Here is a 242,506-nt window from a genome sequence, read left to right as displayed (position 1 = left end):
CCCACACGAAGGACATACCTAGAGCACCCGGCTCTGGTGACCAGGGAGACTGCACCACTGGGTCTCACAGGACACCTACTACACAAGGCCACTCTACTTAGCCCAGGAGGCTAGCAGCCTACGTAGAAACAAACACAGGGAGGCAGCCAAAATGGGGAGACAAAGAAACATTTCCCAAATAAAAGAACAGAACAAAGCTCCAGAAAAAGAACTAAACAAACTGGAGACAAGCAATCTACCAGATGCAGAGTTCCAAACACTGGTTATAAGGATGCTCAATCATCTCAGGGAGATAAGAAACATAAAAATGGAAAACAAAAAGAACCAGCCAGAAATAAAGAATACAATAACTGAAATACATTAGAGGGAATCAACAGTAGATTAGATGAAGCAGAGGATCTAATCAGCAATTTAGAAGATAAAGTAGCAGAAAACACCCAATCAGAAAAGCAAAAAAAAAGAGAATTAAAAAAAAAATGAGGCTAGTTTAAGGGGCCTCTGGGACAATATCAACTGTACCAACATTCGCATCAAGGCTCAGAAGGAGAAGAGAGAACAAGGAATTGAGAACCTATTTGAAGAAATAACGGGCCTGCCCCGTGGCTCTGGTGGTTGGAGCGCCGTGCTCCTAACGCCAAGGTCACTGGTTCGATTTCCACATGGGCCAGTGAGCTGCGCCCTCTACAGCTAAGATTGTAAACAACAGTTCTCTCTGGAGCTGGGCTGCTGTAAACAGCCTGAGGTTGGTGTGTGCTGCTGCAGGCTGCTGTGTGCTGCCGTGGGCTACTGTGTGCCATCATGAGTAGCCGGTTGCCAGCATGAGTGACTGGCAGACAGCGTGAGTGGCTGGCAGCCATTGTGAGTGGCTGGCAGCCGGCGAGAGCTGCTGTGAGTGGCCAACCGATGACTGGTGACTGACTGCCTCAGCTGGGTGGAGCTCAAGGCTCACAATACTGGCATGGGCCAGGGAGCTGTGTCCTACACAACTAGACTGAGAAACAATGGCTTGAACCAGATTGGGGGGAGGTGGAAAAATAAATAAATAAAAGAAATAATGACTGAATATTTTACTAATCTGACAAAGGAAATAGATGTAAAAGCCCAGAAAGCACAGAGTCCCAAAGAAGATGGACCCAAACAGGTCCACACCAAGACACATCACAATTAAAATGCCACAGGTTAAAGACAGAATCTTAAGAGCAACAAAAGAAAAGCAATTACTTACCTACAAGGGAGCTCCCATAAGACAATTGGCTGATTTCTCAACAGAAACTTTGCAGGCCAGAAGGGATTGGCAAGAAATATTCAAAGTGATGAAAAGCAAGGACGTACAACCAAGATTATACTACCTAGCAAAGCTATCATCTAGAATCGAAGGACAAAGACCTTCCCAGATAAGAAAAAGCTAAAGGAATTCCTAACCACCAAATCAGTGTTACAAAGAATGTTAGAAGGACTTCTTTAAGACAAATACATTTATATGGTGCCAAGAAAATGTATACACATTTTAAGAAAGGAAAAAACTGTATTAATTGTAATACTCAATATATACCAATAACAAAAGATGAATCCAAGTTACGTTTGACTTCTGCAATTACAAGAGGTGCTCAAAGTGCTTATCATCAGTGTCCAGACACTTCTTTTTTCTCCCCCCCTTTCTTCCACCTCCACCCCCCTATTCTGGTTCAAGATGTTGTTTCTCAGTCTAGTTGTGTAGGACACATAATACCCATGCTGGTATTACGAGCCTTGCACTCACCACCCCCATCCCCGAGGCAGTTGGTCGCCAGTCATCAGTTGGCCGCTCACAGCAGCTCACGGAAGCTTTCACTGGCTGCTGGCTGCGCACACTGGCCCCCGGCCACTCACGCTGGCCGCCGGCCACTCGTGGCAGCACACAGTAGCCCACGGCAGCACACAGCAGCTTACGTCAACCTTCCCCTGCTCACGGCAGCCCAGGTCCAGGGAGAGCTGTTGTTCACAATCTTAGCTGTAGAGGGCGCAATTCACTGGCCCGTGTGGGAATTGAACCAGTGACCTCTGTGTTAGGAGCATGGCGTTCCAACCACCTGAGCCACCAGGCCGGCCCTGTCCAGACACTTCTGATTACAGCCCGAGCATAGGTAATGTCTCTTAAAATGTGTATACTTTTTTGGCACCCCCAGTGTATATGAATAATAAAATGGCAATAACTATCAATAATTACTTTCAATGTAAATGGATTAAATGCTCCAATCAAAAGATAGGGTAGTTGATAAGAAAACAAAACGCTTTCATATGCTACCTACAAGAGACTCACTTCAGATCGAAAGACACACATAGACTGAAAGTAAAGAAATGGGAAAAAGATATTTTGAAAATGGAAAAAAACAACAACAGAAAAGCTGTGGTAGCAAATACGTATACCAGACAAAATAGACTTTAAAACAAAGGCTATAACAAGAGACAAAGGACCCAGTAATCCCACTCTGGGTGTTTATCTGAAGAAACCCAAGATGCTACTTCAAGGGGACATGTGGATCCATATGTTCATTGCAGCCTTGTTTACAATAGCAGAGAGAGAGAGAGAGAGAGGGAGAGAGAGAGAGAGAGAGAGAGAGAGAGAGAGAGAGAGAGAGAGAGAGAGAGAGAGAGAGAGAGAGAGAGAGAGAGAGAAATCTGTCCAAATCTATGATCTGGAATTTTCATAAATCTCATCGGGTATGAAAATTATGCCCCAGGAGTCCTTGAACTGAACTGAACCAGCCACTCAACTGGCTTATGGCTTCCCCTCAAGGAAGAAATTTTATCTGTTGCTCAGCCCTCACCTCTCAGTATTAATATTTCCATTCATCTTTCTTCTGGTTAGTTTTCCACATCTGGAAGTAGATTCTAGATAAAATGCAGCTCAGAATGGCTGGTTTATTAGCAAGTCTCACGGTGTGTAATAACATCCTTCAGCCAGTGCGTAGAGAAACTTGGGTCACAGGGTTCAGTGACAGAAGATTCTCTCAAGGACGATGTGCCTTTTGGACCAAAAATCCACCCCAGGTACAATCGGCACAGAGACATAGCGGGTCTCATGGAGAGGCTGCTTCTCTTGTTCTCTTAGTAACCCTGGTTCAGAGCTGTCTTCCCTCGCTGAACTCTCAAATTTCTGTCAAGGTAACTTGTTAGCAGGGCCCGGGCTTCTCTGAAAGGACTGTTAGGATGTAAACACTGCTCTATCTTATATCCCTTGAAATTTAGTTCTTTAGAACTTCTCTGGGGTCCTGTGGTCCCAGAGGATGCTGTCTTTCTGACCAAAAGGAACTGAAGGGAACTGAAGGGAGCCTTCTCCCGGGAGCCAATGTCATGTTCCCTCAGGAAGCACAGCTCTGCTCTCTGTGGTCACTTGTCTAAAAGAAAGTCCATTTAGGGATTTGCAAAATTGAAGAAAGTAACAAATGCTGGAAAGATATGAGACACTGATGTAAGAATGTCACACTGTAAGGTTCACAAATCTTACATTGAGAATTTTTATAAAAATTTATTTAAGCCAGAGGATACACCTGGAAGCAGGATCACAACGGACTGAGAAAACACAAGGTCTGACAATTAAGTTCGTGAACTCGATGCAACAATGTTGCTAAACTTTTTTGATATTGGAGGGATTATTCATTATGAATTTGTACCAACTGGACAGTTAACCAAGTTTACTGTTTGGAAGTGCTGAAAAGGCTGTATGAAAAAGTTAGACGACCTGAACTTTTCGCCAACAATTCATGGCTCTTGCATCACGGCAATGCACCAGCTCACACGGCACTGTCTGTGAGGGAGTTTTTAGCCAGTAAACAAATAACTGTATTGGACCACGCTCCCTACTCACCTAAGCTGGCCCCCAATAACTTCTTTCTTTACCCGAAGATAAAGGGAATATTGAAAGGAAGACATTTTGATGACATTCAGGACATTAAGGGTAATACGACGACAGCTCTGATGGCCATTCCAGAAAAAAAGTTCCAAAATTGCTTTGAAGGGTGGACTATGCGCTGGCGTCGGTGCATAGCTTCCCAAGGGGAGTACTTCAAACGTGGCCATAGTGAATTCAGCACTGAAGTATATAGCACTTTTAGGATGAGTTCGCGAATTTAAGTTTTCCGACCTCGTACTTCTTAGAGTGACAGTTTGCAATTTCTTTTATGCATTTGAAATTAAGGAAGGAACATAAGATAGAGTACATGAAGGTGGGAAAAAGCAAGGTTGAGGATTGGATTATGGGATAGTTTGTTACAGGATTATGTGCTCCTTTGAGGGTGGTTATGATTCCAGAGGGGTCTGAAAGAGGATTAGTCTGGTATTTCAAAAGCGTGTTAGCCTCGATGCACAAGAATAACAGACAGGACTAGCTTAAAAACGTTTCACTACAGATGTTACAAGCCTGGGGAGTGATTTTCCACCATGATCTGCCCACTTAGGAATCAGATCACCCTTTGAGGATACTTTCCACAGAACCCCCCTTTCCACCCACAGACTGATGTGTTCTCTGGACAATGATGAGCCAAATGTAGTTGTATCATTTTAGGGAATCCTGTAGTTGTAATTGTAAACCCCTTCTTGCAAAAAAGACTGCCAGAATTCGTACCCAGAGTTCTGATTCAGCTTTGAATGTGTGGAATCTAAATTTTGGAACCAATCAGAACTCCCAGAAATGCCCTTCAGCCCATGCCCCAGAGGCTCTGGGTCCCTGGGACAAATCCATATGAAGAACTCAGGCACCCAGGGCAGCCCAGGTTGGGACTTTGTACTAAGGAGCAGCTGCAGCCCAGAAGGAATAAGAAACATATTGGCCAAGCACTTCCCACAACAACTCTAAGCAAACAGGTCCCATGAAAGACTTTTCTTTCTGGCTCCTAAGAACTTGCCCCTTTTGATTCTCATCGTGGCCACAGGTGAGCTGTTGTCTGGTTTCTTCCCTCTTGCAGGAGGTAGAGACAGCTACCCAGGGTGGGCTTTTGTCAGACAGTTTTAGCCTGACCAGTTCATGGCACTGGAGTCCCCAAAAGGCCCCCTGGAATGCCTCCCACAGCATTTCCCAGGATCGGACAGAGAGCTCAGTGGTCCTTAAGCTCTTCTAATTTGGGTTGTAATGATTCCTAAGATGGTTTCAACACTTCAGGAGCCCAGGTGGCCCCATAACCTTATAAACAGGTGCCTGTCCAGCACCTGCATAAAACACAAGTATGACGACTATCCAGTACTTTGCATTTATCCTCCCTCTGTGCCTTCCTCCTGTTGACACAACTCCCTTCATTGGGGAGAAGTGGTCCTTTCTCAACATTCACCCAGGGTCACTGGGCCAGGCCCATCATGTAACTCTAGTTCCCAGGGATGGCTCAGTGACCCAAGCTGGACCAGTCAGAATCCTTCTCTGGTATTTTACATAGATGTTACCAGAGGCAAATACCTTGTCCCTGGGTTCTAGCTCTTGGTGCTAAAACCCTGTGAAGTGAAGTAGGAGAGAATGAAGTTGGCATTCCAGAGGGCGTTGACACAAGAAAAGGTGGTTCCACTCTTCTAAGGTAACTACAATTTCAATTTGTGTTATCCTGTCTAGGCATATCTATGTGTAACTTTTAGTTTAATTTCATTAATATTTCTTTTTTCTAAAAGTAAATTACGTTTTATTGTGGACAATTTGGGCAGAACAGAAATGAACTGTTTCTACCAACACAGAGAAAACCATAGTTACCATTTCAGTCTTTTCTCTTCCAATTTTTTTTTTCTCTGCCCACTTTTTTTAAAAAGCAGTCTTGAGATTTTACTAAATATAGGTTTTGTCACTTAAAGCTTTTGTGTCTTATAGCTACTATGCCGGGCAAAACCAGAGTTTCTAGCTGATGGACAGGGCCAGTGTGGTCTACATTTAAAGGAGAGCAGGAAGTTATGTACACTTTGCAGTAGGTTTTCTCATGTTCCTGCAGGGTACCATTCCGTCCACCTTTGTACAGAAATAGAAGGCTTCCTATGTTTCCCCATTGCCGAGACTAAATGATTCCATTTGGTATTTTGGTTTACCCAAGGAAAATGGAAGGAGCCTCTTTTCTTTAAAGTGAGAACAAATGTGAAAATCGCCTGGGCTCTTTTCTTCTTCCCCAAACCATGACCAATTTTAGTAATAATTAAGCATCTACATAAACTGGGATGTTTTCCATACCTGGGGAATTGGTTTTCTGAATTTCAGATTGGTCTGTTCCACCATGTGCAGTATTGGTGAGTAAAAACAAAGCAAAGAAAAATAATTTGTTTTGAATTAAAGACCAACAAACGAATGCAACAAGCAACAGTTTATTTTTTTTTTTAAAAAAGGAAAAAAACAACAAAAAGAAAAAACAAACAACTTTTTACTACATCTTATAGATTAAGAAAAAATACTTGTATTAATATATATGTATATACATACTGCATATATATATATACATATGATATAACATTAAAATTACATGCTTCTCAGGACAGAAGAATTAGGATATGTTCCCTCATATGAATTTAAAACTCTATCACAATTTAAAAGCACTGCAAGATTAAACTTGCTTCCTTATTTTCTTTTTTAGACTTCAAGTACAGGAAGTTATCAAACCAGGACCTAAATGTGGAAAACCATCTGCTATGCACAAATGACAACGGACTGCCACAAATCATGAGTCAGGGTTTTAGTGAATTCTCATACAGATCTTCATAACCCTACAACTGTGTCAACCTTCTACCTGAGATGAGAGGGAATGATAAAGCGTGACAGTCTGTAGTTTGCATGTGGACGTTCACATTGACGTTTAAACAAAAGCTAACGAACATATGTCTTATTGTAGCAACAACACTGGCCATGAAATCACTCTAGAGGAGGATTCCTTTCTCCCCTTTCCTCGCCAAATAAAACAAAAACATTGCCGGAGAAATAAAACAAAACAAAACACCAAAAACCAACTTAGGGTGAAGCACCTCTGGCGATGATCAGCATACAGCAAGGGACAGAGAGGGAGCGTTTCCTTCCCAACAGACAGCTCCTGGCTGACGTGGATGATGGCAAACACAACCTCATCTGTAAAAGGCACTCACATATTGTCTATTTATAAATCATACAGTGGGAGTCCATACATGAGGGGTTTTCCTACAAATATAAAAAAGATAAGCTGAGGACATGGTATAACAAAGAAAAGAATATAAGAAATGCACATTTTTGATAAATGTGCGCTTTTTATTTAAAGGACAATCAATATAGTAGTTAAAATTTTTTTCATTGAAAAGTTAGGAATTCCAGTGAAATTATCAGTAAGAAGCAAAGTACTAGAGGCTGAGAGATGGATTCCAGAACACGGAGAGGAGGGGTGCTACCTTTTCAAATGGCCAAAGGAAAAGATATGGTTGGCTCTTAAACTAGAAAGACCATTCACTCACAATGGAATGTGTGAGAGGGAAGGATGGAGTAGCAGAGATAGGGGAAGCCGGAGGGAGGGTGGTCATAAAGAGGGCTGCACTCGGACTCTCTGATGGGAAAGATGGGTTGTATCCCCCTTGCTTCTGCAGTCCGAAGAGACCCTGCCCAAACCAAGGCTGCCTTCACCGCGACACGACCGAGCTAATGGAATTATAAGATGTGCCACTGTTGCAGCTTGAGGCGTAGGCTTCCTGGCCATTGCCATCGAGGTTGATTTTGAACACAGAGGATGCCTTCAGTAGAAAGTCCGCTGCGTCCCGACGTCCTAGCTCCCGTAGTTTGGACATGAGGATGCCGACTGTACTTTCGGGGTAGGAGGTCCATTCCCGGAGCAGAGCATGGACTGGGCTCGGGAGGAACTCCTTGGGAGCCCCGTTATTAGTGTTGTACTTTGCCACAAGGTCGGGGAGGCCCAGGTTCATGGCGAGAAGGCACCAGTCCTTCCCCATGGGATCGGGCGGGTCCAGCAGGCGACTAAGTTTCCTCCGGGTCAGGAGGTTCAGATCTGACGCATGGATGTCCATCCCCAGGCTGGCCTGTGAGTAGATGTCATGACACCCGAAGCACATGATGCTGCTGAAGCTCTCCTTGTACCCACCCATGGTGTTCGTCAGCGAGGTCTCCTTAAGGGCCTGTGCCCGGAAGAAGTCCCGAGGCTGGTAGATCATGACAGGCTCGTGGTGCTCCCTCAGCTGCTGGGGGCTCAGGTAATGCTTCACCGTCAACAGCCCCGGCAGTGTGGTGGCCATGACGTTCTCGATGGTGCTGCACACCGAGTCCAGCAGGAGGCAGCACTTGATCTTTTCCGTCTCCAGCCCGCGCACCTGGACCTCGATGCCCTGGCCGTGGTTGACGAGGAGCACCAGCAGCTCGGCGCCGCGGTTGGCCACCTTGCAGCCGCTCACCCACAGGCGGATGTCCGCATCTCCCTCGGCGCTCTGTTGGTGGATCCACCGGCACAGGTTCACTTGGACCTTGTGAAAGATGCCGCATGGGAAGGGGGTTAGGTGCTCCACGGGGACGATGCGCACGCCGCCATAGACCATCACATCGTCCTCCTCGTCTGTCCAGGAGCGGTGCAAGTTGTCTGTCTTGATCAGGGCGGGGATGTCCACCATGGTCCCGCTGCTCAGGTCCCGGGCGCAGATGTCCATGGCATCTAGGATCTGCAGCAGCTCCTCCACGTCGCTGTCGGGAACCAGGCGCTGGACGTCCTCCATGGTGTAGCGGCCCCGGTAATGGTGCAAGGCCCGCGGGGTCTCCACAGAGAGCAGCTTTCCTAGGACGTTGGTGCAGAGCCAGCGAGGGTCCAGGAGCAGCACGTCCTGGACTGTTTCACTCTGCATTATGTTGATCTGCCAGAGGGGACAACAGGAGGTCACACAGCTGCTCAGAGAACAAAAGGGACCGAGCAGTGACAATGTCTGAGCAGATGTTGCAAGCAATGACCCAGATCATTCATAGCTGGATCTCAAAAAAAGTCAATTACTAAGCCAACATTCAGATAGCTGGATCTCACAAAAATCAATGACTAAGACAAAAAAAACCAGCTTGAGAAGGTCATAAGAGAGATTTTGCAGGGCTTGGAGTCTTAAAAATGGTCAATGTAATGAACACCAAAAAAAAAAAAAAAAAAAAAGGGAGAGATGGCAGTTAGCTAAATGGAATGAGGGATTTTTGACTGGATTCTGTCCCAAAATAAATACATACATAAATAAAAACAGCTATAAAAGAAATGATTGGCACATAAGTGGCAAACATTTGAATAGGACTACATATTCAATAATAGTATTATATCAATGCTATGTGTCCAGAATGTGACAATGAATTATATCGTGGTTATGAGGGAAAATATCTTGCGCTGTAAGAAGTATAGGCTAAATTATTTAAGGGTGAACTATCACGATGTTTGCAAAGTAAGTAAGTAAATAAATAGAAGAGAGAGGGATAAAAGCAAATGTAGCAAAATTTAAACAATTGGTTAATTTAGGTGTAGAGTATATGAGGATTTGTTGTACGATTCTTGCAACTTCTCTGAAGGCTTGCAATTTTTCAAAAAGAGATTTAGAATGTTATACTGTAAATTTGTAACACATGTACATAAAAGAGTTCTGGAACGACATGCCACCGTGACAGTGACTGGCCCTGGAGAGGAGGAAAGAGGAATGAGACTAGAAGTGATGGTTTATTTCTTTAAAAAGCAAAATTCAGAAAGAAAAAAAAATGTGAGAAAAAATAGGAGCAACTTTCCTCTCTATGGAACACTTACCCCCTCCTCTCTTCCCTCGTTGTTCTGGGCTATTTCTACAAATAATGATGACCCAAGGTGGACTCTGTTCTCATGTGGAGGCTGAGACTCTGGACCTGTTTGGTCCATTTTTCTGCCCATAGTCATCTGGTTTAAATATTTGAGATGCCTTCTGTATATAATTCTGAATTATATTGAAAAGATTGAAAATTCCTGGAGGGTAGAGACTTTGGGTCTAAGATGACAGGGTAGGAAGACCCTGAACTCACTGTCTCCCAAGAACACATCAAATTTACACTTACGGAGCAATTCCCCCTAAAGAACTGAGGGCTGACTGAACAGCTTCTACACAACAAAAGAGAGAGAAACCACGCAGAAAAATGGGTAGGAGAGAAGAAGATATAGTACTGTGGGAACCCCACTCCCAAAGCACTGACCTGCAGTAGGGAGGGATCACTGCAGGGCCTGCACACAGAACCTGGGCACAGCAAAAATACAGTGGTTTAAAGAGCACCTAGACTATATGTAAAGGAAATCCATTCACTAATCCGAGAGCATCTGCCAAACGGGAGGGAATTGTGGGAACTCTCTCCAGCGTCGGAGGCGCTCCCCTTGATCACATAAGCAGTAGCACAATACAGGTGCTCTAGCCAGCCCTCCAAGGCCGGCAAAGTGCGTACCAGGTCGCAGGCCCATACTAGCTCCTTGGCCAGGGACTCCCAATGTCCCATACCCACTCCAACTCCAACTCCTGGCCCCCATTCGGCTTATCCTAGGGACTTCCTGTAGACCATACCTGCTTCAGAAATAGCTCAAACCAGCCTGCCAAAGTGGTTCTGGCTTGGCTTGCCCTGCGGACTCCCCATGGCTCAAGCCTTGCCTCCAGGACTCCCCTCAGCCTAAGCCAGCTCCAGCTATAACCTCAGCCAGCCCATCAAGGCAGCCCCACCAAGGCTTGCCCCAGGATGCTCCAGGACTTGTTCCTGCTCCTGATCCAAGCACCCTGCCAAGGAGGCCTCGGTGTGGCTTGTCCGTGGTCTCCTGGTGGCCTATGCCCACTCCATCTCCGCCCAGCTGGCCTGCCACAGACACCTGGCACATGCAGTCTACAAAGGGGAGGCTCCTACACAAGGCCACTCCTTCAAGGCCAGGAGAAGTTGTTGTTTCACCTAGTTTATAGAAACAAACACAGAGAGACAGCCATAATGAGGGGACAGAAAAATATGTTCTAAATGAAAGCCAGAACATAACCCCAGAACAAAACTAAACGACACAGAGACAAGCAATCTGCCAGATAAAGAGTTCAAAACACTGGTTATAAGGATGCTGAATGAACCAGGGAGAAGAATAGATGAACTCAGTGAGAATTTCAACAGAGATGCAAAGTACAAAAAAAGAAACAATCTCAATTGAGGAATGCAGTAACTGAAATGAAAAAATACAGTAGAGGAAGTCAGTTAATGCAGAAGAATTAGTCAGCAAGGTTGAAGACAAGGTAGTGGAAATCACCCAATTGGAGCAGCAAAAAGAAAAAAGAATTTTAAAAAAATGAGGATAGTTTAAGGGATCTCTGGGACAACATCATGTGGACCAACATTCTAATCACAGGGGTCCCAGAAGGAGAGACAGAAAGGGACAGAAAACCCATTTCAAGAAATAATGGCTGAAAAATTCCCCAACCTGGTGAAGGAAACAGACACCCAAGTCCAGGAAGCACAGATAATCCCAAACAGATGAACATTAAGAGGCCCACACTAAGACACATCATAATAAAAAATGCCAAAAGTTAAAGAGAGAATCTTATAAACAGCTAGTATCATATAAGAGATCCCCCACAAAACTATAACTGATTTTTCAGGAGAAAATGTGCAGGCCAGAAGGAATTAGCATCATATATTCAAAGTGATGAAAGGAAAAACCCATAGTGAAAAATACTTTACCCAGCAAGGTTATCACTCAGAATTGAAGGTGAGATAAACAGTTTCCCACACAAGCAAAAGCTAACAGAGTTCACCAACACTAAACTGGCATTAAAAGAAATGCTAAAGGGACTTCTTTAAGTGGAAAAGGAAATGCCAAAACTAAAAATAAAAAAACATAGGAAAGAAAAAAAATCTCACTGATAAAGACAAACATTTAGTAACTGTAGTGGGTCAACCAATTATAAAGGTAGTATGAAGGTTAAAAGACAGTAGTTAGAGCATATATAACTACAGTAATGAATTAAGGGACACACAAGATTTAAAATATGTCAAAAACATAAATGGGGTGGGTGAATAAAAAAACGTAATGCTTTTAGAATGTGTTCAAACTTAAACAACCATCAACTTAAAATAGACTGCTATAAACATAGCTTGTTATATATGAATCTTACGGTAACCACAAACCAAAAACATATTATAAGTACATAAAAAAATGAAAAAAATAAAAAGGAATCCAAATCGATCACTAAGAAAGTCATCAATGTACAAGAAAAGAGCAACAAAAGAAGAACTAAAAAAAAAGAACTAAAGAACTAAAAAAGAACAGAGAACTAAAACTAAAAAAAACAACCAGAAAACAATTAATAAAACAGCAACAAATACATACTATTCACAATTACTTTAAATGTAAATGGACTAAATGCTTCCATTAAAGACGTAGGAGGGCTGAATGGATAAAAAACAAGACCTCTGCTTATGCTCCCTACAAGAGAGTCACTTCAGATCAAAAGACACACAGAGAAAAATGAAGGGATGGAAAGATATTTCATGTAAATGGAAATGAAAACAAAATCTGGAGTAGCAATACTTATATCAGACAAAATAGACTTTAAAACAGACTGTAACAAGAGACAGAGATGGACATTACATAACAACAAAGGGATCAATCCAACAAGAGGATATAACACTTGTAAATATCTACACACTGAATGTAGGAGTATCTAAATAGATAAAACAAATATTAACAGACATAAAGAGAGAGATTGACAGTATTACAATAATAGCAGGGGGACTTTAAAACCTGCTTACATCAATGGATAGATCATACCGACAAAATCAACAAAGAAACAGTGGCCTTAAATGACACATTAGATTAGATGGACAGATATTTACAGAACATTCCATCCCAAATCAAGAGAATACACATTCTTTTCAAATGCACAGGGAACATTTTCCAGGATAGACCACATGTTAGGCCATAAAACAAGTCTCGGTAAACTTAAGAAGACTGAAATCACATCAAGTGTATTCTCTAATCACAACAGTATGAAACCAGAAATCAATTACAAGAAGAAAACTAGAAAAAAAAAAAAACAAACACGTGGAAGCTAAACAACATAGTATTATACAATCAATAGGTTAATGATTAAATCAAGGAGGAAATAAAAAATATGTTGAAACAAATTGAAACACAATAATCTGAAATCTTTGGGACACAGCTGTTCTGAGAAATGCATTATGAAACAAGAAAAATCTCAAATAAACTATCTAAATCTTTGGGACACAGCTGTACTAAGAGAGAAATGCATTATGAAACAAGAAAAATCTCAAATAAACTATCTAAACTTACACCTAAAGGAACTAGAAAAAAAATAACAAAGCCCAACGTGAGTAGAGGGACGGAAATAATAAAGAGCACAGAAATAAAAGAAACAGAGACTAAAAAAATAATAGAAAAGATCAATGAAACTAAGAGCTGGTTCTTTGAAAAGATAAACAAAATAGATAAACCTTTAGCCAGAGTCATCAAGGAAAAAAAGAGACAGGACTCAAATAAAATCAGAAAGGAAGAGAAGTGAACCCACACCACAGTAATAGAAAGGATTGTAGGAGAATAGTATGAGTAATTACACACAAATTTGATAACCTAGAAGAAATCGATAAATTCCTAGAAACAACATATAATCTTCCTAGAGTGAATTTCAGTTTTAGTAATCTGTCTGTTCAGATTTTGTTTCTTCCTGATTCAATCAGTAACCAAAAAACTCTGACAAATAAAATTCCACGACTAGATGGCTTCATAGGTGAATTCTACCAAGCATCCAAAGAAGAATTAATACCTATCTTTCTCATACTCTTCCCAAACACTGAAAGGGAAAGCTCCCAAACTCATTCTATGAGGCTAATAGCATTACCCCAATACCTCCCAGACCTGCCTGGACTCAAGGAACCCTTACCTCGCCGGCACTATGGAGCTGCTGGGCTATGCACCTGAGGTCTTCCTCGCTGGCCAAGGGGTTCAGCTGGTCCTGCACATCATACACGAACTGCTGCAGCGACATCAGCTGGTTGGGCCCATTAAGCTTTCTCCAGGAAGGTAGCGTGGAGATGATTTTCTCACACAAGTGAGTCATCAGAGGGCAGACCTAGAAGATGCAGGATGGGACAGGCCAATTTACAGCTGTGGGGACTCAGGAGCTGCCTGGATAGGTCATCATCGGAACCGTTGTTGAAATATTATTTCAATTTAGACTAATTTTGGTAATTGGCTTGAAGTGGTTTTTTAATCTTTTCACTTGGTTAAGTAAATCAGTCTATGTTACAGACTCCTGCCAAACGAAAAACCACAGCAGCCACACACTACACTGCATCATTCTCGGATCATAGTTTTTATTGCAGCTTAATTTCACACCCTATTCAAAAAAAACAAAATTCCCAGGGGATAAAGGCAGTTAATTTGGTAAATCCCAACTGCCTGATCTCAGGAGTTGGGGGTGTGTGTGTGCAGCAGACATCATGCCACACCCCAGCTCAAGGACTCCCAGGAGCCCAGTCCTAATCCCATGGGAGGGGAGGCGCTGGGAACGCTTCCCAGACCACTGTTCCTGATCATTACCCATTGGTTTCTGTGATCAGGTTCTTCCAAGGCCCCACCAAACTACTCCCCACCCTCTGGCTATACCAGAGTGGGGCCCCATCAGAAAGCAAAGGCCAGGCTTCATGAGAGGAGAGGGTCCCTGAAAATTCTAAAAGCACACCTGGAAATGGAGCCTGGTGTTGGAAGAGCAGCACTGGTCAGCCTGGCAGGGGAGGGAGAGGCACATTCTCCTTGTTTATTCTCAGGCTTGGGCAGCAGGAACATCCCAGAAGGCATTTTTGCATTTTGCCATTGAAATGTTTGCCTTTTTTCACACCAATTTCAGGGCGCTTTTTGAATATTATGGATAATAATCTTTTATGTGTCAAATCCATTGAGAATATTTTCCCCAGTCTATCTCACCTTTTAACTTTGTTTATAGAATTTATTTGTCAGAAAAAAAATTAACTTTTATGTTGTCAAACAGGTATAATTTCTTTGAAAACTTCTGGGGTTTTCTATCTTTATTTGAAAGGTTTCCCAAAACAGTCCCAAATTATACTAAATTGCATTCTCTTACATTTCCATTAAAGATATTATTTTACATTTAAAAGCTTTACTCCACCTAGAATTTATTTTTGGGCTATGTAGTAATTAGGAGTTCAATCTTCTTTCTGGCAAACAGCCATTTGTGCTAGATCCCTTTTTAAATAAATATTTTCCCCATTGAATTGAAATAATATCTTTGTTTTCTATTCAATTTCTGTAGATATGATTTGCTTCTACACTCACCAGTCTATTCCACATATTTATTGATTACAGATTCTCTACAGTTTTATTTATTCTTCTCTTGAAATTTTAAAATAAAAAACCCAGTCTTCTCAATCTCATTCACATGCTAACTGGAACTATACTCAGTTTTTATAATTTGGGAAACTGAAACATTGAATAAGACCTTAAGTAAGATCATTCAAGAACACAGGTTCATTCCATTTGGTCATCTATTACTTTACACCCATCAATAAACGTTGTTGGTAACTTGTTTCTACTTCTCTGTATTTCCTAAATATTTCACAATAAGTTACTTTTGAATTGTTTTTGCAATTTGTAAAAAGCAATTTTGCTTTTAAACAAATCACTAAAACTGTCAGAATTGCCGACACTCTAAGGTGGTCCACTTTGCCTGTAAGAACCCCTTCCTCTCGTGGCTATCTCCTTGCTTCTCTGCTCTTCCTTCCTCATCCCAGAGCAATGGCATAGAAACATGTCCACACAGCCACCTCATACTGTGTCCCCTGAAAACCAAACCAAGAAGGCAGCATGAAGAGGCCCCAGTTGAGTGGTCACCGGACAGGCTGGGCAAAGGCTGGGTTCCCACCCTCTCCAGCTATACTCACCGAAACAATCTGGCTCCGTATTTCTTGCAGGTGGTTTCGAAGTACCTTCATGTCCTTAGACCCAGAAGCCCCAGCATCCAGAACAAACAGCTTATTGGAAATGTGAAGATCATTCCCAAACCTAAGGGAAGAGTGGTAGCCTCAGCAGAGTGATGCCGTCTTACCAGGTATTTCCAGTGCAGGTCCAGGCTCCCGCTGGCCCAAGCAGCTGGTTGGAGGCCAGGAAATTCTGGTGACCTTGCCCCTCGCTGCTACTTTTGCTGGGCTTTGTAATGGTACACCAGGGTGGAAGCCTTGGAGATACCCATGTACTTCAGTCATGTGGATGGGTGCCTCGGGTCCCACAAAACGGCAGGAAAACAGAATGGAAAAATACCAGCTGCCCTGATGCAGGAAAGGTGAGGCCTAACGTACTCACCTCGTAAGTTAAGAGAAGAGATGCTGTTGCAGTTGACAGAGTAAGAATAGAGGGATGACTATGAAAGTTACAACTTAGACCTAAAAATATTAGTAGAAGCCCTTTTTGCATATCAGGAAGATAATAGATGAATGTCTTCAGTTGATAAACCGAGAACTTAGGTTACTAGCATACTACTACATAGAGCTGCGGGTTCAAACTTTCTGTTGACAGACACTATGTAGAAATACGTATTTTTTTTACATGGTGATTGTGTGTATCCATATTTATAAGTGAAACAAAAGTTTCATAAAAATACTTGACATGAAATGCATCCTGATATTCTCCATTCCACTCCACGCCACCCCACTTTAAAGAGTTGGTCTGGACCCCCTAAATGAATTTCATGACCCACTAGTGGGTTACAACAGGTATTTTGAGAAATATTGATTACTGGTATCATGATAATCATCAAAAAACCCTGAAAGCCGAAACAACAAAAAGAACTAAGAATCTGATGCATAACATGGTAACAATAGTTGATAACAATGTATTTCATAATTGAAATTTGCTAAGAGAGTAGAACTGAAATGTCCTCATTGGAAAAAAAAAAGGGTAAATATGTGAGCTGATAGATGTGTTAATAAACTAGATAGTGGGAATCCTTTTACAATGTAAATGTGTATCAAATCGCTGTGACGTACACTTTAAATCTTACAATTTTATCTGTCAATGATACTTCAATTAAACAAAAAAAAACCCACACAACAACCAAAACACAAAACACTCATGTTTCGCTAAAAATGAAAAATATAACAAAAATAGGCCACTGAGGAAAAGAGGCCTTTAGTTTCCTTAATTCCTTTCTCTGATTCACAGGGCTTCGGTTGTATTACCCCTGAAGACCCCATGGCTGCCCTTTACCTGTTCCTGATCTCTTTCAGCAACGTCGTGTCTTTGTCATATCCAAACTCGCCTCCAGCGGGACGAGGAACGTTCATGATGTCGGCATGGGTGGCCACCAGGACAACTCGGAGTGGGTTCTTCAGCTTGCCACCGAAGGCTGGGGAAGAGAAAGAGCTGTCTTAGAGGTAGGTGCTCCTTTGTGACTGCCTCTCCTTTCCAGGGAAGGTGGGGTGCGCTGGCCCCAGACCCAGGCCATCTCTCCAAGTGGATGTGCTACTGCCTGAAGAGGTAAGGGCCCTATGCCATTGTAACCTCTGGGCCCCAGGCCCAGCCAATAAGAGACGAGCCTATTTCCTGGGCATTAAGGAAAGTTGTTCAGAAATGGCCCAGAACCAAGCATAGTACACAGGGTCTCAGATCTATCTCCAAAGAAGCCCTGCTTGCATGGTGAGGGGAGATCTAATCTCTGACCAGGGGGTCGCCCTTCACAAGACCAAAGAAAGCCCTATGAATGCAGCAACACCACCACGGGCATGACTCAAAAGAGAAGCTCCTGTGATTCACACAGACAGAGCCTCTCAATTCTTGGAGGATTTAAGACAAACACATGGAAAAAAAAAAGAAGAGAGAGAAACAAAGAAATAAAGCGGTGGTACTCTGAGCAGGATTAAGCCCAGATTATTTATTATATACGTTTCAAAGAAAAAATTGACTGCTGAGTTTGTATTTCACCAGAGAAAGCTGTTTGCTTTTGTTGTATGAAAAGAACAAAAGATGTTTCTTGCATGCTATCTTCTCCTCTAGGATAAAGTTAAGGTAATGCATTCAGCCAATATGGTCCCTTTTCTTCCATTCTTGATGGAACTACAGAATGGAGAGCTCATTCTGCTTGTGAATTATGAACCCACAAGGTAAAGGTCCAGTAGCTATCAAAGGAAGTATTCCACTTTGCAAGCAACAAAAATGATCACAGCTCTAAAACATAGAAAGAAAGTGAGAGATGGCTCTCAAGGAATAGCTCTGAATTGGGCCTTTGTGGCAGAAATGTGTGATCATGAAATAACTCCCTGCGTAACAAAATGAACAGCTGACCCTCAGGGAACTTCCAGAGTGGAAATCTTCTAGTAGGAAGGAGTAATGAAAGGAGCCAAGGTTGCCAGCCACAAACTATAGGATTCAAGCATGGCCAGGGGTGCAAGGTCAGTGGAAAGGGCACTCACTCACTCAGGGATGACTTAGCTTACCTACGGGTTCTTCAACTGGCACAAGAGACTTCAGGAAGCTGAGCCAGAAAATCACTTGATTCAACTGGATCTCATAGGGTTCTTCTAGACTGAAAACGATGACATGGATTGATGTGGGGTCATTTGCAGCAAAATAGTCATAAGAACAGAAGTATACAGGATTTCCAGAGAACTCCCACACACTGAAATCGCCAACTCCTACAGAGAAAAATAAAGATGACGATCGTGAAATGCCACCACCAAATTTCAATTACGATTTTTCTTAGCACTTCAGGGGTTACTTAAGTGTGGATCTACATATGTAATACAGACCTATCTCTATGATGTATTTCTATGTCTGTTCTCTTTCCATGTCTTTCACCTATATATCTATAAAGCTACCTATATCTACATCTGCTTATCCATTTCCTTAAATATATATTTTCCTGTAATCTTCATAAGTATATCTGCATCAATATCTCTACCATATTTACTTATGTACCGAGTGGTACGTGCGCGCGCGCGCGCACACACACACACACACACACACACACACACACACACACACACACACACACAGTGTGGGCGTATGTGTATGCCTATAAGCATACATAGAAATGTGTGTATACATATATACTTTGTTTGCCCTCAAAATATTGGTATATAAAAAAATAAGCACTACCTGGGGAAAGAACAAATACCCATCATGTCCCTTACACTGAAGTATGAGTTATGCTACAGCATATCTCAATGGATCGCTGAACTCAGAAAGTCAGAGAACATACGTGATGAGATTTGTATCCTCAAATAAATATAAGTATAATTTCTTTTTGGAACATGACAGTGAATAAAATATTGAACATAAAAGTTATTATGAAGTGTAACCTTATCTTGGTTAAATAGTGACTAAATTCATGTTCTACAGGTGAGGGAGCGACATGTTCAGGTCAGACAGAAGCAAGCAGGCTGTCTGGTCAGGTGTTAAGATGTAATAGTTGATAGAGGGGCCAAGCAGGGGTGGGAGGCTGTGTACGGTTGTGGGGCTGTTACTCTCCCACACCTGAGCTGTGGGTGCGTCCCACAAATGCCCCTACCTCTACGCTGCCACATCCCACCAGGACAGTGACCACTATCCACTGATCTTTGGGGCAGCCTGGCAGGACCGCTTAAGTTATAGGATTTCAGGCTTCTTTTCCCTAATTGTTCCCCTCGGTGTGTATTCTGTGCCAGAAAGTCTGTAGTCCAGAATCATTTGGGAAGAGCCACAGGGCTTTTTTAGAGCCTCTTCCTGGAGCACAGGCACTCCTGGGGGGCACAACCCTCTAAGCTTGGCAGCTGAGGTCTAAGCATGAAAAGTTCTGGAACAGAGAAATAGGTCGTTTGAGCACTGGGAACAGTGGTAGCCAGACTTGGGATGGGGGGAGGCCTGTGGAGGGGCAGGAGGTGAGGGCAGGGAGGGTGGGTGCCAAGGACATGCTTCTCCTGTGCCGCAAACCTCTTTGAGCTTGGCTCAAAGAACACTCAACTTTTAAGAGAACAACATGTGCATGGACTTTCATTCTATTCCGTTGGGTCCAGTGGTTCTCAAAGTGGGTTTCCCAGACCAGCAGCAGCAGCAGAGCTTGCTGAAACAGAAGCTCTGGGGGTGGGGCCGGCAGTCTGTGTTTTCACAAGCCCCCCCAGGGATGCTCATGGTGCTAGGGTTTAAGAACCATGGCTTCACACACCAAGTAGTCTATTTCTCCCTGTGTTCAGGATAATAAAAGGGTCACCCTGCAGATGCCATTATCTGATTGCCTCCTTGTGCGAGATGCTGTACCAGGCCCTTTACTAAATCCTTACCAATGAGGGAACTGAGTCTCAAAGAAATAGCTTTGTCCCTGCTCTTAACTGGGTCTCAATAAGTCAGGGGCTCATGTTCCAGTGAGTTGGCCCCAGCTGGGGGCACTGGAGCTCCAGGGGGTGCTCCAGGAAAGACACAGTGGTTGCTGTAGGAGGGAAACCATCTCTGGTAACATTTAAAGCTTCACCCTCTTGGAAATGTTCGAGAGCAAAGAACACACTTGAAATTTTGCTTATGGAAAAAAAAATTGCCTGTGTCCATCAGAGCATTAGCCATTAGTGTCGATGTATTTTAAAATAATTCTTCTTGGGTATATCAAACTGCTAGAGGGACTGTATTTTATGAGATTTCCCATCTAAGTAGATGTTTAAGCTCTACTTTAAAAAATATATGAATTAAATGATAAATGTCTAACTTAAAAAATGAATATATAAAATTACCTAGTTTAAAAAAAAAGAAAAATGACACAATGTTCTACCCCTGAAACTAATATAATATTGTATGTCAGCTGTAATTGAAAAATAAAACAATTAAAAACTATAAAAATTTTTTAAAAATATTAATTTACTTGACAGTCATTTATGAAGCACCTACTGTGTGCCCAGTGCTTTGCTACGTACAGAAGACACCAAGGTGTTTAGCTTTACTTTTTAGGGGTATTAACCAGCCCTGCTTCCGTCCGGGTCACTCCCAGTATCACCACACTGGCCTTCCCTCTGTCCTTTGTGGGTGTGGTAGATGCCCACTGGGACAGGCTCCCTTAGGGGAATGACTTATAGACGTGGCAAAAGGGCACTTGAGGTCCTCTCCCTTTAGGGCGGGTGGGACATACCATTCAAATAGGCGTTCTGGATGTCAATGGCCTTGGTGGACTGGTCGTCGGCGGAGCAGTGTGGGTGGTGGGCTGGCGCCACGAACACCTCCAGCATGCCTTTGGTGAGGCCCGGCTCAAACATCATGCTCCGGCTCCTCACACTCACGTTCTCGCAGCCCGGGTACAGGTTGTTGATGCTCACGGAGACTGCAGGCCAGAGAGGAAGCAGGTTAGGCCTGCACAGGGGAGTGTGCGCACCCGCCTCCCTCCCAACCTTCGCTCAGGTGTTGTCTTCCCGGGACACTGTCTCTGTCCCCACCCCACTCCTGCTTCAGGCCGGGTTGTGTGTGTGTGCGCCCCTCGTGTTGTTCTGTGCAGCAACATTTCCCAGAAACGTTGCACTGACTCTTTGTTTGCTCCTCCTCCCATGTCTTTCTCCTGTGCTGCTCTGTGCTAAGAGGCTGACGCCATGGTTGCCATCTCCCAGGCTCGCTTGCCATGTGCCGCTGGTGCCCGTCAGCCAATGGGAGGCACTGCAGAAGCTGGGAGGAGAAAGGCCGAGGTATTTCTTCCCTCCTCACTGCTTGCTGCTTCCCTGATACCAATTGCATCTCTCTGACTCTAGGTCCCCGAGTGCCTTTAGCTTCAGCTTTTCCAGGAACACGATTTCTTCCTCTTGTCTTTACAGCCCCAGGGCAGATAAAGTCTTCCCTCTGTTCCTAACCTCCAGATACTTCACTATCTTATGTATGTTCCTGTGAATCTTGCCCACGACTCTGAAATTTCATTAAAATCCCCTGCAGGACACTGACTGATGTAGATGAAACGAATACCACTCTGGTACATGAGATTGTTTTGGGTTGAATGCAGAATGATTTGAGACAGTAGCAGGTCATGGCATTAAATAATGCTGACTCCCACAGTGAGAACGTTATTCCTTTAAATTCCCCTGAAGGCCTTTGAATTGCTCTAGCAGCACGTCTCAATCTGCGCCATTAAGTTTTGAGCATCTCTTCAATCCTTGCTAATGTTGCCTTTTAAGAAAGAAGGAGTGGGCAACAGTATAGAGCTAGGTTTTCTCACATTATTTGCTGTTGATTACATTTATTTTATTTACGGCAGTGGTATTTACTGGTTTTCCATTGATGGTAAGGATATTAACTATTTCATTTTCAAATCAATGTGTTTAAGCAAATAAAAAGAATGAATCAGCTTAACAAACATTATATAAATAATAATGGTGATGTTCAAGGGGAACCAGTTGAATAAGACAGTATGTGTCCCCTGCATCAGGGTACAGAGGCTGTGGGCCCCCAGGGAAGGCACCCTGTGCTCACTCACTATCACGTTGTTTGCTGGCTTGCTCGTCTCTCCCAATAGAGTTGAGAAGGCAGAGCCAGTCTGTCTACTTCAGGGCTAGGACTTGGGGCAGCCGAAGTAGGGGTTCCATACGTGCACCGAGGGAGGAGCCCAAATGAGCTGAATTCTACTCTATAGATAGTACTTTTGGTTCACAGTTAATAGCAACAGACGTTGCAAGATACGAGAGAAATGACCATTTCACCTGGGTGACGTGACTTTAAAATTGGTGAGCCAAACACTAAGGTAACCCCTTGTTTAAAGACCAAAGATTTTAGACTGAGGGCATGGACAAGGGGACTATGCAAGGGTGGGGGTTGGGTGAGGATGAGAAAAGTGGAGTGGCTGGGTCCCGTACACGAGAAGGAGGAGGGACAATAAGATGGGAAGAGTTATTCATACATATTTGTGTTTCTTTTCTGATTATATAAGTAGGCACTTGGCAAACAGAAATGTAAAGAAGAAAACAAAATGAGTATTCTCAATGGCAGTGTGGTTGATATTTTAGTGTATTTCTTTGCAGATTGTTACTCCAGGTCTGATCAAAGGTATGGAGTTTCCCAAGAATGGGTTTGTCCATTTCCCTGTGCCATGAAACCTGTGTCCGGGACGACCACTGTCAGGGACAAACCTGCCTGAGTGGCATTGTGGGCTCCTGCTTGTCAAGGGTTGCCGACAAAACCTGGGACACGACAGGCATTCCTGTACCTTGCAGACATTTGCGTTTGGAGGATAAAAGGACAGGATTTGTATTCAGGATTATTAAAATAGTTTCACAGGGAAACATTGAAATCATAGGAAAAAAACTTATATTTTTTGCGAACTATTGGCCCCTGGTGGTAAAAAGGGGCAGGCCCGATGGAGAAGCCACTCGCAGCCTGGTCAGAAAAGACTTCCTCCCACATGGTCTTCTCTGGGGAGAGCTGGCCAGTCTCCTGAAACTTTCCTCCTGGACCCTCGCTCCTCCACTGACACGGGGCATTTCCTTCCTACTACAGAACCACAATGCAATGGCTCCGACACGTAGCTGGCCATAGAGCGAGTATGTATGTGGCATCCAGACAAGCTGTGGGGGGCAGACCACCATGTGCCCTTAGTGATTGCAGGCAGGGGCGGACCTGTTCCACCCAAGCCACCTGGTCCTATCTCCTGGCTGGTGGCTCAGCCTTTAGCCTTCAGTGTTTTCGGGAGATGGCAACACAAAGGGCCAGCTTTCTTAAGGCAAACAAGCTCCCTGCTGTCACAGTGACATAAACATGCCCACGTGGGCATCTCTCCGGGAAAGGAAAAAGACCTGACCATTCTAACAGAGATCATGGGTGTCCAGAGTGCTGGTCTGGGACATAGCAGAGTATGACCCACAGGTACAAGCAGTGCCACTCTGAAGTGACAATATTGCTGTTTCTGGAAACAGACCTCCTTCCCTGGAGGCCACAGCCCCTCACTAGATCCTGACCCCTTTCCCAGCCCAGTCTCCCCCAGGTGGCCCTCGTGTCACCTCTTATTTGTGCCACACACTGCTTTTCCAAGAACGCCCTTAATGCTGTTTTGTGCGAGCCAGGAAGTAACTGGTGAGCTGCCTGGACTAGAGCTGGGGGGGTATCGGCTCTGGATGCTGCCTGCCCCCGCACTGGGCAGGAGGAGGGCCTGCTACCGAGCCTGCAGGCAGAGCTCCTGGCTCTTCCCAGGTCTCAGGCAGGTCTAGATTTAGCCGAAGATGAGTCCTCTCCGTTCCAGAGGCTGGACTGCACAGAAATGTTACCCATCCCTTGGAGCAGATTGACCACCTGGGCATTAAGCAATGCAGGCCTCTATGGGACACCTGCTAGGCCCTCCAGGCCACCTGGATTTAGCTACACAGAACTGGGACTGAATTCCACCTCTGACATTGGGTAGGGATGACCTTGGCCTTGGGGTCACACACTCCAGTGCATTCCTGAAATGCACAGGGCAAAATTTCATGCATGGGGTGGAGGAGTCTTCTTCTGAGCTCCCTCTTTGGTCTGTGGGACTCAGATTTAGGGGACTGGGTGGAGAAGGGGTAAAATGCAGAGCTTGTGCCCCCCTCAATGGGGTAGCCGCCCTCCTCCCCACTAACCGGCACCAGGCAGAAACGTGAATCCAGTGTGGCCAGAACTTCTCCTTTTCCAAAAGAGGAAAAGTAACTGGCTTGTTAGATGAAATCTCTTTAGATTTTTAAATGTTGGCAGTTTATTCAATTTTTTCCTTCCACTCCCTCACACTACACAAACTGCTGCTTGCCAGGCTGCTTGGTTTCAGCCTCTATTTAGGCAGAAACACCTATGTCTCTGAACCTTGAGTTCTTTTTCTCTGAAATGGGTTTATGATACAACCTCACAAAGTTGTGAGACTACAATGAGATGATATGTGTGCCGCACCTGGAACGCAGGTCAGCACTAACTATGCTTATCTCACAAGTGCCTTTCTATACTTTCTTGCTTCTACCTTTTGTTTTTGTCTCCAAGGAGCGGCAACTACGCCAGCTGAACAACCGTTTACTGTTCCCTTGGCCTTCTCTCATATCTTTCCCGCATTTGTTACTTTCTTCAGTCTTGCAAATCCCCGAATGGACTTTCTTTTAGACAAGTGACACAGAGAGCAGAGCTGTGCTTCCTGAGGGAACATGACATTAGCTCCCGGGAGAAGGGAATACATTTTGAAGGTTTTCTCCTTTCAGATCGTTCTGGTTAGAAAGACAGCGTCCTCTGGGACCACAGGACCCCAGAGAAGTTCTAAAGAACTAAATCCCAAGGGATACAAGATAGAGCAGTGTTTACATCCTAACAGTCCTTTCAGAGAAGCCTGGCCCCCGCTCAGAAGTTACCTTGACAGAAATTTGAGAGTTCAGCGAGGGAAAACAGCTCTGAACCAGGGTTACTAAGAGAACAAGAGAAGCAGCCTCCTCATGAGACCCGCTGTGTCTCTGTGCCGATTGCACCTGGGGTGGATCTTTTTGTCCAAAGGGTACATTGTCCTTGAGAGAATCTTCTGTCACTGAGCCCTGTGACCCAAGCTTCTCTACTCACTGGCTGAAGGATGTTATTATACACGATGAGACTTACTGATAATCTGGCCATCCTGAGTCAAATTTTATCAAGAATCACTTCCAGATTCTTCCAAATATGGAAAATTGACCACAAGTAAGATGAGTGAAGATATATATTACTTCTGAGTGGTGGTGTTGATCAGCAGATAAAAAAATCTCTTCCTTGACGGGAAGCCATAGGCCACTTGATGTGTGGCTGGTTCGGTTTAGTTCACGGGACCTGGGCCATAACCTTCATACCCAATGGGCACTTACAAAAATCCCAGATCACAGGTCCAAATAGATCTCTTTATTCTTTGTCTCTCTCTGCCTTACACACACATACGCACATGTGCACCGTCTCTCTCAGCCCCCAATACTGGTTCAGGCTAGAGTGACCTTAACTCACAGCGGGAGAGAGCTGGCTCCCTCTAGGGGTGACACTGGAACTGCCAGAGAAGCTGACCTTCAGCTAGAAATACTGGCAAAATTACAGTGTAAAATGGGAAACGTGCGCACACACATGCCCTTACTCAGGAGTTGTATGTGGGTCAATAAGCACTGACGCAGGAGCCAGATACTTCATGAGCTGCCAGCTGTGTGGCTCTGAGCAGCCTGTTTGACCCCTGAAGGCCTTAGTAAAATGGTGACAAAAATAACCCGTAAGTCTGTCCCGTGGATGAAATGAGGTGTCACACGTACCACATTTTGCTCTGTTCCTGACACACAGTGCACCATAAGTATTAGCAATATGTGTTAGCAACTTTATAATCATTCTAATCATAAATCTGTTTATTTTTTTCTCCAAGTTTCGATTTTATTGCTGTGATCAGAGAAAACAAGTTGAAAGGGGCATGTAAACCTCAGTCAACTGTCTCCCCCACACTAATGCTCCCCAGACCTCCTTCCTGATGGGGAGAGGCATTACATAGAAACACAAACTGGAAAATAACTGGTTTTCAACCTAGGGAACAGATATGACACTTTGTAACATCATGTACAGAAAAATGTATCTGAGGCACAAAGATTCAAAGCAGACATTGTTTAGGAAAATCTTTGAAGGTTCTATTCTTATCTTCCCTAAACTTAAGTCCCTTGTTCTAAAGGAGATTTTGGGAGAGATAACACCCAGGTTGCACAAGTTCCTCTTGCCCACTGTGGGTGTTTTTCCCTAGGGAAGGACAGGTAACCTGCAGTTCTGGGTGTGAATCCACCACTAATTGTGTCTGCAGAAGGTAAGGAAAGACAGCAAAGCCTGTTTCCCACCCAGGGAGCACGTGAGTGGAGGCACCAACCATGAATACCGTGAATACCGTTAAGGAGGCTTTCCAAACCACCAACCAACTGGGAGACGTGCAGGAATGATACTCCCATATGAATCCCCTTGTCTTGCTCTGTGCTCTTGCATTTCTGGGTGTGCCCACAGCCTTCCAAGAAAAAAGCATGGGGGTGAGGACCCATCCTGGAGCCAACATTTGATCTGTGCAGTCTGGAACCAGTGTTAGTCCAAGTTCTTTGTGTCCTCAATGGCAGAGTCCCAAGTAAAACATGACACAAATCTGCTATTTGTACATTTGTGATTTTGGACCTTTGTGTCTGTGGACATGACTTCAGTGAGGCCCTTTTCTTGCTATTCCCAGGGCAGTTTCCAATTATTGGGCAATAGGGGCGGGGGGTTACAAGGCCCACAGCTGGCCTAGATCACACCTGAAAGCCACCAAGGCAGTGGGATCTGGTCCATCTGGGACCAAGCGACCATCACAAAGCCATCACTCATCTTAGACCTTGACTGCAGAGAGGGCAAAAGTAAGCAACTATGGGGGAGACAGGAGTCCAGGTGGAGGTGCCTACCTGTTGGCTTGGAAGCCAGGGGCGAAGGTGGGAACCTGGTGGAGTTGGTGGAGGAGAGTCTGGGCCGGCGTCTCCTGAAGAAGCTCCTCAGCAGCCCACACTTGAGAGACTCCACCAGGGTGGTCTTCCCAGACCCCGAGTGCCCGAACAGTTTCAGTTTGATTCTCGGTTGCAGGTTCTGCGTGGGTCTCAGCTGCTGGATGAAGAGTCCTCGGTGTGTATCCTGAACACAGATGAAAGAGGGCCTGTTAGTCACAAGAAAAGAAAAGATCCTGAGCAAGTGGCAATGCTGATTCCCAGGATTCCAAACCTCTGGGCTGCATCCACCCTGGTCTGTTAAACTTATTCATGTTGTTCTGTCCTCATTACGTGCTTAAAAAATTCATGTAAGATGCACATAACACACAATTCACCACTTTAACCATTTTAAAGTGTACCATTCAAGGGCTTTTAGTATATTTACAATGTTGGACCATCACCACTGCTATCTGAGCATTTTTGTCACCCCAGAAGGAGACTCCACTCCCACCAGCAGTCACTTTCCATTCTCCTCTCTGCCCAGCCCCTGGCAACCATCAATCTGCTCTCTGTCTCTATGGATTTGCCAATTTCCATTACATTTTGATGCATAATGAATTGGGTGGAACAATTCCTGTGAAACAGCGTCACTGGCCAAGGGCACCTACTCCTATCTGTGTGATGGTACACGATGTTCCTGTGATGGTACATGATGATGACAACAAGGGCATTATGAGGTACAAAGCTAAAGCATGGGGAAGGGGCCAGAGGACACGATAACCTTCCCACTTTCTTCTTTCTCAGTCCTACAGGGAGAAGCAGGAGTCTCCCCAACACCAGTTAATTCACATTCATTCATTCATCAACATTTTTGGACAGCCTCCCATGTGGTAAGCACAGTGCTGGGTACAGGAAGCTCTAGACCTGCCCAGATCCGTGGTCTTGGGGAAATACACACATGTGAACACTCTGACATCAAATATAACATGAATTCTTTGGATGGGATGGTATTTGCAAGGTGCTCTGTGCACCGAGTGCTCTATATAGTGGGACATCGATCATGCCACGTTGGTTCCACCCTGTCTCACAGACCAGTCCTATTTCACCATCCCAGCCTGGCTTCCGTCTCTGCTCTGCGACAAGGACCTATTGGAGCTGTGACATGCAGCCTGAGATGGATTCCTTTTTCTCTATCCAGGACGATCCTCTCTGCTCTGGCCTGTTAACTTCCATGCATCCCAAGAGACTATCTAGCTGTGATCTTTCCCAGAAGTTTCCTCCCTAGCAGGCTCAGGCCCACACGTGGTTCTCCATCATGACCCCATAAGACTGCAGGATAATTGTGTTAAGCAGTCTCCCTCTATCCTAGGAGCCAACCTGAGGTGAGAGATGGTATCCCCAGGATCTGGCTCTTGTAGGGTGCTCAATAAAAAGGTGTGATATAAATGATTTGACTCAGATGTGATCCATGCAAGTGTTTCAGAGATAAACGCCTTTCCGTCTCAGTGTTAGCTCAGACCTGGCTGTACCATTGCTACCAGTTCTAAATCTTGGAAGGTGCCAACGTTCCTCCCCCTGATTTTCTATTGGTAAATTGGTGACCGCTTTCAACAGGGCAACACTGCCACCTAGCCAGCATTTAGGAAATGTGTAGTGGCATTTTTAGCTGTCACTGTTGAGTGATGCTACTACTTATTGGTGGTGGGTCCTAGGTGCCCGGACATATACTGAGCAGTAAGAATTCTCCTGGACTGACTTCTGAATGTCTGCTGAGTATTTATATAGGAGATACCTTGTTTATGATCACCTGAGTTTAGGACTTAAGTGCATCATTTTACATATGACCCAGAGGGTTTTTTTGTGGGGGGCGGCGGCATGGTTTAATACATACTGAGTTTTCCAAGAATGCAACTATTTTATAAATTGGTGGAAAAATACATGTAATTTTGATTTTCATGCGCTTTGTCCTTGCATTTCTGAAAACCACTGTCATCAGATAAGCCCATGACGCCCTGAAGCAAATCTACCTTCTTCCCTCATTCTGATTTAACCTTCAAAAGCAGCCCTTTTATCTTCCCTTTAAATCAAGCCATCCTGCTCACACCTCCCCCGGTGAGCATTGAACTTCAGTCAATGTCCCATGAGCGTTGCCTTCCATTTTGAGTGTCTCAATGAGTAGATTAAGAAGTTCTCTATCTATTTTGTAACACATAGCTTCCTAACACACGTGGATCCTTTGTGTGGAGCTGATGTTTGCTACTCCTGAGACAGGGGAATGGTAGAAAACCTGCTTGGGCTTCAGGGGATCCTTGGGGCACTGTGCAATTAACGGGCTGGGGGCTCTTTTCTGGGTCCTGCCCTATCGATCTTGCCATTTTCTGCTTTGGCCAATACATCTGTTCTGTGTGAAGAAATGAGGGCACAGTCATCTCTTCTGCATGAGTTTCACAGGCCCTTCCACTCTGATGAGACGTCAGCCATGGCACCCTTCGGACGCTGCTACTGCCCCGGCGTGCTTCCAGAAGCCACTCTGAAGCAAGGCTGGCTTGCTCCTGTGCATCTGAGAGAAGTCCTGTCTGTGCCTTGCTTCCCGCTGCCACGCCTCAGAGGACAGCGCCCTCTCCTTTGAATTCCACACAGAGATGTGGGGCCTGGAAGCTTTTGGCATTCTGTTTCCCGGGCCAGCTCCAGACATGGAGGCGAGAGGGAAGAGGCAGGCTGTGATGAAGACTGTCCTTACTCCAGTGAGGTCCTCTGAGCCCTCAAGGCCCCAACCTGGGCTGTGTCCTTGGCCCAGTTAGTCCAGTTTAGTGAAAATCACCCCTTTGATATTTGATCAGATTTCTCAGCCACCATCTTTGATATCTGATCACCCTTGCCTGTCCTCAGCAAGAACCCTGTTGAGTCTGTGTATTGTAACCTTTAAAATGTTCCATTTTCCTGCTGCTTCAACATCCCCGAACAGGCTGTGAGCACCTACCCAGACCCACCAGTATGATAAGGTGGTCCCTGCCTTAAGTTTCCCTTCCTATCCTCCCAACTGTGACTCACTGACATTCAAATGCACCAGTGACACCCCACACCTTTTTTTGTGTACCCCGCCCTGCTTCCCAATAAAGGTCCTTGCCATGGGTCCTCTTTGCTTCTCCCACCTGGTGGAATTCATGCCCTCTGACTCCCTTCTTGACTCCTATCTCTCTGGGACCTGTGAGTATAAGAAAAGTTGTTTTCTCCTGAGCCTCCCCTCTTCCTCCTCTTGTGGCCACACCTGGCTGACCATCTTATAGAAGAAGGATCCAAAGCACTCGGTCTAGCAAGAGGCCTCCTGGCCTTGATGTTTCCTCTTAGCAATTTTCCATCCATGGACCCCGCCCTGTCCTTGGCTATAAATGTCCACCTGTCATTACTGGAGTCAGAGTTGAGTCGATCTCTCTCTTCTGCTACAAGCCCCTCCTCCAGTGACCCCTGAATAGAGTCTGCCTTACCATCCTTAACAAGGCTCATGAGTTACGTTTTAGCACCTGGAGGCCTGGAGACAGACGCATTTCTGGCCTGCAGCAGTAACGCCCATGCTTACGACATGTCCCAGCTTACATTGTGCCATCACTCACACTTCTTGTTTAAACCTCAAAGAAGTCTTTCTAGTTAACGTGGTCATTCTTCCTTTCAGATGAAAAAACTGAAGCTCAGCGAGGCCAAGGCATTTCCTCAAGACAAACACAGATCTCACCACTCGGTCTTCTTTCTACCACTGCTGCTGCTGAAAGGGAGGTGGAGGGTTTCTCACAAGCAGAGGGACAAAGGGAGAAACAAAGATTTGCAAGGTGAGGGCAGAATCTCAAAGCAGGGGCGTGCGAGTTACAAGCCCTGAAGAACTCCCAAGGAGGGCCATTTCCAGTTTGCCCACTTGAAATACACTTCCCGGTTAGTGTAAGGTGTCCAGTGTAATGCTGCCTTGGGGGTATTTCGATTTACAGTAATATAAGTCACTGCTACCAAAAGGCAGATAGAATGAGCAGGGTCCCTCCCTGCTCTGGATTTGCACAGACAAAGGGCACATCTTGTTGCAGCTTCTCTTTTTTCCCTAAGGAAATGACTTGGCTTGCGGGCCTGTGTTAGTATCTCCAGTGTCCTCAGGGAGCTGTGAGAGGCAGGGGAACTTCAATTCTCGATCAGAAATAGCGAGTCTTGATCTGAAGGAGCTGTGCTCATCTTAGAATCACTTACAAGTTCACACGCTGTTTCCCAAATAATAACCGCCCTCAAGAAATCTTGTTTTTCCCCCCAAGAAAATCCTGCTTTGCTGAAATCACAGCTCGACGTATGATGTCCTCAATTCAGGGAGATCATACAAACACACACATGCAAATTCTCTCCTCTCGAGTGGGGATGAGGGACAGCAGGTGAGAAAAGGATTTCGAAGCCAAAAGGGATAAATGGACCTCAGGTGTCCCACTTTCCCCTCCTGTCCTCTGCCCAGGGCCTCTGCTCATCTCCTGGTCCCTCCTTTTCGCCTTCCACCAGGAGTTGCTGGCCTGAGCTGGGACTGACTTGCACTCCACCTTGCCTTTGGGAAGATAAGTCAGGAAACTGCCCTCTATCAAGACTGACAGAATCTGCCATAATCTTGACAGGTCTGGAAAAGCGAAATATACTTGCGTCTTCTCCTTTGTAAGGAAATCTAACCTCCTCCTGCTCACTAAGAACGATGGGGAATCTGAACACAACCAAATTTGATATCGATGTACAGGACACACGGAAGTTTCTGAAATCTCTCCCCACCTGGTGGGCAGCACATTTTCACTTTTCACCATTAGATGGTGCAGCAGAGGCAGGGTGGGTCTGACCAGTGTCCCCAGGAAGGCAGCTCCCATGAACCTAAGTGTGTGTGTTCTTCAATGCAGACTAAGGTTTTGATGTGAAAAGGGTTGGAGGCAGATACTGAGTTGTTCCTGACTAGCTCTGAAGGTGGAAGAAAATCAACTTCTTTGGACTAGCGATGTCCATGGCCTATATTTAACAGGAGCTGCAAGATCACAAAACCTGGCCTGGTCAAGCCCTCACTGCAGTAACACTGCCCGAGGAGTGGAGAGTTGGGACTATTGTATTCCCTAAACTCTGGCTCATGACTTGAAATAGTTTCCTGTTTGTGTCCCCCATAACACCCCCTGGGCCAGGAGGTGTGGTTGGAAGGGTGTCTAGGGGTGTGGGCGTCTTGCATGCAAGGCTGCCAGGGTTGGGGAGAGAAGGAGAAAGCAGCATCGAACACGGAGGACTCAAAATCCTAAACCAGAACACATTTGTAAGCTTCAATCATTTACACAGGCATGTGCGCCTCCATTTTTATTCTTGCCCAAGGCTCACAGAGTAACTGAGCCTGGACAACCCCAGTCCAAGCACCTTCATATCTCACCTGGCCACCAAGACCATCTTCTATCTGATCCACTTGTCTGAGCAATGAGAGGCAAATTCATAAAACCTAAGTCAGATCATGCTCCCATCTGCTTAATACACCTGGACCAAATCTCAGTCTCCTTACCAAGGTCTGCAAAGCTTGGCCTACCTCTCTGGTCAGCTGACCTTGGCCATCACCCTGTGCCCAGATCACTGTGCTCAAGCTCTGGAGCCAGCCTGGTCTGTGTCTAGGGACATACCCAACTCTACGGCCTCACGCCTTTTGCGTGATTCCCTCTGCCTTCCACCAACCCTTTCTTGTTGCCTCCTCTTTCTTGTCCTTCAGGTGTCGGTTTAAATGCCACCAGAGAGACAGACATCCCCTGACAATCCAGTGGAAAGTAGCTGCCACCCACTTTCATTTCATCCGATTTGAGTCTGTTGCACTTACACCAGGGGACAGTGAACCTTTCTGTGAAGGGCCAGGTGGTCTCTGTTGGGACTTTTGTATTCAGAAACCAGCCATAGACAATAGTCAATGAAGGGTATTGCTGTGTTCCAATAAAACTTTATTTACAAGAACAGGTGGTGGGCCACCTTTGGTTTATAGGCCATTGCTTGCCACCCCTTAACTCACCCTATCTGGCATTTTTCTTCTTTGTTTATTGCCTGAGTCTTGCTTCTTTTATTCACTGATCTCTCTGATACCTAGAACAGTTCTTGGCATATAGTTGGTAGTAAGATTATCTTTTAAATGAATATTATTTGTTCACTGCTTTGCTCTTTAAAGCTCTGGTAAACCTCAGTTTCTAGTTTCCTTTCTTCCAACAACTTTTCCCCCTGGAAATTTAGTTTCACTCTCTCATCAGAAAAGATGACTAAACATCTGGTGATTGACAGGAAGAGCATCCCGCCATCTGGGAAAGCCAGATAAGTGCATGGAGAGGTGACATGGCTTTCTGCATGTGGCAGGATGCAATTAGACCCAGCACCGATGGAGCAGCAACTCTTAATTATGCAAATGTAGCTTACTTCTGAATTTTTAATTCTGGGCAAACTCCCAACTTTGTCCTCTTCGAAAATATTCCGGGTACTTTTCTCACTGTCTAGTCTTAGGCTTAGGAAAAGCAACTACTTCCAATATCAGTTTATGAAAAATTTGATTAGAAGGACAACCAAACAAAATGAAAATAAGCCAACTCCCCTGTAGTATTTTAAAATCGGATAAAAATGAGACTTGCAGTGATAGTAAAATGGACGCTAATGCAAAATCTAAGTGCATCTTCCCTTCGCTCACCTATCATAACAAGCACCCCTCCTTTTTTCCTAGAAGGAGAATTGATTTGACTAAGCAATAGTACAGTTCTTGGGCAGGTTTGGAGGGCTGAACTGGGCTTTTGTTTAGTGGTGGGGGTGAGCACAGGGGCGAGGAGAAGAGGCAGCTCCTGTTCGGTAAGAAGTGTGGACGTAACGGGGCCATATACTAAACCCGACAGCTCAGGGGAGGCCTGCATAGCAGGCCTTACAAACTCAGAGACCAAAGTAACCACAAAGGATGGTCTGAACATCAAAACTCCTAACTAAAAGTCATGGATAGTCACATCCTAGGCCTGCAGCTTCCTTGACAAAGGTCAGTTTTCACCTTAAGTGAGCCTGCCTGTTGTCCTTCTGTATCTAAGGTAACAGACACTTGGAATGTCAGAATAATCCTGTCTTTCCGGACCCCTCAGGGTATAAACCAAGGCACAGGAGCAGGTCACAGAACCCCTCATGGTTATCTTGTTCCCCGATACCATTTCTATGTGCTGTAAATGTTAATTACTAACTATCCTGTACCCACCAATGTAAAAGAAGTATGTAACTCTCAGATTTACTTTTTATCCAATCCCAGAAATCTTCCTGCTTTGCTTTCTCCCACCTCCTTAATCTACTACCAATAGATTTCATGTACTTTCCTTACGGAGGCTGATTCAAATGCATAAAATAAGCTGTAAAACTGCCATTCTTGGGAGCATTTTCTCAATCCATTGAGATTTTGCTTCCCAGCAACTGTCACCAGTTTGGCTCAAATAAACTCATAAAAATTCTCTACAGGTTTGGATGTTTCTTACATGGACAGGAGATTGTGCCTGAAGCCCAAGGTGTGACTGTGGTGGTTTCCAAAGACCCCAAAAGCAATGGTGTGCTGGTCAACCAGCTTGCTAGGGTAAAAACAGCCCTGATTTGCAATGTTTGCTATTCCCATAGTGTAAACACTGCCACCATTGTGACAACACTGAACATGCAGTTGGGAAGAGGTGTGCAGGGTGGGCTCTCCCAGGCAGTTCCAGAGGCTCCAGCACACCACTATCCCCCAATCACTTCATGTTGAAGTGGGTCAAAGCAGACTGACTTAGCTCAGGCCTGCGCTGTGTTCTTCCTTCCCCCACAAGCCTCAGCTAGCCTCACTCCTACCCTGCCCAAATTCACTGGTTGCAAGGTTTCATCTCCCCAGGGTCAGCCCCTTGCGCTGTCGCCTCTTACTCTCCTCTGGCCGGTCCTCTGCTGCCCCACATTGGTCAACAAGATGACTTTGGTTCTACCTCAAGAACAGAAAAACCCATGGCTTTCCTAGCAAACATTGTTTGAATATATATTCCTGGGCAAATCAGCTGATTAGAGGTGAAAACACAGGGAGCTTTTTTGGAAACCAAATGGAATGGCATAGCAATTTAAGGCCTAACTCCTCTACTGTCCCAGATACAGATTTCTCCCCCTGAATGTGTTTAGCAAGAGTGGTTTTTCAGAAGGTGGCACCACCTCAGGGGGTGTCAGAAAATGTGTGGAGGCCTTTTTTGGTTTCCACAATGAATGGAGGAGAGAAGCTATGATATGAGATGCTGGAGGTCCTGGAATCCTGCAAGGACAGAAGTCCCACCCACCCAAATACAGTAGAGTATGGTTAGAAATGCTTGGCGGCCAACGCTTCCCTTTCTGGCTTCTCAGGAAGCTGAGGTCTAAAGTCTTTTGAGGGAATAACTAAGGTAAGCAAATACGTGGGTCAGCTTGAGCATGGAGTCTGGAAGAGTCTGTAGAGGGGAATGGGGCCTGGGTTACCCCACAGAAGGAGACTGGTGCAGCCACACAGCAAGAGAGCTCAGTGCAAGGAAGGATTGCCCCTGGCTGGCCAGGAATCACCCTGAAGAAGTCCTGATCTCCTTGAAGGAGCACCAAGAGCAGACATTTCTATTTCAGGTCTGAATTTGAGCTTTGCACTACCGTGTTTCCCCGAAAATGAGACCTAACCGGAAAATAAGCCCTAGCGTGATTTTTCAGGATGCTCGTAATATAAAATAAGCCCTACCATATTTCCCCCAAAATAAGACCCGGCCTTATATTAATTTTTGCTCCAAAAGATGAATTAGGACTTATTTTATATTATGAGCATCCTGAAAAACCATGCTATAGCTTGTTTTCCGGTTAGGTCTTGTTTTTGGGGAAACACAGTAAGTAAGTAGCATGTTGCTTCACCTCTCTGAGTCTTGTTTCCTGCAGGCACACCCCCATTCCAGGGATGCTATAAATTACAGTGCCTGCCAAATGCAAAAGAAGAAAGCAGACAGGTAGCTGATGCACTTATGCAAACTGATATGCAAACCACAGGGCAGGGACAGCTGCCCAAGGGAAAAGACACATTTTCACAGAAAAACAGAACATCACACCAATAAACTGAATTTCTCACCTTCCGGAGTCTTGCAAGGAGACCAGCTACATGTTCATGCTGTTCCGATCTAGCAAGATCTTCTGCTGTCTTTCCATCCTGTTGGGAGAAAAATGATTAGTTTCTTTCCTTCGCAACAGAGAGCTGTGTGTTCCATACGCTAATTCTGTCACTGGAGGCAGAAACAAGAATAGGAATCAGAAGCAAAGAAAGTGGACTAAAAGAATGTGTGCTGGCTTATTTTCCTTTCTGTGGAATCCTTATTTCATTTGATTGTCCAGGAACAGAAAAGAAGAAGTAGGACGAAATTGTGCATTGGTGTTTGGAGGTCCAGTAGTGAGATGTCTCAGGCTCACAGGCTTTAATCAAACTTGGAACCTTATTAGCGGGCAGACTTCTTGGTGAACTAAATCTCTCTCCACTTAGGCAGACAATACAGATTGTCGTTAGATGCCAAATTCTAGTTAGTGCCAGCTAACATCTTAAGATATGTTCATAGACAAACCTCAGCACTGATACCATGCTAGTTACTGGTAATTATTGTGCATTCAAAGAAAAGACTTAGTTTTACAGACAATTTTATCTAAAGGTTTTCAGTGAACATAAAAGGAAGAAATAAGGGTCCATGGCGCTTCGGTGTTTGCTTTTTAATTAGAGAATTTTCATAAAGCTGCAGTTTCACGTTGAACGAACTCATTTCTGCTTTTAGACCACGAATATGCATGAGAAAGGCTAACATTTACTGAGCACCTCTTAATAATCCATGCCTTATCCAGTTCTAGTGCGTTGTGTGCACTAACCCTCAGTCACTCGTGGAAGGCAGGAATTATGGCTGTCCACATGCCACCGAAAAGGACATGGAAGCCTAGGGACTGTTCTGCGGCAGTTTTAGAAATCGTTACAAAATTAAAAGGAGAAAATATGAGGAGCAATTTCCAAATAAATAAAAGCATTTTTTTTTAACAAGAAGCATTTTTGCCTCTCTCTCAATGTTTGTCAGTAACAAAGTTCCATTCCCATGGAAGCTTGGAAATGCCCGAATTTGTTTAACAGTCCATGTTCCGATTTCTCCACTCAAGTCCCTTTCTGAGCCATGCGTGGGTTCCCATTAGACCCGTGTTTTTCACCTCGGCACACCTGACATTACGGATGACGTAATTCTGTTGTGGGGGCGCTGTCCTGTGTACTGCAGGGTGTTTAGCAGCACCCCTGGCCTCTACCACTCGATGCCAGCAGCATCCCTCACTTGTGACACCCCACAGTGCCTCCGGACTCTGCCCAGTGTTCCTTGAGGGCAAAATTGCCCCAGTTGAGAACCACGGCCTTAGACTGAAGGTTCAGAAGGGTGCTCCAGAGGAGGCATCCTTACTGTCACGTGCCATCACTCTCTGCTCCCTTTAAGTCCCGAAAAGTCTCCAACAGGCAGGCAGGGGCTTCTCGTTTGCTTTTGGGTTGGCTTCCAGGACCCAGGACCTGCAAATCGTTCCATTCCTGAGGGGTGCAGGGGTGAAGGGTGAGGCTGGGCAGTGGGCAGAGGCCAGGCTAGGGAGGTCACACCCTAAAGAACATGGAGTCCAGGATGATCTGAAATCAGAGTGCATCGCAGATTGGCTTTACCAGAATGATACATGTCACCGTGGGATGGAACTGTCAGGATGGCCACGAGGCTACAGTTAAGGGAATGGTTCTGAGGCTGAGTTGGTCCTAGGGGAAACAGGTGGAGGCAGGAGGACGGAGAGCTGCAAGTTCCAGAAGATTCTAGGATGTGGCCACTGGTAAGAAGAACTTCCACACTCTTGGCCCAGGTGCCTGGACGCATGCTGAAGCCCTCTGCAAAGGTCAGATACTGGGGGAGAAGAGCAGACCCAGAGGGAGAGGATGCAGTGTGTGGAGGCTGCGTCTGAGTGCGACGTCTGGGGGCCAAACAAGGCTGGAGACCTGGATGTGGCCCTGAGTTCAGGCGCTGCTGGGGAGAGGAGCAGTGGGTGGAGAGCAGGAGGGCAGCCGGCCCTCTGAGATGGAACAGCTGTAAGAGGACATGGGGTTGGAGGAGGGAGAGCAGAGGCAGGAGGAGAAGTCAGAGGAAACAGGATTTTCTCATCCTAGGCAGGAGAGAGTGTCAAGTCCTGGAGAGGTAACCAGTAAAATAGGATTTAAAAGAGCTGCTGGCACTTAGGTGAGAAAAACTACAAAGAAAGGAAAGGAAGTGATTACTACAAAAGTCAGAGTAGGGGTTACACTGGGGGCTGGGAGAGGGACGTGTAGCAAAAGGCCACTGGGAGCTTTCTGGGCCCCCCCAGAATAGAACTCTGAGGGGAACAGAACTCAAAAGTTCTATTTCTTGACCTGAGTGTTGTTACAAAGGTGTTTATCTTAAATCATTCATCAAGCTTTACTTTTGCTTATGTACTTTTTAAGAGAACCTGTGTTTTATTTTATAATAAAAAAAGTTCTGAAGAAGAGAGCTACCTGGAGGTGATTGGAGACTCTGCTAAGCATCACAAGGAATTGAGGACAGACTGTGGAGTATGGAGGAGGGGAATGAGACAAGAAAAAGAGGACAGGATATTCAGAGGACTTGTTCGTTATCTTGGCTGAGAGCGGAATGGGAGGGAAGGTTAACACTAGAGGGCGCTGCAGGGTCAAGGGTTATGGGGAAGGATGGGAATGGTGCCTGCTCAGGCAATGAGGAGAGAAGCTTGCATGAGGAAAAGGGGTTGACACTGTGCTGTCCAGTAAGGGGGCAGCCCCTTCCCACACGTGGCTACTCAGTGCTTGTAATGTGGCCAAGGTAAGACGTGCTCTGGGTGTAAATCACACACCGGATTTCGAAGACTTAGTACAAACCAAAGAATATGAAATAGCTCAACAATCTTAAAACTCTGATAACAGGTCGAAACAATATTTTGTGTATCTTGTGCTAAATAAAATATATTACTGAAATTAATTTCCTCTTTTCCTTTTTAGATGTGGCTACTAGAACTCCGAGAATGACCCATGTGTCATGTATAGTATCAATCCATTGGAGATATCCTCAGCAGGGAGCTCAGTGTCTCCATGATCACACCACACCCCTGCTTGAAACCCGAGATGCTTCCTCTGCTCTAGAAGACAGACCTCAGTCTTCACTGTGTCTGCACAATCCAGCCCTGCTTACTCCATCTGGGCTGGGCCTCTTCTTGCTTGCTCCAGCTCACTGTCCTTCCAGCTCCTCAAGGGCTTCGTGGCCTCCAAGCTCGGGCTCTGGCATACAGTGCTTCTCCACACTCTCTTTGAGGAGTGCTCCCTGATCCCCCAGGAAACTCCCTTAGAACCCTGGTTCTTAACTCTCACTGGTCCCATCCTGCCGTGACTCTTGGGTCTCTCTCCAGTTAGACTAAAAGTTCTCTGAGGGAGCAGCTCATCTGGGTTGGGCCCACTGTGTTCCCTGGTCTTACTAATGCCTGCTGCACAGTATGTGCTCAGATTTATAGAATGAATGAATGAGTGAACGACGAGAGAGGCTCTGTAATGTCAGTTTGCAAGTACCAGGGAGAGGCAGTGGTAACCAGAGGGGCATCTGTAATGAGCGAGGAGGGTGGGAGAGCAGGGAGATACACCTGAGCGGCTGCTTGAGGGGGAGGCCACAGGTGGGAAGCAAGGAAATCGCTGCTGTGGGGAAGGGCAAAGGGAAATGACCACGGGCTCATCGCTGGGTCATGGGGCAGCCCCAAAGACCCAGAAGAGGCCAGAGGCCACACATTTTATGGCCCCAAACCCACTGGGTTTGCCAGAAGTCAGCTGATGGCATCTTTTGTAGATACCATTGTTGACAGTTCATTTTTTATGAAGCAACATGTATAATAAGCACATATTTTTCCTCATAAAAATACATATAAATGCTCTATTGTGGAGTAACTGAACTATGTGCCAAGACATGGTTGGGCAGGGTTTGGTAACAGCACATCAGGCCTAGAAGACTGTGCATGCTTGTATTTGGGTTTATGCTGGGTGAAGAGGTGCCCTGAAAAGGTGACAGGCCCATGTAGAACACTGGTTATTAGTGGGCTGTAGAAAAGCCCAGCTCAGACTCAACACTGCAAAGAAAAGACCCAGAACTTTCACGGAGAGAATGACATCAAGGTAGCATTAATGCATTCAGGGAGGCAATACAGGTATACCTCGTTTTATTGCACTCCGCTTATTGCACTTCACAGGTATTGCAATTTTTTACACATTGAAGGTTTGTGGCAACCCTGCACGGAGCAAGTCTATTAGTGCTGTGTTTTCCAACAGCATTTGCTCAATTAGCATCTCTGTGTCACATTTTGGTATTTTTTTGCAATATTTCAAACCTTTTTCTTTATTATTATATTTGTTACGGTGATCTGTGATCAATGATCTTTGATGTTACTATTGTAATTCTTTTGGGGTTCCCTGAACTGCACCCATGCAACACATCAAACATAGTAAGTGTTGTGTGTGTTCTGACTGCTTCACTGACCAGCTCTTCCCCCGCCCTTCTCCTGGGACTTCCCTATTCCCTAAGACACAACAATATTGAAATTAGGCCAACTAATAACCTTAAATGGCCTCTAAGTGTTCAAGTGAAAGAAAAGGTCACAAGTCTCTGACTTTAAATCAAAAGCTAGAAAAGATTAAGCCCGAGGAAGGCATGAAAACTAGGCTTCTTGTGTCAGTTAGCCAATCTATGAATGCAAAGGAAAAGTTCTTGAAGGAAATTAAAGGGGTTACTTCAGTGAATACATGAATGATAGAAAAGAGAAAGAGCTTTATTGCTGATATGGAGAAAGTTTTAGTGGTCTGGATCAATTCAGCCACAATATTCTCTTAAGCCAAACCCTAATCCAGAGCAAGGCCCTAACTCTCTTCAACTTTATGAAGGCTGAGAGGTGAGGAAGCTGAAGAAGAAAAGTTTGAAGCTAGCAGACATTGGTTTATGAGGCTTAAGGAAGGAAGCCATCTCCATAACATCAAAGTGCAAGGTGAAATAGCTAGTGCTGATATAGAAGCAGCAAGTTATCGAGAAGATCTAATTAAGATAATTAATAAAGTTGGCTACTTAAAAAAGCAGATTTACAGTGCAGACTAAACAGACCTCTATTGAAGATGCCATCTAGGACTTTCTTAGCTAGAGATAAGTGAACGCTTGGCTTCAAAGCTTCAATGGACAGGCTGACTCTCTTGTTAGGGGCTAATGTAGCTGGAGACTTTAAGTTGAAGCCAGTGCTCCATTACCATCTGAAAATCCTAGGGCTCTTAAGAATTATAGTAAATCTACTCTGCCTGTGCTCTATAAATGGAACAACAAAGCCTGGATAACAGCTATCTTTTTATGACGTGGCTTACTGAGTATTTTAAGCCCAGTGTTCAGATCTACTGCTCAGAAAAAAGATTCCTTTCAAAATATTATTGCTCATTGACAATGCACGTGGTCACCACCCCAGAGTTCTGATGGAGATGTATAATGAATGAGATTGGTGTTGTTTTCATACCAGCTAACACAACATCCATTTTGAAACCTATTGATCAAGGACTAATTTCAACTTTCAAGTCTTGTTACTTCAGAAATATATTTCATAAGGCTATAGCTGCCATAGATAGTGATTCCTCTGATGGATCTGGGCAAAGTAAATTGAAAACCTTCTGGAAAGGATTCACCATTCTAGATGCCACTAAGAGTATTTTTGACTCATGGGAAGAGGTCAAAATATCAACATCAACAAGAGTTTGGAAGAAGTTGATTCCAACCCTCATGGATGACTTTCAGGGGTTTAAGAATTCATTAGAGGAAGTAACTACAGATGTGGTGGAAATAGCAAGAAAACTAGAATTAGAAGTGGAGCCTGAAGACGTCACTGAATTGCTGCAATCTTATGGTAAAATTTGAACAGATGAGGAGTTGCTTCTTATGGATGAGCAAAGAAAGTGGTTTTTTGAGAAGTAATCTATTTCTGGTGAAGATTGTTGAAATGACAACAGAGGATTTAGAACACTGCATAAACTTAGTTGATAAAGCTGCAGTAGGGTTTGAGAGGACTGACTGCAATTCTGAAAGAAGTTCTACTGTGGGTAAAATGCTATCAAATAGCACTGTATGCTACAGAGAAATCATTTGTGAAAGAAAGTCAATCCATGTGGCAAACTTCATCGTTGTCTTATTTTAAGAAACTACTACAGCCACCTAACCTTCAGCAACCAGCACTCTGATCAGTCAGCAACTATCAACATCGAGGCAAGACCCTCCACCAGCAAAAAGATTCCGACTCACTGACAGCTCAGATAATGGTTAGCATTTTTTTAGCAAAAAAGAACTTCTAAGGTATGTATAGTATTTTTAGAGACATAATGCTACTGCACACTTAATAGACTACAGCGTAGTGCAAACATAACTTTTATATGCACTGGGAAACCAAAAAGTTCGTGTGACTTGCTTTATTGTGATATTTGCTTTATTGCAGTGGCCTGGAACCAAACCCACAAGGTATGCCTGCCTCTTAGACCAGAAGTCAGCAAATTCTTTTTGTAAAGGGCACATAGGAGATATTTTGGACTCTGTGGGCCATAGGGTCTCTGTCACAACTGCTCTTGTAATGTGAAAGCAGCCATAGGCAATACCAAAACAATGAGCAAGGCTGTGTCCCAATAAATTCCCATTTACAGAATCAGGCAGCGGCTGGATTTGGCCTGTGGACCATAGTTTGTCAGTCTCTCTACAACTCCAAGAAGTGAGGCCCTCCTTCCAGTCTCGGACCCTTGATTCTCCCCAGGTCGGTTGCCATATTTTAAAACTTTGATGGATCTCCTTAGAAAAACACTTCATGTCAGCAAAGCGCCAGTGAGTTTCAGGAATCCCACATGAGACTGGAAAGTCAACTCACCATTGGGCCAGAAAAAATTCAAATAATATTTCACTGCAGCAAACAACAGCAACGACCTTTCGTCATTAGCTGATATGTTTTCCTCTTTGGTATTTCATGAAATGAGAATCAAAGGGTTTCTTCTGCAGGGAGGAACCAGGTCTGGAATGAGTGGGGAGTGAGGGGAACTGAAGGAATAAATCTCATTTGAAAATAATTCACAAGCCTAACAGCAAAGCCAGACTTTTTAAACAAGAGAGAGCAGTTCTTGTCACCTGTTCCTCACACACCCAGGGCCCCTTCCTCCTCCCTCTTTGAAAGCCCATGGTGCGTCTAGTGCCCTGCAGTGGAGGGGGAGCATTTAGGAAAAGAGAACACACACATCTACTGAAACACACAAACGCACTGTTGTGTAATACGGGGAACGAAAAGGCCAGTGGGAAACAGCAGGCATTCCTGGCAGCGCAGGCCTGGTGAGAAGAGAAGAGGATGAAGCAGTAACTAGATATTAGCCTGGGTTTGTGTGGGCAAATGTTCACAGAACTGCAGTGGAGGAGCTGAAGCTCAATAGCTGTTTTTCTGCTTTAGAATGCAGTTGCCAAGCAATAACTTTCCCCTCATGCCCTGGAAGCAAAAGATGTTTGCCATTGCTTTCTCCTGTCTGGCTACTCACCGAGGTTAGCGCTTCCACGTTGGCACCTGCCAAACAGAGGTAGCGGACCACGTCGAGAATCCCGTTGTTGGCTGCAAGGTGTAGAGGCGTTCGTCCATACTGGAAGAGACAAAAAAAAAAAGACCCCGGAGAGTTCCCCTCTTGATTATGCCTGAGGATAACACCTGTGGAGTCAACCCCACGGGGCCAGCATTGTGTGAGGGGTCTGGGATCCACCAGAAAGTTTCTGCCTTCTCCAGAAACTTCCTGTCTCCTGAGGGAGGCAAGCCAAGCAAAAATATTTTCAAGTATTTTTCAGTTAGAAAAGTAACTTCAAAGGATAAAAGAGTGGGAGGCTTATCAAAAGGTAATTAAGTCTCTTGCTGTGCTGGCAGAAAGGAGGGTTGAGTCAGGGCTCAAGGGCTCCAAAGTTCCAGAAAGATCTGCACCACAGTTCAAATTTAGATTCAAACAATAGGAGAAGAAGGGATGGAAAAACAGCCATTGAAGACACTCTAATGAGGTGAAATTTCAAGGCCACGCCCACCAATTGTTTTAATGGCCATGGTTCCCAAACTGTGTGCCAAGTCACCTCAGGGCACTGTAGTAAATTCCCAGAGGTGGGGGGTGGGGTGGGGGGACGGGACATGGTAAATATTTTAAGTTTTTTATGGAACCAGCAGGTTTAGACACCAGGTGAACCAATAGCTCCAGGTAGTTCAGTCTGAACATTAGATCGCACCGTCTTCCTTTCAAGGACATCGTGTCTGCACAGCAGGGGTTTGGAGGTTGCTGTGTAAGAAGCAAGTATCTTGAGAAAATTAATGTAGAATGGGAAATAAGGGTGGTGGCGTCCAATCTGAGTCCAAGGTTTGAGGACCTGTGAGGCACCCAACAAACACACACACCCCATTAGTAGTACATCACCGTGGTTACGTAAGAAAAAAATTAAAATGTTAAGTTTTCTTTCAATTTATGTGGATGGTTGATTCCAACGGCTAGTAAGTTGTTAGGATACAAACACTAAGTTGTTTAGACCGAGCTACTTAATAAACAAAGCTGTGAGGTGTTTCTTTTGCCCTGGGGGAACCATGAAAAAAGTACTGATACACTATAAACGCTGGGAACCGAGAAAGTGTGGGTATCTCTCTGTCTTCTGCTTTTTACTTGCAAATGTAAGTTTTGTTATGAAGTTAACACAGGCTCATTTAAAGTATCCTAACAACATAAGATACAGGGTAGAAAACAGAAGTTCTCTGACCCTACGAAGTTCCTCTAGTCAGAGCTACCCCTACTTAACACTCTGGGGCATTTCCTTCCAAGCTTTTATCTAAGAATCCATAAAAGGAGATAAATAATTTGAAAAGACATAATCATACTCTAGAGTCTATTCTGTCACATGCTTCATTCACCAAACAATAGATATGTGAATACTTTTCCATGTCTGAAGCTAAATTGACTACATTCTTTTGGACATCTGAATAATATTCAGTGTTATGGATATGTCATAGTTCATTAGCCAGCTGCTGAGGAGAGACACTTAATGTGGTTCCACTCCTTGCTGTGACAAATAATGCTACAAGCTGTGCACATATTTTGTCTACTTTTATCTTCTCGAGTGACTTAGGAAGCAGATATTAAGCTTTCAAATACCCTAAAGTTAAAGTGAGAAGGGAAAGAGATAGTTTAGAAGATTTGGATGAAATGTTTGGATTTATGTGTAAGGAAGATAACCTTAGTTATAGAATCTGAATAGAATGTACAGTTTTATAGAAAGAAGGAAAATGAAAAGAAGTATGAGGAAGAAAAGGGACTAGGAAGTTTATACTTTTGAAGATCCCCAATTTTTGACAGAACAAAACCCAAACTCCTTAGCATTAGATTCAAGGTGTTTCACCATCTGGACCCCGTGTCCTTTTCCAGTTGTGTTTTCTGTCTTTCCCCCATTCTCTCCCTCTCTAAGTACCTACACCACATGTCAGCTACTGGGGCATCCAGACGGTCCCCAAACATAAACATATGGTCTGCAATACGCTTCGCCCTCTTCTTTATCTGTCAGAGTCCAAATCATTTTAAATGATGAAGTTTTCCCTCGTGTCTTTAATGCACAAATGTATGTGTTTCTGTAGCACGCCTCAGCAGTGATTGTGACATGAAATGCTGTTCGATTGAAAAGCAGCCTGAGGGCAAGAACCATTCACTCTGATATCCACAAGCTCCCTCATGCCGTGCTTGGCACTGGGCTGTCAGGAAGGGCACTGATAAACACTCGATGGGCACAAAATTCTCTCTCGTGCTCCAGGCTATGTGTGTGTGTATGTGTGTATGTGTGTATGTGAGTGTGTGTGCGCGTTCTTGTGTATAACATTTATTTTCTATCTTCGCTGAGAAGAGTCAACACAAAAGGAACAAAGGGTTAAGGGCTGTGCACTCTGGTGTCTATTTCTTCTCCTCTCATGTGCTCCGGAACATGACCAAGTTCAATAGCGACTCTCCTGATTTTCATACGAGAAAGTGAAAACTGAGAAATGTCTGTTACACTGCAATGAGTATCAAAGATAGTTGACAAGCTCCTGTCACATTCCAGTGACAGGGGTAGAATCTGAATGACCATTTTTATCTTTGGGGGAATTGCATCTAAGTAAGGAAAAGGCAGGACACACCATGGGAGAGGAGTGACAGTCTGCCTGTAGGGCGTGGACTGTCACTGTGCCATGTTCATCCTGATAGCTGGTTTCTAGGGTGAGTTCATGTAAAGCCAGATGTGCTTTCTGGGGAAATAATGCCTTCCTCTAACTTTTCTACACATTTTTTAAGCTCCTCTAGAGCCCCCATCATCTTTCATAAAATAAAAAACAACAACAAAAAGGAATAAAGAAACAAAGCTGACACCAGCCCTTCTGAGGAAGGTAGGAGACCCATTAAGTCACTGTGGGCTGAGCCTCTGAGCCCTGAAGGCAACCTGGGGTGTCTGTCTGCAGGTCCAGGAATGCAGAGCTGCTTATCGGTAGCACGCTGCGGCTCCAGGCGGGGTGTGAAGAATGGTTTGAACTTTGCTGCTGGTTCCAAGAGGCTGAAATTGTGGAACTAATGAGTTTTGCTTCAGCTGAGTTCAATTTAATGACAAATCATCTACTGACTGTGACATTGCTAGGCTGTATATAGTAAAAACACAAGTTTATGTCGGCATATAGGAACTACTATAGCCATCTACAGTATCAAAAATGTAGAGGCTTTCCCTTGAAATGAGCCAGTTGTTTTTAAACATGAAAGTCTAGGATTATCTTGCTGGGTATTTTATAAAGCATATGTAACAAGTGTACTTTTTGCATTTAGGCATGAGGCAAACACCTGGACCCTTCTTTAGATTACCCTTTTTCCCTGAATACGACCTAGCTGGACAATCAGCTCTAATGCATCTTTTGGAGCAAAACATGAGATAAGACTCAGTATATATTATACATATTACATTATATTGTATTACATTACATTACATTATATTATGTTATACTATATTATACCTGATCTTATGTTATACTAAAATAGGATCAGGTTCTTATATTAATTTTTGCTCCAAAAGACGCATTAGAGCTGATTGTCCAGCTAGGTCTTATTTTCGGGGAAACATGGTAGTGCAAAACAGCAAGAGACACCGTGCTTCTCCACCTCACAGGAGACAGCTAATCCCAGATGCTGTGCACACAGTGGGTCAATTGTGCATAAAATGGCCAAGTCTAAACATATTCTAAGAGTTCCACGATGTTCCGTGAAGCCGTTTTTTATTCATTTAAAGACTCCTGGAAGGAAAGCCAAGGTCTTGATGCTACTTAATGTTACATTTGACTTTCCCCTTAAGCCACTTACGTAACTGACTTGGCAAGATTAGAATGGGATAAACTAAGAAAGCAATGAGCAGTTAATGGCTAAGATCTAGGATATTTTCTTTTCATATTTCTAGAATGTGAAAATTAATTCTAATGGAAATTGAAATTGGTAATCACATAATATGCAACAGGAATATTTTTTTAGAAGTGTAATTTTCCAGCTGTTTCAGATATTAAGTCTTTTATCTCAAACAAATCATAACAAAATACTGCTGTCGTCATGCCTGCCATTTATAAACAAATGTTTCCCACAATTTAAAAAAATAATTCTACTTGGATTTTGTTTTTAACGTAATCATAATAGAATAGTGCTTGCCTCTCAGACAGTTACAGGGTCAAAACCACATGAATATCCAACTGTTCTATCTTTTTTGGTAAATGAAAATCTAAATGGTATTTAGGGAAAAGGGAAGGTGTTAGCTAACTTCTAGAAGTCAACAAAATGGGATTTAAGAAAATCAGCTTAGGAACATAGAATTATTTATTTTTACTTCTCTTTTTATTCACCAAATAATAACATCCCCTTGGTCTTAACAAAATTTATTTATCACAAAAAAGGTTTAATGAACTTTTGACCATAAAACTCTCAATGGGGAAGGCTAAGAAGAGAAATCTGGTCCTAGGAATCTCAGTCAAATCAGAACTCATTAGGTGTTTTTCTGAAGACTTAAAATCCCACAAAGGTGCTCCACTTTGTACCATGTTCTCTGATTCTTCTACAGAAGGACGGTCTCTCTCTCACCGTCTCTCTCTCTCTCTCTCTCAATACCCATAAGTATTAAACCATGTTAGTTAGAAAGTACATATTATTATAATAATTTTCTGTTACTCTACAAAATTATTCAAGTCATATGTAAAATATCACTTAAAGTGGAGAGCCCTGTAAAAAAAGAGCAGGTCCATATGAGTGATACTGACTTTGAACAATGAAGAGATGCAAAGAGAAATTTGGCCCAAATCTAGAAACAGGTTGATGGACAGACACTGTTGGACCCTCAGGGATCTGTCCCTCCAGCTTTACCTTGTTTGAGATATCCAAATTGCAGTTGGCTTCACAGAGGGCCACCACAATTGGCACGTTGCCATCTTTGCAGGCTACGTGGAGGGGGGTGTTGCCGTGCCTGTCTTGGAAATCGATGAAACATCCCTGGCTGATGAGAGTCTGGATAACCTCCATCTGACATCGTCTCACAGCAAGATGAAGAGCGATGTGTCCATCCTGCAACAGACATCAGGGGCCATGAGTACTTTCACTTAGGCACGTGGGCCTGGGCTTACGTTTCTAGCTGTTATAGGACCGGGTTTAAATGGCAATGTGATTGCTACTGCAAAGCCTGAAGGAGGATTCAAAACCATGAATTTACTCGTGGGGAGTGAGGAAGAGGCTTCTTCATATATTCCACTCTGAATAATCCCAGACCATGCTGACCATCAGCTTGATTAATCTAAGCTTGGCCAGTACAACCAGGTAGAAAGACTTGACACTTCTTTTTGTCTCTGAATGTATAGAACTTAAGCAACATTGGTATTCCAATGCTTATTTTATCAAGTAGTTGGAAAACACTTTTAAAAACATTTGCTGAGCAGTCTTTACTAATTTCCTAAGTAGAAAGCCTATTGTTTTATTTTATACCAGGAGGAACTGAGAAAGTGATGTGAAGTGATTTGCTTGAGGGCTGTCATACATACGAGAAGCAAATATAACATGTTTAACCTCTGCAGTGGGCTGCAGACCGGCCTGGGAATGCTTTCCACCTATTGTAGAACCCCTGATGAGCAGATGTGTTGAATTTCAGAAGCAGGGTAGAAAGTTTGAAAACATTTCTATAACTTATCTCTTCTCGGATTTCTCAACCTCAGCATATTAACATTTTGGGTCTGCCCTAAATGGATTTAAGCAGCACCACTGGTCTTTATTACCTAGGTACCAGTAATAACACCCGCCGCTGGTTTGACAGCCAAAAAATGTCTCTAGCCATTACCAAATGTCCGATGGGGAAAAGGTCGCCCCAGTTGAGAACCACTTCTCTATACTAAGCAAATACTCCACAAATGGCTATTACTAAATTAAGTACAGTGTCCCAAATCTAACTATATTTTAAATCTAGCCTCTTTTTAAGTACAAGTTCATAATAAAAACAGATTATGCTGAATTTGCTTCATTAAAAAAGGAACACCTGGTCTAGAATTAAGATTGTCAGACAAATAAGAATGGTTTGTCTTTTTACAAAAGAGCAGGTGATGGAAGTAAATAAACCACCTATTTCTTTGTTTATCTACAAATCGTTAGGGTGTTGCTGATTTTAACCCTAAATGAAGGTTGTCCTGGTCTCAGCGATCAGCCCTGTACTTGTTCCAAAGCTAAAAATAAGAGACCTGATTCATCTGACCCCTTCATACATTTTGTTACATGCCACAAATGAATATTAAGTATTTAATAGAACCTAGAACAGTTCATGGAATCTTTGGAACAGAGAAGAGAAAGGATAATTACAATTTGCTGCATTCAAGTTTGTTATTTTAGGGAAACTAATTGAGGAAGTCTTTTGGCTCCTCTAATCCCTCCAGATCACGTCTCAGCGAGTGTGATGGATTCACCCACAAAGCACCTTGTCGGAGGCATTCAGATCGGCTCCGTGTTCAGCCACACACTCCACTATGTCGTGGTAGCCCCTGGCGGAGGCTGTCAGGAGGGGCGTCTCTCCTTCGCGGTTCTTTATGTTCACGTTGCAGCCGGCTTCACAAAGGGCTTTGGCCACAGAGTAATAGCCGTGCCAGGCAGCGCAGTGCAGGGGGGTTTCTTCTTCCTGGCCAAGGAGACAGGCACACAGAGGAGGAGAGCGCAACAATACGAAAGAAAGTACAGGCATGGTGAGAGTCCCCACTGATGTAGGCAGCAAAGTCAAGGCAGCAGAGAGAAAGAGCTCATAGCTATTAGAGCGAAACATTAATCCAAAATGGTGGATACGGGTCTGACACCTCTCCTACATTAGTTTTCTTTCCTCAACACTGGTGTGTTGGACGAATGTGACATTCTCAGCATATGAGTGACAAGTGACTTTTGGGAGCCCACTGGAATGAACGAACAGCTCAGCTGTTCTGAACAACAGCTCCAGCGTGGGTGGATTTATAGCATCTTTCTTGTAAAAGTGCCTTCGTTTACTTCATCTAACAGTAGGAAAGCACATTTCTCAACAAGAATTCTAATAACCTCGGTGCCTCAAGATTCTTGTCATGCACATAACATAAAGATGAGTCACATAAAGGTATTATTGCTGTGGCAAAGAAGTGATCGAGATAACCAGGCTTTAATAACTCAGGGAGAAGGCTGGCTGGTTCTAAGGGCTGGAGGACCATGGGGGAGGGGGTGGGAGGGGCGGGGGAAGACCTATATATTTATGGCCAACATCATTGACACATATGTCTGTCTATGAGAGGCCATTATAGTGTAGCGATTACTGACATGGAGTCTGCACCAGACTGTGTGGTTTCAAACCCTAAACCCCCGCTCCACCACTTATGAGCTGTGTGACCTTGGGCAAGTTGCTGACCCTCTCTCTGCCTTAGTTTCTTTCTCTGTAAAATGAGAACGATAGTAATAGAAACCCACCACATAGGGTAGTCCAGAGGATTAAATGAATGGATGTTAGAGTCTGAGTCCCTGCCCTCTGGAATCTAAACAGAAACTTGGATAAAACTTCAAGGACTAGGCCATATCATTGTCTGCCTGCACATCCATGCAGAGAGCAGAAGGAAGTTAAAGACATCAGCTACCATAACCCACCTTGTCCTGGAAATTGGGGTTGGAGCCGAAGTTGCACAGTAACTGAACCACATCAGCGTGGCCATAGCGAGCTGCCACATGAAGGGCTGTCTCTCCAGACTGCAAAAGAAAGAGCCAAAGATTCAGAGCCCCCCTGGGAACAGGCCGTGGGGACTAGAACGCACAGGACTGGAGGCCCATTCCACACGTGCCTGGCTCCACATCCTCCCCTCTGGGGGTGTCCACCCCCTTGGGCCAGACCACCCTTTGGTGACTGGGCCAGGGACCCAGGCGGGGAGTGTTCCCCATGTAGCTTGTGTTAAGTCCACACACCTAGCTCATCCTGTCTGTCATAAAACCTCTCGGTGAGAATGCTTTCCCTTGTCTGTGATGCCTGTTCTCAAACTTCTTTTTCTACTGATGCTTCAAGCTATGTGATTTTTTTAAAACACAAAACTCCTTTTTCAAGTTCATCACACAGCAGATAGTTGAATGTATAGTTTTATTTATTAACATGTTTCTGATTTCATTGTCTATGTCTGGAAACTTATTTCTTACATTCTCAGAGATTTTAAAAAAGACATCACTAATTATGAATAGCTCATACAATAACTTTCAGTGAATTAGTAATAGGTACAACTTCCTGAAGGTATTTTACTTATATCTGCCAAAAAAATTGTCAGAATAAACTGTTTAATACACAACAAGATACTTTATTGCTACCTGACAGAAAACTGCCATGACAAATATGTGTCTTGGATATGAACGTCATTCTTAGATTGGTGCAGTGCACAATCCATACAATTGTATGTGGCAGCCCTGACCAAACATAACAAATTAGTCTACAAGTGTTAGAAGCAGAGAAGGGTTGCATAGTAGAACCCATAATGGACGAGAAGGTGGGAATCCTAGATGCACGTTCCAGGCCTGCCAAGTAACTCACAGGATTGTTGTGTGCACTGAATGAAACATGTATACGTGAAAGTAAGGCATCTTGTTAAATCAATAATTGTTATAAAATCTTTGTGCAGAAAAGCTTTATTTTTACGTGCATTGTCTCATGAACCCTTCTAGTGCCAGTTATTGTAAGGTCAGCATTGTCAGCCACTTCAAAGACAAAGAGAATGGTAAAGAGATAGGCATATGGTGAGTCAGTGAGAGGACCAGGGCTCGGGGCCCTTTTTGGTTGTCTTTCTATTAGAACTTTGAGTTTTCATGTTATTCATGCAAGGTAATTCACTGCTTGCGTATTATGACAATTACCTGACAGATTTCAGCTAAAAGCAGATTTTAATATTAGACCAAACCACCAGCTAAAAACCAAATTTCTAGATTAAATTCTCCACGGGAAGATTCTGGTCCTGCATCCTTATTCTTTGGGTCATGATGCATGTGGCATGTCGATGCTCAAATGCAGCCTTTTACTTCCCCATCCCTAAGAAGAGAAGAGGCCTTACCTTGTCTTTAACATCCAACGGGCATTTGTTCTCATGGAGAAATTTTAAGGTATCTACGTGGCCATGCCGAGAAGCCCAGTAGATGGCATTAGATCCACCCTGTACAAAAATCAACATGGAGTCACATTTCCAGAGAGCCGATAGATCTGAATGCACGTGTCACTCAGACTCATTCCATTTCCCTTCCTATGTGATGGCAAACTCCAAAGGAGTACCTTCCATGAGGAATAACACCCCCATTTCATTTTTTACTTTTGACAAAGGGACCAAGGCTATGTAAGACATTAACATTATAGGAAGCTGGGCGAAAGGGATAAGGAAGCTCTGTGTAGTATCTTTGCAGATTTTTTTTTGGTAAATCTAGAATTATTTCAAAATAAAAGTTGTTTTTCTTTTCTTAAAACCTTAATGTCAACCTCTGGTTAGAATTCCCCATGTTGTCAAGGGCCAGATCTAGTCCTTTTACAGCTCTGTTACAGCTCTGAAAGTCTACAGAAGCTGATGACAGACCCACTAATGACTATTGACTGTTAATCAATTGTGCCTACAATTTCAATGTGATGTACACCTCAAAACACATCATCTTTACTCTATAGCCCTAATAAAATAAGCAGGCAAATACACTTCTGCTGAGATTAATTAGACAATGAAAACTTTTCCAAATGTGACATCCTATACCAACACTGCTGAGTAAATGTGATCAGTGAGGAGTAAAATCTGGGGTAGTGTACAAAGAAAGGCTGATGTCCAGCAATAGAGCCCAGAGAAAGAGAAAGATCAGTGTCTAATTCTTTTTTTTCTAACGTATGTTAGATTGGACTAGGCTATTTAAGCAGTTCATCTTCCTTTATAGGAAACTGAGAAATGAAGTAAAGTATACACGTTATTTTTCTCTGTTACCTCTATGATTAGAGACATTTGGAAATACCAAAAATATTAATTTATTTGCAATAAAACATAATTATAACCTTATCCTGGACATCGATTCTTGAGCCTCTTTTAATGAGCAATTGTAGCATTTGAATATTTCCACAGCCAGCAGCAATAAGTAAAGGAGGTGTCCCATGCTGGAATAGGCAAGAAGAACAAAACAAAACACGAAACATTATTTTTCAGGTTTGGTAGGAAAGAAAAAGCCCAAACTATCACTGCTGTCCCACACACCTTCCTGTGTCTCAACAGACACATAACTATTGCTGCATAACAGGAATGAAAGACCATCAGAACACAGCCCTCTTTCTCCTTTGGATTTTACAGTCAGAGGTGACACTTTCATTGGCAGGATGAGTAGATTTAAAACTTCACAGTTAGAGGTGTAATAGGTGCACGGGGAATGGCCTTGCATGAAGAAAGGTCCTGAATGCAAAAAGACTTACTTTCTAAGTCACTTCACTCTCTAAACAGAAGTGAGTTTTTCCACAGTACGGAATTTGCAAATGGAAGGGAGAATGAAGAAGCAGACAGTGCCTTTCCATCTTGGACTTGGAGATGCACAATCACCATGACCACCCCCCTCCACTGTCTCTGATAGAACAGTATCAGACCTTGTTGGGTTGGTTAACATCATAGTTGGACAATGAGCCCAGGAGGTGCTGCAGGCCTGGGACATTGTCATCGTTGATGGCATGGATGATGGCTTTCATCACAAAGGAGTCTTCCTCATCCTTGAGAAAGACAGCAAAGAGACTGTTACAACATATCCTCATGATTAGCAGGATATTGAGATGATGAGAGAACCTGAGGTCTGGGCGGGTATCTTTCTACCTGGAGTTCCTACATAACCCTGGGTCCCTCTCCTACCTTAAGCTTTTCATTGCAAAAAATATAATTTCTCCCAACTGATTATTCAGGATAATTTTAATTTGTAATATATAATTGGCCTCCTCATCTTACTTAGATTTAGTTTTTCTTTGGTTCCACTGCCACCCTCACACAATTCCCAAATCTAGTCTTTCTCATTTTCCTCTCCCTTCTAACTTGCTTGTCTCCCACTTTTTTTTTCTTTTTAACATTTCCTATCTCTTTTTACTCTACAAGGGTAGACCTGGAGCCTCAGGGAAACTACTAGCTTCAGGGGAATAAAAGAGCTGGTATCTGCTCATGTGTGATCCCGCCTTTGGAGTCCCCGGATTCCACTCAGGAAACACTGACTATTCAGTTACAGGAGTAGCCTGGTTCCCACAGAATCACCCTTTCTGCTTTTCCTGGAGTCCCCTTTACCTCCAGGGTTAACAAAGCCCTGTTGTCTGACTGTCAGAGGAAAGTCTTGTTGAATTCAGATGTACCCAAGTCATATCTGAAGAGTTAATCTGTGATTAGGTTTCAGTTTGGATTAAGGGGAAAAAAAAATATGGACTTGGTCTCAAGGGCCTTGGGCAATCAATAGAATATCAACAAACAAGTGGGCTTAGCCTTCTGGTCTACCACGAACTATACCAGGAAACCCCAATGCATTTTCTGGTGTGTGTGTGTGTGTGTGTGTGTGTCTGAGGGGAGGATTGTCTGCCTCTTTCGAACTGTTACAATCCAAGAGTCTCCAAGGTCAGTGACAATAGAGGGCTCATTTTAGTTCATGAAAATTAGAATGAGTTCTTCCCTCTTCTACTGGCCAGCCTCTCTTTTATCAAACCATATGTGTGAGAACAGGGGGTTGGTAGGGTGATAGTGTTAGAGGTAGTGGGGTGGGAGCAGGTATAGTCCCAATAAAAACACAGAGAAAAAGGAAGAAGAAGCAACAGAGTACATCAAATCAGCCACCCCAACTCCCTAACTGGAGAGGAGGAAGAACAGGCCTGATATTTACATGACTTCAGGGTGTTGAACAACTCAAACAATCTAGACATTTTAAACACACAGTGCTAAGAAAGAACCTTACCAAGGTAAACAGGTTTGCTTACCAGAGTATCATCGCTTCTGGCAACACTCATGTTACTTCTGGACAAGAACGACCTCGATAATCTTTGGCACAGTGATATCAAACGAACAGATTGCTTTTTAAAAAAAAAAAAAAGGATAAGTAAAGGCAGGGGGAGGGGAAGAGAGAGAGCTTATGTAACAACATTCAAATTAGTGCAAATGACAATCTCTGAGATGGCATTCTCTGCTGCCAGAATGTATTCTTTGGGAGCAGGCAACCCTACAAGAAGGTTGGATCATATTTGCTTAAAGAATAATTCTAAAGGTCTTATAAATTAAGGCAAAAAAAGAGAGAGAGTCTCCTTCTGTATTTCATTATTAAACTACAGAAATGGCTGCCCTACATCCCTTCTCTCTCAGTATTTTGTTCTCTACTCTTTGAGGAATGGGATCTTACTGCAGCAAATCCCTTGTATGCTCCCCCTCAGGGAAGCATGGTATGCAAGGATCTTCCCCTGCGTCCTTGATCCCAGGCAAACTTGTAATGGTAGATAATGTGACTAACAAAACTCACACAGTTGTTGGAAATGGACAGGAAATAGAATTAATCCCTCCATATCAAATAATCTTACTTTCCATTTTTTCCGGGCTGCGAACTTCTTGAATTTTTCCATGTTTACTGCTGATGCTTTTCTACTAAGTGCTTGTTGGGTATCTTTAGGCTAAAATGAAAGTCCAAGAATAAAATTTAGAGCTCTGAAATTACAGAAATGTATTACACGACAACTTTTTGTAACCTCTCACTATTTGGGATGCTTGCTTCCACATTCACCTTGCTAGAATAACCAAACAAGTTGAGATAATCTAGGAATCTAGTCAGCAGAGGCTAACTCTTGTAGCTAAGGGTTTGATACAATCAATAAGGGTTTGATACAATCAATAAAAACTGGATCTTGGGGAAAAGTTGAGTTTGGGTCAAGCCGAATTACTCCATAAGAGAGTGGGAATAGCAAGATTCCTGGTGAGATCATGTTATGAATCATTTGAACTTGGGGGGAGGATTGTCTGCTTCTTTTGTACTATTGCAATCCAAGAGTTTCCAAGTAATTTAGAACTGGGAGGGACCTCAGAGGTCAGCAAATTCAGCCTGTCTGACAGCAGGATAGAGAGAGAGTGCCTACTACTGCATTTTTTTCCAGGAAGCCATGTAGCAATACCTCTGAGAGAAGGAGACAGCATTGCCTTCTAGGGGAGCCCAGGCAACTGCCAGGAGCTTGTACAGGCAAAGAGTTCTCCAGCTGCTCCAAACCTACCTCTGTAATGCAAGTTATTGCACTGCAATTTGCTTATTACTTCCATAATTTTATTCTAATAAATTTTATTCTAATAAGTGCCATATTCTCCCATCCATGGTCCTTCTGTTCTAGCTGGAGCAACTTCAGTTCTTTCACCCAAATGCCGACAGGTCTCAGGCAGGTAATGTAAAGGTGTAATGGGCCAGGGGGTGGCCACAGGCCCTGGCAGAAAGGCAGCTGTGCCAAGTTTCTGGTGGCCTCGTGGAATAAGGGCTCAGTATTGGCAGATGTTCACATTTTTCAAGGGAAGCTAGAAATCCAGATTTGATATGATACTTAAATGCTGGAAATTAATTCACAAAATTAGAAAAATATATTATTTGGGCCAACGTCCCACAGGTCAAACCAAATCGACTGTTGAATAGACTTGACCTTCAGCTCCCTGTTTATAATCCTGCGTTACGACAGCTTCCTCCTCTACACCTTCATTATCATTAGTGTATTCTCATCTGTCAGTTGTCTTAATATGGCACCAATAGCAAACACAATACTCAAGACGTGACCTGTGGTTAGAAACCACAGTAATTAGTAATACCCTAGAACAAATGAATTCCAGGATGCCTTGTAACAAAAAATCTGCAACTTACCTTGATCCAGGGATGCTGTAAACTATCTTGAATTGTCATTCTCTTCCTTTGTGGGGAGAGGGGAAGGAAAAAAAAATTGTTGTGACAATAGAAGCAAACACTAAGGTTGTTTCCATGCTGGCTGGGGCTACCAAACAGACGCTCGAGAAAATGCAGTTTGAGGCCTGCTTCAGGGAAGAGTCCGAAAGCAATGTCAGCTTTTATGTGATTATTTCCCTGTGCCTGCAGGACTGGCTGAGCAGGTACAAAGGACCCTGCCTGCATTTTCTGAGGTGTTCCACATGGCATGCTGCCCTTTGCCAGGTGCAAACAACCAGGGTCTCATAAACATGGCCATGTGCACAGGACAGGTGATAACCCTCGTCTAGCTGAGGCCACAGCTGAGCACTGTTCAGGAATAATGGACACTCACTTTGGATCCTTGACAAGCAGTCTTCTTATGAAATCTTTGGCTAGGGCACTGGTATTACTGAAGTATTCTTCCTCAAATTCGTAGTTGACAGCAGATACATTTGCTAACGTTTCTTGCTTAGTGTCTCCGAGAAATGGGGAGGCCCCACTTAGCCTGTTAATAAAGTGAAACACAGAACATGAACAATTACCTCTCCTGTTGTCATTTTGTTCCCATCATATCTCATACGGGGAGTGAGGAAAAAGACTATAATCTGGTGTTTGGGCAATCACTGTAGAATTCAATTGTATTTTATAGGGCATTTAGTGGTCATGCATAAAAACTTAAGCTTAATGCAAAGGATGCATTTAAAAAGTTAATTTGGAATAGAGTCTAGTAGTTAAAAAAAAACCCTTTCCTATTTTCTCAGTGATGGACAGACACGCTTTCTCTCAGTGATTATGCTGCAGTTTCTGATGACTCATTTTTAATTAGAATAAAATGTTTAATTAGTATAAACTAAACGTGTTCTGGGGGTGTGAAATGAATATGTTTACATGAAAAGCTGAAAAGATCAGCATGACACACAGAATGGTTAGTAAAACATATGGTCTCAAAGAAAGAGGGAAAGAATATGAGTTACGGATTTTGGTACTTACAGAATATAGGTTATAACCCCGATACTCCTAGACACAAAACAGAAATAAAACAAATGTCAGAATAAAAAAATAAATCGGAAAGATGACAACATAAATGGCACGCTGCTTACCACATATCTGCCTCCAGACCAAGAGGTTCATAGTTGACGATTTCAGGAGCTAAGAGGAAGAAATAAATGCACATTTAGTTTTGGAAGGAAGCAAACCAACAGATACTATCTTTATGTATAAACCAGAAACATATACCAGGGAAAAGATGCCACAGCAGGGGATATTTTCCCAGCATAATATTTACTAGAAATAAATGACCACAGGAGTAAAGAAACTTACCAACAAACTCTGGCGTCCCAAATATGTTTTTGAATTCATTTCTAAAGTCAATTTTATGGGCCAACCCAAAGTCAATGATCTTGATCCGAGGTTTGGGGACATTTCTATCCAAAAGCATTATGTTTTCGGGCTTAAAAAAAGAGAGAAATAGTATAGCAATATTCATAATAACGTTCTTCATAATAACCAAAAGGTGGAAAAGCCCAATGCCCATCAATAGAGGAATGGATAAACAAAATGTGCTATATACATATAATGGGATATTAGTCAGCCTTAGGAAGGAAGTAAATTCTGACACATGCTACAACATGGATGAACCTTGAAGACATAATGCTAGGTAAAATAAGCCAGACAAAAAAGGGCAAATATTGTATGATTCCACTTACATGAAGTACCTGGAATGGGCAAATTCATAGACAGTAAGTAGAATGGTGGTTGCCAGTCGCTGGGGCGGGGGGGGGGGGTCGACGTGGGGAGGGATAGGGAGTTCGTGCTTAACAGACATGTAGTTTTAATGTGGAAAGATCAGTAAGTTCTAGAAATAGATGGTGGTAATGGTTTCACAACAATGTGAATATACTTAGTGCCACTGAACTGCATACTTAAAAATGGTTAGAATGGTAAATTTTATGTATGTTTATTTCACCACAATAAAAAAAAACCACAGCAGCTATGATATGTTATGCTGAGGACAAGGTGGCAGAATAATTCTTCCTCCTCCCTAAACAAACAACCGAAAGATAGGCAGAAAAGGGTACTTGCAAGAGAAAGAACACCAGGAAAAATAAATGTCTTGGTTTTGGTTCTACAGGGAACAGACCCGTGACAAGGATTCGGGTGCAAGTGGCTTATGTGGGAGGGGACACCGGGGGACACTTGGTAGACAGGAAACGGAAGGAAGGAAGCTGATACAAGGTGTCTCATCCAGGTGGAGTGACTAGAGCATAATCCCTTTGGGAAACTTCGGGGAGAAAGAGAAATACTCAGAGTTTTCCAACCAAAGCAGGAGGGAATTAGGGTGAAATTTATCCACCATCTCCCCGTCCTCCATTTCTAAGCGCTGCTTCTGTGGGCATTTACTCTTTGGCATTTCCAGAAACCAGATGTCAGGCAGAAAGCTGCAGTTGCTTGCAGCAGCAGTCTTTGGGGCATGTATTTTTGAGTGTTGGGGGGATCTGGATGGGGTCTTAACAGCTCTGCTATAGTAAGTATGGAGAAACTCCTACCTTTTCTGAATTCTTATTCTAGCTGCAATGACCTGAATTGTTCACTTGACAATCGGTCACAGGCTGCTTTGTGACAATCTTCATTGCCTTGGATTATATCTTGAATCTTAACTTCCTGTTGCTCATGGGTGTCTTCCCTTCTCAAAGAGACCATAACTTCTCTGACATACCTGTTTAGCTCCCATAATGCCTTGCCCCCAGCCAGGCATGACCCCACTTAGCTAGTCTCAGAGTTTGGCTTGATTGATTGTTGCTGACAGATAAGCCTTTGCATCAAGAGGGAGAGTAGAGATCAAGGCACCTTCTATCTTGCATGCCTTGAGGCCACAGAGGGATGGAAATCTGGGCAGCTAGAGGCCATCCAGGCTGAAGATGTATCATTACCAGTAGCAGCTCCCTTGCTTAAAGACCTAGCTGATAAGACCCCTTTATTCTTCCCCAGGGATTCTCAAATGTAATCGTTAATCTTAAACCTCCATCCCACAAAAGATTAGGAATCCCCGCAGAAGGCATGCATTATACACCTGCTGATATATATTGATAACTCCCTTTGTTAAACCCATACAGGAAAAATACACATGTCTCTTTCAAATGCCTCAATTTTTCTTGGCAAACAACCGATGCTATGGTTTCCATAAGCATTTATCTGGCTAACACTGAGCAACGTACCTTAAGATCAAAGTGGGCAATCTGAAGGGAGTGCAGGTAGTAAACACCGTTAAGAATTTGTTTGAGAAATTCAGTTGCTTCCTCTTCAGTCAAAGATTCCTTTTCAGCTAAGAAGTCAAACAGCTCACCGCCTGCAACACTGAAAACCAAGAAGCAGAGGTTATTGATGACAATCCTGTTTCATACTGATTTGTTCTTTCATAGGCTATCGGCGCACTCAAATTTCAGGCAAGAGAATGGTATAAGGACATGCTGAAACCCATAAGCATGGAATCAGAATTCTCAGTGCTTCTTTTTACTGGATGGAAAATCTGCATTCATCTATATTTGTGCTTGAAAGCACTTGGGTACCACTTTCCTTGCTATGTTCACAAATGAGGGAAGGGAGCAGCGACATGATGGGAAAAAAAAAATCAATGTATCCTTAAAATGTTTTAAACATGTTTAGAGGTGAAATCTTAACTCACTCACTAAGAAGCAAAACTACAAGCTAACGTTGTACGGAATTTATAGAATATATCTTCCTAGCTCAATCAGAGAGTACCTGGAAAGTTCATAATTTATATGTTCATCAATTTTTAAACCCCAAAGCATGATATATAGCCTGACAAGAATTTTTTCTTTTGTATTCATTTATATGCAAATCCCTACATATTTATAAAAATCACCTTTAGTAATAATGCATTTAACAAATACCTTAACTAAGAAGAATAAACTTACACAAAATGGAAATACACGTGGTTGTTGGGGGATTTATGTAATCAACCTCCCTGGCCAGACTGTAGGTCCCTGAATGGCAGAGGTCAGCCCCTAGCTGTTGGCCCCCAGCTGTCACCCACCTCCTAACACGGTGCCAGACACACAGCAAGAGCTCAAAACTTTTTTTATCAAATGGATAAATGAACAACCCCCCCCTAAAAAAATCCACGGTAGTGATTAATGGCAAGTAACAGGGAACTTTTAATAAGAGTTTTTATAAGTTAATGTTTATTATTTAACCATACATTTCCAACATAATAATTAACTGCAATTAGGCATATACCTGCTGTGTTCACTATCTTTCTTTTGGCAATACAGCTCCATAAACATTATACCTACCACAGCTACATCCAGGAGAAGAAAACTGGTGCTCATGAGATTAAACAATAATGACAGAAAAGCTATTTTCTTAAAGTTTCAGATTCCAACCCTTCACCCTCCAAGGTGGTTTCTTAGCTTGGCCCAGGCCTCACTTCCAAACTGCTGCCTGTGACTTTCTAAGAGTGGGGAATCAGGACATGCCGCATTCTTAACGAGCATCCCAGGTGATTCTTCGCACACTGAAAATTGAGGACCCTTTTTCAAAGCCTTAATTAATTACATGCTCCTGCGGCAAAACCCTCTTCTGATATTTAACTTCAGGATGTTTATTCAAAGCGCGAGGTGACTCCTCCAACCCTGGGACCCAAGCAGAAGGCTCGGGCAGATCTGCGATGTGCCACAGAGCCTGAGCCAGCGGGAAGGCCAGGAGCCCCGCGGGGTGGCAGAGGTATTGGTGACACTCCCCGGGTAGTGGCCTTCCTGCCTGCACCCTCCCAGCCTTGCTCTTCTCTCCTCCCCACAGCACATAGGCTCCACACGGGCTCCTCCCTCAACTGCGTGAAACCCACTGCTTCTCATTTTTCTGTCTTCTTATTCTTCTTAAAACCCATAGGGAGAGGGAATCCTTTAGCTGTGGGGAACAAAAAGGAGGAAAATGGGAAATTGTCAGCCGACCAATGCTGAGAAAGATGCTCCCATCATCTGTTTGCTTCTTTGCTCTCTGGCGTTGGCAGCCATCACTTAGGACGACTACTGCATCATGGGCTGCACAGGGGGTGTGGCTCACAGTTGGCACATCCGGCTCAAATCTGAATTCTGCAGCCAGGAGATTATTCCTTCTCTCTGAGCCTCAATTTCTCATCAAACAGGAATAATTGACCTGTTAGTTTCAGGGTTTTGAGGATTAAAGGTAATATATATACATAAAGCAAATGGCAGGCAGGTCTGGCATAGGCTGAGGCCAAGTAAATGGAACAGAAGCTATTGTAAAGGAAAGAAACCGCCTTTCCAGTACAATGCCATGCCACCTCTGCCCGGGCAGGCTCCCACATGAAAGTGCCCATCCTGCCCTGCTTCTCACTTCTCCCCACTCAAATCCATTGGTGTGGCCTAACGGCAGTGATGTGCACAAACAGCTCTGTGACCCGGCGAACCAGCTACTTGACGCACTGAGGCATTCTGTATTTTACAAAACTGGCGTAACATCTCATGCCACATGCTCTTCTGGGCTGCGATCTTCCATTTGTGGCTCTACGCCCTTGAATCCGGAAAGGCCCTGTGACCACTTGGACCATTAAGACACGTCAGAGTGACACTGTGCCAGCTGCAGTGGGTCTTCATGGGCCTGGGGCTTTTGAAGCCCTCATGTAAGACGTGCGATGATCCCCAAACCATCATGCAGTACAGAGGAGTCCCTGAAGATGAGATGTTGCGTACAGGGGGGAAAAGGCTGAGAAGCATTGAGCAAGGAAGGGATCTTGTAAGTGGACCCTTTAGCCCAGCCAAGGCTGCAGAGGTCAGACTGTCCACCTGAGTCCTTCCAGAATTGTGACCCAAAATCGTGTGCAAAATAGAATGGCCATTTGGAGCTGATGCGGTGGACACCGTGAGCACTGTCCATGTTCTCCTGGGAGGAAGGACCTGCTGTCCCCACTGCTGAGGTGGAGTCAGCACAACCCTCCGCCCTCAGCCCTCTAGGGCTTGCCTCTGCTGCAGAACTGCTGCCCAAAGTCGTGTCCTTTACAGGAAGCCCACACCCAATAGCTGCTCGGTGTGGGAACAACAAACTTAAATGGCTAGATATGAAATATTTCAGGCTTTGTGGGCCACACAGCTTCTGTCACAACTACTCAGCTCTCCCCAAGCAAAGTGTAAGCAGCCTTAGACAATATATAATTGAATGGATATGGCTATGTTCCAATAAAACTTTATAAAAATAGGTGGCAACCTGGATTTGGCCCACAGCCTACAGTTTGCCCACCCTTGATATAAAGGACAGGTCACCTCAGCCCAAGCTAAGGCCACTCTCAGGGGCCATTCTGGCTCTGGAAGTGTGTGTTGAGCCAGCTGGCATTGGTGCTGAGCTGTAAAGCAGCACGACTTCTTCTGCCCACGCTCCTTCTCTTCCTTTCCAAGTCTTGATCCTAAGGGTACTTCTTAAGAAACATCCCACATGCTGTTCTCCGTATTAGAGTCTGCTTCCCAGGGAACCTGCCCCGCACCCCACTAAACTTGGGGGTAGTTTGTTACACAGCAATAGAAGACTGGAACATTCACCATCTTGAACTGGGTCTGTTTATGACGCCCAGGCAACAGAAATCAGGTTTTCCTTTCTCTGGGCCTGGTTACCTCATGCCCTACTCAGTCTTCTTGCGCTGAGCAACTCAATGCCAACAGTGCTACCTGACCACAGAAATGAGAACCAGGAACCACCCGGGAGCCCCCAGGAGGGACCAGCCTACAAAGTGGCAGTGCCTGACAGACTGACAGAAAGGAAACATAGGTCATCTCTAGTTTTCTCCATCTACCCTGTTCACAGCTCCTGTTCAAATCTCATGCTGTTCACAATGAGGTCCACGCTGTCACTTGCCCATGGAGCCAAATCATTTAGCTAGACATTAGCGGGGTTAGGAGAGCCCCTATGTCACTGGACCTGAACCCATCACTGGTTTCCTACTGCCCTGAAGGCCCTACATACATACTCATCCTCCTTCACACCAATACAGGAAGGCAGACGCTTTAGCCATGAACCTTTACTTATAATGACCTTTAGCCATTAATAAAAGTAACTAAAAGTAAGTAATCTCAGCCAACGTTTGGGAGCATAAGTATCATTTCATAATTCAGCCCCCAAATCTCAGAAGGCAGAAAGCGACCTGAAGATTTTTTTTCTCATAGGCACTTCAACATACATGCTTAGAATTACGACTCCAGTGCTTACAGTGTTGTGGCCGAAAAGCAGAATAATGTCAACAAGATCAGTCAAACCTTGGCACTTTCATTCTTTGTTCCAAATTTTACAATTTGTTTAAGAGAAGGAAGATTGATAGAGAGAGAGAGAGAGAGAGAGAGAGAGAGAGACATGAGTAACCTGTGCAGTAAATTTAGAAAGCAAGTCTAACCTCTTTTATTAGTTCTTTTAGTCAGTGTTTTAAATTATAGCATTATCATGGAAATTGTGTGAAATGAATGCTAATAAGCACTGGCTATTTGCACCAAGAGAGCTGGAAAACATAAAGGTTCCCTTTCTTCCCTGCCTTTCACTCCCACTACGGCCTCCTCTAAAAGCTAGCTGTAACAGAATGTAATTAGAACACATATAGCTTAAAAAAAACAAAATGGGCCTTCAGAGTGACATAAGAGAAATTATCACAGGATTCCAATTTCTAAATTAAAACACTATTCAGGATCCCTGACTCTTGCTAGGAATTGTATAAGACATAATAGGCTTGATTCTGGACTAAGTTTGGTTATAACCTAAACTGCAGGAGATTCTTGGCTACAAGCTAACCATACTCGATGAGCCATTTCAAGGTAAACATTATGATTCTGCAGTGTTGGGCTGGATTTCCCCATTTGGTGTCACAGAGCAAGCAGGTGTGGTTGGTGAATTGGGGGCCAGTGGAACAATTCAGGAAGCATGGCAGACTCAAGACACGTAGATCATTTTACATGGCAGTTCAGGGCTCCAGGGCAAGTATTCCAGCAAGCTGCCTCAGAAGTCACACAGCATCAAAAGTGAGTCACAAACCCCTCCAGATTCAAGAGGAGGGGATTTGGAATACATCCCTTAATGAAGGAATTTCCAGGGTCTAGACAAACATGTAGGGCAGGAAATGATGTTGCAGCCATCTTTGGAAAATATGTCACACTGCTTATGACAGGTGAACTGAAATTCTCAATCTTATTTCATCCTAAATGTATATTTTATAAGCATTAGGTACAGGTCATTGTATTAGTTTGCTACAGCTGCACTAACAGATTGGATGGCTTCAGATAACAGACATTTATTGTCCCAGTTCTGGAGGCTAGAAGTCTGAAATCAAGGTGTCAACAGGGCCATGTTCCTTCTGAAACCTGAAGGGAAACTTCCTTGCTTCTTCCTACCTGTTTCCCCGAAAATAAGACCTAGCCAATCCATTAGCTCTAATGCGTCTTTTGGAGCAAAAATTAATATAAGACCCCAGTGTCTTATATTTTGTAAGACATATATTATGTAATATATACTATGTTATATATTACATAAGACCGAGTCATATTATATTAAAATATGACCTGGTGTTATATTATATTAGAATATATTATACCTGGTCTTATAGTAAAATAAGACCAGGTCTTATATTAATTTTTGCTCCAAAAGACGCATTAGAGCGGATGGTCTGGCTAGGTCTTATTTTGGGGGAAACAGGGTAGCTTTTGGCAGTTTGCCAGCCACCTTTGGCGTTTCTTGGATGTAGATGCTTTATTCCAATCTTCTACCTTTACATGGCTTCTCCCAGTGTCTCTTCATATCGTCTTGCCTTGGTACCTGTCTGTATCTGTGCCAATTTCCCCTTTTTACAAGGACACCGGTCAGACTGGATTAGGACCCACCCCAGTGGTCTCATTTTAAACTGATTATATCTTCTGCTAAGACCTTCTTTTCAAATAAGGTCACATTTCTAAGGTACTGGGGGTTAGGACTTCAACCTTTCTTTTTTGGAGAGGACACAGTAGCAGGTAGTAAGTAACTGCTCAAGGCTGCAAATAAAATGTTACCGGATGGCTAAAGCAACTCAGGAAGAGGAAGCAGTGAACAGGGAGGGTATTTAGAATCCACTACTGCTTTTTAGTCTTACGTTCAGGTCCTATGAAGGAAGGGTTCATTTCTGCACTGTTATAATTACTCTTAAATTCAAGTTAGAAAAATGTAGGTGAGAAATGCACATCTGTTCTAGTCCTCAAGTAATTACCTCGACCCTTTGAGATGAGTCTCCGTTTAATCCAAACTGTCCTGGCGGCTGTGATGCGAATGTGTGAGGGCAAGGAAGTACCCGCGACTTCTTGGCTCTGCCTCTAAATAACCCAAACTGGACAGTCAGTGCTCCACTGTCCTCACTATGTGCGGACTGTTCTTTCTTGTTAATTTTGGAAAGGTTCCTAAAAGGTTTTCACATTCTCACCTCTCACACTCTAATTTAAATTCCTTGGGTAACTGAGGACTTGGCAGAATGTAACCTGAAGCTGGGGTACCTGACGGGAAAGTTGGGATGAGACCCCATATCCTTTTTCCACATTTGTCAAATAGGTGAGACTTTAAGGTGCAGAGTAGGTTGGGAGTTCGCTGAACATCATTCTTCGCTTATGTACTCTGTTGTCCCCAACTCACGCAAATAATATCGAAGGAGTTCCTAACCTTCACACGTTCTTTGAATTCAAAATACAAGCTGCGTCTGAAAACACATTTTCTGTCTGTTTCCACCTCAAATTCAACCTAACAATTTCAAAGGCATTCTGGGGATTCTCATGGAAGAGAATGCCTGGCACTCAAAATCCATTGGGGAAATGATGTTTCATTTTACTCAGGGAGGTTGTGCAAAAAGGCAGGCAGGCGCCTTCTGAAGGTTTCTAGAATGAAATCCCTAAGGGAAGACTATCGCTCAAAGGTTAAAAGGCGTTGGAGGCAGGCATTCTGGTTTCAGTCTGGGCTCTGTGACTTCAGATAAGTTACTTTCTGAGGCACAGTTTCTTTGTCTATAGAATGAGGATGTTAATACCTACTGAATAAGGATATGATAATACCTATAGAATGAGAATATTATTACTACTGGGGGGGTGAATAGGGATAATATGACTTAGGATATGAGTGTCTGGCACACAGTAAATATATCCACATTCCATGCAGCCACCACTGTCCTTAAGTCGTCTTAGCCACAGGTGGGGTGAGAAAAACCCTTGAAGCTATTCTGCTTCTTTTGTCCAGATGCTAGCTAATAGTGAGGGATTCTGAGTGGCTGTCTTGCTAACAATGGAACGAGGCCACACATGCCTGTGATTTAGTAGGGGTTTCCTGAAATCGGTGGACATTCCAGGGGCCAAAAATCTGGGGAAGAGGTAGGTACCTAGCCATGAAATAGGTCAGCTAGAGGGTGGGCCTTGGCTCTGTGGGAGAGAGAACACCTCTCTCTGAATCTTTCCTTGGGTCTGAACTTAGAGGAACCCAGATGTGCTTGAGAGCAACCAGGAGGGCTGGGAGAAAGGGCACACACCCTAGGGGGAAGGCAGGCTAGGGCTGAGCAGGAGGAAGTGCTGGCAACCCCAACCCAACACCAACCTTTTCACGGGACTCTAGCTCCCTCCTGTTAAATAACGATGTATTTAACATGTTTCTGTAGAGTCCTAATTGTATAAGAGGAAATTAAGGACAAAGTGGTTTCTTGCTGAGACAAGTGTTAAGAGAACACAGAGGCCTGTGTGGAGGTGATAGAGGTGACTAGAGAGTCCCCAAGGGAAGTCCAATCTCATAGGCTAAAGTGACCCGTACACCCAGATACCTCTTCCCCCTCCCCCCATGGCCAACCTGGATGACTGACCCAGAGTGCTGACACACTCCCTTATGGAAGCCGTTCTATTGGGGAGACTTGAACTTTAATTTGGTCTCTTAAAAATGTTACTATTACCCAAGAAATACAAAAATATATTCTCCTTAAGAAAAATGAAAACATGCATATATAAAACTAAAATCCCTTGTGTCTATCTCCCCTCTTTGTCAATCGTGGCGCTCTCCTTCCCCACCTCCCCAAAGCACACACTATTGTGAATATGGTGGACAGCCCTCTGGAACATTGTATGGGTGTTCTGTGAACTACACAGCACTGATTTATCTACATTTTAAGAACAGAAATGGCATGAGACTATATGCACTTCGCTCTTCAATTTGCTCTCCCACCTCAGTAACGCCTGTTGGTAGAGAGCTCTTCGTCCCCTTGTCACTGCTCCCTGACGTTCACCAACATGTCGATCAGTGTGTCTAGCCATTCCCTGACTAAAGGGCTTGTCGTGTTTCCAAGTTTTCGCTATCACAAGTGATGAGGCAACGATTTTTTTGGTGTACCTGGCTCCTCTGATGGTGTGCGAGTTTTTCTCAGCTCGAGGATATACAGTCCAACCTGGAACTTCTGGTTCATAGGTTATGCTGGTTTTTACATATTTGAGGACTGTGCTGTATCACCACAGCCATGGCATTATAACTTTGGGCCAAACCAATGGATGAAATAAATGAGTCACTGTTGTAGCCTACGTTTCCCTGCTTGGTACTCTTTCACAGGCTTAACGGCTGTTTGTTTTTGAGTGGGTGTAAACCATCTGCTCACACCCTTTGCCCATTTTTCTACTGGACTGTCATAGTTTTTAATTTTAATTGATTGATAGGTGTTCCTTATATCCTCTCCATACTAAGCCTTGATCTCTTGTGTATTCCAAATGTTTTCTCCCAATCTGTCTTTTGCCTGTTTACTTTGCTTAAAGGGACGTTTTACTAAACAGACTTTCTCAACTTAGATGCAGTCAAATTTACCAATGTTTCTAGAGATCAAGGCTTTCTAAACCAAATGTGAGGACAATGAAATAGCAGGTGGAATTTAGCAGCTCTGTGATCTAAGCAAGGTGCTTAGTCTTTCTGCACTTAGAGATATTAATGATGGAGCCCAGACAGGCAAATGGAATTGTAAGGGCTGTTTTTCCCAGCACTACTGTTCCTCCCCACACCCCTGTGTGTCTCTAGATCGGGGGACACCTGAGGGCAGCATTACATATTGTTGATCCCTTGAACCTATTGCAGAGCCGGTTACAGGCATCTCTTCCCACCTTTAGTTGTATCACATCAGAACTGGAAATTGGCCATGGTGGGACTCGTGTCACAGACGTAGACAAACATAACCGATCAGGCTTTTCTCATCTGGAGAGCCAGCGGTCACACATTCACCAGCAAACCACTGCCTACAGTGTCCTAGGCCCACCTTCTGCCTTCATTACCTTCAGCTGGGGTCTGCTGTGCCTACCCATGGACAAGAATGGTTAGAAAATTCCTTCTTGTGCAGTCCTGAAATCTAGGTCTTCATTCTGCCTTCTAGAACCGAGGTCAACAAACATTTCCCCGTAAGATCTGTGGGTCTCCATGCAGTCTCTGTTGCAACTATTGGACTCTGCTACATATATTTGCTTTTTTCTTCAGCCATTTAAAAATGTAGAACCATTTTTTTTCCCTTGAGGGCTATACATAACAGGTGGCAGGCTCTGGCTCACTGGCTATAATTTGCCGAGCCCTGCTCCTGAACAGCATGGGCCACAGAATACAAGCCACTCCGTGAACTTCCCTTCTCTGAAGATGGTTCTCACATACCTCTGGGTCTTTTCTCCTCAAGCCTAGGGTTCTGCCAGGGTTGTTCTGAAAGTCAATTCCAAATACAGGTGAAGTGACTTAGGAATGTTTCTAGAATCTCCTTCACTGGGCCACTGTAGCTGTGGTGGGCATTGATACCACAGGTCCAGTTAAAGCAAGAAAAGGTGCAGAAACCTGGACTGAGGTCAGTCAGGTACTCTGGCCAACTCAGGAGTATGACAGGATTTAGAAGCAGCAGAGCAAAGGGGACCTATATGCATGTTAGCTATGTGGTCCAAGGCCCTAGGCAGTCATCTAACTGATGCGACAGAGGACAGAGATGAGCTGGCACAGCGGAGCCCTGCCCACTTGGTAGATTCATGATCAAAACAAATGACTGTCGCCATTTTAAGTCACTAAGCTTTGGAGTGGTTTGTTACACAACAAAAGTTACCCAGGACGGGCCTCAGAACCCCATCTCCTTGGGCTTTTGTGAGGATTAAATGACGTGACATCTGTATGATGAGCTCAATGCTTAGCACATAAAAAGTCCTCAATAAATGGCAATTATTATTCAGGAAAAAATATAGAGCAGAATCATGACTTCCTTTTAGTATCCCAGATGGAAACAGAATGCTAGATTAGTAAACAGAAAATGTATGATGATTTGTCAATACCAGCAGGCACAGCACAACATGGGACCAGATTCCATTTCAGAGGAAGGGAAATGTTGTACCTCCTTAGCTTCGGGGGTTTGGCCCTCAGGCTGAGCTTTCTAAAGAGGATGATGTTTTTTGTGCCTTCTTCATTAAACTAGATGAAATGAAAAGCATTTAGCACAGAGGATGGCACATAGAAGTTGCTCAGGGATCATCAAAAATCTTTCTGCTTTGATGCCCAGAAACTTTCACAAAAGCTCTAACTCGTGTTATACCTTCACTCCCAACCCACCGTATAATCACTCCACCTGGGATTACAACTCTGCACTCTGACCCTCGCACTCTCCAAGAATCACCAATTTTATTTCAGTGCCTTTGTATCCAGGGGGAGAGGGAGCCTCCATGATTCAAGGGGGACAGACTGTAACTGGCAAGAAAATTGAATAAGGGAACAGTTGGTCTACATGTTTCAGGATGTATGCTTTGTGCATGAGGGACCAAATCTGTTAGCTCTGCCAGCTGTGACAAGAAAAGAAAGATTCCAGTCTTACAAAGAGACCCACATTTGGGAAAAATGTGGGATCTCCAAAAGGTCTCTTGTCTCAAAAATCTGGTCTTCTAGGAGGACTGACTTTATAAAGGACTGACTAATCTGTGAAGCTGGATTATAGTATGGCTTCTGTGGAAAAAAACGAAGATTTTAAAGCAATCACTTTTCATTCAGAATGAAAGAGCAGAATCATGACTTCCTTTTAGTATCCCAGATGGAAACAGAATGCTAGATTAGTAAACAGAAAATGTATCATGATTTGTCAATACCAGCAGGCACAGCACAACATGGAACCAGACTATATTACTCAGCTGTTATGAAGGTGGCGGGAGTTGTGGACAAAGCATAATAAGCAACTGTGCTCTGGTCCGAGTGGTCCCCTGATATGATTATCTGAGCCCCTCACTGAAATGACTGCACGCTCAAATTCAAGGCCAAATGATGGAGTTGCAGATTTTCAGACAAGAGGCTGCAGTTCTCAGCTAGACATCATACAAACAACAAACAAACAAACAAAAAAAACCACCCTTTTTTTCTAATTGAAGAAGCTTTTTGTGGAATATAATGAGGCATTTATGAAACAAGTCAACAAACCAAAACTAGATTCGTTTCTCTTCCTCTTTCAGGGAACAGAATCTACTTGCCTTCTACGCACTGACTAGACGAAAATGACTGCAACTTTTGAAAATATGCTATTAATTCAGAGACGTGGTTTGTTAGAGCCAGCTCTCTGGAAGAAGAAAACCTTGATTGGTTGTTTTCTGGGTGATCAAGGTCTGCTGCTCAGGCAGTGGGTGACATGTCAGGCCTACAGGATGTCTTACGTAGGTGGCCATCACCCCTGCAGGGGATCGTGTGAGCCACAGCCGTCCCGCCCCCAACTATGAGCACTTGCTCATTTTCTGATTCCGCACTTGTTTTTGTTTCCGTGTAGGGTAGAGAGAGAGGGGACATGGGAAAGAGAAATGGATGGTAGAGGGAACATAAAAATATTCCAAACAGATAAAAATCAGTTTAAAGCTTCTAGAAACCTCCCAGACACAAAAACAATGGAGGCCATCAATTCAGGAAGGGAAATAGAAACATGTAAGACAGCAAGAATAGAAACCTTTGTAGAGCAGTGGCTCAATGTGCTTCCCAAATAAGTCCATGAGATGAAAGGATGCCCTTGGAAAGAGGAGACTGTGTGTGAGATGAGCTGTGTTGGCAGCCCAGCATGAATGTATGGAGAACCTTAGAGGGATGAGAAGCCCTGGATCTGGAGCCACCCAGGCCTTGGTTCTAATGGGGGCGGGGGGGTGGGGGAGGAAAGGGAGAGTAGAGAAAGAGAGTCAAAAGTCACCACTCCAGAGGAATTTTAAATTAATTCAAATGAGAAAAAGCAGATGCTATTGTGCCAGACAGAAAACCCAGGGTCAGAGTAGGTCTTTAGCGACCAGGACTAGGGATGCTGGGTGGATTTAAAACCTGAAGCATGAGGTGGGTCCCCCATCAGTCAGCACCCAGAGGGTTGCAGATAGTCTTGGGCTCCACATTTTAAGAGAGATGCAGAGTCTGGAGAATATTCAGGAAATACCATCCCGACTATGAGGGTGATACACACGAGACCAATTGTAAAGACTGTACCATCTCTGGGAAGTTTTAGGATGTTAGGAGATGCAGGAATGCTGGGTGCTAGACGCCCCAGGAATGGAGGAATCCTTGGCTGAACTGGTTCATGCAGGAAGCCCACTAGAAAGGCCACATATGGCCTTCCGGGCATGGCACCCTAGAGTTCAATGGCTGAGCTTGCCAGCCGAGTTACCACAAATGGGGTACAGGTGTGCAGAGGTACAGGCGTTCCAGCCCTCAGGTGTCTAGATGGAGCAGAGGTGCCTTGTTGGACCTTGAGGACAGTCATCTCCAGCCACGCATAGTCTCGTCCGTTTACTCCAGTGCTCCAAATGAGATGTGCAATGTGCACTGGATGATGTGACACAGGGATGAGGCGCCGCTCGAGGCAGTGTGTGTGGGGGGGTACGTGGTAGAGAAGGAGCTGAGAGATAAACTTCCTCAGCCCATGCAGATTTCTTGAACGAAAGAAGGTCCTCATGTAAAGGGAAATAAGAAACCAAACAGCAAGACTGACCACAGCTTAAGCCAGCCCTCTTTTTACTTTAATGGCTTCAGTCCAAGCTTTGGAAACCCACAGAAATAATTAGGCCAATCAAAAGTGGGGCAAACGGAAAAGCCGGGGCAGCCAGACATCTCTTCAGCCTGGGTCATTATAACTGGTGCTAGAACAAAGGCCGTGGGAAGTAAACCAAGCTGGGACAGCCAAAGATGCAGGTTTATTCCAAAATCAATCTGTCTCGTCTAGTTGAAAACAAGGGAAGGCTATTATCTGGGGACACACAGGGACCCACCCCTCCCACTGCTGACAGGGTTTATTCTCTCCGACAGTCCAGCCCAAAGGCTCAAATGAAGGCTGCTGGTTGTTGTTAAGGACCTGGAAATCCCAGATGAAAGACCCCTGGCCCATCAGATAGGGGTGCCAGCCAACCCCTTCTTTAGTCACCCCCCAGATGTGGAAAGCTGCAATTTAAAGGAGGCATAGAGCAGAGCGGTCCTTCCCTTGAGGTTGATATGGTTTTGAGAAGGAAGAAGGGTTGGAGGAAGAAGAGATGGAGAGATGGAAAAGGTGAGAGTCGATATTCACTCAGCAGGTAGGGAGGCTCTTAGATCACTTCAGTTTCCCCTTTTGGCCACTGGCAGAAGACGGGGAATCAGGAAGAGAAGGGGCATGGAGCTGAGCATCAGGTCCTCTGACCACCTCAGTGAAAGGCAAGGTAGGGGAAGAAACCCTGAAACCCTGCTGTGGCTGATGAGGACTCTGAAAACAAAGAGCCACCCCCACCCGAGGCCTCTAAGAAAGATGGAGATGAGTCTAGATCTCTTTTTCAACAGCATCGTCAGCCTGGGGTCATGCCAGGCTTTGAGCAGGGTTGGCTCGATGTAAATTGGGCACAGGTGACTTGATTGTCTGAAGAATTCACCTTGTTTCTTTCCCTCCTTCTTTTACATAAATGTTTATTGAGTACATGCCATGTGATGGGCATTATCATACTAGATTCCAGTGACAATCAGCAGCTTTAATTTTAGCCACCCACCTCTGACTCTCATTGGCATCTAGCATCATAACGTCAGGCGTATTGTAGATTCTCAACTCCTGTCCTTCAGAATCCCATGAATTCTCCTTCTGCCCTACTCTTTTCCCATTCCCCCCTTAAACCCATGGCCCCAAGTCTCAACCCTTTCTGGCCCATAGTGGAAATGAGCTAAGGTGACAAACTGTTCTGTTTTCAGGAAAGAGGGCTACTTTTGGCAGGTCACAAATGATGCAGAACTTTTGCTTCCTCTTTACGTCCCCACCATCTTAACTCCAGAAAGGCCCCTCACTGATGTTTATCAAGATTACCTATCAGTCTCCTTGACTGAATTCAAGTTCAACCACTTTTATAGGGCACTGACTGTGTGCTAGTATTAATAGCATCCTCTTCTGGATGCTGGAGCTAGAAAGAAAGTAAGTAAAATGCTGGCACATCCCTGGAAAGCTCACAGTTCATTACGGAAGAAAGATACACAAACATTTAAAATATAGCATGGTAAGTGCTATAATGAACACACTTCCAAAAGGTGATGAAAATACACATTAAGAAAGCAATTAAATCTGTGGGAGCTGGGCTTTGAAGGTGGGTAGGAGTTCTCTAGGTACATAAGATATGGCATGTCATGCAGAGGGTGTAGCCTAAATAACGGGTTGGGGTGCCTAAGAACACTGCATGATCTGGTAAAGGAGAGATTCTCTGTGGGTGGAGCTTTGGGGCAGAGATGAAAGGGGTGGAGGGGAAGCAGTCGGATATAAGAAAGCGGCTGGACATGGGTTCAAAGATCCTACATCATTCTATGGAGTGTGGGCCTCTTTCTGTGGGCACGAGGGAGTCATCAGAGATGTTTTCTAAAGCTTTACTAAGATATAACTCACATACCATATAATTGACGTTTTTAAAGTATACAATTCAATGATTTTTAGTATATTCACAGAGTGGTGCAACAATCACCACAATCTAATCTTAGAACATTTCATCATCCCCAAAAGAAACCTTGGGCCCACTAATAGCCACTCTCTATTCTTCATCATCACTACCCCGCCTGCCCTAGGTGACCACTAATCTACTTTCTGTCTCTATAGATTTGCCTATTCTGGACATTTTATATAAATCAAATCATATGATACAGGGTCTTTTGAAGACTAGCTGCTTTCACTCAGCATAACGTTTTCAGAAACATAGGCACCTTTCCATTATCTCATTTAACCCTTGGGTACAACCGCAGGAGGGTGGTATTGTCCCTAGTCTCCAGATTCCGAAAACTGAGCCCATTCTATCCAGATATAGGGGTGAGAGGTTCTAATTCCCAGACAGTAGCTTCTAGAGGAGGGAATATTTTAGTTTGCGTCCTAAAATTCTGCTAGGCCCATATAGGACTTAGCCTATAAGGCCCATCGTCTATCTTTTCTAAGCTGTCAACTTTTGCAGGGGACAGGAAGGGTGAGTTAAATAAACAAGACCACCTTGGAGTAGGGAGGACATTCCCATCCTGCCCCACTCACTCTGCTCCTCGTCTAGGGCTGGCCAGTCAGTCACCTTGACCTTTACCTCCCAGGGCAGTGCTTCTCATATTCAGGTGGTTCTTGAGCCCCTTTTGTCTGCCTCAGTTTCCAAGCAGTGATTCAGTACCTTTTGAAAGCCAACCTGGACTTTGAAGACCTTTCTATTTCTCTCCAGCAAGGCTTGTCTGGCAGCCCTGTTGTTCTTGCCCCTCATTTCTTAGCCTTTCCATGATGCTGGAGGGGGCATAGAACGTCCTAGCGTTCCTGTGGAAATGAGGTCCAGGAGGTAGGATGGCTTTGTGAGGGCTCTGGTTACAGCTGCCCGTGTATATCTGCCCCCTCAGTATATTTCTTTGAGGGCAAATATGTACCCTCTTGCGGGTGTACCTCAGGATTAAACAAAATAATGTAAGGCAGAGGCCCCACAGTGCTCACCCAAAGAATCAAACACGTGCAGCCCCCCTTCTCCAAGGAAAGCCTCTCTCGTCCTTTATCTACGTCCTCTCTCTAAGGCAGTTTGTGGAAGAGCCACACCAAACTGAAGTGCCTTAAAAGAAGTGAACATTTTACCCTATGTTTCTAAAATAATTCTACTTCAATTTTGCCAACAAAATATCGAGGGAAAAGTTACAGACACTCTGTCATCTAGGGAAGACCAGGTCCTTTAGCCCATGACTCACTTATACCTAATTTCATCAATAGAGTAGCTTTCTTGTTGCACTGTAGCCATGCCTGGGAACCGTACAGAGAATGGAAATGAAACTTACATTTCAGAAAAGAACAAGACAACACTACTGTCCCAGTAGAGCCTGAGGTTCCTCATTTCCATTACAATAACTTTGGCCAGATTGAAAACAAGCTAAACACATTAAAAAAAAATTGGTTAAACCGAAGAAGGTGAGGTAATATTCAGTTATTTGGAAATACAAATTAAGACAAATAAAGCAATACAAGATTGTTTTGGGGAGTATTTCCATCTGCTTTTTAAACAACATTTTGCAATGACATGAGGCAGAAGGGAGGCTCCAAGAATGGTCAGGAGAGATTGTTAATGACCTGCCCTAAACACTAGCCTAGTAAGGGAACTGCACTCACGACCTGTGGTCTGGTCTCTCTTCTGGTACACGAGCAAGGGGTGAAGTCTCTCTCGCTTCCTGTCTCCAAAGCTGACCCCGACCATCATCCCAGAATTCTGGGTGCAGCAGTGCCTAGATGTGGGTGCCACATGAAAGCCAGGCAGGAAGTTTGGGCTGAGCCTGGACCACCAAAATCGTAGCCCTTGGCCTGGGAGGAAGCTGGGCTCTGGGTGTGGAGAGGCAGCTGAGTGGGACATGGAGCTTGTGATCATGACTGGAACGGCCCCCACCATGCAGAACTGGCGCTAGCAAGGAGAGGGAACAGGGCGAGAGGGGAACCAGAATGTCTGAGCGGGTCAGTTGAAGTCACAACTCCACAGAGTTCCCATTGGTGACATCCTCTCCAAGTGCTGGTTAGGGGAGAGGTTGACCAAGACAGGAATAATAATGAGATTTGTGACGTGGCTGTGAGTTTCCAAGAGGAAGTGCGAATAGTTCTCAGGGATTTCAACTACACCACAAGAGTCACAAGGTAGAGTCTGTGGTCCCTGGAGAGAGGTCTAAGAATAGCCGTGACTAGAGCTATAGGAGTCCCCAATGCTGGCTGGTAGGCAGTAGTGTTACCCCAGTTTACCAAACCTTAACGATTATCTGTCTTTCTTGGACATAAGCAAGATGCCAAATACCGTTTATCTATAACTCAAGTATATAGCACAGAGAACATCAAGCCAGATATTAAAATTAGGAATATGTGATAAAAACTACAGATCTATGAGCTCAGATGCTATATGTGGTTTGTTTTTATGATTTCCCTTGTCCCACGGAAATCAAATAATCCACTTAATGTGACTAAAAATGCCTATTTAATAAACACAATGCAAACACTTTTCAACCGAACTGGCAAGAAGTTAAGAGTGTGGGGGAAGACGTACATACAGGGTTTTATTTCTGGAGCAAATGCCTGGATGGAAAATCACCCTATTTTACGTGATTTAATTCTGTTGTGAAAGGTTGAGACTGTTGCCAAATGCACTTCAGATCTCTGTTCTTGCCTAATCGTAGCTATCTGAGGAGCCAGATGCCAAAAGTGTAACCCAGAACAGTTCTTGAAATTACCTTTGTGAATAAAAACAAAAGTTCAAAAAGTCAAAAAAGCTGGCTCGAGCTCAGAGAAGAGAGGACAAATGTAGCAGGGCAAAAAAAAGCCATTTAAGAAATCTGAGGACCAAGAGAGGAGCAGAGAATGGGGGTGGGAGTCTGGAACCGAAAGGCCTCCGGCATCAGATACACCTCATTTACCAGCATCACTTAGGTCCCTCTGACTGAATTTAGCTTAGTATAACTCCGCCACTTTTAAGATAGCTTGAAACCATCACTTCAGTCACTGCATTTGCTTCTCGAAAGGCTCTTGCAATTCTGGATTTGCTGACAGTGCAGCAAGAATCATCCACATACGTCCACTGTGCTGCTAGACAAATTAAAAATTCACAGTCGTATTCTTACTAGTTTGCATCTCGGGTTGGTTATGAAAGAGAGTGATCCTACTTAATGATCCTGCATACAGTGGTCTAATATTGCACAAATGTTTGACTACAACTCGGCAGTTGTTTGCCATGAACTAACTTGAATTCCAGAAATTATTAACTTAGCCAAAGTCAAAAAGAGAACTAAAGAGGGGAGTTGTTCCACAGGTAGAGTTTCAGTTTTGCAAGATGAAAAAGTTCTGGAGGTCTGTTGCACAACAAGGTGCATATAATGAACACTACTGTACACTTAAAAATGGTTATGATGGTCCATTTTATGTTATGGTTTTTTGTTTTGTTTTTTTCACCACAATAAAAAATAAATAAAATTACCTTTTTAAATTAAAGAATAGAATGCATTATTCATTCCATGACCTTATGCTCTGCACTTGGCTACAACATATACTTCATTAATTAAATTGAATTTCTGAGAGAGAGACAGAGAGACAGAGAACACATGTGTACTAGCTAAAAATGGTTGATTAAGTATGTGCTTTAAATTCCAAGCAGAACAAATAAAGAGGAAAATGGGAAGAATTAGGTTTGGAGAACCCAAACAGGCTTGATGTCTTTGGAACAATCCACTATGCCAATACTTACATGGCAATTCTAGGATTTTTACTTTAAATCTTAACAGGGTAACCTTTCAGCTACTAAGGTGACTACCCTGCAGCGGGCCGAGGTGAGGTGATGTCCGCTCCTGCCTTAAGTCTGACCCAGACCCCCCCACCCCCCTCCAGTCTTCCTCTGCCCAAGCCTTGCGCAGGGAGTAAAATTCACACATCACATCATGTCTCAGTTTCCTGATGGAACTACCACAATGCGGTGTTTTGTTTTTTACTAGCTTACAGAACTGTAGATTAACCTGTGAGTGGGCTCCCAGGTTAGGACGTATAGTTTTTTACTCAAGAAGTGCTTCTGTCTCAGTTTGCTAGGGCTGCTGTAACACAGTACCACACATTGGGGGGCTGAAAACAGCAGAAATGTATTGTCTCACAGTTCTAGAGGCCAGAAGTCCCAAATCAAGGTGCTGGCTCCTCCTGATGGCTCTGAGGGAGAATCTGTTCCAGGCCACTCTCCTGGTAGTGTGTACATGCACCACTCCAATCCTCCTACTTTGCATGGCATTCTCCATGCGTCTCTGTTGTCACATGGACTTCTTCCTATAAGGACACCAGTCCCATGGGATTAAGGGCCCACCTTACTCCAGTATGACCTCATCTTAACTAATTACATCTACAATGACCCTATTTCCAAATAAGGTCACATTTTGAGGTAAAGGGTGACTAGGACTTCAACATAGCTTTTTCGGGGGACACAATTTAACCTATAACCGCTTCTCAAAAGGTGAACCCCAGTCCAGGAGCATCACCTGGGCATGTATTTAAAATGCAAATTCTTGGGCTCCACCCCGAATCCGAAACGCTGGAAGTACAGGCAATTTAATGTATATTTTAACAAACCTTCCAAGCGATTCTGATGCACACTCAAGTTTGAGAACCACTGTTTTAAACCATATTGTACATCGAAAAAATCATTTTGGAATGCTAAGTGTGTATCCAACAGAATTACTAGCCCTTTGGGGATGTCTCTGACTGTATTTATCCCATCTTGCTTCTCCCACAGTAGTGAGCAAGTAATGCTATTGCTCACACGAAGCAGGCTAGAATCTGGAGGTCTGCATAGGCCACGTGTGGCCTTCAGGTTGGTTTTATTTTGTCTGTTCCTGAAGACTGTGAACTAATTGCCAACATGAAAAACCTAGATTACAGACTTTCCTTGGAAAAAAATCCAAAAAAGAAAATAAGATCTGGCAACACTGGATCCAAAATTCTACATGGCAACAGTCAACTGACTGGTGGCTTCCTCTTGGAGGAGGGGCATGAGGGTTCCAGTTAGCCACAGTCCTCACCATTCCCTGATGCCTCCCTGACATGAGGCTTCATGCAGACCAACCTCTCCCATTTACATTGCCGATCTGGTCCTAAAAGCATTTGGGTCTGAACCATGGCTGGACAGAGGGAAGCTAGATAGAAAAATACATCACTATCCACAGTCTGAAACACTTAGCTGTTTCTGAGCGGCCAGTTTAGGAATGGAATTCTAGAAGCCAGTGTCTCTGATTAACACTGACTTGGAATTTGGACAGTGTAACTTCACTTTTCATCAGGTAACAGGGCAAATTACGAAATGACTCAAGCACTGAAGATAAAAGCTTTGTAGTGCCTTGCCTGTGTGAGCACGTGTGGGTGAGCTATACCACAGTAAAGGGAGACTTTGTATCGGCATGACTTCTTTAGGGCACAACAGGGTGTGGAGGACACAAGATCGTGAATGTGAGACATCACATACGCCTCCTTCGTGTAGATGGTGTCCATGCTGCGCTGAGAAGCGAGAGCCGATCAGCTGTGAAAAGATGATTTCCCAGGGAAGCAAGTGGGGAAAAGTCATTCTTTCAAGTTACTTTCACGGCTCAACACAAATTTTAAAGGGCAGATCCTGGACTAGGATTTGACAATTGTGCCTTTAACGCAGATGCTAAATCGTTTCATAAAAAGGACAGAAAAGATACAATTTCTGTACCTCATCCAGGATACTGGGAGCGGTTCCTAAAAAAGCGAGCAGAGTGGTGGTTTGGGGTCTCTTTATCTCAGCGTGAGGATGGGCCTGGAGTTCAGAGGCGAGAACTCACATAAGGTCTCAACGTGGGAACAAGCTTCATCAGTAAGCCTCAGGAAGATCTCTGTCTGTCACGGAGTTCATCCCAAAGCAATAAATCAGAAAAGTACATCTATCAAAGCTTATTTACTGTGCCAGAAGATACAGACAAATGGCCACTAATAGTCATAGGGCTATTTTCTGACAAATTCTTAAATTTTATTCTCTCCTTAACTACCACCATACCTTAGCATTCTTAAGAAAGAAAAGAGGAGACAGAATATGTCACTGATGACTCAATCTTCCTTTAAGCTGTTAGAATTTAGAACTATAGAGGAAAAAGGTGGTCTCAGAAAGTAACCCCACAGGGTGATCTGGCCATAAATTCCTAACTGGGAAGGGTCATGGTGGGTAGTCACACCCCAGGCCTATAACTTCTTTAGTAAAAGGCTTCTGTTTACCTTAAGCAAGCCCTGACCACTGTTTCTGTGCATGTAGGTTATCTGCACCTTTAAAATAAGCCATAACCACCCTCAAGAGAGCACACAATCTTGTTAACTATCCTGTAATCCAACCCCAGCCTTGCTTTCTCCCACCTTCATGTAATCTTCCTTGTGTTCTCTTCTGAATTTCAAATGCATAAAAGAAACTGCAAAACTGTTATGCTCTGGAGCATTTGAGATCTTGCTTCCTGGCAACTGTCATCAGTTTTGGCTCAGATAAACTCTTACAGAATTTTTCTACAGGTTTGGACATTTCTTATGTCTAAAGAACGACAATTTTCTAAAACGCAAAGATGACTGTTTCTCCCAGGCAGACCTAATATTTTGAATAGTCTATTAAAATTAAAACACAGGGCCAGCCCGGTGGCTCAGGCGTTAGAGCTCCATGCTCCTAACTGCGAAGGCTGTCGGTTCGATTCCCACATGGGCCAGTGGGCTCTCAACCACAAGGTTGCCGGTTCAACTCCTCGAATCCCTCAAGGGATGGTGGGCTGCTCCCCCTGCAACTAAGATTGAACACGGCACCTTGAGCTGAGCTGCCTCCCAGATGGCTCAGTCAGTTGGAGCACGGGCTTTCAACCACAAGGTTGCCAGTTCAATTCCTCGAATCCTGCAAGGGATGGTGGGCAGCGCCCCCTGCAACTAAGATTGAACATGGCACATTGAGCTGACTCAGTTGGTTGGAGCGCATCCTCTCAACCACAAGGTTGCCGGTTCGACTCCCACAAGGGATGGTGGGCTGCGCTCCCTGCAACTAGCAATGGCAACTGGACCTGGAGCTGAGCTGTGCCCTCCACAACTAAGACTGAAAGGACAACAACTTGAAGCTGAACAGCACCCTCCACAACTAAGATTGAAAGGATAGCAACATGACTTGGAAAAAAAAAGTCCTGGAAGTACACACTGTTCCCCAATAAAGTCCTGTTCCCCTTCCCCAATAAAAAAAATTAAAACACTGATCGCAGCACAGAATGGAACAGGCTTGTAATATGAGCACAAAGGTGAGAAAAAGAGAATTATTCTAAGGAATTGGCTCATGTGATCATGGAGGCTGACAAATCTCAAGATCTATGGGGTGAGTCAGCTGGATCAGCTGGAGACTCAGGAAAGCTGATGTTTCAGATCTAGTCCAAAGGCAGGAAAACGCCAATGTCCCACCTTGAAGGCCATCAGGTAGAAGAAACACCCTTTTATTGGGGGTAAAGTCAAACTTTTTGTTCTTCGACTGATTGGATGAGGCCAACCCACACTGAGAAGAGCAATCTGCTTTATTCAGGCTAATGATTCAAATGCTAATGTCATCCAGAAATACCTTCACAGGTACAACCCAGAATAATGTTGGACCAAATGTCTGCACACTCCATGGCCCAGTCAATTGACACATAAAAGTAACCACCACAACCCCCCATATGTCTGGCAGGTGAAAGGGCATGGACAATCGGTTCACAGGGGAAGCTGGGATCTGTGGAGGACAAACAGCCAGGGAAGAGAAACTCCCTTCTGACTTCCTGGGGAAGGGGCCATCTCCTAAGGCCCCTCCTGCCCCTTCCATCTAAAAGCCACTCTTGGTGAGCTCGCTCACCTTTTATTCAAAGTCGCCACACCATGAATTATGTTAACACTGTGTGCCACTATGCACCCACTGGAATGGCTACAATTAAAAACAAGTACTGACAATACTGAATGCTGGTAGAGCAACTGGAACTCTCCTCATTTGCTAGAGTGACTGAAACATGACACAGCCACTTCAGAAAACAGTTTGGCCGTGTCTTATAAAGTTAAACATACACTTACCACATGACCCAGCAATCGCACTCATAGGGATTTTCTCCATGAAAACGAAAACTTAGGTTCACACACAAGTCTGTAGGTGAGTATTTACAGCAGCTTTATGAATGATTGCCAAATACTAGAAACAACTCAAATGTCCTTCAGTGGCTGAACGCAGAAAAAAGCATCATGCAGGGAAATACTACCCAGCAATGAAAAGGAGCACTGGGCTCATACGCAAATCTCAAAGCATTATGCTGAGTGAAAGAAGCACTCTGTCTCAAAAGATTGTATAGTGTATAAATCTACTTCTCTGACATTTTTGAAAAGACAAATGGATGGAGAATAGCTCAGTGGTTGTCTGAGGGTGAAGGTAGAGCTGGACGGTAGATGTGACTATAAAAGGGTTAGTACAAGGCAGTTAGGGGGCAATAGGACTGTTCTGAATCCTGATTTGGGAGATGGTGACATGAATCTACACATGCGCTAACTTCCATAGACTTGTACAACCCTCCTCCATCATCAAATTTACTGTATGATAATTTAAAAACTAAAAAGATCAAATAAAAAAATTGTATGTCATCCAGTGTACGCACATGATGGAAAATAAATGCACATAATGGAAAATACCACTGGAATGGGGTCAGTCAACAGAAGCTGAATTCAAAATATACACCCATAGGTGGGAACCAGAAGGGCAATTAATTCACAGACATCATATGTACAACATGTAAAGAGGGTAAGTGACATTCTTGAGTCACTAGGCACAACCTGGTAATTCTCTGAAAAGGCAAAACAGCTGTGATTGGTAATGTTTCTTTTCCAGGAACTTCGTATTCATGGTATTTTACAATAGCCTTAAGGGAGGAAATTTAGGCTTAGCGATGGTAAAGGATTTGCCTCATTTTGATCTCGGTTCTGTCTGGTTCCTGAGTGGCTACTTAAAGCCACAGCAAGGATTACACCATGATTCCTCTCTTTTCTTTGCTGTACCCTGAGCAGATGCCTTAATCCTCTGTGCTCTTAAAATCCTGTTCTTTTTTTAAAGCAGTGGCTGTGGGGGGAGGGATTTTGCCCCTAAGGGACAAGTGGCAATGTCTGGAGACATTTTTGGTTGTCACAGCTGCAAGGGAGGACGCTACCAGCATTTGGTGAGTAGCAGCCAGAGATGCTGCTAAACATCCTACAATGTACAGGACGGCCCCCTGACCAAAGAATTATCCAGCCCAGACTGTCACTATTGTAGAGGCTTATAACTTCCTGGTTTAAAAGAAGGCAGAAAGGAAACGGGTAGTAAACATATCCATGAGCTAGACACTGTGCTAGGTATTTTTAAGTTCTTATCTCAGTTATCTCCTCACAACCCCCTTTGAAGTAGGTATTATTTACCCTAATTTATAGTTAAGAAGGTTGTTGCTCAGACCCATAAAGCAATGTGCCCAAAATCTCAGTGATGAAACTAGAAGCTGTGGGTGCCCAAGGCTGTTATAACTTCAACACTCGGTATCAGCAATGTGGTGCCCCTGGTGCAGCTGGCCCGACCTTTAGTCCCCCATTCACTTCCATCTCCTCTGGCCTCAAAAATCAGCTCTAAGAACTCTGCAAACAAGGGGAGCTGATGGGCTGGCAGAAGGGAAAACCCGAGTCTAGAGGCTCCCTGGAAATGGGTGGGCTCATCACTGAGAACCACCCACACGTGGTTTGTCAGTAGTCTCCTTTAGCATCACCCATCCCTCCGCCCTCAGGGCATGGAATATCTCTCCTCCCTCCAAACATCTCAGCGACATTCCCAGACAATCACGCTGGGACAACTTCTTCTCCTCTCCCACCAGCCTGTGTGGCTGGACTTTTCACAAGAAGTGGGGCACTCAGGCAGCAGCCTGTTTTGTGACTGGGGGACAGTTACAGGACAACGTGCTATCATCAGTTTCCCACAATAACATCTGAGGGGCAGGGCATGCCTCAGAAAATAAGCAAACTGCTTTAAAAACAAGTTTCATAATCACCTCTGAGTGATTCTAGTTCAATTTTGCCCTCTTGTATAATGAGTATTTACAGTTCGCACTGTAAATTGAAGTTGAAAATGGGGCGTGTGTGTGTGTGTGTGTGTGTGTATGTGTGTGTGTGTGTAAGATAGAGAGAGTAGGGAGACGAGAGGAGAAGCGAGAGAAAGAGAACAGAGGGAGAGAAGTAGAGAAATAGCAGGAAGGCAGAGAAACAATGTGAGAGGACATATGCTTCAAGCTTAACATAAAACTCATAAAACCGATGACCTCGCAACAAATGCAGAACCCATGATTGGGGGACCCTCTTGCAGATCAGGTGGACCCACGGGAAGGGAAGCTGCTCTTCAAAAGGACAACGACGGCGAGGCCTCAGGCCAGGCAGGGCATCTTTGTTCTTGAACTTGGCAGAGTCCATTCCCGACCAGGCTCCAGGGCTGACCACTGCACAACCCACCCTCATCCTTGCTCCCAGCTCAGTCCCAGCCACGCAGAGAGCACTCACAGTTCCAAAATCAGGATGACGTCCGTCTTGTTCTCGTAAACCTCATGAAGGGTGATGACGTTGGGGTGCTGGATCTCCTTCAGGATGCTGACCTCCCGCTCGATGTCCTCCCGGCTTACGCCCCGCCGGCTGGATTTCGTCCTCCTTTTCTTGATGAATTTGGCAGCATACTGGAGACCAGTGCTTTTCTCACGGCATTTCTTCACAACTGCAAACTGCCCGCTGAAGAGAAAAGATGGAAGAAAGTCACGGGTCATTTGTACATTCTTTTTCATGAAAACAAACCAGGATTGGAGCAAAGATGTGGCATGGGGTGGGGGGAGAGACAAGGGAATTGTGAGTGGGAAAGTCCACATTGTGGGAAGTTAACAAATTAAGTAGGGATAGTCCTTATTATATTCCAATTTCATTATGCCTGTTTCTTTATGAACAAAGTTGCAAAGAAAAGAAATCATTTCCTTGAATTATGTTTCATTTATTGGGTAATAATGCTTCCACTTCTGTGCTTTTCTCCTTCCCTCCCATTTCACATTTGGGGAAAGCAGGAAGGAGCTCCCCAATTGGTTGGACCTCACTTCCCACAGCTCTTTTCCTGTGTGTTTGGAAAAACAAGAGGCTGAGATCAGGGAATTCGTAGAAAAATATATAGGGCCCTGACTCCAATGACAGATTTCTAGCATCAATATTTATTAACTTATCAATTTATCAAACACCCAGAACAAAAAAAGCTACATGCATTGTGTTCACACTTCAAGAACTGATAAGCCCTATGCACTACACATTTGCCGGTTGCTTTCCCAGCATCGCTGTCCATTTATATAGTGGGATTTTTGTGCTTCTGGGAAGCTAACTCCAACTATAGATGCGGATCACGTGACCTAGGCTAAGCCAATCAGTGCACTATATTCCCCTGGCTCCAGTGATAGCCATGTAACCTAAGTAAGGCCTTCCAGAGAATATGAGGACAAAGACTTTTTCTGAGACTCTTTGATCCCCCAAAGCTGCTGCCAACCATCTTGGGACTATGAGGGGAACCACTTTTGGTTTAAAGCCAATCATTGCAGAGGCAGAGCCAGTAGAAAGACAGAAATTAGGTCTGGGGCAACATGGTAGAGTGGCTGGATCAACCCTCGCCTGAAGTCATGTGCCTTTGGATTTTTCAACAACATAGGCTAATAAATTCCCTTTACTGCTAAACCAATTTGGCTTGTGTTTTCTGTTTCTTGCAGAGGAAAGCATTCTATACGTTCGATGCCACAGCATGTATCCAGAGCCTCCTATCCACATATGAAAGAATGTAAGAATTGAACTTGATACAAAATAAGAGGTGAACACATAAGCAGCTGAAATCCTGAGAGGTGAGTAGGCTACCCTGAATGTAAGTGAAACACAACAGAAACATGCTTCCTGTATCGATTGTTACTGCTTCCGTAGCACCCAAAGTCGATCCATCCATTACAGGATCTGTACATTTCTTGGCACCTGCTGGAGAAGGGCTATGCGAACAACTATCACAGTGATTTTCAGCTAGCTTTAGTCTCCTCACATGAAGACAAAAGGGGGAGAGAAAATCAAATGAAAGGTAATATTTTGATGTTCAAGAATGGATACTTTAAAATGTTACTCACTTACTTTAGCAGCAGGAGGCCAGTGAAGAAAAAACACATAGTGACGGATTATTTTTATAACATTGTCAAATTTTGTGCATGACAGGTTATTAATATCCTCTTTCCCTCTGCAGCAGGATGGCGGAGAAGAATAAATCACACCGGATAGCTGGCACCAATTGCCCGTAAACTAGTGATCGTAAATAGTCATGGGATCTGTTACGACTTTACTACAATCATTTTCTAATTTCTCTGGGGATTGAAGAACTGGGCTTTCTCTCTATGGGGGGTAAGGGGATGGGCGGCAGAGATGGGGTTTATGGAGAAAAGATGAAAAACAGTCTCACTCCCTACAAAGACGGTATCATGTCCCCACCAAGCGCTCTCATGGGGCTCCCACACAGAGAGGAGGCAGGGCACTGCCCAGCACAGGACCTCCGAACCACAAACAACCTGTGCTTCTAGGGGCTGGGCCAGTGCATGCCTCTCACATGGTCAAGGTCATGGCGACTTGCTCAGGGGCTGTAAAGACCCAAGGCAGACTCTGTGCTTTGCATCACATTGCTTTAAAACACAAAACCAAACAGCCAGAAAAAAAAAAATTCTGAAGGTGAACCATAAAGAATTTAAATGCAAGCCTAAATTCAGAGACTATCCAACTGTATTTTCACTTTTTTAATTATGGGAAGGTAAGGGCATCAAGACCCACCAACCCTAATGCCCAGGTTAAGGAGAAGTTCCAAACTTCCTGTGTGTCGCGGCCAGGAGTATGTACATAGCTATATAGACTGTGTGGCCCAGCTTTGCAGTGAAACATCTGGATTCCCCACCCCCTCATCAGACAATCCATCCCTCACTCACACTTCTGGACCCCCAACCCCCACGCCCCACTCCCAGGCTGGTGGGAGAGGAAGGGCTAAGATGGGACAGCCCCTCGGGAGAGAAGTGGGATTCTAATGCTGCATGACTGCCTGGCTACCCTGGCGCAGAGGGTTAGTGAGGGTGTAGAATGATTCTGAGGAACACTTCCTGGGCCCATCTCAATGCTGCCTCTTTAAAGATACCCTTCCCTATGTATCTCCAACTCCCCAACAATCTGCCCCCACCTCCTTGCTCCAACCAGCACTCTCTCCTGCACCCAAGTCCAAAGAGCACCTCAGACCCTTCTGTGGCACTTGCTCCTGGGGCACTGCCTGTTCTTTGGCTATTTCCACCCCTCCCAAGACTAATTCCTTGAGGACAGAAGGCTGTCAGGGGCATCTTTCTGTCTCTGGAGGCACTGGGTGTGGAGCTCCTCGAGGAGCCCGTGCACAATGCTGAATTCTGACTCTATGATCTTAAAAGCCAGAGATGTTAAAGTGAAGGTGCTTCACTGTAGTTCAGCAGAACTGTGTAGGGCAGGGGCAGACTGCCTGTGTTTGAGCCTTAATGCCACCGCTTACTAGCTGTGTGACAGTGGGCTCGCTTACTGAGTAACCACCTCAGTCTCCTTATTTGTAAAGTAAGTATGATAATAGTGCCTGCCTGGGAGGGCAGTTGGGGTGGAAAAGGAAGGATTAAATGAGCTATAATGAGTAAAGTGGTTAGAACAGCACCTGGCAGTACTAAGTCTTCAGTAACTGTTAGCTATGATTAATCTTTGACAACTGGAGTTACTGTCATTAGCTCACGGTTGCTTAAATCCCAAAGTGCTGCAGTACAACCCCCAAAATATCACCTTTCATGACTGCCAGGGGGAAATGAGCCCTAAGAGGAAAAACAAAGAAAAAATACACAAAGGGTGTAAAGCTACTGCTAGATCTGGCTGCGGGCTTCAACCTTCAAACCTATCATCCCACCCCTTCCTCTCCTGGCCCCACCCAGAGGGACGGAGCACTGGGGCTGACAGCTGCTCACTGCTGCTGCGCCTTCCCCTGGGAACTCAGAGTCACAGCGGAGCCCAAGGGCAGGCAGGACACCCACTCAAGACATGGGGGCCTCGCTGTGCACTTGGTTAACAGCCAGGAATTTTTACAGTGCAATCTCCACAGGCAGCCAGCAAACTGAGGCCAGACACCTCGGAGAAGAAACTTCTCTAAGAACAGTAATTTGCTTTGTGAGGCCTAACTCGAGTTGGACTGCTGCTCAATTGCTGCCTCCACCCTTTCCTTCCTGGGCATCTGGCCCAAACCCCTCTGCCCATCCCTGGCACCCACTTTGGGTGGGGGGGCAGTTCCTCTTCTCCAGTCCCCTCCCTCCCATCGACAACTAAAGAAAACAAGTTTGGGTTTTTTGTTTTGGGTTTTATTTTTGGCAAGAGTTTCTAAATCATGAGCTCCTGGAGTAAAACCCTGACACAGCTTCCGGGGTGAGCTCTGAGTCAATGCACACAGAGAAGCAAGGCCACGACTGCAATGCACTTGGGGGCTTGACTGCCTGTGGCCCCAGGGCCCCTCTCCTGTGACAAGCGCTGGAGGCTCCTCCGTGATTGCCACCCAGACAGACGACTGCAAGCATGGTTCAATGGGTGCAGGAATGCAGTTTCCTTACTGGAAAACAGAAATTCACTGTCTCTAGAACATTTCAATGGACAAAACAGAGTACAGGTGACCCTCATTTTTTGCAGGATCCCTATCTGCAGATTCACCTTCTTGCTAAAATTTATTTGTAACTTCATAACCAACACTTGCCCGGCTTTCTGGGTCATTTGCAGATTGGAGGTACCTAATGGGCATATTCCCAACTGAGGTTGATCAAGGTGACACTCTGCCTTCTTGTTTCAGCTCTCATACTGCTGTGTTTCCCCGAAAATAAGACCTAACCAGAAAATGAGCCCTAGCATGATTTTACAGGATGACATCCCCTGAACATAAGCCCTAAGGCGTCTTTTGGAGCCAAAATTAATATAAGACCCAGTCTTATTTACGGGGAAACACGGTGTAAACCAGTGTCCTTTTTATAGTTTGGTGCCACACTTTTCACATTTTGTGCTATTTGTTGGTGATTTCACTATTTGTGATGGCCTATTTTGTGATTCACTATTTGATGATGTGTATAGAGTTCCTAAGCCAGAGGCTATGATGCGCCTTCCAGAGAAAATACATGTGTTAGATAAGCTTTCTTCAGGCACAACTTGAGTGCTGTGGGCCTTAAGTTTAATGTCAATGAATCAACAAGAGATATTAAATAAGGCGCCTGTAAACAGAAACACACATAAAACAAGGTTATGCATGGGTCTGTTGTCAAAAATGTTGTGACCAGAGGCTCGCAGAAACCTAACCCTGTATTTTCTCTAGGACCAATGGCTCAGTATTTGCTAGTTCTGTGTTTTCAGTGAATTTATAATACATAACTACCACGAATAGTGAGAACCAGTTGTACATCGTTTTTTAAAAAATGCACTAACATTCTCTGTCATCTAATAACTGACAGAAGAGTTTGTTGCTAGGTACAGACAGCCAAATTCGTTTTCTTGTTCTTTTGTGGTTTTTGGTTTATATACCACATATCAGTGAAATCATAGGGTTCTCTGCTTTTTCTGTCTCACTTATTTCACTTAGAATTATACTCTCAAGATCCATCCATGTTGTCACAAATGCTCCTATATCATCTTTCCTTAACGCCGAATAGTATTCCATTGTGTATGTATACCACAACTTCTTTATCCATTCATCTATCGAAGGATATTTTGGTTGTTTCCATGTCTTGGCCACCGTAAACAAAGCTGCAATGAACATTGGAGCACATGTGTCTTTATAGAGAAATGTTTTCAGATTTTTTTGGTAGATACTCAGGAGAGCGATTGCTGGGTCATATGGTAATGCTATTCGTAATTTCTTGAGGAACCTCCACACTGCCTTCCATAATGGCTGCACCAATCTGCATTCCCACCAACAGTGTATGAGGGTTCCTTTTTCTCCACAGCCTCTCCAAATTCGTTTTGATAGATAAACTTTCAGTTAAATGTAATACACATTCATTAAGTACTAATGGTCAGAAACATACAGACAGTAAGACACATCCCAACCTGAAAGAGCTTTATACTAAAAAGAAATTAACTCAAACATAATGCCAAATTTATTAAAAAGAGAAAAACTCTAGCTAAAAGGACAAAAGCTTCACAAAGAACAACCTGCTATCTAATTTCTGTCTGACTTACCAATATATCTAATTTGATCAGAACCCTTGTAATCATTCAATGAACTGTAACCAAGATTCTATGCAAAGCTCTTTACAAATATTATCTTATTATCACAACGCTATGAAATTCACATCATTTCCTCTATCAATGAGAAAACCAAGCCTCAGAGAGATGTTTTAAAAATTGCCCCAAATCATTCAGCAAGTAAGTTTGCATGATTGAGAAATGATTTCAAACCAAGTGTATTTGCTCCAAAGCTCTATTCACTGAGAATAATTCCCATGCTGGTCTTGTGTCCATTTTGTTGGAAATACAAGCTACCCCCTGTGAAGTTCCAGACAGGACCAAAGCATTGTTCTAGGAAAGAGTTTTCGGAGGGGAAGGTTTGTGGTTAAGTAAGTTTGGGCAAGATAGCCTTCTCCTCCCCATTAAAAATTCATAAAGTGTTTTAATTAATTAAAACCATCACTTTGACATGCTTGAAGGCGCTCTGTAATAAAAAGTAAACCACGTTTGCATGTGTGTTTAGGAAGCATGAAACTCACAATTAGAATCACAGAAGAGTCTCAAGGTCAGTGGACAAAGATGACATGCAATTTGTGAAGCGTTTGTGTTTTTGTTGGTCTTATATATTTCCAAGTGCATTAAAAATAAACCTGTTGAACGGTTTAATTCAGTCAGGTTTTATTTTCCAATTCATTTCTTTGTTGGAGCTTCAGTCTCACTTAGGGATAGACGGGATGGACATACAATATCAGAGATTCCCAGCTGAAGTTGCAGGAAGAGCAGGAAGAGCAAGCTGGCTGGTCATGACAATTTTTTTCTGTCTATGGGTTGGTGCCTACCTGGGCTCTAACATTTTCCTTACTGATCTTGATCCAGACACATTATAGCACGCTCCCACCCTGGAAGGTCGCTACAGATTAAAAAAAGGTGACTAAAAAAGCATATAATTTTTGCTTTGATTTTAAATATGTATCTACCCAGCACATATGACAGTTAAAAATTATTTATGGTAACTGTTTATTATTGTGAATTCCCTACATTAATGCTGGAAACATATTGGGCTTAAATCAAACAGCTGGTAAGTTTCAACTCTGCCTTCCTTCCAAGTCTTTGCCATAAGGTTTCTAATTAACACAAAGTAATTTTTACTTTTGAATTCATATATCAACCGCTGGGGCACAATTTTAGTGCCAGTTTATGGGCCAACTATTTTTCTCGAATAGCTATGTTCAGACAGGGATAGTGGCGTGAATCCTGCTAGAATATTGGAATTAATATAAGATAATATTGGTCTTAAATAAGAGGCGAGGTGCTAAATAATTTTTTTAAGGATGAATTGCCATTTGATAATAATTCACATTGATGGCAGGGGAAAAGACCCTAAAGAGTCTCTAGACTAATGGGAAGACAAGCACATTAACACCATAATGTGGCAAGGGTCATAAAAAGGACATGGCCACTCTAGGCCACTCCCAGGGACAGGGTGAGGTCAGGAGACTCAGGCTGTATCCTGAAGGCTCAGCGAGAGCCAGGAAATGAAGAAGGTGTGTGCGGAAGGACCGGTTTCGAGAGGAGCCAAGGCAGGGAGGCAGAATTTCTGAAAGAAGAGGGAGTAGTGGCGAGGATGTGCAGGGCCCTGCCCAGAATGGAGCAATGCCAGCCCCAACTCTGCCAACAACGTGGGAAAGCAGGGACCTCTCTGAGCCTCCATTTCCCCATCTGTGCAAGGGTGATGACAACATGAAATGAGGTGAGGTATGTGAGTGTAAACGGAGTTCTCTGAGCACATCAAGCACATGAAAAGATTAAAACTGGCAGGCTATCTCAGCTTCACGCTTCTCAAAGAAGCACAGAGGATAATGTTTCAGTGGCTGAAAAAGAGCAACAAATTTCTTCTTGGCATTTTCTACCCAACAACTTTGAAATCTATGTGTTAAGTCTCTATTTTTTTCCCCTATTAGAACTGACAAAACTATTTTCATTTTGGGTAGATACCTATTTGATAGGTGCTTTTTGGTCCCCAAAAGACCTTGTGACTTTGCCTGGAGGCTGAAGTGTTAGCCTGTGGGTAGGGGAAGCTGACTGCATTTTGCAAATATGGCCTCAGCCCTCTCTTCAACCTCATATACCCTGCCACAGGGTGACCTTGCTTCTTCCATCACGAGGTGGACTCTCAGCCCAGTTTCCTGGAATCTGAGCCTTGCTTGACCAATAGAATGTGGCAGAAGTGATTCTGGGTTTTCTCAGAACACACATTCTTGGGTGCCCCCTCTTAGAGTCCAACCACCATGCTGGGAGAAGCCTAAGCTATGTGGAAAGGCCACATGGAGGTGCTTCTGTCAACAGCTCCTGCTGAGCTGACAGCAGCTTTAAAAGGGTGGCCAGGTGAGTGACCATCTAGGATGTCTGGCCTATCAAGTCTTCAGATGGGTTCAGTCCCAGCCAACATCTTACTGCAGCCATATGAGAGACCCTTAGCCAGAACACTCAGGCAACCCACAGAAGCACGAGAGATCCTAATAAATTGTTGTTTTAAGCTACCAAGTTTTGGGGTGGTTTCTTATGTACCACTGGATAGGTGGAATGGCCACTGAAATATTTTGGATGGTGGGTTTAACAGATAACCTAGGAATCTGTGGGGAGGGAGGATTTGTTATAGAGGGTGAAGGGCCAGTAGGTGACCAATGTAGCAGACCTGCCTAAGGGGAGAGCGTGGAAAAGAGCGACAATGCACAGACCGGCTCGAATGCAGGACCCCCACTGGGCTCACACAAATGAGCCCTACCGTTAGTCACATCAGCGTGTGTGGGCTCACTTTTCAGGTTCTCCACTTCTCATCTTGGCAGCAATCCCCCATCTTTCAAGGAAAGTGGGACTTCTGTGCCAGAACCAAAAACCAACAACAACAAACCCCAAAGACTCACTGAAACGCCTTAACAGATTTCTGGCTGAGCTGTGCTCACCTCATTTATCTTTCCCAGTCTCTGTGGAGAAGCAGGTCCTCACCCTGGGAAACACACAAAAACCAAATGTTCTAACAGGACCCAGGAAACATACCGTTACCTAATCTTCATTCTGACTGGTTCGAATGCCTCGGGCATTCCCATAGTGATACCACCTGTACCTCGGGACACCTGTGAAAAGGAAGCATTTTGTCCTCATTCAATGGAAACCTCCGCTTCCATCCTAACCCACCAGCCGCATGAATTTCAGCTGCTGCTGAAGACTAACTCAAGAGGGGAACTGGGTAGTTAAGCACCAAGTTCAGTTCCCTTGGAATATTTCCATGGTGCAGCCCACTCTCAGAACTGCTCTCTTTCTGCCCTTTCAGAAGCTATGCGTGACAGCAAAACAAAGTAGTTTTTACAAAAAAATTAAAGCTGGTGATTTATTATTATTATTTTAAACCCTCCAAAAATTAGTTTGAACTGCTACCAGGACTCAATAAAAAAGGCAATGGTCTAGAGAACTAGGTTCCTCCACTAATCAGACGGCAGTGCAGGTTGCCAGGGTGCCCAGAGGGAGAGGCAGAGTTTACCCAGGAGATAAACAGCAGCAGGTCACCCAGGGAACCAGAACAACATGTGAATCAGAAGTGAGATGCAGAATGATAAGGGCGGGCTGGGAGACATGTGAGTAACACAGCTGGTGGAGCAGTTGGGGTACAGAGGCAGACCCTTTGGGGATAGCATCCTCCCGGAGGACAGGACCACACAGGAGAACAGGTCAAAACCTGGGACCCAAAGCAAGGGTGAGCAAAGGTCTGGCTCCCCTCACGAGTGCAGTGCTGCTAGTGGGTCAAAGAAACCAAATACACAGAGTATCGGGTGGCTTGAGCAGCCTCATTATAATTAAGGAATTAGCAAACCAGAGCACACGAGGACTCAGAAATAAGATTAGAAAGACGGCAGTGGGTGCTTTTGTTCACTCCGCTTGTCCCTATGAGACCTCTTAGAGGGGGAACATCTGAGATCCATCTGGAGGAACACTTCCCAAATAAAGAGATGCTACTAGGAGAAATGGCCAAGCAAGTTTAGGGAAAACTGGGTAAACAGAGTCACAACAGGTCTCAGTATGCAGGACTCAGCAGACCCTGCCCTCTCCAAAAGGGGGTATAGCATTCAGTGTTTCCAAGGATTTGGGCTTGTTCACCAGAAATCTTTTTTTTTTTTTTTGGTCACAGAGCTTTTTGAAATTCAGTTTTTTTAGAAAAATTTGCTTTGGTACTCTTTCTCATTAAATGGCTGGCTCCTTAAGAGCTGGGACTGGACTCTCTATGAACTGTTTCCTTGTAATTCTCAACACAGAACTGCACTTTGAGATTATTTCCTAAGGCACGACACCAGTCACAGTGCCCTCCTTCAGGCCTGGGTGGAGCTGAGTGCAGAGCTAAGGGTAGGAGGTGCCCACAGGGTTCAGTCCCTTTTGGGACTGTGGCACATTAGGAGGGTGGGAACCAACCGCGTCAGGGCTGGGAGTGGAGGCCGTCGCCTCCTCTGCCTCCTGGCTACTGGTCAAGGGCTGCGTAGAGAAGGTAGGCAAATGTATGATGGTCTCAGTCCTGTTAGAAGCCCGGTACCATCTGAGATAAGAAGAGAATTGGGAGTTTTTCATTTCTCTCTGATGTGAGTTGGGTTTGGGAGGCAACTGAGAGCAGGCAGAGAAGCTCCAAGGCAGAGTGCAATGATGCCTGCTGGTTGGTTTACAGGTGAACTCTTGAGCCCTCAGTACCTCCTTGGACCATGAGACCCACCCCTGAGAAGAGAGTGGTGGTTGTGGGAAGGAGCCCAGAGCCTGTGGATTCCTGAGAGCATGTCCTGACTGCCCTCCCCGGCACCTGAATTACATGAGTCTGGAGATAACACTGCCATCTTGTTCTTGGTGTAGTTCTTTTGTTTTCTGTCACTAGTTGCCATATGTAGTGGTAGTTGATTCGGATCAGGCCTGTGACTTCAGGAATTTGCAACCGGCAGGAATTAAGACATCACCATGTAACAGAGTTGCCAGTACTACCTGAAGGAGGTATGCAGAAAGAGTGGGGTCCCGCTGTAGCTTTACCCACTTTGCTCAGCACCACCCCTGGCACCTAACTCAGGGCCGGGCACAGAACACAGGCTGGTGCTTGATAGCTGTTTGTTTGATAGTAAAAGGGAAAGAAAAGAAGAAAACAAGTCTTGGAAAAGTGCCATTTGATACAGTCTATAAACAAGAACACCAATGGACCAGACAAATAAACAACAAGGCTCCAAATATTTTCTCATATAGAGAAGCCCCACATCAGAATCAGGATTACTCTGTGAGTCCAGTATTATGGAGATTAAAATGACCTTATAAAGAAAGGGGATCACACTGGGATCAGCCCTCCCATTTCATCAATGGTGAGCATGTCAGATGACGGGAGAGCAGGGACTGCTGCCCCAAGACTGTGTTCGAGAGGCAGGGGGCCCTCCGGCTGCCCCAGCTGGGTTGCAGAGGGGTCAGTGCCGTGTCTGATCATTCCAACTTCAGCATGCTATCCCTTGGGCCAATCTCATTATTTGATCATCCTGACTTTGTCATGTAATCCCCGTTCAGCTATTGGGCTAAAGTTAACTGGGCCATAAGGTACGATCTGTTCTCAAGTCAGCAAGCTGCTCTCAGGGGATAAAGTTGAAAAAGGGAGCAGTAGGTTCATATAACTTCGTGGCGAAAGAGAAGACAGACAAGGAGCTGAGCTGAAGTTCCTTATTCCATGGCCAAAAAAAAAAAAAAAAAGAAGAAAAAAGAAAGAAAGAAAGATTCATTCAAGAGGCTAAGATTCAAGATGGAGAAAATTAGCCGAAGTAACGAGAAAGGAAAAGTTGGGCAGTCTGATGGACATAGGTTGTAACTGTGCAAAGACTACGTTAAGTTGCACAGATTAAAGGTAGCTTATAGGAATTGTGGGGTAATCCTCCCCGACGTGTATTCCACCGAGTTCTGGAGCATGAAAGGTACTGCACAAAGATGTGTGAACATTTTCATGTCATCCTTCTTGGCTTAGGTAGAAATACTATTCACTTGTGTGTTTTCACAGGCTTTGTCATTGGAAGAATTAGCTCCATCTTATCCAAAGTAGTCAGGTCTATATTGGTGAAGAGTTTGGATTTCAGTGTCTTGGAAGAAATTCAAATATGCTTGGTGTTGCGTGGCTTTTAGTGCAGACATATGCCTCATGTGCATTGGAGATGCTATACAAGGACCTGTCTGGCTCTGGAGACTGAATCCAACAGGGGGTAGCAGCTTCTTCCAGGTTTTCCTTCTCTGCAGTTGCAAGAGTCACAGGCCCAGGTCTCAACAAGGCAGCTAGTGGTTGTCTGGCTGTCAGCCCAGCCAGGAGGAATCCTTTTCACAGCGTTCTTGGCCAGGCCCTTTCCCATGATGTCTACAGATCTGTCACCTTGGCTCTGAATCAGGTGGGGACTCACCTCACAGAGGAAGTCTGGGAGAGGAGAAAACAAGCAGAGGACTGAGGGGGTCACTTCAGGATAGGCAAGGCGAGGCTGGCAGGGAAATTCACTGCTGGAGTTACCTGACAAGAGAGCCACGCAGATAAAACTGAAAGATGATAAGTTAGAGAGAAACCAGAGCTCCCGGGAAGTCTGAGTATTCCCTCAATGGAAGCAGAGCTCCCTGGAAGCCTGCCATGTGGGCCGATCTCACCCCTGCGATCAGATCCAGCAAACACGAAGCTTATGTCAGAGGCAGGGGAGGGCTGTAAATACCTCAGCCAGGAGACCGAGTACACGGATGACGTCACTTCTTCCAGAAAGTGAGACTTCTGCGGAGCAGGTGTTACTAATCAGGTCTTCGTTCAAATGCTCAGGAAAATAAAAAATAATCTGCATGTATGAGGTATGAAAGTGATACCTCTCAAAGCTGGGATTGCAACCCCAATGACCTTTCCGTGGGGTGTCACTTCCTAAGAAAATGTGGAATCTGAACTGAGGGAGACTCGGAGTGATCATACATGGGGGCTGCAGAAACTTTCTCTGATGGAAACAATTTTCTGGCAGGTGAAGTAGGGCGTCATTCAGGGTGGGAGCGGACTCCGGCCCGAGGTGTGGATGAAAAGCCATTCCACTTGCAGGCCCCTACTTCCTCATTTGCAGTGTGGAAGCCAAGGGCTTCTGCATCCCTCCCCACCTTGATGGCACTTAAGGCTCTGCAGAGCTGAGTGAGACTGCCAGAATGCATCCCCTGACAGTCCCTCCCCTGACGGTCTAATTGCCTTGCCACTTGGATCAAGAGCCTGTGCTTGTCTGCAGTCACACGGAAACACCTGGGCCAGCAGCCTACCCAGTTTAAAGAGCGATTATAACTTCCAGGAAGGTAAGGAGGCCCAAAGGAAATGGTGGCTATAGACCTTGAACAAGGGACAATTAACAGGAAGAAACATACTTGTTTAGGCCTTCACTCTAGGGTGCTGACTTTTAGGGGTTCTAGATCAATTCTAGAAGTGAAGGCAGCTGGATTCTGGTGGAGCTAGGTGGCTCCATGATGAAAGTGAACTCTGAGAAGGAGGTACTGGCTCATAACCTGTAGATGCATCATGCATACAACTTAGAGATTACTTTCCACTTAACAGGTAAGTGAATAGCACAAAAATAAATCAATTTTTCTAGCTACTTCATGATTTGTTAGGCATTTATGAGAGACACATCACCAGTTACTATGCTTCGAACCACAAAGAAGTAACACTAGAAGAACTGGCTTATTGAGTTTGAATTTTAATACCCTTCATAGTGATCTAACAATATATTAGTTTTTAAAACAATTATTTATGAGGTCTGACAATTTCGCGAACTCATCCTAGAAAAAGTGCCACATACCTCATTGCTGAATATCACTAGGGTCACCTTCGAAGTAGTCCCCTTGGGAAGCTATGCACTAATGCCAGTGCCTAGTCCACCCTTCAAAGCAATTTTGGAACTCTTTTTCTGGAATGGCCATCAGAGCTGTCATTGTATTACCCTTGATGTCCTGAGTGTCATCAAAATGTATTCCTTTCAATATTTATCTTCAGGTAAAGAAAGAAGTCATTGGGGGCCAGATCAGGTGAGTAGCTGGGGTGTGTTCCAACGCAGTGATTTGTTTACTGGCTAAAAACTCCCTCACAGACAGTGCCATGTGAGCTGGTGCATTGTCGTGATGCAAGAGCCATGAATTGTTGGCGAAAAGTTCAGGTCATATAACTTCTTCATGCAGCCTTTTCAGAACTTCCAAGCAGTAACCTTGGTTAACTGTTTGTCCAGTTGGTACAAATTCATAATGAATAATCCCTCTGATATAAAAAAAAGTTACCAACATCATCGTTGCAACAAGTTCATGAACTTAATTGTCAGACCTCATAGATTACACTTGTATGTGGAATTGTTTCTGATAATTAACACCACAATTGCATCCCAAGAGCCCAACATGGTGCATTCAATAATATTTTAGAATTAATACTTATTGACTCAATCACCTTATGGGTCACCCTACATTTATATGCTGACTACCTATTCAAATTGTTCCCACTGACCTTTCTAGACATGGAAAAACAGTTGCTCCTGTATTTAAAAAGATCACACAAGATATCTCTCGTTATTTGCTTAAGAACATGCTGGTCCTGGGCAGTCTGTGTGCATTTATTTTTCTCAAACATTCACTGGGCTCCAGCTTTGTGCTAGGCCTCAACTGGTCCTCCAGGACCTGCCCACCTGTCTTAGAAGCTTGTCAAGGGGACAGACAGTGTATTTGATCTACAGTCACTTGAAAAGCAAAGGTGTATTAGAATCCTCATATAGGATACTGGGGTTTCAGGGGAATTCTCCCAGTCTCCTTGGGGCCAAGTGCTTTGTGGAAGCAGTTACCTTAGGCCATAATTTTAGGTAGCTGGGTAAATTTCCTAATTGGAACACAACCTAAATATTTTTTAAATTAAGAATTTCTCATAGCCCTTAACCAATTTATAATTGCCAATGCAATTTGCAAACTCCATGAGGCCAGATTTCTAAAGAATTGAAAACTGGAAGGCAAGACTCATGGTCTTATACAAATACAATAAAATAGCACAAATTATTCTAGAAAACCAAATGAATTAAGATTTAGAGAAGGAAAAGAAAACCCAAATTTAAGTTCACTTCTGAGCAAGAAGATGGATAGGAAAGGACTAAAAATGACTGTTCAGAGTCAATGGTGTAGAAAACAAAACCAACTCTTTTTAGCTCCCGTGTGTGTGTGTGTGTGTGTGTGTGTGTGTGTGTGTGTGTGTAAGGCCAACGATCTTTACTTAGGGGAAAGTAGGGAAAACACTGTTAAGGTAGTGCTGAAGCTTGAGTTTAGAAAAGCGATAGTAAAAGATTGCCTGGCTAGGCATTTAAAAGAAATTCATATCTCCAGGTCTGAGAAAGTTAAACCTCAGTGTGACAGAAGCAATCTCAAATCACCGCTGGTAATCTGGACAAATGTTAAAATGGGATGCTGTATTGATGTGAAATGAGGACCCAACTGGATCCTTCTGTAAGATCAATTAGCTTGTTATTAGTCCCCAGCAAAGATTGAGATTATTGATCAGATGAATTAAAACCAGCAGGTGATCAATAGGCCACAGAATCAGCAAGAACTTTGCCCCGGCCCTCAACTGCATTATAAGACAAGCTGAAATGGAACGTTATATAGCTAAGAAAGGAAATGTTTTTATTGCAGTAAGGACTGTGACATATTTTTCATGGTATTTTTATAGATAAAATGGTGAATCACCATGTGGTGGATTTTGGCAGGCCATAAGGCTCTCTAGTTTAGCACTGTCCTAGACAAGACATTCTTCAGTGCATCAGATGAAAGCACACTTACCACATTGTAAAATAATTAGTGTAAAAGGAATGGCTGAATTTAGTGACAGAACCTATCTAAATTATCCCACAGGCTGAATAATAAAATTCATAAAAGAAGTAAACAGAAATGCCTATAATTAGGTTCAAAGAAGTTACCCTAACATGACAGCAGTTCATAGAGAAAATACCTGATGGTTCTGATGACAACTGACACACAGTGTACCCTTACTTTCACCCCTGCATGTTTAAGGAGTGCAGTGCTCCTGCACTCAGGAGGAGCCTGGGCCCCATGCTGGGCATTTGTACTTGGTAGGAAAGATGCTGACAGTGTAGGTGGCAGTCAGAGGGAGGACAGGCAATCAGGAGGTTTTGCTCTGGGATGACAACTGTTGCTATCTGAAAGGTTGTCAAAAGGAATTAGGCCACCAGCCAAGAATGAGTAAAAGGTTGGACAATGACCTCTTAGATTCCTTCCAACCTTAAGATGCTCTGCTTCTAGGGGCTGCAAAATCCAGGCTCTGGCTTACTGTGCTTTTTACTTAACTAAAAGAAAATACACTGTCACGTATGTATAGTTGAAATCCTACAACAGAATTTCTTCTTCACGCATTTTCTGAATCTCTGTTATCCTAATGATTCTCCCAGATTGAAACTCAAAATAAAATCCATTATTGCCATAAACGTCCTTAGACTCTATTTGGAAATATATTTTATGTATCTGCATCTTAAGATTAACTTTCCAAAGGGAGAGAATATGGACAACTGGAGTGGAAATGCATAGTGGGGAGAGGGGAACATGCTACGCCAGGAGACAGAAGTACTGGATGCTGAACCCACACTCCCATTTATCACTGGTGGGAACACTGACATTTCAGTACCTTTTCTGAGCCTCAGCATGGTCATTAGGAAATTAAAAAAAAACAACACCAAAAGCACAAAACCCACAACTGAGATTAATAATGCTTAGCTTACAGGACTGCTGTTTAAGAGCAAAAGAGGTAAAAAGACGTGAAAGTCTCTGTACTATCAAACAAATATAATGTTAATATTTGGAAATATTTAGGTGATATCACAGCTGGGAATAAAACCCCTGTGTCTATGTCCAAAGAGCCTTAATAAGTTCAGGTCTGTCTCTAACAGGGGATGTCGAAGGAAGGAAAAGGATTCTCTTAAGCAGAATTTATTAGGTAGGTGCAAAAGTAATTGCAGTTTAAAAGTTTAAAAATAATTGCAAAAACAGCAATTACCTTTGCACCAACCTAATAGAAATAACCAATTCAAGTCTTCCAAAACTAAAACTTAAATATCTAGACAGATAAAATTAATCTTCTGCATGACATTACGACTCAACCTTCGGAGGCAGAGGGCCTGGTTTCAAATCCTGGCTTTGCCACTTACTAGCTGTGTTACCTTGGGCAAGTTACTCATCTTCTCTGTGACTCAAGTTTCCCATCAGCAAATTGACTGTAATAACTCTATCTATGTTAAAGGACTATTGTAAGGATTAAATTAATTACACATGTAAAGCTTTTTCAATAATGTCTGACACATAATATGAGCCATATGCTTGCTATTGTAGTTAGAATTATTATTACTGTACATGGATGCTTAAAACCATCTGCATTTCTTAAGCACATGCCAAGGCTCATGCATTGTCCTATTAGAGAAAATAAGAGAAGGAAAAATCGGTGCAAGTTCTCCACCCTGTTCTGGAGAAGCCATCTTGAGCATAGGCTGCTAAGTGGGTCTCCATGAAGGCTGCTGGTGCTAAACTACTTGGACTTAGGAAATACTGAAATATTCAGGGTGAAGAGAAGGAAAGCGTGAGAACAAAAATGGCTGACTTCCAGGTCTTGGGTCCTTGATTAATATTATTCTGACATCTTTCTGGCCTCACAAACTCAGGAGTGAGTGGATGGTCAAATTCTGCAGGGTGACCTCCCCTGGGACAATTATACGGTGTTGGTCCATCTCTTGGATAGTCATGGAGAAAAGACTCCAGTTGAGGCTGTTTCTAACTCAAGTTTGCACATGTTCAAAGAAGCCTCAAATTTCTCAAGCTAACATTGTGACTTTGATCATATAAGACCAACATTTATCATGCACAAGAAAAATAAGATTAGCATTCTCCTGAGGCAAAGAAATGCTCCATGTCAAAAAACAAAGCACTAAAAGAAAAATTTAAATAGGCAAAGGGAGTAGAGAAAAACCTGGTCTTGTTTTTTCTTCCATTATTAACATAAATGTGAAATATTATCATCTACCTAGTATAAACGCAGTGAACATGGAGGAAAGCTGCCTGCTCAGAAGCCAGCTTTAAAACCATCCCCATCGCCTGCAGGCAATGAAGTAGGCAACCTGTGCAGCTACTGGAACATACCGCATACTTCTAAATCTGTGCCTTTGGGTCAGTCTAGAAACCCGTGCAATTAACATGGGAGGGAGAGGAGGAATTTCCGATCCTGCTAGGACTTATACCTTACCTCCCTCCTCCTCTCAGCAAAAGTTTGTTGAATGGGTGGATGAATCAATTGTTCAGACTTGGGCCTTGTAATTCCGAGTTTCTTTTGTTAATTTCTGATTCATTGGCCCAATTACTAAAGGGATCGCTAATTAGATGTTGTACATTATCAGGTCCATTGAATATGATAAAGACATATGTAATCAAACTGAATAAGGTGATTTTTGGGACACTGAATTAATTTTAAAATGCTGAGTGTCATGTCACTATATAACTGGTTCAGAAGAGTTAATGTTAGCGGTTTAGGGTAAAGCAAACGGAATTGAACTTTACACTGGTTCCAAAATTCTAACTTCTCTCAAGCGGAATAAAATTGCATAAAAGAAATGCTTACAGCTTACAGCTTACTATCTGACTATATTAAGATTGATGCAATTTACATTAATATACTTAAATACTAGTATCAATTATTTGTTCAGATGTGTCCAAAAATTTTTAGTACAGGAAGTAAATTATAAATATGAATTCTTCATAATTAGGACATTCATTTAAACTTAAGCTTTAAGCAATAAACATGTATAAATTAAAACCGTGATGTATTCAGGACAGAGCTGTCCAAAAGAAACATAAGCCACAAATGCAAGACCCAGTTTTAATTTAAAATGTTTGACTAGACACATTAAGAAAAGTAAAAAGAAATGGGTAAAATTAACTTTAATAATATATTTATCCCAACATATAAAAAATATTATAATTTCAACATGTAGTCAAGGATTAAAAATTGTGACATATTTTACTTTTTTTTTTTTTTTTTTTTGGTGCTTGAACCCCAGTGTGTACCTTACTCCCATGGCACACCTCAGTTTAGACTAGCTATCCTTCAAGTACTCTAACTAATTTTATAGCTATAACATAAAACTGGGACGTAGCTTGATTATTTTATTTATAGAAGGGAAGTGGAAAGGATACTTGTAAAGTCACTGGGAGATGAACCATTGCTAAGTTAGCACATTAATCACTGGCAGAGGAAAGACATTACCACTGACGTTATTAGAAGACTAATAGCGATCAACATTTTCTTGGAAACCTAGACTATGTATCCTGGATATTTTTCTTAAAAACATGTGAATCCATTTTCAACTCTTCATTTATGTGCACAATGATGGTTTTCTTTTTATACATACACTGCTGTTTCTGGACTATGGAAGTCAATTGGACAATTTATATGTTCTAAGCAACATTTGTGTACTTGAAGTTATTTACCAAGTCTCCAACCAGCCTTCTCTAGAAAATTCCTGTTGGTATAACTACTGGTTCGTGTAGATGAGCTTATGGCTCCTAAATGGCAAACATCAAGATTTCTATGCAGCATACATACTACATGAGGCTACAAAAATGTATCCAGCCCAGTGAGAAATACAAATAAAGATTATGATTCAGCTAATTTAAAAATCTGATCCTATCTGGTAAATTGCTTTTCTATGTAATCTTATTTATTTCATAGTTACCCCTTCCTCCACTCTAAGGACTAAAGTAGAGAAAGGAGACTGATGACGGATGATGAAAAAGTGGTGGATGGACTGGAAGTTTCCAATGAGGCCAAAGAGTGGTTATGGCAGAAGGGGTGGGTAAGTCAGTGGGGAGGAAGTGCCGTGGGAATGGCTGCCTGGAAATGGAGATTTGGGTAGAGTTTCTTGTGATGCCATGGAGCAGAGGAAAAGGTTACTGGAAAGGAGGGGGTCCAACCCTAGGAGGCCGGGTGACGGTTACATCATCCTCAAGGAGGTTCAAGTTGCCCAGAGGATGGCAGGGCAGGGGGTCAGAGGTAGGTTTGCGAACCCAGATTTTCACGGCTCACAGACATCTGCCCTCTCCATGCACCATAAACATAGGGCTTATTCATTTCTTCTTCACTTGTTAGAGTGCTATTAGCCATTAGTTCCCCTAGCTTGTGAAAGTCATGAGAATTAACAAGCCTGTCATGAGGGACTTACTAAATCTGCCGCAGGCATTGACCCACAGAGTGCTCAGTGCTCCTGTCAAGTGGCAAGTGTGAACATGTTGAGGAACAACTGGGGTCTCGACCTGAATTCCAGGTGATTGCTACTTGCATTCACTCACTCATTCATTCATTCATTCCCTCACTCACTCACTCAGTGAATATTTCTTGAGCAGTCTATGTGTCAGGAACAGTATGATGGGTGGTATTTTGCCCTCAAATTATCCCCCGCAAAGGGGAATCTGTAACAGTGAAAAGTTATTCCCTCTCTTAGTTGAAAATTACAATCTCTGGGAGTCTTTCTCCCTGTTTACCATTTCTTTGCTTACTTCCTTTTCCCTATTAAAAAATAGAAAGATAAAAGTCATGCCAGTTGGCCAGCTGTATCCATTGTTGACCTAGACAAGACAGGTCCCAGATGCCAGGGATCAGCTACTTCTTGAAAGAATACGAACATACTATGCTGCTGTTGGGGTTCTGATCATCAATATCTCAGGGTCCTTTATATCGTAGAGACCCTGTTAAAGGCAGGGGTAGTTGGGAAAGTGTGACCAGGGTAGGGAGAAAAACTTCATGGTCATGGAGAAGCAACAGAAATAGGTGTCAGCCTCAGCAAACTTGCTAGCCACTCCTGACCACATTTTTTAGGATTTGTCCATTGTACTGAATGAAGTGAGGTAGACTGTCCCCAAGTATCAAACTTTACTGGGCCCCAAAAGGCTAGATGCTACAGATGCTAATGATTGCTCTTTCTCTACTGGCTTTTCTGTGACACACCCAATCTTTTAACTCACTTTACCTTGTTATGAACTGAATGTTTGTGCCCCGTCCCAGTTCCTATGTTGGAACCCTAACCCCCGGTGTGATGGCATTTTGAGGTGGGGCCTTTGGGAGGTGATTATAGTGAGGTGAGGTCAAGAGAGTGGAGCCCTCATGACAGGATTACTGCCCTTAAGAGAAGAGACACCAGAGAGCTTGTTGTCTCGCACTGACATGTGAGGACACAGAGAGAAGGCAGCTGTCTGCAGGCCACAAAAAGTGCTCTCACCAGAACCCAACCATGCTTCCTCACCCTAATGTCAGACTTCCAGCCTCCAGAACTGTGAGAAAATAAATTTCTATTATTTGAGCCACCCAGTCTGTGGTATTTTGTTATGGCAGTGTGGGGACAAAACCCCAAAAAACAGTTTCCAGGCTCTCGGCCTCACATAGAAAGGTGCTGGCTCGGGTAGTAAATGGCCATCAACTGTGATCAGATGCCAGCAGCTGTGGCTAGTTGGCCGTCAGCTGTAACCCGTAAGCCATTGGCCACTAATATAACGGCTGTGGCTACGCTAGCAGAGGAGAAGAATGGGGGCTAGCAAGAAGATGGTGGCTGGCAAGCGCGGACTGCTGTTAGGCAGATTATGTAGATCCTGCTTCCTGTGTCTCCAGCCCAGCCGCCAGAGAGAATATATTGGTTTGACTCCCCTACTTATGGCTCCATGGGTGTTCCTTTTTGGCCTTACCGTGTCCTGCGTTCTTGGGCGGGGAGTGGGAGCTGAGACCCTGCACGACAAATGGCGCAGCGAGCAGGGTCCCCTGCGTGGCACATGGCGTAGTCGGCAGGATACGGTGCTGGCCAAAGCTTTCCGAAGGGCAGTGGAGCAGTTTGTGCGTATGAAAGCTCAGTCTGAGGAAGACCAGGAGGAGCAGCTGCGGAAGAGCTCGATCCCCGTGGAGGGGTGGAAAGATGTGGATGGTTCCCCAACCAGCAGAGGCCGGAGAAAGCGGAGAAAGCGAAGGTTGTTGCCGCCCTGTGGGCTGAGAACTGCTTGCTGAGGCAGCCCGGATGCAGGACTTTTAGTCCCAGGAGGAAACGCTTGCTGAGTCCTCTATGGGAGATGAGGGTGAGGTCAAGGTCATCCCTCACCCCCAGGACAGCCCTGGCGAATAACTATGGACTATGGGGAATTGCCTTCTATGCCTGATTTAATGGACGCTTGACTGTTTGGGAACATACCATCATGTAGTGGGACTGGTGGATGTTTGCTTTTGTGTCTTGACTGGCCGCCATTGATAATATGTAAGCACCTTGATGTGAGCCGCTGTTGTTCCAGCACAGTACCCCGAGAGGCCCAGAGAGAGAGTGGCAGTGCCCTGAGAGCCCTGGCTGAGTCCAGGAAGTCTGGCTGTGTCCAGAGAGAGTGGCAGTGCCCTGAGAGCCCTGGCTGTGTCCAGGAAGTCTGGCTGTGTCCAGAGAGAGTGGCAGTGCCCTGAGGCCCTGGCTGTGTCCAGGAAGTCTGGCTGTGTCCAGAGAGAGTGGCAGTGCGCTGAGGCCCTGGCTGTGTCCAGGAAGTCTGGCTGTGACCAGAAGTACTGTGGTGGTGCCCTGAGAAAAGCTGGCTGTGCCCGGGGAGACAGGTGGTACCCTAAGAAGCCCAGGAAGTCTGGCTGTGACCAGAAGTACTGTGGTGGTGCCCTGAGAAAAGCTGGCTGTGCCCGGGGAAACAGGTGGTACCCTAAGAATCCCAGGAAGTCTGGCTGTGCCCAGAAGTACTGTGGTGGTCCCCTGAGAAAACCTGGCTGTGCCCGGGGAGACAGGTGGTACCCTAAGAAGCCCAGGAAGTCTGGCTGTGCCCAGAAGTACTGGTGGTGCCCTGAGAAACCCTGGCTGTACTCAGAGAGCCTGGCTGTGTCCAGGATATTGCATTCACCTCCAGGCTCCTTGCACAGGGCCCCTCGCAGAAGACGCTTGTCGTGTAGATTGTGAGGCGAGACCCTGTAGGGGTGGAGTGTGGGGACAAAACCCCAAAAAACAGTTTCCAGGCTCTCGGCCTCACATAGAAAGGTGCTGGCTCGGGTAGTAAATGGCCATCAACTGTGATCAGATGCCAGCAGCTGTGGCTAGTTGGCCGTCAGCTGTAACCCGTAAGCCATTGGCCACTAATATAACGGCTGTGGCTACGCTAGCAGAGGAGAAGAATGGGGGCTAGCAAGAAGATGGTGGCTGGCAAGCGCGGACTGCTGTTAGGCAGATTATGTAGATCCTGCTTCCTGTGTCTCCAGCCCAGCCGCCAGAGAGAATATATTGGTTTGACTCCCCTACTTATGGCTCCATGGGTGTTCCTTTTTGGCCTTACCGTGTCCTGCGTTCTTGGGCGGGGAGTGGGAGCTGAGACCCTGCACGACAGGCAGCCCGAGCTGACTAATATATACTTTGCTTTAAATCATTCGGTACAATCAGGAAAAGCTGCCAAGATTCCAGCAGTTCTTTCAGTATTACTTTATGGATACTTAATTCCGATCTCACTAGATACTCCAGCTCATTAAGAAAGGAACTGGAGATGGATGTACCTAGTACGGGGCCACATTCCAGCAGAGCACAAAATCCATCTTTGTTGAAAACATCAAGTTGGTTATTTTAAGTAGTATAGCTTTGGAGGCCTTCTAGATTTGTTTTCTTTTAGAATTTAGTTATTTTTTTTAATAGAGTACTGAACTCTGTACGTGAGGCCCTGTTCAAATGAAATTTCAGTAAAATTTCTTATTACATTAAGTCCAAGAATTTCAAATGTAAAAAAAAAATAAAAATGAGAGGGAATAAATGTGTAAAAATACATAAGAGTTCCGGGCGTATGATCTACTCCAGGTGAAGAATGTAAGATGACTCGCCAGTTTGTTCCCTCATGGCAGACCCTCTCCCCATTAGGTGAAACTTCTACAAGTTTCCAAGCTGGTTCAGGCAGGTTTGAAGGCTGGCTCTGTTCTGTAGGCCAGTCATGTGAGCACATTGCTTTGGATCCACAACAGCTTATCTTCCCTATGGTCAAAAGGAAATTAGGGTAGTTAGGGGAAAGAATCACTTCTAATTTACAAGCCGACTGAGCCACAAGTACACACAGAACACCTGGATCTCACAACTGAAATGGGCTTAAAGACCTCTGAAAACACATGCTCTGGAGTCAGCTTTCCCTAGTATTGATCATGATAACTATCCATTTTGATTTCAGGATTGTGTTGTTAGTAAAATTAAGTTTTTAAAAAAGTCACAACTTGGTTCCATCATCATGGCTTGCACTCAGGCAAACTTGAGTCTACCTGCCTCCAGAAGAGCTTTAATGATGCTAAGCGGAATGCAAGAAAGACTCTCAGCCAGACCACCACTCACTGCTATTCCCAGCTCTTCCTCCCGGAAGGAAAAATGGAAACTAAAGCACAACAAAACTGTGCAATTTGAGCAATACAGTTTGTTTCCAGGAATAATAAATACATCTGTGCCTCTCCAAAAGCTATGTGTTTTTGGAAGCTGGTCTCAACAGCCGAGAGAAACAGCCTGCAGTTTTAGACAACGAGTTTGAAAGCGGTTAAGGACCACTGACAGCAGGTGGAGAGAAACAATTTGGGTACGTTAGCTGATTTTCATCTACCTGGGGCATGCATTCGCTCTGAGCTGACTCCATAGTTAGGGGGAGTGGGTTCCACAGAGGTCTGTGTCATCTGCATTTTATAGTCGAGTCAATGCCAAGTTGTACAAAGGCCACATACCGAAATGATGATCAAGGGTTCGTACTAAAGGTCGTCATAGTGCTGTTAGAACCATACTCTGAGCACTGCTTCTTCAAACTTCAGAAAACCTCTCTAGAAGTTTACGTCTCAGCTATGCCTGGGAGATCCACACATGTGCTACCTTTACAGGGGCAATCCAATCATTACTGGCATACCACAGGGGGGCAGAAATGAGGGAAGTTTCAGAGCAGGTGGTGAGGCCATGCAAAGCTGGAGCAGGGAGGAATCTGTGCAGTCACTCTTATGCCGGCCTTGTATGCAGAAAGGGCTCAAAATATCTGATAAATGAAACTTGGGAGCAAGAAATTTCTCCAAAGATAAAGGGATGAAGGCCAGAATTCATTCCTGTGTAATAGGCTCTGAAGATTATATTTCCCAAACCAAAACTAGAACATGTAGTCTAAAAAGGAACATTTTACTTATGAAGACAAAATATTTGAGACTGCTTCTGCACTGGAACAGCCACCCCTCCGTGTTCGTTTCCCATTGACATCTCTGCAAACTCCCTTATACCACAGAAGTATTTGCAGTTCCCAGGGATTAGGAGGAGGACATCCTAGGGGGCCATTATCCAAGCCTACCACATTCTGGAAATGAGCTAACCATAACCACAGACCTCTTTATTTATTTATTTTTAAAATTAGGAACTAAAGGGAATCATCTGGAATAAAGAGCCAGTTGAGCAGTTCTACCTAAAACCATGAGGTTCTCTCACCCATAGAGGTTTTCCCTGCCTGCCTCCTCAGTCGCTATTTACATGCTGTAACCACTGTCTTTGAACAGATGAGGCCTTCTTAGCTAATTTTCTATTTGTTTGCTATATATCCAGTTTAAGTGAAAAACAAAATCTGCATATGCTAGAGAGTCCACACCAGGCCACCACTGGGCCACTGGATACTTAGCTCACACTCGTGTGTTGCACACTATTTTGTGCTTTAGAAAACCATGGACCATGGGTGATTGCTTTCTAGTAGTAGGTGTTCAATAAATATTTATTGGAAGGATGGATGGATGGATGGATGGATGGATAGATGGAACAGAATACATCCAGCAGTTTTTGGTATAAAGGTAAGATCATTAGTTTATTTTTACAACGTTTGTATTCTGATTTCCCTAAACTGAAAAAGGGGGCCTTGACCTTGGGGTATGAAGAGTTCAATCTTTCTTCCTGCCTCATCCCTCCTGAGCTTCCCCACCTCCCAAACAATGTTAAATTCTTGGAATTCCCTAACAGCTGAGCCTCTGCTGTGTTTCTTCCCAGACCCCAGAATTCAAGCTGGCAGGTAGATGGTTATGCTTCCAAAAGGGAGCACCTCGGATGCAAAGTTGCTGGAAGAAGCCTCATGGAGTAGAACACTGACGGTCCACTGCTTCTTCACTGCCCTTCTAGCACACAGATGTTCCTCGGAGGATCCCAAACCTAAGGACACATTATCTTGGCTTGATCTACGTGGATTAGCCATTGTGATGAGCTGGGATGGCTGCGAGATGTGAAATGTGAACAGTGGAAATGTTCTTGACCTCTTCCTGTATCTAAGTAAGGCACATTCATTTTGAAAGGAGAGTTTACAACTGCCAAGTTGTTCAGTGCTTCATTCAAATATCATTTGTCAAAAAAGGCCAAGAAAAATGGATTCTCTGATTATTTCAGTTGGGGGCCCTAAAAGACTCCCCTGCTTGATGCACGGAAGTGCACTTGAATGTGTGTGTGTGTACTGGGTGGGGGGTACCTATCACTTCTACAATAGGTGACATACACCTGGGTGATTCAGAATAATCTAATTTTGACAATAATGTTATGAACTCGTATGCCTTTTGCTGCAATATCCCAGAGCATTTATTCAGGGTGTTGTCCTAAGTGTCTTCTTGGTAAATGCCGGTGGGCATGGCATGAATGGGTTAAAAGGCACAAAGACATTAAAGATGAAGCTCAGATCCACAGAGGATGGAGCTACAGAGCCCAGACCTGAGAATTCCATATGGTCTCACACCCCCAGATAAAATGAAAACCCCCAAACTGAACTGGAGCCATCAGACATTAAAAGACAAACGTGATTCCAAAAGATGAATGAAAAGAAGATAAAGACACATGGGTTTAGAAATCTGTGACCACATTCACAGAGAGCTGCTAGGGAACAAGGACAGGACCGCTTGGCTCAGCAAAATGCCACACTTTGTTTGTATGTTTGTTTGTTTTGTAAGATAACCAACGTTAGCAAAAGGCCAAGGAAGCAGACATGCTTTCAGAGAGTGGGAGGAGAAATGGCACAGCCCTTCTGGAAACAAGTTTACTACTACTATGTAACAAGGACCTTTAAAGTGTTTATAACTTTTCGCCCAGTGATTCTACTTCTAGGAATCTATCCTAAGGAAATAATAAGGAAAACAATCAAAGATTTACTTAACAAGGATATTGGAACTTATCATGAGGAAAAAAGGGAATTAACTGAAGGGAAATGGCTGAGCCAATTGTGAGAAATCCACACGGCGCAATCTGATGCTGGCTTTGAAAATGGAATTCAAAGAATATCATGCAAAATGATCATAATGTGACATTAGATAAAAAAGCAAGATATACAACTGTACACATTATATGATCCTAATTTTATATTAGAAAATGACACATACATGCAAGACGGGAAGCTAATACAGCAAAATGTTAACATTTAATAGGATCTTTGGAGGAACAGTTCTACGGGAGATTTCTATTTTCTCCTTCAAAGTTTCCTAGGTTCTTTCAAATTTTCCACATGAGCATGTGCTGCATTTAAAACCAGGAGACTGCCATCCAAAGATATCAGAGTACTGTAGGAATGAGGCAAAGACAATGAGAATTTTCTATGGCCTGTGGGTAGCATCTTCCCCAGTCTCTGAGTCCCTCTGAGCTGACAATGCAAGAGAATTCTCCCCCTAATTCCAGTCTCCCACCCCAAAGAGTCCAGGAAGGAGGAGGCGGAGAGGGGAAGAGAGAAGGAGAAAGACAGAAGACAAGACAGAACTCTTTAGAGCAGAATTTTTCAGTCCTTTGCACATTAGAATCACCCATGAAGCTCTGAATCAGACTCACTGAATCAGAATCTCTGGGAGCAGAGCCCTTGTGATGGTATTTTAAAATGCTCTCCAGGGAACTGTAAGGTCCAGCAAGGCCTGAGAATCAAGATCTAGAGACTAGTGGTTCTTAAATGTTAACATACATCCAAATCACCCAGAAGTCTGGTTAAAACACTGGGCTTCACCCCCAGAGTTTCCAATGGATAAGTCTGGGGAGGGCTTGAGAGTCTGCATTTCTAACAAGTTCCCAGGTGCTTGATGCTGTGGACCATACTTTGAAAATCACAGACTGTAGAACAACTGCTTCTTAGATTTTCCCCATTGACCTTGAGTCCCATAGCAGGTTCTCCTAAAATTTTTAGTGACCAACCAGATTAATATTCCTTCCCCAGGTTTTCTTCTAAGGAAGGCAAAGGGAAATCAAGACAAAGGAAATGCCCATTCATTGGGCAGCTGCAGGGAGCCAGTCAAGGGGCTGGACCCTTGACATCCTGTAGAGCTCATTTTATCCTCCTGTGAGGAGGGCATGGCCATTTCTAATGTAGGAAAATGAAAACTGAAATCTAGGGAAACATGGTAATTTGCCAGGGACAGTCAGCCAGTGCGTGGGAAGGCCAAGGTGCAACCAAGGTACGTCAGACACCCAAGTCCTGGCTTCTCGGCTTCTCTCCCTCTGAGAACAGACACACACTTAAGACAAAACCTTTCCTATAAGCAAACATCATGTTGCTTAGAGACAAGACTTAGATACCATGGGAGAAACAAGAGCAAATATATGAGTTCATTATGCTTTTTTTTTTTCATTCTTACAACTATTAGTACAGATAAAGAAGCAATGCATTCAGAACAGGAAATCTTATTTGCTCAGCCTGCCTTTCACACAAACTTAAACAGTTTTTCATTGACTCTGGACTGCGTGTATGTGCATGTGTGTAAAGAGTGAGCCCATCAAAATCCATTTAAGTTTGGAATACGTTGAACACTAACATTAAAGAAGATTACACCAAAACAGACGCCCTGAGCTAGTTAGGAAAAGCAAAACAGAGAACCATGGACAGCTTCTGTGAAACATGTGAGATCTGGCTACTTTGGCATCAGGACTTAACTTCACAGGCTCCCCCAAGGCCTGGCTGGGTCTGCCTCCAAGCCATGCAATACACTCTTGCCCATACCTTCTGTTCTGCCCTAGATTTCACTTGCCAGGAAGCTCCCTAACGCCTGTGAATGTGAAGGTTGTTTTGCTGAAGTTTGGGATGATTCAGTTGAAGAAAATTATTCTTATTCTTCTACCTCTCTTCTCACATTCTCTTTTAAAGGGAAAACTTTGTGTTTGCTCTTAGACCCCCCCCCCAAAAAAAATGGGGGAGGCAATAACCTTCAGCCCACTTATGAGTCTTCCGCTGTACAGGAGTTATCCTAGGTATTTTCTAGGAACAAGGTGGCACATTCTAGAAAGAACACAGAATGGCCCACTCAGTCCTATACTAGCTCTAGAAATATATTAAATTACCAGTGTTCAAGTAATATGGATGTCACTCCTCAAAATGCTCCTTTGAAACCTCTATGAAGACTGACAGTCCAGGTAGCTCCAACTCTAGGCTCTTTTTGCAAAAGAAGGAAGTCAGGACCCAAACATAACCTAAGATTCACAGGCTGCATCACGCCCCAGAAACTCCAATGCTGACTCAGAACCTAACATCCCTTCTGGTACTGAGACTTGGTCTACTTGTCTATTCTTGCTGTGGTTACTGTTGTTAATCTTATTAGGACTCCAGAGACATCTGCAAACATCCCCGGCAGTTGAAGATGGTACCAGGGGAACTGCTAGATTCTACCAGTCTTGCCTTCTGCCTTTAACCAATGATTATTGCCAGCAACTTTCTCCTTATATCTGCTTTCCACATCAGCCCTAATTAATTCAATTATTAATTGAACAAGATCTATAATGGCTTGTTCTGGCTCCTCTTGGAGGAATGCTTAAGCGATCCAGCATCATCCCAAACCTCCTGTGGTACATAAAGTGTCTCAGCATCAATCTGAAACATGGGGACCTAATCCAAACATTACCTGGCTTTGGAAATGACCTTATGACCCTGGTGAGGCAGGACAGTTGTCTACCCCAATATTTGATCTCTCCTTTGTCTTGAGTTCTAGAACTGTTAACTTTTAGCTAGAAATCTGGGCACTTGATATAAAAACCACATTTCCTAGCTGTGGCCATGTAACTATATTCTGGCCAACAGGATGTAGGCAGAAGTATTATGTGCAACATTCAAAGAATGTCCTCGGATGTTCATGAGAAAGGGCATGGCCTTCTTCCTTCTTGCTGGTTGGAAAGAAGTAATGACTGGAGCACGAGCAGCCATGTTGAACGGTGAAGTGCACGTCACATGCTTCAGATGGCAGAATGACATCATAAAAGGAGGCAAAGTCCTTGATACCACAGAGCTGTCTCACCAGCTCTGGCCTCCTTGTATGTGAGATAGAAATAAACTGTTTCTTTAAGCCATATGATGTTGGATTTTCTGTCACAAGCAGCCAAAACTAATCCTAACAAACATTCAATAATGAAAATACTTCTAAAGAAACCGTCAAAACCCCAAATGATCAAGGGTCAGCTTGGGTTAGAATCCTAGAGGTCAGGGGCATGGATCTTGTAGGACCATTTCCTGCAGCTTGTTGAGTTCCTGGACACTTAGGGAGATAGGAGCTGTGTAGAAGTGCCTAGAGAAGGCCAGAGTTCTAAGGCCACAAGAAACTGACATGAAGTGTTGGCTGGGGTTGGGAGCACTTCCAGAAGTCTGACCCTTCGGTCAGGGACCAGCAGCAACAATGTAGCTGCGTCAGGGGAAGGCCCTGGCTGGGCTGCCCACCTCTGCCAACACATCAAGGCCTCCTGAAGAACCGCATATTCCCGCCACCCCAGACTCACGCCTCCCTCCTCCTCTGCTCTTCCTCCTCACAGCAACTCCAGATGTTGTATTAATAAATGGCCGTGTGCAAAGGACAAAACTCAAGTGTCACCAGCTCTTTGGGGAGCAGCATTTCCATCCTAGAGACAGAGTATTCGTTAGCACACCTGGGAGAAATGTGCAGTGCACGACAGGCATGCCAGGGAGGACAAACTTGTGTGCACCTTTCAGCAGATGGTACCAGTCAACGGTAAGTCACAGGTAGTGAGGAAGGAGCATGTCCGAGGCCCCCAGAGGCTGGATTCTCACTGTGTGTGATCTTGTATAGGTCACAGATCCTCTCAGGCCTCCAGTTTGCTCCCTGTTTTGTAAAAGCAGGGCTGGTGTCTTAAGAATCAGCATCTCGGAGGCGGGAGGGAAGCTGTGTGTTTAGAATCTCTCCAGGCGATTCCAGGGATCTGCTAGGCTTGGCAATGTCTGACTTAGAAACTTGTTCTGTGGAGCCACAGATTCTCCATCCTCGCCCAGACTGACCGAATCAGAATCTGCATGTTAACAAGATCCCAGGGGACTCACACTGAAGCTGGGGAAATGTTGGCTTAGATCTGTGATGCCATGACTTCAAGGAGAATATATTTAACTGTTGTCCTGGGACCCAATCTAAATATTTGCTTTTCATTTGCTTAATTTTAAAAATAAAAATCATTCATTGTAAGGATTATAAGTGATAATGCTTATAAAGCTTATGGTACAGTGTGAAAGGTCAGTAAATGCCTATTTTGTTTTGCTACCACTATTAGCTGTTATATTCATCGGTTTAGATTTACCAAAACGCAAGAGAACCACTGGGGGAATAGGAATTTCAAATTCAGAAGCAACACTTTTTACTTGAGACACTCTATTCCCAACCCCGGGCAAGCTAACACTCTCCTCAACGAAAAAAGAACATTCGAAATCTTGATCTGGACTGATACTCCAAATGCAAAAAGAAATACAGTGCCCTAAAGCTCAGGGTTATTAACCAAATCACTGGCTGAAGCTAACGGCAAAGCCGACTCCTGGCCACTCTCAGGCAAAAAGAGGCTTCCACCCACTTGTCACCATTCAAGGAGATTCAGTGACATCACATTCATGTGACATAAGAATCAAGGGACTTTCCTTATCTACCTGCAATGCTGACTGTCCCCAAATTCTCACCCTCTCATGCACCCATTGCTGCAGACAATTGGACAGTGAATAGATGCTTTTAAAATGGATTTAACCAAAGCTGAACTGCTGGCAAGCAGATGGGCAGCCACAACCATCAATTTGTGTCACTGGGGCATTTGCAAAGAGGCAGACTGAGGGGAGGAACCAAATTCTCTCTGTTGCCTTTTCAGTCTCCTCCTTCTGTTTGACGTCTGGTCTTTGTTGGGAACCTGGACTCTCCGTCTCTTCCGAATTTGCCACATTCCTCTAATTTGACAGCTCCAGGAGAAAGCAATCCATGGATTAATTTCACATGCAAACACCAGCAACAAGTCAGACATTTGCTCCGGGGTTCCTAGCAACACTGACTTTGCAAAGCTCGAAGCAGGGTGAGCAGAAGTCTGGGGTCTCTCATCTTGTCCCCAGGTAAGAGCTTTTGTTCCCATGGCACAATTAAGTCATTGTTGGCTTTTTTTGTGTGTACCGAACACACAATGCCTCCCATTCTCAGGGACTAAAGAAAACAGGCGTTGGCATGAGGTGTCCACATTTTCTTTAGTGAACTGAACAGCCCAACCCGAAATTCAAGTGCTAAACTTTCAACAGCAAACAAAAGGCTCGTGTTCCAGTCCGGTTCACTGAAACCAAGTGACTTTTATATCAGCCTCAAACCCTGGGAGCGTTTGCTTACTTATTCTTCTCTTATCAGCACGTTTAGGGGTCAGTTCCACATGTAAGCAAGGAAAACAAATTGAGCATATGACACTCTGGATGAGAAAAAGAAATCACTGAGACTCAAATGGTTTCTCTACTTCTCCTGTCCCCCAAAATCTGGGGAATCAGGCATTTTGGATATATGAACAGGAAACTCAGTCTTTGGAATAAAATTTCCTGGATGAGAAAAAGAAATCACTGAGACTCAAATGGTTTCTCTACTTCTCCTGTCCCCCAAAATCTGGGGAATCAGGCATTTTGGATATATGAACAGGAAACTCAGTCTTTGGAATAAAATTTCCTAAATGGCTGTCATAAATGATGACTCCCTTCCATCAAGAAATGCATGAGAAATGGACATGTTGAGCAGGCTTTTTACACCCTGCACAAGAGTTCTCTACCTATGTAGAGTGTCAAAGGAATTATACAGGTCTGCAGTGTGTGCAATTGGCTATTTATTTGCATAAAAAAATAACAAAAAGAATGGAAAAGAGCATGGACCAACTGGAGGGTAATAGTTTTGGAGTTAAAGCAAAGTGTTTGACAATTTATAAAAAGACACATATGGGAGATTTACATCAAAGCCATTTTGAGATGCAATAAAATTCGTTCCCTAAATGTACTTTTTCTCCCCTTTTCTAACCGACAACTTATGGTATCTCATAATAATGCTAATTATTAGACAAGGTGGAAATCAGAAGGGATGTTTCAAGTGGATAGACCTAACCAGTCAGAATGAAGTGTGTCTCCTGTAAATACAGGAGGAAAATGAGATCAGGAGTCCATACAGGCTTAGGGGATATTTGATCCACGTTATTTGTAACTTCTCTTTCCTGGACTGCAGCTCACAGAAATTCTTCTCTTATCACAAAGTAACAACAACAACAAAATATTAGCAAGTGACTCAGTTATGCAAAGACCAAAAGTGCATCACAAACTTAGAGATAAGGGGTGTTAAGAATCCTTTGTGGGTGGGAAAAACTGCTTTTGTTTCATAAACTTTTTTAGCCCATTGAGACCCAGAAACACAAATATTATAATGCCAGAAATAAAATCATGACATTGAGAGGTGTCAAAGCTGTGTTTCAGGGTGATTTCTTTAATCAAAAAAGAATAAATAAAACTTAATTTACCATCTTGGGCAAAGCTGCTTTCTGGAGTCTTAAAAAGAACAAAGCAGGGTGGCCGATTAGCTCAGCTGGTTAGAGGGTGGTGCTAATAACACCAAGGTTGCCGGTTCAATCCCCGTGCCCTGCTTAAAACACACACACACAGTGAGCTGCGCCCTCCTTAAAACACACACACAGACACACACACACACACATACTCTAAGCAAAGGGGACAAAAGCCTCAGTCTTGCATTGACAACTGTCCGGCACCATTCCTAGGAGCCACCATTCGTGGCAGAAAGCAACAACACAAGACCAATGGACTGGAAGACCTCTTGTTGGGAAAGCCTAAGTTTAGCCAGAAAGCCATTGCTACCTGCCTAACTGATCCAGTCCTCGCTGGCCACCTTCGCAAAACAAAGCTTGGCTGGCCCTACCCTCCAGCAGTGAAGAATTTGGCAGTCACAGCCTTGCACCTTAACTGACATCCATTTCAGGAAATCTATTTTCCCCTCAAGTACTTGCCCAAAGTGGGACATTCAAGTGTTTCTATTTATTAGTTGCAAATAGAATGCTTGTGTGCGTGTTTGGATGTGGGTGCCCATTCCAGGATGTAGTAAGGGCTGCTCACAACCTGAGCCAATATTTTTGGGGCAAGGCTGGAGGTGAGGTCTTTAAAAATACAGATTCCAGGGCTTCCCTTAGGTACCAATTCAGAGGACAGGCGGGGCCCAGTAATCGGCATTTTAATAAACTCCCCAGGTACTCTGATGCAGTGCAAGTCTGAAACTCAAGATTGGATTAGTGGTTCTCAACCACAGTGCCGGGAGCTAGTACCCACATAGCGATGGTTTTTAAAGCTTTCGGGAGATTCCTTGAGTGGCCTGGGCTGAGAACCACTGAGGCTCTAATGAGTTTCCTCTATCAAGAGAAACCTCCTCCCTCTCCCAAATATTTTTGTAATCACTCCTGCTAGGGGGACACTTCAGTTCAGGAGCTGATTTTATGGTCCTCTAAAACTCCTTTCTCAGTATGAAGGCTGCTCATGATCTGCCCATGACAGCCCGGAATGAAACAGCCCTTTCCCATGGAGAGCTCCTCCTTCAAACACTGGGCATAGATGATTTAACTGCAGTTTAAAAGTGGACCTGTTTTGCAATAACCCCAAAAGTATAAATGAAGGCTCAGACAGCCCTTTTCCGCCTTTTCAAGGATTTTTAGAAAATGGCTTTTTAATGACTTCTGTGCATCTCAAAGGGTACGTTTAGATAGCCCCCTTCAATATCCTGGGGGGCTGCCAACTTGTGGGGTTCAGACAGGATGGGGAAATTTAGCTGCAAGGCAACACCATGAACACTGCATCTCATTTTCCCTCTCTCTTTAGCCAAGATTTGTTGAAGCTGGGGACCCAGAGCAGGCACAAGGTGATACAGATGAAAAAATATCTCCCCTATGGACTGCATTAATTAGAAACTAAATTGCTGCAACAAACTTTTAAAATGCAAGTACCCTCAAAAGAAGCTAAGCTCACTCACCAGGGATTGCCGCTTTAATTCATTGATCAATACTGGAGAGTTGTGCAGATGATTTTTGTTTGAGCCATGGAGTGTTCTGAAAAGAACTGAATCTGTTGTCAATAATCACACAGTAAATAACAGCTGCCCCCTGTGGATGGCCCTGTGCTCTCCAGCTAGACACAGGCCTTACTGCTCTCTATTGCTTTATGCCTCCTCATCGCTGCTACCTGCAGAGCCCCTGCAGGCAATGGAGTTTGCAAAGTCTTCTTCAGTCAGTGACTCACCCTAAAGGGGCAGAACTGGTGACAGGATGTGTAACCACATTTTTTGGTTTTCTACTCATTAGCCATGCGATCTTAGATGGTTATCGTGTACTCCTTGGTGGGGCCTTAGTTGCTTTAGCATTACTACTCCACCTGAACAGTGATGGGTTCTTGGGGTATCTATGAGTATTAAAAGGAAATGAATGTGAACATGAAAATGTATGGAAACTATAAAGTAAATGACGGTGGTCCAATTAGTTCAAGACTGCTATTCGAAAAACTTGAGTCATGCTTGGGCAGGAAGCCACGGGGGGTGGTAAAAATGGGATTGGGCTCAATGGATTAATGAGAAGGCAACCTGGGGAATCTAGGTGGTAGCTCCATGAGGGCAGAGATTGCAACTCCAGTACCCAGAATTGTGCAAATGTGACGAGGGCTCCCACCACAGCAAGCCTGTCAGTAGAACCAAGAGGGTGCCAGTTCTTGAGTTTAAACGAAGAGACTAGTTTGGGAGGCTGCAAAACACATTCTCACAACTGAGCCTCCTCATTCCCTCACGATTTCTGGTCTTACCCAGTATCTCTGATTGAGCCTAGGGTCTCCTGATCCACACTTGGTCTTTATCCAACAAGAAGAAACACAGTAGGGAGGAATAACATAGAGGGGCTGAGAGGATAGTCACTTATTCCTTCCTCCCCCCACAGACCTTATCTTTCTCTATATTATCAGTTTAGTAGGTTATTTGCATTTTGGCAGGATTTCCCTTTTCCAGGGCCCATCAAACAAGTCTGGAGGAGACGGCAGATGGCCTGCTACACAGCTAATTTGAGTACATATTCAAGACAATAATCAGCTACAGATTGACTTGGCACCAGCAACCATGGGAGGAGACGCCAAGCATTTCTAAAGTCTACCATGCCCCCTCGACTTTGCCTTCACTCACTTTCCAATAGGAAGAGTATATTTTAATCTCACAATTTCTTTTGGAAGAAACTCTAGATTTCATAAGCAGTCCCTGTACATCTTCAGATGAACTGCCAACATGAATTCTAGGGCATTTCTCTTTGCATTGGTAAACTTTCATCAATCAGCTTTCTTACTATTTTGCTTTCCAACCAGTCACCAAAATGTAGAGATATTTTTCCAAATGTGCATACTGTACATTTCCAAATGGACATGCTCTTTCCATATTGATCATGGGATCTGTTTCAGGAAGGACACTGTCAAACACCCTCCTGAAATGCTCTGTATGACATGACTGCTTATCTCTCTCTGTTCCAGCAGTGAAGTGACCTTTTCATATAAGGAAATAAGGTTCGCCTAATACGAACAGCTCCTTGGCATTCACTGCTTTCCTTTTATCCTTCTAAGATCCCAACCAATGTTGTTTATCCGATCATCCTTGTTCTTATTCACAACAAATAGTACTTATATAACTGAGTCTCCCCACCTTATTTTTGGTAGGTCCTTTAAAAATCTGAGTTTATTTAGAACATTCCTTTCCCAATAAATATCCCTTTCTACCGTTGCTCTTCAACTGAAGCACCCTAAAAATGATCAGACTCACTCTCTTAGTCATGGTCTATACTCTGGTCATGGGCACCACTGTCAAGACTCATCTCTATTATTTATCTCCAAGAACCACTGAGGAATTATGTCACTACCGATCTCTCCATTGGGCACTTGGGTTATCTTCTGTCGCCGTATTACTCAAAGTGTAAAATGTGGGAGCTCATTAGAAATGCAGACTTTTGGGCCACTCTCCACATCTACCGAATCAAAACCTGCATTTAAATAAGATCCCAAATGATTCATGAGCACATTACTGAAGTTTAAGGAGCACCGTTGTATGGTGTCCAGTTGTATACAAGACTTAACAGCACTGACTCCCAGTGTGGTGCTCACCCTCACATAGTAGGCTTTCTCCATGCCTTGTCACCCAATGGCCCACCATGCCCCACTGTGTGCCAGGATTGGAGTAGGGCTCAAGAGTCAGTAAAGAAGAGGAAACAGCCTTTTCCCATAGGAGGTCAGCATCCAATGGGAGATACTATCCTGTAAACAACCACAGGGCAATGGAGAAAGTACACGTAACAGAGATGTGTATGGAGGGCTCCAGGAGGAGTCGGGAGAGACACTTGCGTCTTGAAGATAGGACGAGGAAGTTCCAAGGAGGAAAGGGGAAGGCAGGCATTCTAGAGTGAAGGGAGAACATGTCTAAGAAGGTGCCAAAAATCACATTACATTGGGGAATGGCAAAGGCTATGTGGCCATCACAGAGGGGAAGTGCAGGGGGTGAGCAAAGGTCAACCACTGGGCACAAAACACACCCAAATAACAACCATTGCCATGCTCACAGTTCTGAGGGTTACAATATGGGATGGGCTCTGCTGGACAGGTGGTCCACTGTCCGTGGTGTTGCATACATGTCCCACATGTATGCAGTTGGTGGGATTGGCTAGGGCTGCCTGGGTCCGATGGCCTTGCTCACATGTCTGGTGGTGTGTACTGGCTGTCAGCTGGGCCTTTCCCTGTACATGCCTCTCATCCTCCAGGAGGCTACCCAGAGTTTCTGTCTTTACCTGTCATGTAATGACAGTAAAGTGTCCCAAGAAAGCAAGACCTAACTTTGGAAGTCGCACAGCATCTCTTCTGCAGGACTCTGCTGGTCAGAGCAAGCCACAGGCCAGCCCAGACCTAACGGGTGGGGAAGAACAGCAAAGCCAAACTGCCAAGAGATGTGGCACAGGGAGGTTCCCTGGGGACCATGAATATTACAATCCACTCCAGAGTGGAAAGAGTGCATGTGTTCATATTTTATCTGTGAGCCCTTTAAATTCAAAAGCATTCAAGGAGCTTAAAATCCTATTACCTTTGTACTCCCAATTGCATGTAGTGTTTTTCCACACGATGGGTGTTTAATAAATTCACATGGATTAATCAATTCTCACACATGCACATATTTATAAACATAGGCATTAGAATTTACCAAGAGATAATGCCTGAAGGTACAGTTAACAAAGAATAAAGTCTAATTTGCTTACAAAAAACTTCAGTAACACGGAATAAAAACATGATCATTTCACAAAGAGAATCTGCCCTGAAATTCACCAGTAACAAATCTGCAGGCGGACTGCTGCTCTCTTTCCATTTTCCAACCTTCACTTCAATCCCATCATTTGTCACGAAGGAAGTAAAAAGGCCTAAGAGGTCAGCACTTGCTTTTGGTTCCATAAAAAAAGCAGAGCAAGTTATCATATCTGGGCAGAATACTTTTTAAATTACTCTTTAAGCTTAACACATAGCAAATTGTCTTTGCTCTGCGATAGTAGCAGACTGCTGTTTCAATCTGTCTTCCTAATTCGGACAGCTGACAAGTTATCATTTTATGAGTTAGACTTGGCAAGATTTATTTCCTTCTGGACACGGTGCCTGAAATTAAGAGAAATATTATGGTCAGAGGTTATACGGGCAATCTCAACTTTCTTCAGGTGTAAATAATGTAAGGATTTCGGGTTATCAAGTGACCCAGTTTGTGAACTTTTTTCTGTAAAAATGTAAATCTTTATTAAAGTAACTACAGTGGCAGTGCTACTCATCACTATTTCAGGGTCCTTTCCTTTCAGCACATGGTATAATGGAAGGGCATCCCCCAGGCTCTTCAATTTAGGCATGGCCATGTCACTTCTTTGGGCCAATGAAATGTAAGCTGCAGTACTTGTGCTGGTTCCAGATGAAAGCTTCAAGAGCTAGTCCTTGAAGAGGATATTTGCCATGTCCTCTTCCCTCACCAATGTGACTACAATTTTCCAGACGATAGAGGCTCTGTTAGCTTTAGTCCTGGACTTAGGATATGTGAGCCAGAGTCTCCAGCTAACTCACATTAGCCATTGGCATTGTTTGTTACAGCAGCATCACTTTGCTCATCCTACCTTAATATAACTATGATGAACATAAAACTGTCTTTAACTGCTATGTTGAAGAAAGTGCTAGTCCATTTTAAGCAACATATCTCCTGGTTTTAAGCAGTTTAATCGCCAATCATTATGCTATTCTCCACTTCCCTCTGGCTAATCACTCCTACTTCTCTCTTCTTGCTTGCCTCGGGTTTAAGAAACTGCTTTATTTCCTTTCTTCACAGGAAATCCACAGAAGCTACTGGGTTAAGGGGGAGAGCTTGGGGCATATCAAGTTCCCTACCTGTCACAGGACCCCTGCTTTTATAGAAATCCCCAAGTCTGGATCATGGGACCAGAGGCTATCTCACTCACAATCGTGATCCTGAGGGACAAAGAGTGAATCATTTGCCTAGAGTAAGTAGTAGACGCAGGTCTAAGACCCAGGCTGTTTTCCTGGGCTCATTCCTGACCCAAGTCCTGCAGGCAGGACTGTCTCTTGACACTAGTGCATGCACTGTGTGCAGTCAAGTTCTGGCCTGCCTGCTCTCTCTCCTGCACCCCGAACTTGCCTATTCTGCCTCTGTACAGCTGGTCTGAGGGCTCCTGGGCCTGTGTCTCCCCTACCCCCACTCCGCATGAGGTTTCTTTTCCCTCTCCTACAGATGTATCTCCCTAAAGGCCAGCTCCTGGTTGCTCAAAGCCTGTAACTTCTGCTTACAGAGACTCAGAAGTGAAACCATGACTAGATTCTCTGGTACTCCCACTGAACCCTCAGAAGTAGGGTTCGACCCCCATCCAAGTTCTGTTTCTCTCCTTTGAGGAGCCAGGACTTACTGCATTCCTGTACTCCCTACACCCCCTTCCTTCACAGACCCACAGTGAAGCCGGGAGGAAAGATCAAGTTACACCTCTACTCAAACCACAAGAGTGTTGGTGCCATCACGGGCTCTACAAACAAGCTTCAATAACTGTTCCCCATACCTTTTAATGAAGGCCTAACCATTATGAATGAGTGTCTTTAGTAAAGTGCAGTTTGATGAACTATCATCTGAAAGAGACTTCTTTAAGGGCCCAACCCCTTTATTTCCCTTTCACATTATTTATTTATTTATTTTTAAAGATTTTATTGGGGAAGGAGAACAGGAGTTTATTGGGAAACAGTGTGTACTTCCAGGGGTGCCATTCAGCTTCAAGTTGTTGTCCTTTCAGTCTTAGTTGTGGAGGACACAGCTCAGCTCCAGGTCCAGTTGCCATTGCTAGTTGCAGGGGGCACAGCCCACCATCCCTTGCGGGAGTCGAAGCTCAACGTGCCGTGTTCAATCTTAGTTGCAGGGGGCGCTGCCCACCATTCCTTGCAGGACTCGAGAATCGAACTGGCAACCCTGTGGTTGAGAGCACACTGGCCCATGTGGGAATCGAACCGGCAGCCTTTGGAGGTAGGAGCATGGAGCTCTAACCGCCTGAGCCACCGGGCTGGCCCCCCTTTCACATTTTAAAACCCACTTAAATAGAAGAATTTTAAAACAGATCCATCCAGAAGTTTTCACAGGCATCTACTTTCTCCCACACCTCTCCATGACCAGACACACAAAGAAACTGAGACCAGAGATACAATGCACCCTTTCCTCTATGTTTGGAAGAATTTAGAGTCTGTACTCACAAAGGGAAGCTGGCATGTCCTAGCAGCGAAAAAAAGAAAAAAAGAAAAAAAAAAAGAAAAAAAGGGTAGTTGGATGTCTCTAGTATGAAGGGCAGGCCATTTGAAAGGAGTCTATGCCTCCAAATTCTTGGTACCATGACCTTAACCCCAAGGGGGCAGAGGCTCAAGATCACCAGGTGAATGAGGAGTTGCTGGTGGCCTGCCCTATGTCCATACTCTTCTGTCTTCCCATCAGAATTGAATTTTGTTCAGGGCAGCTATGTGCCTCATTTCCCTGCTCTGGCTGATGAGAAGTGAACAGAGCCCTGGGTGGCACTTCCGGGGAAGCCTGTTAAGGGAGCGGATGAAGCAGGCACATACCTCTTTTGCCCTTTACACTTCCATTCCTCTTGCCCAACCCATAGGCATGGAGGATGGAGTTTTGGTGACCATCATGGAACCTCACTGATGACAGTGACCTCATCTCTAAGGATGAAACCGAGGAAGAGCCTGAGTCTTTAACGGCATTGAGGGGCTGCCATGTCTCAGTAGGCCACCTTCCTTCCCACTTTTGTAGAAGAGAAAAACTGATCCTTAACTTACCTAAACTACTATCACCCAATATACCCAAATTTGACCCAAATGCCATGCCTGTCCAACCTATCATCCAAATACGGTCGTCCTAGAGCAGGCGTGGGGATTTTGTTTTTTTGTCTAGGGTAAGTCAATTTCTTTTGTCTAGGGAAAGTCAATTTTGTCTACAGAAATTAAATATCAGTGGGAGTTTTCATTAGACTAAAAATCCACTCTGGCTAAACATATTTGGTACATTTGGGGTAATGATGGGGGAGAACATCTCTTGCTGCTCCTAAAATATGAAATAAGGGCTGGCCCGATGGCTCAGGTGGTTGGAGCGCCATGCTCCTAACACTGAGGTCACCGGTTCAATTCCCACATGGGCCAGTGAGCTGCACCCTCCAGCTAAGATTGTGAACAACAACAGCATAAGCAGCCCCGGGCTGTGGGTTACTGTGTGCCACCACAAGCCCATCATGGTTGGCCAGCTGATTGGGGAGCGCAAGACTCACAATACCGGCATGGGCCAGGGAGCTGTGTCCTACACAACTGACAACAGCTTGAACTGGAGTCGGGGTTGGGAGAGGCGGAAGAAAGGGGAAAAACAAACAAAAAAAATAAATAAAATATAAAATAAGCACCAACTGCTCTTCTTCTAATGCAATAATTATCTAGATATTTTAATTACATATTATATTGGGAGAAAATGGGAGGGAAAGGAAGAAAAGGTAAGATAGAAGGGAGCCCAAATGTCCATCGAAGGATGGCTGGATAAAGAAAATGTGGTATACACATACAGTGGAATGTCATTCAGCTTTAAGAAAGGAGAGCTTGTCACATGCTACAATATGGACAAGCCTCAAGAACATTATGCCATGTAAAATAAGCCAGATACAAAAGGACAAATGCCATATGAATCCACTCATATGAGGTACCTATCTATAGCAGTCAAAATCAGAGAAATAGAAAGTAGGAAGATGGTTGCCAAGGGCTGGGAGGAGGGGGAAATCAGTGTTTAATGGGCACCAAGTTTCCATTGTGCAAGATGAAAAAGCTCTGGAGATCTATAGCACAACAATGTGAATATGCTTGACACGACTGCACACTTAAAAATGTTTGAGGTGGTCGATTTAGTGCTATGTGATTGTAACCACCATTAAAAATATAAAAAAAAATTTTAAAGATAGAAGAGCACAGGAGGGAAGAGGAGAGTGGAGACGTCACACACTGAGGGGGGGATAAGAGAAATGGAGGGGACAGAGAATGTGGCTAGTGGGCACCACACTGGATGGCACAGAACATTTCCATCATTGCAGAAAGCGCCACTGCACAGCCCTGGCAGGGACTCGACATCGTATTCTATACTATGATGAAAAGAAGCCTTCCTGGAACATTGGAGCTCCGGGAGCACTACTGATGACACAACTTCTCTCTGCCTCATTTGTAAAATGAGCACTGATTTATTGGGTTAAGTGGAGTAAATGAGATCATACATATAAAGCACACACGCCTGGCACATAGTAGGGGCTTGATGTCTGCTGGCTATTGTTTGGAGGGAAGAAGGGGAGCAGAGGGTGTATATAGCCAGAGCACACATGCACACAAACACATGTACACTTGTGACTCCTTGCAGAGGGAGATGGTAAATCACTTCTCTCCCCGCGACCATCTACCCTCCCCACTCCCAGAAAGGGTAGAAGGTTCTGATCAAACACCTGAAATGGACTGCACCTCCAGGTGGTCATCAGGTGTCAGGCACTGTGACCAGGCTCAGGGTGATCTGGTCACCCTTCTCCTACCAGCCCATCAGGCGTCTACCCACGGGGAGCGTGGGAATGGGGACCACATGTGGGAGCCCACATGGGTGGGTGAAGCCCAGAGCAGACTCTGGCTGAGTCTCCACTGGCCCCGGCAGGCTGTTCAGTGAGGCAAGTGAGGGGTCCTCAGAAGGAAACTGCTACCTGTGACAATAGGAACCCCTTCCACTGTAGCCCCTCTATTACTCTGCAGTAATAGACTAATAAACAGCAGAAACCCAGAGACCAGCTAGTTAGTACCTGGGAATGGTTCATTTCTCTCAAAAGGGATGTTTACATGCAATGACTGCACCTTGCATATTTATACATGGCTATGCATATCATGCGTGTGGACATGTACACGTTTATTATGTTTAGACACATACACCTGTGCGTACTTATGTCTGCAGACATATATGTGTGGGCATATCCATGCATATATTTGTGGGTATGCATATACACATATTTATTTGTGGACATACACACGTGTATGAATATACATACACACACGTTTGTGTGGCTATGTGCATATTTGTGTGTGGGCATATACACATGCGTATGAACATACACACGTGTTTGTGTGGCTATGTGTATGTGTATATTTGTGTGTGGCATATACATATGTGTATTTATATGTGGAGAGCATCTTGTCAAATGACTCCAAAATCCTCTATTCATTTCAGATTTTTAGTTAAAAGTTATTAGAATATACTAGAACATATCCCTTCATTTCCTTTTTAAGCTTCTTTATTTTATCCCATTGATCTGTGAGTTTATCCTCACATTTTGTGCTATGACAAAAGGACAGGACCCACTTTGTTTTGTATCTTCCTGGGATGCTTCAGGGAGGGTACTGACAGGCTAAGAGGCCCGCTGTGCAGATAAGATACCCGCCACTAGCAGATTCTGTGACCAAGATGTGAAACCAGACAGATCTCCTGCCTCCTGCACTTGGCTTCCAAGGGGCAGGGGAGATAATCGGATGTGTGATGAACTAACTACCAGTTATTACTGTACATTGGGCTCTTTGTCACAAGTCTGATCATTAAAGTTAAAATTAAAGATTGATTATGGTTGGGTAAGTGAAAGAAGGAAAACACTCAAACGACTGCTGATTCATCCAAGAGACACACCTGCCTAAATGTTTAGGTATTCTAAAAAACCCAATACATTTTTCTTTTAATAAAATAATTCTTAATGAGTAATGTTTTAAGTAAAGAGGGAGATTCTGTGGGAGATAGAAAAAACATTTAATGACTTTGTCCCCAAAATCGTTTGTCAGTAAGACCTATGAACTTTCAATTTTAAATGTATAATCTCTTAATCTGCATGGCTTTAGAGCTCACAAAAAGAGTACTGAGTCATAGAAATAAATATGTAACTTTCTTCGTGAGGAATGCTCTGCATTCAGAAGGCACCGGATGCAGTGAATAGGGAGCTGGATGGGAAGACAGGGGACAACGATTCTCCTTTGGTTTAACCATGCTGGAAAAAGCAGATTTCCAGACTCTTTCCAGAGGATCCCATGTGTTTCTCAGAAGGTTGCCTGGTGGATGTGGGGCTCCCAGGTAACATCCGCTTGGAACAAAAGGCTCTGAGATCAGAGAGGATTTGAAAACCACTGGCCTCACAAAGACAGACACTGAGCTAGAGAAGACACTGCTGAGAGATGCTGCCCCTTCCTTCCTGCATAGCAGCCATGGGGATAGGAGAAGAGTAGAGACTGGGCCTTAACTTCCTATTTCTTTCCTGTCCCTTACAGGATGTGAGCAGCCGGAGGTCAGAGGGAAAACACTAAAGGTCATCCATCCACTTCCACGACCAGGCTCAGAGCTCTTTGCACCCTGCTCTTCAACTACTGGGCCGGCCCCTCATGGACACAAACTCAGAAAGGCAAGTCCACAGGTCCTGCCTTTGTGACTCGACCCCACTGCAGTCAGGCAGGAACAAGGAAATTACAGTCTTAGACACTTATTGAGAGCAAGACAAGGGAAAGCAATTCTGCCACCTCTTTAAGCAAAACCTAGAGGAGGTGATACTTCTGAGCACAAGGGCTGAGGAACCACATAGGTCTGCGTTGGAATCCTCATTGCCATGTTCTAAGTGCTCTGGCCCTGGGCAAATGACTTTCCCTCTCAAAGACCAAGGCTCCCCTCCATGAACCGGCATCTGAGGCCCCTTTACAGGGTTTCAGCAGGAGAATACCACGGCCTTTCCCACCCTATCCCCTGACAACTGCCAGCGCCCCACCAGACAGGAGCACCATGAGGTCAGACTGTCTTGTCCACTGCTGTACACCTGGGGACCAGAATACTGACCAGCATTAGAAACTTTTCCATCAAATCTGGTGAATAAATCAATGAGCCAGAGAGCAAACCGAACCCTACTATGAGTAGCATGAGAGGCTGCAAGGTGGGTATGAGCCTACTTTTACCTAGCCCTGACACCTTTGACCAGGGAAGCCTGGGCAAGGTACTTCACCTCTCTGTGACTCAGTTTCCTCATCCATAAAATGAACATAATACTTGGATTTACCTCAAGGGCTATTGGAAGGATTAAATGAGATAATACATGAAAAAGCACTCAGCACTATGTCCAACCCACACAAGTGCTCAGTCATGTCAATTATTGTTTTTGAAATGTTCACCCCAAATTGCTTCCTCCTGTATCACTGATGAGTCCCAGTGACCAAGATTAGAATGTAAATAAATGCTCTTCATTTGCTCCCCAGCAATAATTATGATGGTCGCATTCAATCTTTTTTCTTCCTTCATAATACCTCGTTTTCTCTGTCTTTGTAAGAATAAAACAACGTCTCCCACAGTGGCAGCACGTGACTACATCCGTTCCTTTAAATAATAATTTTCCCATACATTGGTTAATCATATTGATGGGGAACTCACCTGCCTTTTAGTTAGCCAAATTTCTTAATAGTATGCTCTGGCGTGATTGCATATTTGTGTTTAAAGGTAAGTTTTAAGGTGCTTCTAGTGCTTAGTTTTTAAAATTTGGGGTTTAAAATTTTTTAATTTACTTTTTTGATTTTTGTTGTTCATTTACTAATATTTCCTGAGGAAGAGGACCAGGTGACCCCAGGGTCATCTTTACCCTGTGCCTGTGAGCGAGAAAACAGAGGACAAAAGGAAGGACGGATACATGGCTTTGAAAGGTTAAGACCAGGCTCAGTTCTGACCTAATCGCTTCCTGATTTCACAACTTCTTAAAAACGCACTGTATTACAGAAGGCTCTCGTGGGTCAGTTAGACCAGGAACTGGGTCTTCTGGGAGCATGAGTTTCAGAAACAAGGAACTTACTTTGCTGGGAAAAAAAAGGATTTTATATAAACCCCACATCCTAAAAGTCATAATGGTGAGCAAGGCAGCCCTGAGCACACAGCTCTCCCCCATTGGCTTTGCTACAGGCTCTGAGAGGCTGGTCCCATGATTCTTCCTCGTGTCCAGCATGTCACTTGGCTTGCTGAACCATCTACAGCGCCATCATTTCAACCTCATTGCAGGTGGTGGCACAGAACTTGTCACCAGCTGGGCTTCTCTCAAGACCTCCTGGAGAAGCAGCTGGGGCCGAGAGCAGAAGCCCTGTGCTATGTGGTGTCCAGGGAGGTAGCACAGGAAGCCAGGGCCGGACGGCTGCCTCCATCCCTCCCACAGTCAGCAAGCCCAGAACAGCTGAGCGGCTTTGCTCACTTGGGTCCAGGTTGCTATGGAGATCAGCGGTCTCCCTGGATGCCCTCACTACAGGACCAATTGGAACTGTCCTGACGAGGGAGCATAGCAAACACCCTTAAGTCACATGGCGATGGAGGGCATTGTGTACCAAGTTACTGGGTCGGGCCCCCCATCTAACTGCTGAGATAGAGGGAGTGCTCAGGCTTAGTCACTGTTATGTCTAGAAAGAAAGGGTTGTTTCCTTTAAATTGAATTTTCTAGATTGAATTTTCTAGGGAAGATGACTCTCTTGGTGTTATATTTTGTTTTTACTGCTTCTTCCAGCATTTCACAATTATTTAAATTAATGATTGCTACTGAGCTAAAAAAAATGCCTTGAGCAGAAGATGAGAATGATAATAATTTAAAAGAGAACCCTTAAAAGCATCAGTGTAATCGCATTCAGGAATAACCTCCTTTGACTTGCTTGTGCTTGTTGAAGAAATTACTGAAGGCAAAAGCAAACGCAAAATTTTAATGAGTTAGTAGTTCTTTATGAACTAAACTGCTTAGATGAAAATAAAAATCCTATTTTTTTTTACCTGTTAGGGCAGGATTTCTGAGCTGGGAGGGTCTGTGAGTTGGCTGACACTGTGGGCTATGCGTCTGTGTATGTGAGGGCAGTTTTCTGAGAAGGGGGTATATAGCTCTCAACTATTCTCAAAGGGCGGGTCCCCAAAATGTTAAGAGTTTACTTAATTTACAGCAAAGTTTCCTGATCCAGTTCCTTTTATCATGTTGAATATGTCAAAGCTCAGTGGAAAGCACATATTAGTGGTGTTTTCCTGCCTTCCTTTCCACCCACGGGCCATGTGTTCCAGTTTCTCTCCTCCTCTTCTCGTCACCCTCATCTGGAGAATATTTATTTAAAAAAATAAATACTGAGCACCATCCTAGCCAGACATAGTGCCCCATGTTGGGGATATGAGGACAAATTAAACAGGGTCCATGTTTTCAAGGAGCTCATAGAAAAGGACACATAAATGGATAATCTGCTGTGTGTAACAATTACGGAGAGACATATGGAGAGAATGCTGGAAGAGGGACAGAGGTAGCGGTATACATATCAAACACTCTCTACTACCCAACCCTACCCTAGGTCACAGACAAAATATAAGAAGAATATACTCGAAGAGTCTGACGAATGGCGTTCTGCCTAGTTGGCTGGCTGGAACTTAAATAACAATGTCAAGGATGAAACAAGTCTTCTCAAAAATTGTCTTAAATTCAGACACAGAGTAGAACGGTAGTTACCAGGGGCTGGGGAGGAGGGCTGGGAATGGACATTAGTGTTCCGTGGGTTGAGTTTCAGTTGGGGAAGATGAAATGTAAATGTTCTGGAGATAGATGGCAGTGATGGTTGGTTGTACAATGTAAATGGGCTTCATGGCAATGAACCATATACTTAAAAATGGTTAAAATGGTAAATTTTTACCACACCGGGGAAAAAAAAGTAGTTTGATTTTTTTGGTATGTATTTGGCAAAAAAAGATGTTCCTGGAGCCCATTTCTACCAGGGTGCTAGAGAAAATGATTCTGCTGAGCCAAGAGTTTCACAAAACGTAGTGTCTACCCTATTTTCCAGACAACTGTGTCCCTGTCATTGCTCAGGCGACACACTCTACTCCTTTTTCTATGGGATGGTCAGCGGGGCTGGGATGGAGGCCCTGGGAGGCCCTGGGAGAGCTGTGGTGTTCTGGGCAGCCTCACCTAACCAGTCCCCACACGTGGCAGTGGCCTCTGGCCACGAGCCACCAGCAGCCTCTCCTGCCTGCTCCCTGCCGGGTCCTGGAGAGAGTGAGCCCCAGACAGTGTCACATTTCCCTGACGAGCAGCCTGAAAAGTGAGCTGCCTGGGTGGGAGGGCTTGGATGGCAGACTTATACGGCCCTCCTGGTCATCTCAGAATTTGATCTTGGTTATCACAGACTCTGCGCCCACGAAGCTCCGGGCTTACTGGCAGCTGAGATTATCCAGGTGCACGTCTTCATCTAGATTCACCTGCCGATCGCCGTCCTGCAGAGGGATCTGAAACTCCGCATCTGCTTCAGGCTCGCGTGTCTATCAGCAGTGCTCGCTCCTGGGCAATGACAGCACGTTGGTCATGCTTATCTTCAGGATTCTTCTGTGGGGTTCTGTGGCTACACCTCTGGTTTTGTTACAGCTTCTCTGGGCCAGTGGATCAGGACCTGAGCTGCCCTGCAAGAGTTTCCGGTGCTGATCACTTCCCCCTGGAGAGATTCAAGGGCATTCTGCTGGCCTGGCCCCCAAGGATACCTGGGGGACTCTGTCGCCCTTTTCCCTGCAGCTCTGGGGGATTGCACCTGCTTCGCTGTCTTTTATCAGCTGCCACTACAGGCCTGAGGACTATTTAGTCTAATAATCTTCATTCCACACATGTGGAAACAGAAGGCCAGAAATTTACCTGAATCTCGGTAGGTAAGAGCTGGAAGGAAATGAGCCAGCCATTCCACACCGAGGTATGTATCCAAGAGAAACAAAAGCACATGTCCCCAAAAAGACTCATTCAAGAATATTCCTAGCAGCTTTATTCACAACATCCAAAACTTGTGCCCACCAACAGCATGACTAAACAAATGGTAGTTTACTTCTACAATAGAAAACGACTCGGCAACCAGGAAAATTACACATGCAACACCCTAAGCAAATCTCAAAATCATTTCTTGATGTTCTGAGTTGAATTTTGTCCCCTGTTTCTCCCCACCCCAGGTTCCTATGTTGAACTCCTAACCAGCAGTACCTCAGCATGTGACCTCATTTGGAAATAATTAGTTAAGATGAGGTCATACTGGAGGAGGGTGGGCCCTAACCCAATATGACTGCTGTCCTTTTAAAAAGGGGAGATTTGGACACAGGGAGAACACCATATGAAGATTGGAGTTGTGCTGCCACAAGAAAAGTCTGGAACATACCCTTCCCTAATGCCTTCAGGAGAAACATGGCCCTGCCAACACCTTGACATTGGACTTGTACCTTCTAGAACGGTGAGACAAATTTCTGTTGTTTAAGCCTCCTAGTCTGTGGTACTTTGTTAGAATAGCCCCAGCAAACTAATACAGTTGGCAACAGAAGTCTTACATAAGAAAGTATATACTATGAAGTTCACCTATACTGAGTTCTAGAACAGGTTAAACAAACTATAGTGAAAAAATCAGGACACCATTTGGAGAAGTGGGGGTGGGAATGACTAAGAAGGGGCATGAAGGAACTTCCTGGGTGATGCTGACATTCTATAATTATCTTCACAGGGGTTTGCATTTGTCAAAGCGATCAAAAGGTGTACTTGGGTAGGATTTGTGTATTTCACCCTATGTAAAATTCACCACACAAGAAAAGAATCATGAACAAATACTGAACTCTCCAGGGGGCAAGGGATACTGGTATCCACAATTGACTCTGAAATACATGAAAACAATGAAGATAGTTTGCTAGAAGGCTAGGTATGTAAATAGATATGCACAGACACGTGATAAAGCACACAGAGCAAAATGTTAATTGTAGAATCTAGGTCATGTCCACAAGGGCATGCATGACACATGTTTTTCAAATTTTCTTTGGAGTTGAAAATTTTCAAAATAAAATGTGTAAAATACAGACTACTAAAATCGTCTGTATTACTATGCCCGCAGTCTAATCGCTTTCAAGGCTCCACTGTCAGTCAGTACAATCGCACGACAGTGCTACTAAGGATCTAAACGCAAGCTTAATGAAAGATATTTGCCAAGGAAATTTAACTCTGAGAGCAAAGGAACATTATGTTGAAATATGTACTGTTTACGGTAAGGAATGTTTTCCTACTCTAAAACTAATTTGTGTGGCATGCCTATTTCAAAACAGAATACGGTATGGGTAACAACAGCGAGAACTTTTTCTTTACTTCAGAGATGTCTATTCTTAAATACCCTGAGGACAACCCAAACCAACCAACTACAGAAAATTAAAGTGACACTCAGTCGTCAGTTCCCACAAAGTGCTTTCTTTACAACCTTGCGTGGAAGCTTTGCAATGACAGCAGCTCCCAGCAGACCGCCAAAACTAGCCTTACTAGCCACGTTTCAAACGCTCAATAGCCACACGTGGCTAGTGGTTACCACGGTGCCCAGTGCAGACACAGAATACTGCCCTCATCACAGAGAGCTCCGCTGGACAGTGCTCGTCCTGAAAAGGAAATGAGGAGAAGCCAGGGGGCTCGCAAGTAAAAGGTTGGCTGAGATGGCAGTGTGGTTTTTGGCACTGTCATCACCATTATCGTCATTATTATTATTTAATGTTTTTAAGTGCCCTCTGGTGACTTTTTTACTTACAAAGGTCAACGGAATGTAGAGGTCTGCAATCAGTGCAGCCTTTTCTTGACCTGATCTGAGTCCTCCCTTAAAAGAAAGGATGAGGAAAATAAAGAGATGAGGTGGAAGGGAGAGAATGGGGCAGGAGAAAGGAAGGGAGGTGCACAGAGAAAGGATGTGGGAAGAGAGTGAAAGAATGTGCATCTTGTCATCCAAAGTCAGCACGTTATCTGTCTGTATTAATCAAGGCTTTTTCTTTTCTGCATTCTGAGGCTCTGACATCTGGGGCCTTGATAACCTTGATAATTCTGGAGGAATTGCTCCTCCCAGGGACAGCCAGTTCCTAGAGACTGTAAACAAGTCACCTGCCAGGGCCTCTTTCACATGCACAGGCCACTAAACCCCCACCCCCGTCTTGATTACCCCAGGGCCAGGTGGCAGACAGCCCTCACCCCAGAGCCCCTAAAATTATTCAAACCAGTCAATCCTAAACCTGCTTACTTTGCCTCGGCCATTTGTTCCTGAGAAAACCACAATAAAGGCTCTTGTCCAGTTCTCCCCTCACTTCCTCTGCCTCCTGACCCACCCAGGTACTTTCCACAGGCCTCCCCCACCCCATGATGTGGCATGCTTCCTCCTCTTGGGAACTGTGAGTAACAAACTATCTTTATCCAGTGGCAATGGTCTGCTGAACTGTATCTGAATAACAATAAAATCTGTATTTTAAAACTCTTTCACTCTACCACACCCAGTCTCACCACAGGAAAACTCAAGTTTATTTAACTGAAAATCAATTTCTCAGCCAAGTTGGGTTATGTTACTCAACTGTGTTGTGGGAAGTACCGAGGATGTGTAAAATAGAAAAAACAAACAAACAAAAACACCCCACCTCTTCTTTTACAGTTTTTGGGAATGCAGCACAAAATGGACCGTCTTATAGGAGCATGTAGAATCGTTCAAACAGCTATTAGATGATCAGATAAACCCCACATTTTATAGCTGAAACCTCTTGCCCAAGGTCATCCACAGGGGTAAAGCTAGGATTTGAACACAAACATTCTGACTAATGCCTGTCCAGCATATTTTTTTTCCAGACCGTTCCACATTCACCTAAAATTGAAAGAAATGAATAAATGACTTAGACTCTTGTATGTGGTCTGCTAAACGTCCAGTATCGTTTCTATTTTAATTAAAGCAGCCGTGAAGATCTCTTCATCCCAAGTAATTGCTGGAGTTGAGGTAACCAATAATAATGGTTTTATTAATAATAATTAATGATTCAGGAACCATTTGTAAAGCTAGACACTTCCTAACACCTCCCCAGGGAGCCTGGTCTGGGAGAAGCAGGAGATCAGGCTACTTACGGAAACCTCTGATTTTCTGAATAAAAGGTGTTAAGCAAGTTAGCAGCTGGTCTGACACCCCCCGCCCCGCCCCCTTCAGTTCTGTCCTTGCATGGGAAATACAGGGGTAGCTGACAGTCTTTGAGACAGGAAGGCAAATTTGAAAAGCAAGCAGTGAGCGGCCAAAAGTATCCTGAGTGCTGGGGGACACCTCCTGCAGTGCAGGAACATGGGGCCTTGACCCTGAGGGAGTCTTAGAGCCGGGCTGCAGAGGTGTACGAAACCCTTTACCTGGTAGAAAGCAGTGCTGGACTGCTAGTTCCAATTGGGGAAGAGAGGGGGGACAAATTACAATATTTTTCAATTTCATCCTACAGAAAAAGGACATTCTTCCTGTGTTCTGAACACTGGTGGGGAAATCAGCTTTATGTCAATCTTAAACTCTCATTTAAAATTTTCCCATTATCCAGTCCTCCTGCCTTATAAAACCATCTCACCCGTGAGAGCTTGGAGGAGAGTATTACCTGTAGGGACCACCAAAATCTTAAAAATTATGGTACAGTCACTACATATATTGCAAAAATACTTTTATTCAGAAAGGTGCCAATTGTGTTTTGGGAGTAATGTTAGACAAATTTTCTGACGTATGTATATGTATACATTTGTGTATACTCATATATATACATGTGCATACTTATATATTCTAAAGTACCATATTTTCTGGTATTTTTACCAGAAAATATTCTGGTATTCTGGTATTTTTCTGGTATATTTACTTCTAGTATGGTAAATTTATAATTCTTTTTCCCATGCTCATGCCTGCAATGTTTAAAAATGAAAATCCAATGAGCTCACTGGTTGATTTTCATTGTCAAAAAGCTTTTAATAACTGAAAATCATGACAGGTTTTATTGAGATTGTGGGATTATCAGTGATTTTCCCCGTTTTCTCAAAGGCTGGATAATGAATTATGATATTGTATAATTTTTCAAGTTAAATATATTTATATACTTAATCAGGTATATGGCTCTTCTGAAACTTTATCTGAAATAAATTTATAGATAAACCCTTGCCTTCTAAGGGATTATTTATTTACAACTTCTACCCTTATTATCTCAACACAAATTTGTTTTTAAATATGATCAATTCTTAATCAAGGTCACATGAAATTTTCTAAGTTCTCAAACCTAAACCCATTATAACAGCATGATGTTATAATAAAATCCAAACAGACAAGACTAGACTGAACCGCATTTAATTTGGATATTTATAAAGTGAGGCTTTTACATTTTTCCCAAGTTTGTATCACTCTATCCGCTCATAATCTGTACTACCAAACAATGCAAAGCTTAATAAAGCAACTGCAGAAAAACCCTAGATGAGGACAAATGATGAATTTGCAGAAAAGTCCACGAAATGAAAAGATAATCCTTAGAATCATTTTCGCTGATTGTGTTGTTATATTCCACTTATCTATACCAGAAAAGTTTTTATTAATAACCGTGTGTTTTAAAGAAATCGAGTTCAAAATGATTAATAGTTCTACTTAATTGGTGAGCAGTGGAAACTGTCTGTATGAAAAGGGATTTGTAAGCACTGAGCATTGAGAAAGACTCAACCACAGGCCTGTTAAGGAGGCCACTGTGATTTAAATTTTTACAAAGATTTTCTCTCCCTCCATTCCAAGGATAAAGCATGTGCTTTATCAGTTCATGTTTTAGACAGAACTATCACAGCCAAAGATGATATATTTTGCATAGAAGTGTGAACCCTTTAATTTGGGATCTAAAACAATCTGCTGATTTCTATTTCTTCAAACATTCAGTTAATTTTGTGTCCCTATCAATATACCATTTTAGAGATGAGTAACAGACCTCTCTGATCTGAGACATAAGCAACAAAATCTAATTGTAACAAACAGGAAAAATATAAATATATTTGGACTACACAGATAGGTGATAGCGATATAACAGAAAACTGAGTCAATCACATTAGTAACAGTATGGCCACACAGATCATAATAATATTTGTTGGTATGTAAATACATATATAGAAGTTCGTGAAATTATATCCTTGAGAGATTCTAACTCTTCTCACTTCTATCTTCAGTTTGAAAATAAATCTCACAGTTCCTCTTTTGCATTTCTTCAGTGGTTAACCAGAGTGTTTTGAGGAACTTTTCAGAAAGTCACATGTTTCTTCTAGTGGAATGCAGTCTACTCGACTGCCTTATGTTGTCTTTCTCCAACCTTTTTTAAATGTTGGAAAAGAACCACTTATACTTACTTAAGCTGGGCATAAACTACACAGAAATATATAAGCCTTTACCAGAAATGGCTGATCAAGGAATAAATGCAGTTACCAATATTCAATGTTTAGTAAAATGATGTTCTATTTGAATGTTCTGATTTTGTCTTTTCTAAAACTGGTTTTGATAATTAATACGTAATAAATATTATTGCTTTTTTAAAATCCGGAGTATTTTTAATTAAAATGTGGTAAAGTATGAGAATACACCTGGAAAGTCTTTCAAATTACTTTCATTTTTGTGTGAGGTTTAGATTGGTACGGAAAATTGAAACAGATGTCTGTGGTATGTATGTCATAGTCCAAATTAACTTGGCTAAAAAGAAAACAGCTCTGTGAGAGGGCCTTTCATTAATTCAACAATTATTTATATCTCAAGTACATGGCAGCTCTAGGTTCTCCTTGGAGACTCACAGTATGGGAAAGAGACAGGAAAGTGAGCAACTACATTTCGGTACTGCTGACTCTGAGAGGGAATATACCTGCCAAGGACTCCTTGTAGTTAACTGGGCCCAAAATCATAACCAGAATCTAGCAGCCATGGTTAACAGTTGCTAAGGGAGGTGTTTCATGTACATACACAGCATTTCAGGGAAAAGTCACAGACTGAGCTGCCAGCCTCCTGCACTGTGCTCCAGCTGTCTGAGCTGACCCTTATAAAGGAGTTCCTGGTATCATATTTTGACCAATGGGCTGAGACCTGCCCCATCCAATCAGAACTGCACAGCTATATCCTCATTTGTATCTTTACTGACCAATCAGAGCACCCAATTCCAGCCAATGAGGACAGTGCAATCAAACTGCAAATTTGTATTCCTCATTTGCATAAAATGGACCAATCAAAGACCAGGGCGGTGACTTTCTCTATAAAAAGTGGCCTCCCCTTTCTCTCCACAGAGGGAACTTTTGATATCCACTGGAGGCTGCATCTCCCTGGTTTGTGAACTGTCCTTCTAAATGAAGTTTCTCCTTTTACCCTTTACCAGATTGGGGATTCCTGTTGGTTTGGGATTGGTGGCAGCAAACTTCTGTTGATAGTATAATGTGTATAATAATAGAATGATTTACTGAGTTCACACTGATACTCCTATTATCAATTACAATTACTTGTCTTAATTTAATAGCAGTCAGGAAAAGCTTATATTTAGCTTTCACCAGCACATATAATCTACACATCTTAAATCTATACAAAAATCTGTATATCTTAAATGTCAGTAAATGTCTTCATATGTCTCATAATTTAAGCTAACACATAAAGAGTTTTCATAAAAGGCCTCCAAATATATATATATATGTATTCTCCAATTGGAGTGTTTAGCCCTCAGAGTCCAAATGTATTTACTACCTAACAAGTAGAAAGATTACTCATAGCTAAAGACTCAAAAACACCTTATTTTAAAAATTTAGTTAAAATTAATTTAAGAAAAACAAAGTCAACAAATAGTTTATAAATTGTTGTTTTATAATTTGAAAAAATTAAATACTGGTAACTTTAAATTTTTTAATGAACCAGATGGAGGTGTTTTTTTTTCTAATCTCTCAATTTCTTTTTAGTCATGTGGGAAATTTCTGTAGAATCAGCCAGCAAGTAAATAGCTGGGCAAAAAGTCACTTTTTCTTAAATACTGGATTCACATTTATTTCAGTATTTTAAAAGAATTCTGAATTCTATTCAAATGTTTAATCTAACAACAGGTCTTCAAGATGTGTGAACTGTGACATATTGAGAATTTCAGTAGGCTTCAGATAAAGGCCTTAAAAAGGGGAAGAAATAATAGACTCCTACGGTGAATGGAAACATCTTAACCTTTATACAACATGAACTGTGAATCTGCAAAATAAGCCAACATATACACACCTATATATATATACACTGGGACATCTACAAATATGGTTGGGAAATGACTAGATGTTTACGATGATTCTTCTGGGTAGTGGGATCTTTTCCTCCCGTCCCCTTCCTTTCTCTTTTCTTGTTTTCTCTTTCTTCCTTTCCTCCTTTCTCTCTCTCTTCTTTACAATGACCATATATTACTTTTATAATTAGGAAGAAAACTTTCTCTAAAACATTATGTGCTCCAAGAAGGCAGATGCCTAAATCATTCTTTAGTGTCATTATTTGGTTCAATTATTAGCCCACTATAGCATAGTGGGAAATTGACAAGTTAAATTGTCTCTAAAAAGATTCCGCAACAATAGCCTTGGTGAAGTCATTTAAAAATGACATTGAAATTGTAGCTTTAGCTTTAAGTAGAATCCCTTTGACCTTAAAGTAAAAAATGGGAAGATACTGAATTCTTCAAGCCATCTGCTGAAGGACAAAGCATTTTGGACCAGTAAAACAACTGTAATTCTTATGGGATTGTGGATAAAAGCTGGAAGCCACTATCTTTGTGAATGAGAGCACATTTCAGCTCCTCTCAACCCACTGGGTGGCCTTGGGCTCTGACATCTGAGGTTTATAGTTTTAGGAGGTTGATTTTATGAGGATGCTCCTTCCTTGGCCTCAGAACCAATCTGGTCCTCACCAGGATTTTCTTCTAACTTTACAGCTGCACGTTTCATATCATCTGCTGCTTCTAGAAAACCTTCTCTAGTAAGAGCACAGCGTGAGAAATGCATCCTTCATGGCGGTTTCCACTGCTCCTTCTGAAAACACAAACACACACACACCATATACTACATACACATACACACCATATTCCACATACATACACTCTACATACACATACACAGACTCCACTCCACTCTACAAACACACACACCGTATTCCACATATACACATGTACCTGCCATACATATCACATACTCTATATACACATCACACATACCCTATACACATTTTACACATACGTCTACGTATCACATATACATGAGCACACTCTGTAAACATCACATGCTACACACACACACACACACACACACACATACACACACACACACACAGTGTACCACACATCCCATATCCATCCCGTATACTACACACCACACACCACACCCTGGCCATGCAGCCTGTCCAGTGGAGTGAGCTAAGACAATGTGTCACAGAACAGTAGACACTGAGGCGCTACTAAAACAGGGCTTCCAAAACAGGTCAAAACCTCACCTTTCCGATATCAAATTTCTCAAAGTAAAATGTAATTTAATGCAGCTATTATTGCCCAGATGATAAAACTAACACTGCTACTCTGTTACAAAAAATATAAAATGATCCGGTTAATCAAAATTCTTTCTCATCCTTGAATGTACGTTTACTATACCGTCATCTATTTTATTAAAAATAATATATATTTTATTTAATAATTGTAAAGAATTGGTGAAGAAAGTTTATGGATCTGGAAAAACTCTTTCTAAGATATCTAGAATCATGTTCTTGTGCAATAAAGGAAAATAAAACTCTGAAGGACTATATATTTAAATTAACCAGGACATAGACTCCAACCATTCGCGGAGGAAAAAAATCATCCTTATAGATATAACATTGAAAGGACATTATATTTGACATCAAAGGAGACCTTTACACATGAGGAATCCAAGTTACAATGAACTGCACCCTGTAAGTTTTTCTGAGTGTCTATAATTTACAATATAAAATGCTGATTCCATATAAGAACCAGTTTCAAAATTTACAGGGTTTTTTTTAACCACATTCAAAACATAGTACGGCTTATAATTTTTATGTAATTCAATATCAAAAACAAATCTGTTGTGTGTCAAATACTGTAACTGAAAACTGAAATAAAGCAAGAACACTGTGACACAGCATGTTCACAAGCATCTATCTCCGTGCTGATTTTTGCTTGAAGCTGTTCAGAGAACAATAATCCAGGGTCAATTAAACCTAGAAAAAGGGGGCTAATGGAAATGCAGTTCAGAAGCCATGGTGACCTCAGAACAGGGGCCATTACAATAGGTGGAGTACCCGGCAGGTTTTGCTCGGGGCTAGAAACACACAGAGAACATGGAAAAAATGGAAGGTCTCTGTGTCACGCATTTATCTATTTACAACACGTGGTTTCAGAAGCTAAGAACTAATGAATAGTTTTTATTTATTCTTTTTTTTTTGTAAGAGATCATTTAAGTTCTACTTCCTTAGTAAATTTCAATCATACAATACACTGTTATCAAATGTAGTCACCATGCTATACATTAGATTCTTAGACCTTGCTCATCTTCTAGCTGAAAATTTGTACAATTTACCAACCTCTCCCTATCTTCCCCACCCCCAACCCCTGGCAATCACTTTACTCTCTGTTTCTAGGAGTTTGGTTTTTATTTTTTGGTTTCTTTTCTTTTTAAGATTCCACATATAAGAGAAGGCCATGCAGTGTTTGTCTTTCTGTGTGTGGTTTATTTCACTTAGCACAACGACCTCCAGGTTCATCCATGTTGTCACAAATGGCAAGATTGCCTTCATATACACAGAGAGGGACAAAAAAATGTATACACATTTAAAAAAAAAACAAAAAACTGTATTAAAATTGTAATACTCAATATACACCGATAGCAAAAGATGAATACAAGTCATGTTTGACTTCTGCGGTTACAAGAGGTGCTCAAAGTGGTTACCATCAGCATCTAGACACTTCTGATTACGGGGAACTACTGCTTGAGCAATCTTGACCAAAGTGTCCACTTGTATACATTTTTTGGCATCCCCGGTAGTCTGGATATTAATTCCTTATCAGGAGTATGATTTATAAATATTCTCTCCCATTCAGTAGGTTGCCTTTTCATTTTGTTGATGTATAAAAGCTTTTTAATTTGATGTACTCCCACTTGTTTATTTTTGTTTTTGGTGTCAAATTCAAAAAATCATTGCAAAGCCTGATGTCAAGCTTTTCTTCTAGTAATTTTATGGTTTTAGGTCTTAAATCCAAATCTTTAATCCATTTTGTGCTGATTTTTGTTTATGGTATAAAATAGGGGTCCATTTTCATTCCTTTCCATGTGGCTGTCCAGTTTTCCCAACACCATTTATTGAAGAGACTATCATTTCCCTCATTTTATATTCTTGTCTCCTTTGTCAAAAATTGACCATATATGTTATTTCGGGGATCTCTATTGTGTTCCATTGGTCTGTGCATCTATTTTTAAGTCAATACCACACTGTTGTGATTCCTACAGCTTTGAAGTACTTGAAATCAGGAAGTGTTTTTATTTGTTATCTTCTGAGTAACATGACTTTTGAAAAAGTGTTCTTCATATTAAGAAATGTATTTGCACAAATTGAGTTTATTATATAAAATAAATCAGGAAGAACACCATACACTTTTAAAAGAAGGGTACCCAACAGGAAAGTATTTAACTTGTCCACAACACCATCTACCCAAGAGAACACTGAGAAAGCTTTAAGCTGTTTTTGCTGACCCTTGGATCAAAAATGGAATCAAAGCTAAGGCATCCTATCAATGACACAAACTTAATGGGAAGTAAACATTTACAGAGTATCTGTATTTACAGGGGATCAGCATGTGTTAGGGCCCTTGGACGATCGAACGAAATGTCCAACGTGGTACTCCTGCCCTCAAGAGCCAGGATTGGGAGGGGCAAAATCGGTCCATTTAAAGACTTCCAAGCCAAACCGTTTGGAACAACATTGCAGCATTAAAACTAAAAACAAAACCTACTGCCATAATAAACCATCTATATTTTGGTCACATTTGTGGCATATAGTACAGCATACATTTATTGATAAATAGGCCCCAGTGTCTACTACACATTTTTCTCCACGAACTCAAAGCAGTTTGCAAAATTAAAAAAAAAAAAAAAATTCTCCTAAAAAATTAGGATAACAATTCCCACAGGATCACAGTGAAGGCCAATACAACCCATGAAAAGTGCTTCAAACACTGGAAAGCACTATGCAAAAGGACATTTAAATAAATAGGCCTTATGTACACGGACCTGAAAACTGTGGTAAAAAAATGGACACAATGGGTTAATTAAGAATTTATTGTTCCTGTCATAAAAGGATTCTTTAGTCATCAAATGTTTCCTCATTGGTCCTTCAGGTAGCAAATTGCCTAGTGCACGTCAAACGTTTTTCCCAGGAACGCGTCTCTGCCTCTCTAGCAGCTCCTTGCACGTGCACATTCTGGGCTGGCCCAGACTCAGGTCTTGCATGATGCCTGCCTGGCCACCCATCTGAAGCTGCCTGGAACACACCCACACCACTTTTCCTGCCTCCTCCCACTCCTTGGATGCTCTTCTGGAGCAGAGCCAAATAGGTTGTTCAGGCAGAACTGCAACGCAACTGCAGGAGCCCTCAGGCTTCTCACAGATTCCCCAGCGACGGGTAGGAAAGTCGGGGCTGCCCTAGCTAGAAACAGGATTGCCCAGGCAGCCACTTGTTTCCTTGGTGTTTAAAAACGTATCTGCTCACAGTCTAGGCACTCAACACGGACGTGACTCTGGCATCTTTAATTTCACAATACTGTTCTGGTGTCCAAGTGCTGTTAGGTATAGTTCTCTCCCGGCAGCTACCTCTGAACCTGCTTCCCAAAGACTCCACTGCTTTGTAGACAATCTTCTTCCTTTATTTTCTATGTAGACATACACACATACATGTATACATTTATATGTACACACACAAACACACATATATAAAATTTTACAATGTGTGTGTGCATATATGTTGTTGAGGCTCAGGGCAGGACACCCCAAAATATGTCACAATGGCATATTGATTATTCTAAAGTTACGTGAGAAACAGCCCTTGCAAGGACACTCTGACCTTCCTCTCGTCCCCCTGAAAGCAGGACATAAATTTCCCATGTGAAAGGTACCCCCGCTTGCATCAGGAGATGGAAAGAGATCCTTATCACCAGAGAGGGAATTTAAGGCCCCAAATCCTGTATAAATAAACTTTATTTCTTTACTAACCCCAGGATTTATTTCTTTACCAAGCCCAAACCCTGCTTAGATTCCTCTCTTATTAATCACCCAAGCCTAAATTTCTTCGTCCTGTCAATTCCTCACAAATTTATTGTTTTTTTGTCCAAAAAGTATAAAGGCTGCCTGCTGTAGTCATTTCTTTAGGTTCCTGTATGTACGAAATTAAAATTGTTTTCTCCCTTTAATCTGTTTTGCATCCATTTTATTACTGTTAGACCAGTCAAGAGAACTAAGGAGGGTAGGGGGAAATTTTCCTCTTCCTGACAACACACACACACACACACACACACACACACACAGACTGCACATACTTAAACCCAGGCTTTAATCACATTACATCTCCTGTTTGCACCCATCTGCTTTTAACCCCTCCCTTTTATTCCATTTAGAGAACAAAAATATTCCTTCAGGCTACGCCCGATCAACAGTAGAAATAAAAGTAACCCATAGTTTAAATGTAGTGACATTTGCAACTTATTCAAAAATGCATCAAAAATGAGGTAGACCGATATATGGATAGATGGATAAATCTATGACAGAGAATATAAAGCAAAGTGTTAGCAATTGTAGAATCCAGGTGGCGGGTGTAGTGATGATTACTGCACGGTTCTCTATGTATTTCACAACGTTCATAGTAACCTGTTGAAATAAAAAGGGGTGTAGGGGAGAAGGGATGAGTGTTTTCTTCTTTTAAAGCAACAGAGGGCTCTGTTATGGACATGAGAATCTGTGTACTCAACAGTTTAAACACATTTTCATTGTCTAGCATTTTCAGATTTGTATGGTGGTATGAAAATAAAATATTGTTACATTCTTGTATAATAAATAAAAATTGTCTTATATTTATAATTGTTGCTTTATAATATAAATGCAATTGACTTAATGCATTTCAGAGCTCAGAGTTTAAACAACAGAGGATAATGGTACAACGTGCCTAGCCCAGCAATGTAAACCAGGGGTTGGCACCTTTCTGCAAAGGACTAGACGACGTATTTTTAGCTTTGAGGGCTACAGGTCCGTCACGACTCCCCACCTCTGCTGCTGTAGTGTGACAGCAGCCATAGACCAAACATCAACAAATGGATGTGGCTGTGTTCCAATAAAACTTTATATATGAATAGTGACATCTGAATCTCATATAATTTCTACATGTGACAAAATATTATTTGTCTTCTTTTTTTTGCTCCAATCATTTAAAAAATGTGAGAACCGTAATTAGTACCGGGGCTGTTCAAAAAAGGCAGTGGGCCAGACGTGGCCTTCAAGTCCTACTTTGTGACCCCAGATGTAAACCACAGGCCCCTGACCACGTCTGGCACCAGTTAATCGTGGCACATGTGCTTACTAACAGGAGATCAAAGGGTGTCATTAATTCCAATTTAGTCAGAAAGACAGCAGGCCTACCTCAGCACTGACGCCTGTTGACGGATGTGTTGTTAAAGATGATGATACCTCTCCAAGGAAAGCCGAGAGCGAGCCAGACCTGACGGCTCTCATCATTCCCTACAACATATCATGGAAAATAGGCCCAGAAAGTCCCTGGGGGTTCCTCTGATCTAATATCCGTCTCTCAGACACCCCTAGCTTCTTGCATTCCAATATTCTCCAGTATTCTGTGAATTCTCCTACATGCCACAGCAAACAGTAAGAGAACAGTTTAACTTTCAGGCAACCCACCTTTTAAACTATGTACAATACAGCTGACCCTTGAACAAAATGGGTGAAACTGCACAGGTCCACTCATACGGCGATATTTTTCAATAATTATTGGAAAAATTTTTGGAGATGTGTGACGGTTTGAAAGAACTTACAGACAACCCTCATGATTTCCATAACATTTTCTTTTCTCTAGCTTACTTTATTACAAGACTACAGTCAGTATATAATATATATAACATACAAAATATGTGTGCATAGACTGTGTTACATTAAGGCTTCTAGTCAATAGTAGGCTTTTAGTAGTTAAGTTCTGGGGAAGTCAAAAGTTGTATGATTTTCGGGGTGGCAGGATGGTTCAGTTGGTTAGAGCGTGAGCTCTCAACAACAAGGTTGCCGATTTGATCCCCGCATGGGATGGTGGGCTGTGCCCCCTGCAACTAAGATTGAAAAACAGAAGCTGTACTTGGAGCTGAGCTGCGCCCTCCACAACTAGATTGAAGGACAATGACTTGGAGCTGATGGGCCCTGGAGAAACACACACACACACAAAGACTTACATTAAAAAAAAAAAAAAGTTATATGATTTTCAACTGCTGTGAGTAGGGAGTGGCATCCATAACCCGTCCCCCCCCCCCATGCATTGTTCAAGGGTCAATTCTATATAGTCTCCGTATGAAATCCTGAGGGATTCCATGCGCTCTGCTAGGAAAGGGTTTGTTTTTTCTTAGCTTTCAACTGAAGTGGCTCCTTTTTTCGGCCTCTATGTACCATCCTGAGTCACCATTCTAGCAGAGGTCTGCACTGGTCTGAAACACACCAGTCTTTGCGGCTGGGTGAATGTGCTTTCACTTCCTGCCTTTCCCTCTCACTGCTTACAAAGCCTTCAGATAGTCTCACTTCATGACCCTTCCTTTTGCTATTTATTCTGTTTTCCTCAGTTACAAAGTCATAATACACGCTCAATGAAGAAAACACAGGAAAGACCAAAGGAAAAAATCAGGACAGCTTTCAAATACTGTTTCTTCTCTGAATAGCCAGGCCAGAGGCTGGTGGTGGCACCAGTAATGAATAATAAACTCCAGCCAGCTCTTGGCAGCAGGCATAAGGGCACAGCCCTCCACTGAGTGGGGACCATGCATAAGAGGGGTACTTGTGAACAAGCCATGATCCATGGTGGGGTGGGAATGAAAAGTATACTGGACCAAAACTCACTGCATGGAACAAAAAAAGATCAAACCATTCTTTCCCTAAATAATATCTTTGACAAAGGTCTCTCTGACTTCTCTCTCTCAACTCCCTTCCCCAACCCCTTCTATAAATGCAGCTCTTTCTGTCTGTCCCTTAGCTTTCACTCTCACTCTCTCTGACTCTCCTCCCTCCCTCTCCTCCTTTAAGAGACAGGGTTAGAGAAATACTTTAAAATATACCTCAACTTGATTTGATCTAAAGGGTAAGCATTTCTGAAATTCATCAGTCTTTATTTTTAAAAGGCCTGATGCTAATCCTTAGCTCACAGCTGCCCCGTCCCCATCGAGAAGAAAATTACTTAAAAACCTTGTTTGAAGGGGAGACCTGCATGAATATGGAGACATCATTGGTCTGGCCCCAGTGACTACCTTTGTTCCGGAAAGGCTGACCTTCAAAAGGGCCCCTTGGGGATTTCCTTGAATGTTTGTTCCCACCTGACACAGAAGGCTCCCCTCTGCGCATCCTTTTCATGTGGTACCACCCGTACCCAGTCGACATAAAGGAAAATCTTCTCATTCAGGCTGTTTCAAAATGTCAGAATTCCATATAAAGGTGGGGTTTAAAAATTAAATAGCATGTTTATCTTTTTAAAGAGCCAAATTAATATCCCTCAAAAGAAAATCATTCTGGAATTTTTGAAGAACAGTGGATGAAAGAACTTTGCATCCATTATTAAAACTAAATGGTACATGCAGCTACATACTAACTTTCTCTTCCAGTTTCAAAATGGGTCCAGAAAAGCAGACATATTGCTTGACCCTCAAAGAGACTGAGGTTGTTGACCATGCTTAATATAAATTGGGCATATAAAACAAACTTGATATCAACCTGGAAATTGAAAATCAAGCTACCCTACAAAGGACTAAATGCATGAACTGATAATACAATCTGTGTTGGTAATGCAGTGGCTCTGAGGTTAATGTTAAAAGTTGTAAGAACTCTCTCAATTGCTTCTGGACTTCTGACAACTGCATGGAAGTGACAGTCTAAAGGTTCAGCTTATTTTTCACATTCTGGAAGACTCCATGTTGCTATGGCTTAAGTTTCGGTATAATAACAACAGAGCACAAGAGAAACCATATAGATTCTTGTTGGAAAAAAAGAGGTTGGGGCAGATTAGGCTGTGCTTTTTAATTCTAAATACTGTGCAGGGAGGAGGGATGGGAGTAAGCTTTAAAACAATAGCACTGCAATAAGAAGTTATGTACATTCTTCTTGTGCACAGATCTCTAAGGCAGTTCTCATGACCTTACTTTGCAGGTGAGGAATTGGGGGACTTGAGAAGTTAGAGAGGCATCAGATACTCCCTCACCCAAGCATTCTCATGAAATCCCAAATTTAAAGAGCCAGGGTTGACACGGAGATTTACAGCAGCAGACCAGATCCCAGAATAGCAGAGCAGATCTGACCTGCACCGAGGAACAAGTGACCAGGAGCTACCCTCTTGGGCTCTACTGGACTAGCCTGAGCCCTCTGGGGCTGGCAGCTCTTTTGCTCCAAGCAGCATCAATGCAGTCAGTCATTCTTGCAGGTAAAAGGATGTGGGTTACAGTCCGTGCTGTTAAAGCTCCATCTCCTCCAATGCAACCTGGGCTTTTCCTCCAGCTTTGCAGTCAAGAAATGATAACAAACTAATAACCAAGAAACTATGCCATGTATTCCTTCACACAGACAGGCATTCATCCATCACTTTTTATTGAGCATCTACTTATTCTAGATGCCTGGGATAAAACAAAGATCTCTGCTCAAAGAGTCACAGAATAAATAATACCCTTCATTTAAAAAAAGATGAGATAGTAAGGTTATTTTAGAAGTATATCAGAAAATCCTAAGTGCTGGGGGAAAAGTCGGGCAGAAAATGGGGTATGGTGTGGGGTGAGAGGTGAATTTCTAAAGGTCAGTAAAGATCAGCTTCATTGAGAAAGTGACATTTTAAAGGAACGTTGAAGGAGGTGAAAGTTAACATGACTCTCTAGGGAAAGAACAGCCCAGCAAAAGGAAATAGCTAATGCATTCTAACAATAAACTTCCAAACACACAAAGCCTCAACACACTTAAGGCACGCTGAAGTTCTTGCAAGTCTGACTAATGTAGTGAGTGTTCAGAGTACAGATTTTTCAGAGTCTTACTCTGTACACTGGCATTAGCGACACGGGCGTGCTCTGTAGAAATGTGGCTTGATACATCGATGTGTGGAATTCAAACTACCTATGTCTATCGGTGTATGAAATATGGGAGGCACATATGCAATGGGAATGCTTCTGAAGTTTGACTTTCCCTTTCAGTCACTAGAAGGCAGCAGCAAAGGATGTTTATTGATTTCCACATTCCAGTTGGCAAATGATCCCTTACAGATAAGTCGTTAGCCAAAAGATCCCTTTTTGTACTAAGACTTTCTCCTGGCTTAACATTCGTGCTTTAAAGGAGAAGTATTTCAAATGTCACTTGCCAGAAAATGAGGATGTGAAATGGCCATTTGAGGGAAGTCCCAATAATTCAGCAAGTAACAGCTCAAAAAGAAGCTCGGCGTTTGGAAATGGTCCAAACACATTAGATTTGTGTTTTGACATATCTATTTATGGAAGACAGTCACCTCATGCACATCTACATAAAGGACTTATAAAGGTACTGTGGGGATTTTTTTTGTCAGATCACCTTCCTTATAGGCCTGGATTCAGGAAGCATCAGAAATTTTTCCAGGAAGCTCACCTCAGCGGGAGCCATCTCTATCTGCACTCTGCTAGCAGGCCACTTGGCCAGCCCAGGCTTGTCCCACGACAGATCATACTCACCCTCGATGCTTGGTGAGCAACGGTGGCAGCAAGTGTGTTCTCATGGTACCAAGTTGTCATTTCTGGACTTAAAGACCCAGCAGATGCAAAGAGCAAAATTATGTGTTAGCGTTCTGAGAGGGTGAAATCAGTGTCAGAGACCCAAGAGGCCCATCCCCTCCAAGCCCTTCATCTTAGCAGGGAGGACCTGGAGGGCAAGCGATCTGCTCACGGACACACAATGCTCAAGAGCACGCCAGTCGAGGTCAAAAGCTGAGTTTCCTCAATGTTACTCTTGGATTTTTTTCAGTCACTGGGAGACAAAGACCTAAAGAGGCAGAGTCTTGAGCCAAATGACACCTGTCAATGAAGTATGCAGACCACAGTTCTCAGTAGGGTGTGAAGTTGTATGCCAGGCTTGTTCTCATGGAATGTCTATGGAATTGTTTCCATCAGCTAAATAACTACAGACAACTAACAATATTTTTGGCCCTCTGCTCTGCAGGTGTCCACTTTTACAGCCTGCCTGAGACTGGTGTGTTCAGCTTGTTCTTTCTGTCCGCTCCTCCTTGGGCCCCACTGCTAAGAGCCTCCCCCTATTCTAATGGGAAGAAATTGTGTTGAACTACCCTCCCACTGTCTTTGAAGTAGAAAACAGCATGTGGAGATGGTTTAGTTTGGGTTCTGAGTTTTCAGAGAAATACTTTTATAGCATTTCTAATTAGTCTCAACATCAAAGAAGGTATGTCACTCAGAAGAGAGCAGCAGAGAATAATTCAGGATGGCTGAATGTGGTGAGATGTCAACCATATTTGGGCACAGTGACACCACCACTACCACCATCATCTCATAGGGCCATTCAGTGCACAATTATACAGGATGTCTTGGGGGAATGCTGCCCAAAAAGCTTTGCCCCAAAAAAGACACAAGATACTAAGGGGTGGCCAGATGGCTCAGTTGGTTAGAGCACAAGCTTTGAAGCAAGCTCTGAACAACAGGGTTGCCGGTTTGATTCCCACCCCATGGGCCAGTGAGCTGCGCCCTCCACAACTAGATTGAAGACAATGAGCTGCTGCTGACCTACTGGTGGGGCGGCCGGATGGCTCAGTTGGTTAGAGCGCGAGCTCTCAACAACAAGGTTCCCATTCAATTCCCGCATGGGATGGTGGGCTGCGGCCCCTGCAACTAAAGATTGAAAATGGCGACTGGACTTAGAGCGGAGCTGCGCCCTCCACAACTAGATTGAAGGACAATGACTTGGAACTGATGGGCCTTGGAGAAGCATACTGTTCACCAATATTCCCCAATAAAATTTTTTTTAAAAAGATACTAAACATTTTTGGTCAGTACCATAATGATTCTCTAGAAAGCTTCCTACCCATTAGTAGATAGAAATAGTCAAAATGCCAGCAATATACTGGAAAACCCTGAATGTCCTTCAGTTGGTGAATAAACTGTGGCACATTCATGTGATGGGATACTACTCAGCAGTAAAAAGGGATGAACTGATACAGCAACTACAAAGATGAATCTGAAATGCATGCATGATGCTACCAGACTTCAAAGGTACCTAGTCTATGATTCCATTTCTATGCCATTCTCAAAACAGGAGAGACTACAGGAACAGAAAACTGATCAGATTGCCAAATGCTGGGGGCGGAGGGGGTATTAACTACAAGGGGCACAAGGGATATTGGGGGAATTATGGAACTACTACTGTACACCTTGATTGCAGTGGTGATTACATGACAATATGTATTTATTGAAACTCAGAATTGTACAATAAAAAGTATAATGTTACGGTATGCAAATTACACCTGGAAAAAAAGGCCAACAAAGAAAACTCTGGTAATGAGGAAAAAGAGCAAAATCCAACAAAGAATTTAAATATTTACTGTTTCTAGACAAACTTCATTTTAATGTTTAAAAACAAACCTACATCTCCCTGTATATCTGTGGCTCAACTGACTGGTCATGTCCTTAAGAACAACTAACTTCTTACCCCATATTGAGAGCCACAGGGATAGGTAATCAAGCTTCTTAAAACATTCAAGCATCCAGTACGTGCTACGCATAATGAAGGAGCTGAGCAACCGGTGGAAAGCCAGAGCCAGGCCTTGGAGAGCTCACAGAGGAAAGAGATAAAAACGCAGGGAGGAGGTAGATCAGAAGTCCTCAACACATGGCTGCTCTGACAAAAGAACTACCTCAGGTTATTTTTGGAATTTAACATTATGTCATTCATTAATTTAACTCATTTTTGAGCTAAGCACAGCGAAAAATAGAGATGCAGAAAAATCCTGGAACTCATCCCCACAGGCAGAAAAACCACATTCTTCCACCCCAATTGCTTCTACAGCTCACATAGGCTTCCAAGGGATAAAGCAGAATCCTGAGGAAACCTCAGGACGCACCATTCACTCTGTTTTTGATGTGATTAGCCTGTGACATGTCCCACGGGATTCTACAAGGAGGTGGTTCTGGTAGGACCACCTTCAGGCTTCTAAGAAAGATGCAAGTTCAAAGTGTCAAGTCTGTGCTTTCCAACCTTTTCCACCTGTCATGCAGCGTGTCATGCAGTCTCTAGTCCTGCTCCCCACATAAGAATGCAGGATATGGTGAGGCCAAAAAGGAACACCCACGGAGCCATAGATAGGGGACTCACACCACTATAGTCTCACTGGTGGCTGGGCTGGAGACATGAGGCAGGAGCCACACGATCCGCAACCCGCCGTCCACTTGTCTCTGCCAACCAACCTCACGTGTTAGCTGCAATCCACCTCTCTGCAACCCGTAATCCATACTCCACCATGCCACGCCACTACACCACCCTTTGCTAGCTTAGCCGCGGCAGTTATATCAGTGGCTAATGGTTAACCAGTAATAGCCAATGGCCAACTAAGTCACAGCTGATGACCATGAGCCAGCACCTTTCTATGTGAGGCTGAGAACTTGGAAACTGCTTTCTGGGGCTCTGTTCCCACACCATCCCACCTCATAGAACACACAGAAATGATGTGTATGCCACTTGCAATCTGAGATAACCAGCCCGCGGGCTCTGGCGCTCCTGGCCCTGCCCAGCTTCCCCAAGGGTGATGGAATGCCCGGGGTGCTCTTTGACTTTCCTCTCGAGGATCCTGGGAGGACAGATCCAGAACGGTACTCATTAGTGAGCCCAGAGACTTGGGAAACTGACGTCCAGTGTCAGGGTACCTCTGGCCTATTTGGAGCCTTTGGGTGAATTAGAAAAAGGTGCCCCCTCCTCTAGGCAGAGGCCCCAGAGCATCCGCTGGATTTCAGTCCTGAACCCCATCTGCCTCCCCCGCCTCCTCCCCTCCCCCTCCCGTTCCTAGCTTCCTTCAGAGGCTTTGAAGGAAGCCTCTGGAAGGGCATGAACTGCTCGTCCTGCAGGACAGCCTTGTCTGAGAGACAGAAAGTGCTGTACCCATCCTCTCTAACTCTGTCGGCAGGGATAATGACAGACTGTGATTTTATTTGAGATAGCAAACATAAATGCCTGGGAGCTCTTATTTTCCTAGAATGGGATATCATCACTCTAGGTCAGGCTTAATTTCTAAAGCTCCGAAAACTCACATGGACTTAAAATGGCTCCTTTGCTGTTTCCCTGCAGCTACCAAGAATGCCAGAAACCTCCTCAGTTGAATCCAGCTAGTCCTCAAATCATGTTTGATGACCAAATGGTAATCAAGGGCTCAGTACGTGGAAAAAATACACTTGGAGCCATACTTCACACTTTCCGCCCAAATGAATTCCAGATGGATCATCTATTTAAACATAAAAGTACTAGAAGAAACCATAGAGGATAGTTTTTCATAAATTCAAAGTGGAAAAGGATTTTCTAGCTGTGACACAAAATCTGCAAAAGATGAAAAAAATTGATAAATTTGACAAAAAAAATATCCATTTGAGATGATGAGAAAGTTCTGGAGGTAGATAGTGGGATGATTGCACAACCAAAGTGAATGTACTTAATGCCACTCAACTATACACTGAAAAATGGTTAAAATGGTAAACTATATTTTATGTATATTTTATCACAAACAAAAAACATATCCATGGGGGGGCGAGTAGGGAGGGAACAACAGAAACAAAGTCAAAAGACAAATGGCAACCTCAAGAAAAGATGTGCAAATCATGCCATAGACATAAAGCTATTTTTAATATATAAAGAGCTCCTACAAATTAATAGGGGTATACAAAGCTATTGAAAAATGAGTAAATAGTATAAACTGAAAGTTTACAACAAAGACAAATAGTCCTTAAACACATGAAAAGATGTTTATACTAGTTCGTATTTAAAAATTAATGAAACCACACTTATCAAAGTGGCAAGAACTAAATATTTATGGGATAGGGTAGTGAAATCAGCTCTCTAAGTTGTGGGTAGTTGGGCTGTAAACGAACTTCACTTTTATGAAGAGCAATTGAGCAATACCTACCAGAATGACAAACACTTATACCCGTTGACCCAGCAATTCCACCTTTAGGAATTTATCCTACAGATAATTTCAACATTTTATACATAGGTATTCATTTCAGATTTGTAATAAAAAAATATAAAAAGAACTCTAAAAGTTAATGGATAGAGAGAGAATTCAATAATTTATGGTAAACCCATAAAACAGAAAAACCCATAGGCATATTTTTTTGTAACAAAATTATTTTCAAGACGTGTGGGGAGGTGAAAAAAACAAAGTGCAGAACAATGTGTATAACATGATATCACAACTGGCTATGTGGAATTTACAATAAAGAGTATGCATATTTTGTTATTATTTGTAAATTGTGTTATACATCCTTTATATCAGTAAAAGTTATAATAAATATATGTATCTGTATACACACATGTGTGAGTTGAGCCTGTCTGTGCAAGTCCACTTATAGGTGAATTTTTTTCAATACGTACAGTTCCGTAAATGTATTTTCTCTTCCTTGTGATTTTATTTGTTTTTGTTTATTTTTCAATTACAGCTGACCTTATGATTTTCTTAATATCATTTCCTTATCCTACTTTATTGTAAAAATACAGTTTATAATACATATAACATACAAAATATGTGTTAATTGACTATTCAGGTTATCAGTAAGGCTCCCGGTCAACAGTAGGCTTTTAGTAGTTAGGTGTTTGAGGAGTCCAAAGTTATACGTAGGTTTTTTACTACAGGGGGTTGGGAGTGTGGAGGTCAGTGTCCCTAACTCCTGTGTTGTTCAAAGGGCAAATGTATCACACACACACACACACACACGCACAAACACACACACACGTTAAGTATATACACAGATGCACAGATTTCAATTCACATTGACTTAAACTCTGCCACCTCAAGCTTAACTGCTCTGAGTTCTGGTTTCCCAATCTGTAAGAGAAGCATAAAACAAAACAAAACTACTTCCCATCTACATTCAAGGGTCAGTGAGAAACTAGAAGCCCTCAGGATGAACTCTAGTTGTTACCAATATCCTCATTCTTCCCACCCCACAGTGGCTGGTTTTGAAATACCTGCTCCCAACAACTTTCCCCTTATCATTTACCTTTCACCTTTTTATTGCCACAGAAAGAAGTGCAATCCGAGGAACAAAAGCAATGCCGCGTTGAAAACTACTGTGTCCAGCTGTCCCTGTCCCTGTCTGCTCAGATAAGGTCTCCATGGTCCTTTCACATCCTCACACCTGGCAGTTGCTTCCTTCACTTGCTCCAGGAGTACAGGGAGGCCAATTGACACCTTGTTGTAAGGCTGGCAATGCTCCCAAACCTTCAGCTGCAGAAGCCTATTTTCCCATCAACCCGTTTACACAATTCCACTGGAACCCTCTGTTCTCTCTGGGTACAACTCCAAGTACTTCCTTCCCATAGAACTAAATTAAAACCTTAATTAGATTCTATCCTTTCAGAACATATCATACACCTTTCTACATGTCCTAGAATCAATTAAAACTTACTGGGGAAGAAGTTAATTCTATCTTAAGACTCTTTTTTCCTTTTTGAAGCCCGAATTTTCAAGCAAGCATCATAAAAACAAGAGAGCAAATCTGACAGAATTGACTGACAGCAGGGAGACTGCCAGTTCCAAAAAAGTTTAACATCAACTCCCTTAGGTTTTCGCTTTTAAGTTGCAAATATTCCAGGGCAAACAGCTATGCTGTAGAGAGGCTGTGTTCACAGGCTAGGGACAGATGGATGCTGCTTCCTCTAAAAACAACGCTAGCGGTGATGTGGGACAGATCAGTACCTGGTGTACCCTTCGGTAATTGGAAAGGTGTCAACCACATTTTACTCCCACTAGACTCACCTCACCCGCTCCCCCATATTAAAATTTTAAAATACATATGACACCAAGAGTAAGTAACATGGTACGAAATGCCAACGGAATTTGGAGAAACCATCAACATGCTACAGTGGAAAGGACATAACCATTTTGTCCATATCCTACTCTTCAGCTAACAGAGTGTACCTTTGTGGAGCTGTTACCTCTTGGGGCTAGTCCAAGGATGAAAACATACTATGCGTCTTAAGGAAATTTTTAATGATTACTTGTCCACCTTTAAAAGTCATAGGAACTATGGTTAGTCTTTCCTTTCAGAATTTTGTGATTATGACCAATTACAGGAATTGATCACCAGACAACAGATATTTCTGGAATGCCTTCTCCTTCCAAGATGCTGGGAACAAAAGAATTATGACACTTTAAAGAGCTTAAATCTAGGGAACACACACACACACACACACACACACACACACACACACACACAGGGCACCAGCAATGCAATGTAGAGGGTCTAACTGCTGGATGACTTCCTGGGGAAATGGAATATAAAGCCAGTATTCAGAGTAGAGAGGAGGACCCTGCGTATCGATAGTGCAGATTCGGGTCACGTGCATCAATAGAAGGGAACAGGTGCATAGCACGCCCAGCACCATTTCCCTACTGTCACTAGTGGACATCCCTTTCCTGGTGATTCTCCTTCTCCTCTGTCTGTCTATGGCCACCCCCCACCAATCTGTTCTTCACTCTTCTCTAACCGACCAGGAGACTGCCCACCCTGGCCCCTGCAGCTGGCTAATGGGAACCACTGGAGGGAGATCGGAGGGCAGGAAGGGAGGGGTGGGTGTTTCTCCCCTGAAGTGGCAGGAGCTGGGGGACCTTCTCAGTGGCTCCAGGCCAGCCCTCGTCATGGTATGGGGTCCCCGGGCAGTGCTTATTTGGCCATCCTATAACCTTCACCTGGACTATTGAGGACAGATGCTTTCCTGGCAGCACCCCGACTGACGAATTTCCCTATCCCAGGTGCCCTCCAAATCGGCCCCTGCCCTGTCACGCCCTCCTCCACTGACAAGCTTCCCCCAGTTGACTTCCACACAAGTGCCCCTCCTCAGGAGCTGGGAGACAAAGCAGAAAGAATTCTTCACATCTCCTGCAGGGGTCCCTAGACCTGACCTTTTACTTTATAAAGCCTAGGAGGAGGGAAGATCTGAGGCAGTAACCAAGCTATGCGGGCTCCCCATGGTCACAGAACATGCTATACTATCTAGCCTGCTGTAAAGGCAGAAACTGGGAGCCTAAGAAAATGAAAAGAGAATAAAAAGTAAGGAGTTATTTAGCTTTGACTAAAAATTAGGAATCAGCACGAAAAGGAAAAAAAAAAAAAGCACAGTTATTAAAGCAGGTTAAAATCAGATTCATCAAGACGGCAGCGAAGTGCCAGCCCTGGGAAAGAACGGGGTGGACCGAGGTCAGGCAGTGATGGGAACCGGCTCTGAGCCATGATCACAGCAGCATGTTCTGCTCAGCAGGGCAGGGCTCGGCGGAAACTGCAACGTTAGCCATGGGTCCGGAAGTCTGACCAGTAGAGGCTCTAGGTCTTACTCCTGGTCAGTCCCACCCTGGGCCCCTGGGACACAGTAGACCCGTCCCCTCTTGGGACTACACATAAAAACCAGACTAAAGTAGCAACTGCCCCAGTCTTTTTGCTCACACCAGCTCTCTTCCTTCCCTAGCTCTAGACACCCAAGGTCAATACCTCTTTCGGGGGCCTTTTCTTTCTCACTGGGTACAGTATCCTCCTTGCTTACTACCAGCTCCAACTCCAGCCCCATTAGTCAACACTTCCCTGTCTTGAACCACTAGCCCAGGGGTTCTCACTGGGTCAGAGGTGCCCCTCAACAGACGTTTAGCAATGTCTGGAAACATTTTGGTTGTCACAACTGGGAGAGAATATCACTGAAATTCAATGGGCAGAAGCCAGGGATCCCGCTAAACATCCTCCAGTGCATGGGACCCCCACCACAAAGTTATCCTGACCGAACTGTCAGTAGTGCTGAGGCTGAGAACCCCTGGTTTCGAGGAAAGAAGGAAGGAAACATGTATTGAACACATTGTATGAGCCAGGCACTGTGCTAAACGTTTTAAAATTCTTTAAATTTTCCTTCCCAAGACAATGACAGAGGAACAAGATACAAAATTAACTGCACCACCTATTGCCCAATTTCCACACAGGTCTTAACATTTTGGGTGTCCAACGGTTGCCACCACCATTTTAAACACATTATCTAAGGCTGATGTCTTTCCGAACCTCATTTTTCTCATCTGTGAAAAGTGGAGGACAAGTCCTACCGCCAGCCCTTGGTCTAGAATGGGTTCCCAGTAAGTCTTAGTTTCCTTGTCTCCTTCTTCATGTCTTATTTCCAGTTTCTTCTAGAGAATATATGGGTAGAGACACACACACACATAGCCACTCTTACACCCACCTGCTTACATCTTTATGTCCCCACAAGAATCTGAATGAATGAGTGAATAAATGAACAAACTCCCCTTGCTTGAACTCCAAACAGTTTTTCATACTTGGTTTCTCTCACTTCTTATTTAGGCTTTCCATTATTGTTGGTTGTGGCAAGTCCGTCTACCATACTAGAAACTTGTTAACATGTAGAGTCCTGTCCAACACCTCAGCAAAGTACCATATCATTCAGATGTCCAACCAATCCTGGATGAATGAACAAATGATAGACAAATACTAGGGTTCCCATGATAGTTTTGTTTAACAGTCTATTTGTATTGGCTGTTTATAGTTTAACATCGTCACTCCCAGATAGTTGGCTTGAATTCATCTCATAGACCCAATTTCCAGGCGTTTTCCTTTTCAAATTTGTGAGCGTCTAATGTTACTTGTATCAACTAAAGATATCCACTCAATGGGCCCAAAGAAGGACGCATCCTTTTAAAGGGGTCTCTCCTGTGGCAGCCATGTTTCTTGAACAAACGAGACCCCAGTCCCGGGGAACAAGGACAGGCACTCGAACGTATAAGTGGGCACTTACAACAGCTGGCAGAGCCTTGCCATTAAGTAAATCCTAACAATTCAGCCTTTCAGCCACCAACCTAATAGGCTTTTCTTGGCACGGGTAATTTTGGCTTGGCCAAACACTCATTTTCACATCTTAAATAGTTATGTGTCAGCAATGAATGGAGGCTCAGATCGGCCGTATGTCTTGCATTCTGTAGCAAGCTCATCTTGGTCAGGAGCTCAGGGGCCCATACACTCATTTCAGCTCCTTTCTCCATAAAGATCCATTACAAAAATTAGTGATTTGTGTCTCTGATCAAATTCCTAGGGTCTTATTTGGCTGCTTAAGATGGTTTTTAACTTAAAAAGCAGCTGGAAAAAATGAAAGCAACTTTTCAGGAAATTAAATTTAAAATACACCCTATTAAAACATGAATTTACGGGCTGACATCTCAGGCTCCTAACAGTGCCAGGAAGACCATCCTTCTGAACATTTCAGAGCAGTTCTCTCACTGAACAGCAAACTCCTGGCTGGCTGTCAAGCCGTTTTTACTTGCCCTGGCTTCCCTGAAAGCATCTCTTTCCATCTCAATAGGGCCTCTTTAACATAAGCTTCTCCGGCCCTCTTCCCGTGGTGACCAGGTGGGCTGTGAAAATGGCATCTCTTTAAGCCCTGTCTCCAGCAGCCTTTGAATTCCAAGCTAATTTGTTTCTCAGGAACTCTTAAGAATGATCTGCCATACTATCAGGTGCCTGAGGAGACAGGCCAGCACATAAACTGAGGCTTGAGTCCGAGACCTGAGCCCAAACCCACCAGAATGGTTCAGGCACGCCTTCAAGGACTGATTGCATAAACAAAGTAAACTTAATAGAATGAGCCCACCCTGCAGGCTGCACACAAGAGGGGAAGAAAGGGAGAAGAGAAATGGGGAGAAAGAGGAAGGATGGAACTGAGGATAAGCGAGCCCTCACCCCACCTCATCCCTGGGTGTCCAGGCCAGAACCTAGGCAGGGAAATGACGAACGAACAGAAAAGAGGGAGGACTCCATCACATTGATTCAGAAGCATATTATAGAGTCTTTCTCCCTCTTGCTCTCTCTTGTTCTCCCTGTCTTCTTAAAGAGCCACCACTCCTTTAGCACCTACTGTGTACCTGGTACTGGGCCATGCACTTTACACACATTACATACACCTCACAACAATCTTATAGGGCAAGTATGACGATTATCCCCATTTAAAAGATGAGAAAAATCAAGTCTCACAGAAATCAAGTGATTTTCCCAAGGTAATGGTAAGCACATTGTGGAGTCAGGGATTTGGGTTTAAAGCTCTGAACCACATTCTAATTTCTGAATATGTATCTTCATAAGGCTAATAAACAAGGCCTACTGTGTGCTTAGCTTACTCCCACCCAACAAAAGACACAAAAAGCCATGTTCTCTACTCACAGAATACTTGCAATCCATAGGGAGAGCCAAGAATCACATGCATAAACCAACTGTAACAGAATACAAAGTGGCCAGTTACTTAGTCCACATTGTTAAGAGATGCCATAACTAAGAAAGAGAGCCTTCCTGATGGGCATGCTGGGGGAAAGCAGGCTGAGACTGGCCAGATCATTCGGCATTTGCTTCTCATTTTTCCAGGTTATAACTTCTCTCTAATGTAGTTTTAAAACATGATCTGCATTAAAGAAAATGTTGCTTCTGAAGATGAGGCCTACAAACCATGGTCCACATTAATTAGTAACATTCATAAAACAGGATATTTTCATTCTGTGCCCGAATCCCGTTTAGCAAAACCGAAGGATTTTTCACACCGCCACTAGGCTTACCTTGTCTGTCCATGGCTATATTTTCCAGCATTCCTATCTCTCTGTGCCAAAGGCAGGGTGGGGAGGAAAACAGACTGATAACACTTCATCCTGGAAATGATTCCATTTGTACTAATTCACTTCCTCTCCCAAACAATTGAATCAGCTGCCTGAAGCTCTATGTAAGGGGGGACATATGATGGTGCTTAGAGGAAACCCTCATCAATTCTAAATGGAAAAACTGGAAATATCTCCCATCTATCCTGAGCTTGTTTGAATGACACTGCAAAGAAATGCCAAGAACAGAGCCCCAAGCAGTCATTTTACAGGTTCATCACCAAATAGGATGACAGGTGAGGATTCCACTTCATTCCGATTGCACAACGTGCAAAACGTGACATTAGCAGCAGTGCCTTAGGTCCACCAGGCCTGGCTCTGAGCACGCTGGTGCCACCGTACTTCCGGTCTGCAGAGGAGAGTAACCAGCCAGAAAACAGGTTAACTCCAAATGCTGTGGTGGAGAAGGGAGCAAACCAGTGATTATCTGAAGCCAGAGGAGCTGCTGAGGACACACTTGGTAGAAGTTTCTGGCTTCACTAAAAGCAATGCACACGCTGATTCTAGATACCCCGTGTGGCAAAGACAACATTTGGAAAGACAAACTTCTATATTCACGTCCCACGTGTACAGTGGAAATCCCTGGCAGGCTCTGCTTTCAATTATACTGATTTATATACCAATAAAATAGTATTTGTGAAATAGCAAATAACCTCTTAGCACTTTTTGGCTCACCAAATTTCTAAGGACAGGTCCTCTGTGTACCATGTGCAATTCACCATCTGAAACTTCAGCAGTTAGCTGTTAAAAGTCTATTCTCTACAGTATCCCTATACCTAGAGTGCCATAGATTTGTTTTTGCAAAGCAAAGCAGCTTGTAACTCCCAGTCTATGAAATATTATGCTCAAAAGGTTGCAGCCTTTCATCACTTTCCCAGAGATACAGGTTTCCGCTGTTTACCCATAAACCACAGATGGGGGCAAAAATAAAAAATAAAAAAAAAAAGAGCTCTACACAGATTTAGAAGAACTTATCAAAAAAGAACAGAAACAATAGAACTGAATCTCTACTAGCTACTGACCTCCTCTGTCCCAAGACACTCCACACCCTCTTTGTCCCAGTGTACTCCTCAGTCAGTTTTTCTTGCAACACCTAAGTCATATCTACCCGCCCACATTTACAGCCTGGTCATAGACAGATGGAGAGTTGCTAGGCAGACACACAGACAGGCCGTTCAGAGGAAAATCTAACCCTTTTCATGATGAGACCAAAAAAAAAAAAAAGACTGAATATTTCCCCACATTGCTTTTTCAACTGGAACATTCTACACTGAGGGGCCAGGAACAAGAGCATGGAAGATTAAAGTAAAGGCTTAAAAATCCTGCCACTCTTTTTAGGTTAAAAAGGGAAAGTTTACACAGTTTCAAAGGTACCATTTTCTGACAATGAACTGTATGTAGAAAGAACTATTCAACAGTGGGGAAAAAAATGAAAATCAGTTCATTCCTTGAAGGTGAAACTTACAATAGCAACTGTACTTGAGATATTTAAAAGCTAGCCCCATTCATCATATTATATCTAAATAAGAATAATCAGACAGTTTTGACAGAAAATAAAACATGTCCCAAAAAAGTTCACACTTAGAGCCAAATTTCCCAGCCAAAACCCATCAGGCTTATGACTGACAATAAGCCCTACCAACACAAACTTTTCAAACACCAAAGATCAGCAATTACAGCATTAATTTGTTCAAACATTATGTTTTTCATCCAAACTAGAATGTGTTTATAAAGGGGGAAAAATCAACAACATTCTCCCCCTCCCTTTCCCCTCTTGATATCTCTGAATATACATTAGGTTATTGAATAAAATTTCTCAAGTTCACAATTGAAATGTCAACATTTCAGTAGGACAATAAGAGGAAAACCCCATGGTCATTTCTCAGAGATAAGCAACATTATACTTAAATGACCACAGTCTGATCTGTAAGCCACACTAGTTCTCAATGTCACCTGAAAAAGAAGTGATAAACAAGAGTCACTAAGGATCGCACTTGTCAGCTATCACCAGAGATTAGTTACTAGCACATGACTTGTTTTGTTGTGTTTTGTTTTGGACTGGGATCGAAATAAGACACAAACTCTTAGGTTTTAGACCTTTTCATGGTAAAAACCATCCTCGCACATTAAACCTAGAATTGGGGTACAACCACACTTTTTGTTTTACCTAAGAAAGACTTACTAGTTAGATAAAGCTATTTTAAACCCATTTTAGTTAGATGACGTAGAAAAACCGAATGCCAATCTTTTTTTCTTCCACTCTCTCCTAACTGCATTTAAAGGAATTCATTTAGAATGTTGACAAAGTTGATAAATTGGATTTATTATAATTATACTTCCATATAATCTCCTTCAAGGTTGAGAGACGATGCATTCTGTTTTCATAATTTACCACAACAAACCAAAGCAAAACAATTAAGTATTACCTTTCACATAGTCTCAAAGAATCACACACCTACCCTAAACCAGACAGACTAGTGCCACATAATGAAATGAGAAACTGTTTGTCATTTTGGGGGTAGCCTATCAAGCAGAGCCAAAACTCTTACACATTACATTACTCAAAGGTTAAATAATAATGAAAGTGTTCTGTGAACTTTCTAAAAAGCTAAACTATTAACTCTGGGACTTGGGTAAGACCATGCCACACACTATGACCATTCATAATTGGGGCACAAGCCATTTGGAAAAGGAAAGAAGGTCATGTGTGTAGTGAAGTGCCCATGCAAGTTCGGAGGTCAAGGGGTCAGCCTCTGGCTGGGGTAGAAATGAAAACCTTCTGTGAAATGGTTACCAGTTATTCCTAACCATCTTCTCCAAAACAGATGTTAAAATGGATTGGTATTAGATGGCTGCTCAAATCACCTCTTTTACATATCAATTTTATTTGGCTTCCAAAAAAGGAAAATTGCCAAATCATGTAAGTAGTACAGAGAACACAGTAAGACAGCCTGCCTGGGGTTCTGGGTTCACCTCTTTCTACCTACTAACCAGCTGCCTTGAGAAAGGCATTTGACTTGTCTAAACACTGACTGGATGAAACAAGAAGGGAGGACTAGATTCTTGTAGGTCTAGATGCCTCAGGGTTTCTGAGTGGCCCTTCACCCACAGAAGCCCTTCCCCTCCCACCAGTAGGTGGTTTTCTTTGTCTCCAGATCAAAAATAAGTTTCTACTAAGAGAGAATAACTTCCCGGAGTATTTTCTCTTTGAGAGTGAGGATTGCAGGCCCGCAGGTTAACCAGGGAGATGAAAGTGCCCAGTTAGGTGAGGTACACCTAGCAGTTGGCTAGAATAAAGGGTGAACGTTTATCACACATTTCCCAGCAGGAAGCCAGGTCAGACAATTCTTGTCACTCACGTGTCTTAGGCCTTTCCCCACCACCACACCATGTCCAAAGGAATCCAGCAGCACGTAAGTTTGTGCCTCACCCACCCCCGGCTCCCCAGGCGGCCTCCTTCTCCTCACCCCACCTCTGCCTTCAGGGCTTACAGCATTGCTGGGAGACAAGAGAACATGTCTGACAATGTCTCCTCTCCAGATATAACCCCTGTATGAATTACTAAGCATCCATCTCTGTAAAGCTTATTTTTACAGCTTAGCAGAGGTGTGACAATGTTATGGGGTCTTTAGGTTCCTAAGGGGCTGGGTAAGACAAAAGCTTCATGGTGTCAGGTGGTACTGGATTTATTGGGGTGATCACTTCATAAATTATATAAATGTCTAATCATTGTGTTGTACACCTGGAACTAATGTAATACTTGTATGTCAACTGTGATTGAAAAATTAAAAAATATTGAAAAAAAAAAAAAAGACACACACTTAGGATAAAAGGGCATAGGGGACCAAGAAGTCAGCCTCAATGCTCCATCAGTAAGAACCTTGATCCTCTAGGTTCCTGGCCCCATGAAACCTAACTTATGCCTGTCCGGAGGGTCCAGGGTCGCATTCCCAGTGCTGGCAAGTAAGCATTCAGCCAAACTGCCACTCACTACCATCATCATGTCCTCTTTTCACATCCTTGGAGACCATTAGTATGAAGAGAATTTAAAAATCACTGACTGTTACCTTTAACACACATATTTGAACTTTATCTCTCTAAAACTTTGCAGCCTTTCTAATCAGAGGAAACATCTGAGGGCCTGCGGGAGCAGAAAGGCAGAGAGAAAAATTACATTCAGCACAGCCTGACAGGGTGCTATCGCTAGTCAACCTTATGGGCCTGTGGTTCCCACACTGGGAATCTCTCCTCCTTCCATCTTCACTAACACCTTGAATTCTTCGGACTCACTCTCGCAATCCACAGTAAACCAATTGAAAGGCGTACTAGGACTGTGCGGGGTTCTCACCATTCCTTACTTCAATTACAATGCCTATGGATTTTAAGCCAATAGGAGAATGCTTTCAATTTGAATTATTAGCTTCCAGCAACCATCTAAACCAGGGGTGTCCAAATTTTTTTCAATGGTTTTCACCAAGGGCCATATGCGGTAAAATACACAAACAGCCGGGCCACTCACTCGAGGTGAAGTACATATTGCCTCACCTGGTTTATTTAAATAAACTAAATATATTTTTGGAATTTGCTGCGGGCCAATTAACAATGGATCGGGGGCTGCAGTTGGCCTGCCGCAGTTTGAACACCCCTGATCTAAAGCGATGTGAAATACTTAATGTTCCACCTTATTTTGTTTAAACTGATCTTGTGCTTGGAGATTTTGGCTACTGTGCACATTACTGTTCAGCCACAGAGAGTGCGAAAACAAAAGTAGCTTTTATTTTTACGAGCTGCAGGCTTTCGTGTCCTAAGTTCATCTCCACCAGAGTCATCATTTATTGAGGGCCATACACACATGTAAGATAATATACATGTGTGTGTATGTGTGTGTGCTTTCCATATATTAATCCATTCCTTGAATCAGCAAGCATTTATTGAACACCTTGTAAGTGTCATGCATCTAATTAGGCATTAGAGATAAAAACGATGAGCAAGTCCAACCCTGTGACAACTTGGGGGGAAAGCAGATAATCAAGTAATGACTACGCAATGTGGTAAACGTTGTGATGGGAAAAACAGGTTATTAAAATAATATCTTAGGCAGTGACTATGTGTCAGATGTTTGTATCCACTGTCTCTAATTCTCACAACATCCTGCAAAGATAGGTGTCTCCCCACTTTCCAAATGAGTGTGTTGTGGCCAAACCACACGGCACACTGCCTCTCTATCAGTGTCAGCATCTGCATCACCATTTGCATCTTAATTCCCCATTCTGGTCTCGATATTGCGCCTGCTAACCTGCATTCAGTCATTCAGGCATCGATCTAACTGTGCCTGGTATTACGCAGCATACTGCACACCCTACAGAAGAAAAGACCACCTGAAGGAATTGGCAAGCTGGCTACAAGGAGCAATACAAGGATGATAGTAACACACAGCGATGCTAGAGCATGGCACGAGGCAGTCTGTGCTCATGGACCAACGGAGTGCTTCAGAAAGCAAAAGTCATCTGACTCCTAAAAGGGAGAGAGCGCCATGGAGGCATTTATCCAGGAGATGGGAGCCAGGTCTCAAGATCATGTAAGGTCAGACAGCAGAAAAGGGAAGAAGACCAGGCCCTCAGGAAAGCGGTGTTCAGAGAGGTGCCCAGAAGGCTCACAGGTTAGGCTGAACCACAGCCAAGGGAGTAAATGGAGCCCGATGGTTGGACAAGCCAGCCTGCAGCTGCCCAAGTGCCAACTGATACGAGATGCTAAGGCACCCTGGGGCATTAAAAAAGAAAAAGGACCCAAGTATAACAGCAGATGGAGGGATCTGCATTTATAAGAACGCCCAGAGACCACTACATGTGATGGAAACAGCTCTTTATTCTACCTCCTAGGACAGAGGGTGAGACCCCAAAGATCCTCCTGAGTCAACAGAAAAGGTCACCAAACAGCCTTCCAAAGATGATGGTTCATTCACTGTAAGGATTGCTTCCACTCGGAAGGTGTGCAGGTTCCAGGCCAGAGTGGCATTCCTCAGAGTAAGAGTGGAGAGGCCAAGTGTTGGCAGCAATGGGTCTCCCCATGACCCTTTTCCCACAAGTCCTCTCTTCTCAAAATTGGTAAACAGATACTTAAAAGACTACGGAGTTGCCGGCCAAGTTATTAGCCTGCCTGGAACACCCACATGTCTCAACATAGTCCTGCAGATGACATCTGTAAATTTGTTTAACTCTTTACAGTTGATAAAATAGTTTTACATGGGTTAGGTTACTTGATTTTCACAACAGTCATGAAATAAGCACCAGGCCTCTCATTTTATAGATGAAGATCCTGAGAGTCAGAAAAGGTAAGTGACCTGTTCAGGGTTATAAAGCTAGCAAGTTGCAGAGCTGATTTTGGATATCTGTGCAGTGATCTAACGGCTCTACCACGACTGCAATAATCATCACATTTTATAAAGTTCCTTAGAGTTAACAGAGAGCTTTCACAGGAGTCCTGGGCAGTCCGTACAGACACACACTATCATACACAGACAGACAGACAGACACACACACACACACATACACTCATCCTCCTACATACATACTCTGTTTTCCTAGAAAATAACAACAACAACAACAACAATAATAATGTATTCTACTTGTTTAAAAACCTATCTTTCCTACTCCAGCTGTGGACTTTGTCTCAATACATTTATAAGGTAAGTGAGTAGGTATTATTTAGATAACTGCTAAATGTAGCATGTAAATAAAGTCTTAAATCCTAGATGTTAGCTTGTGTATAACGCACTGCTTAGAACAAACAACCTTGCTTTTGTGTCAAATATTGGCCCATATTCATTTTCTGCCACTAAGCTCCCCCCTCCACTGCCAATCTTCTCCCAGTGGCACATGAAGCAGCACCTTTCCTATTTGTCTATCTTACGTCAGGACTTGTTTTCAGAAAGTGGCTATTTCCAAGGCAGACATAAAAATCACAGGGCTTGAAAAACACTTCAAAAAAACCAACTGTTTAAGCCATTTTTAGGCAAAATCAAAAGATATAGCAGCTAGGTGGGCATGTTTACTTTCATTTAAAAAATTCCCCACTATCAGTTTTTCAGAGCATTTCTTTCAAATGCATAGGTCACAAAAATTATTCAAGAAACAATGTGTCAATTAGTCTTGCACAGTGGGGAGAAAGTTATATACAAAAATGTAGACAGAGTCAAAAGCAAAGCAAAATGCTGGGACAAATCTGCAAACCACCCCCTAGCGCAAAGGCCGAGGGGGCCTCCTCACAAAATAAAGATCACAAACTCTCCATTCCCTGCACCAGTCACAGACGGCCATATTTTTTTTCCTTCTTTTAACTCTACCAAAAGATCTTAATGAAAATAAAGTCAATATACTTAATCTATAAAGCAATCACCTCACCCAATTTAATCATCTCTCTTTACAAGAGAATTCATATAATCAGGCCATACTACACAAACAGAATTAAAATACATTTTTTCACCTTTCCCCCCCTATTTCCAAAGGAAAACTTCATATACCAGTCATCTTGCTGAATACCACAGGGATAAAGTGATTTAACTCCAGTTAAACCAAATATTTCAACTGCATACTCTTAAATCTTAATCTTAAACGTATCTATAAAATAGGATTTTTTGAGAACTCTCTTATTTGGTAAATCTCCAATATATAGTAAGCGATTCCTAAGCCAGTGAGGTTGTCAGTCAATACTAAACATATACAGAAATATGCTCTTATGGTAACTTTTTAAAAATTGCTTGCATTCTACACTATTACTTGAACTTATAAAAAATTTTAGCTAAGCTCAACTTTCGTAATTTTCATTAGGTAATCTAGGGCGTGGGTCTTTGTGAATTTCCTTTTCATGCAGTAAAGGAAGCTTTGTATCAGGACATCAGGTGTATATGGAAAAATACATATTTTGATACACGTCTAAGTCAATCATACTTTTTTGTTTGTTTAAAGATCCCTTTGCCTACTTTACCCACTGCAGTAAAATTCCGTATGTTGAATTTAAATCCAGATGTGAAAACTGGGTTTTCTGCTAGTTAGACCAGAGCTCAACACACCCTGTCAAATACCCAGTCCAGAAGAAACCAAACTAGCCCTTAGTAGATGCCCCCAAATAAATCATCCTTAGTTCACCTAGAACCTGGAAGACTTTACACTCAGAATCACAACTCCTCCAGCAATGGAACAGGCTCTGAATGCAAATAGCCCCTAGACGCTCATAGATTTGTTAAAAATTTAACATTGGGAATAAAACCAAAGCCACCACTAACACCAACTGGGTAATTAAATTCCTGGTTCCAGTGAGTTTCAAAATCCAAGCCTAACATCAATGTCTGGCAAGTATCCATGTACCGTAGGACCTACCAATTTTTGTGCATGTTACTCTGAAAATTCAGAAAGAGGGAAAGTAGGAAGATTTTAAAAGCCTATTCATTAGTGTGTGTTCTGTTTAAATGACACATCAGAGCTAACTCTAATTATATCTTAGCGTTTGCTCATTGTGTCGTCCGTCGGAAGGGCAAAAGCTGACAAGAGTTACCGAAGTCAGTTCAATCTGTTCTTGTCCAGGGGTTTTGATAAATACACTTTGCACCATAATCTAACCCTGAAATTGCCTCTCCACCCCCAACCCCTTGGAGTAGGTGGTTTATTTCTGGTCTTTAGCCTTCGCTGGGTTAGTAACTCTTCTCTGTAATTTGCACATCTCCTGGAAGAGGGAGACGCCTGATTCAAGCTGCATTTGTTCACTGCCCACTACCCCCAATATTGTGCATTCCCACAAGCCAATAGTGTGCGCCTCCTGTACCTTCCAAGTTCCTCGCCGGTGTCGTAGTAATCATCCACGTTTTCCTGCCTGAACACGGTCATGATAAACTGGCACGCCTCACCAAAGCCCAGCGCACTTCAGCTCCGCTTCCCAAACCATCACCACCGCTCCTGCGCCTCCGTGGGCCCCTCATGCATCAGTCTCCAGTCTTTAAAAAAATAAAAAATAAAATAAAAATGGCAATAATACCAAAACAATTACAATCCAAAAAGGAAATGGACCTCCCCAGGACTAAGATCCGCTCGCTTAAGACCACTTCTTCGGAGCTGCCCCTCCCGCCGGGTGCAGAGGAGCACCCTTTGTTAAACCCGGGCCAGGGACAACCCCCGCCCCGCATCGACGGCGCGCATGTGGGGCCGGGCACAACCACACCCCAAGACCCGCGTCTGCCAAAGCACCGCTTTCTGCATCGATCAGAACCGGCTCCGGAAGTGACTGGCCTCCCCGCCCCCGTTTTTCTGCACACACTCCCACCCAGCTCCCCACCTCCGGGGGCGCCGCGCGAGAATGAAGCGTTTGCCCGGGAGGCACGCGCCTCGCTGGAAGCATCCCTCTCCAGCTGGAAGCGGCGGTGCAGCCCCGCGCCACCTTTCGGCTCCCGCACCTTCGCGGCCACCCTCTCTCCTCCCTCGAGCCAGACAGTCCCCAGAGGCACATTCCTGGCGATTCCCGCTCCGTTACCGGGCCGACCCGGCTGCGGCCGCCCGGGAGAGCAGGAGAGGGAAGGGAGCGGCGGAGGGAGGCGCGGCCGCCTGCGCTGGTTTCCGAGTCCTGACACAAAGCGCCCGGCCCGGCCCGCACCACCTGTTCCCACCCGGCCCGCGGGGCTGGGGGCGCATCGGGCTGCAACCCCACTTCTTCCCGCAGCCAAGTTTCCCGGCTTTGGCCTTCCCGGTGGCCCGAGGCGCTGGCGGCGCAAAGCCAGCCGAGCCGCGATCGGGAAAGCAAAAGCAGGCGGCGGGGCCCGGGAGGAGCCGGGGAGCCGCGCGCGGCCACTCACCCGGGCGCCCAGGAGCTGCCCGGGTCCCTCCGCAGCGCTGTCGAAGGCCGACCGCAGGCGCCAGCGCCGGAGACCAGCCGGGCGGCGGCGCGAGTGCGGAAGGGAGCGAGTCAGGGGCGCGGATCCCGCGCGTCCGCCCCGGCGTCGGCTCAGCCAGGCTCTCCCGATCGGGCGTCGGAGCAGCCCCTCAGCTCCTCGCTGGCTTCCGGGCAGAGGGAGGCCTGCTGGCGACCAATGGGGACCCCGCGGGCAGGCAGGCGGCACGGCCCACCCACCTCTGAGCTGCCCGGCCGGGCAGTCGCTGCGGGTTGTGAGCGGTGCTCGCTGCTCCTCCCTGCTCAGCGCTCCGCGCTCGCTGGCGCGCTCTACCGCACGCAGCCCGCACACACCCACTCACCCCACACCCACGCAGCTAGGAGACCGAGCGCAGCCGCGCGCAACGTGGGCGCCCCACCTGGGACACGACTCGACGCTGCCCGCTTCGGCGGGGTTCCAGAGAAATGCGATTCCTTAGTCCTGCAAAAGTATTTGAGCGCCGGCTGTGTGCCCGGGACTGTGCTCTGCACCGGGAAATCACCCAGACCAAAATAGATTTTTAAAAATTCCTGACCCCGTGAAACTTACATTCTGATGGATAAGATGTAAACAAAATTATTTTAGAAGATATTAGTGCTATTGAGACAATAAAACAGGATAATGGCGTAGAGCATGACGGAGGTTGTGGGCCGTATTAGGTGGCGTTCCTTTCCAGGATAGGTGTTTTGAGTTGGTATCTGAACTTTAAGAAGGTGCGCAATCAGAGAAGAAAGGGTTGAGGTCTCAGAGACCCAATGAAACAACAGAAACCAAGGGTATATGTGTGCTGCCCCCCAAAATACTGGCTATGGATGAGTTGAAATGTGGCTAGACCCAAATGCGGTCTGCAGTTAAGCGTGAAATACACATCGGATTCCATGACTTGATATGGAAACAAGAATGAAAAATATCTAATGAATATTTTTACATTAAGTACATGTTCAAATATTAGTATTTTAGATATATTGGGAAATAAAATAATATTATTAAAATTAATTTCACCTTTTACTTTTAAAAATGTGGTTATTAGAAAATGTGGCCGGCTGGGTGGCTCAGGCGGTTAGAGCTCCATGCTCCTAACTCGGAAGGCTGCCGGTTCCATTCCCATCTGGGCCAGTGAGCTCTCAACCACAAGGTTTCCGGTTCCTTTGCGCTGTGCCCCCTGCAACTAGAAAATGGCAACTGGACCTGGAGCTGAGCTGTGCCCTTCACAACTAAGATTGAAAGGACAACAACTTGACTTGGAAAAAAAGGCCTGGAAGTGCACACTGTTCCCCAATAAAGTCCTGTTCTCCTTCCCCAATAAAATCTTTAAAAAAAAAAAAAAGTTACTATTCCAAAGTAGTCTCCTGACACAGTACTGTGGATACTGAGAATCTAGGGAAATATGGGTTTGGAGACAATAGATGAATCCAGAACCACCTGATGTCCCTAGTAGATAAATAGGTATAGCAGAAGGGGGAAGAAAAAGAAAAAGAAAAAGAAAATGTAACAGTATGAGTGTGTTATGTTTCTGTGGCTTGAGCTAGTCTACACAGAGAACCGGTATCTAGTGGAAACTCTTTATCCATTCTCTACCTTTTGCCCCATGTTTCCCCCAAGCCTTTGGGTGTGGAAAGCACAAAGGAGGGTTCCCTGTACAGACTTCTGGGGATCCCCAGAGAAAAGCTTCTACAGGGAAATCTACCTTACTGCCTAGAATTACAAAACTGATATATGAGACCTCTGAGATTTCAGATCCACAACATTGTTCAAATTCCCAGATTTTCTAAACTGGAATGATTTAGACTCTCTCTTTGATTCAACAGAAATGTTCAACCTTAGAGATTTTGTCTTCTTGAAAAGAAAAAAAAAATGTCCTCTCAGACTTTTTGTCACACCCTCTACTTAGAGAGCATTTCACTTACTGGCCGACAGGAATGGCACACATTCATGATGATGGAATGAAGGGAAGGTTCCAAATTGGGAGGTGATATGAACCTAAATGGTGGGTTTGAGAATTAATACAAAAGGATCTTGGGAGGTGAGAAATACAGTCAAAAATAAGAACAACAACAACAAAAGTGATTCATCTGGGGGAAATGCAAATGGATACATCTGTTGGGGGAGAAATTAAAACACAGATGTTTGGGAGAAACTTGGAAAGTGCTTATGGATGACTGTATTATGGGCAATATTTTTCCTGAAAAATAAATGTAAGTGTGTTTTCTAAGGCAATGAAAAGTGTTGGCTCCATTTCAGCACAAGCATGGTTTCCCTACCCTATTCGACCTGCTGATCACAGGAGATTTTCTGGGGTAGTAAAAAACAGCATGGACTCAGGAGTCACAAAATTAGATCTAATATTGGTGGAACCATTTAACAGCCGAGTGACTTCATGTGTCATTTCACTTACCGTTGAGCTTCATGAGCACTAATTTAGGCAAGCATTTCAGAGAAGGAAAGTGTAGTGGTTGAAAAACATGCTCCAAAATTCAATCAAGAAGTGGAGTCTAGTTCTCTTCCCCATGAATAAGAGTTGGTCATAGTAGCTTGCTTCTAAGAAAATGTGGTGGAAATGACACAGTATAATGTCCTTCCAAGGCTAGGACATAAGGTGTTAGAGCTTCTGCCTGTCTGCCTGCCTGTTTCTCTTGCATGCACCCTCTCTGGCGTTCTCCACTCACTCTGTGAGCCTTCAGCTGCCATGGTTAGCCTGGGGCTGCCATGTGGAGAGACCACAGAAAGAGAGAAGTTCAAGGAAGCCAGCTGTTCCAGCCCTACCCCCAACCTCAGCTACCTGTGTCTTTACAGTCCAGGTTCTGGAAGCAGAATAAATTATTGCTACTGTTTTAAGTCATTATTTTGGGGTGGTTTGTTATACAGCAACAGATAACTTATAAGAAAGTTACAAAGAAAATAAGAAAACTTGTAACGTGCACCAGGTTCCAGGCCAACGAATTATTCTCTTGCTTAATCCTCAGATGACTCTGTAAATTAGTTATTTTTTCCACTTTATACTTAACCTTCTTGGTCTCAGTTTCATCACCTGCAAAACAGGGACAATAATAGGCACTTACGTATTCTGCAGAGTTCTTGGAAGAATCTAAAGAGATAAAATACACAGACTGTTGGTATTATGTTTTCTATCATGAACCAAGCAAGAAGGTCTTTCAAGTAGAAGACAACAATACAATAATCTGGAACTGATGAGATTCAAGCCGGAAAGGACTTCCATGAAAATAACTGATTATTTATTGATTATTTATTTATTGATGGGGACAATAGATTATGATATTTATGGTGATAGCATTGAAAAAAGACTCAGATATACAATTTAGAACATTATTCTATATCTGTCATTAGGGTAAGATACCTACTGCTATAAAACCCAACAAATCTCAGAGGTTTGGCACGTTAAAGGTTTGTTTCTTGTTCTCAGCACAGTTGTTAGCCAGGGGTAGATGAGAGGGCTCCATTCCACATTCAGGGACCCAGGTTTCAGCCCTCTAATGGATCCATGGTCCCTCAGTCCATCTGAGTTTCTCAGTTGGTCCTTTTAATCTATTGATTGATGAGTGAGGAGATAATCCAAAGAGGACAGCACTGCAGATTTTTTTAGGAGTTGGGTTTGAAGCCAAAGGCTTAATCATTTTTTTGGACAAGGTTTTTCTAAGATCAATCAAAGTGGACCACATTAGCTCAATTCACCTTTCGGTTACTTTTTAATAATACGCCCTGGACTTTTATTAAGGACTAATATTTTTAAATGGCCTCATGAAGAGTGTTTCTGCACCTGTGATATTCCTGTTGAAGTTATTGCCCATTATGCAATTGAGTGCCTCTTGTATAGGCAGTCACATGACTAATTCCAGTTCCTCCCAGCACTGAGTGCTAAGAGAACTCACCTCTCCTGACCAACTGATGTGTGTGTTTTTTTGTCAGACAATCAAAATTACAGAGCTCACTCTGCTCTCCATTCCATCCTGGATTCCAGAAAGCACGTGGCAAGCTCAGAAAGTACAGTCCTCCAAGTATTGTCCAATTCACCATGTTCTCTGAGTCAATCAATAACCATTGATTATCTAGTACATATTAGATACTAAGGATGTAGAGATAAAAGAAACATTCTCTTTCCTCAGGCAACTCAGTCTAATGAGGGAGACTGATGAACAAAGAGGCAATTCCATTAAAGTGTGATTGTGTCAGATATAATCCATTTGCTTCTCTAGATTCATTCTCTATACTTCTCCATACTTACAAGTCGATAGGCTGAGCTATAAGATTATTTTAACTAATATCCTTGTCCTCAGGCTCCTGGTCCATTTGACCAGTGGGGAATTCTGCCATGAGGTCAAGCAGAAGGGAGGAGAATGAGGCCAAGATAGTTAGTCTCCTGCTTTTCTTTCTGCAAGGTTGCCTGGGTCACTGTCAAACAAAGGTCATTGCTCCTCACCAGGTAACCTCTTCTGCTTGATTTTCTCTGTCTAGACCTTGGTAACCACTCTCTCTCTCTGTCTCTTTGGACCTAGATTTGGGGCCAGGTCTGCTGTTACTAACCTAGAGTTCCTGTCCCATCCCTATGGTTCCCATGCACCGCTCCCACAACTCTTTGAATTATCCTCACTTGAGTGCAACATCTCTTTCCTCTGGGACCCTGATTGGCAGTGTAATGAGAGAGGGACCTCAGACTGTCATGGAAACACAAAGGGACGACACTAAATTCAGATAAAGGCCAGGGATGGAGGGGGATGACAGGGTGAGCCTGAGGTTTCAGGAAAGTTTCCTAGAAGAGCTGACATCCTAGTGAAAAAAAACATGAAAGAAGATTAAGAGTTAGCAGGGGGAAAAAAGGTGAATGATAGGATGGTAAGGTTGGGAGAGGAGAGCATGTAGACAGGAAAACAATGAGGCTACATCACAGATGTGAGAAAGATAACTGCTCTTTCAGGCATCTGTAAGTAGTCAGAGTTCACACAGTGAAATGGCAAGAAGTCAAAATAGAGAGGAGGACTTGGGTAAGAATGGAGAGATAAACCAAGGTAGATCTTTATGTCCTTGTCCATTATGTTCAGTACTTGTGTCTTTACTCTGAAGAGTCTTTGATACCCAAGGTTGATTAGTTCTAATCTGTCACATCCTTGGAGATGGTGGGTAGAGAAAAACAAGATATTTTAAGGAAGTAGAAATCTTAGGACTTGGTATTTGAGGAAAACGATAGAGTCAGGGTGATATCAAAAATTTTGGTTGAATAATTAAGTAGATATTGCTGCCATAGAGGCTGAAATATAGGTTGCCAAGCTGTTTGAGAGAAGAGAAGATGTCTTGGAGATATGAAATTTGAGGTGCCTGTGGGGCATCTACATGATGTCCAAGTGGAGACAGGTACCTATGGGCTAGACAGGGGTGCTTCCGATGTACACCAGGTTACCTTTGAACATGAAAAATGAGGTCACTGGGGAACAGGATGCAGGACTAAATAAAAAGGAGAGCACTAGGGGCGGAACTCTTGGGAAGGGAGCATATTACCTGAAGCAAAGACAGAGGGACAAATGTGCCTGGCTAATAGCTATAGAATGCCAATTAGTCTCATTGGCAGCTATGGGTTTACTTGTATTTCTCAGGACCGAAATAGGCACCACCAATGGGTGGTGAATTAATGCTTCCTGTATATATATTAACATCACAAATATTTGTTTTCTTCTTGACCTGATAGGTTACTAATTTCCTTATCTATGCTTAACACATCTAGTGAGTTTAATCCATCCCATTTATTTTCTTGTTTTCAACAGCAGAATTTAATGTTCACAAACGAAATAGCAAAAGCATAGTACATCTTTCTGAGCTGTGAGTTAGTTGAAGCACCTCTCTGACCCTTTTTCCCACCATTGCTCCACAAACACAGTCTTTTTGTAGTGCATGGGTGTAAAGATGAGGGCTTCACATTACCTGCCTGGTCCTCTGAACTAGGAGGTTTTGACCCCTTGTTCAAGACCCCATGGCATGGAGCTTGTCTACTTCTCTACCCCTACTGTCCCTCTGACTCAGTTTCTTTCCAATTTTCATTTATTGTGTCTTGTGGTAGTGAATGCATCTTTAACTGTCACTAAATCCTTTGTAAAAACAAGAAGGGTGTAAATAAACACATACAAATCACTGACCAGTGTTTGAAAGGCCTGAGGAGATTATGAACCTCTGGGGTTACAGGTTTACTTTTGCCCTTAGCCCATTTCTTTTATGCTTGGCTCAATTTCTTTTAGGTTCTGACACTACCTGAAGCAAAAAATGAGTAATACTGAACAGCACTTATACAACTCAAGGCCCAGAATGTCAGTCAGTCTCCTAACTAAAGGTACACAGAGCTGCCTCCAAGCAGTGAACACGTCTCTCATTTCACTAGTATATACATATGTAACATGTACCCTTCTGTCCCTGCAGGAGTTCCCCGCTATTGAATGTTAAGTTCAGTTAGCTACCAGATTCTATGTTTCTCTATGAGAATATATGGATATAAGGGGAAAGAGAAAAGTGCAACATTCAAAGGAGTTTCTCTTCTGTCAAACAAACTTAAAGCAAGACCGAAAAAAAGTCATCCAGAAAGAAGCACTGAACATTATTCATCCATTAGAACTGGATGTACAAATTTTAATTACAGATAAAATCTGAACTTATGGCCACATTGATTTAGTGAATAAAGTTATATTTATTTTCTGTTGCTTCTAACTTATTTTTCTCTGCTGGTGACTAATGAACCTCTTTAGAACCATCAGACTTGATGCCATGGATTTCTATTTATTTTCCTTTCAGTAAATTCATGGTAAAAATATTTTCAATCAGTATCAAAATTCATCTTTTTTGGGGGAAAGATAGGTATTAAATATTACAGAAGACTCAATGTTAATGTGGCTTCTCAGTGAAAGTCTCTAGGTTTCTTGGCATGGTTTCATGAAATACAAGTCCCATTACTCAAGCCAATGAAGTGATTTACAGCCTTATTCATAGCAGTTTGGTAGGATTTATAGAAACATTGCTTTTTAGAAAAGATAAACTTGTCAACTTGTCATAAATTCTTCCAGAAGGTTTTGTCAGTTTAAAGATTTGCAAAAGCAGCAATAATCTTTGACTTTTTCAATGCTGTTTTCTCATACATTTACACACCAATAAAAGTTGGTGTTTTCTGCATTTTTAAACTCAGTCAGTCCAAATATACTCTTTTAAGAAAATTGTATGAGGATAATTGGCATAATTTCATTTATTGTTTAAGTATTTCCTGAAATTTTCCCTTAATTTAAAAAAATTTTGAGATGATGAAAATTTCTGAGAAAATACCACTCAAGAACACTATTTTGGGTTCATGACATCTTAGGAATCCAAATTAAGTCTGATAGTTTAATGTTCATTTACTCATTTAACTATTTATTGAGTGGTAAGGATAATGGTGAATAAGACAGATCCGGGGAGTTAGGATTTAGAAGTAGCCACATTTTATACTTCTTTGGATTCCTCTTTTTTGTTTAATATTTGTAGCACTATTTACATTTATTTTTTTTTTGACATTCGATATTATTTTATATTATTTTCAGGAACACAGCATAATGGTAAGACACTTACATAATTTATGAAGTGATCTCCCTGTGTCTAATACCCACGTGGCACTATACATAGTTATTAACATATTATTGATTATATTCCCTATGCTTTACTTTACATCCCCATGACTATTTTATAACTACCAATTTGTATTTCTTAATCCCTTTACCCTTTTCACCCTGCCCACAACCCCCCTCCCATTTATCACTCCAACAAATCTAGTACCTATCTGACATCATAGTTATTACAATGTCATTGACTATGTTCCTTCAGCTATACTTTACATCCCCATGACTACTTTGTAACAATTTGTACTTCTTAATCCTTTCCCCTTTCTCACCCATCCCCCCAACTCCCCTCCCATCTAACAACCATCAGTTTGTTCTTTGTGTCTATGAGGTTTTTTTCTGTTTCGATTGTTTGTTTATTTTGTTCTTTAGAGTCCACTTATAAGTGAAATCATATGACATCTGTCTTTCACTGTCTGACTTACTACACTTAGTACAACACCCTTTAGGTCCATCCATGCTGTCACAGATGGCAAGATTTCATTTTTTATGGCTGAGTAATATTCTACTGTATATATGTACCACCTCTTCTTTATCTTTTCATCCAGAGACACCCAGTTTGCCTTCATATCTTAGTTATTATAAATAATGCTTCAATGAACATATGGATGAACACATACCCTCGAAGTAGCATTTTGGGTTTCTTCGGATAAATACCCACAAGTGGGATTACTAGTGGGATTCTTTGTCTCTTGTTATAGTCTTTGTTTTAAAGTCTATTTTGTCTGGTGTAAGTATTGCTACTCCAGATTTTTGTTTGATTGCTTGTTTCCATTTTCATGAAACATCTTTTTCCATCCCTTTACTTTCAGTATGTGTGTGTCTTTGAATCTTAAGTGAGTCTCCTACTCAGCATATGTAAGGTTTTGTTTTCTTATCCATCAGGCCCCATCTTTTGATTACAGCATTTAATCCATTTACATTGAAAGTAATTATTGATAAAGGTATGTAGTTATTGCCATTTTATTATTCACATTTTTAATTTTTTTCTTTTTTGGACTTAAATTGTCCCTTTAACATTCCTTGTAATACTGGTTTGGTGGTGAGGGACTCCTAAGCTTTTTCTTGTCTGGGAAGATCTTTATCTGCCCTTCAATTCTAAATGGTAGCTTTTCTGGGTACTTTGAATATTTCCTGTCAATCCCTTCCAGCCTGCAAAGTTTCTGTTGAGACATCAGTTGATAGTCTTATGGTAGCTAACATGTAGGTAACTAACCGCTTTCCTCTTGCTGCTTTTATGAGTCTCTCTTTATCTTTAACCTTTGGCATTTTAATTATGATGTATGTTGGTGTGAGCCTGTTTGGTTTCATTTTGTTTGGGTTTCTGAGCTTCCTGGGCTTGTATATCTATTTCCTTTGCCAGGTTAGGGAAGTTTTCTAACATTATTTCTTCAAATAGTTTTTCAATTCCTTGCTCTCTCTCTTCTCCTTCTGGTACCCCTATAATGAATATGTTGGTATGCTTGATATTGTCTCAGAGGCCCCTTAAACTCTCCTCATTTTTTGGATTCTTTTTTCTTTCTGCTGTTCTGGTTGGGTGTTATCTGCTACCCTGTTTTCTAAATTGCTCATTCGATCCTCAGCTTCATCTAATCTACTATTGATTCCCTGTAATATATGTTTCATTTACAATATTGTATTCTTTATTTCTGACTGGTTCTTTTTTTACATTTTCTATCTCCATTTTTATGTTTCCCATCTCTTTGTTGAAGTTCTCCCTGAGATCACTGAGCATCCTTATAACCAGTGGTTAGTTCTTTTTCTGGAGCTTTGTTCTGTTCTCTTATTTGGGAAATGTTTCTTTGTCTCCCTATTATGACGTTTATTTCTATGCATTAGGTGTTTACTTCTATGTGTTAAGTAGGGTTGCTATGTTTCCCAGTCTTCGTAGAGAGGCTTTATGTAATGTGGAGCTCACTGGTGCCGTTTTCCTTGTCACCTGCCGCGGACTCCAGGTGTAGCCCTTGTATGGGTTATATGAGTTCTCCTGTTGTAGTTAAGCCTTGGTTGCTGTTTGTACTTCAGTGGGAGGAATTGACCCTCGGGCTCATTGTTTGTGAGGACTGGCCATGACTACACTGGAGGAGTTGTGGTACAGGGCCTGACCCTACAGAGCAGGATCTGCTTCAGCAGGGCTCGGGTGCCTGCCCAATCCACCCCTTGGGTGTGTCATCCTTGGAGGCAGCTGAGTGATGCTCCAGCTCATTTTGAAGCTGGCCATTTGTTGCACCAGTCCCAGGTCAAGTTGAGGCCCCAATGGGGGCCATCCAGCAGGAGCCACAAAGCAATCTGCAGATGGCTGCCACTCATGTGATGCTTGGAAGTGCCTTGAGAGGCCAAGCTGTGAACCAACGCTGGCTGCTGCTAGTGCCAGGCTTAGGGCTGCTCAGCCAGAGGTAAGGAATGTGCTGAAGCCAGATGCTGTTTGTCTGCATTCCGTGAACCTTTGAGAGACCCTAGGAAAGTCTGCAACATGAGCCAAGACAGGCAGTTTATATGGAAAAGCCACTGCAAGAGGCTTGAGCCAGCCTGGAAGTTGAATGGGACAGAGTCTCAGAATCACCAGGGCATGGCAAACAAATGGTGTCAGCCAGCTTAATGGAGACTCAGATATGGTGGCCACCTGCGGCTGCATGCCGGGAAGGGGGAGGGCTCAACAAAGAAACAATGGCTTCCACCAGCTCCTCCATCTGAGAGAAAGCTGTGCCTCCAGCCCTCATCCTGAAGCCAGATAACTCAGTTCCACCCCCACACACACCTTATGTCCCTGTCGCCTCTCCAGCTGCTGCCCCCCTGCTGGAGCTCCAAGCCAGGGATTCGGTCAGTGAGTAAGTCTGTGTGTGGGCCCTTTAAGAGGAGCCCCTGGGAGTGCAGTTGCCCTCCTTCTCTCCCAGCCATAATCTCCGCTGGTGTTCACAATCATAAATTATGGGGACTTTTCTTCCCAGCCCTGGAACCCTGGGCTGGGGTGTCTGGTTGGTGCTGGGACCCCTTGCTTCTCCAGAAGGGGCCTCGGCAGCTGAGATATCCCTCCTGGTTTTTAATAGTCACAGGTGGATATGAGATCTGTCCATTCCACATCTCTGCTCCTCTTACCAGTCTTAAGGAGGCTTTTTCTGTATGTCTGCAGTTGTGGGGCATCAGTTCAGCTGGACTTCAGGCGATTCTCAATAATGATTGTTCTGTGTTTTAGTTACAATTGGTGTAGTCCTGAGAGGAGGTTTACCTACTCTGCCTTCTTGGCTGGAACCCTTTATATTCCTCTTAAAGAAAGGATCTGCTTGGTTTTTCTGAAATTTCCTGCTTAAGTTTCCTAGAAGAAAGGCCCCAAATAGAGGTCTCTTACCACAATCAATAAAAATATTTCCCAATCAATGTTACCAAAAAAAATGTATTATAGCTGAAAATGCATTGCCCATCTCTTCTGCACACCTCCACTCCACTCCACTCCACTCCACTCCACTCCACTCCACTCCACTCCACTCCACTCCACTCTCTTAAGGTTTAAAGAAATGGACCCTCTAATCCCGTACTAACTTTTTGAATAGATGTTTAATTTTTCAAATATTATCTAAATAGATTCTTTCATATATTAAAAAAAATACACTTTAATTGATTTGAATGTCATAAATGACTTAAATATGACTTTTAAAAATGGTTTTTGCCTTTGGAGTCATTCAATTAGGTATACGATTATAAGCTACATTATACGTTTTTAAAATAATTGTGGGCTCCTTGAGTGTTAGAAGTCTATGTTTTATGTCTTTTAGAATATCTTCAAAAGATAGTGCTAAAAAAGCTTGATACTATGCACATGGTTGCATACAGTAAATACAAGTATCTTGGCTTAATGATCTTTTAGTGTAATTAACTAGCTACAGTAATGTTCTGATATACCGACAGTCTGCTTTTAACCAAAATTCATTGCAGGAAACTAGAGTATCATGCATGAAACTTTTGATGAAACAGCTCATTTTCTGTGGGAAGAATACGATAACTGGAAGTTGTACTCCTGACCAAGAATTTGGCATGACATAAATCATGGCAATAAACAAAAATATGTCATAAAAGCCAAGGTTCAACAACTATAACTCTATGAAAATACAAAACAGTAAAATTGTGCTCCAAGCCTAATAAATTGGGCATAAATGCACTGACACATCCACCACAGCACTTCATTGTTACAGATATGCACATATGTTTGTATACACAATATCACATAGAATGCAACTTTGTAGTACTGATCATAAATTCTCGTTATAATAGTATGCTGAGGAAAGTAGTTAAAACAGTTAGTGGATAATAATTGTGCATTGTTTCTTAGAAAAGTTCCTTAAAATAACAAGAGGCTTTGAAATTCATCAGTGCCACTTCAAAGATAGCGTGAGGTACTCACCATGTTTTACTTGTTGACATCTACGGTTGCTGCATAGAGAAGTACTTTCTTTTTTTATTGGGGAAGGGGTACAGGACTTCATTGGGGAACAGTGTGCACTTCCAGGACTTTTTTCCAAGTCAAGTTGTTGTCCTTTCAATCTTAGTTGTGGAGGGCGCAGCTCAGCTCCAGGTCCAGTTGCCGTTGCTAGTTGCAGGGGGTGCAGCCCACCATCCCTTGTGGGAGTCGAACCGGCAACCTGTGGTTGAGAGGATGCTCTCCAACCAACTGAGCCATCTGGGAGCTCAGCGGTAGCTCAGCTCAAGGTGCCATGTTCAATCTTAGTTGCAGGGGGCGCAGCCCACCATCCCTTGTGGGACTCGAGGAGTTGAACCGGCAACCTTGTGGTTGAGAGCCCACTTGCCCATGTGGGAATCCAACCAGCAGCCTTCGGAGTTAGGAGCATGGAGCTCTAACCGCCTGAGCCACTGGGCTGGCCTGGGAAGTACTTTTTTAAGGATCTCAAATTTGACCAAAGATACCTCCTCTTCATTGTTTCTTGCATCCTCAATTTATTTACAAATACTCTTGATTACGAAATATAAGAAAAGCTCCCAGAAATAACACACAACAGGCTTTTCCAGTTCACTGGAAAACCTTGAGCTTAGAATAGTTCTATGTAGTCTCGCAGAGTTGTCGAACAAAGCATAAAACAAAATCCGACTCACCTTAGCTTTTTCCTCAGTCTCTAAGAGAAACTGCTCAGTGAAGGCTAGCAGGCATTTGAATCTGGCAGTATGGTGAATAAACCACATTAGCTGTAAAACCCGAAACCCTTTAGCTGAAAGTACTACAAACACTAGTAATATACAACAAGCATCATTTAAATGCACATCTGCACCCAAAAGGAATAAGAAAGATAGAACCAACAGAATAAATTAAGAAGATGTAAGTGGATCCTGACAGCAACGGGGAAGGGTGTCAGTCTCAGGAATATAAAGGGTTGGATTTTTAATACCCAAGTGGGATAGGAGACGAGATTTTTTGGCAATTTTGGATAAAACAGACACTCTTGGAGAGTAAGAGTGTGGACTTCAGTAAGTAAGAGGTGGACTGAATAAAAATTCACCCACTTACACAGACCAATGACAAGAAGCTGATCTGCCATAAAGTGTGCAAGGATTTGTAACCTCAGACTTGCTTACAAGGAATTGAGTCTAAAATTTGTGTTTCATGCTGATCTAGAATCACCTATGCTAAGAAAGCAGTCCTGTCTTCGTAAACTCCTCTGGAATGACCTACCTTCATCCCATGCCAGAGAGGATGCCCAAACCCTAATGATCAGCTCACAATTGAAAACTGCAAAACTATCAAGGAAGCAATCCAGCATAATTAGGAATCATTAGATTTAATAAATAATAGGGAGAGCTTCCCTCCCAAGAACTTCAGATAACAGAACAGTTGAATAGAAACTATAAAACAAGAATGTTTAAAATTATTAAAGACATTTAAAAAGGAATCAAACTCAAAAAAGGACACAAATTGAAAAGTGTCGTTGGGTGACTGTCAGGCAGTATAAAAAGCAAGCACTTCAACACAAAAAGAGAAGAAAAGTGGGAGCTGTGGGTCTTATACATGTTTGACTAAATTGTATTTTTCCCCATACGGTATATTCAGCCAGGATTCTTTTTTATTTTTAAGGAGGGTGCAGCTCACAGTGGCCCATGCAGGGATTGAACAGACAATTGAACGTGGCACCATGTTCTAACCAGCTGAGCTAACCAGCCACCTCCCAGGATTCTTTTTAATGTCTGTTATTTCAAGGTAAGAATGGGGTGGAAAAGTTTTAGTCCCTAAGGAGGAATAACAGATTTGTGTGGTTACAAAGTAGACCAGAAATCCTTATAGAATTGGCTAGTGATTGCAAATTCTTACTGGGATCAGCTCTACACATTTGGACATTTTAAAAACCATATTCATTTTTCTGTCATTACTTTAATAATTATTCATATTTGGCCACATTTGAGTAACTTATACTTTAGGCTTCTGTTTTTTCCCTCTGAAGATCAGTTGTGACATTGCTCCAACCTATTCACCTGTCTCTTTGAAGGTTTCAGAGTATAGATAAAGAAGATTCTGTAAGGTAGAACTTTGTAGAACAACTACAGGACTGGAGTTGAGAAAACCTGGGTTTTCCCACTCACTGTGCCATTAATAGAACTGTGCTATAGCTCTTGATACCAATTTCTTCTTTTGGTGTTTTAAAAGTAGGTAAAGTAGCAAACAAAATATGTGTGGGACCAGATTCCACTGATGCATAATGCCCCCCATCTGGGTTACTTTTTTTTAATACTTTATTTTTTGGAGCAGTTAAAGTTCACAGTGAAACGGAGGTGAAGGTACAGCGATTTCCCATAAAGCCCCTGCTCCCACACATGCATAGCCTCCCTATTATCAACATCCATCACCAGAGTGAGACATTTATTACAATTACTAATCCTCATTGACACATCATTATCATCCAAAGTCCATAGTTTTCACTAGGGTTCACTCCTGGTGTTGTACATTCTATGGGTTTGAACAAACTTATAATGACATATATCCAGTTTTATAGTATCATACAGATAATTTCACTGCCTTAAAAGTCCTCTGTGCTCCACCTATTCCTCCCTCCCCTACATGAGCTCTTGGCAACCACTGATCTTTTTACTGTCTCTACAGTTTTGCCTTTTCTAGAACGTCATATAGTTGGAATCATATAGTATGTACACTTTTCAGATTGGCTTTTTTCACTCAGTAATATGCCTTTAACTTTCCTCCATGTCTCTTCATGGCTTGATAGTTCATTTCTTGTTAGCACTGAATAATATTTTATTGTCTGCACGTACCACAGTTTATTTATCCATTCACCTACTGAGGGTCATCTTGGTTGCTCCCAAAGTTTTGGCAACTATGAAGAAAGCTGCTATAAACATCCACATGCAGGTGTTTATGTGAACATAAATTTTCGATTTCTTTAGGTAGATACCAAGGAACTCAGTTGGTTGCTGTATCCTGTTTAGTTTTGTAAGAAATTGCCAAGCTGTCTTTCAAAATGGCTGTATCATTTTGTATTTACAGCAGCAATGAATGAGAGTTTCTGTTGCTCCACATCCTGGTCAGCATTTGGTGTTGTCAGTGTTTTGGATTTTGGCCATATTAGTAGATATGTAGTGGTATCTCGTTGTTGTTTTAATTTGCAGTCCCCTGATGGCATATGATGGAGATCTCTTTTCATGTGCTTATTTGCCATCTGTATAGTTTCTTTGGTGAGGTACGTGTTAAGGTTTTTTTTGCCATTTAAAAAAAATAGGGTTGCTTGTTTTTCTGTTGTGTGGATTACTATTTCCCTGTCTGTGTTTCATGGAGTCCACTTCCTTGACATGTGCATTCTGTGTAACAAGTGTATTCTGTGAGAAAGACCATTCTATGGTCAGATAAGCTTGGGGAATTCTAAAGCAAACAGAGCTAAACAGTTTCTCTTCAGCACAACTTCTCATATCTTGAACATCCTCATGTGTGGGATGGTGCTCCAAGTCAGGAATTTAGTGTTTCAGTTTTCTCTAAGTTACTGGACCTCCATTCTTGCCCAGGAACATGAGAATATCTGGGAACACTAGATGCTGGCAAACTACTTTTTATCTTTCAGTTCCATTGTTCTGCACATAACCATATGGATACATTTCTATTTATGTGCTATTTCTAAGTGAATCTAGGTGGATATAAATATAGATTATGCCATTCTATCAAAATGTAACTGAATGTACCAGAGTATTTCCAAATTTGAAACTTTCTGTTAAGAATATTACCTATCCCGTAGGTCCAGCTCTTATCCGGTTTCCTCCATGAAAATTTCCCTAATATATATGGTTTATACTGATCTCTCTTCTCTAAATGTCTTTGGCCTGTTAGCTCTTTCTATGCAATTTATCCCCAAATATGTATTCCTTTGTATAGCTTTCATTATTCCATGTTTGATGATCTCATTTCTCAATATAGAGTTTTCTTCTTCAGGAATGTGCCTTGTATTTGAGTGTCCTATACAAGCTTTTAATTAAAACCGTCAAATAATTGTTTCTTTCCTAGGCTGGACTTCCTTCCTTCTTTCCTTCTTCCCTTCCTTCCTCCTTCCCTCCCTCACTCCCTTCCTTCCTTTAACCTTTTGATTAAATATGTGTTAATTGAAAGCTTAACAGTTCTATTGATTTTCAAAGTGGATCATGGTAGTGCTAAATTACATCAGCTGGCTTCTAATACCACATGCTGCAAGCTGTGTAAGCATGCTAGTGCACAGGTGTTCATAAGTGCAAACTTCACAGCACCTGCAAATTATGCATTGCGGTGGTCTTTCCCAATGATCCACAAGTTGTATATTGCCAAGAAAGAGAGCCAAATTTATTTAATGATGACTAAATGCATTGTATTATGACAGTGGAGTAAATCATTTTAAAATATGATTGCAACAAGACAGACTTATAAGCAGCATTACAAATGTTTAAAATATCATGATCTGCCCTTGGAGTGTTTTGTGGTATTAAATGGGATTAGTCAGGCAGATTTCTCAGTATTCTGGTTACAATGCAGAGGCAACCATATTTTTGTTAACATCTGTCATCGGGAAAAACCCAGGCTTTTCAATCTTCTACCTAGTAAGAACTGAGAGTTTGCATGGAGGAGTAGCCTAGATACAGCAGCAACCAAAATACCTGAATTGGAAATGATTCACAGGATTGGGTACAACTCAAAACATGTTTTTACCAGGTAATCACTTTTAAAAGTAATTGCAAAATGTACTAAACATCATTGAACTGTACATTTAAAACAAGTGCCTTTTGCTAAAGCTGTTAAAAAAAATTGCAGAATTTTATCCAGAGTGGTATTGCGAGTGCTCTTGAAATTCTTGAAGACAAGTACTGCTCTGATGTGATGGAACATACCATACTACATTTAATTTATAGTATAAGCATCTTCTTAAAATCTCTGAGGTATGACTGAATTAGTTGTCAGGGAAACCACAGAATTAACATCTTTGTCAATTGTTGCTACTATAGTTTTGTTTAAAATAATGGTACACAATTTTGTGTTGAAGGACAATTTCGAGTGTAATGATAGGCAAAATACATTTTTCCAAAAGCTTCTCATCATTTTATTGAAAATATGATGTGTTTATCCTGGAGCAAGGCCATTAATTAAGTACTGTACCTGAAAACAGACAGCAAGACACTCCCGTGCAAGGACATTCCTCAATCGTTATGAGCATGCAAATACCTGCATAAAGCATTTCTTAATTGGCATTGAAGGGCTATATGTCACCTGTTAAGAGAATAAGGATGTGACTTCAAAGAACCAATTGTGAGAAGCTAGCAGTGGAAGTTTCAGTCAACTCCTCAGGTAGTGTATATATAATTTTCCATTGTCCTGCCTTCTTTCAAGGCATTCAAACCAGCCTATAGCAGTGGTGACTCCTTCATTTTAATAGGCAGTCCTATGAGTTACCTTTTACCTTACTTTATGCTTTGTTCCCACAGTGAGGGGACGTGATTAGCAGGGTAGACATCCAGTTTCTTTTCTAACATCACCTCCTGTAGAGTCTAGTTTGATTGACAGTTATGACTGCTGAGGTCTTATTTTTTGCTATTTTGTGTGTTTCTCAGGCAAAACGCTTATTTCAATCTGGGAGATCAGACACACGGAGAGACTTCCTCAGAGCTGTCTGAGGTTGCTGCCGACAGCACTGTGGCTGGTTTGGTTAAATATTAAAGCGATGTCATTGTCAAAGTGGTGACGTGACTGCCATTTTCACAGTTTGGGTGAGTCTCCAAAAGAATGGTGATGTCATTTAACATTGTGCATGAGGAAGGTGAAGGGTGAAGAGAAGAAAGGCTACTACAGGTGTCTTCCTGGACAAGAACGGTCAGTTGGCCAAGGAAATCTGCAGTGCCTCAGCCACCTCAAAAACTGCACACTCCAGACACAGAGTGTTTCTCATAACTCCAGAGGCCTGAGAGAGGAGGAGGGGTGAGGGGAGGGCAGCTGTGTTATAAGGATTTATCACACGCATTCACAGATAACATTTTTTTTTATATAAACATTCTAGGGGCAGAACTAGCAAAATGGGATCTCCCCCACACACAGCTTTGTAAGTGTAAAATATCCTCCATATGTGAAGTATTATTAATTACTCATTTTTCCACCCCCACTGTATTTCTCCCGCCTTCCTGATCACCTTAAAGCTGGTGAGACTGAGCTACACCCCTTCTACTCCCCACTCACCCACCAGCCTTGCTCCTTTCCTCACCCAATATGTCAGTAGTCTACTTTCACTCCCCAGCAACTCTCTGTTTAGCCCCTGTGGGGACAGAGTCCCAGAGAGCAGTTTCCAGGCTCCTGGCCTCACGTGGAAAGGTGCTAGCTCGGTTATTAGATGGCCATCAGCTGTAATCAGATGGCCATCCACTGTGGCTGGGTGGCCATCAGCTATTACAGGTTAGCCATTAGCCACTAATACAACTGCTGTGGCTACGCTGGGGGGTTGGTTGTTGGTTGGTTGGTTGGCAGAGAAGCGGTTGGTGGGTTGCAGACCGTGTTGATCCTACTTCCTGTGTCTCACCCGGCCACCAGTGAGACTGGGGTGCAGGAAGACCCCTTGTTGGGGTACTGGCAGATGTTTGTTTTTGTGTCTCTACCAGTTGCCATCGAGAATATAGTGATATGACTCCCCTATCTATGGTTCCGTTGGTGCTCCTTTTTGGCCTGACCATGTCCTACGTTCTTGTGAGGGCAGCGGGAGCTGAGTCCCTGTATGACACCCGGCTCCCTATATTGAATCTGTGGCCCAGACAGTCCTGCTAGGCATCTAAGGGCTGCGTGTTTCCTGATTACCAAGCTGGCCTACGAGAGAGGGTAGCAAGGCACGGGCCTCACGTTGCACCCCTCGCCCTCACACAGACCCTGCGTTGGCAGCTCTTTTGTCTGGGTTGGTCCTGTCACAGGCCTAGTCTTGTATCTAGTTTGCGCTCTGTTGTGAAGCACAGATTTATCTTCTGGGCCCCAGGCACCCCCTTGCTCTTGGGATGGGAATCATGCCCTGACCCCTACTTTGGGATGGCAGCCCTGATACCTTTCTGTAATTTTTCAAGGCCCTGCTCCAAGGAGAGGAGCATGATCATAGCCCTGGGATGGTGCTGTGATGTGTTCCCCCAAACCCTCTTTAGGAGTGAAGGACCGACTAGCCCAGCTGCTCGAGAGTGCTTCTGGCAGAAAACCCTTAGCTGTCAGCCTACTGGGGTATTCTAGGCCTACCTGGGGTGAACAGTACCCAGTGACCATGGGAGGTGCGGTACAAAGGCCCATTCATTCTTTTGTAGGCACTTGGGACAACTCTGAATGGTTATCCAAGCCTCTGACCTCCTGGTGGAGCTGTCTGTGGCTTTTGGCTGCTCAGCTTTGCCCTCTGTCCAATTCTATCTGCTGCTCTCCCCTTCCTCAGGTGTTGATCTGAAAAGCACTCGCTAACTGACCTCCTGTAGGCCTATCTCCTCAGCTTGGAGTCCCAGGGAATCTAGCATGACCCACACCCCATATACCTGGACCTGTAAGGCTACTGAAATGACAACCTCTACTTATCTGGTTTTATGTATTCAGAGCCACCTGAATTCTTTTGTGGGACTCTGCCACCCTCTTTCTAAATATTTCCAGAAATGAAATTGAGTTCTGCAGCTTTAAGTATGTGGAGGAAGTTACGTCTATTGAAGTTTCATATATAAGCTTAAGGAAGCTTTCTCCCTGCATGAAGGCAGAAATTATATTTCTATGCCTGAGAAGCCTTGATGCTGTATTATAGCTATTTTCTCTCTGTTGTTATTTTGCCCCAGTTTTCTTCCAGTTATACTTAGAACCCACTGACTTTTCTGGAGAGACAAGACAACCCACCTCCATTGACTTTTAACTGTTCCTGCTCAGCTTGGCTGCTCTGGTTAATAAGTATACTCAAGTTTAGGAGATAGAAGATAAAATGCTATATGGGGAGACAGAATACAATGATTACATAACAGCAAAATTTTGCTGACCACAATTTTACCTTTTCTGCAATGATTCAGAAGGCACCATGAGAGCTTGAAGAATTATAAACATCTTTTCTAGAAGTTAATAGAGAGTTGGAGGTACTGACATATCACTGAAATCTGCTTCAGTGCCACATAGAAAGTGAATGTTTGCTACAGTGATATGCTTGTCTCTGTGTTTAACTTGAACCATATAATGCAGAGAAATTAGTTGACTAGATAAACGGTTCTAGTTTTACCCAAAACATTGTGGATCTGGGTAAGCCACTTGCCCACTTCAGACCTCTGTTGGCACTTTGGTAAAAAGAGAGAATTGGGTTGAGTGTTGCTGTGGACTGAATATTTGTATCCACCTAAAATTTATATGTTGAATCCCAGTGCCCAATGTGTTGGTATTAGGAAGTAGGGCCTTTGGGAGGTGCTTAGGTCATGAGGGTGGAGCCCTCATTGATGGAATTCGTGCCCTTAGGAAAGAGACCCCACAGAGCTCTGTAGTCCCTTCCTCCAGGGAGGACACAATGAGAAGCTGGCAGTCTGCAACTTGGAAGACAGCCCTGCACAGAGCCCCACCATGCTGGCACCCTGATCTTGGGCTTCCAGCCCCCAGGACTGTGAAATATAAATTTCTGTTGTTTATAAGCCACCCAGTCTATGGTACTTGGTTATGGCAGCCTGAATGGACTAAGGTAGGTGTCAGGCTCTATATCCATGATTTCTCATAAAGTTTGCTACATCAGAGAAATCCTGTTAGAGTCCTTAAGGTCTGGTGGTTTGGGTGAAGGGCCTCTCAAGCTTCCCTTTCCATGTGATTGTATATTCTCAGGAGTAGATTTACAGCTCACCTCTTTCCTGGCATCTCCCCTCAATGACAGATAAGGCCACCTACCATGTTTCCCTGAAAATAAGACCTACCTGGACCATCAGCTCTAATGCGTCTTTTGGAGCTACAATTAATATAAGACCCGGTCTTATATTATTTTATATTATATTATATTATACCCGGTATTACATTATATTAAAATAAGACTGGGTCTTACATTAATTTTTGCTCCAAAAGACGCATTAGAGCTGATGGTCTGGCTAGGTTTTATTTTCGGGAAAACACGGTACTTATTCACAGTGTTTCCCTTTGGAGTTTTTGTGTTTATTTGTTCTGCCATAGAATGTTGTTTTGAACTCCCAAGAAGGGAGAGTAAAAGAAGAAAATAAAACCTCACTATTTTTTAGTGGGAGTTATTTACGTTGTTACAACCACAGATTGTTTCTGAAGTTAGATGCTTCATTTTAAATCGTAAACACAGGCCAGTGACTGATGTCGCATATAGCTCAGTTTTCTCTTTAGAAAAATGGGGGCAACAATTAGTATGTACCTTGTAGGGTTGGTGTGAATTTTAAATGTGTGCCTGGTACATAGTAGGGCTCAATGAATATAGATTTTATTTTTATTATCTGATCTATAATATCATGGATGATTAATATTATAGTGATGTAATTAAAATAAAAAATAATACAATTAAAGGGTATCATTTAGTCTTAGGAAATAGCTAAATCTTTACCCTATCTCATGTTATTGTGATTATAGGAGGAAGAAAGGCCTGGCATTCACTCTAATATAAAGGTCTGGAGAAGGAATAACAATTGAATAGATAAAAATTTTTGAGCTCAAAATTCAGTCCTCAGTGAAAATAGAACAGTACATATTTCTCACATACTCTACGTTCTGAGGAGGGAAAAAAATAACTGAGAGGGAAAAGGATAAAATAGTGTAGGAGTGTTTCAAAGTGGGCTAGAAAAGTTTCCTTGTTGCTCCTTTGAAGTTCGATTGAAATGAGCCTGTTCCCTACCCAAGAAACCAAAGCATGATTTGCATAGTATGTTTAATTTTTGCTAAAAAACAGATACATAGCGAAGAGAAAGCCAAGGAAATATTTTCATGTAGGAAAAGCCAACTTTGCTGTTGCTTTCTGTGTGGGTAGAATTGCTGTGTTTTTATTCTTGCCAATCAATAACCAAAATTCAGAGTCTTGATATACATTCCCGTTAAAGAATTATGACGTTTTCTTTGGTCTTCCGGGAGTTTAATGTTGAAAGCAGCAAGATCTCTGAGGATAAATGTTTCTTTCCCCAGTTGAGGTGTGTATTTCCCTCCTGGACACGAAGAAGTTACTTCCAGTGTTCTACCAACATTTTTTTCTACTTGAATTTAAGCCCCACTCCTCTCGTTGGTTATGTTTGAACTTAAAGTAGACCATTTGATACATTCTCCATGGTAGAATTGGAGCTGAGTTGGGAGGTGTGCAGTGTGCAGGGCCGGGGTGCTGGTTCCAGCACAAGTTCAGAATCAGATACACCAGGATCTAACTTGTACTCCAAGCCTCAGTTTCCTCATTAGTCAAATGGAGATAATAATACCTGTGCCATGGGGATTTTGTGAGAATTAATGAGGTCATGTACATTGGATATGAGATCATTGGAGAGGTAATATAGGTGTTGCTTAATGGTTCTGAAGATTTCAAGTTGCTTGAATCTGAGTCCCACCTCTATCACTTCATAGACATATGATATTGAAAACACTGGGGTTGGGGCTTCATCTATAAAATGGGGGTGTTAACCTCAAAATAAAAAGCCAAAGTGAGGGGCCACAAGCATGTATTTGATACTGAAAAATAGTTATTTGGGAAGCACTGATTAGGCAGAAACCCAAATGGTGTTCTGGTTAGAAGACCAAAACAAGTGGGTATTTATGAAAAAGGGAAGGGGAATAATTACATCAATAGAAGGAAGGGATTTCTATTGGTGCAGATAAATTAATACAGTGACACTAATTCTAAAGATTGTTCCTCATTCCAGTAGTCATAATATCTGCTTTCTTGTTATCCTTGCAAACAGTTCTTTGGGACATAATGTTGCATTAGCCTCAGTCCAAAGCTTATTTTGCCCTGATTTAACATTCCAAAGGTGTGAGGCATAAGATGTGCAAGGCAGTTCCTCTGGGGTGGCAGCTCTGATCCATTCTAAAGTGGCTCTATTTTATTTGTTTTTTTACAGGGATAATGGTAGTTGCTAGCCCATTAGGGTGAGTTGAGGTGATTAAATGAAATAATACATAACAACGAACATGTGCTTGGCCATTAAGAAGTCCATATTTCTTTAGCCTTTTATCATGAGGATTATTTTTTTAACCCTTTAACTCTCCTTGGTTTTTTATTCTTCTAAACTCCTGCAGTAATTTTTTGTACCTCTCTTACAGCACTTATCCCATGGGATGGTCAGTTTTACGTGTCAACTTGTCTGGGCTTAGTACCCAGTTAATCAGTCAAACAGGAGCTTGATGTTGTGTGAAGGTTTTTGTCGATGTGGCTAGCGTCTATGATCAGTTGACCTTGGGTAAAGGATATTACCCTGGATAATGTGGGTGGGGCTCATTCAGTCAGATGAAAGCCTTAAGAGAAAAAGACTGAGGTTTCTTGGAAAAGAAGAGATTCTACCTCAAGGCTAAGACAGCACCAACTGCTGCCTGAATCTCTAACCTGCCAGCCTGCCCTATTTACAGTCCTCATGCCAGTTCCTTAAAATAAATCGTAAACCTCTCTATCTGTATGTATGTATGCATATGTATATGTATATGTACGTATGTATATGTACACACACACACACACACACACACACACACACACACACACACACACAGAACCAATAGGAGGAGATTCAATTGGTTCGGTTTCTCTGGAGAACCTTGACTAACACATCCCACCCCACCTCCACCTTTTTTTTTTTTTGTCTTTGTGTGAAAATGTTAGTTTTAATGCATCATCTGAACTCCTGTATAGGAAGCTGCTGGAGGACAGGGCATATCATATACATCTTTGTAATGACCCAGTTAGTGCCTAGGACTGACTGTATGTGCTCCATGGCAGATCCAAAGTCACAACCTTTGCTCTCCTCTTTTCATTTGGATCTGTACAGTATTTTAAAAATTAGTTGGCAATGTTAAAAAAAATACTTCTCACAAAAATTTGGGGATTTGGCTTCTCTTATAAAATCAGTAGATTTGAAAACACGAAGCCCATATTCCTTTATGGCAGTGATTGGGTAGAGCTTTATGGGGGCTGTTTGTCCAGACAGAGCTGTTATCAAACATACCTGACTATAGAGATCTGTGTTTGTCAACCCTGGAGGTTTCACATGTGTTTGTTAAGTAAAGAAGGAAGAGTGAATGGAGGATTCCTTTACATTTGTAAATTTTTATTGGAATATCCAGTTTTATGTTTAAAGTTGTGGTGGCTCAAATATTTGCAGGGTCTATAAGATTATGTATCTGTATATCTATGTATCTATCTCTGTATCTATCTGTTATCTATCTAATCGATCATCTATTGATCTATCTAAATTAAATAACCTAATTATTTATAACCTAAATCATTTATAACTTAAAATTTTAATTAAATAACCTAAATTTTTATACTACCTCAATTCCAAAGGAGGGGAAATAAATACTAGAATGTTAGATTGGGAAAAGGCCTTAAATGTAACCTTTCAGCAATGACAGGTTGTGACAGTGGTTTGGCCCAAGTCTGCTGAATGAAATCAAGGCCTTCATGAAATGAACTGTTCATGGAGAACACAGATACATTTTTGTGGCATCAAGTAGATTTAAAATTATTGTAAAAACTCAGGAGTACTTTGAATTCAATTCCCTTTAGAACAGCCATTTCTCATTTTCAATTTGTTTTCAACTTCTGTCTTATTTGCCTTGCTCCACTGTGCTTAAGGAAATTATTCTGGAGCTTCTCCTCATTCATTTTAAATTAGAACTAGACTGAGTTAACCTCCCAAAACAGAACCACTATGGTCTGGTTTCTGTGAAATGATTTAACACCGAGTGAAGTTATAGTTTGTGAAACTAGAAATTTAGACTCTTTATTAAAACATTCAGCTGCTACCATTTCAGGACCGTGTGCATGCATTGTGAGCAATTCAAAGACACGAGTCAGCCACATTCCTGAGTGAGTTTGCATCCCAAGAAAGAAACCAGAAGAAGAAAACTGCCTACCAACATCTGTGTAGAGTAAACTAACAAGAGATAAGGGCAGAGTTGTGGACTCAGTGACAGAGAGGCTGGCACTATCTTTCATCCACTTGGGCAACTCTTAATCAAACCACACTGGGCTCATTACTGGGAGCCTCTTCCCCACATCTGTTTGGCACTTTTAAGATAGGATAGGAGAGGAAGAAATGCGGTCAACAAGGAGGAAGTGGGCGAAGGACTCCAAAGAGGCTTTACTGACCATCCTGGAGCGTGTGTAAAGTTGTGTGGTGGTTGTCCCAATTTTAGTAATTAGATGATGGAATTAATAGGCTTATTTAGAAAGAAATTATAATTAGTTGTCACTGGCTATAGCCCTGTCCCCTCAGCTGTACAATTTTAACACATGCTGTCTGCTAGCACTGATATCTCTGCCTGCAGGCTTTCTTGGTGTGTTCCACACAGTAGGACAGAAAGGCCTGAGATTAACACATGCAGCCCTCCCAGCAGCCTTCATCTAATGACTGATGGGAAACGGTGTATAAATACCCTGGCTCCCTCACCTTGGTGGGAGGAGATAACTCGGAGGCACAAATTCCATACTGTTCCTTAAAGTTCTCTGGCAGTATCTCCACCACCATGGTGGTAACTGGTTTGAGAACACACCCTTAAATGGACCCCTTCCCTTCCCAGTTTCACTTCTCCACTCTCAGACTGGTGGATTGGGGATCCCTTCTGTAATAAATCACTCGCACTCGAATCCTTGTCTCAGGGACTCCTTCAGGGGAATCCAAACGAAAGTAGCATCTATTTTCCAAAAGTTTCCCCTTTGTCTGTGGAATCATACTGTGAACTCCTGGACTCTGTTCATTCATCAATTCATTGACTCATTCCCTCTTTCAAAAAAAATATTGATGGAGTGCCTATTTGATACAAACACCTAAGTACTAGAAAGAGTGAATAGACATAGGTCCTGTTTTCTACGGCAGTCTGTCTCATAGAAATATAAAGTGAGCCATGTGTGGCTCATTTTAATTTCCTAGTAACCACACTGAAAAAAAAAAGAACCCAATATAGTCAAAATGCTATGATTTCAATGTGCACTAAGTCTTTGAAATCCAGTGTTCATTTGACAGTTGTCACACCTCTCAATTTGAAGTAGCCACAATTCAAGTGCTCAGTAGCCAGATGTGGCTAGTAGTGCTCCTGCCTTAGAGAAAAGGTCAGCCCCTGAAGCGTAGTCTAGTGTCTCTGAGGAAGGAGCAGGTCACCTAAGAGCAATCACACGACAGGAGATGGGTCACCTATACTGATGGTATCTGAATTATCTGGAGAGCCAATAAAGAACATGGAATCCAAGGCTCCTGGGGGGAGGAGAGAGAACCTGAGACTATGAATCTTCACTGAGTTCCCCAGGCGATGCTGATACCCAGCAACATTTGACAACCACTGCCTGCCTTCACCCCAAACCTAATCTCTCTCTCCCAGTTCTTTATGTAAGTGTAGGGGGAGAAAAATAATTTTCCCTTCACTCTTCTAGGTTCTTGGCTGAGTGCCCCCTGTAATAAAAGACAGATTCATAAGAGAAAAACAGAAGTTTATTGACACCTACCCCTCACATATAAATGGGAGATACCCAGGAAAACTGAGTAATTCTCCCTGAAATGGCTCAAGCCGTCACCTTAAATACCATCTTCAGCTAAAGGCAAAAGAAAAATGTTAGGGTGGGGAGGCCAGTTATGGGAGGGTACTTGACAAAGCATAATAAACAGGGTAAAGAGTGTCTGGAGATTTAGTCTCCTACTCTTTATGGTATGGAGACGGGAGACAGCCTTACAAATGGAGATTTTCCTTATAAATGCAAAAGTTCCTTAGTAAAGCGTAACCTCTACTCTGTTTTTAGAGCTTCTTCATGTCTGCAGTTTCTCAAAAGAATCCTTATGCATATGTATGTTTTGGGGCTTGCGTACTCTGGTACCCTTCATAAGACTGTTGTTCTCAAACTTGTTTGTACCTTGGATACAGTTTAGGGAGTTTTAAAGAATACCGGTGCCTGGCTCTTATTCCAGAAATTTTAAAGGAATGAGGCCTATCTCTAAAGGTCTTAAAAATTTCCCCGGGTGATTATAATGCACAGCCAAGTTTGAGAACCACTGACCTTAGAGTATGGTGGGTAGGAAAAGGACATGCTTCAGGTGTCCAGTTTTGCAAAATTTTATCTCTATGTACCATGTTTCCCCGAAAATAAGACCTAGCTGGACAGTCAGCTCTAATGTATCTTTTGGAGCAAAAATTAATATAAGACCCGGCCTTATTGTACTATAAGACCGGGTCTTATATAATATATAAAGTAATGTAATATAATATAATATAAGGAATATAATATAATATAATATAATATAATATAAGACTGGGTATAATATAATATATTACTGAGTCTTATATAACATAAGACCGAGTCTTACATTACTTTTTGCTCCAAAGGACGCATTAGAGCTGATGGTCTGGCTGGGCCTTATTTTCAGAGAAATACAGTATGTGTGCTCACAAGGAAGAATCTTGAAGGCCAGGTGCAAATATGCTGTCCTAGGAGATACAAGCCTCAACATAAAGATACTCTTTTTGTTTGTCTCTATTTTTTTGTGCTAAGTGTGCGTGGCATTTGATATGTATGATAATAAATAATACCCAATTAAAGACAAAACAATGTAAAAGTTGGCTCTAGAGTTATTTGGGGATTTTGTTTGGGTTCTGTTTTTAATTTTCAACCTATTATGTCTTCTCTGCTATTTGGCAATGTTTTCCTAAGTGGTTTATCTTGGTCTGGAATGGAATGGTGGGTTGAATGTTTTTGGCCTTTACCTCTTAGAAAGCTGGCCTTGAAAGGATGGCCCTGGCAGCCCCATAGAGACCCACCGGACACGGGTAAGAAGGAGGCAGAGAAACCAATTAGGAGGCTGACGTTCCCAGCAAGCAGGATTTTCAGGACCACTTCGAGTATGTGGATGTGTCTTGCACCTTATTCCTGGACCCCTGGTAGGATATGCCTTGAGATGGCAGCCCTGAAACCACTTTGGCACCTAGAGTTTACATGAGTTTACGTGATGCTTTTTGCTGGGTTGGGCTGTCAATGATAAAAAACAAAAGCAAACAAACACCCTCCCTACCCCCAAATGTCAGGCCTTCGCTTCTGGCATAAACCAGCTTGCATTTAAATTAAATATTGAATGAATTTAAGGCTATAAACATTGATCTTTTCAGAGAACAGTTGCATTTATGTCTGGGTGGTTAGATTCAGTGGTGCTAAATTTTGTGTGTTTGTATAGGTAATCTCTGATGTTTGAGATTGATCTGAGCACGTCCCCGTGGGTCCAGCCATATATTATCGAAATGGAGTCTGGTCTTCACTTTCAACCACTGCATAATGTGTGTAGTGTTTCAGTCTATTTATGGATGTCACATAAGGCATTTTTAAAGTTCACTTTGAAAACTGAAATAATATTAAGCGTAAACTGTTGCTAATTTTTAAAAAGCCATCTAAACTGTGATTGGATCTGATCTGACAGCAATGACAAATTTAAGCCAAAAAAGAAGGGCAACATTTTCATTGTTTGGTTCTTGTGTCTTTCTTGGTTTTCACATCCATGTTTGCATTTCTTTCTTGTGAACTTGACCTCAGTGATAGACCATTTTAGAATAGTCAGATGCTAATTTCTTTTAGCACCATGCAAACTGGTTTTATTCTTTCAAAACAGGCTTTTTAATTTGGAATATAAAATGACAAGGGAAATGTCTGTAGCCAAGATCCTTACTTGAGCTGATTACAAGATTCAAACCTATATGAAGAACTGGGGTGGGTCATTAAGAGGTAGGTGATTTACATGAGCTAATCTGCATCGGGCCTGTTTTTGTTGCAGAAGTGAACAGGATTCCTGGGGGGAGTGGGAAGCCGAGGGGTGTGGGGAGGGTATTCTGGTGCCTGCCCAATCTCCATTTTTCTGGCCCTGGTGGAGCTATAGGTGAGAGACTCAGCTTCCTTCAGCTCCTAGTGACCAAACGTGGCCTAGAGGTAGTGCTGCTTTCTTCCCAGGCTTTCGAAATCCCACTAAGATTGTCATTGAGGCTTGGTACACTTGGGAGCATACAGAGAAAGCCAGAGAATGGACGTTAATCTTCCTTTGGTGGGTCCTGGCAGCAGGGTGAGGGTCTCTGAGGGCAGGAAGCACCAAAGAAGAGACCAGGCAGAGAAGAGGAATGTGAGGGTGCCCCCCAACCTTGAGGGATGTAGCTGAGGGTCAGGTTTAGGAGCCCAGATGAGACACCAGCCAGAGTTACCCAGACATTACCTGTAACACTTTTCAGTGTTCTAGAATAGGTCAGGTCAAGACTCAGAGAAATCGGAGCTTTTTCTCATTAATATGACTTCATTTATACTCATCTCCTGTGTTACAGACCAGCACACTGGAGCCACTTCTTTTCGGATAATGATTTACTTTATCAAAACAGAAACCCTTCCTTCGTGGGATAGGTCCCTAAGTGGGCAGGTCACTGGTGAGAAACTACACATCCAGGTAAGTCTTTGGTTCCTAGAAAGATTTCTAGAAATCTTACACTGGAAGATAGTAATAAGCAAACAATGTTTCCATTTTCACGGAGGAAATGCCTTTGGCCTTCAATCATCTACAGGAAACCTTCAGAAACGCATGTGACACCCAAAGAGGTGTTGTTTGGGGAATACCTTGTAATTAGTTTCAAACTCTTACCAAAGAGCAGCACAGCCTATAATTTCCATGTAAACTCAGCTCATTGAGCCTTGCTATGTTTCTTTCTCTGCTCAGGATTTTTCATCCATTAAAAACAGCAACAACAACAAAAACACCTTCCACTGGACAAAATAGACTGTCACCTAAAATTGCTGGAGGCAACAGTCAGTTTGCAGAATGGGGGTAGTATGCTGTGGGGTGGGAAAACCAAAGGCCCAGAGTCAGGAAACCTAAGTTCCTCCCTCATTCATGTGTGACTTTGAGCAAGCACCTTCACCTTCAAAGCATGGGCTTCCTGTCTTGTGAAATGAGGGGGCTAAATCCAGGCTCTTATTCAATAACTACTTGTTGAATAACAGATTTGTGCCAGGCCTTTCCATAAGCCTCCCCAGACCCAAGGGTCTGATTTCCAAGGTCCTCTTCAGTCCTAATAGCTTTCTGTGTCTGGGACCTTCTGTTTCAGTTTCTATAAGAAACTTTCTTAGTGTGTAACAAAAACGGAAACAACTCTATTGCTTTTCCTAATTTCAACTTGCCAATTATAAATATTCTTTTAATAGACATTTATAAAATAAAAATCCCTTGGAAGCATAGCTTCGAGCAATAATCACAGTCCATATTTTTGGTGTAGCAGCATCTAGACCTGTTTCTGTGGAGACCCACACACATTTATTTTTCCTAGGGTATTTTCAGAAGTCTTCCAGCTCCCCATGGAGTTCTTTTTTTTATTTATTTTAATTTTACTACATGTTATGTGGACATCATGTCAACATGAGAACTTTTCACATCAAGAAATATAGATCTAATCATCATTTTTAATGGCTTCAAAACACTGCATTACATGATTATGCCGTAATTTATATAACTATTCCCCATTGACGGACAATAAGCTATATTCCATTTATTGTATGAAATCAAAGCTAAGGTGAATATCATTGTATATTCATATTTGTGATTATATACCCCTATTTCTTTTTTTTTCCTCTTCAGATAGATTTCTGATAGTGGAAATTTGAATTCAAAAGATATTCAGAAAGGCTGTACCAATTTACATTCTTACCATAGTATATAAGAATGCCCATTTCTCTAAACTCTAGCTATTTTGGCAATATCATCTTTTAAAATTTTTACCGCTCACCAGACAAAAGATAGTTTCTTGTTTTATTATTATTTCTTTGATGACTAGCAAGGTTGAACATCTTTTATGTTTTTATTGACCATTTTATTATCATTTTTTGCAAAGTGCCTATCTATATCTTTCTCCCATTTTTCGATTGGAATTTTCTTATTACTTTGTAAAGACTCTTTCTATAGTAAGGATATTTCATACACTTTTATTCTCAAATTACTCTCATTTTAAATTAAGGCTCAATTTACCTATTAGCATATCATTTATAAAATGAAAGTTTGAGTTATGCTGGGAAGAATAGATTGCTATGTGGAGAAGGTCAAACCTTATTTTATATGGTAAATTAATTTATTGCCAGATTTTCCTTTTTCCTTTTTATTTCACTCCTACTCTCTGCACATAACCTTTTCCTAACCCCCCAGCTCCTGCTTTAGCTCCCCAAAAGTGAGGCTATTAAGCTATGGAGTGATTAGAGGATTTGAACATTTGAAAGAGAAGTGGGTGGTGATGGCACGTTATTGAAACTTGAAAGAAAGCCAGTGTGACATAATTTCACATTGGGAACTGATCACCATGGCAACAAAGAGCAAATTTTGAAAAATAACGTTCAATATAATAGAATTAGGAGAAAATTTATTAGAATAAAAACTGCTTATCTTTTGTTTTACTGTCAACTTGTTTATTATGTACACCAAAACTCTACATGAGCACCCAAGAAGTATATTTCTGTTTTCAAAAGAAAACACATTTTGATTATGTTTACATGATATAAAGCCACTGGAAAGAAATGCTTCTGTAATATTGCTTTTCTTTGTAAGAATAGTGACCAGCATCTCTTTGGACTCCAAAGAAGAAATACTATAATTTATAATATATACATAGCTTTGAATTCATCTTTCTCTTTTTAACTTAATATTTTTATACATTCATTCAATTATCCAACAAATACTCATTGAACCACGTGCTAGGAATTGAGAAAACAATACTGAGCAAACCCAGACTTGGTCTTTATTTACATGGAGCTTATATTCTGCAGGAGATATTGTCCCATGTCCTTAAATATTCTTTAAAACACAAATTCAATAGTGCCTAATATTCCAGTGTATGCATACATAATAATTTAATTATCCTATTATTGCTTGACTTTTAGACTGATTTTTATTTTTTTGATGACAGGTGATTAAGTGCTGAGCATATCTATCTGTATGTTAATCTGAGTTTCTGATTATTTCCTTAAAGTTGCTTCCAAGAAAAGAAATTACTAACTTAAAATACCAAAACTTCTTTAAAAAAAATAATAGAACTTTAAAAATAATAAAAATTACAGTCTTTCTGGAGAAAAGATCATCTTATCCATATACTGTTTCTAGAAATACAGCATGGATAGGACAGGGCAATAAATTCGTTTATTTTATTAGTGTCTCTTAAAGTAGGTATTAAGTAATGAATTTTGCTTTAGAAAGCAAACCAGAGTTTAATAAAATGTCAAAATTCAGTACTAAATGCTTTGTAAAGAAAGTCAGCTTTGATCAGAAAGAAAAAAGATACCATATCTGCACATTAAGGTTGTGTTTGAGGGAAAAACATGATCCAGTTTTGAAGTTAATTTGCTTCTTCAGGAGAACAGGTTTGGAGGTCAGCAGCCAAATTGGAAATGTCAGTGTCCAGTGGTCTAAGAAACCAGTTAGGTATTGACTGTCTTTTGGTCCGTCATCACTCATTACCATAATAATTCCCTGTGACCAGTGAGGGCTTCTTGCCACCCCATTTTTATCTCACGAAGACTTCTCCTTTCTTCTGTCAATGATGTCATTTTCTAGAATGTACAGTATTCATATGAAATGCATTTTATTTGCTCAAAAGACATTTTAATTACATTTTCAAATCATCAGACCCACCAACAAAGTATTCTACAAAATTTGCATTTGCAAGAACCCAAATTATTAATGCTGCTTCCTTTTTTCAGGTTCAAAAATATCTGCTCTAGTGAGTGTTTCTCAATTAATTTCATTTCTCCTTGCTAATGAAATGAGAGGAAAACTGCACAAATGTTAGGAGCTTGGGGTGCCAGTCTTGGGTCTGCATTCACTTGATCCCACCCGTCATATAGTTTCACTGTGTCTGAGTTTCCTCGCCTATAAAATAAGGAGATTGAAATACATGCTGTCCAGTGATGTCCAGTGGTTTTTTTTTCCGCTTCTTCATTCCCCTGTAAATCCCCCACCAACACATGGTTTATCCGATTTTTATTTATCATCATATGTTGCTTTGTAGAAGATCTTGAGAATCAAATGTGTATATTACGCTATTTATGAATGCTGTCCATTCAGAACTGCAGGGTAAACTCCCTGTGGAAAGAGTACTGCCTCCACCTTCTCCCAGTTCCCCTCTTCTCCTCTCGTTTCTCCTATTCCTCTTCTTGTTCTGCTTCTTGTCCTTCACCTCCTCCTCCGTGTCCTTCTCTGCTTCCCCCTCTCTTCTTCTTCTTTGTATGGCTGTCTGTCCTCTACTATGGCTTCACTGTGGTTTTGTTCAAAAGCACAAAGGCCAAAGACCTTGGGAGACAGAGGCCAAAGACCTTGTATAGGTCATTTAAATTCTTTGATTTTTGTTCCTGTCTCCCGTTTCATCCTAAACTCCCATGATCCCCTCCCCCCAACACACACACGTGGTGTAGCACTAAAATCAATCTCTTTGCTCTTTCTGACATATGGCTTACATGTTTCTGCCTCCAAATGGGAATTCATGTCCCTCCTCAAGGTTGGCTTTTAGTTCATCTCTTGCAATCCACGGTCTACAGCCCAGTTCCAATGTGCCGCCTTCACTATGCCTTGCTTGGTGCTCCTGGCAGGTAAAGATGGCACTATGATTGCAAACACCAGCAACTCCCCCAACACATCCCATTCCCTTCTACTGATATCTCCAGACATACATCAATAATGCATGACAATACGAAAATACTAAATACCTTAATAAATAATAAAGGCCTCTTCCCTCAAACAAGACAAAGATATCTTTAGACCAAAACATAGGGCAGAAACACAAAGCAGTGAGCAGGGCTGAAACCACAGGCCAGTACAGGTGTCTGGGTCTGAGAGAACAATTCAACTTCAGTGGGGTAATTAGGACCAAAAAAGCCCATGAAAGGTGAATCAGGCATTGACAAATACTGGGGGATCTCATCAAATCCCTGCCCTACAAACAGGCTGACAGAAGGGCCCATTCTATTCGGAGGCGCAGTATTTACAAAGTTACGCACCCTAGTGGCAGGAGGAAGCAGATTCAGCCTCAGTCTAGGAAGTCATCCAATCCCTGTGGGTGGCTCAGTCGAAGCCTCTACCGTATCCTCCATCTCACCCTAAGTAGGAGTCCTGAGATTCTCATACAAGATCTGGATCTCTCTAGAAGCACAGGGGTAGCTTGCAGAGGAATCAGCAAAGCTGTTACAAAGGGAGGTTAACCTGGGAGAAAGGAACACAAATACAACCCAACTCCTACTCATGAGGTGCTCATGGACTGCGAGTTCAAAGCACACGAAGAAAGCTGACACTAACAAAGATAGTGAATAAGCTCAGCAATTGTGTGAGGAATTTACTCCCAGAGAAATAAAAATAATGGAGCAATCTAAAACTTACCATAAAATAAGTATGCCTAAAATCAAAAGAGACAGAGGAAGGAAAAACATTCATTTAAGCCTTACAATAACAGGAAAAGAGGTATCATTTTGTTCTTTTGCTAATTAAGGATCTGAGGCTTAGATTAAGAAACTAGCTTAACATCCCACAGCTAGTAAGTAGGAGAGCCAGGTTTCACATGTAGGGCTGTCTCCAAAGCCAATTTACTTAAGCCCTGAATTACTCCCCATTAGTGTCTATAGGTCAAAATGTCTTTGCATGTTTCAGACAATGGAAGAAATACAACAGAACACTTCTTTAAAATGATTTGGATGTGCATAGATTTGGCCTCTATTGTATGCTGTACTAGAAAAACAATACTTCTATTGAATTCCAATTCAATAAATATTTATTGAGTCTCTATACCTTGTTCAGCTCCCTGCTAGGTGCTGTGAGTGTGGGTGGGTGGTGGTGGGGAGAGAAAACAATAGAATTTGCAGTATAACTGGGGGGAAGGATTTGGGCTTCTGCACCAGTTTTATGAAAATGTTCAGCAAGGTGTGCTTCTGTGGGAAGACGAATGGTGTAACCAATGAGACAGTCAGGATGTCAAAGAAAGCAGTGGCCATTAGAGGCAGTCAAGTAGGATATTAAAGCCTGTGCATGATTTGGATAGGTCATCTGCATGGAGAGAGAATTCCAGGGAACAGGAATAACTTGCCAAAAGGAAAGAGGCAAGGAAAACAGAGCCACTTTTAGGGCCCAGTAAACGTACCAAATTAGAGATTAAAGTAGACAGATTCCATGGAAGAAGCGCAAGAATGCATATGTATAGATCAGATTCAGAGCAGTCCCTCTCTTAGCATTATTCATTCCTGCAGATCCTGTTAAGAGAAAAGCCATTAAGCGAAGAAAATTTTCCATTCAATTCAATATAAAACATTAGAATGCTTTCCAGACCAGCACCAAGATGCTCAAACAATGTGCACAGATAGAAAAGCATATCAGTTGAAAAATGATACTTTCATATAAGTTCTAAAAAATAATTTGAAGGTTTGTAAATATAGTTTGTACATGGCGCGCTAAAGATTTATGGTCCCCAAGAAGGAGGAGAAGATGATGGCTCTTGGAGATTGTTGGAGAAAAGGTGCCAGGAAGCTTTCTTTGGAATGCACCTTCTCCTTTCTGCCCCACTTTCTTCACCAACTTTTCAACCTTTGGGGGGCCCACGATTATTTTGCACTAAAATTGCACAGGAGAAAAACTTACAGCTCAGAAAAAACGTCTTTCAGGCAAAATGAAGACTAAATGAGTGTTGGGATGAAACTCATGGAAATAGAAGTGGAAGAGTGGTAAGAGTTATTACTTCTTTATCCTTCTAGCTCAGCATATCTAGGCAAAGCAAAACAGGTCGGAGTTACCCAAACATGGCACGTGATCCTGAATTACCCCATGTGTGAATCTCTAAGTAAACTCATTAGTATGGCTTCACCTGAACTGTAATGTTGAGCAATCTATTTGCTGTGTAACAAATTTGGGGGTACAAAAGCCACTATGTTAGTAAAAAAGGAATTGGTTGTTTGAAAAGTGAACCTTTTCAAGAGACTTTCTGATGAAAAGTCATTAACTAAACAGTAGGTAACCTCGTGAGGTAGGTGTGCAGTATTGGGTGAGTGGAAGCGAGGTGAGGCTTCCCGGTGAGGTGACTCATCTCCCCTTCTTGCAGACTGTTGCCACCATCAAGAAACACCTGTTCCCACTGCACTTGAAGGTAAACAGAGGCAGTGACCTCAATCCTCACATATACTGTGGTTGGCTTTTTCTGTCAACACCTAAAGAATGGAATGTTTGGATTGCAGACTAGTAGGTATCACATGTTCATAACATTTGTGGTCTTATGAAAATGTGTGTTTCTTCTGTGTATGACTTTGGTAAATAACTTCTGGGGCACTGCAGACCTTGTTATCAAAATAGCATAACAAAATTGCCATGACCAATTCATTTGGTATAATAAGAGTTGTTTGTTTGATTTTCCAGTTGGATATGTAAACTAAGACAAACATTGACTTCACTGTTCAACTTGATATCTCCAGCATATATATTACTAACCTCTTAATGAAAGAACATCTTCTTTGAGTGGCTATTATGAATTGTATTTGGGTAACTGAAAGGAGAGCTCTATTAATAAGAGTTATTTCCCTCTGTTTGTTGATTTAAAAAGGGTTCTGTTCACCAGAGGTGTCTTTAAAGTGAGTAAAGGGAAATGTCCAAATATAATACTGTTTATTGGAAGCTTTTCAAATCAACGTGGTTTCATTTTGTAAAAAAGAGGAAAAAAAAGACGAAGAAAGAAAAACACCAACAAACAAACAAACAAAACCGTGTAAGAAGTAAGGAAGTGCTGGCACAAGGTTCTCAATTGTTATTGGGAAGTGATCCCACTCAAGCTTCTCTTTCAAGGTGAACATTTCTTACTAAACAACTATATGTATCTTTCAGAAGAAAGAATCAAAGAAAATACAAACATGTGAGGGAAATTCTGAGTAACTACCATGACTAAGGGAAATAGATAAGCTAGTTATTAATCTTCAGGAATCAAATTTTTGGGGGGTCATTTTCAGTGTCTCTCTTCTCTCCAATTTTTCACATACAGAAATAACCAGGTTAGACCTCTGTAGACTTCACAACTGGTTATTCCTCAGAAGAAAAAGTCAATAAGTCTGCAGGTCTTATCTCTAATTATGACTGAATATCTTTTCTTTCATCTTCCTCAAAATGAAAGCAGATGTATTGTGAGGTTGAACTTCATGTTCACTGCTGAATTACATAATAACTCAAGAAAAACAGAAGGGCTTCCCAATGTTTACTGACGCTCGACTACTCTATTAAGTAATTAGCTGGGTCTTCATTCTTTTATGATTGATAATAAAGATAATGATAAAATTAGTTATGCAGGAGTGATACACGAAACTTAAGACATCTTGGGTCATCCTCTCTACTGAGATGCTAAATAGCTTTTGGTATCTTTCTAAATTAAAGCTAATTTAGTCACCATTAACTATGGGCAGCAGAACAATTATATCAAAGGTGTTTGTGTCCTTGTATAAATTATAGCTCTAAGACCTGCGCTCCTTTGAGATTTACATATTTTTCACTCTTAATATAAAACACAAATTTGGCTTTAGTTTATTATTCAGGAAGACTCTGATAGAAGAATTCTTAATAATTAATGCATGAAAGCCAAGACCACACATGTATATTAATGGATAGACAATTATGTTAATGGCTAAATACTGTTCTATTACACATTTTAATTATGCATTTTATTGGCAGGTTTTATAAATTGTTTTCTCAATTCAAAGCTGAATTTGTTATCCCCATTTAACAGAACAAAGAGCAAAAGGCACATGGAGCAGGTGATTTGCTCAAGGTCGTAGAAGCAAAGTACTTGAGTTGTTTGCTTAGTTCTCTGTTGCTCTGGTCTGTTGCCTAGGAACAGTGGTGCTTCTTTACCCAATAGCATGCGCCTATCTACAGAACATGCTATTACCACTGTAGAGTTTTTAAGTGGAACTTGAATGCTTGTTAAATCAGTTTTTTGAATTCTGTATGTGGCCAAAAAAAAAAGAAAATTTCCTCTGGAACAACCATAGTCTGTGGAGGTTGAATTATGTCAAGGTTTGAAAAATGAATTCTTTTTCAAGGACTTATTTAGTGTTACTTTTCTCTTGGGGTTTCCTCTTCTGTGGTGTTTTAAGTTTATTTGTTTTTAAGAGATGGTCTCTGTATATTGCAACCAAAAGGAATCTATTGCTCCTAGGAGGAAATACTAATGGAAGGACATTGGGAACAGCAAGAAAAAATAATAGTTGATGATAATTGGTTATTTACTAAATGCTGACAGTTTTCAAAAAGTTACTTGTCAGTGGTGGTATCAGAATTTGAACCTAGGACTCTGGCACCAACACATGACCATCAGGCTCATGACACCACCTTACACTAGCACAGTGGTCATGAGCTCTGGGGTCAGTCTCAATGTCCAGTCCTGACTGTGACCTTTATTACCTTGGACATATTGTTCTAATGATCTGGTCTTTCCTCAATGCAAAAGGAGAGTAATCGTGTTGACCTTTCATAGATTAGTTAGGAGGGGTCAAATGACATCATGCACGTCAAACAGCTTGCACTATGCCTCACACATGGTAGGTGCTCTATAGGTATCAGCTATCACTATTATTATCTGTATTGCTAATCAGGAAACATACAGGCATGGATGAGAGAGAATCTATGCACAAAATATGAAATGTCGGACAGTTAAGTTTGCGAACTTTCCACTGTGTAAGTGCATGGTGGAAAGTTCGTGAACTTAATTATTCCATCTGTATAGCAGAATTTTTTAACTGGAAGGGATCTTTAAGTTCACTGATCAACCTCATCACTTTCTGATGAAGAAACTGAGGTAGGAGTGACTAAGTGTTTCATCCAAGGTCCTCCAGTTAGATAATGCCAAAGTCAGTACTGGTCAACGTGGTCAAGATGTCTCAGCCTTCAAGAGTGGAGGGTGTGTGTGTGTGTGTGTGTGTGTGCAGAGGGAGAGACCCAAGATGGGGTGCAGAAATATAAGGCTAGATTCAGATAGCCTTTGAGAGCCAGAGCAGGGAGGTGTGCATTTGTGTTTGATGGTGAGAGTGACTTTGCCTGGGATTGTTGCTGCCGAGGTGTGGAGGGAAGACCATGGAACAACCGGGCATGCAGAGAGCCCTGTTTATGGATACATCTGAGGGGCGATGAAGAATGCAAATAGGGCCCAGTCATGGAGGCAGTATTGTCAAATACACTAGAAAGAGGCCCTCCCAGGGTGTCAGAGATGGGAACACTGAGGAGCATGGGGAGTGCAGAACCCTAACTACCCAAGGGCCCACATGACCATGATTGCTACCAGCTGCCACCGAGTCCATTTACAGGGTCATCTGCTCCCAGAGAGGACCATCAGTGGACCCTGCTGGCCGCTAGGTAAGGGGAGCATCAAGGCAGGCTGCAGGTGGTTGGGTGCTTGTTATGAATGGTTGCAAAGAGACTGGGATTTACACCTATTAGCAACACAATTTATCAGTCCTCAATAATTTTTTTTAAATTTATTGGGGTGATAATTGTTAGTGAAATTACATAGATTTCAGGTGTACAATTCTGTATTACATCATCTATAAATTCCATTGCGTGTTCACCACCCAGAGTCACTTCTCCTTCCATCACCATATATTTGATCCCTTTAACCCTCATCTCCCACCCCCACGTCCCTTACCCTCTGGTAACGACTAAACTATTGTCTGTATTCAAAACAGACAACTCAAAAACTATGAGTTTTTGTTCTCATTTGTTTGTCTTGTTCTTTTGTTGTTTTTGGTTTATATACCACATATCAGTGAAATCATATGGTTCTCTGCTTTTTCGGTCTGACTTATTTCGCTTAGCATTATACTCTCAAGATCCATCCATGTTGTCACAAATGTTCCTATATCATCTTTTCTTATCACCGAATAGTATTCCACTGTGTATATATACCACAACTTCTTTATCCATTCATCTATCGAAGGACATTTTGGTTGTTTCCATGTCTTGGCCACCGTAAACAAAGCTGCAATGAACATTGGAGCACACGTGTCTTTATGGATAAATGTTTTCAGATTTTTTGAGTAGATACCCAGGAGAGGGATTGCTGGGTCATATGGTAATTCTATTCGTAATTTTTTGAGGAACCTCCACACTGCCTTCCATAACGGTTGCAGCAGTCTGCATTCCCAACAACAGTGGATGAGGGTTCCTTTTTCTCCACAGCCTCTCCAACACTTGTTACTATTTGTCTTGTTGATGATAGCCATTCTAATTGGGGTGAGGTGATATCTCATTGTGGTTTTTATTTGCATTTCTCTGATGATTAGTGATGTTGAGCATTTTTTCATATGACAATTTGCTATTTGTATGTCCTCTTTGGAGAAATGTCTCTTCAGGTCCTCTGCCTGTTTTTCAATTGGGTTTCTTTTTTGTTGTTGTTGAGTTTCATGAGTTCCTTGCATATTTTGGATATTAGCCCCTTATTGGAGGCACTGTTTGCAAACATCTTCTCCCATTCAGTTGGTTGCCCCTTTATTTTGTCAATGGTTTCTTTTGCTGTGCAGAAGCTTTCAAGTTTCACATAGTCCCATTCGTTTTGTTTTAGCTTTTACTTCCCTTGCCTTTGGAGTCAAATTCATAAAATGCTCTTTGAACCCAAGGTCCACAAGTTTAGTACCTATGTTTTCTTCTATGCAGTTTATTGTGTCAGGTCTTATGCTTAAGTCTTTGATCCATTTTGAATTAATTTTGGTACATGGTGACAGATAGCAGTCCAGTTTCATTCTTTTGCACGTGGCTATCCAATTCTGCCAGCTCCATTTATTGAAGAGGCTGTCTTTCCTCCATTGCATGTTTTTAGCTTCTTTGTCAAAAATGATCTGTCCATATTTATGTGGTTTTATTTCTGGGTTCTCAATTCTATTCCATTGGTCTATGTGTCTGTTTTACTGCCAATACCGTGCTGTTTTGATTACTGTAGCCCTGTAGTACAAGCAAAAGTCAGGGTGTGTGATACCTCCAGTATTGTTCTTTTTTATTAAGATTGCTTTGGCTATTCGGGGTCTTTTGTGGTTCCAAACAAATCTGATGATTTTTTGTTCTATTTCTTAAAAAAATGCCATTGGAATTTTGATGGGGATTGCATGAAATATGTATATTGCTTTGGGTAACCTAGCCATTTTGACTATGTTGATTCTTCCAATCCATGAGCACGGAATGTCTTCCCATTTCTTTGTGTCTTCTTCAATTTCTTTCAAAAATGTCTTATAGTTTTCAGCATATAGTCCTTCACATCCTTGGTTAAGTTTATTCCTAGGTATTTTATTCTTTTTGCTGCAATTGCAAAAGGAATTGTTTTTTGTATTTCTTTTTCTGAGATTTCATTGTTAGTATATAGGAATGCAATGGATTTTTGTACGTTGATTTTGTAGCCAGCAACTTTACTGTATTCGTTGATTGTTTCTAATAGCTTTTTGGTGGAGTCTTTAGGGTTTTCTATATATAGCATCATGTCATCTGCAAAGAGTGATAATTTAACTTCTTCATTCCCAACTTGGATGCCTTTTATTTCTTTCTCTTGCCTGATTGCTCTGGCAAGGACTTCCAACACTATGTTGAAAAGCAGAGGTGATATTGGACAGCCCTGTCGTGTTCCTGAATGTAGAGCAAAGTGCTTCAGTTTTTCACCATTAATTATGAGATTAGCTGAGGGCTTGTCATATATGGCCTTTATTATGTTAAGGTATTTTCCATCTATACCTATTTTATTAAGTGTTTTAATCATAAATGGATGTTGTATCTTGTTAAATGCTTTTTCTGCATCAATTGATATAATCACATGATTTTTGTCCTTTATTTTGTTTATGTTATAGATTTGCGGATGTTGAACCATCCTTGTGCCCTGGGAATGAAACCCACTTGGTCATGATGAATAATCTTTTTAATGCATTGTTGTATTCGATTTGCTAGAATTTTGTTTAGGATTTTTGCATCTGTATTCATCAGATGTATTGGTCTGTAGTTTTCTTATTTTGTGCTGTTTTTACCAGGTTTTGGTATCAGGGTAATGTTGGCCAAATAAAATGAGTTAGGGAGTACTGTCTCTTCTTCAATTTTTTGGAAGAGTTTGAGCAGGATTGGTATTAGATCCTCTTTGAAGGTTTGGTAGAATTCACTAGTGAAGCCATCTGGTCCAGGAATTTTGCTTTTAGGAAGGTTTTGGATGACTGATTTAATTTCGTTACTGGTGATCGGTCTGTTTAGATTTTCCAGTTCTTCATGGTTCAGCCTAGGAAGGCTATATGTTTCTAAGAATTTGTCCATTTCTTCTAGGTTATTGAATTTGGTGGCATATAGACCTTCATAGTATTCTTGCATGATCCTTTGTATTTCTGTGGTGTCCGTGATAACTTCCCCTTTTTCATTTTTGAATTTGTGAATTAGTGTCTTCTCTCTTTTTATCTTAGTGAGTGTAGCCAAGGGTTTGTCAATTTTGTTAATCTTTTCAAAGAACCAGCTCTTTGTCACATTAATTTTTTTCTATTGTCTTTTTGTTCTCTATTTCATTTAGTTCTCCTCTGATTTTTGTTATTTCCTTTCTTCTGCTGACCCTGGGTTTCAATTGTTCTTCTATTTCTAGTTCTTTAAGGTGTAACATGAGGTTATTTATTTGGGATTTTTCTTCTTTCTTGAGATAGGCCTGTAATGATATAAAAATTTCCCTCTTAAAACTGCTTTCGCTGCATCCTCAAAATTTTGGTAGGATGTATTTTCATTGTCATTTGTTTCTATGGATCTTTTGATCTCTTCTCTAATTTCTTCTTTGACCCAGTCGTTCTTTAAAACTATGTTGTTTAATCTCCATGTAGTTGTCTTTTTTCCTGTTTTCTTTTTGCAGTTGATATCCAATTTCAAAGCCTTGTGATCAGAGAATATGCTTGGTATGATTTCAATCTTCTTAAATTTGCTGAGGCTGATTTTATGTCCCAATATATGGTCTATCCTTGAGAATGTTCCATGTACACTGGAAAGAATGTATAGTCTGATGTTTTAGGATGAAGTGCTCTATATATGTCAAAATGTTCATTTCATCTAATGTGTCATTTAGGGCTGCTATTTCATTATTTATTTGCTGTTTGGATGATCTATCCATAGCTGTCAATGATGTATTTAAGTCCCCTAGTATAATAGTGTTTTGGTTAATTTCTCCCTTTAGTTCTGTTAGTAGTTGCTTGGTATATTTCGGTGCTCCCTGATTGGGGGCATAAATATTGATGACTGTTATGTCTTCTTGTTGTATAGTCCCCTTTACCATGATGAAATGTCCATCTTTGTCTCTTGCTATCTTTTCCACCCTGAAGTCTGTTTCATCTGATATCATTATGGCTACACCTGATTTTCTCTGGGTACCATTTGCTTGGAGTGTCAATTTCCACCCTTCCACTTGGAGTCTATGCTTGTCCTTGTAGCTGAGATGTGTCTCTTGGAGACAGCATATGGTTGGGTTTAGTTTTTTGATCCAATCTGCTACTCTGTGCCTTTTTATTGGTGAATTCAGTCCATTTACATTTAGGGTGATTATTGATATGTGAGGATTTCCTGTCATTCTATCTTTAGTTTTCTGGTAAGGCTGTGTCTCCATTGTTTCTTTGCCTTTTTGTTGTTGTCTATTATTTCTGTGTGGTGGTGTTCTATGATGTTTCCTTCTGTTTCTTCTTTTATTACAGTACATATTTCAGTTCTGGATTTTTTTTGAGTGGTTACCCTTAAGTTTATTTAAAAGAAAGTTTCATATTTAGAGTGTTTCATTTTCTTCAGCACGCTTACTTTCTCTATTCCCATATTCCGGTTCAGGCCTTTACTCTCCCCCTTTTTATGTTTTGGTTGCCACAAATTGTCCCTGTTGATGGTGGTCGAATAGCCTCCTTTAGTATTTCTTGTAGTGCAGGTCATGTATTAGAAAATTCCCTCAGCTTCTGTATATCTGGAAAGGTCTTTATTCCTCCTTCATATCTAAAGGATATCTTTGCTGGATATATTATTTTTGGCTCATAATTTCTCTCTTTCAATAGTTTGAATATTTGGTTCCACTCCCTCCTGGCTTGTAGAGTTTCTGCTGAAAAATCTGATGATAATCTAATGGTTTATCCTTTGTAGGTTACCGTCTTCTTTTCCCTGGCTGCCTTGAGGATTCTTTCTTTGTGGTTGATTTTAGACAGCTTCGATACAATATGCCTTGGAGAATGCCTGTTGGAATTGAGGTAATTAGGTGTTCTATTTGCTTCTTGGATTCGAGGATCCAGTTCTGTCCAGAAGTTTGGAAAGTTCTCATCAACAATTTGTTTGAATATATTCTCTATTCCCTTATCTCTTTCTTCTCCTTCTGGTATGCCCATTATTCTTATATCACTCTTTCTGATGGAGTCAGAAAGTTCTTGTAGAGTTCTTTCATTTCTTTTAAGTCTCAAGTCTCTTTCTTCTTCCATCTGTGTAATTTCCAGGTTTCTATCTCTGATGTCACTGATTCTTTCCTCCATCTGGTCAACTCTTCTACTAAGCTGGTTATTTTATTCTTAATTTCTTCTATTGAAGAAATGCTATTGAGTTCTTAATCTCCAGAAATTCTATTTGTTTTTTTTTTTAAATTTCAATCTCTTTCGTAAAATGCTCATGTTGTTCTTTGATTATGTTTCTGAGTTCATTAAACTGCCTTTCTGTGTTTTCTTGCATCTCGTTGAGTTTTTTCAGAACTGCAATCTTGAATTCTCTGTTATTTAAGTCACATATTTCCATATCTTTAAGTTCCTTTTCTGGAGACTTTTCACTTTCTTTCTGAGCTGTCTTATTGCCTTGGTTATTCATGGCAATTACTGATTTATTATTTCTCTTTCTAGACATCTACAGGAGTGGCTTCTCCAACAGGTTGATAGGAAGACGTCTTTCTTTTGTTTTCCAGTACTTGTTGGCAGAATGTTTTATTTTATCTCTGACTGCAGCCTTTTTTGTTCTCTCTCACACGGTAGTGCTATGTTTTCTCTGCACTATTCCAGCTTCTCACACAATTGGGGGATTCCCTGGGAGATGGGCTTCTCCTCTGTTAATAGTTTGCCTGCATCACAGGGCACAGTGTCCGTGTGGGTATGTGGAGAGCTTTTGAAGTTCCAAAGCTCTTCCTGCACCAGATTCAGAGCCCATGTTTCAGCAGTTCTGTTTACTCCTGCAGAGATCCGCTCAGATAGGTGGGGCCAGGGGCAGGGTGAGTTGTGAGATGTGGCCCAGAGCAATAGTGGTGACCACCACCAAAGCCGGTCCCGCTTCCACAGCTTCCTCCCCTTTGCTGGAACTAGTTGGGCTGTGAATCTGTGTGTGTGGTCCGCAGTTCTCAGAAGAGCAAATATTCTGTTCTTTTGATCTGACACTGCTACTGTTCCGTTTCTAGCACCGGGCAGGTAGGGGTGGGGCGAGCTCTGGGAGGGTAGGAAGGGGGCGGCTAGTCTCAGTGCCTAAGGCTTCTGTTCTCTGCTCGGCAGTGAGGGCTTAAACCACCGTTTTCAGCCTTTTTCTCTCAGTCTTTTCTCCGAGGTCTCTGCCGTGATTGTTGGGTTCAGCCATGTTATATGCTGTCCCCTTAGCCCTGTGGGCCGTAAGCAGAGCCCTAGCAGTCCGAGTTCTTCCCTCTCCCGCAGCTGTGGTAGTTCCGGGATGCAGCGAGCTCGGAGCACTGAGCTAGGTCGGCGTCCTGTGCCCTAGTGGCTCTGTCTCCGCACTTCTCCCTTCCCCCTTCCCCCCTGGTGCGATTTGCCTACAGTTAGGTGGATTGAGTAGTAGGCCTCTTCGTCTTGCCTGTCTGCTGTGCAGGGAGTCCCCTATGGAGTCATTGTTGTTGGATTATTAGTTGCAAATTCCAGGGGAACTTTACAGAGGCTCACCTCACACTGCCATTTTGATGACTCCGTCAGTCCTCAATAATTTTTAACTTTATAGTACCCAACTTCTGACGATGTTGGACGTTTTCCTAACTGCCTCTTGTAGGATGTGACCTTAGGAAAGATACATAAACACATGTAAAACAACTAAACATAATCTCTAAAATACTACATTTTTACTTCAAGATCCTCATTTATAGAATTTAATTCCAGCTCTAAGCCCTTTTAAGAGAATAAATCAGTTTTAATCTGTCTCTTTGTCTATTACCACGCTAACTTCTCCTTGTTGAATATTTTCCAGGTTTTGTGCAATACAGGTGGGAGGCACCCCCTTGGTGAGGATGCTGGGATGGACATGTACTCATGCAAAGCAGCATTAGCAGTGAAGCTGGGGTCGAGAAGAACAGCTCAGAAGACCACAGCCACACCTGGGACAACTAGAGCTTCAGGTATGAGAGGCAGGGATGGATGGAGAGGAAATGACTAGTTAGATGGGAGAAAAGTGCTGGTAAGGGGTAGGAGGCGTGCTGAGGTGAAGCCTGTAAAACTGACTACAAGTGGACATGAAGTGTAGTTTGGATATGCTACAAAAGAGAGGCCATAGGCTGATTTTACTTCCCATTTGATAGAAGTTATTTATTTATTTTTAAATAGATGAAGACACATAAGAGCCTTCCTTTTGAGAGCCTCTCCTGAAAAAAAATGACCTCTTTAGACATAGGGCTATGCTCCAGATTCTCCTCTAGGATTAAGTTTCGCTGCAAAGAACTGACAAACTAGAGGTTTATTTTTCCTTTATGTAAGAAAGTTCTGGAGGTAGGCAGAAAAGGCTGAGATCAAGCAGTTTAAATCATGTCACCAGGGAGTGAGGTTCCATCATTCCTCTGTTTCACCATTTCAGCAAGTACCTTTCCATACTCAGATGACGATTCAAGATGGCATCTGGAGCTTCAGCTTCTAAATCGAAGTTTCCATGTAGAGGAAAAGAGGAGAAATAGAGAGGTATCCCTCTCAGCTGAGTCAGTCTCCTTTATGAAGGAGCATGGAAGCAACACTTAATAACTTATGTTTACATCTCATTGGCCACCCCTTGTGGTAAGGAAGTGTGGGAAATATAGTCTTTTAACTAGGCTATATACTGTTCTATTAGTGAGAAAGAGGGGAGAATAGATTATTTCATATGCAATTAATGGTCCCTGCCACACACTACTCCAAACCCCATTATAGTCTTTCATTCATGCCTATCCTTACTCTGTATCAAAAAGTTCCCGACCTGTCTGATTCCCAGCTCTTTCCCTGGAATTTTTTTCCCCCTTTTACTAATATGTTAAATGACTAGGAGGGCTTAATTTGAAAGGGTTGCTTCAGGGATGAACTGTTAATGGCAGAATTTCAGGTAAGAAAAGGTGGAAGGAAAAGTGAAATTATTAGGCAAATATATTTTACATACAGAAAAACACACTGTATTCACCTCCCCCCCCCCACCAAGTCGCATGGACTTGCTTATTTCCTTTTTCCCTTCCTGTGATTTTCAGAACTGGGTCAAACAGGGTCTTTTTAGCTCCAGGCTTTACGCTGCTCTGATTTCCTAGTCAGTGAGTTTTAACCATGGCTGTGCTTGAGAATCAAAATACCCCTCTGTCCAAAATACATGTATCTGGGCTCCAACACAATCTCTGAGGTTGTACTGTGACCATGTGTATTTTGAAAAAGAATCCCAGTTCATACTGGTGGACATTCAGTGCTGAGAACTACTGTTGTTTTAGACATTTCTATGGGAAACTTTTGAAATGCTTCAGCTTATCTCAAACATAATTGAGGAAACTTAGCATTGAGAATGCCACCCACCCCAACTCCTGGAGGTGCAACCGGGGAAGCAGTGCCTGATGAGATATCTGAAATTCTCCATCTGTGCCTGAATTCCTGAGCCATGGCATTGAAAAGTCCCTGCTCTGAGAACAGGGGACAACTGTCTGAGTTGCTGGAGAAGAATTTTGCAGTTTGCTGTACTAGTTTTTTGTTTTTTTGTTCTTGAGCTCTTGTTCTACATTCAGTGGCTATCCTGATTTTACAATTCATTATAGTGAACATTCATCTGTGTCTGGGAATGTGTCTTCTTTTTGGTCATATTTCTCATCCTGGTCCACGTGGTTCTGATGGGGCTGCCCACTGGAAGACCCTGTTACCATGCCCACCACAGGGTTGGCACATTACATCAAGCTGGGTCAATCAGATTCTCTTTTCCACAAATTTGAATTGTTAGCCAATGTGGTTGGAGAGAACCTTCAGGAGAGTCTACACATGTCTAAAGCTGAGGTTCCTGAAAATTACCTGGTTCCTACTTTTTCCAAAGTTTAGTCATTAAGAAGTTCTTTTGATTTTATGTTGTGTAGTATGGTCCCAATAATTTTTTTTCTTACTTGAGTTAGTCTGAATTGGTTTTTGTTGTTTACATTTGAACAACCCTAAATCATACAAAAATTGATGGCAGAGAATGGGTTGCAGGCTATAGATCGTCAAGGAAACATGGTTTATTAGAATTAGTTATTTAATCTAAATGGGGAAAATATGACAAAGTTATAATTTATGTGCCAAAATATGTAGAGGCAGGGTACAGACTGGCACAAATGCTAACCTAATATCACATGTGGTCCGGTAGAGCACAATGTACCACTGAGGGTGAAGCTCCTGAGAACAAGGTAGCCATGGATATGAATCAATTTAGAGAGAATGAGGAATGCCAACAACATGAGTAGGATGGTTTCTTTTACATCATTAGATATTTTAATAACAAGAGCAAACTTTGAAATTCTTACCTCAAGACATGGAATAAAACTCAGAATCTTTGTGAAATTGTGGTTGAAACCCATTATTATACAGTTATAAGTAAGAGTTTAAAACAATATATAAGAGAAAATATCAAAGTACATTGTATATGATAGGGGTAAGAAATGTTTCATGTAATTTATGATTTAATTGTATGTATATGTGAACTTATTTATGATATAAATTTATTTATTAAATTATAATGTAGGTTATGGCCAAAAATGTTTGAAAAACACTGAACACTTATAGTTTGTTTTTGGCTTGTAGATGTGGGGCTAAAATAGCTAAAAAGAAAATTTACATATTGACTCTGCAGGTTGCTAATTATGTACCAGTTTACTTCACAATCTGACTAAGTCTCTTACTAAAAATTAGAGCTTTGACCAGGAACCCCATTAATTGGTAGGGGATATATGGCAAAAGTTTAAGGGTTTTTCAGATCTTCCAAACTTCCTAAAAGCTGTCTATAACATTTCCTTTGACTGAGGAAGCCACATCTCCTATGTAGAAGAAAGACAATAGTTTTCCACATGCCCCATCTCTTATTAATGCTCTAAAGATAACCATGATTTGAACAGAATGTGGTCAGGAAGATGAAGTGCAAAATTCAGTTGTCGTGTCCAGGAGAACCTAAAGGATTAGTAAATTTCTATCATTAAAAGTCTAGACATACTTTTTGAAATGGATTTTAAGAATGTTTCAACAGGAATAGGACTGAAAGTATTTGTATGCGTGTACTTAACTAGAGATTCAACATAAGGTAGGCTAGGTTTAGCTAACTAGCTGTGGCTCTATCAGTTTTCTCGGATGTGGTCATGTCATTGTGCAGCAGGGCAAGCACAGGTGAATATGGGGGTCCTCAGGAATGAAAGAAACATGCATCTTATGGAGGGGAAGGAAAAAGAAATTTGGCTCAAACTATCACATTAGAAAGTAAGACTTCTTAATCAATTCCATAATATGATTCAGTTAAAAAAAATCTAGAACCTCTTCAATGAAGGTGAAGCTGAGTACCACTGATGAATGGCTGTGCTATATTGCTACATATGTCTAATAAGGTCATTCTCCAAATACCTGTGATATTTTATTAGAGAAAATACTATATACCAAGATAAAATGAACTTGTAGTGATAAAGAATGTCATTGTAGTTTGCTAATCAGAGTAATTGGCCAAATCCACTGAATAGTAAATGGTAAGCACAATTCTATTTCTGGGGAATTTCAGAGATTATTTTACAATTAAAATTTTGAATATGAATGTGTAATGGTTCTCTATTGCATTTTAATATGTTTCCCAGTTTGGCAAATGCAAAACTAAAACAGCAAAAAAAAAAAAAAAAACAGAAATTGATCCTGTATAATAATGGTAAATTATAAATTTAACTAGGTGGCATTTTCATTGTGGATGCTCATCCATATAGAGTTTTATTACTGGAGCAAATTTATAAAACTTTTGTACTTGATGGGCAGCTATGCAACTGGTATATTTTTAGCTGTTCCAATAAATGGAGAACACTAGAGATATTTTGCTTTCATCTGACGGGGTCAGCAATATACATTTGTTATCTTGCCATAGGGATGTATAAACTCTCTGACTCCATGACGTAATCTAGCCCATAAAGATTGTAACCAAACCATCATTCTATAGTATATACCACTAATCCCTGCTTTATGACATTATGCTGATAGACCCTGGAGAATAGGATGTAGCAGGTTCTCTAATTACTCTGGTAAGACACAGGAATCAAAGATATTGCAAAATAACTCACGTAAAGTTTCTGGGGATCCAGTGGTCCGAGGAATATTAGGTTATTATCCTTTCCAATAGAAAACACATGGTGCTTAATATTATGTCTCCTACCACCAAGAAAGAAGCATTGGACATAATGAACCTCTTTGAATATCAGGTGTTCTGTTTGGACTAGTTTACTAGGTGGCCCCCAAAGCTGTCAGCTTTGTATGGAGCCAAGAATAAGATATGACCCTGCGATGAACCTTCTTCTATTATTCTCTTTTGGTTCAGAACATTCAATTGGCTCCTGAAGTATCTGTGACAGATCAGAATGTATATGACACTTGTGGTAAGTCCTGACAGTAGAATTACAAAAAAGACCCCAAGGGTTCAAGTTAACTATTCTCCTTTGAGAAAGAGCTCCTGACTTGCTAATGGGGCTTGATTTAAATGCATGATCATGAACTGGATACCATTTGATAGATGCTACCACAAAGTCAGGCCTTCAGTCATTGAGCATAAGCAATTATAGGAGTAAGCTCTGAAAACATAAATAAGTTACATGACCATGTGATTCCCACTTTCATTGTGCCTACTACTGCCACGCACTCCTCTTTTGGCCCATACTTGTGACCATATGGAGAACTCCCAATGACCACAGATTTTTTTAAAAAACCCAACTTGATCCTGTTCATAGATATTCTTTCTAGACTTGCCAGCCTCTACCAGAAGTGGGCAATTAAAGCATTTCAATATGAGGATAGTGAGGAAGGGACATCTTCCCAGTGGGCAGATTTTTGAGCAGTGTATTTCTTTGTTTTCTTGGAAGGGGAGATTATTTGCAGTAATAAGGATTTACTTCAATTTCTGGACGGTGGTTCTGGCCAGATGATCAGGTGGTTTGGAAAGAGCAAGATTGGAAGGTTTGGACAAGGAGGTCTGGAGAAGTCATAGTCCTCTTGGGCCCAAAGTGTGAGAATCTTTATGTCTCATTTGAATGGTGGGAGTGGACTTGTGTGGAAGTGCCCTGAACTTTCCTGGATATAGAATCAGGAGTACCCTCACTTGAGAAGGCCATTGGAGACTCTCAACTTCAGGGAAGGGCATGGAGGTGGAGGCAATAATCAGTGAAGGCATCATATAAGGATATAAAGAGCTGCCAACGTTTTAGGAGGGAGGAAAAGAGTAAGAGTTTTTATTGGTGGAGCACAATACAGCATGGGAGACTCAAAGCTTAACAGGGCATTTATATCTTGGATTTTGACAAAGGCTGATAGAGAGGTAAGACATGGTGGGTTTATTTGTCCTAAATCAGATATGAGTACCAGAGAAGGGGTTGTTTAATAACTAGGACTCCAGCTGGAGAGGCACTCAGCAATGGTCAGGATTGATGGTTAGGACTTCAGGGAAGAATCCAGTCTTGGGATTGACACCATCCGATATCCATTTTCTTCTTCTTTCTTATTGACATAACATGGCTTTTGTTTAAGATGGCATATGCCCCTGCTCCAAATCACTTGATTTCTTGGGCTCTCTAGCAATAGCCATAGGACATAGATCTGAAAGCCCATTAAGGCTTATTGGGAAGCTATTATTTTCCTGATAAAAAGAAAGACTCGTGTACTTTTTGTTCATTGACTGTCTCCCTTTTTCCTGCCTGAATGCAATCATGATGCCATCTTGAAACCACAGGATGAATACTTCATGCAAAGGATGAAAGGAGAATAAAGCTACTGATATCCTAGTTCTCTGATGATTTCCCCAATCCACTGCATCAGCTCTGGACTTCTTGCCTCTGAACTTCTTGTTTCATGAGAAAAATAAACCCCTTGTTTAATGCACAATAGTTGGGTTTCTGGTACACACAACTGAGTGCACTCCTAACTGAAAATGCTCTGTGGATGAAGATGGACACATAGATAGAGGCTTGAAAGACTAGAATCTAGTCTCTAAATGTTATACAGGTTTCCTTTCATTGTTGCATCTGGGACAAGATGAGGTGATATTGGGGCACAGAGGAAATGGCACCAATTGGAATTGCTTGGAAAGGTATGGGCTTATTTTTATGCAATCAGTCCAACAAATAATTAAATGGTACCATGGACTCTCAGCAGCAAGGAGCCCCAAATCAGGCATGTCTATATGTTCCTGTACATTCTGGGCTCTCTCTACATTAGAATACTGCCCAGATGATTTAAAGCATGAAGAAACAGAGGAGAAACAGTGGGCAGAACTACACATGCCCAGAATCACCAATCAGTTAAGTTACCTTACCTCCTCAGGTGCAGAGTGGATAAGAGAAGTCTGTATTGTGCTTTGAAGCAAGGAGAAACAGAGTCCTACTGCATTCACAGAGAGGCTTTCTAAAATATTGCCAAATCCTTTCTTATTACTTGGCTAACATGTTATAGACCCAGACTCCCTCAGGGCCCATAAATTATTCCATTCATCAGGTCTATGAATGAGAAAAATGTATGTAAATCATTAAATATGCAGAGCCTGGCGTATAGTAAATGTTCAGTGTAGGGAGATAGCATCATGATTTTCCGTTGTTATTATTAGTAAAGTATGGGAAGCAGTTTAATGCATTAGAAAGATTATGATCTGGAGATCTGGGGGGTATAACCTGGTTCTGCTATTAGTAGCCAAACAATTGGGAGAAGTCATCTTCTCTAAGGGCCTTGCTTTCTTTATCTGTGAAGGGTTTGATATTTCGTGTGCAATGTACAACTCTGAGTCACCATCACATAGATGACAATGTAAAGTGGGTTCCCTGGAGTGCAATGTGGAGGGCCTGCTTTTGCTAACTTCCCTCAGTGGTGGAGTCCGGTAAGAATTTGTGACTTTCTCTGTTTGGTGTTAATGCTCTCTGATCACCCTCCCCACCATCAAGGTGCAATCCATGGTGGATGATATGTGCTTGAAATCAGTGATGAAATGCCCACATGGGAATTAGGCAGCCCTGCTGTAATGAGCTTTATGCTTGTGAGATTGTAGTATTTGTCAAGTGGGAAGCAGCAAATATAAATCTAGGAGGGGGAAGCAGAATGCTTACATATGTTCTGAAGTTTTAATCTCTGTAGGATATAGGCAATCAGGCTGATACTGGGGTCCTGAACTCTAAGCTTTGAGGACCCCCAGAGATACTTTCTGGCAGGCTACAGGAACATCAAAGTAGACTGGGTAGAAATAGGATGCTGAGAAAAACTTGAGGTTCTCATATATATGTGAATTAACTTCTGGGACGGTTGCCTAGCAACACTATTTCTCTCCCCTTTTACACCATCTTGCTTATTGCCTAGTGACATTCTCACTTCTTTCCTCTTTTGATATTAGCTTGATGTTTGTTATGAATCAGATGTCACCTAGATACAATATTTTAGGAGCGGTATGTAACATAAAAGAGCTGACTGACTTACTAGTGTCATTTGGGAAATATGCAATCCAGGTAGCTCTTTAAAAAGTTAAAGTTACATGGCCCACTTTTGGCCACATAACAAAAGTAGATGTTTTGATTGGAAAAAGAGTTTTCAAAAAGGAAATACCTGAAATTCCTGTCCTTTATGAAGGTCCCATTCTATGTGACAGTCTGCTGCTATCATATTCATAGCAGATGTTTAGGTAGACTGTTGTACAGGAACCCAGTAATTTGTGGCAGGTAGACTTTAAAATAGGGTTGAATGCAGTTTAGTGTGGTAAATGTTTAACAACTGGTTCTCCAGCAAGAAACAAACCCAAACCCTAATTTACAGTGTTTTCCAATATCTGTGGTATAACTACTCTCCCTGTGGGCAATTTCAAGCTATCCAAGTGCCGTCCTTGAATGCAGAGTTGGGAAGAAATGCACATAAAAAGCTCACATGCATTGGTGCAAGCTGCTCTGTTGCACTACTGAAAGAGTTCGAAGCTACTGTTTAAAGCAGGAGAATTTCAGACACCTGCCAATAATCCTGCAAAATCCAAATCCCAAAAGGATTTAGTTCAAAGGGTGAAGTGTTCAGAAAACAGAATGAAACCCAAGCAGGTTCAGTACCACTAAATCACAGATATGATTAAGTTGAAGGAAGGGAGGAGAAACCAGAGTGCTTTAGCAAAATGTCTGGCATATAACAAATACCAAATTTTTACTTACAACATTTCAGCCATATTTGAGTACTAATTGTACTGTTTTTAAATATTTTAATTGACTTTATTTAAATCATTTTTAAAACTTTACTTCATCCCAAGCAACTATATTCGTTAAAACATTTAGTTGGTGAGCTGATTGTTTTCAAATATATATTTAAACAAATATATAACCTTTAAAATAACAAGTAAATATCTATGGGACATTAAATCACTTTGCATACCACCTGTGGTATCTAATAGGTCCTGTACCACACTTTTTGAAACAATGCACCACGTCAATGATGGCCATTATTAATATTTCTCTGTGGAGCCTGAGTATTAGAAGGCTCTCTCTAATAATGAAGGTTATAAATTCTCAGTATTATATTTAGATAAATCATCAGGTAACTTGGCTGCAAATATCCTGAAAAACCTTTAGGAAAAAATCTATTTGACCTTTCTTTAAAGGTCACTGCTGCTAGGCAACATCTTTCTTCTGGGTTGCTGACCACATTTTTCAGATTTTATTAAAACACCTGACTCAGAGAGGGTGAGGGTGGAAGAACACATTCTGCTTCTGTCTAACAACGTGGTGGGGTAGAGAGTTCAGGGGGGGGGCCACAGGATCTAATACAGGAACTGTACATGAATTTCCTTCTCTGTCCTTAAACATCCGCATTGGAAAATGAGGAGCTCAGTGTTGGAACCTCAGGTCTGCAGTCTACTCGCTAGGTAATCATTGGGCAGCCTCCCAACCTTAGGTTCCCTATTTGGTCAAACCGGTTAGAGCAGGTGGCTGTCTCCATGTGAGGGAATGATAAGATTTCAGAAATGGAAGCTATTTTGTCCCATCCTTTCACCTGATCTGATCAATAGCAATTATTCATAATGCTACATGGTGGATAATTTTCTTTTAATTCATTGATGTTTAACCATAGTCAAGAGAGATCCTCCACTGTTGATTTATGCTTTGGAATTGTTATAGTTTTTCTTTGTTTTAAAGGGACGATAGCATGCAAACACAAACCCAAATCAAAACCTAATTTCTTCAGGTGGCTCACTGAATCAAAAGAAGAATTGCTTCTAATTACCAGCTGTCTCCTGATTGCAGGGTTATCTGTATTCATCCGTGACTAGTAAATTCATAATTTATGAGCCCTACATAGTCACTTGCCTTAATGGTCCTCGTTTTAGAAAGCTGATGTCTTCGATCTAAAGGATACTTAACACAATGTTTATTAATGTTGATATACCTTGATTGACTGTTCCTAAAGTAAATGCTTGTGGAAAACAAAGTAGTTTCTAATTCATCTCTCTTTCTCCTCTAGGTCAATCCACCCCAGCTCCTTTCTCCCAAACACAGGAGAAGCATAAGGCTGGAAGGTGTAGAAAAATACCCAGTTGTGAAACTGACTTCACTGAAGAAGCCAAAACAGTTCAACGTAATGTCAGCCTTCCATATATTGGTTAGTGAGTGGTTGGTCTTTATTGTCTCACATTTTAGTGCTCAGTTATTTGGACTTCTTTTTTGGCAACAGGTACTTGAACTTCTAGTTTCTCAAGAGACCAGTCATGCGAAATGGCCCTCAGGAAGAAGACGCTTGCCTTTGGCAAGATTTGACCTCAAGGTCAGAGCATGTTACAGTCATGGTTTTTGTGAAGGAGGCTATTCCTAGATCCGAGAGAAGGCCAGCATCAGCAAATTCAAGCACAAAAGGCCTATAACACCAAATGCACTTCAGGGAAGACCCCCAAGCAAAGTGAATTTAGCTTATGGGCAACTGTGATCTAAGAAGACATACAAACTTAAAAAATTTGACTCAAAATACTCTTGGGGTGGAAGGAAGAAATCACAGTCTGTGTGATGCATGGGAGTGGCAGTGGCCTGGTGAGACTTGATGTTACCACCTAGCTTTGTGATACTAGGCAAGGTACTTACCTTTTTTGAGTGTCAGAGTTCTAAGCGGAAAACGAGTTGGACAAAATACTCTTTCTAAGATACCTTCTAGTTCCAAGATTCTATGCTCAGTTATGTAGCTTTACTTCCAAAAACCCCACTATTCATCTGAACAGTGAAGTCACATTTCTAACTGAGATTGTAGTATCCAGAAATCAATAATATTAAGATGAATGAGATTAAGAGTTTCTAGAGCCCATTTTTTCCCCCAAGGCATTTCAGTACTGCCTTTTATTTTCTGGGCTTAGCATTCATTGCCCAAGAATGACATAGATCATGTTTTAATTCCCTCCTGCTTAGTCTCACCAGTAAAAAATGGAAGACACGTACTGGTATAGAAAGAATATAATAAACTTTGGAGCCAGAGAGACTTAGATTCAAATTCCAGTTCAAACACTGACTCTCTTTATGATGTTATGCTATCATTCAAGGTACCTTTTCCTGTAAGGTGGGGATACAAATATTATACCATGTGAAATTGTTGAGAAGATTAAATGCCCGCCATATCCCAAAGACATTTAATGGTTTACCCATTCAAAACTCACCTTTTCACTTCATTCTTGGAGATTTCCACAATCACATGGATGATCTATCTTGCATGTTATGCATGTTAGAGTTTCAGTTTCTCTACTTCTTCATGTCCATTCTTTTCTTTTATCCCATCTAAGCTATTGACTGCCATGGCCACAGCACGAACTTTTCATTATCTCTAAATACATGGTCCCTGAAAATCAACTTCAATATCCCATTATCTGACTATTACCTCCTGTCCTCTATTCCCCTTTCTCTAGAATCTCCACTCCAACAATTCTCCAACCTCAATGAGGACTCTAATTCTTAGGTCCTATCACATTTTCACAATCTGGCACTTTTGTCATATTCTCATTTAGAGCCCATTGGTCATCACTACAAAAACTTCTTGCACATGCTATGAACTTTGTAGGCCCTCTCCTCAATGGTTTACTTTTCTAGCAAACCTGAAAATCTTGATTAACCCAATTCTCCGCCTCTTTTGTACCTTCACATGGGCAGCTAATTATTGCTGGAAAACAACACAGAACTGTACTGACTGGTTTTTACTTCACTTCATGACCACAAATCTCAATTATACATTCAATACCACCCAGTAACCTTATTAAGCTTCCCTAATGTCTTTGTTTTCCCACTATATAATATGACTGTTTCACACCTTCTTTACTCCCCTCAAATCTTTTACATTCCTCCCCATTTGTCTCATACTCAGTTGAGGGAATGGAAATCCTTAAACACGCACTTCTTCGTCTGCCCGTGTCTTCCCATAATTCCCATTTATGTTTGTGAAGGAAAGCTAGCACCTCCACTTTGTTCTTGGGTTTCATCTTCTCTTACCTGCTCAAAGGCTTTATTCCTGTAATTGTTACCCCTCCCCTCACCCTCTCCTCTTCATCATATAACCTATGTTTGTGACAAACATCATGCTGGGACACAGTGACGAACAAGATACCATTTGTTCCCTGAGACTAACACAGATAGCTTAGATATATAGTAAAACCACATGACTGGTGCCCTTCTTAGGGAAATGTGCAAACCTCTGTGTGGACACACGTAGTTCAGGCACACATTGGGACAAAGAGTTTGGGGACAGGGAAATAATTCCAGTGTTCAGTGGAGATTTAGTGGAAACACCATATATCATCTTTGCTTATCTGGGACAAATTAACTTTCTTATTGTCTTTAATGATAGTTACTCTCCTCTGATTGGAATCCTGGATCCTTTTCAACTTTTTGTAAAGTAAAATCCCCTCAGTCACTTAACTTGGTGGGAAACATTAATAAATCTATCATCTGCTTTGTGTGTTCCAAGCATTTATTCAAAAAATTTTTCTACTTGGTTTTACTCCTATTTTATCATGTAAAGGCTTTTAAAATTTTATAAAGTTAAATTTATCTATTGCTTTATAATTTTGTGTTTTGTTGTCTTGCAAAAGAAGCCTTTACTTCCCTGAAGCATACTCTATCATTCATTCATTTATCAATTATTAATGGAATGCCTACATCGACTGAAGACTGTTATAGGCCTTGAGCATATACATAATGAAGACTTCTTCGGATAAATTTTAATTTTAGTTGGGCAAAGGGTACAACAACATTTGAACAAATAATTTTGGATTGTCATAAATTCTTTGAAGGACATAAACAGAGCGATACAATTGACACCACCTGGGGAAGGGGTGAAAGGGCCACTTGAGACAGAATGCTAAGATAGCTGAGACCTAGAGGATGAAGAGGAGCCAACCAGCCATGTCACCTGCTGGGGGCGGGGAAAGGCACTTCAGTAGAGGGAATAGCAAGGACAATAGCTCTAAAGTGAAGAAAAGTACGGTGTGTAGTTGCAGCAAGAACAGATGGTTGCCGGTGGAGCTTTGTGAGCAAATGGAAAGTGTGGTGAGACGAGGTTGGGGAGATGGACAGGGCACAACCATGTAGGGCCTTGTGAAAGCTGGATTGAATTCTAAAAGCAGTGGGAAACTATTATACAAAGGGGTTTAAAATAGATAAGGGCTCAAGAAGGCACCTTGTCCCCAATAGCTAAGAAGGCATCATCCCTGCCTCAGTAGGAACCGAGGACAAGTTTACTTGACTAAGAGTTGTCTAAAAGGGTCAGGGAAACTTTCGAGATTTTTTTGGTTGGGTTCCCAGAGCTAAACCTTTTATTTCTGTCCTTACTTTTTAGACCAGGAGTAATTACATGAAAGTGTATTATTCCTCTGCTTTCACTGAGGAATATATTTGAGGAACTAGAAGGTACACTGGAGGTTCTGCTTTAGGAAATGCTCTATTTTAAAAGTAAACTGCAATATTCTAAATGGTTCATGAACTTTAAAGCAGGTTTCTTTTAACAAACATATGGAAGTGAATAGTATTAATAAGACGCTATGCAATAAACACAGCTTCGTAAAAAGCAGTCTTTGTCCTCAGGAGTCTAAAATTCGTCAGGGAAGATAAGGCATGAACATAAATACCTGCAGTATATGGTAAGGCTCTTAAAAGAGCTAAAAGCAGAGTCTTCTATAGTTCCAGAGACAGCTATCCTTGAATGTTGGAGTGACTTGGGAAAGACTTCCTGATGTAGGCAACACTCGAGCTAGATCTCAGAGAGCTCTGTAGTACATGAAACCAAGGGAGAGCATCACTGGCATGAGAAAAAGGATGTTATGAAGGCAAGGAAGGTTAGGGATATTTGGGGTAAGCTGACAGCAAATTTGGATGAAGCTTGAGGCAGATTCAGGGGATTAGTGAGAAGCATGGCTTCATGGTGGCTGGTGAGGGACAGAAGCTTGGTTGGCAAGGCTGTGGACACAGGTGGGAGCAGTACCCATGGGAAGGTATATTTGAAACTGAATAGTAAATCCCTGAATACTGGGCTCTGTTTGTCCTCTGAAATGAGTCCCTCCTGTCCGTTTTACATTTACTCACATTTCTCCTGAAGGAATCTGTGTGCTTTGATCTCCAGTGGTCCAAATCTGGTTCTCTTTCTCAGACAACTAACCTCAGGCTACTGTAGCCATCTTACCTGCAAGATCGAAGAGCTGGAAGTTATTTGTAGTTCATGTCCTTCTCTTGCCCCTCCCTGGTAGATTGCAAAAGCTCCCTGGCTTCTGTTCGGAACAACTCTGAGGTATAACTTACCCCCCAGAGTTCCTTTCAGGATCAGGCTGAATCTACTCCATGGAACTTCACCTGAAATTGTGCCATACTTGGCTTTTTGCCCATCCTCTTCTGCTTCCCCCACTTTCTAGACAGATTCCTTGGAGAACCTTTCTTAGTAAATCACTTGGCAGTGCATTCTTGTCTCTGGGTCTACTTCTGGGGAACCTGCCCTAAGATGCGGGTCAAGAGTGACTTTAATTTCCCCCACGATATGCAGGACTGATCCAAGGGCAATTGAGTGTCATTGAGGACCACTGAGGAACAGCTTTAGTGGAATAGCAAAATAATAGCTATTATCTTGCAACAAATTGCAAATATTAAAAGAAGTGAGTATTGTGGACAATTTATCATTCTTTTGGGTGTCCTGTACTTTTTGAGATCCTTGCAATGTTTGGGATATCTCTAGCCTTTTGCAACTTGCCTCACCAAAGCAGAACTCAGAACATTGAAATTCCCAGCCTCTCTTGCAGTTGAAATGCAAGAACCTGACCCATATAGCACGGATCAGATACACCCATATTGAACATCTTTTCAGAAATGAAAACTTGAGAAAGACACCTATTTGTAGAATCCCTTATTATTTTTGTTGGGTGGGCAACAACAGAGGTTTTTTGAGAGTGGTGGTTGTAAAGTTACAGTCCTGACTCAAAAAACAACAAAAAAAAGTGTCATTGAGGTGTGGCAGTGATGGTGCATTCCTGTGATGCTCAGTGGGGTAGCAGTCACAGCAGTCACAGCAAGGGCAATTGTTGTTTCATCAGTCTGGTTCTGTGGCCTAGATTTGGGCATTGTTCCTGGAAATGTAACTTCAGCCAACCTGGGTCTCCAGCCCTCCCAACAATATCTTTTTAATAAATTCCTCTTCTGAATACTTGGAGTCAACTTCGATTGCTTGCAGGTAGGACGCTGCCTGAAAGAGTAGAGGATAAAAAGTTGTGATCAGTATGGACAGCTTTCCAAAGTCCTGTGAAAAGAGGAGAGAATGCTATTGGACTCTGTGGGCCTCCAGATGGCCCCTGTGATAATTGTTCTAGTGTTCATGTACTTCTGCTGTCCCCTTCCACGTTGAATCAGGCTGGTGTGTAGGGCCAATAAATACAGCAGAAATAATAGTATATGACTTCCAAAGCTAGTTCATACAGGTACCATAGCTTCTGCATTGGAAGATGATCACACATATAAGGCTAGCCTTGGCAAGGAGGAGGACTTTTCTTGATATTGCGAGGTGGGGATAAGATTGTTAGGGTCAAGGATGAGCATAAAAGAAGGGGTTGGCTGAGAATTTCATCTTCTCATCAAAGTAGCCATCCAGCAAGATCATGTGCAAAGACTGAGGGGGCCTGGAGTGAGTGGATCTATTTTATAAGCATACATTTATTTAGTTGTTGATTTTGTGCCAGGCATTGTGCTAGCTCTGTCCATGAATAATCTCATTTAACTCTTCTACCAACTCAACGAGACTGGAGCTATTATTTTCTTAATTTTATAAGTGAAGAAATGAAAGCTTAATGGGAGTTAAGGAACTGAACAGGAGAACCAGTTCTGGTGGACACCAGAGGGCAAACTCTTAATCACTCTCCCCTCCCCCTGCGTAGTTTCCTTAAGAACAACTGCTGTGAGAAATTAAAAAAAAAAATGAGTCGATGTGAGATGAGCCAAAAGGAAAATATTTCTTTGAGAAAATATAGGACACTTGATCTTAACCACAAAAACAGCCACAAAGAGAAACAGACTTTCCCCTAGCTGTGTAAAGAGGCTTTTTGATATCCCCAAACATCCAGATATGTCAAGAAACAGAGAGTGGATGTTGATTTGCATGGCAAAATATAATGAAACTTCAGACTTCACAACACAAAGTTATGCACATTTCAGTTTCTTTTTGGGAAAGGCAAAACTATCAGGGCCCTAACATCTCCGTAGACAACAAAATATGACTGTTTGTTTTCTGAAAATGTGGATCTCCATATCAGCTTTTGGATTGGAAATCTGATTTATTCTAGAAGGGGCTGAAGTTAGAAAATAAAATACCAAAAAGTCACCTTGTTTGTAAAAACTGGGTTGGCCAGGTGTTTTAGCGCTATTAACACAGCTAAAAATCATATGATTCCAGAGCAAGAATTGACAGATCAGTGAGATAGGTAGGCTGTCCAACAGACTCCTGAGTATGCTTAAGGAGATAATAAATGATTACTTTTCTAAGCATAAGCACTATGGAAGAAATCACATAGGAAAGATTCATAATTTTGACTGTATTCAATTTAAAATGTAAAACATTTATATGACTTTAAAAACAATTAAATGGCAATTCGGAAGATAGAGAAATGATAAGGTAAAGAATTAATGATGTGAATATGTTAGCACCTGTGATGGTGGTAGCACCCCAGCAATAAAACAGATGAAGACCAAGAAGTATAGGGGCTTCACAGAAAAATACACACAAAAACAATAGTTATCAAAGAAATACAATTTAAAACAAAATGCAATGGTAATTTTCACCCAAGAAGCTGGGGAATTGAAAAGACTGGTGAGAGAATGGCCTACCTGCCGAGATGGAGTGGTGGGGGGGAGAAGCCCCACATTACGATACAAAATCAAGTTCTACATTTTGTATCAATAACCTGTAAGGTTCATACCATTTGAGCCAGCAATTGTACTTTTGAAAAAAGCTATATAGAAGAAAAAATCAGGAATTCAGAGAAAGATTTATACCCAAGTATGTTAATCACAATGTAATTAAACACAATCTAGAAGTGTTAAAAATTACTTAAAAGTTTTCAAGAATAAAAGGATATCTCAATAACATATGGTTTAGTCACATAAGAATATAAGGTTATTAAGCTCATGTTCTTGAAAAAGTTTTAGGGGTATGAGAATATCACAATGTGAAAGAAATAGGGTATACATTCTATCTACTTTATCCTCCCAATTATGTAATTAAAATAAAGAATTCCACTGGAAAAAACAGCATGTAACATCCACATGAAAAGATAAAAAAAAAAAAAAGTGCCAAAATGTTCAGTGTTTAACACTGGGTAGTGGAGTCAGGTGATACCAATTTTCTTCTCCACAGTTCTCTAGATTTTCTGTAATGAGCATTTTTTTTTCTTTTATAACAGAAAAACATTAAGTAAAATTTTCCATGATTGGTAAAGATGGGCATTGGCTTTTCTGGAGTCGATAGGATTCCAACCTGGGTAGAGAATTATCTCTTGTTTTAGCTCCAAAACTCCAGCTTGAGATAGGATAGGGATTCCCAAGACATCGAAGCTCTGGCTGGGAATCATTTGGATGAATTCTAAGTAAGTCTCAGTGAATGTTTCCTCCATACAAACGCAAGAAAGTGAGGTGAGAATAGATCCTAATTAAAGTGTTCTCCACTAGATTTAGTCCAGTGCTTCTCAACCATGAATCAATTAGAGATGTCAATAAAATACATACAAATCGAATTTTATAGTTAAGTCTGGATAGGGGCTGAGGCTGTGCAGTTCCAAAAAGCTCCCAGATAATGCTGCTGCTGCTGGTCCATGGACTACACTTTGAGTTCAGGCTTAGAGTCCCTCCGTTGGAGGACAGCCCAGCATTTCCTGTTTTTAAATATAAAAGATTTAGAAACTAGTTCAATCCGCAGGCATTAATTAGATGAGTAATATGCATCTGGTGTCTGGGGGCCCATGTCTGACGATACTGTGGCGGGGTTAGGGGGTCATGAGGACATTAACCAATGATCTCACGGTGCAAGTATGCTCACATGAATGTGTACATGCATATACGTCTTCTGATACACACATATTTTTGTGCATTTGCGGTGAACTTCTCTAAGGAAATTCTTGGGCATATATTTCATCTTTCCTGATGGAGTTGCATTAGTGGTCAAAAGAGCAAACCACCAATCCTTTCCCCCTGTTTTTTTCTTTTTCCTTTTTACAAAATCTCTGGTCTCTGCATGTGTGCTCAGTAATAAGAGAAGCCAAGGCCTCCTGTGGGTCCTAGGAAATGCATTATCTAATCTAAAAATAGACAAGAGCCCATTGTCTCATGCAAAAGTAAATCCTACATACTAATCCGGCAGAAAGTGATCTAGCCTTTTAAAAGATTTATTAGTTCCTGATCTTCTTTCTATGCATGGCTATTTTTCATCTCATTCTGTGATGGATAAATTGAATTAAGCAAGAGCTAAAATAACTTCTTTTCAAAGATATATAAATCTTTGTGGTAGAAACCCTGGGGTTTATGAGGCCTCAAGGTACTTAAAGAATCAAAGCATTAAGTGAAGAGGAGAAAAGTAACTGTTATAGAAACAGATGGGTTCCAGCAGTGGTGTGTTGTAAATGTTTAACAACCAGCTCTGAAAAAACAAGAAATATTGCCAGGGCCTAGGAGAAGTAGGGGGGCGGGGGAGAGTAATTGCTAATGAGTATGTGTTTCTTTTGGGGGTGATGAAAATATTCTGAAATTTTGATAGTGATGATAGTTGCACAGCGTAATGAAGAACACTGAATTGTACAATTTAAAATGGGAAACAACACAAAATCCACCTCCCTCCAAACCAGATTTGTACCATTTGCCAATTTCCAAGGTGTAAATACTCCCACTAATTCTGATTTCAAGCTGCCCACATGGCATCACCAAATGTGGAGAAGGAAAGAGCATTGGCGCCAGCCTACCACTGGTTCCCATTGTGGAAATTTTTTTCCTAACCACTGCGGTTTAGGGATAAGACTTTGAGGATTACACAGCTTTCTCCAAAAGCTAACTTCTGGAATATCCTTTCTTCTTTTTCTGCTTGTTTGTTTTTGTTGTTTTTTTTTCTGTTTAGAAGTGATTAAGATGTGGTGAAAAGAGGCCTAGCGTGGTATCCTTGAGTTCAACACCTGTTCTTTATTCATTCAGATTTTCAACATGTTTAGTGAACGCCTCATGCTAGGCTCTTCAGGGTAAGTTGCGAATTCTAAGGTGCATGGAAGGGCTCTGACCCATTTAAAGACTACAGTCTAGCCAGGTATACAAACATAAAACCACCTATTTTAGAAAGTGTGTGTGTGTGTGTGTGTGTGTGTGTGTGCGCGCTATAATAATGGAAGTGCATTCTGACTGGGAGAATTATTTTCCCTGGTGGATGGGGAATGGTGGTAGTGGTGGTATCGGTGAGTATCTGGAAGAAGAGGAAATATCTGACCTGGAATCAGGGAAGGGCATTGCATTTCAAAGGAGCAACATGAGGAAAGGCACAGAGGCATGAAAGTGATGAGATGCTAAGGAAATAGGAAGGAATGTGCTGTGGCTAGATCAGAGATTCATCAGGGGCCAAGATGAAGAGTGACTAGAAAGATGAGTTGGTATGTTTTTAAAGGTTTTATGGGCCATGATAAGGAGTTCGCACATTATTCTTCAGTAAATGGGAAGCCGCTGAGATTTGCTAAGTAAAGGAGGGACATGCACATCAGCAGTATTACTCATTGACAGTAAGAAGGGTACTGGGTAGGAAAGAGAGGTGGGAAGAAGTGAGACTTGGGGAGACCACAAAACAACATTATATTCCAGTGAGGAGATGAATAAGAGATGAATAAGCCAATGAATGGTGTGGGGTATAGAAAGAAAGGAATCAAGTGGAGAAATACATCAAGATAAAATCTATAGAACTGAGGACTCGGCTGGATGTACATGGTGGAGCAGATGATGAAGTCAGGCTAACATAAAAGTTTCTACCTTGGCTGACCAGACAAATGGTGATGCCCACACAATGCCTTATACGTGGCAGGCACTGGGTGAATATTTGCAGAATGGTGGAACAAAATACCTGCAATACAGATGGGCAGCATAGTGTGATGGGAGGCAGTCAGTAAGTAGAGTCACATTCGCTTTGCTTGCATCACAGCATGGTTAGTTACTTAATAGTTGCGGGACTTGGAGCAAGTCTCTGAATCCCTTTGAGCCTTAGTTTCTTCACCTATGAAATGGGAAAATGATATTGACCTCAAAAAGACTTTGGTGAGGATTAGAATTACTATAACTCCTTAAATTATTTCTTGAAAAAGCAATCATGTTACAAGTGACACTAAATAGTCAGGGGTGCCCTATCACAGTCTACATCCCACTTATGGAGAAAGGCCACTTTCCTCCTAACCATGTAGTTTACCGCTCTATCTCTGAAGCCTCCTCCACGGCCAAGAGATAGGAGCAGTTCTTTTAGGTTCATAACCTTAGATTGAATTTATGTGCACCAAAGAAGAGATTGTGAGAGTTGGTTAGTGCTAGAATTATTTCATTGGAGGGGTTAAAAAAGTCTACTACTATTCCTTATGCTCCTGAAGGGGAATATAACATATGCGTTAGACAAATTGGAATTTAAAAAAGCAGTGGTCCACATACAGCCATTGCAAATAACGATTCAGACTTCTGTCTTGATATCTGAGGGACCTCTGGATACCCAGTGACTTTTGTGTGTGGTTAAAAGGCAGAAGAAGAAAGACTCATCCAGTACAAATCTATTCTGAGGGAAAGTTCCAAATGGCTCATTAGCTGGAAGCCATGGGAGCTTGATATAACAGAAGGCCCCATGATACCTGGGTTGTCAGGGGCCCAGAATAGATCTTATTTGGAAAATCCCAGGTGGTCAAAACTACTAGACATGGTAAGGAAACCCCTACCAGTTTATTAAGTAAAGCTGGAACTGAAGCTGTTAAGGTGAGCACATCAGAAAAACTGTGAAATGCCTTTGAAATGGGCAAAGCAGCTTACCAAATGTCTTGTATAGCACACCTTTTTAGATTATCTCTACAGTTTCATTGTCTTTGAGCTATTTTACAATTCTGTAAATTGTAGGTAACTGATAGCAATGAACAAGATTTTTGTCCATAGGCATGAAAATGAACTTTGGTGGAGGTGCAATCAATCCTCTTTCACCCTCGAGGAAGA

General features: G+C 42.5%; 1 protein-coding gene across 2 annotated transcripts; it reads right to left on the bottom strand.

Annotated features, from left to right (window-relative positions):
* Positions 1-6,290: 6,290 nt before the first annotated feature.
* On the bottom strand, positions 6,291-175,420 carry DAPK1 (death associated protein kinase 1). 2 transcript variants are annotated; one of them, XM_081066320.1, is made up of 26 exons: positions 175,297-175,420; positions 174,001-174,169; positions 86,455-86,676; positions 61,118-61,256; positions 59,223-59,352; positions 59,003-59,051; positions 58,893-58,919; positions 58,255-58,407; positions 57,843-57,888; positions 56,533-56,622; positions 55,942-56,034; positions 54,589-54,708; positions 54,013-54,111; positions 53,045-53,143; positions 51,609-51,707; positions 50,434-50,631; positions 48,846-49,043; positions 43,962-44,060; positions 36,450-36,527; positions 27,317-27,539; positions 21,079-21,267; positions 18,425-18,622; positions 17,199-17,337; positions 15,878-15,998; positions 13,861-14,049; positions 6,291-8,808 (listed from the first exon to the last, which is right to left on the bottom strand). In XM_081066320.1, exons 2-26 carry the CDS (start codon positions 174,060-174,062, stop codon positions 7,576-7,578), a joined length of 4,293 nt encoding a protein of 1,430 aa, XP_080922446.1. In that variant the 5' UTR covers positions 174,063-174,169; positions 175,297-175,420; the 3' UTR covers positions 6,291-7,575. The 2 variants fall into 2 exon arrangements, with proteins under 2 accessions (XP_080922446.1, XP_080922445.1); XM_081066319.1 differs by having other exon boundaries at positions 175,022-175,393.
* Positions 175,421-242,506: the final 67,086 nt, after the last annotated feature.

This window comes from Rhinolophus hipposideros (genome assembly GCF_964194185.1).
Source record: "Rhinolophus hipposideros genome assembly, chromosome: 11".
NCBI lineage: Eukaryota > Metazoa > Chordata > Mammalia > Chiroptera > Rhinolophidae > Rhinolophus > Rhinolophus hipposideros.
Note: the sequence above shows the minus strand (reverse complement) of the source record. Positions and strands in the feature narration are given on the sequence as shown.

What these genes read in the sequence shown, in the direction of transcription:
- DAPK1 (XM_081066320.1), bottom strand. Translation starts at nt 174,062, where the DNA reads ATGACCGTGTTCAGGCAGGAAAACGTGGATGATTACTACGACACCGGC. An exon ending in CAGCCCGGAAAAAATGGAAA is followed by an intron (nt 56,035 to 56,532) that starts GTAAGATTATTT and finishes TTTTTTAAAAAG; the next exon opens with CAATCTGTTCGTTTGATATC. An exon ending in ATCTGAATGCCTCCGACAAG is followed by an intron (nt 49,044 to 50,433) that starts GTGCTTTGTGGG and finishes TGTCTGTTGCAG; the next exon opens with GATGGACACATCGCTCTTCA.